Source organism: Monodelphis domestica, chromosome 1 (assembly GCF_027887165.1).
Source record: "Monodelphis domestica isolate mMonDom1 chromosome 1, mMonDom1.pri, whole genome shotgun sequence".
In the NCBI taxonomy this organism is placed as follows: Eukaryota; Metazoa; Chordata; class Mammalia; order Didelphimorphia; family Didelphidae; genus Monodelphis; species Monodelphis domestica.
In genome coordinates this window covers 82,055,807-82,344,164 of record NC_077227.1, presented here as the reverse complement: position 1 = coordinate 82,344,164, position 288,358 = coordinate 82,055,807, and the positions used below count along the sequence as shown (strand labels likewise).

The 288,358-nt window shown below is 37.6% G+C and overlaps 5 protein-coding genes across 8 annotated transcripts; 3 read left to right on the top strand and 2 right to left on the bottom strand.

Moving 5' to 3' along the window:
- The first annotated feature begins 10,711 nt into the window (after positions 1-10,711).
- CEP55 (centrosomal protein 55) lies at positions 10,712-47,785 on the top strand. Of its 2 annotated transcripts, none has more exons than XM_056802405.1 (9): positions 10,712-10,846; positions 18,456-18,650; positions 21,525-21,800; positions 23,242-23,310; positions 39,207-39,357; positions 41,431-41,744; positions 42,690-42,761; positions 43,792-43,917; positions 46,856-47,785. In XM_056802405.1, exons 2-9 carry the CDS (start codon positions 18,468-18,470, stop codon positions 47,051-47,053), a joined length of 1,389 nt encoding a protein of 462 aa, XP_056658383.1. In that variant the 5' UTR covers positions 10,712-10,846; positions 18,456-18,467; the 3' UTR covers positions 47,054-47,785. The 2 variants fall into 2 exon arrangements, with proteins under 2 accessions (XP_056658383.1, XP_007478855.2); XM_007478793.2 differs by having other exon boundaries at positions 10,730-10,874.
- Positions 47,786-61,513: 13,728 nt separating this feature from the next.
- On the top strand, positions 61,514-74,606 carry FFAR4 (free fatty acid receptor 4). Its single transcript, XM_016428222.2, has 3 exons — positions 61,514-64,205; positions 69,866-69,994; positions 73,252-74,606. Exons 1-3 carry the CDS (start codon positions 63,615-63,617, stop codon positions 73,642-73,644), a joined length of 1,113 nt encoding a protein of 370 aa, XP_016283708.1. The 5' UTR covers positions 61,514-63,614; the 3' UTR covers positions 73,645-74,606.
- An 846-nt stretch (positions 74,607-75,452) lies between these two features.
- Positions 75,453-86,803, bottom strand: RBP4 (retinol binding protein 4). 2 transcript variants are annotated; one of them, XM_007478792.3, is made up of 6 exons: positions 86,671-86,803; positions 86,416-86,548; positions 86,178-86,317; positions 85,813-85,919; positions 78,505-78,717; positions 75,453-76,142 (listed from the first exon to the last, which is right to left on the bottom strand). In XM_007478792.3, the coding sequence occupies exons 2-6, from the start codon at positions 86,524-86,526 to the stop codon at positions 76,129-76,131; spliced, it is 585 nt and encodes a 194-aa protein (XP_007478854.1). In that variant the 5' UTR covers positions 86,527-86,548; positions 86,671-86,803; the 3' UTR covers positions 75,453-76,128. The 2 variants fall into 2 exon arrangements, with proteins under 2 accessions (XP_007478854.1, XP_001375204.2); XM_001375167.5 differs by having other exon boundaries at positions 86,656-86,776.
- Positions 86,804-103,052: 16,249 nt separating this feature from the next.
- PDE6C (phosphodiesterase 6C) lies at positions 103,053-191,981 on the top strand. Its single transcript, XM_007478791.3, has 22 exons — positions 103,053-103,532; positions 109,790-109,942; positions 110,552-110,641; positions 113,554-113,694; positions 114,321-114,395; positions 115,646-115,710; positions 115,828-115,894; positions 118,942-118,989; positions 122,106-122,255; positions 123,854-123,997; positions 126,387-126,455; positions 132,020-132,166; positions 132,464-132,571; positions 137,828-137,937; positions 146,961-147,048; positions 160,372-160,472; positions 162,403-162,510; positions 162,601-162,664; positions 175,725-175,799; positions 176,367-176,450; positions 177,426-177,582; positions 191,673-191,981. The coding sequence occupies exons 1-22, from the start codon at positions 103,053-103,055 to the stop codon at positions 191,732-191,734; spliced, it is 2,586 nt and encodes an 861-aa protein (XP_007478853.1). The 3' UTR covers positions 191,735-191,981.
- Positions 191,982-195,364: 3,383 nt separating this feature from the next.
- Positions 195,365-261,596, bottom strand: LOC100023687 (protein FRA10AC1). 2 transcript variants are annotated; one of them, XM_007478789.3, is made up of 14 exons: positions 261,106-261,594; positions 256,167-256,240; positions 247,076-247,174; positions 246,896-246,941; positions 245,303-245,379; positions 244,502-244,585; positions 241,571-241,655; positions 235,537-235,582; positions 214,996-215,109; positions 212,293-212,335; positions 211,354-211,478; positions 206,720-206,758; positions 199,435-199,513; positions 195,365-198,898 (listed from the first exon to the last, which is right to left on the bottom strand). In XM_007478789.3, exons 1-14 carry the CDS (start codon positions 261,136-261,138, stop codon positions 198,856-198,858), a joined length of 987 nt encoding a protein of 328 aa, XP_007478851.1. In that variant the 5' UTR covers positions 261,139-261,594; the 3' UTR covers positions 195,365-198,855. The 2 variants fall into 2 exon arrangements, with proteins under 2 accessions (XP_007478851.1, XP_007478852.1); XM_007478790.3 differs by lacking the exon at positions 244,502-244,585 and having other exon boundaries at positions 261,106-261,596.
- Between the last annotated feature and the right edge of the window lie 26,762 nt (positions 261,597-288,358).

Below are 288,358 nucleotides of genomic sequence, written 5' to 3'. Positions count from 1 at the left end.
TGAGTGTATTCCTAAAACTGTGCCCTGAATCTTCTTCACATTTCTCTCTTTATTCACTTTCTCCTCCTCTTCATCATCATCTCTTTATAAATAATTCCCAATCCTATACCACCAACTAAACATCTCTACCTACATATCCCATTAGCATCTCAAATTCAACTCTTCCAAAATAAAAGTCAATATATTCTTCCCTGAACCCACGCATCCTTCATACTTTCACATCTCTATTTATAATCTCTTAGTGTTCTATGCAACCCCCAAGACTACATTTCAGTGATAGTACCAGTTTATCCTGGTAAAGAAATTGCCAAGTAAGAGCTCCTCACTCCAGTGAATTTACAGGCCAATCTATATTCTTTCCCAGTGAGCCCTAAACTCAGCTGTTTTTATTTGCTGCCAAAGAATTTTCATTGGCTGTCTCCCATGCCTGGTATGCTCTCTCTCCTCATTTCCTTCAGCTGGCTCCCCTGTTTTCCTCTAAATCCTATCTAAAAATCCCACTTTGTATAGGAAGTCTTTTCCAATCCCTCTTAATTGAAGTTCCTTCCCTCTGATGATTATTTCCAATTTATCTTTTATATAGTTCATATACATAGTTATTTGCATGCTATACCCAATGGGCTATAAGCTCCTGAAGAACAGGAACTATATTTCTTCTTTCAGCAGTTAACATAATGCTTAGCACATGTTCAGTCATTTTTCAGTCTGTTTCTTTGTGACCCCATTTGGGTTTTCTTGGCAAAGATGTTAAAGTGCCTCTACATTTTACAGATGAGGAAACTGAGGCAAATAGGGTTAAGTGACTTGCCCAGAATCACATGGCTAATATCTGAGGCCAGATTTGAATTCATGTCCTCCTAACTCCAGACCTGGCCATTTATCCACTGTACCACTAGCTACCCAGCTTGGCACATAGTAGGCTCTTAATAAACATTGACTGAGGGCAAGAACTATCTTTCTTTTTTCAAATTGGCATCCCCAACACTTAGCCTAGTGTCCATCATATAGCAGACTCAACAACATCTCTACCTAGATGTCTCATTAGCATGTCAAATTCAACTTTTCCATAATCAAACTTAACAATTTCCCATTTGTAATGAATGAATAACTATATGCCCAGACATTTCTTTATGTCTGACTTTTTGGCAATATCTTCCAGGAGTGAAATCTCTATGTCAAAGGGAATAAATAACTTAATCACCTTGGGAGAGAAAGCATAATTCCAAATTATTTTCTAGGGTCAATTCACAGCTCCAACAACAGACAATATTGGTCTTCCTCCAGCCTGGAGACAATGTATGTGGAGGGAGGAGTATGGACTTAAAAAAAGATGTGGGCCAAAAGAATGAGCATAAACCAAAAACCAGGCATAGTCAACAACTAGAGATTTTTGGCACTCCATATCCAAGAGGCTGAAATAGGAATGGGAAAAAAGATAATGACCCAGCAAAGGAGCTGAGAGGGTAGACAATAGTATCTAAAGGCCCAGGAAAAGAGAAAAAAAAAGAGGAAGGGACTGCTATGTCAAATGCTGCTTAGAGATCAAGCAGAATGAGAACTAAGAAAAGGCTAACCGATTTAGCTAATAACCTTCTGGAGAACAATTTCACTATTGCTGTAGAAACCAGATTGCCAGGAGAAGAAAAGTGAGTGGGTGATGAAGAATCAGAAGGAATAAGTATGGATGTCAATAAACATGTAAATACATACATATACACATAATAGCCATAAATATATAGCATCTGGCTGTGAAAGAGACATTACAGTCTGAGAGGATGTCAGGGCCAAGTGAAATGGGAAAGTTTTTTAAGAAATGGGTAAGTTGGTAGGCAGTTGGGGAAGAGCCAGTAGTTGGATGAAGAGAGATTGAAAGACAAAATTCCAGAAGAGATAGGAAGGAATGATGGATCCATGGCAAAACAGAAAGTTTGATCTTGGTAGGGAGAAAGAATACATCTCCTCATCGCCTACCTATATAGACTACCTCAAAAAGCCAAAAAAACAAAACAAAACAAAACAAAAAAACCATGAATTCATATGAACAAAGAGACTCCATAGTAGGGAGCAACATTGAAGGTACATGGAATTTTGGCATTTCCAAATTATAAGGGAGTGAAATAGCTTCTACCAAAACATGAGCTGATCTACCCTACCCCACCCTACCTATGGAGCCAGTGCACTAGACTCAGAGCTAGTGCACTAGAATCAGTGAGCAAGTGTGGGGCACCTCTAGGTCTTTGACAGCTGACTAAGACCAACAAAGATCTGCCCCTGAGAGCAGCTAGACTTGAGACCCCAGCAGGCTGAAAAGCATAGACCCTGGGCTCAGAGATAGTGCAGACAAGGGAGGCAAGTAGTGGAAGCTGCAGAGACTTGAGAAGTGGACTCAGACAAAAACTACCCTCCTTAGCTCCATACACAGAGAACCTGACTTCCTCACTCAGACTTCTAACTGGAAAGGGAAGGAAAAACCAGCATAGTGATGGCAAACAATGCCTAGGAAAAACAATTTCCCAACACCAAGAAGAAGGCTTTGACTCTGGATCATTTTATGGAGGAAAAATCCAGACTACAAAGGAAATAGCAGAAGATGAACAAATAAATACATCCAAACCATCAAAAAAATGAAAATTGGCCACAAGTTCTCAAAGAATTTAAATCAGAGCTTATGAAAAAGATGGAAGAATATTGGCAAGAAAAGTGGGGAATAGTTCAAAAAGAAAATAGTAGTTTAAAAGGCAGGAATTCCCAATTGGAGGCCAAAATTAAATAACTTGAAGCCATGAAAAGCAGGATAGACCAAACTGAAAAGGAAAATAAAAAGATTATAGCAGAAAATCAAAAGATTATAGTGGAAAACCAGTCTTTAAAGACCAGAATTGGGCAATTGGAAGCCAATGATCTCACAAAACATCAATAATTAATAAAGCAAAGTCCTTAAAAGACTGACAAAATAGAAGGAAACATAAAATATCTCATTGACAAGATAATAGATCATGAAAACCAGTCTTGAAACAACAATTTGAAAATCATTGGTCTACCTGAAAACCCAGAAATAAACAGAAATCTTGACATCATACTACAAGAAATCATCCAAGAAAACTTCCCTGAGGTTCTTGAACAAGAGGACAAAATGGACACTGAAAGAGTTCATAGAACACCCCCTACACTGAATCCTCAAAAGACAACACCCAGGAATATAATTGCCAAATTTAAGAGCTTCCAAGCTAAGGAAAAAAATTTACAAGAAGCCAAAAAGAGACAATTCAGATATCAAGGAGCACCAATTGGGATTACACAAGATTTGGCAGCTTCCACACCGCAGGACTACAAGGCTTGGAATATAATATTCAGAAAGGCAAGAGAATTGGGTATTCAACCAAGAATCACCTACCCATCAAAACTGACTATATATTTCCAGAGGAAAGTATGGGCATTCAACAAAATAGAAGATTTCCAAGTATTTGTAAAGAAAAGACCAGAAATAAGTGGAAAGTTTGATATCCAAATACAAAGATCAAGAGGAACATTAAAAAGTAACTAAGAAAGAGAGAGGGAAGGGGGGAAAGTTTTTTATTTAAATTTTCTTCTTTAAGGGCTTAAATAAGATTGAATTGTTTATATTACTATATGGAAAAATGTTATTTCTAATTCTCAAAAATTATATTCACTATTATAGTAATTAGAAGAAGCATTCATAGGTAAAGATTGAGGTACTAAGTGGTCTAAGATGATATACAAAAAGAAAAAGGGATTGGGGAATAGAAGAAGGCACCAAGAGAAACTTGAAGGAATAAGATAAATAGGATAATTAATATCACACAAAGAGGCACATGGGAAGGGAGGGGAAGAATTCTGTTATAAGAAGGAGAGGAAGAGAGGGCTAATAGGAAATACTTAAACCTTACTCTCAGTGAAATCAATTCTGAGAGGGAAGAGCATCTAGATCCATTGGGATACATAATTCTATCTTACACTACAGGAAAATTGAGAAGGGAAAAACTAAGGGGGGGGGAGTATGGCAGGGAATACAAAAAATGAGGGAAAGGAGGGGGAAGGAACTTAATTGACTCTAAAAAAAATAAGAAGGGAACCAAAAGGGAGGGGGTGGAAAGGAAAGTATAATAAGGGTAGGGATTAGGGGGACTAATTAAAAGCAAACCACTGGTTTAAAAACATATAGTAAAAGAAGAAAGGGCAAAACTAGGAGAGGATATCAAAATATTGGAGAATACAGAGGTGGTTATCATAACTCTGAATGTGAATGGAATGAACTCATCTATAAAACAAAAATAGCAAAGTGGATTAGAAACCAAAATCCTACATGTGTTGTCTACAAGAAACACATGAGACAGGTAGACACTCACAGAATAAGGATCAAAGGCTGGAGAAAAATCTATTGGACCTCAACTGAGAAAAAGAAAGCATGAGTTGAGTTGAAATCATGATATCTGACAAAGCCAAAGTAAAAATTGATCTGATTAAAAGAGATAGGGAATGTAATTACAGCCTGATAAAAGGCAGCATAGACAATGAGGAGATATCAGAAACCAACATGAATGCGTCAAATGGTATAGCATTTTGATTTCTAAAGGAGAAATTAGTAGAGTTAAAGAAGGAAATAGGAAGTAAATTTATACTAGGGGGAGACCTGAACACTCTATCAGATCTAGATAAATCAAACCAAATAATAAATAAGAAAGAGATAAAAGATGTGAATGAAATCTTAGAAAAATTAGAATTAATATGTGGAGAAAAATAAATAGGGACAAAACGGAATATACCTTCTTTTCAGGAGCACATGGTACATTCACAAAGATTGACCATGTACTAGGGTACAAAAACATGGCAAACAAGTGCAAAAAAGCAGAAATAATAAATGTAACCTTTTCATATAATAATGCAATAAAAATAATAATTAGTAAGGGTATATGGAGAGCCAAATAAAAAACTAATTAGAAATTAAATAACATGATTCTTCAAAACCAGTTACTTAAAGAACAAATCATAGAAACAATTAATAATTTCATTGAAGAAAATGACAATGATGAGACATCCTTTCAAAATCTATGGGATGCAGCCAAAGCAGTACTCAGGGAGAAATTTATATCCTTGAGTTCATATATTAACAAATTAGGGAGGGCAGAGGTCAAAGAATTGGGCATACAAATAAAAAATCTTGAAAGGGAACAAATGAAAAAATCCCCAGATGAAAACTAAATTAGAGATCCTAAAAATTAAAGGAGAAATCAATAGATTTGAAAGTGAAAGAACTATTGAATTAATAAATAAGACTAGAAGCTGGTATTTTGAAAAAAACAACAAATAAAATAAACAAAGTACTGGTCAATTTAATTTAAAAAAAGGAAAGACGAAAACCAAATTAACAGTATCAAAAATGAAAAGGGAGACCTCATCTCTAATGAAGAGGAATTTAAGGCAATCATTAAAAACATTTTCCCCAATTACATGGCAATAAATATGGCAATCTAAGCAATATGGATGAATATTTACAAAAATATAAATTGCCTAGATTAACAGAAGAAGAAATAGAATACTTAAATAATCCTATATCAAAAAAAAAAAAAGAAATTGAACAAGCCATCAAAGAACTCCCTAAGAAAAAATCCCCAGGGCCTGATGTATTCACAAGTGAATTCTATCAAACATTCAAAGAAAAACTAATCCCAATACTAAACAAATTATTTGACATAATTTTTAAAGAAGGAGTTCTACCAAATTCCTTTTATGACACAAATCTGGTACTGATTCCAAGGCCAGGCAGGTCAAAAACAGAGAAAGAAAACTATAGACCAATCTCCCTAATGAACATAGATTCAAAAAATTTAAATAGAATACTAGCAAAAAGACTCCAACAAGTGATTACAAGGGTCCAGGAATGCAAGGATGGTCCAATATTAGGAAAAACATCCACATAATTGACCATATCAAGCAAACCAACAAAAATCACATGATTATCTCAATAGGTACAGAAAAAGCCTTTGACAAAATACAACATTCATTCCTATTGAAAACACTAGAAAGTATAGGAATAAAAGGGCCTTTCCTAAGAATAATAAACAGTATATATCTAAAACTATCAGCAAGTATCATCTGAAATGATAAATTAGAAGCATTCCCAAAAAGATCAGGAGTGAAACAAGGATGCCCATTATCACCTCTATTATTTAACATTGTACTAGAAACACTAGCAGCAGGAATTAAAGAAGAAAAAGAAATTGAAGGTATTAAAATAGGTAATGAGGAGACCAAGCTATCACTCTTTGCAGATGATATGATGGTCTACTTAAAGAATCCTAGAGAATTCACCAAAAAGCTAGTGAAAATAATCAATGCCTTTATCAAAGTTACAGGTTACAAAATAAACCCACATAAATCATCACTATTTCTATATATTTCCAACACATCTCAGCAGCAAGAGTTAGAAAGAGAAATTCCATTTAAAATCACCCTAAACAATATAAAATACTTGGGAATCTATCTGTCAAGACAAGCACAGGAACTATTTGAATACAACTACAAAATGCTATACACACAATTAAAAAAAATTTTTTTAACTAGACCTAAACAATTGGAAAAACATTAATTGCTCATGTATAGGACGAGCTAACATAATAAAAATGACAATCCTGCCCAAACTAATTTACTTATTTAGTGCCATACCCATTAAACTTCCAAGAAACTTTTTTACTGAATTAGAAAAAAACTATAACAAAGTTCATTTGGAATAACAAAAAATCAAGAATATCAAGGGAAATATAGAAAAAAATGGGAAGGAAGGTGGCCTACCAGTACCAGTCCTCAAACTATATTACAAAGCAGTAGTCATCAAAACAATATGGTACTGGCTAAGAGACAGAAGAAAGGATCAGTGGAATAGACTTGGGGTAAGTGACCTCAGCAAGACAGTCTATGATAAACCCAAAGATCCCAGCTTTTGGGACAAAAATCCACTATTTGACAAAAACTGCTGGGAAAATTGGAAAACAGTATGGGAAAGATTAGGTTTAGATCAACATCTCACAGCCTACACCAAGATAAACTTAAAATGGGTGAATGACTTGAATATAAAGAAGGAAATTATAAGTAAAGTAGGTGAACACAGAATAGTATACTTGTCAGATCTTTAGGAAATGAAAGATTTTAAGACCAAGCAAGAGTTAGAAAAAATTACAAAATGTAAAATACATAATTTTGATTACATTAAACTAAAAAGGTTTTGTACAAACAAAACCAATGCAATTAAAATTACAAGGGAAGCAACAAATTGGGGGAAAAATCTTCATAACAAAAAACTCTGACAAAGATATAATTACTCAAATTTATAAAGAGCTAAATCAATTGTACAAAAATCAAGCTATTCCCCAATTGATAAATGGGCAAGGGACATGGATGGGCAATTTTCAGAAAAAAAATTCAAAACTACCAATAAATACATGAAAAATTGGTCTAAATCTCTTATAATCAGAGAAATGCAAATCAACACAACTCTGAGGTATCACCTCACACCTAACAGATTGGCTAACATGACAGCAAAGGAAAGTAATGAATGCTGGAGGGGATGTGGCAAAGTAGGTACATTAATTCATTGCTGGTGGAGTTGTGAATTGATCCAACCATTCTGGAGGGCAATTTGGAACTATGCCCAAAGGGCGATAAAAGACTGTCTCCCTTTGATCCAGCCATAGCACTGCTGGGTTTGTACCCCAAAGAGATAATAAGGAAAAAGACTTGTACAAGAATATTCATAGCTGCGCTCTTTGTAGTGGCCAAAAATTGGAAAATGAGGGGATGCCCTTCAATTGGGGAATGGCTGAACAAATTGTGGTATCTGTTGGTGATGATACTATTGTGTTCAAAGAAACAATGAATTGGAGGAATTCCATGTGAACTGGAATGTCCTCCAGGAATTGATGCAGAGTGAGAGGAGCAGAACCAGGAGAACATTATACACAGAGATTGATACTCTATGGTACAATTGAATGTCATAGACTTCTCTATGGGTAACAATGGAATGATTCAGGACAATTCTGAAGGACTTATGAGAAAAAACACTATTCACATTCAGAGGAAGAACTGTGGGAGTAGAAACACAGAAAAAAAACAACTGCTTGATCACATGGGTCAATGGGGATATGATTGGGGATATAGACCCTAAATGATCACTCTAATGCAAATATCAATAATATGGAAATTGGTCTTTAACAATGACACATGTAAAACCCAGTGGAATTGTCTGTGGCCTATGGGAGGGGGCTGGAGGAAGGGGAGGGAAAGAACATGATTTTTTTTAATCCTGGAAAAATACTCTAAATTAATCAGTTAAATAAAAAGTCAAAAAAAGGAACAAGAAAAAAAAAGAAAGAAAGAGTGATACTATGTATTTTCCAGGGCCTACGGGCAAGCAATGAATTGATAGTAACTTTTTTCTTGTTATTAAGCCCTATTTATTTGCCAGTAGCATCGTAGGCACTTAGTAAATGCTTGTGGAGCAATATCTTTGTAAAATTCTTTCTACTCTCCATTTGCTATTTCTGTAAACTTTGGCAAATTATTTCATCTCTCTTTAGATCTCTTATCTGTCAAATGAGTGGGTAGACTATATATGACTTCTTCAGCTTTCAGTGTATGATTCCATGATCATTCTGGGCCTTGTTTTCTAGACAATTTTGGGAGTGAAAAGCAGCTTGGAATAGTGAATCAAGAGCCTTGGAGTCAGGAAACTCTGGATTCAAGTTTTGTCTTTGACATACTGGCTCTGAACCCAGGTAAGTTACTTAAAGTTTTCTAAGACTATATACCCTGTAGAGATGGCCAACTTCATAGGGTCCTTATCTGAACATTCCATATACTGATTAAATCACAAGTAGATTCCTTAGAGGCAGCTAGGTAGCAAAGTAGGTGGAGCTCTGGACCCAGAGGTAGAAAGACCTAAATTCAATTACTCCTTCAAAGACAGATACTGTATGACTCTAAGTCACTTAATTTCTATTTCAGTATCTGCATCTCTAAAATGGGGTTACTACTACTACTACTACTACTACTACTACTACTACATTCTAATAATCCTATTAGTGTTTTCAGGATACCATTCCTTCCTGGTTCTCCTACTTACCTGACTACTTCTTTTAGCTCTCCTTTGCTGGATCTTTCTACAAATTATGTGCTCTAACCACAGTGGTTCTTCAGGATTCTGCCCCAGGATCTCTTCTTTCCCATTATTTCCCTTGCATTTAATGACTATGTTGATAATTCCCAAATTTATTTGTCCTATCCCAGACTCTCTGTTGACTTCCAATCTAGAAATCTCCTTTTAGACATCTTGAACTGGATATCTAGTAGACAGTTACAAAACAGAACTCATTATCTTTTCCCTCAAACCCTTTCCCTTCCACCTTATCTATTATTATAGAGGGAGTCACCTCACTATTTCTCATCCTCCACATCCAAACTTGCCAACAAATGTCAACATCTCTTAAATTTTCCTCCTCTCCTCTGCCACTTCTGCCATTCTAGTGCTGGTCCTTGTCACTTCATGCCTAGACTAATGCAATAGTTGGTGGATGGCCCTTGCCTCAGTCCCCCTCCACTCCAATTCTTTCTTCATTCAATCATCTAAGTGATTTTCCAGTGACTTCCTATTGCCTCAAGGATCAAATATAAAATGCTCTGTTTGGCATTCAGAACCCTTCATAATGTAACCCCCTCCTACCTTTCTAGTCTTCTTACACTTTATTCTCCTGATAATATTCTCTTCCATTCAGTGACACTGGCTTCCTGGCTTTTCCATCTCTTGGCTTTGGCTGTTTTTTGGCTGTTCCCTTTCCCCCTGGACTTTTTGGTTTCCTTTGAGTCCCAACTAAAATCCTCCAATCCCACTGAATTCCAGGGCCTCCTCGTGGTTATTTCCTTTTATCCAATATAGAGCTTTCTTTGTCTATATTTATTTGCATGTTGTCTTTTCCACTAGATTGTAAACTCCTGAGGGCAGCCACTATCTTTTGCCTTTTTTCGTATTTCCAGCTCTTTGAACAGTGTCTAGCACACTATAATAGGAACTTAATACTGATTGATTGATTGATTGATTGGTGAAGCTTCTTGACAAAAAGATATCTAAAGTCTTTTATCACTTAACTGACACCCAACTTCCTTTCCTTTGTCTACAACTTTTAGCTATTTTCTTTACCTTTTTCTGCTCCAATCTTACTTATTATTTGTATACCTAAGCAAGCATATCCCCTCGTCCCACCCTCAGGGCAGGGACTGTTTCTTCTCATTTAATTGCATCGGCATCTCGAGAGCCCTGGACTGTGCCTTACATTGAATGTGCCCTAAATTAGTGCCAGATAAGTGAGTTGTGATGAATTTCTAGTGGTCGGACTGATTGTGTGCAGGTGTGGGTGGGGTAAGGCAGCTGACAGAACGCTGCGGCCTTCTGGCCTAGAGGATGAAGGATACAGTCGTGCTTCAAGATACCCCGGGGCGGGGCCCCTTCTACCCGCTGGTTCTCTGGGCTAGGGACTCCGACAGGTGTAAGAGCCCGAGCGAGAGGAGGTGAGGAAAGGAGGGAAGGCCAGACTGACAGCTCCGCCCCTCCCGTGTTTCCATCCCCCTACCCCTTTTCTACTTGTACGGGTTCCGTCCATCAGCTCTCTCAACCAATCCAGAAAGAGAAAGCAGTTTTCCCTGCCCCCTTCTCTGACGGAACCGCGCCCCCTGCCGGCAGTGACGTCACGCCCCTCCCCCTTCCAGCCGCGGGATTCAAATTTCCGGAAGCGGCCGAGGGCGCGGCTGTGGAGGAGGGCTGACAACATCGCTGTCTCAGGTGGGTGGCGGCGCCGGCGCTCGCCCAGGTAGGATAACTAAGGATCAGTCGGGGGACCGGGGCGGGGAAGGTCCTGATCGAGGATCCCTGGGACCCTTAGCCAGCAGTGGCAAAGTTAGCGGAGGCCTGGGATGCTGGAGCGCCTCAGTTTAGCTGCGCGCCTGGCCCCGCCCCAAGGCCGAGGTTGTCTGTGAGACCCCACCCTGAGGTTTCGGGCAGCTTGCCCAGATTGGGGATGCATCTTTGGTTCTTCCCTTTCTCTCGTTTCGTGATTCTGTCTATCACAAAATCATATACTTGTTTACCCCAGGAGGTGATCTGGCCGAGCCGGGGAGATTTTCACCTACTAGGAAGGAAACTGACCACCGGAGAAGGGGGAGGGAAGCTTGAACAACGTCACTTCAATCAAATAGCGTTTATTAGGTGTTTGTCGTGTAGGCAGTTATTAATAATAACTAGCATTTATAGACCATTACTACTAATTCAAACTAAGATAGTGCTTTACAATTACTATTTTACTTAATCTTCATGCCAGCCTTGGGAGGTAGGTGCTATTATCCCTATTTTACAGGTGAATATTCATACTAATACAATGTATTAAGATTATTACATGTATAATTAATACTTGTCTAAAGAATGAAACAATCCCTGCTTTTAAGGAGCTTGAGCGTTCGAAAGGGGGAGACAGCAGATACATATATTAAAAAGTAGCACAAGTTGGGATTGTAATCTAATGATTAGGAAGCCAGTGTTCTTCCCATTAGACCACTTAGTTTAGTTAACCTTTCTTCTGTCTCCTTAGTTCTCATCACAATGTGCTCCTAAAACACTATCCTGACTGGATTCTACCTATACTTAACACCACTGTGAGAATGATCTTTAAGTTAGAAGGGGAACCCCAGTGGCCATTAGTCCAAAATACCGAAAAAGAACTCCTTCTAGGACATAACTGAGAAGTGGTCATCTAGTCATTGCTTTGTGACCAATATCTCACAAAAAAACCTGTTTCATTTTTTGATAGTTTTCCCTTTTATGTCATTCCTAAATTTGCTTTTTGGTGGCTTTCACCCTTTGGGCTTCCTTAGGAGCATATCTGACTATGTTATTATTCCCTTGCTCAGAAAAATTTAGTTCAAACTAAGTTCTTAGTTAATTCAAACTAAGCTTTTTTTTATTTTTTTAAGGATTCTAAGCCCTCTACAATCTGGCATTACTCAACATTTCTACACTTCTCTCTTGTTACTCTGTTCCATATATTCTAAACTCAAACCCAAGGAAACTGCCCTCTGTCCCTGAATATTCCACATGCTCTTCCAAATCTCTGGCTTTGCTTACACTGTTTCCAATGCCTGAATATTTTCTGTCCTATTTTTTGACTATTGAATTTCTGCCCAATCTTTAGAGCCCTTTTCAAATGCTAGGGAGACAGCTAGGTGGCACAGTGGATAGGGTGCTGGACTTGGAGTCAGAATGAATCATCTTCATGACCTAAAATCTAGCCTCAGACACTTTGGGCAAGTCACTTAACCCTCTTTTCTTCAATTTCTTCATCTATAAAATGAGCTGGAGAAAAAAATGGCAAACCACTCCAGTATCTTTATCAAGGACCCCTCCCCCCCAAATGAGGTCATGAAGAGTTGGACATGACTGAAAAATGACAACAACAAGCAACAAATGCTTAAAGGCAGCATAGTGTAATGGAAAGAGTGTTGGTCTTGTAGTTAAGAAAAATCTGTGTTCAAATCTTAATACTGATGTTTATTGTGTAATATTGGGCAGGTCTCTTATCCTCTGAAATGGGAATCATATCTGTAGTAATTTTGTAGGATGAAGTAAAAAGGCCTTGTAAACCTTATATGTCCATTATGATGAAGTTTCCCCTAATCTGCTAACACTTTTTTTACAACTCTCTAATATGTCTACCTTGTAATACTATGTATTAAAAGTTTTTCTATGTTTATCTTGTATACCAGACTGTAAGTTCTAGAAGGGCAGAAACTTGTCTTATCTACATTTTTTATATCCCCCACCATTTAACACAGTAGATACATAAATATTTGAATAAATTTCCTGCTTGTATTTATATTCTTAGCACTTAATACAGTACCTGGTCCATGGTAAACACTTAATAAATGCTTGTTGACTTCCCAGGAGGCACTTAAAAATAGGAAAGGGCTTTACTCTCTATAATGTCCTATCAATCAACAAATATTTATTGAATACTTGTTATGTTCAAGGCACTCCGGGGAATATAAGATCATAGTAATATTAGAAATCATAGTAGTAGCTCATACATATAGAATAATAAAACCTCAGAGCCAGAGAGCACCTTAAAGACCATATATTATCAGTCCTCAGCCACTGACTTATTTGGAGTTTAGAACATTTATCTTGAGACTGCAGACATATAAATGAGAAATCAGTTTTCCATATGGGTCAGCAAACAACAATTTATTTTCTTCAATAAGAAATAAGGAATGACTAATAGTGCCAGTGGGATCATCAAAATAAGATAATTTTTCCTGGCTTATTATGTCCAATACCTTCATTTTACAGATAAGGAAACTTGGGGGAGGAGGCCTTCATGAGGACAAGGGAATTGGGGAAAGCTTCAAAAAATGACTAGGGACTTAAATTTGGCCTTAAAGGATGGATATTTTAATAATGGAAGAGGAAACACAACAATGCAAGTGAGAAAAATGAATATTGTATGTCTGTTGGCAGTAAGAAAATTAGCAGGATTAGAGTGGGGAACTGGTTTGGAGTGTAGAGTGAAATGATTTTGGAAAGGTAATATGGATAGTGTGGACCAAGTCAGGGAAAGCCTTCCTTGAAAGCCAAGGAGAATAGTTTAGACTTGAAGCTAGAAAACTGGAGAGCTCACTGTATAAATTTCTTCCTTCCCCAATCCATCTTTGCAAGAAACTGCAAAATAATAATTCCTAATGCACAGATCTAACCATCTGACTCTCCTCAGTTTATTCCATTGGTCCTGTATTACCTCCAGGATTTAATTCAAACTCCTGTTTGGCATCTAAAGCCTTTTACAATCTGGCCCCCTTCTACTTTTATTTCCCTTCATCTATTCCATAATATAGTGATACTGGCCTTTTTCCTGTTAGATTTCATTCATCTGCCAACTACTTGCCTTTTCGCTAAATTTCTCCTATACTAGGAATGCTCTCCCTACCTGCTTCTAATTTCTAGCTTTCCTGGCTGTCTTTAAGACACAGTTTTTGTTTTTGTTTGTTTGCTCTTTTAAACCTTTATCCTTCAGTTCTAAGACAGAAAAGCAGCAAGAGTCAGGCAATTAGGGTTAAGTTACTTCACCAAGTTCACACCACTAAGATGTGTCTAAGGACAGATTTGAACCTAGGACCACCTGTTTCCAGGCCTGGTGCTCTATCTACTATGCCACCTAGTTGCCCTTCAAGACTCAGTTTAAATCCTATCTTCTATAGCTTTCTCCTAGTCATGACCCTTCCCTTATTCTCCTTTAGTGGCTTCCCCCTAAGATTATTTTCCATTTACACTGGGTACATCTTGTAGCATGCTGTCTTCCTCATTAGACCATGAGCTTCTTGTGGGCAGGGACTATGTTTTTACCTTTCTTTGAATTTCCAGTACTTAGCATGGTGCCTGTTGCATAGTAGGTGCTTAAATGCTTGTTGATTGTTTAATTTCAATTAATTGGGGATGTGGGGATTAGGGAGCTTCTGAAGTTACTTTCTAGTCCTGTTGGCTTATATTTTCAGCATTTCTTTTTATCTACCCTTAATAAGCAGAATTAGGTGGTGATGTTTGGTTTTTGTTTTTTTTTTCCTTAAAGTATCTTTTACATGGGTTATAGATAGGACTGTTACACAAATCCCTCTGGTTTTGAAGCTTGCTTTCCACTATATTGCATTGCCTCTTATGCTGACTTTATGATCCTAGTTAAGCCATTTAACCTTTTAGTGATATAGGTAGCTTTCTGAGACTATAGGTTCCATAGAAGGTGTTAACCTGCATTGGTAAATGGAGGTTCCTTACCTGGGAGGCCTTGATCTATGATGAAATCATAGATCTAATCCCTATCTTTATTTCTCTTGCTGTGTTTTCTTAGTAAACTGTAGTGAATCTAAGACGCCAAGTATGAAAGCCTGGAAAGTTCCTGAAATGAGTTAAAGCAAAAAGTAATAGTGCTCACTACCTAAGATGTGCCCAAGCCATATTTCTTCTCCTTAAAATGCTTGCCAAATTCCATATTTTCTTGGTAGTTTGAATTTAATAGACCACCTGATAACACTACTGGGTTAATATGCCGGACTTTAATGATAAATTTTTTAAATTTAAAAAATTGTATTTTAAGAATTCTTTTATTTTTAATTTTAAAGTTCCAAATTCTCTCCCTTCCTTCCACCATTCTTCCCCACCCACTGAGAAGGTAAGCAATATAATATCAATTATACATGTGAAGTCATTTAAAATATATTTCCATATTAGCCATATTTTTTTAAAGCAAGAATATTTCAGTTTACACTCGGAGTTCTATCAGTTTTCTCCCTGGAGGTGGATAGCATTTTTTCATCATAAGTCCTTTGGAATTTCCTTGGATCATTGTATTGATTAGAATAGCCAAGTCTTTCACAGTTGATCCTCATTTCAGCAATGATGTTATTGTGCACGGTAATCTCCCAGTTCTTCTCACTTCACTTTGCATCAGTTCCTATAGGACTTGCCATGTTTTTTTTTTTTCTGAAATTACCACTCTCAGCACAATAATAGCCCATCACAATCATATGATACAACTTGTTCAGCCATTCCCCCATTGATGAATAGCCCCTTGATTTAAAGTTCTTTGCTACCACAAAAAGAGATGCTAGAAATATTTTTGAACATAGATGTCCTTTTCCTTTGATCTCTTTGGGATATAAACCTCCTAGTAGTACTCTTAGGTCAAAAGACATCCACAATTTTATAGCCCTTTGGGCCCAGTTGCAAATTGTTCTCCAGAATGGTTGTTGGAATTCCCTACTTCACTAGCAGTTCATTAATGTGCCTATTTTTCCTCATCTCCTCCAGCATTGTTACCTCTGATAGGTGTTAGGTAAAACCTCAGAGTTGTTTTAATTTGCCTTTCTCTAATAAGTGGTGATTTAGAGCATTTTTTAATATGTCCATAGATAACTGATTTCTTCTGAAAACTGACTATATCCTTTGACCATCTATCAATTGGGAAATGGCTCTTAATTTTATGAATTTAACTTATTTCTGTACTCAGTATGTGAGAAGTTTGGCTTTTATCGGACTTAATATAAAGATTTTTTATATTTATTGTCAGTAGTGCTTTTAGCAAAATGTAGTTTCCTTGACTATCCTTTTTAATTGTCTAATTTTTCTTTTGCTTTGAGATCATGATTTGCTGACCCTGCCTTTTTTTATTTAACTGAAACATATTGGATTTTGCCCCAGCCCTTTATGGTTAACTGTATGTGTCTTTCTGCTTTGTCTCTTATAAACAACATATTGTTAGATTTTCTAATCCTTTCTATTAAGCACTTCTGTTTCATAAGTGAGCTCTCATCTCATTGACATTCACAGTTATACTCTATTTTTCCTTCCATCCCATTTTCTTGTTTCTTTTTTCTTTTTATGCTGTACCTACTCAAATGTCTTATTTTTCTTCTAACCGATGCCCCCTTTAATCTGTCTTCCCTTTTATCATCTCCTCTTACCCCTCCTCCTCCTGTTTCTTTGTTGGATATGTTCCATATCTGTATACAACTGAGTATATATTTTTCCACTTTTGAACCAACTCCAATAATAGTGGGGTTCAAGCATTGCCCCACCATTTCCCCCTCCATTATGTGCCTCTTTTATGGAGAAAATCTTCCTCATTCTATTTCTCCCTTCCCCCTCTTCCCAATGCAACCCCCTTTCTTACCCCTTCATTCTATTTTGAAGGTCATTCCTACATAATCAACTTGTATCCATGCCTTCTATTTAAACTCTTTTTAATTTTTAATTGCCAAAATAACAATAAAGTTCTTAGGAGTTGCATATTTCATTTTCCTATATAGGAATGTAAACAGTTTAACTTTATTGAGACCTTTATGACTATTCTTTCATGATTACCTTTTTATTTGTTTCTTGAGTCCTTTATTTAAATGGCAGATTTTTCATCAGGAATGTGTGAAAGTCCTCTATTTTATTAAATTAATTTTAAAAATTTCCCCTGAAGGATTATACTCAGTTTTGCTGAGTAGTTGACTCTTGATTATATCCTTTCAGAATATCATATTATAAGGCCACCACTCCTTTAATGTGGAAGCTGCTAAATTTTTTGTGATCCTGACTCTGACTCCACAATATTTAAATTGTTTCTTTCTGACTGCTTGATATATTTTTTTTCTCTTTGACCTGGTTACTCTGGAATTTGACTATGATATTCCTAAGAATTTTGATTTTGATCTCTTTTAGGATGTGATTGATGGATTTTTTTCAATTTCTCTTTTACCTTCTGATCTATGATATAGAGGCAGTTTTCCCAGATAATTTCTTGGAATTTGATAGCTAGTCTCTTTCTTTGATTATGGTTTTCAGGTAGTCTAATAATTCTTAAATGAACTCTTCTTGATCTCTTTTCCAGGTCAATTATTTTTTCCAATGAGATAGTTCACATTTTCTTATATTTTTCATTCTTTTGACTTTATTTTAACATTTCTTGTTGTCTCATAGTCATTAGCTTCTACTTGCCCAATTCTAAATTTTGAGAAATTATTTTCTTCAGTAAACTTTTGTACCTCTTTCTCCATTAGGCCAATTCTGTTTTTTTAATGTGTATTTTTCTTCAGTATTTTTGTGCCTCTTTTACCAAACTGTTTATCATTTTATTTTAATGTTATTATTATCTCATTTGAGCTTTACCATGTGGAGTAGGTAGTGTTAGATGAAGAAACTTAGGTCACTTAATAGAAGGTTTAGTAATTTACCCAAAGTTACATATTAATTGTCAGAATTGGAACCCAAGTCTTCTGCCTCCAAATTTAGTAGTCTTTCTCTTATATCATACTGCCTCTCTACCAAACATCATTCCTGGGTTTTTTCCTACTTGATTCTTTTCATTTTTGGATTCCATCCTTCCTATCTTTTCTCCTCCCTCCCCCAAATTTTATATCTTTCTCACTTAAGCCTGAACCCATCATCATCTGAGTGCTTCATTTAAAAAGGTCACAGAAGAGCATTGTATTTGAAATTAGATCAATTGAGCTCAAGTGCTACTTAGAAGCTATGTAACTTTGTGAAAATCATTTATCCTCTCTAATCCTCTATTCATCTGCAAAACTAAGGATAATAATGGGTATTCTGTCTCCTTCACAAAGTTATTAGAGAATTAAATAAAATAATGTCCAAGAAAATGCTTTGTAAAATGATAAATGGAGAAGATATGAAAAAGATCATTTAGTATTTTTTCTAGGTTGTAATTGTGGCCTATTTGTGGTAAGGCCAGTGCATGATTTCAGCATTTTCCATTCTGGATACTTCTTTTGCTAAGACTAACTGAGAGTGCTTAGGTTTGATTCTTTCAACTAATATCTTTTATGTGCTTTCCTTCCTGTTTTTACAGAACATTCCAGAAATGTCATCCAGAAGCCCCAAAGATTTCGTTAAAAATAAATGGGGATTAAAAACCAGCAGCTCCAAATCTGAAACTGAATTAGAAAAATTTAAGAGAGAAAATGCAGCCCTTAAAAAGTCTGTGGAAGAAATTGCAAATGGAAAAGGAAAGCTGGCAGAAAAAGAAAGACATAGACTTCTGGAGGTAGATGATTTTTGACTCTTGGCTTGTAATTAAATTACATGTATTGTTCATTATTTCCTTCTATCCTATTAACTTTTTTGTCAACCTTTTTTTTCATAATTCTCTCATTAGGAGTCTAATCAAAAGGGTGGATAACATCAAGAGGGTTTTAGAATATTTTTTTTTAGATTCATACATAGTTCATTAAAGGCATCAAGTGCATATTAGATTGAGTTATAATGTATGTTAGAAATTATCTGATATACAACTCTCATTTTAGTGTGAGAAAGGAATGAGATTGTAAGAGGTTAAATAACTTTGCCAAGGTCATGTATTTTAGAGGAAGAGCCCAGGTTTTAAACCTGGGCCCTCACTCCACATCAAGCAGGCCATCATATAGTAACATGTTTTAGATATGGCTTATAGTCTTTACCTTTACCAAATGATCTAGTAGATTTCCTTCTAAAACTTAAAAAAGAAAGCCTTGATAACATAATGTTCATACTTTGCTATTATTTATTTATAAAACAAATTTAACTAAGTTAGTTGCAAATTGGATTAACTAAGTTGCACTGGATTTTTCTTTTCTAAAAGTGAAAATCTATATTTTGTATTTAAGATTTTCTCAATTAAAAATTATTCTATAATTTATGTCATATGCTGATTACTTAGTACTCATTGCATTTTATATTTTATCAAATATTAACTATTTTCATATTTTAGAGTACTTGATTTTTCCTGAAATTGCATATAATATACACACTTATATTGAGTTTTTATCATGATCATAATCTGATTTGTCTCTTCATTAACTTCTTAGAATCAAAACTGCTTATTTCAGAGTATTGAATTAACAATGTGAACATTTCAAGTTGATATTTAACAGTCTATTATAGATTATCAATATGAATTTAGGTCATACATTTAGTGCTGGAAGGGACTTGAGGCTCCCTTATTTTACAGATGAGGAAATTAAGACCCAAAGTTTGACTTGCTTAGGGTTATGCACCTCATAAATGTTTGAGACAGGCTTTGAATCTAGATCTTCCTAACTCCAAATCCAGTGTTGTATTTACCATGCTGCCTCTCATATTTTGACTTTCTTTTAGGTAGTCTGATATTTTTCCCCATAATTTCAAAATTACAATTTATATAAACTAGTTTTTAGGGCAGTTAGTTGAGGTTTTCTAAATATCTTTTGACTCTTTCAGTTATTTGAAGGACCATAAGGTTGTCTTTCTTACTTCACTATTAAATTGACTAAGAAGCCCAAAATTTTCTCCCCTTGTATCATGTGTTTTCTAAAACACCCCTATTTCTTTGAATACATTTTAATTGATCAATAGTTCTCTTTAGTTGTAGTGCCTAAGCATAAAATACTTATGAGTCAGTCTACCAAAGCACACTTAATACCTATATAGATTCAATTACAAGATGCTCCTTAAAGAAATAAAGACGAAATTAAATAGCTGGAGGAATATTCAATGTTCATGACTGGGACATGATAATATAAAAATGACAGTACTGCTGAAGGTAATTTATAGACTTAGTATTATACCTCTTAAACTTCCAAAAGGATATTTTGTTTCCTGCCATTATGAATTTAAAAGGATTTTTTTCTGAGTTCTGTTTCTAAAAATATTGAAAAGAGTAGTACCATGGACAGAGCCCTTTGACACCCCAGGCTATTAATCAGTCAGTGCTCAATAGGTTAAAAATGCCTAAAATATTAATAGATTATCATCTGCAGCATTAGGTTGGTTTGTTTGTTTTTCAGTTTGACAAAAACTATTTTAAACCTTTAAATATTAGAACATTGGGGGCAACTAGGTGGCTCAGTAGTAGGTTGAGAACCAGACCTAGAGATGGAGGACTGGATTCAAATCTGGCCTTAGACACTGCCAGCTGTGTGACCCTTGGCAAGTCATTTAACCCCCATTGCCTGGTTAATAGTCTTCTGCCTTGGAATCAATACACAGCATTGATTCTAAGGCAGAAAAGGTAAAGGTTTTAAAACATATATATTACATCATTTTTCTATTTTAGTTTTTACCTTCCTTTTGCTATTTATTCACATACTAAAAAAGATAAGGATTCCTACTTTGTCTGTTCTTAGCTAGCATTGTAATTTTGAATTAATTAGTCCAAAAGGAGAAATGGACAACATGTTTCTACATCCAAAGAAGAAGCTACTGCTGTTAAATTATGCCTTTTCATTTTAGTAATGCTTGAGTTCTTACAATTCACTGCTTATAATTAACTTTAAACATTCATCAACAATATATATTTCCTATTTGGCACATATTCAACAATGAAATTTTAAAATGTGTGATAGAAAGATGATTGTTAAATGCCTATGTCAGAGCCAACTCTTCCTTGGCATTTAAAAATTGCTTGGACTACCAACTATTGATACTGTTGGCAGGAAAATCAACTTTTTGTGATTGTCATGACCAGTTCATAAAACTTCTGAAACATGGCTGTATTTTCTTACATGTAACATTTTTGCAAGTTACAATTCCATTCCTTGATATCTTTGAGTTTTAACAGGTTAAAACTTTTTATGTCTACACACTCACCCACATATAAATAGGTTTTTATATGTATTTCTACTCACCTTTCTTTAGTTCTCTTCTAATCAAATGAAAATAGATTTATTCCTAGGAATTAAGACCAAAAATAAAGAAGGAAGTGAGAAGCTCTTGAATTTTGCATGAGAGTGGTGGTAAAATATTCAAATTTCTCTATACATTTTTCAAGTTAAAAACAATTTAGGGCTAATTAAAAACTTTGTTAACATTTGTTACCTTCTTTTTGACATTTGTATACATCACATTGTTTATCTTCATGTTTGATTTAACTTTATAGTAAGATTCTTACTATTATTTTTTCTAGATAATACTTGCCCTTGAAACTGAAAAGGAGAAGACTAATTTTCATCTGGCAGAGAAGGAAAAAGAAATACAGCGATTAAAAGACCAGCTGAAATCCAGAAATAGTACCAGTTCCTTACTGAATCAATTAGAAGAAAAAACAAAAGAGTCAGAAAGAAGAGAACAACTCTTAAAGTCTTTATCAGAAGAGACTGACATTCTGAAAAAGCAGTTATCTACAGCAACCACAAGACTGTCAGAACTTGAAAGTAAAGCCAGTACACTTCATTTATCACAGGTACTTAAATTTAAACAAGAAATCCCAGCAACTGAATTATTTTGGTATATAATCAGATAAGTCATAGAAAATATTTTTGTAACTATGAATGACTATAGCAAAGTATATTCTAGGAATTATTTCATGATTTAGTTATTGGGTTAACTAATTTCAACAACCATTTTTTACCCAAAGTGTTATTCTTATTGAAATGATTATCTGTTCATTTTTTCATAAAATGATTATATCAGAATTAGTTTGTTCAACTTAGCTATGTGATAGGTGCTTTGTGAATAAGACCTATTTGCTGCTGAGAGTTTGAATATTTTCATAGAAATGTCTGTGAGAAATTAAACATTACTTTCTTAAATAAGTGATTGATTTTAGAGTGTTTTCAATATTCTTATAGCATAGTGTCTCTATTTTGCCTACCAATTTATTTGCTATTAATATTTTTACTTTTGTATATATTTCTGACTTTGCATATATACTTAAGTTATTTCTAAAGGGGTCATATAAGATTAGAGATAGCTAGATCTTCCAAAAAATTCAGCATATAAAGAATGAAGCTAAAATATTTGAATGTTGAATGCAAATGCTAAGTCATCCTTAGAATCAGGAAGACCTGGGTTCAGGATCTGCCTCTAGCACCTACCAGCACAGTAACCGTCACAAGTTATCTAACCTCTCAGTTCTCTAGTCAACTTTCTCTAAAATGACAGATTACACACTAGTTTTTATTAGCACCTTTGGAGGGAGCTCCCTACACCAAGGAAATCATAATTACAAACAAACAATTTCTTCTCATCTAGCCTTGTATCTTTTAGGAATTTTCCATTCTTATGCATTATCCATGGCTTCCTCACCTTTGTTATTTTATTGTATGCCAGAGGATCATAACCAAGTACAAAATGAAATACAAAAAAAAGTTTTTGAACTTTTTAGTCAAAAACGATAACAGAGTTCTTTTTTACTAACTCCTGAACAGCTGAAATATATTTCCACTATGGGCCTTTTATGATCTAGACTGAAAACTTAACTATTATGTTATAATCTCCTATACAGCTGATTGAGTTACAAACAAATGTTTAGAATAATTTTTTTTAAAAAGTAGGTATTTACTATTTGACATGATAACTGAATATCTCTCAAAAGATTAAGTGCAATGATTTTTATTTGGATGAAAATCTTTAAGCATTTATGACCTATTTACAAGGAAGTTTGTGGTATTCTGGTGGACCTAAGAGGAACACATCATACCTTCCAATCTATTCAAATTTCTAGGAGATCCTTATTCCATCTGACCAGAGCCATACAATATTTTGATGTAATAATAGTTCCTTAGAATACACCATACTGGGATGTATAGGTGTCCTTAGGCTTGCAGTGGAGATTATTAAATAAGTTACATTCATAAACTTATACTTAATCTAAGCAGCTAATAACTTTAATTTGTTTTTAGAACATGGCTACAAGTTTCATTGATTCACCTGTGGTTAATGTTCATGCAGTGGAAATACAGCTGAAAGACGTAAGTTCAATGGGCATTTTCTTTTTGATGAGTTCTGTATTTAAGGTGGGAGTTTACATTCTATAGTAGTTATTACCATATATACTATAATTTTAATAAGCTTCTGATGAGCTAGCAGAGTTTAATTTTTTTAAAAGATTCCCATGCTAGTTTACTAATTATTGGTATTGCCCCATATAGGCTAGAGAACTTTAGAAAACTTGTCCATTGCCATTGATGGTTTCTCAGAATTTCCCTCTCCTTGGAAAGTTCCATGTGTTCAACCACTTTGTTAAAATACAAAATTGGTGGAATCTGTTTTTACAAACTGCCCTCTTTTTGTCTTTCACCTATGTAAATTATCATCTTTTTTTATACATCTCATGTTTAAGATTTTCATTTAATGGTTTGAAGAATTACTTAATCTTGTAATCATAAATCATAAAAAGCAAAAATAATGAAGAAAGTGTGTTTTGCTCTTAGTCTCATGTGATTTTACTTTAGAATTGCATGTTACTTGATATAGGTATTTGTATGATAAAATTGTATTTTTATATGACTTAATAAATTATACATGGATTGTTAACATAATTTAAAATAAATAAACTAAAGATACAATAGGATTTATGGTCATAGGCCATCTTTTTTTGCCTTAAAATTTAACACGTGAGGATTAATGATAATCATAGTTGATTCCAAATATAATCTAGCCTATCCTCTTCTTATTCATTTCTGGGACCAACTCATTAGTCATTTTCAGTATCCAAGATTTATACTAATGAACTGCCCATCCAACTACATGCATTTTAATAATATATACATTTGGGGGCAACTGGGTGGCTCAATGGATTAAGAGTCAGGCCTAGAGATGAGAGGTCCTAGGTTCAAATCTGACCTCAGACACTTCCTAAGTGACCTTGGGTAAGTCACTTAACCCCCAATAAACAGTATTGACTCCAAGATGGAAGATAAGGGTTTAAAATATATACACATATATATGTGAGTGTGTGTGTGTGTTTATTATTTTTTAAATCTACTTATGTGAATTGCTAGCCTCTCAATTGACCGTGGATCTTATCAAGGGAGTTCTTTAATATTGTTGGGCTTTATACAATCACCACAGTGTTATCTATAAATTGGTACAAAAGGCAAACATCTCCACTTATAGGGAACTCCTATTAATGTTTTGTGTAGAATATCATCAATGACACTGCCAAAAACCATTTTGTGAGCATGTCTCACTGCTTTATGCTACATTTAATGTTGATACTCTGTAACCGCAAAAATGTGGGTTTCCAAGACTGTGAATTGCCAAAAATGTAAAGGTTTCGGCCAAACTGTAAAGATAATTTTTAGTGTCTTGATTTAAGTCAAAAATAAGTGGTCATCAGGCCTAGAGATGGGAGGTCCTAGGTTCAAATCTGGCCTCAGACACTTCCCAGCTGTGTGACCCTGGGCAAGTCACTTGACCCCTATTGCCTAGCCCTTACCACTCTTCTGCCTTGGAGCCAATACACAGTATTGACTCCAAGACAGAAGGTAAGCGTTTTAATAAAAAAATAAAATAAAATAGAAAAATAAGTGGTCGCCATGGGAAAATTCCCAAATATGAAAATACCCAAGTCAACTGGGTTTTATGGAGATTTTAATTAATATAAATGAAGGAATTAAAGGAAGAGAGAGAGAAAAAAAAAGAAAATAGTGGAAAGGGCCTAGGCCATTTGGCCTAGGCCTGAGCCTTAAGGGAGACTAGTCAGTCTTTATCACTCACCACAAGATCGTCCCAAGCAAGCTCTAGTCCTTCACTGAAATCCTCAATTCCTGAACTGAGTTCAGAGACTCTCCTCTGAACTCCTGACCTCCTCCAATTCAGCTTCCAAACTGAACTAACAACAAAATGAACTGAATTCTCCTTTTAAAGAAATTTTCTCTTGTGTCACCTCCCCTAAATTTTCACATCTACCAATCACAGTAGACGTTTTTTCCCAGGACTGCCCATTCTTAGTTCTCATCACTCTTTAGTTCTCACCTTCTCTGGGTAGACTAAAACTTCACATCTCTTTTGTTAAGCTTACCTTTTGTAAATTGCTTGACCTTTTAGTGATTAACCTTTATAGGTACTTAGCACCCTTTTGTATTAGATCTAAAAATAGACCTAGCTTAAGGTTCTAGCTTTATTATAAGTATGAGTTGGGGACTTTTCATTGTTCAGTAAGAAGTTTACAACTTTATCTTCCCCTAAGGCATTGTCTGAGCAGGGTGGAGTAATTTTAAAAGTTCTCAATACATTCCTGACAAAGTATCTACATTGTAGAAAATGGGGAATAGCTTAATCAAATCTTCTGAAGTAGAGTCTGAGCAGTTCTAAGATTCACAACTCTCATGTGACCTTTAAAGTTTTATTGAAGCATTTAGATGTTACCACCTCATTTCCCAATTTCTCTCCACCACTCTCTAACCTTTCCTTGACACAAAGATAGGTGGTTAAGCATAAACAACTGATATGATGGTCATATCTGATAGCATATGAAACAAATAGTTTGTACAACCAAATGATGAGCAAATCACCTCTCTTCCTTACCTCTCTTCATTGAATTCTTAACTGAAAAGGAGAGGGGATTTTTTTGTCATCTTGACTGGTATATAGGTAGTTTTCTTTCATCCAAGTTTACTTGCCTTTTAGTGTGTGGTTTTTTTAATTATATTATTATAATTAGGTATGTAATCCTGGTTCTCCTTTCTTCATTTAGCATTAGCTCATCCAAGTCTTTCAATATTCTTCTGAAATTCTTCATTCATTATTTAAGGCATAATTATATTCCATTCCATTTATATGCCACGGTTTGTTGAACCATTCACCAATTAATGGGTTGGATACCTACTTTCTTTCTAGTTTTTTGCTACCATTAAAAAAAATGTTGCTTTTAATGTTCTGCCATCTATGGGATTTGCTCTGTGTCTCTGACTTCTTTAAGGTATATATACTCAGTAGTGGGATTGATCATCAGAGAGCTCATATGAATGAATAAATAAAGGGGCAGCTAAGTGGTACAGTAGACAGTGCTAGGTCTGGTCTGGCCTCAGACATGGGATATGTGAACTTTAGATTACTCCACCCTACTTACTCTAACAAACACAGGAATGTCTACACCCATACTTAAGGATTCAGTATGTAGGAGGATGGCCTGTGACAGACATGTGCTAGCAATTGACAAATCAGAAACAACTGACAGACCCCTGGGCCGTCCTAAGTCAAGCTTAAGCTACCATTGGTACATGTAAGATGCAGGAAAATGATGTAAAAACCTATATATTTCGCTTCACTTCCTCTCTCTGGCCTCTTTGGCAGCGGAGAGGTGGCTGGTGGAACTTGCTGAGCGTTTTGGCATCTTGGGTGGCGGCTTCTATTGTCTGGGTTTAGCAGCGAGTTTTCCTTGATACCATACTGGAGGAAGCTGAGTAGCCTAGTTCCGATGAGGCATCTTTACTGAGCTCTATCGGAGTTTAGGCTGATTCATTCTCCTTTACTTTCCAAACACTATCCTCTTAAAAAGCCACTAATCTTCAGGGACATCGTAGCAGAGGTCTTTGCAAACTCCCCCTGGCACAGGCCAGGTGGGAGAAATCCTATACCTTTTCTATCTCCCTTCTCCTTAATTCCTTCCCTCTATATTAATTAAACCACTATAAATTTAAAAACTGACTTGGATTTTTTATTTGGGATATTCCCTGGCGACCAAAATTAATTTAGATTCGATCACAACCCTAAAATTATCCTTACAGATAGATGTGTGATCCTGAGCAAGTCAGTTTCCCCATCTGTTGAATGGGATAGGTACTTAATCAGTGTTCATTGATTGCTTATAATAGGAGATGGGAAGTCCTGGGTTCATATCTGGGCCTAAATACTACCCAGATGTGTGACCTGGGCAAATAATATAACCCCAGTTACCTTACTCTTAACTCCTTTTCTTCCTTAGAATTAATATTTAGTATTGATTCTAAGGTAGAAAGTCAGGGTTTTTTAAAAATAGCACCCATCTCACAAGGTGATTATGAAGATCAAATGAGATAATGATTATAAAGTACTTACCACAGATAATGCTATGTAAAAATTAGCTAGTATTATATACTTAAAACTATTTTTTATTATACAGGATTGGTGGTCAGGGATGAGTGTTTTGGCTCAGAAAGTTACAGGAATGCTGAATAGAGCTGTAGGGAATGTTTGGAATGCTTGGTGATTTTTTCTTTAGAATTCTAAATATTTTCCACAGTAGTTAAACCAATTCAGAGCTACACCAACAGTGCATTAGTGTAAATAGCCTCCCATATGCCCTCACGACATGTTCCTTCTTGTTTTTTAATCATACTTACCAAGTCTATGGATGTGAGGACAAACTTTGCAGTTTTAATTTGATTTTCTCTTATAAGTAACTTTGATCACTTATCTAGTAGGGAGTAGTATTAGTCTACTGGATTTATATCAATTTCCTATAGATTTTGGATATCAGATCGATTTGATGCACTTTTACCTCACATGCTCTTATTTTCTTATTTCTCTTATTTTACTGGCATTGACTTTGTTACTAAAAAAGCTTTTAAACTATATAGTAATTATTTTTTTTGTGACTCATGAACTTCTACTGTGCATTAGAGATCTCTTGCATTCCTTACATTACAAGATCAAATGCTTTTTTTTATATAATCAACACACACACACCAGAGTATTATCTGCACTGCTCGGGTACTTATCTGAGAAGATGTGATCTGACAGAGAACTTTGTATATACAAGTTTGATTTTTCCAGATAGCACTGAATATCTTTTGCACTTTTTATTCTGCTCTGAATCTCTCAATACATTCCAGAAGTTTCTTGGGATATCTTTTTAATTATCAGTTTTTTAAAAAACTTGTTGTTTTCATTGTATTGAGAAATGTATTTATTTTCCGAAATGAGCTTGTATGTAACTTTCAAAGCATTTAAAGGTTCTTCCTCTAGCTAGATAATTCTAAAATGGCTTACTTTACAATGTGATTACAATGAAACAACAATTCATTGGTCTCTGTTCTTATGAAATTAACTTAGACATGTTCCTTATTCAAAGTCATTCTTTGGTCTGTTTTGATATTTATTATTTTTCAGAACAAGTTGTACCTCTTTTGCTCTCTAAATCTTAAAATGATCTCATATAGTAAAACTTGTTCACTTACACCAAATAGTTGTTTGAAGGGTCAAAACACCAATTTCCCTTTTTTAAATATCAACAGAAGAATTGTATATGGGATAGGAAAACCCATGAAGAAAGTAGAATAGGAATACAATTCCCATTATTGACCCTTCACTATCATTAATTTGCTATATAGAAAGCAATTCTTGCCTCCTTAGTCTGCTCAAAGTTCCTACATAATTCCTAATACTTTTTAAAAATTTTATTTTGTCAGACTAGATTAATCCCTGGAAAGTCTTTGGTGTTAATGATTGCCTTCAAAGATTCAGCTGTAAATTTCTTTGAATGTTGGAAGGGTCTGATTCACGTACTAACATCATCTACATAGAGATAATTCTGTAACCATTACTTAATGTGAAGGGTTAGCAACCTTTTTTTCTGCTGTCTGGGATCACTAGCATATATGGAGTCACATAATTCTCTTAACAGTTTAGGGTAGTTTTTTTTGTTTGTTTGTTTCATTAGCACAAGAAATATAAAGCATTTTATTTAGCTACACTTTTAAACAAAATTTATCAATATATTAAATCTTTTAGTTCTATATTATAGCCACTGAAGGGGAAAGGAAAAAAAGACATAAGGATACATGTAGACCTCATTTTTGTCATCTGTGAAATGATTAGATAAAACCAGATTACTTCTAATATTCTGTCCAGTCCAAATAATTCTTTTGAATTCATAGAATTTAAGACAATACAGAGAAAAAGTGAGGAGAAAAAGGCTTTCTACTTTTCTAGAATAATACTACCATCTTGTGGCCTTTTAGAATATTGTTTTCAAGACTAAGCCATAATGCATTTTGGTAGTCTATGTCTGAATTATTACCTCAGTGCATTAATCACATGCTAGGTAAAGTTCAGACGAAGGCCAGATTAAGTATGAAAATCAAAGATTCTTCCCCTACCCTACCTTGTTAAGGTATTAACCTCATATTTCAGATCAAAACATACTGTTGGTGGTAGACTATTATCTAAAGATGGTCTTAATACCATGACATCTGAGTCATAATCGGTATAATCCCAGTAAGGCTGCCAGTCCCACAAATGCTAACAAATTCTTAATCTCTAGGACAAATTGACTATACCCATGTTAGCAAAGATGTGACACAAGTGCCCTGGCATGTGCCAGTGAGGACTGCTCCCCTCCCCCTCTCCACTGCGCCTGAGGACATTTTTCACATGCCCCACCCCTCTGCCCAGCAGACCAGTGTGAACACTTCCTCCCTCTGCTGTCTGGGGTGATGCAAAGGGCTCAGGAATGGCTTGAAGGTGCAGTTTGGGCATGCAATTTCTAAATGGTTCACCATGCTATACTAAACTGTTGTGTCAAAGGTACATAGACATCACAAGCATCAGCTTCTAAATCAAGAAAGTCTCCCTTGGTAATCTTGAATCTAATTCAATATTATTATTCACTACTGGGTCTGTAGTGGTTCTTCAGGCCCAGCAGTATGTGAACCTGTCCAAACATAGTAATCAGGAGCTCTTAATACTAAAATTGTTCAAACTTAGCCTTCTCGATTATCAGAAGAAACAAAATGGGATAGTAGAGAGAGAAAAGCATTAGATTTAGAGTCAGAAGACCTATGTCCATATTATTGCTAATGTGGTCACTTAATCCTCGTGACACAATCTCTAGGGATGTCAGTTCTATTACCTCTAAAACAGTGGTTCTCAACCTTTCTAATGCCGTGACCCACAATACAGTTCCTCATGTTGCAGTGACCCCAAACCAAAAAATTATTTTGGTGGCTACTTCAATACTGTAATTTTGCTACTTCAAAACTGTAATTCGGAATGTAAATACCTGATATGCATTATGTATTCTCATTGCTACAAATTGAGAGGTTGAGAACCACTGCCCTAAACCAACTTAGCTTTGAAGAGTTTTGAAGAGATATAACATAACATTAAACACTACCCAAAGGTGCTACTTTATACATTTTTAGACTCTTAACTTCTATCTTAGAAACCACACTAGGTATCATTTCCAAAGCAGAAGAATGGTGAGCATTAGGCAATGTAGGTCAAGTGACCTGCCCAGAGTCACGCAGCCAGGAAGTACCGGGGGCCAGATTTGAATCCAGGATGTCCCACTCCAGGCCTGGCTCTCTATCCACCGAGCTACCTAGCTGCCCCTACCTTATATATTCTTCTGGCCACAATTCAGCTATTCTTCAGTTATATAACCTTTTCCTACATATGCATTCATTCATGTTCCTACTGGGGATGGAAATCTCCTTTTAGATGGATCTTCAAGCTCTTCCCACCTTACTTAACTTGTATAATGGCCTTCTCCATCTTTCATCTATTTACTATAGTGATCCATTTTTATTTCCTTTTTAGATAGCCTTGAGATCAAGTTCTTCTGGAATTTTATAGTCCTCAGCCAGTTAGCACATATCAGTTGTCATTCTTAACCACTCAAAATCATTTATGTCTGTTAGGCAGTATGGTTCTAGTGCCACTTCAACATAAAACAGTAATTCATTTATTTAGTATATTAAGATTTGCCAACACTAAAATCAGGCAATAAACATTAAGCACATACTACACATATTGTGCTAAACACTAGATAAATTAATGTCCTATTCTGATGGCTTATGCTACAAAGATGACCTCACGGCCTTAGGTAGCCATTGGAGCATAAACTCCAGTGGGTTCCACAAAACTGGAAAGGTCCATATTAATATGGTCCCAGTGATAGGTTGTTTTTAATGCTTTGCTAACATCGCCAACTTGTACACAGTAATGAATTTCTTGGCCACCCTAACTTTTTTTTTAAACCCTTACCTTCTGTCTTAGAATCAATACTGTGTATTAGTTCAAGGCAGAAGAGTGGAAAGGGCTAGGCAATGGGGGTTAAGAAGACTTGCCCAGGGTTACACAGCTGGGAAGGGTCTGAGGCCAGATTTGAACCTAGGACCTCCCATATCTAGGCTTGGCTCTCAATCCACTGAGCTACCCAGCTGCCCCTCATCCTAACTCTTAAGATAACTACTGAGCTATACAATCTTGACTGTCTGTATTGTTTTGAAAAGGAGTGTTATCTACACTAATGAAATCAAAGGTCCATATACAGTATTTATTGTTTAGAAAACAAGACAAATACATAAGTAAAGATTAATTGCTTATATTTGGGCTATGCCTATATAATAAAAATGACACTTAATTTGCAGATTTAGTAATATACTCATCAACCTGATAACAACTTTATAGAATTAGACAAAATAAAGCTCATTTCTTAAAATAAAGGTCTAGAATCTCAAGGGACATAATTTTTAAAAGACAATAAGGAAAGAGCAAAGCATTACCAGAGTTCAAACTATTATTGAGTGACAGTTATAAAAACTATTTAATATTGGTTTAAAAGAGTAGTTCAATAAGACAGGGTATGCAAAAGAAGATACCAAACAGAAGTACTATTTAACTTGAAATACTGGGAAAACTGCAAAGCCAATTAGCAGAAAATAGGCTTAAATCAACATCTTATTGATCATGATGCACTCCAAATGAGTGTGACACATACATGTATGTAATATATGTGCATACATATATATGTATGTATTATATATATGCATATGATGTGTGTATATATATATGTGTGTGTGTGTGTGTGAGAGAGATAAATAAAAAACTAGAGAACAAAAGACAGTGCCTTTCATAGTTTTGGCTAGGAAGGACAGGACACTGGTTTTAATTGGCAGCTCAGTTCCTAGGAAGTAAGGAGATCAGGTCAACTCTCATTCTGTAAGCATAGATTTTCAGAATTTTAAGGGACTCATATTTATTTAGTCCAACTTACATAAGAGAAGGAACTTGCCCTGCAACATCCCTGAAAATGTCTATGTAGCCTCCCCTGTAGACATCCAGTGATAGAAAATTCACTACCTTTTGAGGATTTTTATTTCACTTTCAGGCAGCTCTAATTGTTAGGAAGTTTTTCCTTATATGGAGCCTAAATCTGACTGTAACTTCCCCCAATTGCTCTTAGTTCTGCCTTCTATGTTCAAACCAAATAAGCATAATCTGTCTTCTACATGATAGCCTTTCAAATAATTAAGCATTGCTCTTATATCCCCCTAAATCTTCTTTAAGTTAAACATCCCAAATTCCCTCATAATTCCTAAAATATGGCAGAACTGAAAATATATCAGATATAATGTAGCTAATGCAACCTAAGATAACATTCACTTTTATGGCTGCCATGTCACTCTGTTGACTCACATTGAGCTTACAGTCCAATAAAACTCTCAGATCTTTTTCATACAAACTATTTTCTTATATTGCCTCTATCCAGCTGATTTCTTAACTGCAGTTTAAATCTTTGTCTCTATTGAATTTAAATTTATTAGATTGGGCCCATCATTCTAACATCTCAGATCCTTTTAGAGTCCCTATCATTCAAAAAATTCAGCACATAAAAAATTTAACACTAATTATTAAGCAACCTTCTTAACTTTGTATCATCTTGAAAACTTGACAAAGAAACTACATCATTATTCAAGTCACTGAAAAAAAAGTTTTAACAGAACAGAGCCAGTTGCCAGTGGCACTCCACTAGACATATTTATTCCTTCCAACTTGATATAGGTCTGATAATCACCACTTCTTAGGGCTGATCATTTAACCAGTGTCAACTGCATCTAATTACTGTCATCGATTCCCCACCTCTCCATCTTGCCCATAAGAATCTTATGATAGTCTTTGTCAGACACTTTGCTGAAATTAAATCTGTTTTGATTCCTCTAATAATCCTATTAAAAAATGAAATGAGGAGTTGGTCTATTGTGACTTGTTTTCCATTAACCTACACTGACTTATAGTAATCACCATTTCCCTTTCTTGATGCTCACAAACTATTCCTTTAACAATGTGTTCTAGAATTTTTCCAGGAATCAAAGTTAGGCACACCAACCTATATCTTAAGAAAAAAAAAATCACTTTCAATTCTGCCTAAAGTCTCTCTCCCTCTCTCTGTTTTTATGCAAGAGAAACGGGCAGGAAATAATGATGTAGAAGCTTAGAATCAGGAAGACTTGGGTTCAAGTCCTGTCTAATACTTAACTATGTGACCCTATGCAGATTACTTATGTTCTCTGACCCACAGACATCACTCTAGGGATTTATTTATTTTTAGATGGGTTATGATCTATGATCTATATTCAAAGAGGAAATTCCCACACTGGAATCTCCCTATGCTGACAAAATCACAAAACCTTCTCATATTCTCATCTCACTAAAATCACATCAGGAAGGAGCAGAGTATTACCAGATCTTAGCCTATTGTAAAGTGATGATTTTCAGAACTATTTAGTATTAGTTAAAAAGAAGAGAAGACCAATGAAACAAGGTAAGCAAAAAAAAAAAGCTATCAAGCAACAGTCCAATGACTCCCTATTTAACATGAATTTAGCATAAAATGAGCATAAAGTAAAGCATGAGTTTAGCATAAAATAGATTTAGACCAATACTTTATATCAAATTTCAAGGAGGTGTATGGAAGGAGAGAGAGGCATTGCTCTGTCTTTTTGATAGGTGTGTGGAGAGGATTATGAATTAATTTATGTGTACATAAGAATCTCACATGTTTTAGTACCAGATAACAACCACATTCAACCTTTCCAAATGGTTCTCACTCTCTCATTCTCTATTCATCTCTCAGTAGTAGCTCCTTCAACCCCAGCCTGTCCACTCTTTGGGGAAAGGGTAGTACCCAGGGTTCTAGGGTCCATTATTTTCCTAACTGCTGACAGAACAGCCTTTGGAGATTTACAATATGTATTCTCCCTTGCCTAGGCTTTCTAGAGTAAAGCCAGTATAAATGTAAGTTTTAATATGACACTTCTAAATTATAAGAAAAGCAAATTATCTTTGTATAAACTTATTGATGACATCATGATCCACTACCAGTTTCATCTACAGCTGGTTTATATATTTGTCCTTTTTTACAAGATTTGTTTAGTTACTACAGTTGTCAAACAAGAGCCTTAAAAAAAGACCTCAAATTCACACACCCATATTTGTACATCCCTCTTTGTATAGTTCATTAATGCCCTTGTTAGATTCATCACACTGTTTCCCATAATAGTATTTGTTAAAGCTTGACTATCAATCACATGATGTAATACAATAAATGTCTTTATGTAGATATAATTTATAAGGTTCTGAAACCTCAGAGCCATCCTCAATTCCTGTTTTCCTCTTCCCCCATCTAAGTGGTTACTAAGTCCAATGGCCTTTTCTACTTCAGCAGTATCTTTTAAATCTGTCTCCTTTCTCACTCTCATGTCACCCCTTAGTCTGAAGGTCTTGGCAATTGATTGGATGTAGGGAATGAGGGAGGGAAAGGAGCCACTAACTCCCAGGCTTCAAGACTGAGTAACTGAAAGAATAATGATGCCAATTATAGAAATAGGGAAGTCAAAAGGAGAAACAGGTTTGAAAGGAAAGACTAATTTAGTTTTGGACATATTGAATATAAAGTGTCAAGAAGGAGAAATGTAGGATTGGAATTAGGAAAGAGGTCAGAAAAAAAAAATAGAGACGTATAGTCACATTCGTGCCATAAGTAGAAAATATTACCAGGAGAAAAGGAATATAGAAGAGAAGGGACTGGGATCAGAACTTTGGGAATAATAAAAATTCACATTTACAAAGCATTTTGATTTCCCCCATTTTACAGATGAATAAATTGAATTTCAGGGAAATTAAGTGATTTGCCTTTGATCACTAAGCTAATCAATATCTAGGTTGGGATTTGAACTTAGGTTGGCCTGACTCTAAGTCCTTCTAGCCACTGTGCTATATGATCTCTAATATGATTATATTTAGAGTATGGGAAAAGGAAAATGAGCCATCAAACGAGAGAGGCAAAGTAGCAGAAGGACCAGTAGAATGCAGTATTACAGAAGTTAAGGAAGGAGACTCCATTTCACAAAAAAAGTCACAATGTTACAGAAGTGCTAAATATGATGACAGAGAAAAGACCATTGAATTTAGCAATAAAAGACTATTGGGAACTTATGAGAGCAGTTTCAATAAAATAGGTATGGTAGGGCCAAATTATAAATTGCATGAGTTTGTGAATAGCAAGGATGTGGATATGAGTATATGAGATTACTTTTCTAGAAGTTTGGTGTTGAAGAGGAAAAATGTTGGATGATAACCTGAGGGAATAGTGGGAGGAGAAGAGGTATTTTTAGATTTTGAAGATTTTAGCATGTTTGTAGGTGGGGCTAGAAAATGTTAGTAGAGGAGGGAAATTGAAAATGTAAACACAAAAATCATAATTGATATAAAGATTATAGTCTTGGCAATGAAGAATAACACTTTTTAGTAAGTAGCAAAGGGAGAGGGCAGGTGAAGAGACATTTTGAGGTGAAGAGGTGGGGAACTAATTAGATTTTCTTAATAAAATAGGCTAGGTCATCTGCTGTCAATGAGAAGAGGATTGGGGGAGAGTGGGAGTTTCTTAATAGCTGCAATGAGGAATGCCAAAGAAGAAGGAAACAAGCATTTATTAAGAGCCTACTATGTCCCAAGCAGTGTGCTAAATGCTTTCCAAATATTATCTCCTTTGATCCTTACAACAAACAAGAAGGATTTGAACCCAGGAACTCTTAACTTCACTTCCAATGCTCTTTAACCCATTACCAGCATTGGTGAAGGTTTTCAAGTTCATGTGTCCAAACTGCAACTTCAAGCTGCCTATGAACCCCCACCTTACCCCAGAGAGTGCAGGGAGGAAGTGCTCACTTTGGAAGCTGGACAGAGGGGTGGGGCATGTAAAAAATGCCCTCAGTCACTGGGAAGAGGGGAACGGAGCAGCGTGCGTGCCAATACTTCATCAATGCTGCCCCACCATGTTGCTTCTCTCAAGTAATGACAGTAGTGATTTCATTATCAGAGGGGGACAGTGGGCAAAGTGGCAAGAAGATGACCAGGGTTAAACATGCAGCATAGATTGAACTAGCTAAATTTGGTAAATCATGTTCTGGTTAATAAAACATGGTTATAGATTGTCAGAAGATCTTGAGTATGGATAAATGTTGTTGGTTTTCAGTCATGTCTGACTCTGTGACTGGGGTTTTCTTGGTAAAGATATTGGAGTGGTTTGCCATTTCCTTCTCCAGCTCATTTTATAGGTGAGGAAACTGAGGCAAATAGGTGAAGTGACTTGCCCAAGGCCACTCAGCTAGTAAGTGTCTGAGGCTAGATTTGAACTCAGAAGGGTGTCTTCCTGGCTCCAGGCTCAGCATTTTATCCACTGCACCACCTAGTTGCTGGATGAGTAAGCAGGAGCAAAGAATGCAGTGTCTTTGGGGGTGGGGAGTATGTTTTATGAGGATCACAGGCTTGAAAGAGTATGAGAGAAAGATCTGTGGGATAAAGGAGAATTTTAAATAATCAATCCAGGTTTGCAGAAGTTCCTAGGGAAGGGAAGGACAGAATAGAAGAGACTCAAGTCTGGGGCCTGGGTCAGGCTGGGCTACATTGAGATGAGAATGTGAGGAGGGAAAGTGAAGAGAGGGATTTTTCAGCCATGGCTGTGAATTACAAGGGATTGGATACCCATTTGGATTCACACTAATATCAAACATCTTCAAGCTCCAAGCCCACTTTGGGGTCTTCTCTCCCAATCCCCAGCATTATCCCCACCTCATCCCATGAAAGAGACTAAAAACTATACAGTTCTGGTATAACATCTGCTAGACTGATAATAGTGCATGGGAAAGCACCTGGACCCAGAGCCAGAAAGGTTCAATGGAAAATAACTTCTCCTTTTTGCAGGGAGCCACAGACCCCCACTGGCTGACAAGGTCACAGTTTGGGAGACAAGAACTACAAGGCACTCCCCTTCTCCTCCCCCCCCCCAGAACAAGGCCCACCCATTGCCCACCTTCTGTGACTGCTCTCTCCAACTTTCCTAACTAATGAACTTGTTATAATTATTATTCTCTCACCAATACAGAAGAAATAATATGAGAACAAATACTTATAGGATAAATACATATATATCCCACTTTAATCCCCCTAGATTATTACCCTAAAACGATTGCATTTACAGAATTAAAGCCCAAAGATCACTACCCATTGCCCTCCTCCTTTCCGTCTCCAGAGTTACATTCACTCCCATTGTAAGCCAGGCAAGCCAAGAACATCAATCACTTTCAAGACACATTCTGCTGAATTCTGTTTATGGACAGAAACTGAGCAATATTGCCAGGTGCTTTAAAGTAACACAAGAAAAATAGAACTTGTAAATTGAAGAAAACCCCAAATCTGATCTCTCATTAAATTGCCCTCTAATCTTGTAGCTAGCTATGAAATGTTTTGTTACCCATCTCCTAAGTAATTGTGAAAGCTGACCAAAAGTAACAATGATTCTCCTAGGTCAGGGAGAACTAACCTCTAGCTCACCCTGTTTATGTCATTCATCTATAGCAACAATGTTTCATTGACTATCTCCTTAGGCTACATGTCTTGTTAAGTTCCATGGAAACGTATATGTAGAAAATTGATTGTGTCCCCAAAGAAGTATGTAATCACCAGCCTATATAATAAATGAACCTCCATGCTATGGCAGAACACTGTGTGATGCCTATGCACATGGGCCTGAGCACACAGTGTCTCTCACCTCATCATTTGACCAAATTATCACATCTAGGTGGAGTAACCTCGGACCCTCAGAGAGTCTGTTGGATGGCTCCCAAAGCCTCTTCCCTTACAAGATGTACCCAGAAGGTCCTCTATGGGCTCCAGGAGCCAGACCACTCTGTACTCATAGGGTCTTGTGGAGGAACAAGTGCCAAATCTTCATGATTTTAAAGGATCATTTACCAGAATTTTCTCTGCTATAGCAGAGTAGCAAAGTGGGTTTTTAATGAGTAAATTGTTACTAGGGGAATTAGAATGTTGATGCATGCTTCAGATTACTGTAATCCAAGTCAGCCCTTTTTAACTTGCACATGGTTTATTTAATTGTAGTCATTTGTGCTTTCTCCCCTGGTAAAATTTTCATTCTTGGTCTGTCTTACTCAAATTACCTGACATATTTTTGAGCCCCTTTATCTAGCTTGGTGTTTCCTCAATAGATGCAATCATTTTAATATTAGCAAATATATATATAATTATTTTGTTAAAACTTTCAAAAAATGCCTTCACATATAGTGAACATTCAGTATTCTGAATTATGGTCTTTATCATAAATGTATCATTATTTATCTCTTTTATAAAAATATATTCTCTGGCTCCCTTCACATTTAACCACATAACACACACTGACTAAACTTCAGTTACTCATGCAAAGGCCCAAGGAATAAACCAGAAGTGTCAGACTTGTTGAAATTTTCAATTTAGAACACTATTATTTAGCTGTAGCAATCACAAGTATATGGAAATGGGCCTAAATTTATGTGGCTTTCTATTCTGAAGATGAGTATTTTTTGAAATCACCTCCATGCCACACAGACCAAACAGAAGTCAAAAATAGCTGGTGGCACAAGCACTTATATAGCCCTTTAAGATTTGCAAAGCACTTTAAATAAGTTTTCTTTTTTGATCAAATTAAGTTCTTTTCTGGACCAATGAATTTTTTCAGGTTTTTTCAAACATTGTCTGGGTCCCTTTGTTTTTGAACTTTTCTGTTTTGTTTATTTATTTTGTTTTTCATCTTTACTCAAAGGCTCTGGAGAAAAATCAACAGTGGCTTGTATACGATCAGCAGAGAGAGGCCTATGTAAGGGGACTTACAGCAAAAATCATTGAATTGGAACAACAGTCAGAAGCAGCTGCTCATTCACTCCAACAGCAAGCCAAAAAAAATGACTCAGAAGGTCAGGCCAATATTTCTTTTTGAGCAAATTCTATAAAATCATTTGTCAAATAGAATGTATTATAGCTTGTTAGAACTAAGCAAGTAGAAAGAAATTGCCAACTCCCACATTAATGATTCCAGCTCACCTGAATACTTTTGATTTCTTAAATATTCAATTAAAAAATGAAGGCATGAAACAAATTTAGTCATTAAAATTTTGGATCAATGATAGCTGACATGTATGATAAGTGCTATACTTATATATAGATTATTTCATTTGAGTCTCGGGACAGCTCTGAGAAGTATGTAATACAAAGGGCTTCCATTTGTGATATTATTGGAGATATGGAAAATGAGACTTAGAGGTTAATTAGCATTCCCATGGTCACTTGGGAATGTCAGAGGCAAGATTTGAACCCAGGTTTTTCTGAAGCCAATCCCATCACTGCCTCTAAGCATTTCCCCAGCCTTCTATCAACCTATGATACTTTATCCCTTCAAAATTCTGCCCTGAATTCCCTTTTGGAAGCTTTTCTCAATTCTCCACTTATTTGTACTGAGTGCTTTATGTAGGAAAATAAGCTTAGTGGTGTAAAAATTGAGGGAGGAGGTAAACAGGCATAGCCATACTTCGACCAGGTAGAATTTGCACTTAGAAGTACTAAACATTATTCTTGATTTTCTCATTTCTTGAGGCCTGAGACCATGTCCTCGTGTGTGTGTGTGTGTGTGTGTGTGTGTGTGTGTGTGTGTCCAAAAGGCATTAGTGATTTGACCTAGTTTAACTAACTGTTAATGAATTTGACTGCCTTCTTGTGGTTGGAAGTGAGGACCTGAGAAGAGCAAGAAGCTATTAGAAGCCCATGGGAAGATCCTTAGATCCATATTCCAGGGGAAAGCCTGGAGGAGGGACTCCTCCTCCTCTGCCAGGGAGTACTTGGTTACTTAGGTGTTTGGAGAGTCTCTGGTTTATAGGGGGCTTCAGGTCTTGAGAACTAGGATAAGGCACTGGTATTCTTGGCTCAGGGTGACATAGTCTTCTCTCTTTTTACAAAGAGTTGCCCTATTTCAAACAGGGTCCAAGATGAGACCAGGTAATCTTGTTATGTCATGCTCCTGACAGGAAGCTGGCAAGATAAAAGGAAATGGAATAATGAATTAACTCCCACTTCCCCAAGCAGCTTGGACTAAGAGAGAGCTTACTTTCAGTAGAATTAGAGAAAGGAGTTTTCTGAGGTCTAAAATGACTTTTTTTTCCTTTTCCCATTCCCAGATCTGACTTCATGTGAATATTTGTGCAAGGGAGAAAGTTGAGTAGTGGGGCAATAAGGGAGGATTCAGTAAAGAGAAAAAGTTCTTCTCCCTCTCATGCCCCAGATTCACCTGTCGTACACATAAATGTGCTAGGCACTGTGCTAAGCAATGGGGATACAAAGACAAAAATGAAAAAGTTTGCCTTGAGGAGCTAGTCCTAATAACTAAGTTTAGAACTGGAAGGGGCCTTGGAGGTCAATAAGTCCAATCCTCTCATTTTACAGATGAGGAAACTGAGGCCCAAAGAGGTTAGGTGACTTGCCCAAGAGTACCGAATAAATGTCCAAGATGAGATTCAGACTCAGGTCTTCCTGTCTGTAAGTCTAATACTCTATCCACTATACTATACTTATACCTTTGGAGCTAACAGAGGGAAACAATATGAATACTCACACTATCATCTGCCTATATGATTTGTATATTAACTTCAGGATGCCTTATAAAGATGGGTCAGTAGTTGTCCTAAGCATACCAGATAGAAGATGTTTAGGGGTGTTTTACATTATGTATGGAGAGAAAGCTTATCAGACCTTAGCAAGAATTATGCACTAACCTTCCACTAACTAGGTCATTTCCTAGCTTCCATTTTCCTAAAAGTTTGTCTTTTCAAGTGTGATTTTAATTTTGTTTTGGTTGTGAAAACTTGTGGAAATAATCTCCATAGTTATAAAAGAAGTCAGTGGGATAATGTGATTTGTAGTAATTTGCTTCCCAGCCAATGTTTTGGGACTAAATTTGTTGGCTAAAATATGATATTCCTTACTGTCCCTTGTATTAGGCTATCTTCATGAAGAGAAGCAAAAATATTACAATCATCTCTTGATGAATATCAAGAAGAAACTAGAGATTGAACAACAAACTGTAACGCACCTGAGTTTTGAACTTAATGAATTTCGAAGGAAATATGAAGAAGCCAAGAAAGAAGTTCTAGATTTAAATAATCTCTTAACTTCTCAAAGAGAGGCTGATGTACAACATTTGGAAGATAACAAATACAAAATGGAGAAAATACTGAAGCTAAAGAAAGAGAATGAAATTTCCAGAGAGAAACTTGAAGAAGAAAAAAAAAGGTCTGAAGAGCTTTTATCTCAGGTGAGCCCTCTATGGCTTTCTAACAGACCAACAGTTAGATATTCCATGACCTTAATGGCATTTGTGTCTGACGGGCATTTGTCTGGCTCCATTATTTCCAGCCTGGGCTAAGACTACTTAGTTGAATTAAGGTAGCTTGCTTTGGTGTTTGTGATGAGACATGCTTCTCAGCCTTAACTGGCTCACATTTTACAGTAGAGATTCACTAAGAATACAAAACCAACTTAAAAAAAAAAACCCTTCAGAGACAATAAATTGGAAAGGGAGGAGCCTTCCCCTCAACCAAGCAGGTCTGCCTGCTTGGGAATGATGGTAGTGGTGCTATTTGAAATATCTCTGTAATTGTGAGTGAGGGATCTGCCTTCACCAGGGCTGAGGGAACCACACTGCTCCACAGCCCACTTTTTCTAGTCAACACCCTTAGAGAGTATTGATTGAGACAAGCAGTAAAAGATAGGAGGAGAGGGGGAGAATCCTAGTCCCAGAGCTGAAAAGTAGACCTCAGGGGCCACATGGTCCACATTTTACAAATGAGGAAATTGAAGTCCAGGAGACTTGCCCTACGCCATCCAGGGCAAGAGCATCACAGGTAGTATTTGAACCCAGGGCCTCTCCAGATTCAATCTTTTTCCTTATAGATGCCGTTTCCTGTTGGTGTTAAGTGGTAGTGGTGGCTGCTAGTCATCAGCTTCCTTCCTGTTTTGTGACTCATCCCCTCCTCCCTACCACCTTCTTAATCCTTCTCCCCACCATCTTCCTTATCCCCCAAATTATAGTCAGAACAATGAATTAGAATAGCAAAATAGAATAGCTGATTTCTTAGGCCAAATTCACATGACTCTCCATAGACAAATGGGGGAGTCCCCTTTGGCTCGTGCATGAATTCAGATCCCTGAAAGGGATGAAATATCTGTTGTTATAATATAGTTCTTCTCTCTGTGGTAGGTCCAATTTCTCTACACATCTCTGCTAAAGCAACAGGAAGAACACACAAAGGTGGCTTTATTGGAACAACAGGTATTCATTGTATATTCTTTTTAACATGAATTTATCTTTGAAGAATAGAGGTTTCTTTATGTTTACAATATCACATGGATAATTATTACAAAACACATAAGAAATGTTTAAAATTTTTAACTAGACCAAACCAATTATCTATCCCTTGGGCTAGCTTGAGAGAAAGCCCAATGTTTAGCAGTGGCCCATATAAGTAGATGGGAATTTCTGCTCCATCTGCCTCACTAGTTATCTTGGGAAATGTTCCTGATGGAGCTGCCTTGGAATGTCAAATAGAAGCAAAAATTTCTTTAAAGACATCTACTGGGGCAGGTATTCCTAGTTTTCAATTCTTTACAAATTCCAAATTAGGGATAATCCTAGGGGGGGAAAATACATGACTGTTAAGAGCAGCGTGGTTTTCCTCTCGAAGTTTGAGGTAGAGAAAAAGGAACTAAAATAATTCCCTTCATCCTAAATTTCACAAAGACCAATCACATACATTTTTCCTAACACTGTAGCACTTAGCACAGTGCCTGGCACATAGTAGCCACTTTATTTACATATATATTTTTTTAAATTTATAGATAAAGTCTCATATATAAATATAAAGTAGCTATTTTCTTTTTATGTAACACTTGTTGATTTGATTGTCCAGTCTTTCCCAAGTGAACCACCCTGACAATTCCCACCTGCATATCAGGTCACTTGGAATTTGTGTGCCTAAAGAAAGAAAAATAGAAAGGAACAGCTAGGAGAAAAATCACTTTGGGACTGTTTAGAAGTAGGGGAGCAGAAGTAAGCTCACCAAGAAGAAGTGGATATATATTTTTTTTCTCTCCCCATCCCTAAATCAAGCAGTCAGTTGTCTTCCTCCTTATATATGATATAGTTTTCACTAATTGGAGCTTAAGTTATCTGATTTTCTTAAAACTATTTGTAAATGACAAATGCTTTATCAGTTATGTGGTTATACAGCAAGGAAATTATATGGTAATTATGCCTTCAGTAATATTTGTAACTATAATTATCTGTCTTTGGGGTTTACCAGATCCAGGCTTGTACTTTAGATTTTGAAAATGAAAAACTTGATCGACAGAACATGCAGCATCAATTGCATAAGGTTCTTAAGGAGCTAAGAAGAGCAAGGGAACAAATAACACGGTTGGAGCCTTTGGTAAGTCTTGAGTACTTAAAGCTCAGATTTCATTTTGAATGGTAATCTCAAAAGCTGGGAGGAAAGAATCCTTGCAGGTAAGCCCAGAGCCCACACTTCTTTGTACACAGCTATCTTTTGTTCTACAATTCAAGACATTTTCGAGAAATGCCTTTTCCTATATAGAAAAATTGAAAGATTGTTAATATCCAGGAACATACACTTTATACATGACTTCTCTGATGCTTCTACTGAGAGAACCTCTTAATTAGGAGAGATTTCAAACCTCCCAATAAGAACTCAGAATGCATTTCCTTAGAGGAATGTTTCAAATAGTACTATTAGTATTGTATTTCAGCTACATTGTGACATCAGAGATTTTTATGGACTAGACTGGGAACTTTAAGTTGGAGGTTGCCTGTAAATCTGTGTGTGTGTGTGTGTGTATTATTTATACCTATTGATATAAATAGATAGAGATGTATGTATGTTGGTAGGTAGGTATGTATTGATCTTTCTTTTGGGTGTGCAGAGCACTGCCTCAGCTAGCATTGTTTCACAATGCTTGTCATTTTAGACATGATGCATTGCACCCTACTCTAACATTGCCAACTTCCATGATAATGTCCAAAGGCTTGACACCAGTGTGACTCAGGCTCTGGTCTCCACTTGAGCAGCTGTAACTGCCTCCCTGATACTAACAGTCATGTTTTTCAAGGAATCAATTAACAATGTTACACAAGCATGTGTATACTTTATTTCATATATTGAAAAAAATCACAAAACTTTTTTTAACAGATAATGAAAATATACCAAAATATTTCTTGAGTTCTGTGAAGATTAAAAGCAAAAATAATTATAGAGGAAAAAAGAAAATAAACTCAAGAAACCCAATTGTAATTTCTAAATAAGAAGTTTACATAGTCAGTTTGCTATAATGAGCTCCTAAAAATCACCCACACTGCAAAATTGCTCAGCAAAAACTCCTGAGGCTTATGGGAAGTGAGCTTAGGAGCACAACACTAAAAACTTTGTCAGTGACCCATTAAAAAGAAGATGGAGATCTAATAAAAACAGCAGCACTGTACCATGACAAATAGCGGTGCGTCTCCAGGCTTGGGCTACTGCTCTTTGTGGACCCCTTTTCCCATCAGACCTGGACCTACAAAATCCACTGTTAGAGGTGTGGGAGCAATCTCAGCAGGCCAGCAAATCCAGTCACAGCTCTCAGCCATGGCTGTGGGGAGGTGGGACAGTTTAGTCAAGGTAGAGTATTTGGGTACAGACCAGGACCAGCCCTCCTTTATCCACAGCTACTGTATCTGAAAATGTGCAATAAATATGGCAATTCATCTTGAAAAAAATCTTGAGTTTTCTTGTAAAATTAGGAGTCAAAAAGGTTGCAGTTATTGAGTAACTGTGAAGTAGTGTAGTTTTCTGCATCCTTGCTGTTTCTTCAGCATGCAACTGAATATAAGTAAACTCAACATTCACTTTCTGCTCAAATTGTTACCTAATAATTGCTTGGGAACAAATTCACATTTTCAAAATAAGTGCTATAACAGAGTTGACTGTATTCACTAGAGAGATGTTTTGTGATTGTAGATTCATAAAACTTGAGAGCCAGAGGGAATATTAAGTGTTGGACCCAAAGTCAGCAAAACCTGGGCTTAAATTCCAGCTTTGCCACTGAGCAGCTCTGTGATGTCGGGCAAGTTGATATCTTTTTAGATCTTAATTTGCTCAACCCTGAAATGAGGGAATGGATGAAATAGCCCCAGAACCCATTCTCTGTCTGGATCTTATGATCCTCCCCAGAGAGAGAAAGTTATTTGCCCAATGTCACACAGTTAAATACATGGTTTTGAGTTAGGGTTTTGATTTCATTTGTTCAGCATGCATTTTATTAAGTAACTAGTGTGTAAAGACCATTGTGGTGGATGGTGAGTACTAGAAAATTAAATTGAAGTTAATATAATTAAATAAATCTAAATTAAATCTAATAGTCTTAACTTTTTTTGAATGAGATATTGTATAGTATTTTGTAATATGAAGACTGTAACCCACAGCCATAACAGATGAAAATAGTTCATTTTGGTGCTTCCATTCATACATTTTGGTGGCCTATTAGATAAGAAAAAGAGAATCCTAATCTACATCACTAAAAACACTTGGTTTTCCCTATTTTTAACCTTGTAAATTTTCTACAACTAAAATGCCAACTTTCTGACAAGACATGGTCTTACAAAAGTGCCTAGTCTCTCTGCTTATCTCTTCTCTTTACCCCAATATCTGGTATATAACCGATTTTAACATTCTTAAAATGAAATCTATTATTTTTCAGTTCAAGAGTAGGTGCTTTTTAAAATCTAATTTTTTAAATTTAAAATTCAGAATGTCTCAGGTCATCTATCAGTCCTTCTCTATACTTCTTTTTGCATCTGTCCCATCTAGCATCTTCACAGAGTACCTTAAACATTGGTTTAGAGTTTTAAAGTTTAAAGAACCCTCTAAACTCCTCAGAGGAAATGATAAAAGGACAGGGTTTTTGGTTTACAAGTGCTCTGTGCATCTTCTGTGTTACCCTCACTTTTATATATTTATATATATATACAGACATTCCAGTCTGTATTCTCTTGCTCAGTCTTCCAGACTGAATTCACTTTGCAAATTACATCATTTATAGATGCTGACCTGGGGATGGGGGGGGGGGGCGGTACGGAATTGGTTATAGATAAGAATTTAATTATAATGATGATATCCAACATCAAGTCTTTATGGGGTGACTGGTGCCCCTGCTATCAAGGGCATCATCATTATGGTGCCATGAAGGGGAAGGAGATAGAAGGTTCACAAGAAAATCCATCTTTAGGAATAAAGGTGTTTACTGACAGCTATAAGCCCACCTACCATTGTATTTTTATGCACAGTGGCTTCAAATAAAAATTTCTTTTTTCAGAAACAACTCCAGGATTATGTCCGCATAGAGTCATCTGATCTTTTCCAAGGAGAGCACGAAGATAAGTTAAAAACTAATTCACCAAAGCGTTCTACTTTGTTAGATGAGAGCTTCCTAGAGTGCCCCAAATGTAAAGCGCAGTACCCAACGAGTCAGCACAGAGAACTGTTAGCTCATATTGATTTCTGTGACAATTAGCAAGGTGATACTTATATTTATGCTTCAAAAACACAATACTGTATTTACATTAGCTTATGGACACTTTGAACTACACATTTCATTTAAAGCCACAGAAGAAGCTGCCTGCCCACCTGCCTTTCAGATTCCAGCTGAAGAGTCAATCATTGTACTTTCCTGGCAACTTTCTATTTCCCAGGGCTCATGCATCATCTAGGCAAGTTAGAAATAATAGGATTTTCTGAATATGTATATCAAGATGACTGACATTTTGCACTATAAAATATTAATTTGGGAAATGGAAATGCATAGATTTCAGATTATTTTTAGTGCTCACACACCAAAAATTTTATGTTCAAAGGTGCAATAAAATGAACACTGGAAAGAACTTGGTAGAAAATCAGTCACAATGAACTAGAGATATTTTATCTTTTGGTCCAAGCACTTACAAACCTACTATACTGCTTCATGTGTCCTTTAAAAAAAAATTGCACTGGCATTTTTTAGTATTTTTACTTGCTACCATAGCCTAGTAATTGGAAAAGTCAGAAGTGCCGAGTTTTTGTTGCTCGTTGATATGCCTTCTATCTCAGCCATGTTCAGAGCATACAGCCGAGACTACCTGCATAGACCAGAGTTACCAATAAGCAGCTGCCCATGATGTTTACTTTCACATTTACTGGAAAGAGATTTCAGCAGACTTCCAATAACATATGTTGGTCCTCCAAAAAATTAAAACTACTTCTACCAAAAGCATCTAGACCTCTCATTTGAACCAGAAATATTTTATTTATTTTTTTGACATTTCTATAGTCTATAGCTTAAATTTGGGAAATGTAAATATCAGGTAACTTTTCAGAATAAATATTTTTTATACATACTGTTAATATAAACTAAATGTTTTTACATTTTTTGTTTTCTAAAATTCTTGACACTGGGCTATTGTTCATAATAATATAAAAGAAATGAATAAAATAATTTAAATAAGTTTTTATGTGCACAGTATACATATGAAGGTAGATTACTAGACAAAGTATTTGTAGCCTTCTTGAACTGAAACAAATGGAGATGGATTACAGATCAACAGTAAAAAATAAAACATTTTAATATTCAGAATGTAGAAGTCATATGAAGAAGCAAAAGAGATGCTTTTTGGGTGCCTGAAGTGAATAGGTTATGACACTTCGGGTCCAAGTTTTCTATACACTAAGACAAAGGAACCTGTTCTATAGTTTTGTTTTTTACTGATGAAAACACAGAGATTCACTGGCAGAAGCAAAATTTTTCCTAAAATCAAAACTCAAGCAGATTTTTATTCTGTGTATAAAGGGCCTGGAAGGGCAGTTAATAGAATCATCAAATGTTAGATTTGGACATTAGAGATCATCTGAATCGCTGGTGTCAAACTAAAATATGCATGAGCATCCCTGCGGGCCACATATGAACTTAGAAAATCACATATTAACTATGTTCTTTTTTATTTATTTTGTTAAATATTTCCCAATTATACTTTAATCTGATTTATGCCACCCTCTAGGGTTGTGAGTTGTCTTTGACCTCTCTGATCTAAACTTTCTTTTACAGATAGGAAATAACTTGGTTACACAGCTAATTCAGCCCTCGCTACTTACATACAGCTTTGAAAGTGTTAATATTTGAGACAAAAGATTCTCTGTCATCTGTGAGATGTCTAAATTGCTTAGCCTGCCATTTGGAGCCTTCATAATCCATCCCTAACCTAACTTCCTGACATTATCTACGGCTCCTCACAAACCTTCTGTTCCAGTTAGATTGTCCTGCTCACACGCCATTCCTTCACTGTTCTACAAAACACAGTGATGGAGGCAGCAGGGTGGCTCAGTAGTTTGGGAGCCAGGCCTAGAGATGGGAGGTCCTGGGTTCAGATCTGGTGTCAGATACTTTCTAGCTGTGGGACCCTGGGCAAGTCACTTAACCCCATCTCCTAGCCCTTACTGCCCTTCTGCCGTGGAACTGATACTTAGTATGGATTCCAAGCCAGAAGGGAAGGGTTTGACAACGCACACACACAGTAATACTTTTTACCAAGGCAGTTCTTTGGGAAGGCAGGGGACACAAAATCAAATCACAATTGTATTCACTGAGCGGGTTCCACCACAGTGTCTGGAGTCAGAAGACAGTCCTGGATCTATCACTTTGTCATTTCCTCCCTAGAAGCACTTCCATGTGTAAAGTGGGGACAACAATGCTGGTGCTGCCTATGGTTGTTATGAAGATAAATGAGGTGATGTACGCAGAACTCATTTGGGAACTGTTTCTGCTCATCGCCAAAAGAATAGTACTGTTAACTTTATGAAAAGAAACTTCACTACTGCCGTTTTATTGTTGCAGCACTCTTAGGAAGTAGGTAAGACAAGCATTATTATCTCCACTTAGAGCAAAGAAAATCAAAATGGACAAGAGTGTAAGCCGTTTTTCACTATCATTGAGTTAGTGCCTCTTGCTGTTTGTATTAGAAGCCAACCCCATCTGTTTTTTTATTTCATAATCATTTCCTCATACGCCCCTACCACAATGACCCCTCTCATAAAAAATAAAAATTAGCCTGAACAACAAAACAACCATGTCTGACTGTGAATGCTATATGACGTTCCTGTATCCGCTCCCTCTACCAAAAATGACATTTCAGTATCTGATCTCTAGGCAGCGGTCATCACAATTAACAGGAGTTTGGCTGCCTCAGTGTTGTTTTTGTGGTGTATCTTTTTCCCTTGTTAATGTTTCCTTCATTCTAAATCATTTGATAGCAGGCTTCTCATGTTTACATAATTCCTCATACTCGTCATTCCTTGTGGTGGAATAACAGAGCAGCTACATGGCTTACTGGATATGGATAGAATGCCAGGGCTGGAGTCAAGAAGACCTGAGTTCAAATCCAGCCTCAGACCTTGGGCAAGTCACTTAATCTGTCTGCCTTAATCCCTTGGAGGAGGAAATGGTAAACCACTCCAGTATCTTTGCCAAGAAAACCCCATGGACAGCCTGGTCTGCAGGGTCATGAAGTCAGATTCAACTGAACGGCAATAACAAATGGTGCAATATTCCATGTCGCTGATGAATCACAATTTGGTCTGTCATTCCCCAGCTGAAGAGCACCCACTTTATTTTCGTCTTTTTCCTCCCATCTTGTCTTTTCCTCTGGCTCATGCTACCTCTAGGAAAGGCTGAACCCAAAGCAGTGTCAGGCTAGGGTTCCTTTGGGAGTGTGATCCATCAAAGGATAAGGCGCTGCTTTTGGGAGTTAACTATCCCAGGGACTTGGAATCTCTATTGTATTTTCTTTCAATTATTAGATGATCAAGAACTAGGAATGAGCCACTTTGCCTAGAACCACCAGCCTATGACCTTCTGTGGTGTGCAAAAAGAAATAAATTGGAAGCTTAACATGACTTTGAAGAGAGAAATCAGTTACTTCTGGGAAGCCCATCCATTATGTGACAACTTCCCCACAGTATTAAGTAATTTGTGGATAATTAGTTACCCAAGACTGACTGAATTCCAGGTCATTCCACCAAAGCAAAGATGAGCAAAAAGAGAATGTTTCATCCCTGATGACAGTCAAGGGCCAGAACTTCAGGACAGTCTTACCTAATTCTACATTCCACGCCCATGTTCTACAGTGAGACATGATAACGTGGCTCATCTTCCCTGTAGACAGCAAATTAGGACATCCCATTAATCACAAGATCCACTGAGGCACACATCATACTCTGATACTCACATATGCCTCATTCATCCAACTAGTAACCCACCATGATTCCTTTCCCTATGTCCATCAATACAACAGGGCACTCTTCTAATCAGCTGCCTGTGGTTGCTTGATTTCCTCAGATATTTGGAATATCTCCCCATCCCTCATGGGCCTGAGGCTCCCCAGGTCTCAGCCTTCCACCACTGTGAATGTCCTCTTTTCTCCACAATCCACTCTTACAACTATTGCTTATTGCTTATTGCTAAGGGACCTTCCCCTTTCTCATTTCTTTACCTAATTAATTCCTCTGTCTTGTTGTTTATTTGTAAAGTTCCCAGGTGTCTCCCTCTATTCCTCCTAGAAAAGACAGCATTTGACATACACAAGTTATTTTTCACACAGTATTTCTGTTGCTGTATATGATATTATCTTGGTTCTCATTTAATTTTCATAATTCAGGTAGATCTTTACATGTTTTTTCAAATTCACTTGCTCTTCATTTCTTACAGTTCAGTAGTATTCTATCACAAACATGCCACAACTTGTTTGGGCATCCCCTCAATTTCCAGTTCTTTGCCAACATAAAGAAAGCTGCTATAAATATTTTAGAACATATAGCTTTTCCTCTTTTCTCAAAATTCTGTCTTAGAATAAGTATCAGTTCTAAGGTAGAAGAGCAGTAACGGCTGGACAATTGGGGTTAAGTGACTATGCCCAGGGTCATACAGCTAGGAAGTATCTGGGACCAGATCTGGGACTCAGGATCTCCTGTCTTCAGCCTAATTCTTTTATTCACTGAGCCACCTAGCTGCCTAGTTCTTTTTCTTTTTGCCCGATCACCTTAGGAAACAAACCTAATAGTGGAATTGCTAGATTAACAAGCATACACAGGGTCATGGGCATAATTCCAGATTGTTCTCCAAAATGGTTGAATCAGTTCACAATTCCTTTGCTCTTTCATCTCCACTTTACACCTCTCTACTCTGGGATCAGTAATCAAATCAATATCATTGCTTCTAGAAAGGACATGACAATCAACTGTCCTGTTCTTGTATTCACCATTCCTGTGACTTAGACTAAAATATCCCTTCTTGTCCATTACTCTAAGTATTGTCTCCTGATTAGGATGTAGGACCTTCAGCCTTGGATCTGACACATAGTAAGCATTTGTTAAGTTTTATCATTCATTTGTTCATCCAGTTATACAATACAGAGATAATTTGCAAATACTGGTTTGTAAACTCCTGGATCGTTAAGAATAGGACTGGTATCTTCACTATTTGGTGTCATGCATGCCCTGGCACCTCACTGTGCTAGACCCAAATGATCCTGGGTTCTTGAAGGCTGTGGTCAGGAGAATGCAAGGTCCTACTAAGCAAGCTTTAAATACAGATGTCTAACATCTATCATCTGCCCAAGTTTAGAGAAAACCACCAGGTGATGGATGCTCTTACCCAGAGCACTTTGGTCATGTCATATGAGGATCAGTGAATAGAAATGAGGATATTTAAACTGTAAGAGACTTAAGAGGATAAGATAACCATCTTCAAGAATCTGTAGGGCTGTTATAGAAAAGATAAGACTCCTTCTGTTTGGCCCTATGTAGGGCAAACTTCCTATAATTACAACTATTCAAAAATGGAATGGGTCAAAGAACAAACTACAAAATCAGTGAATAATTACAGCAAAAAGAATGATAGCAGTGAAGCAACAGTTATTGAATATAACTGAAATAGTCTATATCTTTGAGCATGTTAAAGATAAAAAATAAAGGACTAATGAATCAAGTGTGCAATTTAATAAGAAAGGCAACAAATTATAACTCAGGAAAAAGAATACTAAAGAAGAAATTTTAAAAACATTACATCACAGTAAATTCCCATCCCCAATCCTCACACTGAACACTCACTCCTTTGTAACAAAAACAGTTGAGCAAAAATATCTGGAGCAAAAATTTGACAATATATGGGATATTCTATCCTAATCATATTCTCTCTATGTTGTGAAGGAGGAGGCATGTTTCATTATCTAGTCTCAAGATCTTAACTGATTTTTTAAATTCTTTCAGTTCAACTTCTCTAGTGATCTTTTCATTAACATGTCAAAAGAAGGCAGTTTAAAAATCAAATGAGTGATGAAAAATAAAAACATTGAACTGATAAAAGAAGTTTTATATATGTAATATAATATATAAAACGTATTCCCATTTGATTGTAAATTCCTTGAAGGTAGGAACTAAATGTTTATCAAATATTGTTTGATTGATTGATTGGGTATAGAGCAGGAGCTCTTCACCTTTTTTTGTTTGTTTGTTTCATGCCCCCCCTTCTCAGAATAATTTTTAACTACATAAAATAAAATGTGTTACAAAGGAAATTATTATACTGAAAGTCATCAAAATGTTTAAAAATCAAGTTCATATCTCCTTGGCATAGAGGTGACAATAAGAGTTCTAAAGAGTCAAAAGGTTTTAGGTTCAGATCATACTTCTGATACCTACTAGCTATGGAAGCCTACTTAACTACTTGACCTCTAAATGCACCAAACAGCTCCCTGGGACATATTTGTTAACTCATAACTGAATTGTGATCTGTGTTTGAAGGATTCCCACAATGGGGGACAACATCCCCTGTGCTACAAAATCTATTCAACAGATAGATCATCCCCATGTTAATGTGACAATATTAATAAACCATTAACTAATTTGGTTCCACAAAGATAAAACCATATTATCAAAATCAAAAACAAGAAGGGAGAATTCACACTGAATGGAAATGAAATAAATTTATCACAAACTACCACTCAAATTTATGCCAAAAAACCCTGGAAACTTAAATGAAATTAATATCTGTAAAAACATAAGAACATCAAATGAACCAAACAGGAAATAGAGAATATAAACAGCCTAGTCATAGAAGAAGACATCAAGTCAATTCTGTACTCACAAATGAAAAAAAAAAAAGGCCAGATGGATTTACAAGTGAATTCTATCAAACATTTAAAGGGAAAAAAAAACAAAACTTGTTATATAACCTCAGAAACAGAGAAAGAAGCCATCCTACTAAACTACTTTTATTAAACAAATATGATTGCAAAACTCAACTCTGAGAAGGAGAAAACAAAAGCAAGGCATAGGCCAATATTTTAAAAGTGAATATTGTTGCAAAATAACTATTAAAATATTATCAGAGACTGTAGCAATTATTTTTAAAAGTTCATTAAGAATTGTTTGCCATTATAACTATTCAAATGAAGATTTAGCTTATCTCAAGCAAATTACCCAGTGAATACTTTACAGAATTAGACAAAATAATTACATAATGAAAATGGAAGAACAAAAGCTAAAAAATGTCAAGGGAAATTACAGGGCACTTGCCTTTCTTAGATCTACTGGATAAAAATAGAAAAGCTGAGAAGAAAGTTCATATGCAAAAAAAAAATAGTATTACTAGCAACATTTTTTTTTGCAATAACAAAAATTTGGAAATCAGTTAATATTCCTGGGAATTAGGGCACAGCCAAACAAATTGTGGCATATGAATATAATGTAATATTACTACACCATAAGGAATACCAAAAAGAAAGGTTTCAGAGAATCATGGGAAGACTCATGTCAAGTGGTAAAAAAGAAAGCAGAGACAAAAATAAAAATGCTTAGTAACCATAACTATAAATAAAAACACTAAAAACAAACAATTCAGACAACAATATTGGCAGCAAATGACCAAAAAAAAATGTCTTTTAATAGTCATGTAAACTATAAAACTGATAAGTTCTATCCATCAAAAATGTAACATAACAATACAGGTAGTTTTGCTTCACTGTTTTCAGGAAATTTACTCAAGGCTTATTTGAACAATTATTACACTATATGTATATATATATGATATATATATATACACACACACACACACACACACATATATAGTTTTTTTAACAAAATGAATTACATTGCTGCTCAATGCGCTCAAAGGTCTATTGCGAATTTACCCCTCTTGTTTTAAATGAAGAGTTCTCTTCGTTATCTTCTTTTTCATCCCCCCCTTCTCTTTACCAGACTCTGGGCTTGGGTGTGTTTAGTGTACTTTCTTTGTCGGCCCTGACAAAAAGACTGAAGTTCTGAAGCTTTGATAATGATTAAAGTGGTAGGACAAGATCCAAAATGATAAGATCCTTACAGTAACTGTTATATTTCTATATTTGCTTATAAACCAAGTAGGATATGTTAAGGATTTCTAATATACACTAACTGAGGAATGGGAAGAAATATGACTCAATACTTAAATAGACTTTTATATTGAATGTGCCAAGCAGCCTTCAAATATGTAAGTTATAAAGAAAGTAAATATTTGACAAATTACATCACCTGCATAAAATACTTCTCTTTAAAAAGAACAACTTCTTGCCTCTGGAAATCCCTTCTGGTGTCAGTGTTTAAATAGGATCATCATCTCTAGCTTTAAAATTATTGCAAAGACTTAGTGTTCTCAGGATAGGTTTTGGTTTCTCTGTCATCCTTTCTGGTAGCTGTGGAATCGCTGATCACCCTTCCCATACAAATGTAGGTCTGGAAGAGTGCTGTCAATCCAAGAAACAAAGATAAGACAAACAAGGATTTATGTTCTTGACCAAAAGTCCAGACAAACTAAAATAAAAATTCCATGGGTAAAGCCAAAGAAGTAAAAAGCAAAAGGAATTTTCTGGTAGGGTTTCTTAACAAGAAAGAGAAAGCTAGAGGCTTCTTAATTTTACTAAGGAACAAAATCCAGTGGAGATTTACTTGGATACCACCTAGACCAGTGATGGCAAACTCTTTAGAGACCAAGTGCCCAAATCCCTACGTGTAAGCCACTCCCTTACCCCAGACAGAGGAGGAAGGAAGTGCTCCCATTGGGCTGCTGGGCAGAGAGTGGGTAAAATGAAAAATGTCCTCAGACATGCATGGAGAGGGGGAGGGGAACAGCTCTGTCTGGCACACTCTGGCACATGTGTCATAGGTTTGCCAACATGGTCCTAGACCATCAATATAGTAGATTTACATGTAAGAATTATGAAGAGTGAATCAAACTCTCTTTGTCTATCAGCAACTTTTAAGTTAATCAATCAAAAACTTAAGTACCCCTACTTAGTACCTTATCAGTCACTAGGTATGAGAGTTCACAAGTCACTTGCTAAAGTGGGTGATGACTCCAGAGGCCACCATCCACCCCCTGGGCAGTGCTAGGCAAATTGAAAGACTGCGATTGGCTCCTGTAAAGTGGAGGAACAACAGGAAGTGACGTCAAGAAAACTGCTTTAAAAAGTCCAGTTCAAGGATTCAGTGACTCCGCATTGGTGAGCCAGACTGGAAGAGAAGACTCTCTTTGGAGCCTGTGACAGCTTATGGTGGTGAGTGGAGTGATTCCTTCCTTGGTTCTTCAGTGAGGAGATCCTCTGCTCATTGACACTTCCGTAGGACACTCCCTTCAGTGTGAATTCTGGTGAGATTATTGAGGGTCTTGGTATCCTGTGCACTGAAGGTTCTCAGCAGATTCTGGCTCTTTGGATTTCGGCTTCCTAATTAGATCTTTGGCTTCTGGTGAGATTTACTTTCGGATTCACATTTGTAGGCTGGAGACATTAGGATTAAATTTAGGGTATTTTGTAGCTAGGCAGTAATTCCTGTCTCTTTACCTACATTTTCCCACTTTCACTCTTTCCACCTCTTTGTAAATAAAGCTGCTAAAAGTCATTTTGACTTAAGCTATAATATTTTTAAATCAGCAACCACAATATTACTTTAGAATTCTCATATTTGGCATAAAACCTAAATTTAAAGTCTTACAGAATGAAGAAAGATGCTGGAGAAGCTGAGAATCACTTTTATAGCTGGAGTCCTAAGTTTCTTTACCAAAGTTTCTTCCTAGTGTAGCCTGGGGTCAGATAATTCCTGAACACATTACCGAGAATACCATATATTTCCTTGGAACTCAGAGAGAAGAAAAGAAAAAAAATGCCATAAAGTAAGTGAGGGGTGGTATGATTGAAGCCAAGTGAACATTTGAGTATTGCTTTTTGTACCCAGTTGGGCCTGGTATTGGCCAATTCTAAAGTAAACGTCCATGTCTCCATCTGAAACACCCTCCTCATTTTCAAGAGAAATGGCATTTGGTGAAATAGAGAAAAAAGAAATGCTATGGGTGCCCATTCAGTTGTCTCTCAGAGATGGGTTTCTTTTTAATCATCAAATGGATTTAAAGTGACCTGGGACAATTTTCTAGTAAGGTGGCTAAGGTGAATACCTTCTTAATTAGATATTTGCAAATAGAAACAGCAAAACATAATGGAATGAGCACTGGAGTCAAGACCCAAGCCCAAGTCCTGGCTTTGCCATTTATTGGCCACTCCCAGAACCTGCATAAATTATTTAAAGTTATTATTTAAAGCAGGTCCAGCATGGCACCAAGTTTGGCAGGTCCTACTGTACTGAGAAGAACTAGAGCATTCATTGATCCAGATTCACAAACTGTGTGAGTTAGATAAGTCTCTTCACTTCTCTTGGTGCCAGTTTCTTCATCTATAATATGAAGGATTTATACTATTTACACTCCATCCATTAGATTCCTACTCCTGTCATGGAGGTGACCCTTGGTTTTCAAAGCCTATGCCAGGAGAGAAATGAACCAAATCTATAATGATACAAGTCATTTCTCAATTTATAATAGTCAAAGGATGGATATGAACAGCAATTCTTAAAGTAATTAAAGTTCTCTATAGTCATGCAAAAATGCTCTAAATCACTATTAATTAGAGAAATACAAATTAAAGCCATTCTGAGGTACCACCTCCCATTTGTGACAGAAAAGGAAAATGACGAAACTTGGAGATGTGGGAAAACTGAAACACTAATGCATTGTTAGAAGAGTTGTGAGCAGATTCAGCCATTCTGGAGAGCAATTTGAACCTGTGCCCAAAGGGCTATATACCCTTTGATCTAGCAATATCTTTGCTAGGTTTGTATCTGTATGAAAAAGATAAAAAACAAAAAGGGGAGGACCTAAATGTACAAAAAGATTTAAAGCTGCTCTTTTTGTGGGGGCCAAAAAAATGGAAAGTAAGGGGATGGCCATTAATTGGGAAACGGCTGAGTAAGTTATAGGATATGATGGTAATGGAATACTATTGTACTGTAAGAAATAATGAGCAGGGGGAGCTCAGTAAAACCTGGAAGGACTTGCAGGAACCAAAGCAAAGTGAAATATGCAGAGCCAGAAGACCAGTGAACACAGTGACAGAACAGGAATACTTTACAATGAATAACTATGAATAACTTAGCTATTCTCCGCAATATAATGATACAAAACAATATCAAAGGACTCCTGATTAAAAAAAAATACACCTGCTTCCAGAAAAAGAACTAAATCCAGACCAAAGCAAACTTTTTTCACTTTCTTAATTTTTTGTTTAAATTTCCTTCTACAAAAGGATTAATGTCAAAAAATGTTTGATGTACACGATTTCAAATGTCAGATTTATATGAAATTGCTTACCATTTCAAGAGGGGGAAAGAGGATTGGGGACTCAAATTCTTTTAAAATCTTGACAACTTTTTGTATGTCCATGGGAAAATTTAAATTAAAAATAATTTTTTAAAAACTGGGTCTCCCTATCTCGGTTGTACCATTCATGGAAACTTTGACTAGCTTTATTTCTGATCTTGGTCCTCTCACCCTTCTGATTCAGCTTGGAACTCCCAAATTCAGCATATCCACTAGTCCAGACCTTTCCTGGTAGGAATTACAGATATGTGTGTCCATGCCCACCTCATTTTCAGTTCTTTAGACAACAGTGCTTCATGACCCGTAGCCATAAGACCAACAGCAGGATAATATTCTTTTTTATCAGCCTTTTAGCCTTTGTCTTGGAGAAAAGTTGTCAATGACTTTAAAACATGAACCTAGCAGAGTGGTGTGGAATTTAGACATCATGATCTCACAAGTGGCTCCAACTTGTCCTTAACAAAGCCTGATGGAAATAAAGGATTTCAGCCACACCAACTCTCAAAGGTCATCTAGTGAGCAAGAGAAGGGTGTGAGCTTCCCTGACAGAGGGAGCACCCATGATGACCAATGGTACTGCATATCTCAGGTAGGATCCTGCCTCCAGGGTTCCCTGTAAGGATTGAAGGATGCTGAATGCAAAGTGTTTTACCAATGCAAGTGGGATGATTTCTCTCTAAAGTGTAGAAACAGTTCACCTGGATTTGACGAATAAATCTAGCACAAGGGACAGCTGATGAGAAATCTTCAGAACTGAGCTATTGATCTAGCTGGCCTGTGGGTGCCTCCCACAGATGGGAACCCACATTAGAATGGTAGAGTCCAAAGGCCACAGAGGGCTAGAAAAGACGGGTTCACTACCCTCCTGATTGAACGTGGGTGTAGAAAGAAGAAGAGAGAGAGGAAGGGAGGGAGGGAGAGAAGGAGGAAAGAGGGAAACAAGGACTGGTCAGAAAGAGAAGCATCTAGAACCAGTCCCTGCTCGCGTGCAGCCATGCTAAGCTCCCTCCCCCTCTGCCACAAGCAGCCAGGCCCAAGCCCTGCCTGGGTGACCCCCACAGCTGCCATCTTTCTTGTCTAAAGCCAGAGTGCCTGCTGGGATGTCGGGATAGAAGAGGATGAAAGGTTAAAGGCTCTGGGTACATCGTGCCTTATACATCAATGTCAGCTTTTAGAACCATAACACGGGCCAGTTTCCTTATCGATCTTATGGTCATTGCTGTCCTGTTTAGTTAAGACCCGTCATCAGGAGCTGCTCGAAGGAGGGACGATGCCCAAGTGCCTGGGTAGCAGTCACCACCAGGGGGCAGGAGGGAGCTGCTATTCAGAACTACCTTTAGAGCATCAAGGGACCAGAACAGGCATTAAATGCCTACTGTGAGGGAGCCAAGCTCAGGGGTCTAAAGGCAAAGTACGGGCCTTGCCTTCCAGGAGCTCACAGTCCAGCGAGAAGCTCAGAATTTTCCAGTTAACTTCATTTCAACCCTCAGCTTCTCCACTTGGTTTCAATTCCACCAACATCATGCCATAGTCAGACACCCTCTGGTGGAGTCTTTCCTATCCTTCCACACCTTACTTTCTCAGCCTCCTTTTTTTGGACTGTCTTCCCCCATTAGACTGTAGGCTCTTTGAAGGCAAGGGCTGTTTTTTTATTATTTGTATCCTCAGAGCTTAGCACACTACCTGGCACATAGTAGGTACTTTAAAAAACTTTATTTGACTATTGACACTGTGCTTGGGAATTTTTGTTGATGTGCTGTAGGCTTTTTTTTTTTTTTAAGAAATAATTGAACAACTGGGTAGCTCAGTGGATTGAGAGCCAGGTTCAAATTTGACATCGGACACTTCCTCACTGTGTGACCCTGGGCAAGTCACTTAATCCCCATTGCATAGTATTGATTCTAAGGTAGAAGGTAAGGGTTTAAAAAAAAGAATTGAACTAATATATATTTAAAACTTCATATTTAAAGACTGTAGGATGGCAGTACTTTGGTGTCTACCATATATAGATGTGTGTGTTTATACAAACACATGTATAATTTTTAATCACATGTGTTTTAGGAAATACACTTCATCAGACTAAGATTGACTCAGAATTGAACTTTTTCTCATTTTGAGTTAGTTTCCTTTTTTAATCTTGACTTTGAACCACAATTATTTTCCGCTACTCAGCCATCATCTTGGCTCTGCCCCCCCCCAACCACAATTATTTTCAAAGATCTTTCCATCAGTACAACTGCATCATAAGAGCTTAACATTTCATTTCTCTTTGAATCAATTTTTTTGAAGTCTTTTTTCCCAAATGAGTTCTTATCCACTCAGACTGCATTTTATCCCAATTTGGTTGAAAATAGGAAGGAAATTCCTTTAGAAAAAAAATCACTTAATATTATTATTCATCTCATAAGATCATAGATATTGACCTAAATGGGATCCAGGAATCCATCTAGTCCAGTGCCTGAATTTGACAGAAAACTGTGGCCTGGAGAAATGAAATGACTTGCTTGAAGTCACATGTTTAATAAGTGGCAGGGGAAGGATCCAAACAGATCTTTTGTGCCTTATAGAGTAACAGACTTGGAGCACACGTATTTATATTGAACAGATTCATTCCCTGTTCCCAATGATTTATCTATCCATAGAATAAATCAGAGGAAAACTGAGAATTATGTGACTATGTACAAACTTTGTTTTCATACATTCTCATCCTCTGTGTGTGTGTGTGTGTGTGTGTGTGTCTGTCTGTCTGTCTGTCTGTCTCTGTCTCTCTCTCTCCCCCTTCCTTTCTGTTTTAGAATAAATTCTAATACAGAAGAGCAGCAAGGGCTAAGTGACTTGCCCAGGTTGCTCAGGTGGAGGTCAAATTTGAACTCAGATCCTCTGGACTCCAGGCTGAGGCTCTATTCACTGAGCCACTTATCAGCCTCATGCAAACTTTTGTTTTTGGTAACGATTTAAGGCTAAGCAGCATGGGGGAATGAAGCACTGGATTTAGTCAGAGAGCTAGGTTTGAATCCTGTCACAAAACACTTAAGAGCCTTGTGACCCTGAGGAAATCCCTAAGCCTTAGTTTCCTCCTCTGTACAATGACAGCATTAATATGGGTAGTACCCATCTTGTAGGATCGTTCTGAGCTTCAAATGAGATCATATAGGAAGAAGGGAGGGAGACTATGGATCATATGACTTCATAAAACTTAGCTGGAAATTTGTTAAAATAAAATTTAATAAATCTTTTTTAAAAATGAGATTCGCTCCACTTTGTAAACCTTAAAATGTCCCGTAAAGGTCCATTCCATGCCTCCATGCCTGAGGCACAAATACTCCATCCATTCCCCTTCTATAGACTGTGCACGTGGTCTAGGTGAGAAAAGGATTTCCCAACTGCCAGATCCCAGAGGAAGAAATGTGGTAAAATGAACAGAGCACTGGAAGGAGAGTTGAGCTCCTCGGGGTCCAGGCCTGGGAACGCCAGCTGCCAAGGGGACTCCAAGTCCCGTTACCCCTGGAAGCTTTCATTTCCCCATGTGTAGAATGAGGGAGCCACACGAGGTCTTCCAGCCCTTCGATTGGTTCTGCGCCTAGAAAAGGCTGAATTAGGGCCCCGTCACTGCCTTCATCAGCAACCTTTCCCACATTGGGGTCTTCGAAGTCTACACTTTGTTACAAGCAGGTTCCTGTGAGCAGGAAAGCACACAGACCAATGGGAAGTAAGGGCTATTCCTGTCCTGAGGCCCGCCTCCTGATGCTTCTCTGCCAGCACAAGATCCCTGCGTGCCCAGTGCAGTGGGATGAGGGAGGGGGGCGTCTGGTCCCACTGAGCTGAGACAAGGAGGGGAAGGTGGGGAACACAGATTCCATTTGCCATTAGAGCCCTGGAGCCATCCGAGTGGGCCCTGGTGGTGGTTGCCTACTTCCATTGAAGCCTCGGTTCTGTGTCCACCACATGGGAGTCCTTTTCCTTCATTCCTTGGTGATGCTGACCACACATGTCCCTTGGCTACCACTTACATACAGACAAGCGCACATGTGCATACTGTGTATAAACATAGGTATGTAATCTCTAACACTGTGTAGCATATATTATACACGTGTATATGACATAACGTGTGCATTTTAAATGTACGTATGTATAAATATAAAACGTGACAGACTTGAGCTGCACATATTTCTACAGAATGGAGCTCTCCTTTGTTCCCAGCTAATTTTCTACCTCTTTACACCGGTTATTCCCCTGGAGAATCCGCACAGAACCACTCACCTGGGCGGATAGACACTAGGGGGAAGGTTTCTCCAAGATCCCATAAACATAGCCACGAGAGACAGGAAGAGGTCATGGACTCTCCTAGACAGACCCACCCACTTGTCACACAGAGATTCAGAAATGGAAGGGTGGGTGAATAGAAAAGAATAATCTTTAGGTAAATGGAGTCAGTGAGAGCTGGCAGAGTGAGTGAGGGAAGCTCAGTAGAGGCAAAGAGTTTTTAGGATAGAGCCAAAGTCAACTGAACCCCTAAAAAATGAGAGAGAAAACGGAAGGAAAGAAAGGCAGAAACAATCCCAGATGAGCTGGGCAGGTTAGAAAGAAAAGCAAGCAGCAGGTAATGGAGATTCTCCATTTCAGGTATGATCACTCCTTCTACAAGGATATGGAAACACTCATTTTTTGTTCAATTCAGAATAAAAAATATTTTTTAAATGGGTAAGCAGAAGAATGAGTAGGTAATGGGTGATAACAGTTGGCAATGAAAAGCACAACATTAATTCATTTGAATTTCATCAATCCTCAATACTCAATCCATCAGTACTCAGAGAGGCTGAGTAACTTGCTCGTATCCAAGTGGGATCTGAACCCAGGTCTCCCAAACTGCGCCCACTAGGCAGTGCAAGGCCATAAGAGACCAATGTACTTTGACTCCCTGGGGCAGGAATCGAGCTAGGGCACTCTCTGGTAAAGGAAAGACCTCAAAAGGGCTCGGCCGGGCCAGGCCTTTCCAAAGGGAACTTGGGCGGGGCGTGGAACCCCGTGGGGCTTGGCGGGGCATCCCCGCCCCATGCGTTGGGCACCAACAGCCCCACAGCTGGGAAGCCGGCGCCGTCTCCCCCGCCCAGGCCGAGTATATCCAGCCCTCCCCCATCAGTCACTTCCTCGTTCCCCGGTCCTCGGGGAGCAGTAAAGTGCACGGATCCTGGGAGGGGGCAGGAGGGGAGATGTCAGAACCGCCTCCTTCCTCTTTCCTGCCAGGCTCTGCGGGCCAGATGATTGCAGCACGCGCAGGCTGACGTCTGGGGGCCGGCGGGCGGCCAGGGGCGCGATGCTGAACCTCCTGGACAGCCCTGCTGTGTCCTGGGCAGCCTGGGGGTCGCCGCCGTCCCCTCCGAGGAGTCTTCCCCAGAACAACCGGACCTGGTTTCCTTTTTTCTCGGAGTTCAAGGGGGACCGCTGGCTGACCCTGAGTGCCCTGGAGTCGGCAGCGCTAGCCCTGGTCTTTGCGGTATCCCTGCTGGGCAATGTGTGTGCCATTCAGCTATTGGCGCGCCAGCGGCGCCGGGGCACGGCCACCTGCCTAGTGCTCAACCTCTTCTGCGCTGACCTGCTCTTCATCACAGCCATCCCGCCGGTGCTGGCCGTGCGCTGGACCGAGGCGTGGCTGCTGGGCGACCTCGCCTGCCACCTGCTCGTCTATGTGATGAGCCTCAGCGGCAGCGTCACCATCCTCTCGCTGGCTGCCGTCAGCCTGGAACGTTTGGTATGCATCGTGCGCATGCAGCCCAGCGCACAGGGACTAGGTCCGGCGTCCCGCGGCGCGCTGCTGGTGCTCATCTGGATCTACGCGGCTGTGTCCTCGCTGCCACTCGGCGTCTTCTTCTCCGTGCGCCGCCAGCTATTAGACGGCCACAACGAGGTGAGCGCCGCTCGAGAGAGGGGGAACAGGACGCGCGGGGGTGGCCGCGCCGCTGCTGCACCCCTGGGCGGTGTAGGAGAGGAGCCAGGGAGACTGCAGTAGGGGGGCGGGGCCGCAGCCCGTGCCGTGGGACCTAGACCTGGCCGGGCGCAAGGGTAGAAAAGGGGCTCCATTGGGCGGGTCCAAGGAACTGGGTGCGTGAGAACTCTGGCTCTTGGATCGCTTGCCACCTCTCCGCACTTCGCTTTCTTCTTCTGAAAGACTAGGGCACAAGACAAGCCATTTCCAGGCCCCTGGATACAATGTGCGAAGGCACAGGGCAGCGAGCGGGTGAGTCCCCTCCATTTGGCATTTTGTAGCTCCTTGACCCCGCTGCCTCGCCCCCTCCCCTGGACTTGACCTCTGTCCCGGAACCCAATTAATTTTCCAGTCGCAGAACCAAACAGGAGCCGTGATTTTTTTGCTCAGAGCCCTAGGACTCAAACAACCGGGGCGTATCTTGTCCCCAGGTGCCCCTTGACGGAGCAGGACCCCGGAAGGTTCCCTCTTTGTACCCTGTGCCCAGCCTCAGGCTGACGACAACCCGGCCCTTTTTGCTGGGTCAGCTTTCATAGAGAGTTTCCGTCGTCCTACATCTGCCCCCAGGGCTGGCCGAGGTTCTGAGCCCTGTGCAAATAGATGACTGAACCAGGAACTTGGGGACACACCTGCTTGGCTCCCCGAGCTGGGGTGGGGTGGAGAGAAGAGGAAATGGCGACCCGAGGGGCCCCGAGGCTTGATTTGGGGAAGCTGGTGTGCTTGTGCATCCAGACCCGCAACCTTTTATCTATTTTGTGTTATTGACCCTCTTGGCAATCCGATGAAACCTGCGCCCCCTCCCCTTTCTCAGAATCATGTTTTGAAACTCACAAAATAAAAATACTTGGGAGTACAAAGGGAACTCATTACTTCGAAGAACAATAATTAAAACATTTTTTAAACGTTTGTAGTCTTCAGGTGAAGAACTCCGATCTAAATCCAGATGGAGTTCCCGTGCATTTATTTGGAAGTTCCCTCCTAACTGGTTGAATTAAGAATGTCTAAATTCCTGAAAATAGAAATTAGAATGAAGAAATCTTTCCAAACTGTATTCTCCTCCCGGATGAGTGAAGAGCCCCTCCCCTCCCAAAGGCCTAGAATCCGCCTTTAAAAACAAAACAAAACAAACCACCAATTGGGGTGCATTTCACCCCGGGCGGCTGATCAGTCTGGAGTCCAGCACTTGTATTTGATTTCCTTGGGACGCCTCTTGTCCTCCGAGTTAGCCTAGAAAAAGCACTTTGTAAACGTTGGAGCTGGATGCAAATGCTCCCCATTGGTATTTTAGTGCCACTTGCTTTACAAATTCTACTGGCAGATAACTCCCCCTCCTTTTTCTGCGGATTCCCCAATGTGTTAAGGAAATTAAAGAGAAGTTAGGTTTCCCGGTGAGCCGCATCTCTCTCCTGCAGGAATCATTATTTGGGGTTTTAGCATTTTGGGGACTTTCGCTTTAGATCATCCCACGGGGGGGGGGGGGGGGAGGGGGGCCTTTGGTTTTCACATTCATTCAGTAACTATTTTGGAAGCCTCCAGTGTGTCCTGAGAGCCCAAAGATGAAATGGCCCAGGCCGGTGGCTTAGTCTCCTGGGACTAAGCTGCCAGGTGGCCTCACCCTGCCTGGCTCTGGGCAGATAATGGGAACACCTGATGCTTAAAGTTCCCTTTAAAGGATGCCCTTCCATGCCACAAGCTTTTATGAAAGGCCTTTTATGGGGCAACCGCCCCACCCAATCTTGAGGTCTTAGAGATAAAGGCAAAGAGACAAACAAACCCTAAAACCATCCCTGCAGCAGGAACAGCCCTCTGGGGGAGACCAGGGCTTCCTTAGGGCCTGTTTGACCCTGGATTGAATCCCTGACTCCCAGATGGTCCTCCCTTTTGAAATTCCCCTTGCCCCACGCTCCCATCTTTCTGGCCCATTTTAATTCCTTTGCCTGCTGAGCTCCTGGGAGCCTCCTGGATGTCTCTCACTGGCACACATTCAGCCTGCCTGCCCCTTCCCATCATCCCTTCTGTAGCAAAGACTTCCCAGGCTTCAAAGGATGAGGAAGGAGGAGAAAAAGAAAAGGGAAATGGGGAAGGGTCCGAGAAGGGGGGAGCCCTGCTTTTCTTCTCATGGTCAGATATGAAGGAAAAAAAAGGTAGTGATGTGGTTGGGAAAGGGTCCAGCTTGGAAGACACAGATTCGAATGCTCCTTCTGCTTCTTTCTAACTGTCCCCTTGGGTTTGAATTGAAGTTTGCTCTTCCGAGGTTCTGTATGGCCTCAGTGCCTTTAGGGAAACTTTCATCTCCTGGGTTTCCATTTCCTGATCTGTAGGATCAAGGTGAGTTTATTGGACATCTCGGATTCCTTTTGTCCATGAGGTGGATGAAGTGTTCAGTGAGGAGAGAAGAACTGGATTCGAATTCTTTATTATGATCTTTCTTTAAGGGGGGTTCAATGGATAGAGCTCAGGGCTTGCCATCAGGGAGACCCATATTCAAATATGGCTCAGATACTGTGAGTGGGACTCTGGGCAAATTTATCCACATCTTTCCCATCTGCCTAGTTGGGCTTCCTACTATGTATGAGAAAAGGACTTTATAGGGCTCTCTAGGTAGGACTAGGTCTAAGTGGGTTGTCATTATTCTCCTTATAATAATAAAAAGAGAAATTCTAGTTATTTAGAAACAGACCTAAGAGATCCAGACCAGAAGTTTCTTGCATCTTTTTCCATGTTGTGGCCTCCAGGGCAGTCTGGTGGAGTCCAAAGCCCTGTCCTCAGAATTATGTTTTTATAGATGTAAATTAAATACATGGGATTATAAGGGAAACAGGTTATATTGAAATACAGATCTCAAATACTTTTAAAATTAAGTTTACAGACCCAGTTAAGAACTCCTTTTAGTCTGATTTCTCTTTTTTGCAGATGAGGAAACAAGAATCAGAGAGCAAGGAAGCCCCAGGTGACACGAGTAGTTCTTCATGATCTAGGACTATTAACCTTTAGCCCTTTCTAGGCTTTTTGGCCTAAATTGACCTGTACAGTTTAGTGGCAATAATTTACATGTGCCATATAAATGTAAGGGGGAAAAGTAACACCTATGGACCTTTGCCTTAAAGAAACTTTATTCCAATGCTGAAGGCATTAAGCCAGAGACTCAGGAAAGAGTTATAGAAGTGGGTCAGAACTCCTGGGCCATTCCAGTCTGACTTTCCCCCTGCCCTATGCAGGAAACAGTGGTGGCTGAGAGGGATAAAGAACTCGCCCTGAGGAAGCCCATCTCCTTCTGCTCCCAGCTCCAAAATTATGAAGAAATTCTCAGCCGATCTCAGATCCAAATGGTTCTGATCTTCAAAACTACACTAGATTTATTCTGTGTAATTCTGAAGATCAGAACCTCCCTCATCCCTGAAGATCAGAAATCTCCTCCCTTTTCTAGAGAATGATAACCAACATGGACAGATCAAGGACTGCAAAGTAGTTTACCTTTATAGTCTCATCTTTATAGTATGAAGAACAATCCTTTGCTATAGGAGCTGTTATAAATATATGTAATATATAAATATGTCATGCCATTTTACAGAGAGGGGGAAGCCTGAAAAAGATGAAGTGACTGACCTGAGGCCATGCACACACATTGGTGTCAGACAGGTCTTGCTGACTCCAAGGATGGTATTCTATTTATAATCTGGTGGGACTCTTCTAGACCCCATTTGGGCAAAGATCCTGGAGTGGTTTGCCATTTTCTTCTCTAGCCTTTTTTACAGATGAGGAAACAGAGGCAAACAGGGTGAAGTGGCTTGCCTGGATCACACTATAAATGTCTTGGGCTAGATTTGAATTAAGTCTTCCTGACTCCAGACCGGGGGCTCTATCCCCTACCCCACCTAACTGCCTTGTCCTAACTGCCCATGCTGCTTTCCTTCAAATATTCAAAGATGGCGCTCCTTACTCCCTAAGACTTCTTTTTTCTAACACTCCTCCAGGTTTCTGTCCTCTTTGCCTTCTCCTGTGTCAGTGGTCGTCTTAGCTCACTTGCTCAGGACCCCACACAGAGGTTCCAGAGGTGCAGGTATCCCTGGCTGCCCCTTCCTTTTTCCAGGCACAGAATCCTTCTTTATCGATGAAGCCGAAGGTTAGATTGATTTTTTTTCCCCAGTTGGGCCAGGTTCCCCCCACTCCCCATCCTGTATTTGTTTAATTGATTGGTTGAATCTGAAATCCAGGTCTTTCACATATCCTTGTTCGTTTTCATCGCGGTCATTTCAGGTCATTGTTTTAGCCCAGAGTCTATTTTTTTTTAAACTCCTGATTCTCTCCTTCAGGAAACTCCAGCCTAGGAAAGGGCTCAGAAGCCATACTTTCCCTTGTAAGTGTGATCAGGAATCTCTTCCACAGTATTCCCAACATGAGGCCACTTTTCTAGAAGCCTGACGGACTCCGGACAGACTCCCATCGCCCAGGCTGCATTTGGGTGGGAAGTGTGTCATGGAGCTCTTTGAGGGGATCCCTCCCCGAACAGGGACCGACAGACTTCAGGTGGGGTGACGAAGAATGACGACCCTTCTTCAAGTTGACACCAACACCTTACATACTTTGCAACTACTCTCAAATGCACCCGACCCAGATGCCTATCCGCCATCTTTCCATCTCCTCAGCCAGACTGGCCTTAGAGTCTTTGCCAAATAAATGCTTTCTGGGAAATCTTGGTTTAGTACCATGTCTTCAGCAGTCCCCATCTGGCCTCCCAGTCCAAAAGGATCTGAAGGTCCAGCTGGAGGGATCCATTCATAGTCACCCATATGGATGATGCCTCTGCAGAATTCCCAATACATTATCTCCTTTGATGTGGATGAAGAGGATGACCTTTGACCTCCCAGTCCACTCTAAATCAGATCTATTATCAAGAAGACTGATTGGACAAGGACCCCTGGGTGTGGTAGAATGGAAAGAATAATGGAGTTGGAGCCCAGGTGCCAAGCCTTCCTGCATTTGTGCGAGTCATTTAAGCCTTTATAGGTTTCTATTTCCTCATCTGCAAAATTGAGGGGTGGGATTCCATGACTTCTAAAAGGATTTCTGGCTCTAATTCAATTCTGCCTACCCTCTCACAGACTATACTGATACTTAGCGCACTGCTTGCCTTTCCAAAGACCCATTCATCTTCCCTTTATTTGTGAGATTTTGCTAGATATTGAAGTGACGCTGACACATGTATCAGTGTGTAAATGCCACCATCTTCTCAGGGTAATGCTCCCCAAACCTCAATTTTCCCATCTGTGAAATGGAAGAGGAGGACACAGTGATCTCTGAGACACTTCCTAGGCTGGCCACACATCCTAAAGACCAAAAAGAAATTATTTTCAAGTTACCACCTATTATTGGTGCAGATACGTTGGGTGGATCAAGTACTGGGCTTGGAATCAGGAAGATTCATCTTCCTCAGTTCAAATCCAGCCTTGGACACTTACTTGGAGAAGGAAGTGGCCAATTGCTTCAGTGTCTTTGCCAAGAAAACCCCAAAAGAGAGTGTGACTCTGACACTACTGAAACCCAAGTTAATCTAGAAATTTCCCCTTGTTCTTTCTCCATAGGAAGTTCAGATTTGTACACTGGTCTGGCCAGGCATCGCAGGAGAGATCTCTTGGGATGTGTTGTTTGCGATTTTGAACTTTTTGGTACCAGGATTGGTTATTGTGATCAGTTACTCCAAAATCTTACAGGTACGTTCCTCCTCCTTATTCCTTATCCATTCCTGGGAACAGACTAGGATCATGGGGCCAGAGAATCAAAAGGGACCTCAGAGGCTACCTGAATTTAATTTAAATTTAAATTTAAATCTTCATTTTATCGATGAGGAAACCAAAAGTCAGAGAACTGAGCTAAGTAACTAACCCAAGGCCAGATAGGTAATAAAAGGTCTGAGAGTAAATTTGAACCTCTCATCCCAGAGCCGGAGCTCTCTCCACAGAACCCTGCCATCTCTGAGAGCACAAGAATTCCATCTACACCTAACATCCCTGACAGATGAGCATCTGGCCTCCACTGGAAGAGCTTTATAAATGGGGAAACTTAATACTTCCTAACTATTGAAGACCAAGTGTAAACTAAGATTAGCCCAACCAATCAGGTTTAAAATTTTTAAATGCTCTATAATTAATAATCACTTGTGGTTCTCAGAAGTGTATACTTTTTAAAAAATGTAAAGATAAAATTAAAAAATACTAAGCCCTTCCTGCAGTATTAAGGCCACCCAAAATCCAGGAAAGTATTTTCATAAGAACAAGAGAAAGTTTCTAACTCCAACTTCCCCTGGGTTGGGACTTTCATCCCCCAAGAACCAAAATTTCCTTCCTGACCCTTAAAGAAGCAGTAAGAGGGGGTCAGGTAGGTGTTTCAGTGGACTGAGAGCCAGACCCAGAGATCTAGTTTCAAATCTGGCCCCAAATACTTATAGCTGTGTGACCCTGAGCAAGTCACTTAATCCCCATTGTCTAGCCCTGTCTGCTCTTCTGCCTTGGAACCAATACACAGTATGGATCCCAAGATGGAAGGTAAGGGTTTAAAAAAGGAAAAAAAGAAAGAACCAGCCCAGCTTCCGCAGAACAAGTTCCTCCTTTCACATTTAAGGGAATCCATTATACTTTGGAATGGATTTCACTGAGAAGAGATTTTCCCTCTAGTGGCAAAATCCGCCTCCCCCACATTTCTACTTCTTGGTTCTGGTTCTGTTCTTTGGAGCCCCACAGGACAAGCCTCTGCCACAGTCACTCATCAAATATATGAACAACATTTACATTCAGAGGAACAGAGTAGGTATTATAGTGGGTTGTACAGTTCTTAAGCCTCTAACCAGCTGGTATTCAGATCCTGACACTGACACATTTCTTATGTGTAAGGCTTAAAGGTGACTCAAGCCCTGAGCCTGACTGCTTCTAACAGCAAGGTGAGGCATTACAGGGGAGGGAAGAAGGCCTGGGTGCAAGACCTCTCGGTCCCGACTAATGGGTTTATGACAGGATCAGAGTCTCAGAGCCTCACCTCCCACCCTGTAAACCTGTAACTTAATTCTTGCATTAGGTACAGACTTGTTGGGAGTGCTTTGTATCCATCAAGCTTTGTATAAATAAGAATTATTATTATTTTTATTAAGGTCCCAAGGAATGAGAAAAAATGAGGCAACAGTGCTCTCTCCCTCTGTCTGTCTGTCTGTCTGTCTGTCTGTCTCTGTCTGTGTCTCTCCTTCTCTCCCTCTCCCCATTTCTGCCTCTCTGTCCTTCTCTGTCTGTCTTTCTATCCTCCCCCTCTCCTCTTTCTCTCCTCAATTGTCTCTTTCTGTCTCTCTCACCTCTCCATCTTTTTCTCCCTCTCTCTCACTCTCTGTCTCTCTCTCTCCCTCTCCTGCCTTTATGTTTTGAGAAGAGAGAACTTTCTTTCATTATCTTATCTCCCGGATCATTATCAGTTTTTAGACACCCCTCCCTTCCTTCTCTTCCTCTTTTCTCTTTCATCTGTCTCTCTTCCCCCTCTATCTCTCTGTCTCTATCTATCCATCTGTCTCTCTTTTCTCCCTCTCTCTGTCTCTCTCACTTTCTCCATCTCTTTCTGTCTCTTTCTCTCTGACTCTGTCTCCCTCCCTCCTTCTCTCTCTCTCTCAGTCTGGCAGTGTCTGTTTCTCCCTTCCTCTTATATCTCTCCCTCTCTCTCTCCTTTCTTCCCTCCCTCCCTCTCTGTCTCTCCCCCTCTCCCTCCCTTTCTCTTGCTCTGTATCTCTCTCCTGCTTCTCTGTTTCGAGAAATGAGAACTTTCTTTCATGATCTTATCTCCAGGACCATTATCAGTTTTTAGACACTCCTCATTCAATTTCCTTTAGTAGTAATTTCATTTAGACTATAGCAATCCTGTTTTTTATTTTTTTGGTCCTGCTTATACCACTCTCCACTAGTTCATACTTCTCTTCCCAGGTTTCTTTGAATTCCTCCATCCTCTCCCTTCTTGCTCTAGTCTCTCGTGGTAGAAAGCCTCACAGAATGACAGGCACCAGGCTCTAATGGTCATAATGATCATTATACTGATCAGCTCAGGAGTAGAGCTAGAAAGGGACCTTTGAAGCTCAGCCTCTTGCCCTCCTTTTATAGATCAGAACACTAAAGCCTGGAAAGGGTCATGAATAGGGGCTGGGTCACACAGGTTGAACTCTGGTCCTCTAACTCCTCTTGCAGAATTTCTCCCCCTGCATCATGGTGTTCTAAACTTCTCTCCTACAATTTAATACATTATTTGGTGGCTATCAAAGGATGACCCTCTCTCTCTTAGAATGACCCTATTATTATTTTTTTCTTCACTAACTCAAGCCTATCTTCTATTTCTAACTTAAACTCTTTCCTTTCCTTTCCTTTCCTTTCCTTTCCTTTCCTTTCCTTTCCTTTCCTTTCCTTTCCTTTCCTTTCCTTTCCTTTCCTTTCCTTTCCTTTCCTTTCCTTTCCTTTCCTTTCCTTTCCTTTCCTTTCCTTTCCTTTCCTTTCCTTTCCTTTCCTTTCCTTTCCTTTCCTTTCCTTTCCTTTCCTTTCCTTTCCTTTCCTTCCTTCCTTCTCCCTCCTTCCTTTCTCCTCTCTTCCTTTCTCCTCTCTTCCTTTCCCTTTCTCTATTAGCAGCATCCTCATTGATTATATAAAGCAGAGCTTTGTCTCTGAGAGAAGTTCCTCCTTGCTAGCCCTTCTTGTGGTTTTAGAAAAACATAAATTTACATTGTCTACATTGTATTTTAATTTATTTTATTAAAACATTCCCCAGGAACCTTCTTAGTTTTGCTGGCTGCTGTGAGTTTGATAGCCCAGAATCTCTCTAAGAAAGTCATATTTCTTGGGACTTAGGCAATAGGCAATTTTCAAAGACCAGCCCTTTAAGATTAAGATTCCTTAATGGAAAAAGGACTTAAAAATTCCTCAGCATCATCTGACAACTGGTTTTGCTATTGCAGATTACAAAAGCTTCCAGAAAAAGGTTAAATGCCAACCTGGCCTATTCAGAAGACCACCACCTCCGGGTGTCCCATCAGGATTACAAACTCTTCCGGACTCTTTTGGTGCTCATGATCTCATTTTTCATCATGTGGAGCCCTATCATCATCACCATCTTCCTTATCTTAATCCAGAATTTCCAACAGGACCTGGTGATCTGGCCATCGCTTTTCTTCTGGATTGTGGTGTTTACCTTTGCCAATTCAGCTGTCAACCCTATTTTGTATAGTGCCTCCCACTTCCAGAAGGAGTGGTGGCGGGTCCTCTTCTCCTGCTCAGCTCTTCCTGAGAATAATGGAGGGGCCACAGACACATCGATGAGAAGAAATGACTTGTCTGTGGTTACTGCCTGATGAGGATACCCACATGGATTTAACAAATGGGGAGGTTATGGACTCTTTTTCCCCTGCGAGCATTTTGCTTGACTGTAGTATATACATGAGTGGGTTTAATTTCACTGTTGAGGATAGGTATGACATGGCTTTTCTCATGGTGGTGAATTTCTAGGACCCTCATGACCAATGTGCCCTCCTTTAAGAAAATTTATTATGTGAAATTTGACTTTTACAGAAATGCTAAAATGAGAGAAGGTGCTTATTCACCATAACTAAATATTCTTGGTTTTACAAAAGGATCCATCTCATGGTTCCCTTAATTTGTGATTAGTCTGGTGCACTAAAAATGAGATTCAGTTGGTTAAAATGTGATTTATTGATAACTTTTAAATTTATGTATAATTTATCCAAATTTTATCAATTCTGTTAAAATTTTAAGATGTATCTTCCTGGTTGTACTAAGCTTGTTAATGGTCCCAAAGTCAAACCCAGCTCAAACAGTTTTTTCCTTGGGGATCATCATCCTCCATGAAAGCTATTCTGTCCCTTCTTTCTTTCCCCCAGGCTATCTTGTGGTATCTTGGGGTATCAAGTGATATCTTGGGGTATCTTCAGTTTTCTCAAGACTTTCCATGAATTTTCTCAAGCATAATTAACTCAATTCCGCACTCAAGGAAAGGAAGGACCAAGGATGGGAAATGATTCGATTTTACACAACAGAAGCTGCCTCCAGAAAGCCAAGACACATCTGGATCTTAGACTTCCATCAGTATTTCCAATCACTGCCCAGGGAGAATCCCAACCAAGCCACCATCATGTCCCCTTTCCACCAGAAATTTTTCTAATTGATTTTCCTTGGAATAGACTTCTAATGAAATAAGGTCTATAGCCATTATGGGTCTGAAACTTTATAACAAAAGAGTTGGGATCTTTTTGGACAAATGTAGTTGAACAAAAATTAAAGCTATTTTGTGAAAGGCTTTATTCATTTCTTTTTGTGATCCAGAGGCTATCTAAGATGAAAGAAGACTAGATAAGTGTCTTTCAGTAGACCATAACAGTATGATATAGAAATTGAAATGGAGACTCTTCTGGGTTGTCTCAGCCATTTATTTCTTCCTTTCAGAAAGCTAGTGGTTAAAATGGACAGAAATCTCCTTGTTGAGTGTATTTCTTATTTGTAGGCCCCTCAGTATTCTTCCATACATCTTGGCACATGTAGGATGCCATGAAGCCCATATGGGCCAACCCATGGCACAGGGCCCTGCCTAATAGAGTCTTTGAGAAACCATGTTTAGTCAGGACTTTGAGCATCCCTCATGGAGGCCTCACCTCTGTCTGCCTGAAATTGGGAGCATCCATTGTAAGTTGAGCACTAAACTAAACCCCTTAGCATCTCCTTCCTCATACCACTGAAATCAGCTGTTGTCCTTTATTAATCATCGTGTTGGGGAGAGAGGGAAGAACAGAGTGCCCCTTCACCCTAATACAAGGAGACCCTAGTTCTTCCTCACCTCTACCCACTAGTCTGCCAGCATCTCTTCCAAACAAGGCTTGATGGAAGATGAACAACAGACTGAAACTTTCCATGGGGACCCTGGAATCCTATTTGAAAAGGACGGAGAAGCCAGGAATTTTTTTTTTATTTCATGGGATGGAAAGTGAATGCTCTAGAGACAAGAGCCGTATGCCCAAAAGATGAACTGGAGCTCCTAACCTCAATTTCTGCAGCTATAAAATGACAACATTGGACTAGTTTGGTTCTTTCAACTCTAAATCCAACCTCCTCATTTTAGCAGTTGTAAGAGGGAAAATTATGAGACTGATTTTAAATTAATAATTTTATTAATCAAAAGTAATAGGTGAAAAGATGGAAAATTAGGAGAGAGATATACTTTCTTCACTGCTCCATTTAGAAACAGGCATCTGGAGGTTGATTGCCCCAAATTCCAGGGAGGTAATTAGAGATGAAGATGGATTTGAGTCTAGTTTATCCAAAGACAAACCCAGTCCGTAACTATATCAGGCTTAGAGTTTAACCATTAACCCTTCTTCACATGGGATTTTGTGGGGGACATCAACATTCTTGAGGTCTCCAGCTGAGAGATTTCCATCCTTGAGAGTTTCTTTACATGAATCAAAATATATTCTCTCCTCACTGTGCTTGTAAAGAAGAGAGATGAATACTTCTAATTTGGATGTTAACAAAAACCAAAACAAGAGTAAGTGGAAGATTACATTTTATAATATTTTGAAATTATTATATCTATATTTTTTAAAAGAAACTAATAGTAAACATGTACATTTTGTTACAATGAGCATGCATTCCTTTATAAATTTATGTTTGATAGAGTTCTCTATTTTTTTCGAAACAAACTAGGCAACTCAGATAAATAGATCTGAAGGTTAAATGAGGGGTTTTTTTTTTGAAGTTTTTAAATGAAACTCTACATTCATGGTGTAGTGATGAAATGAGTTTCCATTGCTTGCTTGGGGTTTCTATTAACCACAGTAACCTGAAATAGAAGAAAAAAAAATCAAACGTATTTCTTAGAAGGAGATGACATTCTGAGTTAATTGCCTTGGAAATGATGTCCTTTATTTAGCCTGGATTTTGTTCATTCTCCATCAGTGCCTCTCAAATGTTGTTGCATTCTATTAGGCCAGGATTTGGGGTTAGGGGTTCAGACAGTTGTATAGAACATAAAATTGTAGGGGCTTGTGTGAGCCTTCCAATTCCCACAGTTCTTGGCAAAGAATAATACCGTGTCATAAGCAAAAAATAGTTTTGAGAACCATTGGTCTACATGATGCCAAAAAATACAAAAGCACACCCTAGATGGAAATTGAAAAATTCAGATAATCATCTAGAGATTCCAAATGGTACCTTGGCATCATTGGTCAAGGTCATAGTCCCAGGACTCTGTGGCCATTGACAGCCTTGATATCAATCTTAAAAGCTTAGATATATTGCATCTTCTCTGGTGGCCATGGATAGCTTTGTCATTCAAATATGACCAAACCCTTTTGAATCCTATTTCCAGCCTTCCCATGGAGAGTCAGAAAGGGAATCATGGGCTCCCTAAGCTTATTTGTTATATAAATTTCTACTATGGGGCAGCATGAGGTACATGGTGGACAAAGAGCTGGCCTTAGAGCCAAAAAGGCCTGACTCTTTATGCCAAGTCACTTAACCTCCCAGTATTTTAAGAAAATCTCTAAAACTCCAAGTTGTAGAGATATTTGGTATAGGGAGTTTCCTCACCCAGAATTTCGTCCTTGTCCCTGTGTTTGTGTACTTCTTTGCATTTGTCAGTTCTCCCCCACTCTTAAAATAGCTTTCACTTGACCCTCAAGGTGTCTTCCTAAAGAGACATCCACCTCTTCAGTGTCAAAGAGCCCTCCACCCTTGTCCCATGTCCCAATATTTCTGGATTTGGTGACCAAGTCATGATTTTTTCAGCCTTGATCCTATCTCCTCTTGGCCATCATTTCTCCAGACTTGTGTCTTAAAGTGTGTCCACATGGCAAACATGTGGATTTCTGGTACTTTGCAGAATAGAGGGCTGGGAATCTTCCCCTAAAGTGTTTTTTTTTACATTTTGCCTGGATATTTCTCCTAATGGGATGTATGCTAAGAAAAGTTAATATGGCCCTACTTTTGGATTGTGGCCAAGGAGAGTGCACTCTGGAGAACTACATGATATTTTACTAGAAGCCTTCTCCATGTGATGCTCTTGGGTTGCAGCTCAGCCAGCATTATCAAGTGCCTACTATATACATCAGACACTGATGTTGGAGAGACAAATCCCAAAATGGTGCTTCTTCTTTCAAGAGTTAGTAAGACCTTTAATTAGATCAGTGGATGCTTGCCCTCCAAAGGAAGAAGATAAGGTAAGTCAACTGATCATTTAGAAGGAAAAAAAAATACAAACTATTATTTGGCCTCAAGAGGGAAAAAATGTCTGAAATGTTCACATTTCAGTCTCTGTGGCAGCTGCTATACAAATATTTTCTCAGTCTTTTACCATTTATTTATACAAATACATGCCCTTGCTCTTTGGTGAGATAGCTATGTCTTTCTGATGCCCAAACAGCTCTACCAGATTGGATAACTGCTCCCAGAATCTTAACGTTCAAAGGGAACTGAGGCCATTTGGTCCAATCCAACAAGTTATCATTTAACCTTCTCTTAAAGACCTACAATGAGTGGCAGCCCCTCCTAAGGAGCCTGTTCCATTTGGGGACATCTCTCCCAAATTTTTTTTCAACTGTTACCTTCTGTTTTAGAATCAATACTATATATTGGTTCCAAGGCAGAAGAGCAATAAAGGCTAGGCAATGGGGGTTAAGTGACTTGCTCAGAGTCACCCAGCTAGGAAGTGTCTGAGGTCAAATTTGAACCCAGGACCTCCCATCTCTAGGCCTGGCTCTCAATCCACTGAGCCACCCAGCTGCCCTCTCTCCCAGATTTTACATAAGAATATCAGTGCCAAATGTGCTCCTTGATAATTCAGTGGCATGTAGATAAGGCACTTGATTTGTTATTTTTTTCATTTTTTCAGTTGGTTGTGTTGGAGTCCTTCCAGTTCTCGAGCCCCTCCAATGAAGTGGGGGGGGGGGGTGGAACCAGGAGATAAAACAACAGAGCTCAATCCTTAAATTTGGATTTAGAGGTTTTTTAGGATTTAAAAGCCCCACTTTTCTTCTTGCATGCACCTAACAATTATCTGTACAGGATTCACTACCAACTCACTGCCTAGTAGGAAAAGTCAAGAGTGTGATCATGATTCACCAAAATAAATGCTGTACCACCATCCTGAAGCTCATGCCAGGTACTGGCTAGATGGACCTAGAGGTAACTGGAAAAGTACTTACCATCATGAACAATCATCCGGTACTGCCTCCCTAAGCAAAGCTCTTCTTGCCTTTGCCTAATCACTCTCTGCGCACGGAGGGGTAAACCATGAGGATCCCGAGAAAACACGAAGGAGTAGCTGTCTGCACAGGTGCCATCAAGGTTTCTTAAACGGCAGGAGTACTGAAGCGCATAGGTGTCGTAGTCAGTATCTATGATCCAGTGGTCATCATCTGGAATCAAAGGAAGAAAGGCTCAACGAGGGGAAAATTCCTACCAAACACTGGGGAGGAGGAATAGTTGTTGGCAATAGGCTCCTCCAGGTGGGTTTATGAGAATCTAAATGGGGTTTGATTCTTTTAGTTTGGAAGTTAGCAAGAAAAGTTCAAACAGTTTTATAGAATTGGAAAAAAAATCTGAAAACTATCTTTAGCTTCATTTAAAACAAAGAATAACACCATTTTCTTCAGCAATCATCATGAACCTAGGTTCTAATGATGCTGGGTTCCATTTTCAATTTATTATATGAGTTGCCCAAAATACAGATGAGTGAGATCTCACTAGGTAGGCGTCATAAATAATGGGCAAATCTCGTATAATGTTGATATTAGCCAGGAGTTCTCTACATAGATGGCTCCTCATTTTTGTTCTAGAACACATATACACAGATTAGGGTCCATCTAGGTCTACATGAATGTGTCTTAACAAGGGGCTGCTCACAGCAGTTCCCGAGATGTCAATCCAGGAATCATAGCCTTATCCTGATCTATTGTTATCCAGGGATCCCTGGTTGGGCCAGACCTGCTTCCAAAAAGGTCTACCATCTTGTGCTTCCAATCCCAGACAAGGCAAGGAAAAGAATCTGATGAAAAGGCCCTATTTTATAAAGCTGAATATCTTTCAAAATATGCTGACACAGAGTATGTACTTAATAAATGTTTATCAACTACTTTTCTCCAAGCTAAAATCCCAACCTTTTCCATTTGGTAAAATTACCTGCATTTTACTAATGGAAGAGCTGTTGAGCATCTGTTAAGTGACTGGCCTCTGATCACACAGTTAGTTATTAAGCCACAAAACCAAGAATAGAAACCATGAGAATGAGTCCTACTTCCTTTTATGCCCCCACAGACTCCATGGTATGGAGAATTCTCCTTATTTTTCCTTGATGTCTTTTTCAGAATGATTCATAAATGATCACGATTTTTCCTAGGGAGTTAATGATCATTTTTCTTTGACATTTTGCTTAGATAATCTCTCCAAACTGTGATGAGCTCAGCAGTTCTGTGCCTTGTGAATTTCCCCAAATAAGTGGGAGAATACAAATTCTGAAATCAAAATTCACTTGATTTTTCAATGATTATTCTTGACTTTATTTTATTTATTGTTATTTCTCTTCCCTTCCCTTCTATCATAGAATCAATACTGTGTATTGGTTCCAGAGCAGAAGAGGGACAAGGGCTAGACAATGGGGGCTAAGTGATTTTTGCCCATGGTCACACAGCTAGGAAGTATCTGAGGCCAGATTTGAACCCAGGACCTCTGGTCTCATGGCCTGGCTCTCAATCCACTGAGCCACCCAGCTGCCCCCTTATTTTTAACTTTCAAAAGAGGGATGGTCTTTGGGATCACACACAGCTCTCCCTCCTGCCCCATGGGCTTTCTTTCTTTTTTCCTTCTTTCAACTATCTGGGGAACCCTCTGGTGACATTCTAATGTTTTTAAATGAATAAAATAAAATACACAGGCTTACAAATGAAACTAATTATATTCCTTCCTTCCTTCCTTCTTTCCTTCCTTCCTTCCTTCCTTCCTTCCTTCCTTCCTTTCTTTTTCTTTCTTCCTTCCTTCCTTCCTTTCTTTCTTTCTCTCTCTCCCTCCTTTCCCTCCCTCCCTTTTTCCCTCCCTCCCTTCCTCTTTTCCTCCCTCCCTCCCTCCCTCCCTTCCTTCTTTCCTTTTCTTTCTTTATTTCATTAAATTTCATTAATCATTAAAATTGTATTGAAGCTTTGAGTATAGTCATTTCTGGATACACCACTCCTCCACCTACCCAACCCCAAAGAGCCTTCTCTTGAAATAAGGAAGAGAAATAAAATTGTGATTTCATTGATATGGGGAACTCCAAGATGAAAAAACTTCCCCACCTCTTCAATTTATAGTCTTAGAACTGTCTAGAGTACTAAGAGGTTAATTAGTAAGATCAGGTCATACAGGCAGATTCAGGAATGGTATTCCAATCCAGGCCTTCCAAAACTATCCATCTCTCCATCCACTACAACACAGTGTCTCTACATGACAGAAAAAAGATTAAGTAAAGACAACCAACCTAGCTTCTATGTCTGATACTACATGCAACATTCTGCATCCATGATTCCCTGCCTCTCCAAGGAAAAGAGAATCATTTCCATGTCTCTTCCCCCAAGTTTAATGCCTCAAATGATGGTGTTTAAAATGCTGCCAGAGTAACAACACTAAAGTCTCATTTTTATAAGAATATTTTCAATGGAAGAATTGCTCATAGCCTACTGAAAAAGACCAATCGCACCATCTTACTGATATTCAAAGAGGTGCTGGGCTATGTAACCCATTGGAATTCCATGTACTGATGACACCACTCTGTAGTAAATCCCAATATCCTTTGTGGTATTTCCCTAGGCTGGGAGCCAGTTCCAAAATGGTAGCATGACATAAGGACTAGACAGTTGAAAGCCTGCTCCCTGGTTTCCTTGGACCCAAAAGGAAAAAATATCAGCTGGTACATGCACAATTTGGTTTAACTATTTTCATTGCCAATTTCCTGTCTCTTTCCCCCCCAAAAAAACACCCCTCCCTCCCAACTAGTCAAGTCAACCCAACAGACAGTATGGCTAAGATATTTTTCTGATATATCAAATAGGTATACTACAAGACTTCGCATGAGCAAGATTGGTAGAAAATAAAAACCATTAATACTAGGCAAGGCAAAGAAAACACTGTGGACTCAATTATCTGGATGAATAAGGCTAGAGTGTTTGAAAGGTTGATGTTCTGGCCCTCTTCCCCCTCTTCCTTCATCACCCAAAACTACAGCCACAACTCAACAAGAATGTGATGCATTTAGGACAAGAAGAAAGGGTGGCAATTTGTTCTCTATTTATAGGAGGACACATAACTCTGAGGAGAAGGTGCCAGGGCAGTTACTCCATTTAAAAGAAACTTATTTAAATGCAAAATAGGTGTTTTGGGGGGAAACATTTTGCAACTTTCCTTTAAAATAAATGAATTTTTATGATCAAATAGTAGCATTCAAATTCTTTCAGTGATTTTAGATATTCCTCCCTTTAAATATCTTGGAAATCAAAAATTTTAGATTTGAAAGGCGTCTTTAAAGATTATCTAGCTCAACCACTCTCAAATATCATTCTAAAAGTTCTTAACTTTTTTTGTTTCATGGATTCTTTCAACTATCTGGGGAACCCGCTGGAGACATTCTAATGTTTTTAAATGAATAAAATAAAATACCCAGGCTTACAAATAAAACTAATTATATTGAAATGGTTATTAAAAAATTGTAAAAACAAGTTTGCCAATCCCAAGTTTAAAACCCAGTGTTAATCTATGCCATTAATGTGCTAGGTGGCCTTGGACAAATCACATCATAGGTCAAAAATAATTCTTTGGAGCCTGGTTTCCTCCTTTGTAAATGATGAGATTGAGCTAGATTTCTAAGTTTCTATCAATGTGATTATAAATTTGATTATGCTTCCTGATGGCTAGTGGTATCTTCCTACTCCCAGAAGGAATCAATTATGTTATATTATTGCATCACTTTCTCTGTATTATTGTGTTTATGGTTAATTTTAGTCCTATCTGAACTGAGGTTTTATTGTCATAATTCATTTTTAGTAATAGTATTGCTTTATTAGGGAACTCAATTTTCCCTTAAATTTATTATTATTTTTAATTTCCTGCTTTATTTAATGTGATTTCATTTATTGCTCAGGATAAATTTTCTTTTGTGGAAATGCATTTCCTTTTTAAAAAATGTAAAATGAGGGTCAGCTGGGTGGTTCAGTGGATTGAGAGCCAGGCCTAGAGACAGGAGGTCCTGGGTACAAATGTGACTTCCCCAGATACTTCCCAGCTGTGTGACCCTGGGTAAGTCACTTAACACCTATTGACAGCCCTTACCACACTTCTGGCTAGGAACCAATACATAGTAATGATTCTAAGACAGAAGGTAAGGATTTTTTTTTAATGCAAAACATTGAATAAAAAAATTTTATACAAATACATGTCCTTTTTAAAAATGTAAAATATTGCTAAAATGTTTAGTATGCATAGTTTTACCTAACACATAGCTTTTTAGTAGCTTTTCTAATGATGGATATGGGGGAGTACAGATTTGGAATGGAAAAGAACCGCAGGGCTTATCTAATCCAATACCCTTCATTAACAGAGTAGAAAGCTCACAGATCAGTCCAAAAAGTGAAAGGATCAGTCCAAAGTCACATAGGTGATAAGTAGCAAAGCTGGGATTCAAACTCAGGTCCTTGGAGTCTAAAGCCTGGACATTTTCCATCTTACTAAACAGTAATTTAAAAGAACAAATTCCAAACACATTTATTTTGGAAAGTAGTTTTAGAATACTAGAGTGATACTGAGTAAGAAAAGGAAGGCTGGTAGCTAGTTCATAAAGTGTTTAGAATGCCAGGTCTGGAGTCAGGAAGACTTATCTTCCTGAGTTCAAATCTGGCCTCAGACACTTACTAGCTACATGACCCTGAGCAAGTCACTTAACTCTGTTTGCCTCAGTTTCCTCATCTGTAAAATGAGCTGGAAAAGGAATGTCAGTATCATTGCCAAGAAAATCTCAATAGGAGTTCATAAAGAATTGATCAGGGGTGAAATGACTGAACAACAAAAGGAAAGAGAAGATAGCACCTACTTTATGCCAAGCTTTATACTAAGAGCCTTAAAAATATCTTTCTTGATCATCTCAACAACTCTCTAGGTAAATGTTGTTAATATTTCTATTTTACATGAGGAAACTGAGGCAGGCAGAAGTTAAGTGTCTTGTCCAGTATCATATCATGTGACTATAATATGTCATATTATATTATATAGTCATATAAGGTGACTATGTTAAGTACCTGGGGCTGGGTTTGAACTCAAGTTTTACTGACTTGTGGCCCACCTCATCAAATCCCTGTTTTCTAGAAAAGTAAGAGGCAGATCCATCCAGAGGAAAATGTCCAAGAATTGTCCATAGAATCGAGTCAGAAAGCACTGGGAGTGCATTACAGCTCAGGGTACTCATCAAACAACTGAAATTCCCCCAGTACCCTGGTCAGCTCTCCCCTCCTCTATAACTTATCCATCTTTCCTTCTCTCTCTCTGAGCAGCACCACATTTGGTTCTAAAGACAAAACAAGGACATAACGCACTAGCAGGCAGGTAAATTTTAACATTCATTAGTCCTGCTTCTGACCTTCGTCATCTTCATAATCTTGAGCAAGTCCCTTAACCCTTTGGAGCTGAAGTTTCCTCATCAGCAAAGGGCGAGAAAAGAGCCTTAAGCTCCATGCCCATGGCAGCTGAGGGAGAACAGAAATAACATGGCGCCTGGAGACAGAAGACCTGGGCTCTAAGACCTGCTCTATTTCTTATCCCCCACAAGATCTCATGTGAAAAATGAGGTTGTTAAGTAAGATAACCCCCAAGGTTCCTTGGGAGCTCGCAATATTCCATCTCTTTTTTTTTCTCATCCAACATCTAGAACAATGTGTTTGTTAAACATGGGATCACATGACCATAGTTCTAGGACAGGAAGAGACCTCAAAGGTCATCTAGTCCAATCTCTCATAGATGCAGAAAGCTACATAGCTAGTGTCAGAAGTAGGATTTGGACTCAGGTCTTCTGACATAAATTCCAGGCTTTATTTCTCCAAATGAATAGACATAGTAGATGCTTGAGAAATATTGGTTGGGGGAGAGATAGAAATAAACATGTCCATAAATTTTGTCTCATTTATGCCATTATTCCCACTTTATAGTTAATGAAACTAAGGTAAATGAAGGTTAAGTGACTTGTCCCGGGTCTCACAGCTAGTAAGAATCCAAGGCTAAATTTGAATCCAAGTCTTCCTGACTCCAGACCCAGTGCTCTAATCACCATATCACCAGCTATCTGAATAAATGAATGATGTGGATTATTAAATCATTAAAATCCTTTCCAATTCTGAAAATCTATGATTTGGTGCTATCTATGATTAGGGACAACTAGGTATGACACAGTGGATAGAGTGCTGGACCTGGGGTCAGGAAGACCTGAATTCAAGTCCAGCCTGAGCCACTTAGTAGCTGGGCAAGTCACTCACTTAACCCTGTTTGCCTCAGTTCTTGATCTGTAAAATGAGCTGGAGAAGAAAATGGCAAACCACTCCAGGACCTTTGTCAAAAAAACTCCAAATGGGGTCACAAAGAAGTGGGCATGACTGAATCACAATGATTTGGCGATTCTCCATTCAGTTCTGAGCCTAAATTCAAGGCTGGGATAACAGCAGATAGAAAAGTACATTTAAAAGGGTAACTAGGAGAATGCAGTCTGTTTTCCAACAAAGTGGTACTGACCAGGAGGTTATGCTATCTTCTGCTATCTTCTCCTTATATCACCACCCAGTGCAGTAGGGAAGGAGTAGGGAAAGCACTGGAATTAGAGGATTAGTAACTGGCTCATAAAGTTGCTGTCCCCCAAACACCTCTCAGCTTGGAATGGAAAGATAGGAGCTAGAGTGGTGGCTTTGCTACTTCCCAGCTGTGTGACTTAGACAAGTCACTCGGGAGCCTCACTTTTCTAATCTGTAAAAAGGAGATAATGCCTCTTTCAACTACTTCATGGGGTTGTTCACTCAAATGGGATGAACAGGGGAAAATTTTACTTAATTGAAGAAATTATTATGAGGCACTATGTTGGGTGACTGCCTAAATTGGGATGGAACTCTCCAAGAGAAGTAGGTAAACCTGTGCTTTTTGCATATTTAAAGACCTGGTGGATTGGGAAAGAAAGGCACAGGCCAGTGGCTAGCTACCTCCTCTGACAATCTGGGACAGTTTTCTTGGTGCCGAATGAAGGATCCTGGAAATAGTCTGAACAACCAAAGACCCTCCAGTCTTAAAGCCCTCTCTAGAATCAGGCCACTTCATCTCCTCAGGTTTCCCATTCATTTCCATTCTCAGGTTCATCATCCACTCTGTGCCCAAGAAGTAAGATTACTGAGATGCTTAGGGAGAAACACATTTTTGCCCCATGAATCCATCTCTGGCTGTCAAACCACACCAATACTCACTTCCTCTCTGGAGAAAGGACGCCATTCCCCAGTACTTCATTTTGAACTTGGCAGGGTCTTCTGTATCCGTGAAGGTGCCCACCATGTCCGCGCACACATTCCAGTCACTGTAAAGCGGTGAAAAAAGGAATGTAAATTGAGACCGGCCGACGCCCCCTCCACCGCCCTCCCTCACCTCCCAGCTCGGGGGCGAAGAGACCTCGGGGCAGACGCTTTAGATGAGCGTGCCCAGGCCCTAACGCTGGCAGAGGCTGGCCAGAACTCAGGGAGCGGTGCCCAGGACCCGCGCAGGTCCAGCTGGCGCGCAGAGCACGGAACTCGGACCCCGTGAAGAGGGAGTGCAAAGCTATTCCCCGGCCACTAACTTGAGAAGCCTGACTCTGCCTCTGGCCGTGGCTTTCATCTTGCCAGTCTCGGGTTCCACTGAGAACGTAGTGACGATGTTGTCCTGCAGGAAGAGCCCCTCAGGGTCCTTCTTGGCCATTGCGTACCAGGTCCCGGAGAACTGTAAGGAGAAGGGCAGGGGGCAAGAGAGGACCCGCTGAGTCTGTCCCTCAGCGGGGTCCTAGGCTGGTTGGGCTCAGGGGCTGGGCTGATACCTACTCGGGCCTTGTCGAAGTTTTCCATCACTCGGAAGCTGTCCACGCGGCAATCGCGCTCCGCTCGGCAGGCGCCCAGCGCCAGCAGCAGCAGGAGAGCCGAAGCCAGCTGCATCCTGCTGCTCCTTTGGTCGGTCCTGGAGGGCACAAGGTAAAGGGACGTCAGAGAGCCGGCTGCCCTCCGCCTCCTGCCTCCCTATTTCTAAGAAGGCAAACTCCGGGGCTGCCTCGGAGACAAACTCACTCAGATGCTGCGCACCTCAATCTGAGCGTCCGGCCGATCCTCGGAGTTGCTGTCGCAGACTGCAAAGCCAAAGCGGAGGCGCGCGACTCACCGCCCCTTTTATAGCACTGGGGTGGGCCGCTCTTTCGTAATTTCGCAGGGTGAAAGACCGACCGACTGACCGACCTGGGAGTTGGGGGAGGGGGCGCGCACAGTCAAGCTCAGCAGCTGGTAGGGGGCTCTCGGACACTGAGCTTACATAACTGTCCCTCTGTCTGTCGTGTCCTGGGGGGCACCAGAAGGGGCTCATTCACCCAGATCTCTAAGGCTAGCCCACACGCGGGGGTCCTCGGGAGGGACGTCAAATCTCCCCAGTTTCAGTGGCTGGAACCTTTGGACTGCTGCAAGAACTGAAACCGGGGCAGAGGGATGAGGAACAGTCAGCCAGCAATATCCTAAAAGACCCACGTTCCGTTCTTCAACAGCTGTGCCCACTCGAGACCTGGTGTGTGTCTGTCTTCGGGGCCGTAGCTTCAGTGGCAGAAGGCCCTTTGCAACCCTGGCAGAAGAGAGCCGGTTCCTCAGAAGCGTTAGGTCTACAGACCCTGTGGAAATCAGTGTGGTCATCATGCTATTAGTAACCATAGAGCTAACGTTGTCAAAGGTTTCCCTTCTCTCCCTAGAGGACAAATTACGAAAGTTATTAGGAGAATTTCAGCAAAAGAGTTTTTCATTACATAAAAGATTTGTTTTTCTCTCCTTCAGGCAAGTGGTGGTGCCCCTAGATCAATATTTGTTCGGGCCTTTCAACATCTGTAGAAACACTAAAACCTCTGTTAAATATTCTCCAGCACTGCAACCCTGGACAGTAGAGAACTTTCAATACTCAAAGTGATGACCTCCTTACTCCTTGACACAATTAGCAGGGGGAGTTAGCCACTCCAGAGTTCAATAGGAATTTGTTTTGGTTCGCTTTTTAAAAACTGCTGATCCTGGAAAGAATCTGGGGCTGACTGGGAAAGATCAGGACCTATGTTCTGAGCCAATGAAATCCTAAAGTGTCTACACAATATTATATATTCAAATGGCTGACATTTTTGAGTATGAAATAAATAGTTTGCTTTGACTTGGTATAGACACAGTCAAGCAATCAGCTTATCTTGTGCCCAAAGAAGACACTGCTTTTGACTGAAAGGAAAAGAATTGACCAAGTGACCAAGAAATGGGGTCTTTCACTCCATAAGTTCCTCCTTTCCCATATACTGCCATCCTTTTTGTCATGGACCACATCTGCAGGAATCAAAAGACTCATTTGAACTATTGAGTTAAGTATCTAATAAGTTTAAAAAAGAGATCATTTCACATCAAGATAAATAGTATAAGGTGGTAGTGACAGAATGGTCCTTTTAGGCAAATTCAGGGTCTTCCAAAAACATATGGGATAATTTCTTTTTTTAACATTTGTTTATATTCTCTAGCTCCTGCTCCTCTTTTCTCCTACCCTTTTTTTTTAGCCAAGTAAATGGTTTCCGGGGGTGAGACCCATTTCTATCACTTCTCCATTGAGAACACTAATGATTCCAGCTTTGAGGCACAGAAATAAGCTAGAACTGGACAGTTTCTTGATGGAAAGGATTGATATCATAATGTGAGGATCCTCTTCACCTTTGTAATCTTATAGAGAAGATCTGTGGTTCCTATGGGAAAGTGGGAAGTAGCAGAAAGAACTAGCCTGGGAGTCAGGACTATGAGATATAATAATAATAATAATTAATAACAACAATAAATAAATAATCCTTTAATTAACAAGTAATTATCCTTTTCAAAAAAGGAAATGTCTTCTAGTTTTCTTTAAAGTCTTTCTAATTTCTACCTCTTTGGTTCTCAGTTCTGCATCTATCAAACAAAAATTTTGAATTACATATTAATTTCTCTTCTAGTTCTAAATGTGATTTTAAAGTGACACCCACCACAAGTATGGGGTGGGGGTATGGAGGCCAAAACAACTAATCATTTTGACATGTGATTTTTACAACAAAATGTTTGTAACTACTGGGTACCCAGGAAAGGGGTTACTTAACCTTCTGTATTTTCCTAATTTTTTACTTGGCCCTGATGAAATTAAGAGTTGATTTTGGCACATTTGCTCAGATTTCTTCATGATTACAAATACTTGTAAATAAGTCAACCAAAGTTTCACTTTGATGGGTAAAATAAGGTTGAACCACACAGATTTAGCCCCATTAAAAATTTGATTCCCATTCCTGCAAATGAAAGATTATTTTTGGTAAATTTTGGGCCCTTTAATTCTTCAATCCCTAACCCCTTACTTTTTGTTTTGTTTCATTTTGTTAGGGAACTCCCTAAGACCTTGAAAGGAAGGTGGTCAAATGAATTAGGAGAGGTTCTTTCCCATTTGAAAATTCTTTATTCCAATAAAGTCAAAGGTCCAGTCCCTGTCCCTATTCCTAATGTTATCCCATATAAAAACATTATAAAGTTAGCTTCCTTACCATACTTTACTTTGGACAGGTAGCCACTCATAGACTTCTTTGTATTTCCCTACCATCTCATTTTTAATCTAGGAAACTCCAACTATAAACTATCTTTCCACCTGATGCAGACTGGCAACTCTTCTGTAACATTATATTAGAGAACTTTCCAGGATGCTGAGAGATTAAATGATTAGCCTAGATAGTTTGTGTCAGAGGCAAGATCTGAACCCACATCTAACTCCAAGGCCAGATTTTTCTTCAAATATGCTCTGCTGCCTCTCTGAGTGCATTGTATGTAGTAAATTTTTAATAAATGTTTTTATTTGATTCTTTCTTTAGTGGAACTGACTTTTGTACACCTCAAGAGATCCATGATCTCATTATAATATTTAATTCCATACATTGATGCAGATTGCATCCCATCTCCCTCTTTAATCCTCAGATCTTTGATTCATCTTAAACTTTTTTCCTTCTTTGTTCCTTCCATCTTGCACTCACTGAGATCTGGCTCCCTCTTAATGGTCACTGGCATCCCTGGCCACCATTTCCAACTCTGGTTATACTTTAACTCATACTCCTGACTCTTGGGTCATAGTGGGGAAATGGTAGTACTTCTTGCTTCTAGTTTCCCACTCTCAAAAATCCTCTACTACCATCACTCAGTAACCTTTTCTCCTTCAAGGTTCATTCAATCCATGTTTATCACCAAATCAAGATAATGGAACCTGTTATTTACAGACCTCCAGGAGAGTCTCCTTCCTTAATAAGTTCAGTGTCTGTCTCTCAGTCTTTCTCTCCTTCCTAATTCCTGCTCTCATCCTAGGGGACCTCATCTTACATAGTTTACATACTGATACTCCCTCAAACACACTCACCTCCCAGTTCCTCAACTTACACATTTCCCATCTCCATTCTACTTCAACTATACCCAGATGTTTGTAACCTTAATCTTGTTCAATTTCCACATTCATGAACTCTGAAGTTCTGATCATTATGTTTTGTCCTTTTCCCTTCTCTTATCTCCTGACCTCTAGACTCACATTTCCAACTGCCTATTAGACACTTTGAATTCAACATTTTCAAAACTGAACATTTTCCCCCACAAACACTTCCTTCTTCCTAACTTACCTATTAATTGCTAAAGTGTCCATCCAGTCACCCAGGCTCAAAACCCAAATGCCATATTTAACTCCTCACTTTTTCTCACCTCCCCCACCCTTATCCAATCTGTTGCCAAGTCCTTTTATGCCTATCTTTGTTATATTTCAAACATTTCCCCTTCCCTCTTCGATATTCCCACTATTGTGGTACATCACCTCATTCTTTGACTATTGCAATAAACTTCTGATTGGATTCCTTCTTCTAGTCTCTTTCCTTACTCCAGTCCATCCTTCAGTCAGTTTTCATAGTAATCTCCCTAAAGCATGAATCTGTTCTCATCATATACCATTCCCCACCTCCATCCCACCATTCAACAAATCCAGTGTCTCTCTGTTTCCTCCAGGATCAAATACAAACTTTTTATTTGATCTAAAGACCTTCATAACATACCTTCTTCCTACCTTTCCAGACTTCTTCTGCCATTACTCCCTATCACATATTCTGAGATCTAGTGCCACTGACCTTTTTGCTTTTCACCACAAAAGATATTCAATCTCCCAACACCCTGGATTTTCACTGGCTCTCTCTTCTGCCTGGGATGCTCTCATTCCTTGTCTCTACCTCTTGACTTCCTTCAGGTCTCAGTTAAAATCTCAACTACAAGGAGTCATTCCTGTTCCCTTTGAACAATAATGCCTTCCTTTTTAGATTATATATATATGTGTGTATGTATATATATATATATACACATACACATATATATTATTTGAACATATTTATTTACATGTTGTCTCACCCTTTTAAATTGTAAGTTCCTTAAGTTCTTTAAAGAAAGAGACTAATTTTGCCTTTCTTTGTATCTCCCACACTTAGCATAGTGCCTGGCATAGAGTAAGAATTGTATAAATGTATCTTGTAATAATTTATCCATATTTTTTCATAAATCTTCCATGGAAAATCTACTCAATAAGCTGGAAGTTTCATCTAGGTCATTTGATTACTTCATGGGTACCAGTACATCATTCAAATTATCCATCTGTTTTCTTTCTCTTCCTTCCTTCCTTTCTTTCTGCAATTTTATTCTGTAATTTTAAGTCTAAAAGATTCAAGGGCATGGAAAGGTTAGATAATTTGCTCAAGATGTGTTCAACTGTGCTCCTTTACCACCTCTGAGGTCTATTCTCTGTCTATAACTCCAAGTTGACTCTTTGCCCATATGTTTTTCCTTGCTCTCCCCATACAACCAGAAATATCCTTTTCCAGTCATATCAATCACAGGATCACCATATTTTAAAATTGGAATGCATCTGGACACACATCTGCTCTGATTCATATCTCAATAGGAATCTCCATTATAACTTGTTAAGTGATCATCCATCCTCAGCTCAAAGACTTCCAAGGAGGAACTACTGTCTCCCAAAGTAGCCAGTTTCACTTTAAAGACAACCTTAATTGGTTTTTTCCTCTTCCTCTTCTCAGTCCCAAATTTACAATTTGCTTCCTTACAATTTCCTCCCACCACTTCTGGCTCTGCCTTCTGGGGGCCAAACAGAAATCTAATCCTCCTTCCACATGGCAGCTCCTCAGATTCTTACCCAAAGGTGTCATGATCCTCCAAGTTTTCTCTTCTCCAACCTAAAATATTACTAGTTCCTTCAGATGATCTTCATATGACATAGGCTAGGCAAACAGGATTAAATGGCTTGCCCAGGCAAGATGTGAACTCAGGTCCTCCCAACAGGCCTAGTGCTCCATCCATTGCTCTAACTAGCTGCCCCTGGGTTGATCTTAATGGAGCCCTGGTAGCTCTTTGAAATAACTGCTTCCTTTTCAAGATGTTCACCATTGATCAATCAATCAATATTAGGTGCTTACTATGTGCCAGGAATTAGTTCTTAAATCAACAGTTCTAAATTTTTCCCAGGAGTCAAAGTCAAACTCACTAGTCTCTAGTTTACAGATTCTCTTCCCTCTTTTTGAAAATTAGGCCAACCTTTGCCCTTCTCTGGTCCTGTAATACATTTCCTACTCCCCACATTTTTCAGCGATCACTGGTCATGGCTCCACAATCACAAGCTCTTTCAGTACCTGAGGACGTAACTCATCTGGACCTGGTAGCATGAATTAATCAAGGGCAGCCAGGTATTCCCATCATAGGTATCAACTCCATATTAACCATCTTTATTCTGTCTCTTCTAGTAAAAAAAAAAAAGGCTTTCTCTTCAGTGGAGAAAAAAAAGCAAAAAAAAAAAGAAACCGGCAGCTCTCTCTTCACTCTGTGGCCAATAATTATTGTCCCAAGCAGTAGTCTTTGCCTCTGTTTGATCCTCCTCTTTGTTTCAGCATAGCTTTAACAACCACACCAAAATAAGAGCAACCTTTTTTGTTATTCTTAGGTTTTCCTTCCTGCTTGAGGCTCATTCTGAGCTTCAGTGTTCCTCCCTTTTGTGGCTCAGTTTCAGAACCGCATGCTAATACAGGAAATCTTGACCAATGCTCAAAGGCTAGGGTTTCGGAAGCTCCTACCACTTGGCTCTGAGGTTCTTTTCTTCCTGTTTGCCATCTCTTGGACTATAAGGTTATGCCAGTGCCTCTCCACAGCTGGTTCTAGGAATGTAAGGTCCAAGAGCTTGGGGTCAGAAATTGTCCTGATGCCCCATCCACTGCTCCTCATTGCCACACACTTGCAATATATTTCTGTCCGGAGCTAAGGGTGTGGTGGTAATGAGATCACAGGGGCATCGGTTTACTTTATAATGACCTAGGTAGTTTTCAACACTGAGCGAGAAGTTCTGACCCATGTCATAGACTAGTTGACCTAACTTTGAGCAGGCAATTTGTAAAAATATATGGTCACAAGGGAGGCAGAGTAAACAAACATGGATAGCTTAGTCCAAACATTTCCACTTAAAAAAAAAATCTTCCTACAAAGTAATATGTTCTACTAAAAAAAAAATTATACTTGGATTAAGAATAACTGAGTTCAAATCCCAGCTCTACCAAATATTCGTAGTTGTGTGACCATGGATAAATCACATTATCTCTGAATCTCAATTTCCTCATCTGCAAAATGGAGATAATTATATTTATGACACCCACCTCACAGTTTTATTGGGAGAATAGTATTTTGTACATCTTAAGGTGCTGAATAAATCTGTGAGTTGTTATAGTTATTTCTTCATGCATCTATAGATCATTTTCATAAAGATTTTATACAGAAAGTAGTCATAAGAGTCAATAGATGCTGATGACTTCCTGGTGACCTTTTGGTATTATTATCAACTATAACTGTTTTTCTTTTTTGAAACACCTTGAAAACTGTTTTGAGTGCCTTCCAAATTGTATATAGTCTGAAGCATGGCTTTCATCTGTATGTTTGCTCAAGGATTGCTACATTTCCCAATTTCATTTTTATAGAAGACATTTCTATTTCCTCATATTATATATTGGTGAATCTGATATTAGAATCTGAATGTATTGGTTCTACTACCACTGATGATGAGATTTGATTGCTGGTCAATCTACCATTTGACACCAGTTTCTGGTGTTCTTTCTAGTTTCAAATATAAATGCACTTGGAATGATCAACCTGGAAAAACACAGACCACCAATGTAGTCAGCAAAACCAAATCTTTAATCAGGAAAGAGGCAGGTGCTTAATATTTGGCCACCACATAGAGCCAACTGCTAAATACCACACAGAGTGGAACCCTGGGGACTCTGGGGACAGTGTCTCTGAGAGGATCATATAGATGGAGGATTCTCTAAAGAACAATAGAACATAGGGTTCTTACATACCTTTTGGGGGAATTCAGGACAGGGGAGTATGATTGATTGACTTTACAATGGCTACAAGGAAATGAGAAGTCCAAAACAGGATTATCAGGGAGAGACTGATATTTTATACCAGATGCTAAAGAAGGACTTTGACAAAATGGGAAAAAGTTTTAAGACAAAAAGAGTATTTAACATTTGATTATATCTATTAGTCTCACCTAAACTGGGATCATTTAGTACTTTAAGGTCTATTCAGTCTGAAACAAAGTCAGTGTGGGACTTCCCTTAAGGTAAGTTTCCAAGGGACTGGGGCAAACTTAGGGTTCCCAAAAACCCAGGTGATAAGGTATTACGAGATGCACAATACACAGATCAATATAAGACAAAGTAGGAAATTATGTAGGCAAAGCAGAAAATCAGACAAGTTTGCCTCAGTTTCCTCATCTATAAAATGAGCTGAAGAAGGAAATGGCAAGGATCTTGGCCAAGAAGACACCAAATGGGGTCATGAAGAGTTGGATGTGACTGAAAAACACCACTCAAAGGAAAATTGGAAGGGGAAAAAAATACTGTCAGTTAAGAGGAATGACATCATGCCACAAATTGCCTTTGATTGCTGCATCTCTCTAACCATGACAAGATAAAATGTTTTATATCATAGACAGTTTCTAATTTCTTTTGGCATCTTCATTGTGGCAACTCGTCACATAGTTAAAACTCTCTAAGAATTAGTAATAATCAGCGTCTATATCTTTACTTTTATCCATTTCCCACTGTGGGGAGATAATCGCTTGTTTAAATAAGTCAAATTAGAGCTTTTGTCCTTGTATACAATTTCTTGATATCTGAATCCTTTCTCTTCATTTTTACCTTTGCTCTAAACAGTGATATCTGACAAGTTACAAATAACTATTTCTGAAAGAACTGCCATATTAGGGGTCATTTTCTGTTACATAAGAGATAGTAATTTTAACTTCTCTTGTAATGTTGCTTGGGGCTTGCCCTGTCCAGTGCCTTATAATTCTGTCTTTCAAGAGAAATCCATTACATATGAGTATATTGCTGAGAAATTTTAAAACCTTTCTCTTCTTTCACTTTTTAATCCTGAAATGTATTTTCCAATATGTTTTTCACTTCCTCCCCTCTATTTACATTCTCATTGAAGTTACTGAGAATGAAAATATATGTTGAACTAGTGGAGAATGATATTCATCATAGAATTTGTTGCATGCTTTTTCTAAAAAAGCATTTATTAAGTGCTTAATATTAAGTATTTTACAACTATTATCTCCTTTGATCCTCCTAATAACCCCATGAGGTAAATACTCTTATAATCCTGAAGCAGATATAAGTTAAGTAACTTGCCCAGGGTCACACAACTCAATAGTGTCTAAGACTGGATTTGAACTCAAATCTTCCTGACTCCAGGCCCAATGCTCTATCTCTATTGTGCCACTAGGGGAAACTGGTTCCTAAAAAAATGCTTTTTAAAAATATACTCTATAAGAAACATCAAGCAAGATGATTTTGGAAAAACACTGAAAGAGTTACATGAACTGATAAAAAGTGAAGTGAGCTGAACCAGAAGAACATTATATATATATATATATATATATATATATATATATATGTGTGTGTGTGTGTGTGTGTGTGTGTGTGTGTGTGTGTGTATTATATATGTAAGCATATATATAATATATATGTGTGTGTGTGTGAGAATAACCTAGTTATTTTCAACAATACAGTGCTTCAAAAAAATCCCAGAGATTCATGATAATTTTTTTTTATCATGAATTTGCCATTAGCCTTCAGAGAAAGAACTGATGGTGGGCAGCTAGGGGGCAGCTGTGGGACTCAGTGAACTGAGAGCCAGGCTCAGAGGTGGGAGGACCTGGGTTCAAATCTGACCTCAAACACTTCCTACCTGTGTGACCCTGGGCAAGTCACTTGACCCCCATTGCCTAACCCTTACCATTCTTCCTCCTTAGAACCAATACATATTCTTGATTCTAAGATGGATGGAGTCTGCAGACCAAAGCATAAAATCTTTCACTTTCTTCTTCTTTTTTCCTCCCCCCCTTTTGTTTGAGATCTCTTCCACTAATGACTAATATGGAAAAAATGTTTTATATGATTGTCCATGTAAAATCTATGTCAGATTGCTTGCCGTCCCAAGGAGGGGGGAAGGTGTGAGGGAGGGAGGTGGGAAGGAGAGAATTTAAAACTCAAAAATTGTTTTAAATGAATGTTAAACAATGACCAATATGGAAATGTTTTGCATGACAATAAATTTTTTAAAAAGAATGTTAATTGTTTTTACATATAATTGGAGGAAAATAAAATATTAAAATACATTAATTTTGATTGATTATGCTGAAAGATAACAATAATGATAACACATTAGTCTTAGAAAGTGCTTTAATAATGGCTCACATTATACTCACATAGATTTAGAGAGTGAGTTGATATTTGCAATGGACTTAAAGTAGATAATCTAATTTAGGTCTCACAATAACTCTGAGGGAGGTATGGCAGGTCACATCATCTCCATTTTAAAGATGAAGAAATTAAAGCAGATATAGATCAAGTGACTTGTCAATGATGATACAAATTGCAGATGTCAGAAGCAGTATTTAAACCCTGATCAACTTAACTTTAAATTCAGCATTCTGCCTGCTATAACACCCTAGATGCTGGTTTAGTGGTTCACCCAATGTCACCCAGCTAAGTAGGTGGTGAAGCCTGACCTGAATCCTAGTTTTCTGAATCTAATTCTAAAGCTTGCTTGCTTGCTTGTTTCCTTCATTCCCCCCTCCCTCTCTTTCACTCTCTTTTTCTTTATTTCTTTTTCTTCCTTCCTTCCTTCCTTCCTTCCTTCCCTCCTTCCTTCCTTCCTTCCCTTCTCTCTCTTTCTTTTTCTTCCTTTCTTCCTTCCTTCCCTTCTCTCTTCCTTTCTTCCTTCCTTCCTTCCATTGCCTACTGTTATAGCAATGTGGCAGCCAATGATGATCTTGACTATTTTTTCCCTTAGAATGCTTTTAATTATTTTTTGTTTGTTTTTTAATATTTTATTTCCCTCATTACATGTATAAACAATTCTTTTTTTAAAATAATTTTTATTTGATAATTTCCATGCATTATTCATTAGAGACAAAGATTTTCTTTTCCTCCCCTCCCCCCATAGCCGATGTGTGATTCCACTGGGTTTCACATGTGTTTTTGATTCGAACCCATTTCCATGTTGTTGGTATTTGCACTAGAGTGTTCATTTAGAGTGTCTCCTCAGTCCTTTCCCCTCAGCCCCTGTAGTCAAGCAATTGCTTTTCACCAGTGTTTTTACTCCCACAGTTTATCCTCTGCTTGTAGATAGTGTTTTTTAGATCCCTGCAAGTTGTTCTGGGACATTGCATTGACCCTAATGGAGAAGTCCATTACCTTCTATTGTACCACAGTGTATTGGTCTCTGTGTACAATGATTTCCTGGTTCTGCTCCTTTCACTCTGCATCACTTCCTGGAGGTTGTTCCAGTCTCCATGGAATTCCTCCACTTTATTATTCCTTTTAGCACAATAATATCCCATCACCAACATATACCACAATTTGTTCAGCCATTCCCCAATTGAAGGGCATCCCCTCATTTTCCAATTTTTGGCCACCACAAAGAGTGCAGCTATAAATGTTCTTGTACAAGTCTTTTTCCTTATCTCTTTGGGGTACAAACCCAGCAGTGCTATAGCTGGATCAAAGGGCAGACAGTCTTTTATCATCCTTTGGGCATAGTTCCAAATTGCTCTCCAGGATGGTTGGATCAATTCACAACTCCACCAGCAATGAATTAGTGTCCCTAATTTTCCACATCCCCTCCAGCATTCATTACTTTCCATAGCTGTCATGTTAGCCAATCTGCTAGGTGTGAGGTGATACCTCAGAGTTGTTTTGATTTGCATCTCTCTGATTATAAGAGATGTAAAACTCTTTTTCATGTGCTTATTAACAGTTTTGATTTCTTTGGCTGAGAACTGCCTGTTCATGTCCCTTGCCCATTTATCAATTGGAGAATGGCTTGATTTTTTGTACAATTGATTTAGCTCTTTGTAAATTTGAGTAATTAAACCTTTGTCAGAGGTTTTTATGAAGATTGTTTCCCAATTTGTTGCTTTCCTTCTGATTTTAGTTATATTGGTTTTGTTTGTACAAAAGCTTTTTAATTTGATGTAGTCGAAATTATTTATTTTACATTTTGTGACTCTTTCTATGTCTTGCTTGGTTTTAAAGTCTTTTCCTTCCAAAGGTCTGACATGTATACTATTCTGTGTTCACCTAATTTACTTATAGTTTCCTTCTTTATGTTCAAGTCATTCACCCATTCTGAATTTATCTTGGTGTAGGGTGTGAGGTGTTGATCCAAACCTAATCTCTCCCACACTGTCTTCCAATTTTCCCAGCAGTTTTTATCGAATAGTGGATTTTTGACCCCAAAGTTGGGATCTTTGGGTTTATCATATATTGTCTTGCTGAGGTCACTTGCCCCCAGTCTATTCCACTGATCCTCCTTTCTGTCTTTTAGCCAGTACCAAATTGTTTTGATGACTGCTGCTTTGTAATATAGTTTGAGATCTGGGACTGCAAAGCCCCCTTCCTTTGTATTTTTTTTTTCATTATTTCCCTAGATATCCTTGAGCCTTTGTTATTCAGAATGTTTTTAATTATACCAAAGCAATCAATCAGTTAAATTCATTTGGCTAAAAATTTAGGCTGTCTGTGCTTGGAGAAAACAACATCTGGATTGTCCCTGGAGTGATCTAGTTTGATTATCTAAGGAAAGGCTTGTTCATGCCCATTTCTCCTGTCAAGCCAAAGCAAATCAGAGGCAGCTGGGTGATTCAGTAGCTAGGAGGCTAAGCCTGAAATCTGTGTGTGTGTGTGTGTGTGTGTGTGTGTGTGTGTGTGTGTGTGTGTGTGTGTGATTTCAGTCATGTCCAACTCTTTGAGACCACCTTGGGGGTTTTCTTGGCAAAGATACTGAACCAGTTTGCCATTTCCTTCTCCAGTTCATTTTACAGATGAGAAAACTAAGATAAACAGGGTTAAGTGGCTTGCCCTGGATCACACAGCTAGCAAGTGTCTGAGGTTTTCTATTCACTGTACCACTTAGCTGCCCCATGGAGTCAGGAAGACTGAATTAAAATCTAGCCTCTGGGGGCAACTAGGTGGCTCAGTGGATAGAGAGCCAGATTTGGAAATGGGAGATTCTGGATTCAAATATGGCCTTAGAATTTCCTAGCTGTGTGTAACCCTGGCAAGTCACTTACTACCAATTGCCTAACCTTTACTGAATTTTTGCCTTAATACTTATACTTGCTATTGATTCTAAGACAGAAGGTATAAGGTTTTTTTGTTTGTTTGTTTGTTTATTTTTTCTTCTGAAGGTTTTAAAAAGAATCTAGGTTCAGATACTTTTTACCTGTATGTGATCCTGGGCAAGTCACTTATCCTCTGTCTGCTGTAGTTTCCTCAACTATAAATTAGATAAATCTCACAAGATTATTTTGGGAATCAGATGAGATATTTTAAGGCACTTTCCATAGTGCTTGGCACTTAGTAAGTGCTTAATAAATGTTCATTTCATTCTCTTTTTCTTCTTCCTCTTCCCAATCAAATGGCTTCACTTAGTTAAGAGAAAACAAGTGTGATGGGATCAACTGTTTGGTTCTCTTGGTTTGAATGTGTGTGCTGGGAAGAGGAAGACAAAGGAGGAGAATTGTGGACTAGTAGACCAGGCCAAGGAATCAATGGGTTACACCAAAGCCAGACAGATCTGAAAGGTAACTTTTGTGTGATGATCTCAGAGAAATCAACCACATCTACTCTCTTTGTTTTTACTTCCAAAAAACTTTTTGTTTTGCCAAAGTTTCATGAAAAATACTTGGCTATAATACAATATCAATAAAATGATCCAAAAAGTCATATAAAAATAAAGAAATAAAATAAAACACATTCATTATACTCTAGGATTCTGACTATTTCATAGGTTAAATTGCTATTTAATAAAAGTGAAAGCCATTTAACTGGTCTTCAACCAGGCACAGTCTAGAGACATTTTTGGGGGTGGGGGGATATTTTTGTCTTTCAAGAATTTAATTATTTTATTATAAAACTTAAAGTATTAAGTAAATATAAGTTATTATAAAAGTACTATATAAATTTAAGCTATTATTTTCATTATTTTTGGTAGGTGTAATCTGAATTAGAATTAAACTTTTAAATATTTTCTAAAAAACTTTTATTTTAGCCCTATACACTAAGAAAATATATGTTTAAATGAATTACTTTTTCTGGTTCTCTGGCCTTGACTTTTAAAATAGATATTTTTATGAAGCTTTTATAGTAAACTTCTTCCATAAAACTCCTACTCTAGTGTATCATGATGGCAAGGAGGTCACCCTGTGTCCATGAAGGCTATATCAATAGATTGAAAGCTTTAGTGCTTTCCTCCATTTTTTGGTTTTGGATGGTTAGTTAGGCAATAATACTTCTGATTTTACATCATTCTTGTCCATAATTTTTTGCAAATGAGCTGGAGCTCTAAACTGATGTTGCCCCTGGCTGCCACATTACAAGTGCCTCTCCACTTGTAATAAGACACAATATTTGCTAGCTGGTATAGTTTCTGGGTTCTCTCAGCACCTTCATTGTGTTGATTGTTGTGCATAGTTTAAACTTTCCATGTTTATCTAGTAGCTTTCATTTTTTGAAAGTAACAGGTTGGGTTGGATAGTCATGTCTTCTCAAGTTCTTTTTCAATTTCTCTAGAGGATCATGTGTCTGTTTCATGGATCACTCTGGCCAAAAAATTCTTCATCTAATGTCCACCTCCTGGTCAGGAGGCTCTCCATATTTAAATATTTAAGCTGCTCAAATGGGAAACACTGTTGGGATTATACTTGAGGTCTTTCCTGTTAAGGCTTATGTTGCCTTGGTATAGCTTCTAAGAACCAAGTCACCTCCATGGCCTAATGGCCCAGATGCCTACTTTATCTATAAAGTTTATAAGCATGACAAAGCTATTCTGATTATTATGATATTCAAATCAAGTACAAAAGACCTATGAAGGAAGATACTAACTACTTCCAGAGAAAGAACTGATAAATAGAAGTATGAATAGTATGGTACTTTCATATAGCTATAAATATGTAAGATATATCTATGTTTAAATAGATAGATATAGTTATAACTGTCAAATGGTGGCTTTTTCTAGTTCAGGGTAGAGAAGGAGAGTGAAAGACAGCTTAAAAACTTAAAATGTAACAAAAAACATTTAAATTAAATAAAAAATTAAGAATGGTCAATCAATGCATTAAAGTCATTCTTAGTTAAAAAAATAGAAGGGAACAAGAAGACTTTCATCGATTTTTTTAAACAACAAACCATAACTTTAAAATCACACAATTGATAATTATAGAAAACATACCATGTAGAAAATATAATTGTAACCACCCAGGTCAAGGAATAAACTGACTACAAAATCCCCTGGGATTTGGTTCATCCCAGTTTGGGAAGAAAAGAAACAAACTCAAAATCAGAGGATTTTGTGGTCAGCCCACCTCTTGCCCTGGATTGTTACATAATCAAAATATGATATCCTATTTGTTTATCCTTTATTTATTACCCCCCAAAAAGCATTTAACTCAAGAGCACAGAATCTAGTTTTAAAGACTCTCTTTATACAAGGTGTCTACCATGTACATGTAAAGATTCCATGACACTTAGACCAGCAATAATTCTGCTAAATATCAAAGTTCAATAATCTGCTAAATATCAAAGTTAAACAGTGTCATATGGGAAAACAAATGGTCTTCAAAGATTCTGACTAATATTGTGGATGAAGTCCTGAGCAAAGACTAGAATCCCATCATTCATTTAACAAATATTTATTATACACCTGCACTTTGCAAAGCATTATGCTGGGGGCTGGGGATACAGACACAAAAATCAAGTAGTCCCTTGACCTCAGAGAGCTTGTCATTTACTAGGAGGATATAACATGTTCATGGAGAAATAAATGGAAGATAGATACAAAATCAACCTTCAATCAACAGGCATTCCCTAAGAGTCTTATGTGCCATGCACTGTGCTCCATTTTGGTTAGAGAACTAACACCATGGCTTATGCCTGCCATCCATCATCAGAGTTTTTTTTAAATAGGGAAATTTAAGGACATCATGTTTACAATGTAAATGGCCACACAGTGGATTTCTCCATTGTTCTTCCCTGTTACAGAGACTATTTTGTGTTATGTCATTAATAGTAATATCTACATATCATAAATGTTGGTTCAAACGCACAATATTGAATTCAAATGGTTAAAATGTATACTACTAACATCCTACATGATTATGCCATCATAGCTTATTTCACAGTCAAATCATTAAAGATTTTGTTTAAATAAAGTTTTCTTCCTTGATTAGAATTAAAGGTACTCAAAAATGGTCCACCTTTCTGAAGAAGTAAGATTTGGTAAATTAGAACATACTTCTAAAATTCACTTATCATTATAAACTATTATTTATAGTTTAAAACTAAAGATAGTCTTTGCTTCAATGAAAAGGCATTCACTTTACACAAAAAATACTGAATCAATACAATTTCTGATTTTTGTTCTTGCCTAAGACTTTAACCAATGCTGTGCCACTGCCTATGACAGTCATTTGTAATTTGAAGTCTAAGAATGGATTGATCTAAGATGCTCAAATGATTCTCTCAGGATTTAGGAGCTAATTATGCCCACAGGACTTAGTGTCCTGAACATCTCTTAAAGTCACAGCTTCCAGGCTACCCTGCTAAGAGGACGCTAAGCCAGCGCCTTCTGTCACATCTCTGGGATTTGAGAAGGTTGGGGGGCGGCTGCAAGATGTCTCCTCTGGGAAGCCGTACCTCTTTCCTCAGCAGCCTCCTGTGAGAGTGCGTGTTCCTCCACTCCCATCACCATTGCTGTTATTGTTTCACAAGCAATTCAGTTCTCCCGAAGCAAAAGGCAAAAACAAAATGGGTGAGATCACCAAGGAGGATGTGGAGAAATATTTAGGAAACAATCCTCAGTTTGCTAAGGAGTATTTTGACAAAAAACTGCGGGTAGAGGTGCTGGGAGAAGTCTTCAAAAGCAGCCCAGCATCCATCAAGGACAGCGTCTCCTTCCATGAGATGACCCAAGTAGAGGAGTCAGCCTTGATCTTTGAGATGCTCCAGAACATGCACGATGAAGCAGCCAGCATGGAGGCATTGGTGCACAAGGGTCTACAGAGACTATCCCACTTGCTATCTGCTGACCGCTGTAGCATGTTCATTTGCCGATCACGCAATGGAATTCCGGAGGTGGCATCAAGACTGCTCAATGTTACCCCAACCTCCAAGCTGGAGGAGAGCCTCGTGCCTCCTGACAGAGAAACTGTTTTTCCTCTAGACATTGGGATTGTGGGTTGGGTTGCTCATACTAAAAAATCCTTTAATATTCCGGATGTAACCAAGGTAGGTGACCCGAGCACAAAATGAATAGTTTGGATTTTTTTTTTTCTGGGAGGGTTTCATGGAAAAGTAAAACTTGTAGCCTAAGGACCCAGTGATTTTTTATAGTGATTGAAATTTTTATTTTTATTTATTTATTTGTGTTTATGTTTAATTTTTAATTAATTTTAATTTATTTAATTAATTTAGAATATTTTTCTATGGTTACAAGAAGATTCAAGTTCTTTCCCTCCCCCCAACCCTCTCCTGTAGCCAATGTGCAACTCTACTGGGTTTTCATGTGGTAATTCTTGGTGGAACCCCCTTCATTACTTGGCATGAGTAGGGAGAGGGCTAATAAAGGAAACTTTTTCCCATTTTTGCCGCCCTCTTTTCCTGTTATCTGATAGACAAGAACCTGGGGCCTCCTGAAGGTTTATTCAGCCCACAACCCACAGCTTCTGAGGTTGACAGATTGTTTGTTCCAAATATGTTATCAATTCATCTGTTCTTCCTGGTGAGTAAATGTTTTTCCCCAGGGTTGAGCATAAAGTGACTAACTGTTTGTCTCATGAAATCTTCTGTGGTGCCAGGCTAGAGATTCAACCAGGGCATTCTAAGGAAACATTGCCAGTAAAGACAAAAGGTATCTCAAAAAACAAGTTGGGTGTTTTTGTTTTTTGTTTTTTAAGAAAAGAACAGTCTTCTCAGAGAAGACTAGCCCTGGTGCTTGTGGGAAATGCAACTAGAATTGTTTGTAATCTGGAAGCACAATCCTGGTAGAAAAAATTCCTGAAGGGAGCCAGGTTTTGGGGACATGGCGGCAGACTTCTACAAAGGAGAGTGTTGGGGTAGAAAAATGCAGAGAGATCATTTCCCAAAGTGAGAGAATTTTGTCTTTGTGCCAGGGTATCTTTAAATTAGAGCGTGTCCCCAAAGTGACTCATGGGGATAAATTTTGCTTGTGATGGTTACCAAGTGGGTAGACTTGATATTACCTTCTTTTCCTTTAGAAAGAAGTCAGGGGTCCTGGGTTGAATTGCCTTACTAAGAAATTATTTATCAGAGATGTGAATTTTAACAGAAAAACTATAGAATCAAAGATGTCAAAGAGCCCTCAGAGATCATTTAATCTAATGTCTTCATTTTGCAAATGTGTGGACCAGAGAAATTTAAGGAGTTTGTCCAAAGTCCCATAGAACACTGGAACCTATAAACTATGTCTATGATTCCTATTATGGGCAGCTAGGTGCAGCAAAGGATAGAGTGCTGAACTTGGAGTTGGAAGACTCAACTTTATGAGTTCAAACCTGGCCTCAGACATTTACTATGTGACCCTGGACAAGTCATTTAACTGCTTGCCTCACTTTCCTTACCTGTAAAATGAACTAGAGAAGAAAATGGCAAAACACTGAAGTTTCTTTGTCAAGAAAACCCCAAATGGGGCCATGAAGAATTGGACGTGATTGAAAAGTGACTGAATAACAAAAATAATTTCTATTCTCCCTTTGTTTCTTCTTTTAAAATATGCTTACTTATTTGTCCTACTTTAATGCTACTGAGATTGTTCCTTTATTTCTCCAGGTTTGAACCCAAGTCCTCCTGCCTCCAGGCCTCGTATTCTATCCATTGTGCTACCTAACTGCCCCTACATAGTTAATTTTAATACAAAACCCATGAACTGCCTTAACCCTGTCTTAACTCATGAACCCCTAACTCTAGAAAAGGGATTGAAGAGACCCATATGCAGATTTCTGAAAGCCCATTCTCCTCTCCTGGTGGGGAAAAGAGGGCCTCTGGGCTGGGGATCACTTCTCCATTCATCAGCTGTCCACCTTTTAATTATTTTATCACTTATTCACTCATGAACCTGCTCTTCTGTCTGTAGACTACTCACAGCATGTTGAAGAATTTCAACCTAGGTTCCAAAGTAAGATGCTAAAGGGAAGTTCAGATTTTTCAATTTCTCATCATTTTCATAGTGTTGTTTCCAGCTTCTTTCCCCAATACAATTCCTATTAAGGGGCTCTTCTGTCTTATTAATTTCAAATTTCCACTATTAAAAATGCATAATTTCAATATCTAGAGGATTACTTGGTATGTGAACCAAGAAAATGGTGTCACAACACAGAGTAAACATAGTGAGAAGCAATATGATAGTGGATGGAGGACTTGGAATCAGAAGCCTGGCACCATTTTCTAATTCTGCTTCTTGATCACAAGTCTCTCTACTCCTGAGAGTTTCAGATTCTTCTATAAAAAGGAGATCATAATATTTATACTATGTACCTCAGAGTTGCTTCGTGGAATCAGTTTCAGAATTGGAAGGGACCTCAAATGTTTAATACAACTCTTACTTGACCAGGAATTCTTATGATATACCCAACCAACCTTCCACTGAAAATCTCTAGTGAGAGGGAACATGGTACCTACTAAGTCAATTCATTGGCTGGTTTTGTGATTGGGCTGACTGTAACTTGCAGAGAAGGTACCAAAGTGTTGTTGGTACAGGCAGACGTGTGAGATATGGTGGGTTTGATTGCAGACTACCAAAATAAAGCAAATATTGCAATAAAGTGAGCGACATGATTTTTTTTGTTTCCTACTGCATATAAAAGTTATGTTTGTACTATTTTTAAATCAATTAAGTATATAATGGTATTAAGTCTTAAGAAATGTTCATGCCTTAATTAACAAATACTTTATTGCTAAAAATTCTAACCATCATCTGAGCCTTCAGCAAGTTCTATTCTTTTTACTGGGGGGGAGATCTTGCCTCAGTACTGATGGTGGCTGACGGATCAGGGTGGTGGTGGCTGAAGGATGAAGTGGCTGTGGCAATTTCTTAAAATAAGACAACAATAAAGTTTGCCACATCAATTGACTCTTCCTTTCACTTGTAGGGTTATTAATTGGCCTAATTTCAATATTGTTGTATCTCAGGGAACGAGAAGGCCTGAGGAAAGGGAGAGAGAATGGACAGCTAGTAGGTGGAGCAGAAAGAGCACATATGACATTTATTGCTTAAATCCCCCCTCTTACAAGTGGCACCCCCAAAATAATTATAATAGTAATATAAAAAATCATGACCACAGATCACCATAACAGATACAATAATCATGAAAAAGTTTAAATATTGAGAAAATGACCAAATGTTTCAGATATACCATATGGGCACATTCTGTTTAAAAAATGGCACCAATAGATTTGCTCAATAGAGTTGCCACAAACCTTCGCTTTATAAAAAATGCATTATCTTGAAGGACACTAAAATGAGAGATGCATGTAGACAAAATTTCCTTGCTCAAGTGTTCCCTAGAGCAGTGACAGCATAAGTCTAGTCTAGTCATCATCTCCTATTGTGACAATAACTGACAGCAAAACTATTTGCTAATGATGTCTCACAATTTTATTACATTTTTCTTCTTCTCTGAGACCTGAAAGGCCAAGAGGTGAGCATAAATTATGGTGGATGTCTAGCCTAGAGCTATATAGACTTCATCTCCAATGGGCGCAAAAGAGGGCACAGGAAGAATAGGAAATGGGGGGGGGGGGAATCTTACTAATATGGTCAGGACCCAGGAGTGGACTTACTTCTACAAGACCTCTTTTCCTAGAGGATTATCTTGAATGGCTTTGATTTAATCCTTTCTGAAAGAATTATTAGTTCTGCAGAATCTTTCAGATCTATGAAAAATAGCTACTTAGATTGTGACTTGTGCTCACAACTATACATGTAGGCACCAGTGTTGCATATAGGCAGCCAGGTACATGGACTAGAATAGTAGTTTTGACATCAGAATACCCTGAATTCAAAATTCAGCTCTGACTCTTATTATTAGTTTCTGATCCTGTGCATTTTCTCAGACCCATCTGTAAAATGGGGATAATATTAGCATCTACCTCAAAGGATTGTAAGAATTGAATGAAATAACAGCCAATAATGACCTTTGCAAACCTGATAGGGTAACAGTTATGATTATTACTCTATATAGTATTACCCTGAAAATGCTTCTAACCAGGGCTATACTGGAGTCCATTCTAGCTGGCTTGCAAGTTAAATTTTTGTTGTGAGCTTTTGCAACTCAGAAATCCCAGTCACAAACTTATTATTTTGTTGATTTCTAGAGTGAATAAAGCAATAATAATGCAACTTAAAAGAATGTGCATATATTTTCCAAAAAAAAATAACCTGATTGTTAGTTTAGTTTAGTTTTTCCAGCACACCTATCTAATGTTCCATAAAGTGTTTTGAGTGCTTTAGAAAGTTTATGTATTTAAGTTATCACCACACTGGAGTCCTAATGACTGGAGAATAATAATAAAAATGGGCATTTATATAGAGTTTTGAGACTTGCAACATACTTTACATCCATTATCTCATTTGAGCTTTACCACTGCCTTGATTATAACCAAATCCTACCGTGAAGGTCACAATCTATCGGGTTCATCTGTCTCATGGCATTTTTGGCAATCTCCTTCCCTCATTTTACCACAGAGGGCCATGAAACAAACTAGGAACCTTCCTTCCTTTCCCTTTACACTGTGGGAATATCAAGGTGCTATCAGTTATCCTTCATACTCACCACCTGACCAACCCATATCTCTGTTTCCTTAGAATTCCACTAATAAAGCTGCAAAATCCAACTCTAACCTCACTCAACTCAATCCATTTAGAAAATTGCTTCTGTGAAATCACTCTCTGCCTTTAAAACTCCACTAATAAAGCTGCAAAATCCAAACCTAACTTCATTCCAGCCAATTATCCAGTTAGAAAATTGCTCTGGTAGAATCACTCTCCTATCCCACTTTTATTATATGGTGTCCTTTGTGGCATTGTCTTGTTGCCAAGGAGATAGATAAGAAGGATGGAGACTTTCTCAGGAAGAAATCTCCGTCTTTGATCCTTCGGGAATTTGACCTTTTGACTGATGGGGCCAAACTTTGGCCCTTCCCCTCAGAGAGATTATGGGGAAGGAAATCAGAGAAGCAGGTAAACATGGGGCTGGGGCAAAGGAGGAGAAATAGCCAGAGAAGCACATGAGCAGATAGAAGTGGATGGAAGAACTCTGAGCCCATCAGTACCAGAATCCAAGACCGGGCTGAGTGAATGGATATTACATGTGGCACAAAGGAACAGAGACTGTATTGCTGACCACCCCTTCCACCCACCCAAGCCCCCACTATGTACTCTAAGGTGTTTAGTCTTCATTTCTCTTTTCCCTTTAGATTTCCTTGGCTCTTCTCATGCCTTCCTGGGAAGGGGATGTATGTGTGAGCTTGCTAATCTAGGTGTACCATTGCTGAATTGAATCAGAGAGGGAAAATTAGAGGGCATCTAGGAGGGAAAACAAATTTAAAAGTGTCATTTCTTATTTTTATTTAAAATTTTATTTTAAAAATATTTTAATATTTAATACTTAAATATTACATGATTGATTTTCTTTCCCTCTCCCCTCCCAGAGCTGACAAGTAATTCCACTGGGTTATACAAATGTTATCTCTTGATACCTATTTCCATATTATTCAAAAACTGTCATTTCTTGCAAGTTTTTTGTTTCTGTTTTATTTTTTTAACCAACAATGACTGGGGACTCAAAGCAGAGGGGGAAATTATTTTTCTAACTCCCCAGGTTGGAAAGAGAAAACTTCTATCAAGATCTCTCTGAGCAATAAGTAAATAAGGTGGCAGTGGCTAGGATAGCCCGTAGAGAGGTGTGTTCTGACTAGTTTGGGATGGTTTTGGAGATGAGGCCTTCCTAATTTACTCCCCTTTGTTTTTTGAAAAGAAAGCCATTCTTCCAAAAGGAGAGATGTTGAGGGAGGGAGTGGTTTAAAAATCACCTAAAGGACTTCTCTACTCGCAGCAATGCAATGATCCAGGACAATTCTGAGGGATTTATGAGAAAGAACACTATCCACATCTAGAGAAAGAACTGTGGGAGTAGAAACACAGAAGAAAAACATATGATTGATCACATGGGTTGATGGGGATATGATTGGGGATGTAGACTCTAAAAGATCATCCTAGTGCAAATATAAATAATATGGAAATAGGTTTAATCAATGACACATGTAAAACCCAGTGGAATTGTGGGTCAGCTACAGGGGGAGGGGGAGGAGAGGAGGGAAAGAACATGAATCGTAACCAAGGAAAAATATCCTAAATTAATTAATTAAATAAAGATTTTCAATTAAAAAAAAAATAAAAATCACCCAAAGGAAGAGTAGCTCCCCCTCATCAAGGATTGAATCATGAATAAATATTTCTTTTATTTCAGAACAGCCATTTTTCTGACTTTCTGGATAAGCAAACTGGTTATACCACTAAGAATATGCTGACAATGCCTATTATGATGGGCAAGGAGGTCCTCGCTGTCATGATGGCTGTAAACAAAGTGAACGCACCTGCGTTTACTAAGGAGGATGAAGAGGTAATGTGGGGGGGGGGGTGGAGACAAGGAGCAGATAGAGCTTCCATTTTTAATGGAAGGGATTAGAAATGAGATTTCATCCTCATTTGCCTCTTGTTTCAGAATGAAAGGCAGCATGGCATAAAGCCTACAGGCACAGTCTTGGAGATCTGCCTCTGCTACATATTTATGGACAAGTCATTTAATTTATCAGAAATCCAGGCATCTTTAAGCCTGTAAATTATATTAAATTAATTAAATAAGTAGTGGTCTATCTAGGGAAACTAGGTGATGGAGTGGACTCAGCTCCATGAGTTCAAATCTGGCCTCAGACACTTACCAGCCATGTGAACTTGAGCAAATCACTTAACCCTTTTTGCCTCAGTTTCCTTATATGTCAGATGAGTCAGAAAAAGAACATTCCAATATCTTTACCAAGAAAACCCCAATGTGGTCACAAAGAGTCAGACACAACTGAACAACAAATAATCTATCTGCCTCCGTGGAAGAAGCTCCTATACAGGAAGTTTCCTATATTAAACCTATATATTTCCTATATGTGGATCACCATTTCCCCCACAAATGAATTTAATAATTAATCATATATTCCTTTCCTTTTTTTATTTGTAGGTTTTTTCCAAATACCTCCATTTTGTTTCTCTTGTTCTAAGGCAGCACCACATGGCATATCTCCATAGTATTGAAACTCGAAAAACTCAGGTAAAGGAATAATGAACCCAGTCACCAAAATATTCTTTTGCTAACAATTCTGAGAAAGGTACACAAGGGACAATGGGATCAAATTTCTCCAGAATCCCTAGGAGTTGGCATGGGTATTAGGGTTGAGATTGCTAAGGCAGATTGATAGCTATGTAGAGATAATTTAGCTACGCCATAAATAATCTCTGTACTCCTCTTTTTAGATTTGGTACTGTTGATTACAGTCTGGCCCATGGCCTGAAGTCTCGTCTTTTGATTTTGGGGGGAGAAGGAGAAGTTGTTGAATATAATCAGTCAATAAGCATTTTAAAGCACCCACTATGTGCCACACGCTCTATTAAGCAGTGGTTGTAAACAGAGAAATGGGAGCCTATAGATAGTACTATGGTGGGTGGGAAGCTGATATACTGTGCCAGTGCTTCAAATTCTGTGCATGAGTATGTACAAGATTCTGGTGCTATTTCCAGAAAATGATTCTGGTTCTAGGGGCTTATGATGACAAAATCCTTACAGAAGTGAGACCCCTGATAGGTTAATTATGAGCCTAAAGTTCTTTTTAACTGAAAAAGGAGAAAGAAGAGGAAATCCAGAGCCAGTGCATGAAAAGAGAGACAGACAGACAGACAGACAGACAGACAGACAGACAGAGAGAGAAAGAGAGAACACGTGTCAAAGACTTGTCAAGGCAGAAGGATGTCACCAAAACTTGTCATGATTGCTCTAATACTGTTCCCATATGTGGAACACCTGTTCTTACCTTTTTCTCCTAGAATGCCTTGTTTCCTTCAAAGCTCAGCTCAAATTTTCTGCCTCTTACACGAGGTCTTTCCTATGCCTACAGTAGCTAGGGTCTCTTCTACTTCTCAGTGTCCTCAGATATATTCTGTCCATATTTTTTATACACTTTTATGCATCTATGTTCTCTCTCCTAATGGAATGTAAGTTAATTGAGGACAGAAACTGTTTTGTTTCTGTCTTTGACTCCTAATAAATACTTGTTTTTAAAAAATAAAACAAGGGGACATTTAGGTGGCTCAGTGGATAGAGAGCCAGGTTGAGAGATGGGAGGTCCTAGGTTCAAATTTGACCTCAGACACTTCTTAGCTGTGTGGCTCTGGGCAATTTATTTAATCCCCATTGCCCAGTCCTTCTTTACCAGTTTTCTGCTCTAGAACTAGTACATTGTACTGATTCTATGATGGGAGATAGGAGTTTTTAAGGAATTAAAACCTTAAAAAAAAAACAACCTGACAGCCTTCCTGGAATTTTATATCCAGAACCAAATATAATACTCCAGATATTATTTGACCTGGATAAAGTACAGTAGATTTGTTATCAAATGAAATAGCACAAGGAAAATGCTTTATAAACCTTGAAGCACTATAGAAAATTAAATATTAGTATTATTCTCTCCCAGTTCTGAACACTATCTCTCTTAATGCATTCTAAGTTTGTACTAGCTTTTTTAGTTGCCCATCTAATATTTTTGACTCACATAAACTTGTAGTCCACTAAAACTCTGAGATGTTTTTCTGACAAGTTGCTATTTAGCCTTTCTCCTTTCTGCCACTTGTGAAATTGTTTTTATTTTTTGAGCCCAAGTATAAAATTTTACATTTATTCCTAATAAAGTACATCTTACAAGTTAGTGCTCAATCTTGTCAGTCTTTTTTAATCCCAATTTAGTTGTCCAATATATTATACATCTTTCTCAGTTCTATGTCATTTGCAAACTAGATAAACATCTCTGCATTTTCTGCCATCTCTGTCTTTATCCAAATCATGAATGTAAATGGTAAAATGGACATGACCAAGCATGGTTTTCTGAGATCATCTACTGGAGATCTCCACATTGAACCATTAATAATTATTCTTTGTGGTTCATCCATCAATTTATTCTGAATCTTCCTAATTATAGTGTAATCTTATCCAAATCTTCATATTTTACACAAAAATAGAAACATTTTTCAAATGCTTTGCTAAAATATAGATAAATGTATATTTACATCCTCCTGATCTACCAATTCTAGGTATAAAAAAATAGCAAAGTTAGTCTGATATGACCTATTCCTTATGAAATTATAATGGTATTTATGCTCACTGCTTCTTTTTTTATGATTTAATCATCCATTTAATAATACATTCCAGTGTTTTGCCAACAATCAAATCCAACTCATTAGCCTATGGTTTGTATCTCCCCTCTCTTTTCTTTTCTGACAATTGGAACATTTAGGCTGCTCAGGCTCTGCTTCTATTCTTCAAAATCTTTTAAATATCACTGATATTGGCTCAGCAATGGCATTTGACAGTTCCTTTGTTTTTCTAGACTATGATTAATCTCTCAACCAACATTTATTAAGCACCTACTATGTGCTAGGAACTATGCTAAGCATAAGTTTATTATGGCTTTCTATCTGGACCACTAGGTACTCTCTATATCCTTATTTATCTTTGTTATCAACTTCCTATTAGCCACTTTTGTTCTTTCCTTACCATTCTAAACATCATTCTCCTTGGCAGAGAAAACAGAAGTAAAAGATAAATCCATTAATAGGAAGTAAAGGACCAAAACTTGCCCTCATTACTTCTTGTTCACCCTGCCCCTATCTTAGTTACCATTTTTAGAGATTTATACATTCAAATTTTCTCTAGGTACAACTCTGCATGTTAGAATACTACACTACCTTTTCTGTCCCCATTGTTTAACCCATGAAAGATGTCTCCTTACTGTATTTTCAGTTATCTACTCTCAATTCTACTTCAAGGAGAACTGGGTACATTGGAAGTCTGCTGAATATATTCATAAAATATCATAAATAATATTTGTTTTGCCTGATGTGAATACTCTAATCTTTCTAATATAGCTAAAGACTATATTTTTCATTTTTTCTTTTTCTTACAATTATTCACAGGTCCTTTTATGGTCAGCCAACAAAGTATTTGAAGAACTTACAGATATTGAGCGACAATTTCACAAAGCCCTATATACCATTAGAACCTATTTGAGCTGTGAAAGATACTCCATTGGCCTACTGGACATGACCAAAGAAAAGGTTTTCATCATTCCATTGATTTTCCCCCCTATCTACAGTCTCCTATGAATCATACACTCATCATATAAAATGCAATTAGCTTGACAATTCACCTGATCTATTTAAATGACTAGCTAAAAATATATTGCAAGTTCTTGTCTCAGATAAAGTTGCAGCTATTGGCTTTATGACAAAATTTTTTTTTAATTTAAAAAGAGAATCTGTGAGGATGTTTATCACTTTTGGTGAAGTATAGAGAGCTTGTTGCTCACCATTTTGTAATCCTTGGCAGTTAAACCCCGTGTCTACTAATGATCATTTTTTCCTTAATGCCCTTGATATTTGAAGTGGTGTGAGCAAAAAGCTGTGATGGTATAGAAAGAACACTACTCTAAATTCTAGTCCTAGCTCTACTGACTAGCTAGCCATGTGACCTTGGGAAAGTCACTCAACTCTTTTCCCATTTCTTCATCTGTAAGGTGAGGGTGTTGTACTAGATGGCCTCTAAAGTTATCTAGACAATTCTATGACTATGAATAAGAAACGCTTTGAAATACACTGAACTATATGACCACACAAGATATATCTAGAAGAGATTGATTTGTGAACTATTTTGCTGAATAACATTCAAACCTAATTATTTGAAGGAGTTCTATGATGAGTGGCCCATCAAGCTTGGAGAAGTAGAACCATATAAAGGTCCCAAGACACCAGATGGCAGGGTAAGTTCAAAGAAAGTCTTTCCTTGGCTCACTTCACATGGATGGAAGAAAATCCTGGGTCCTAGTTCTATTCTGGGGAGGAGGTTCCACACATGAACAAATGTGGACTAGGAAAGTCACTCATCCAATCATTCATCTATCCATCCATCCATCTAGCCATTCATCTATTCATCCATCCAACAAACAAACTATGCAAAATCCTGCACTAGATTTTGGAGAAGCTATATACCCTGGAGCTCACCATCCTAACTGGAATTGTTACTCTTGGTTTACTACTTCAGGAAGACAGTAGCTACACTTTACTTCACTCCCTATAGCCACTTTGTAACTGCAAGTAGTCTCTGAAAACTTCCTCCACCTCCAGTTTAGTGTATTCAACAACCATTCAAGGTTCATCTTCAACTCCCTTCCTCACTTTCTTCTAGCTCCAAATATTCTATGGTTCTCTTGAGCGCTGGAGAAACTTGAGTTCCATACCAACGGGATGATATATTATTCACCCTTGCCATTGTTCCTGGAAGAATTATTGTCAATCTATGCCTCCTCCTCCATGATTCAAATTACCATCCCTATAAATTTCAAGACCAAAGCACTACTCCCTGATCAACTATTCCCTTTATGTACAGTCTCCCAGTGCTAGCATGTAAACTTGAGGGCTCTTTTTATTTATATCTCCAGTGCTTAGCACATAGTAAGTGTTTAATAAACACCTTTTCATTCATTCATTCACTTAGTCAAGACATAGTCTCTATCTTTAGGAAACTTTATTTTACAGATGGGAAAAATCAAACTCTCACTTAAAATTGAGCTGGATATGACTTTTTGAGATCAAATTTTAATTCTTATCAGCCTATTTCTGTATCTCTGAAACAATCAAAGTTAAAAGTTTGGGGAAGGAAAGGATTAAATCTGGTAATATGGCAAATGAACATATTCTTCCCTATCCCCCCACACAAATTTGACCAAAACCCAATTTTTCAAACAACTACATTTAGTCAGAAATAGGTTTATTGTGCAGCTAGGTAGGCAGTGACTTACTCTTAGTTCTGCTAGAACTTATAATACATAGACACAGACATTTATATCAGGAAGAAAAGATATCTTGGGGGAGATGAGAGGTAGAGAAGATGCAGGACTATCTGCTTTAAAGTGTTCTTATGAAAAATATTTCTCAAAATACAAGTTTCTTACAAGAAAGAGGCTTCTTTGTTCCTTCTGACTGTGATTCTTAACCTGTCCCTTTCATTTAGGAAATTATCTTTTATAAGATTATTGATTATATTCTGCATGGAAAAGAAGAGATCAAAGTCATTCAGTAAGTATTCTTATAAATGAGGCTGTGAGTGGCAAATGATTTTTATTTTATTTACTGACAAATTTTATTTAGCTTATATTTATGTGTCCCATAATTTCCTTTTTTTTTTAACCTAAGGACACCTCCTACAGATCACTGGTCTCTTGTTAGTGGGTTGCCGACATATGTTGCAGAACATGGATTTGTAAGTTTCTCTACAATTTTCATTTATCAAACTGCAGATACCATCTGATGCTAGTAAAAATATTGAAAATAATACATCAGGGGACAACTAGGCAGCTCAATGCTTAGTGGGCCAAGCCTAGAGATGAGAGGTTCTAGGTTCAAATTTGATCTGACACTTCCTAACTGTGTGATCCTGGGCAAGTCACTTAATTCCAATTGCCTAGCCCTTACTGCTCTTCTGTTTTGGAACTGATACTTAGTGTGGATTCTAAAACAGAAGATAAGGGTTTAAAAATGATAATACATCAGGATATAGCCACATTAATTGGCCTTGGGACATATCCTTCTTTCAACTGGGAGACAATGTGGGATGTGTCATAAAGCTACTCAAAGCCTTCTAAACTCCATATTAGAGAAGTGCCAAAGGAACAGCCAGTCAGTCAAATTTATAACCTAGGATTGTAGGTTCTAACAGCAACCTTTCCATTATACTATGCCATCAATGTCCTATCAATGACCTCCTAGTTATATTGTTCTTTTAAAAATATTTATTTTATTTATTTATTATATTTATTAATTTATTTAAATATTTAAATTTTATTTTAAGGGCATTTTTTGTTTTTCTGACATGTTCATTTTCCAGTCTATCTCTCTCCCCTCCCTTTAGCCCAGGGAGCAATACCAAATATTAAAAATACATATACATATTTTAAATAGTTCAATAAAACCATCACATTACTCATGTCTGATAATATATGCACTATTCCACACTCACAGTCCCCTCCCTCTGCAAAGATGGGTAAGAGAAGGAACACTTTTTATTTCTTCTCTGGGGCCAAACTTGGTCATCATAATTACATACCATTGAGCTTCAGGTTTTTCTTCTTTCAGGTAGTCTCCTTCTAAAATGTCCTTGTTTTTCTCTTTCATTTCTTTTCCCTCCATACTAGATACTCATGAATTACCTAAATGACTAGTTGTTCCATGCAGTTACTAGGATGGATTAAGGATGAATCCTCAATTTCCTTTTTCACTTTTTCCTAGCTCTAAAATCTTTGATTCTCTGAGAGGTGGAGGAAACCTGAAAACCCTACTGATTTCTCCGATGTTAAATATCTCCTTTTCCACATCTGTGGTAGCTGCTGCCAAACAGTTTCAAGGCTCACTCACTCACATAATCTTCCCTTGCTTATATTAAATCACAAAAGTTGGAAGCCCTATGATCCAACACTATTGTGGTTTTTTTTGTAAACATGCAAAAAAAATGTATCTCATAGAAATAAAATGAATTAACTGTCCAAGATCACTCAAGAAGTTGGTGGGAGAACCCAGATCTCTCACCCCAGTTCACTATCCTATCCTCTATCCCACACTCCCTAACATTTTAAGGACACATTTCTTCTCATCCCTAAATGTCTTGCCCAGTTTAGGCTCTCCAAATTTTTCTGTCTTTCTATTTCTACTGATTCATTTCCTAGCTTCTGATTCCTCATTCACCTCTACCAAAGTCAGTCCATTCTCATAACATCATCACTAGAGTCAGATTTTTCCTTCCGTTGCCATGGATTCAATTCTTTTTACATCCTGACACCTGAAGTGTGTTTTTATGGTGATTACTTGCATGAGTTTTCCATTTCCTCTAACATTTTCTCTATACCTTTGGCAGCTTCCATTAAGTTTTGGCCACCTGGGCTGAGAGTCTCAGTGACTCATGATGACTCATGAAGATTTACAAAGCAGTCATTGTGGACCTATTTAGAATCTAGACCTTGTGGTATTTTCCTTCTGTCAGTAATTTTTCTATGCTTGAAGTGTAACTTTAATAGGCTATATATAAAATAAAAGGAAGGAAGGAAGGAAAGGAGGTATAGGGAAGGGGAGAGAATGGGAGAAGGGAGAGGAATGAGCAAGGGAGGGGAAGGAAAGTAGAAAAAAGAAAGAGATGGGGTGAAGATGGGAAGAGGAAGGGAGAAGGGAAGAGAGAAATGTAAAGGAGGGAAGAGGGAAAGGGGAATTGTTGGAATAAGGGAGGTGAGAGCAAGGGAAGAGAGAAGAGAGGGGAAGGAAAGGAAAGGAGAGGGGAGGAGAGAAAGGAGAAGAGAGCAGCAGGGAAAGTGGGAGATTAAAACAGAGTAGAGGAGTAAGTAGGACAGGAGAGGGGAGAGGAGGAAAGGAAATTTGCAAGCAATTACTGACTCAAAGCTGAGTAACAGCTCCATTATCTGTTATTTGGGAACCCAAAATAGCAAATAATGAATGTCATCTTGTGCATACATTTAAATATAAATGTCTAATATTCTGAGAGTTTGCAACATTTAAAATAATGAAGTCATACTGTGAAGACCTAATTCAGAAGAAGCTGGGAAACTGTCTAGTTTCCTAGCCCTCCCCTCCCCTCCTCCTCTTTCCCTAATCCTATTCTGTGTTGTAAATACAATCTCCAGCATCATCTAATGCAAACCACCATTTGGAGCCAGGGTTCCTTCCAACTCCCACCCCAGCTCCAGCATCCCTGTCTTCCTTGAAGAGGGGAAATAAAACAAATGATTTCTAAATCAGTTTTCATGCAGAGGTATGTCAACAGATAGTGCTAAATGTCAACAAATGATTTAATTAAGCAGAATAAATGTTAATGTCAATAAGAAGTCAATTAATATTTGCTATAGATAAGCTGCTATTTGAAAAATCTGTCTGGTTCATTACGAATGGACTATAAAGAAATCTGAGACTCTTGGTGCATTCTGAAAGAAAACAAATGGGCTTCAGTTTTCACATAGCTAGGTAGGTTTAAATGCTTTAATGACACTATTTTAATGAATAATTTTGTTTTAACACTTCAGATAAGTACCCCCCCCAAAAAAAACCTATGAAATATCCCCATAAAACAGTTAAGTAAAACTCTTAATATTGATTCTTTTAATATATATCACTTTTGACTCTGGTAATTTACTGATTAACATAATACATTTTAGTTTCAAAGCTACTCACTATATTTGACTTGAGTTTTTACAGCCTATTATTGTTATCAGTACCACTATTTCTGAAGGTTCTTTCTTCTCCTTGCAGATCTGTAATATGGTGAATGCACCAGCTGATGAATATTTCACATTTCAGGTAAGGTACTAGCCAGCTCCATCTTCACCTTCCTCCTCTCTTCCCTTTTCTTCCCTCCTCTACCCCAGGGGATAATAAGACTCATGGCCTTCTTAATAGATCATAAGATTTAGAGAAGAAAGGTATCCTAGAGATCAGCTAGTCCAATCTCCTCCTTTTACAGATAAGGAGAATGAGGCACAGAAAGAGGGAGCCATATGACAAAGTCACACATGCACTTAGGAGCAGAGTTCCAATTTGAATTTTATTCCAAATTCATTGTTTCCTAATTCTTCAGACACATAACTCACATTGATGTTAGAAGGTTTATTATTCTATCTGGGACTTATTCTTTTATTTTTAGTAGGCTCCTGGCTCAAGATAGAGGATCCACTCTCAGACAGAGGCAGGGACTAGCAGCTACCAGGGGCAGAAAGGTGAAACTTGTGACTCTCTTGCCAGTCTGGGACATCTAGGAATCCTCATTGTCACATACATATAAACTCACAGATACACACACTCAGCCCATGTCAATGCTTAGCAAGAACATACCGCATATGGATAAAATAATCTTCCAACTACAAAAGTTTGATTATGTCACTCCCATGCTCAGGCATCTCCAGTGGTTCCTTATTGCCCCCAGGACAAAATACAATTTTCTCAACCTGTCATATGGCATCTTCCATAATCTACCTCTAACATACCTTTCCAATCTAGTTTCATATTATTGTCTTCCATTTATTCTATGCCACAACCAAGCTAGATGACAAGCCCTCTTCTAGATTTAAGATTCTGTCTTCTTCCTCCATGCAATTTAAAATATATCACTTTTTATTCTGAATATAATAAAAACAAATAAAATGAGCTTCTACACATATATAACAGAATAGGAAAATAAGATTATACTACAAATCTTTCTGTACAGCTTGCTTTCTTTAAGCCTATAATATATGGACATATATAACATATAAACATCTATAACTTATAGAAACATAAAGATATATAACTTATATGTAGGCATAATTTATATAACATAAAATGAGACATGTAACAGCTTATAATAAATAAAAACAACTTATAATACATAACTAATAATATATGGACATATAACTTAAATATATAATATAACATATAGGCATAACTTGTAGCATAGAGAGACATATATAACTTATAAAATAAAACATAATCTATAGGGACACATAATTTACACAGAGAAATAGACTTTTCACAGCTGTTCCGATGTTTATGATGCACATTTCCCTTATGCAATGTGCTAAATATAAATTCCATCCCTCCACCGTCTTCTCTCCTCACCCATCCCATGCCCAGAGTCTTGGAATCTGTCTTCTTCCCTGCCTCAATTCCTGTACTAATCCTCCAATCAGCCTTTCCTGTTCTCCCCATTTTTTGGAGCTTTCTCCATCTCCCCCTCCTCTAATTCCTTTGTATATTATCTTCTGTATTGCCCAATAGAATTAAGGGCAGAAACAGTTTCATTTTTGTCTGTTTTCCCATTGCTTAGCACAGTGCCTTGCACGTAGTAGGGGCTTCATAAATGCTTGTTGACTTTTTGTTGAATAGGCATTGTTGTCTTAAAAATAGAACCAAACTATCTGCAGCCAGGCAAATCAATGTCATGAACATGTACAGACAGAAACACACATACACACACACACACACACACACACACACACACACACACACACACACACAAATGCATGTCTGTTCAGTCCCAGGGGACACAACTAAGGCACCTACTAAGCTTTGGCTTATTCATGTGGAAAGCATGAAAACATTAGATGGAAGTGACTCTTCCTTATAACCAAAGTCTGTGTGGGGCCATGGTCATACCAAAACTGCTCAGTAAGATCATTCCTCTAGGGGCTAAGATGAGCCAAAGATGGAGGAAAGATCAGATTTCCTAAATGCATTTGCACCTAATGAGAATCAATTAAATCATTCAATATATAATTATTAACTCCCTCCCCAAAGCAAAGCACTAAGCTAGATGTTGGGAAGAGATGAAAGTTAGGTGAAGCCTAGTCCCTGCCCTTGAGGACTGACAGCATCATGGGGAGACAGCCCATCAGTGGGGTAACCATATCTCACACTACTACATGACAAGGGAGAGAGAGATGCTCAATGAAGGTCTCTGAGGACCAAGGAAGAAGGTTGTTACTGTTGGACCCAAGAATGGTGATCGGGATCCAAAGAGAAAGGGTGAAGCTGACATTTGAGTAATTCTCCTCACATCCCCTCTCTTGGGTCATCTTCCTCTTCTCAGTTTCTATTTTAGAAAAGAATCAGAGAAACATTTCTTTCCAAAATTGGAAAGGACCTCAGAGACCATCCCCATAATAGCGAGCGTCCATTTAGTACTTTTAGTTCACAGAGTACTTTGCACAATTATCTCATATGATCCTCACGGCAACCCTGTGAAATAGGATGCAAAAACCAGGGTACAGAGAAGTTGACTTGTCCAACCACATAGCCAATAAGTGCCTGAGGCAGGACTTGAACTAATCTCTTCCTAACTCTAAGTCCAACATTCCATCTATTGCACCTGGTAGCTTCACTGGCTAATCCAGCATCCTCATTTTACTTAGGTGGAAACTGAGGCACAGAGGTGAAGTGACTTTCTCAGGGTCATACAATTAGTAGCAAAGCTCAGGCTACAATTCTTGATGGTCAGTCTAGTGGGGGGTTGTTTTGTTTTGTTTTTCTGTTACCCTCCTGTCTATCTGGTTTGCTGCCTGCTCTGAGTGCAATTATATGAACAGGTTTGTGGGGGTGGAGGAAGCAGCTGAATGGCTCATTGGATAGCGAGCCAGACCTAGAGATGGGAGGTCCTGGGTTCAAATCTGACCAAGTCACTTAATCCCCATTGCCCAGTCTTTACTGTTCTTCTGACTTGAAAGCAGTACAGAGTATTGATTCTAAGAGGGAAGGGTTACTTAAAAAAAAAAAAAGAGTCTGTGGATAGTGGGAGTTTCTCATTCAAAGAAATAGTCTGGTCTCCCAAGAATCCTCACTTCAGGACATGTCAGGACAGGGTGGCAGCTGTCCCTCAGCCATGTCTGAACGCTTTTCTTCCCCACTGCCTGTCAATAAATGATGACAGTTCTTATCCTTTATAGAAAGGACCTGTTGATGAAACAGGTTGGATCATCCATAATGTCCTCTCCCTACCCATAGTCAACAAGAAGGAAGACATCGTGGGAGTCGTGACATTCTACAATAGAAAAGATGCAAAGCCCTTTGATGAATATGATGAGCAAATCATGGAGGTGAGTTTTATGAACTAAGGCAGGTAAATGTCTAATCATTGCTTTGGTGTGCTCATATTCCCTTTGAAAGCTTCATGATGTGGTGATTCACAGAAGCTCAAAATAACCACCTTCCCAGACTGTTACTTCCAGATCCAGCCTTCTGGACATTTTATGGTCAGAATTTAAAACGTGGGCTTGCCAGGATGTTTCCTCAAATTAGGGAATGAATGGAGAGAAGAGAGTTCTACTTCCTGTTGTGAAGTAGGTAATTTAATTCCTGACTGCCTCATTCTAGTCTTTCTTATTTCACTCTCCCTTCTAAACTCCCATTATGTGTTATTTTCCAGCCCTTATTTTCTCAGTGTGAGAGCTGTGTGACGTGGGACAAATCATATTACCTCTGAATCTCCATTTCCTCCAGTGAGGGGGGATTGGACTGGAACGTCCTTACCACCCTTTCCAGCTAGAGCTATGATCTCCTAGTCCTTGGGCACCCCACTCCCCCCACTGGTGACAGACACTGGTATTACCTCTGGTAGAGTTCCCCTAACACCCAGGCATTTAACAACCAAACCACCAGTAGAATGAAACCTTCTTGAGGGTTATTTGATTTGTATGCACCTAATACAATGTCTTGCTTATAGTGGGGACATAATAAATATTAGTTAAATTGAATTGAATCTACATCTGATTATCCAAATCCTGGTATTGAAAGCTAACTTGAAAAGTAAATTATCTTTCAGAAGACTAAGTGAAAATTCCTTTGTAGCTTTAACATTTAGTATATTATATTACTCTTGGGGGCAGTCTTAAATTGAGTAGTAAGTAATAATAATGATTGTCAATTTATATAGTTCTTACTTGTTTATAAAATTGGCCAAGTTTGTAGTCAATGACAGCCCCCCCCACCTCCCTTCCCCTTTCCACTTTTCCAATCTCAGTGGTACCCTCGCCAGCTTTCCAGGCCTTCCCATCTACCCAGAATCTCCCCTAACGAAACCTGTTCTCCTATTCCACATTCACTAAGGCTTCTATTACTTATATCTCTTCTTCTAGGAGTATTTTTTTCATTGTAAGAGGAATCAAAGCCTTAAAACGAAGGGGAATGGTGCTGAGTGTTAGTGGTAAAACTTCAGGCAGCAATCCACAGTGGAGAAAAGGCTTTGGGTCCTATTCCTTACATTAGAGTCAGAGAATCCATCTCATGATAATAGCTAACATTATTTATTATATGCTTTACAAATATTATCACATATTTTTTTTTCTTACAGCAATTCTGAGAAGTAGGTTCTATTATTCTGCCCCACTTTAGAGATGAAGGTTTAGTGAGATAGAGGTTAAGAGGCTTGCCCAGAGTCACAAGGCTGGATTTGAATTCAGATCTTCCTGACTCCAAACCAGGTAGTCTATTTACTGTACTTCCCAACTGCCGCTAATCTACCATCAAGGCTGACCCTAATGACTGATTATTAGTATTGTTCTTTCTTGATCAAGACAAGAAACCAGGTGGTAGAGAATGAGAACACTGACTATAGGAGGTCACAATGTTTTTCATACCTGAATCTCTATTTCTAGTTACCTTCCAGAAGCAGACTGTTTGTTTGTTTTTAATTCAGACTCTCACACAGTTCCTGGGTTGGTCTCTTTTAAATACTGACGCCTATGAGAAAATGAATAAGCTTGAAAACAGAAAGGACATCGCTTATGAAATGCTCATGTACCAGACCAAAGCCACAGCTGATGAAATTGAGTCTATTTTGGTAAGTGTAGAGATTGGATTTCCAGTTAACTACTTACTTGTTTTCCCTGGAATTCCCACGTTACCTAGCGTTGAGGTGTGGCACATTCATAGTGCAGTGGGAAATAGCATGCCCCTGTTGTGATTTCTCTCCTACCAGAAGCCTTTCATGAAAGGGATGAAGACGAGCTAATCTGGGCAAGATGAGATCCACCAGGGATAAAAATCCCTCTGTGATAAACCCATTGGAATAGCCAGAATGTCTACAATAGAATTTCATTAAATACAGTGAAATGTTATATTCTCAGGCTTCAGGAGCTGAGGGTTAAACAAAGTCATGCCCACTCTTTTCGAGGGTTATTGGTAAATAAAAAAGTATAGTGTCTAATGGAGGAAAAGCTATATGCTTTACAAATATTTACAACCAAGCCTGAAAGGTAGGCTTTATTATTATTTTTTTATTTTTTTTAAACCCTTACCTTCCATCTTGGAGTCAATACTGTGTATTGGTTCCAAGGCAGAAGAGTGGTAAGGGCTAGGCAATGGGGGTCAAGTGACTTGCCCAGGGTCACACAGCTGGGAAGTGTCTGAGGTCAGATTTGAACCTAGGAACCTCTCATTTCTAGACCTGGCTCTCCATCCACTGAGATGCCCACCTGCCCCCCATAGCTTTATTATTATCTTCCCTTTAGAGATAAAGAAGCTGAGACAGAGCTTAAGTGGCTTGTCCAGGACCATATAGCTAGTGTCTAAGCCTAGATTTTAATTTAGATCTTTGAGGTCTGGTGTTCTATACACAGCATCACTCAACTGCCCAACTCTAACCCTTTTCTCTTCCAAGCTCCTGAATCAGAGGGAGAAAGAAAATGTTGGAGCTGGAAGGGACTTTACAGATCAAAGAGAACAACCTATTCTCTCTACAGAACTGGGAACAGGCCAGAGAAGCTCCAAGTCACATAGTTCATGAAAAAGATGGGATTTCTAACCCAGATTTCTGAATTCAAAACTAGCATTTCCCTCATAAATCCCAGTTGTTAAAACATCTCAGAAAGCAAGTACAGAAGCATAGCTGCTTATAAAAGTCACCCTACTTAGTCATGATTTAAAATAGTGTGGATTTGTTTAATTGGCTAGGAAAAAAATGTGCATGTATTTTAAACTTAATTATTTTAATTGGCTAAAAAACATTTTGTATGTATAGCAGTTGGGCTAAAAAAAATCATTATTTTAAATATGACCTTGGGTACATGACAACATCTCTGGACCTCAGTTTTCTTGTCTGTGAAACAGTTCTAAGTCTATAATCCTGTGATATGAATGAGAAACTTGATGGAATAATGGATAGAATGTCCAGTTTGTAGAAGTACAGGGTTCAAACTCTGCCTTTTGTGATCATGGGCAAAACGTTTCATGTGGCTTGTATGACAATAAAAACAAAAATTAAAAAAGACTCCATTGCCGGTAACTAAATGGCAGTGTTGTTAATAGAAAAAAGCTTTGAACTATGTATTAAGAGGCCCAGAAGTTTTAGTTTTGCTACTTACTTGCTATATGACCTTGAAATGCCATGTCTGCTCTCTCAGAAGTAAAATGAAGGGGTTAGATTAGATCATCTCTGAGGTACCTTTCAGCTCTAAAGACTCAGATCTTCTCCCTCTTATTGATCTCTACTTCTCCCTCTTACACATAGAAATCTATATGTAAAGAAATATGTATAGATTACATATATTTCTTAAAGATGACATAGGATAAGCATATGACAATTTGGTAGCATGGTCCCATGAAGACAACTCTATGATGAAGCTCCAGAAGAGAAATATTCTTCTTGCAAGGAACCAGCTCAGACAAAAACTGGAAGACCCTTGGGGAGCATCAGTTGTCCATAGATCATATCTTGAGAATTACTGCTTTAGATATAAGGAGGAAATTTGCCAAATAGCTGCTCTCTATAGATGATAGGAGAGTATGAATGAAAGTCATGAGAAGAGAGGGAAAGATTAAAATTCTGAGGCAATGAGATTAAAAATAGTCACTTCAAGAGGATGAAGAAATACTTAAAATCATACCCTTATACACTTGGCTTCAGTCCTACCTGTATAGGCTTGCCCTGTCAACCTATGATATTATAAGGTAAAAAAGAGAGACATTTTCCAATGAGTTAAGTCACCAAATTTCTTCCAGGGTGCAAAGAAAATAGTTCTTTCTTTTTAAAATTACCTCTCCTAGAAACTTACAAAACCAGGCTCCTTTTAAAAACCCCACTAACATTTTCATTATTAATAGTATTGGAAGAATTAAGTAGGAGTTAATTTTTGCTCCAGAGAAATTTACTGTCTCAATTGTTTTTATAGTTTATATTATTATAATATATATTATATTTTTATATTATTTTATTATATTATATATTTTAGAAATACAAAGATAAGTTGAATACAGATATTACTGAAGGCTATGAAGAAAAACAACTCATCCAGATTTTGGTAAGTATTCTCATATTATGTTTAGTGGCTTTGTGAGGCAAAAGGGCTTCTATTTATATTAAAAGAAATAAAAGAGAGAGAGAGATGACTACTGTTGTCATTTGCTAGCTTCCCAGACCATCTCTACTAGCCTGTGGCAAAATGTGGGGAAAGATTTCCCTTATTGATCAAAGACTGAGCCTACAGGACTCAGATCTTCTATTATTTGAACCGTAGTAGTCCAGTACATATATTAGGTACATAAAAAGCATACTATGGGGTAAGGACTTCTGGATGTTCAAACCACATGCAATTTAGGAATATACTGATATAGTTCATACCACTCTATTTGTTTTGTCCAGGATTCACTCACTCGGGCACTGATTCATTCATTCATTTAATGTGAATTTTAGGGTCTACTGAGTACCAGGCATTCCTGTTAAGAGTTGGAGATATAAAGACAAAAACAAACCATCCCTGTCTTTAAGAACTTTACATTCTGCCAGGGAGAGATAATATATACAAAGACAAGTAATACAAAATATATGCAAACATTGTCTATGAGAGAAGGGTCAACTGGGAGAAGAGGATCATAATAGCCAATCTATAAAAGACGGCACTTGAACTGATACTTGAAAGAAGTTAGAGACCCTAAAAAGAGGAGATAAAGAAGTACATTCCAGTGTCAATTTTAAAAATTAATATTCAATACTCCAAGTATTAAATTTATAGGATTTATTAATAATAAAACTTGAAGCAAGGGAAGAAAAACCTCAGTAAAGAAAACCCATACTCTCAGCTGCCCACATGAAAAAGAATGAGGGAGCATTCTTAAAAACACAGCTTAAACACAATAACGTAAGGATGCTAAAGTGAATGAAGGGAAAAGGATTCTTGGGACAAGAAAAGAATTCTGGGAGATGGAGTACAAGGGTTCTAGATTTCTAATTATACACCAGTCATGAGGAACAAAAGATAGAATGTCACAGAATAGCCAATAGATTACGTTAAATATAGCATTTAATAAGGATTTGCTATGTGCCAGACTCCCTAATTGCTGGGAATATAAATACAAACCTTCCTAATCTAACTGGTGAGTTGCTTCCTGGGACTTCCAATTGCAGAAATATTGGCTCCCAGCCATGTTCACTTCTAACTTGATCTTACTAGGGTCATAATTAAAGTATTTTTAGCAAAATATCCCTACCTGAATTTGTGGCTTCCTGGAAGGATCTTTGAGAAAATAAGGCTACCTGTATCCCCACAATGGAGCATTGGAGGATGTCTAAGGGAATATTGGTAGCATAAGATCAACTTTTGTGTCTGGATCCAATTTAGGATCATTGAAAGCACTCAGTGCAAAATTTCCCCAATGCAATCTTTAAAAAATTATTTGTTTGCTTGTTACATAAAGTTCTTAGGTTTCTCTCTTCCTCTCACCCCACCTCACACTAGAGAAGGCATCAACTGACCAAAAACATATGTGTGTGTGTATAAAATGATGTCATTTATTTATCAGTTCTGTCTCTGGAGGCAGACATTCACAATTCTTCAAATATTTCTGTTGATGTATATAATGTTCTCTTGGTTCTGCTCATTTAATAATTTTATGTAGGTCTTTCCATGTTTTTTTAAATTAACCCATTCATCATTTTCCCTGAATATAATTTAATTCTCTTCCTATTCAGTTCTGAGTCCAAATCATTCATTGTCCATATTTTCTGACTGTCCAAAATACATATATTGATCGACAAATCCATTGGATTACCCACCTAACTATTTATTTTAAGTTGGATAACATACATTATTTTTCTATTTGTTTTCTCCTTCATGGATGGCTTGGCTAATCTCTTCTGAGGGACCATAATTCCTACTATTTAGGTTCTATCATACTAGAGCTATAGCTCATTTATTATTATATATTATACTTACAAGTAAAACAAGTTTTTCGGGAAATCCCAAGAACCTAAGTATTGTTTATGTAGGATATATGTTCCAAGCCTCCAGCAAACAATTCTAAAATAATATTTGGAACAACCCATTTATAAGCCAATGATTCTAAATCATACTTTTTTGTTATAGAAAAAAGATCCAATGAAAACAAAATGAAGGTAGTGCATAGGATAGCAATTTTTCAGGAAAACACCACTTAATAACTATTAATGCATATGCACTCAAAAATAACATGTTACATCTACAATTCTACCAACACTTATGCCGTAGGCCTTCTAGGGGTACACTAATTCTTCCTGCATAACAAATATATGTGGTAGGGTTGGGCTACAACCTCTTAAAAAGAGGGATTACCTCTCTTGAATCCTCTAGTACATCCCGACTCACTCCAAGATGGAGGAGAATTAAAGATCCCTATAGGCTTCATCAGGGAGGGAGAAATCTAATCTTGTGGTGGAGGTTACCAATATATTTGCACATTTAATCCATTCTATTTTAACTTATTCCCACCCATTTTCATTCCCTCTCTTTTAGTCTCTCCCCTTACTCCTCCATCCTTTCTGTGGGCCAAATACAAGGATTTTTTTTTCTGTTCTTTTCCCCAAACTACAAACGCTTATGATAAAAATTTAACAATAGGTTCCCTATCAGAGGAGAATGGGAGAATGATCCTCCCCTGCCCCCCATAAATGCTACCCACATAAGAACATTCTCTAACTCCTTCCTACCCCACCCTCATTTTTCTGTCCCAAGCTGGGCTCCTAAGAGTCATTCCAGGAGAGGCTATCCATGTAGATGTTTACTCTATTCCATAGAGAGTTAACAATGGAATTACCAGACTCTGCCCTGGCTAATCCCACCAGTCTTCTCCATGCTGATAAAAGCCTCCACTTTATGACTCCTTACTAATTAACTCCTCAGGCTCAACCACATTTAGGAAGCTAGTTTAGCCCACCTGATTTTTTTCCCCATATTATTGTGCAACAAGGAAAACCAGCGAATGATGTCTCTAAGGTTTTCCTTTCAGGAAGGAACACAGAGCTACATTCAGTGGTTTAAGGCATTTCCCATTGTAGTTACTTGAGAAGTGTACATTTTGTCTGTTGACACATGACTCCTAATCCATGCTATCAGGCTAGGCTTGGAAATCTAATCAATTCAACAAAACCCCCAGAGCTCTGAAGTCTCATCTCAATTTCCTCCTGGATTTTGTGACCTCAGAAAAGGAACAGCTCAAGCACATTGCTTTGCAGGCAAGGCTAGGAACATGAGGTCTGCTTGTCTATTAGGCTTAATGGCACCTGAAAGCAAACCCCCTTCCTTTCCCAATGTTTCTGGTATTTAGTCGTGTCTGACCTACTGGATGAGAGCTGAGATTTGTCAATGATAATTAACTTACAGAATATGGGGTCCAGGCCATATTCTCCTGACCTAGAGTTCAAACTCAGAAGGATCATAAATTTAGATCTGGAAGGAATATTAGAGACCATTGACTCCATTCCTCTTGTTTTATAAATAAGGAATTTGAGGTCTAGAGAGGAGTTTGGTGACTTGTTCAAATCCATGTAGATATAGTCAGTGGCATAGTACCTGTGGCTTGGAATCTTGGAGTCTGATGCCTCCACATTGATGGTATATTTGAGGCTAAGGGAACTTTAGGGGCTGGAATTTATCATATTCTAGGAAAGTTTCCTCCTCTGCCTTTCCTTACTCTACTCTGCCAGTCCCAAGCTTGATCCCTAGTCCACAGCCCTCTACCCATTGGTTGGTTAAGGTTTTTTTTTTTTATTCAAATCTGTGATTTTTAGTCATGTAGGAGACTTCCTGGTATGGAGATTCTATTTACCAATACAGTTTTTAAAAATTCATCCATAACTAAATAGCTTAGATTAGTTGCCTAGAGCCATTGAGAAATGTGATTTTTCTGAAACTCACAAAGCCAGTAATTGGTGTCAGAGGCAGGACTTGAATTCAGGTCTTCTTGATTCATAGGCTAATCCTTTATCCATTATACCATGCTGTCCTTCTAGGCAAAGATACCATTAGTTTAATTATACATATATATATATATATAAACTATATCTATATGTATAAATTATATAAATAAATGAATATATATATATATATTTCACATACTGTCTCTCTTTCTCTCTTACTATCTCTCTCTCTCTCTTAATCAGGAAAATGCTAAACTTCATAGTAACCTTAGCTTCAGTGTCCCTTTTCTTATTCCAGTGCCCTCTCATTCTGTTCTGGTTTTTTTCTAATTTAGATCCTGCCTGAAAATCTCCATCTCATTTCCCCACTTACCTAACAATTATCTCATCCAGTTGTACTTATATGTCTCTGAAGCACTTAGTAGAGAACATACTGAACTTTGAAAGGTGCATAAGTATTAGTCATCAGCAACAAATTATAAATGAAGAATTTGCACAAGGGAAGTCCCTTAAAGGTTGCCATCAGGGAAATGTATGATGGAAAAAAAATAGGTCAATCACATAATAAGAATGAGGGATAGGCCATGAACTCCTCACATCTTTTTGTGGTATCCACACAATGTCAAGAGAACTAAAAAAAAGGCACCAGCTTAAGGGGAAGACTTCCTGTGGAAGATTTATGAAGAGTCAAAAGGTGGGAGTACCTGTTGTATATAGGTTATGATCCTCAATCGTGGAAAGAACAGCCAAAACTGTGATTACAAAGCCTTCTGAGACTATTAGAATTATCGGTGTACCCAATTTGTTCCTTCTCTCTGTTTAATGCCTAGTACTGTACTCGTCATATAGTAGGCATTTTTTAGAAATCCCTAACTCCTTTCAAGGATCAGTTCAATTGCTATCTTTTACCTAAGATCTTTCTTGATACCCCAAAATGTTAGCTCTCTCCAAATTACTTCCTATTTGCTTTGTAAATATATTGTCTTTGTTTTTGTATCTGTTATTTTCATCCAGTAGAACATGAATTCCTAGAACTCCAGTCCTTTACCTCTTTTGTATCATGGACCTCTATGGCAATATGATAACGCCTCCTAAGAATAAGGTTTTTTTAAATGCATTAAGTAAAATTCATAGGATTACAAAAGAAATACACACACACACACATATATGTATATAATAGATGTATGTACACAGTGAGAAAAGGTTGGCAGCATGGATTTAATGTGGGACAATGTTTACTCTACAAATGGTGGGTTTGAGAACCACATGATGATGTATATGAACTTCATATATTCCAGGTTAAGAGCCTCTGTCTTAGAAGGCAAAGATTATTCATTTATGCCCTTTGTAACCCTTCTCACTATCAGGAGCTTAGTGCTTGACCCACCAGAGCACTTTATAAATACTTCAATTGAATTAAATTGAGAAATAGTTACTCTCTAACTAACAATGGAACAATAAGAAAACAAGGGGGCTAGAGAGAGAGAACTGCCTTTCACTGACTGGTAACAATTTTAGATATTTAGATATGAGTCAGCCTGGTTCCAGGTTTTTGTGATGGAGGGCCCACTCTCCACTTCATAGCTAGATAGGACTCCTGTTATCTCTATCACTCTGTGAATGTCTGAAATCTGTGAGCATGAAAAGGACTGAAAGGTCAATTTTATCTGGAAAATATCATCCTTGTTTTAACAGAAAGAAGAACTGCCGAACCCCAAGGATGTAGAACTTTATGAATTCCACTTCAGTGACTTCCCCATTACGGAGCATGAATTGATTAAATGCGGGATCCAGTTATTTTTTGAAATAAAAGCAGTGGAAAAGTTCAAAGTGCCTGTAGAGGTCAGATGATATTTACTTCATCATTAAAAATAGCAGTTCTCATAGTTCTCAAACCAAATGTCTTTTGTGTTTAGAAACTGAATTTTCAGTTTGGGTTTTAGCTGAAAAGAATTACTAACTGCAAATATTTCTCCTGAAACCTACCTAAACAAAACTGAGTGACCTTTTTTAGATAAGATGGATTGTCAATCACACCATACCAGACTTTCTTAGGCTTTGGGGGTTAGATTCCAAAGTCTGAAAGGTCTTTTTTCTTTCCTTCTTTCTTTTTCCTTTCTTTTTTATTTTTTGCAACAGGTCCTTACCAGATGGATGTACACAGTGAGAAAGGGTTACCGATCTGTCACCTATCACAACTGGCGACATGGATTCAATGTGGGACAAACAATGTTTACTCTGCTAATGGTAGGTTCAGGAACCCTACAGATAATAGTAAAGGATGATGATGATGATGATGATGATATAATTAATAATAATAATAATAATATTTCACATTTCTCTAGCATTTCAAGACTCACTAATTTCTTTCTGACTGCCAGAATTTCAGCATGAAGGGAAACTTGATGAAAGAGATCACCAGTAGGGCTGATCATGGACTTTCAAGCTAGAAAGGATCTTAAAGATCCTCAAGTACAGTTCCTTCATTTTACTGAAGACAGAACTGAGGTCCAGAGAAATTTACTGAATTACCAAGAGTTACAAAGCTAATAAGTGACAGAGGAGGAATTTGAGCCCATTTCTTCTTTCATTCAAGTCTAACATGCTATCCACCATGTAAGCTACTTCCTCATGACTTTGTTTCACATAGCAAAATGATGATAGTTTAACTGAATTTGAGGTCAGAAAAACTTGAGTTGGAATATTGCCTGAGACTGTGTGTTCCTGGGTAAGATACAACTTCTCTGGACTCAGTTCTCTCATTTGTAAAATAACTGAGTTGGTACAAAACACTTTTCACACAACTAAAACTATATCTAAACGATTGGAAAAACATTAATTGTTGCTGGGTAGGACAAGTTAACATAATAAAAATGAAAAGCCTATCTAAATTAATATATTTATTCAGTGACATACTTCTCAAACTACCAACAAACTTTTTTATAGAATTAAAAAAATTATAACTAAGTTCATCTGGAAGAACAAAAGGCCAAGAATATAAAGGGAAATAATGGGAAAAAAGTGAAGGAAGATGGCCTATCAGTACCAGACCTTAAACTGTATTATAGAACAGTGATCATCAAAACACTATAGTACTGGCTAAGAGGCAGAAAGGTGGATCAATGGAATAGAGTAGGGGTAAATGACCTCAACAAGCTAGTGTTCAATAAACCAAAAGATCCCAGATTTTGGAACAAGAATGCACTATTTGACAAAACTGCTGGGAAAATTGGAAAACAATATGGGAATAATTCGGTTTAGATCAACATCTTACACCTATACCAACATAGATTCAAATTGGGTAAATGACTTAAATATAAAGAATGACCAGGTAAACATGGTGGCAGTGTAGACGCTAGACTCCTCTCCTCATCGCCTACTGATATATACTACATCAAAAGGCCAAAAAGACCAAATTCATATGAACAAAGGGACTCCACAGTAGGGGACAGCATTGAAGGTACATGGGATTTGGGCATTTCCATACTGTAGGGGGGTGAAATAGCTTCCACCAAAGTGGGAGCTGATCAACCCTCCCCCATCCCCCACACAAGGAGCCAGTGTGCTAGTCAGAGCCAGTGTGCTAGAATCAGTGAACAACTGAGGGGCACCTCTAGAGTGAGTGAGGGGCAATTCTAGGTCTTTGGCAGCTGATTAGGACCACCAAGGATCTGCCCCAGAGAACAGCTAAACTTGAGACCCTAGCAGGCTGAAGAGCACAAACCTTGGGCAACAAGCAGTGGAAGCTGCAGAAACTCGAGAAGTGGCCTCAGGCAAAAACTGCCCTCCTTAGCTCCATACACAGAGAGCCTGCCTTCCTCACTCAGACTTCTGACTGGAAAGGGAAGGAAAAACCAACATAGTGATTGCCAGCAATGCCCAGGAAAAACAACTTTCCAACACCAAGAAGAACAAGAAGAAGGCATTGAACCTGGATAATTTTTATGGAGGAAAAAATCCAGACTACAGAGGAAATCGCAGAAGAAGAAATACAAATAAATGCATCCAAACCTTCTCGAAAAAATGGAAGTTGGCCACAAGCTCTTGAAGAATTTAAATTAGAGCTTATGAAAAAGATGCAAGAATTTTGGCAAGAAAAGTGGGAAACAGTTCAAAAAGAAAACAACAATTTAAAGGACAGGAACTCCCAATTGGAGACCAAAATTAAACAACTGGAAGCCATGAAAAGCAGGATAGACCAAATTGAAAAGGAAAACAAAAAGATCATAGAAAAAAATCAAAAGTTTATAACAGAAAGCCAGTCCTTAAAGACCAGAATTGGTCAATTGGAAGCCAATGATCTCGTAAAACAGCAAGAATTAATAAAGCAAAATCAAAAGACTGACAAAATAGAAGAAAACATAAAATATCTCACTTTCAAGATGAAAGACCATGAAAACTAGTCTCAAAGAGACAAGTTGAGAATCATTGGTCTACCTGAAAACCCAGAAATAAATAGAAATCTTGACATCATACTACAAGAAATTATCTAAGAAAACTGCCCTGATGTTCGTGAACAAGAGGACAAAATAGACATTGAAAGAGTTTGTAGAACACCCTCTATGCTAAATCCTCAAAAGACAACCCCCAGGAATGTAACTGCCAAATTCAAGAGCTTCCAAGCTAAGGAGAAAATTTTACAAGAAGCCAAAAAGAGACAATTCAGATATCAAGGAGCACCAATCAGGATTACACAAGATCTGGCAGCTTCCATACTAAAGGACCACAAGGCTTGGAATATGATATTCAGAAAGGTACACATAAAGAATTAAATAATAAATAAATTAGGTGAACATAGAATAGTATACCTGTCAGATCTGTGGGAAAGGAAGGAATTTAAGACCAAGCAAGATATAGAGAACATTGCAAAATGTAAAATGAATGACTTTGATTATATCAAATTAAAAAGGGGTTGTACAAAAAAAAAACAACAATGCAACCAAAATTAGAAGGAAAACAACAAACTAGGAGAATATTTTTATAACAAAACTCTCAGACAAAGGTTTAATTTCCCAAATTCAAAAGGAACTAAATCAAATTTACAAAAAACCCAAGCCATTCCCCAGTCAACAAATGGTCAAGGGACATGAATAGGCAGTTTTCACAGAATGAAATCAAAACTGTCGATAAACATATGAAAAGGTGTTCTAAATCCCTCTTGATTAGAGAAATGCAAATTAAACCAACTCTGAGGTACCACCTTACCCCTATCAGCCTGGCCAGTATGGCAGCAAAGGAAAGTGATAAATGTTGGAGGGGATGTGGCCAAGTTGGGACACTAATACACTGCTGATGGAGTTGTGAATTGATCCAGCCATTCTGTAGGGCAATTTGGAACTATGCGCAAAGGACTTTAAAAGACTGCTTACCCTTTGACCCAGTCATACCACTGCTGGATTTGTAACCCAAAGAAATAAGGGAAAAGACTTGTACAAAAATATTTATAACTGCCCTCTTTATGGTGGCAAAAAATTGGAAAATTAGGGGGTTCCCATTGTTGGGGAATGGCTGAACTAATTGTGGTATCTGATGGTGATGAAATGATGAACTGGAGGAATTCCATGTGAACTCGAAAGACCTCCAGGAACTGATGCAAAGGAGGAGAACCAGGAGAACATTGTACACAGAGACTGATACACTGTGGCACAATCGAATGTAATGGACTTTTCTACTAGCAGCAATGAAATGACCCAGGACAATACAGAGGAACTTATGAAAAAGAACACTATCCATATCTAGAGGAAGAACTGTGGGAGTAGAAATGCAGAAGAAAAACATATGATCAATCATGTAGTTCAATAGGGATATGATTAGGGTTTTGATGTTAAACAATCACTCTACTGCAAATAATAATATGGAAATGGGTTTTGAACAATGATACATGTGCAATCCAGTGGAATTGCTTGTCAGCTCCAGGAGGGGATAGGGAAGAGGGGTGAGAAAAATCATGAATCATGGAATCATGGAAAAATATCTTAAATTAAAAAGGGAAAAAATAAATAAAATAAAATAACTGAGTTGGACTTGATGATGTCTAAAGTCCTTTTGTACTCTAAGTCTATGAGCCTATGAATGATTATTTTTCAAATGTATGTAATGTTATTTTTTAAACCCTTACCTTCTGCCTTAGAATGACTACTGTGTATGGGTTCTAAGGCAGCAGATCAATAAGGGCTAGGCAATAGAGGTCAATGACTTGCTCAGGGTCACACAGCTAGGAAGTTTCTGAGGCCAGATTTGAACCTAAGACCGTGATGGTGAACCTATGACACACATGTCAGCACTGAAACACATAGCCATTTTCAATGACACATGGCTGCATGTGGTTGCATATAGAGAAGAATGGGGTTGCATGCTGAGAAGGACATTTTTTTTTCTTGAAGTGACACACCACCTAAGTTATGCTAGGTATTTTGTCGAATTTTGACACACCAACCTCAAAAGGTTGCCCATCACTGACCTAGGACCTCTCATCTCTAAGCCTGGCTCTAAGTCAACTGAGCCACCCAGCTGCCCCCTTAATGTTGTTATTAATAGAATAAAATTAATTTTAAAGTGTTACTCATTTTCTCAGATTATTTTTAATGAATTACCTTTTTAACATTATTTTTTTAATTTAAGTCCCAAATTTTCTCTCCTCTTCTCCTTCTTTGAAAAGGCAAACAACTTGATTTAGATTATACATGTACAGTCATGTAAAATATATTTTCATATTAGCCATAATCATTAGATTATATTAGATATGACAATTTTGTTGACACTAAAAAGCAAGTCTCATACTCAAAAAGGTTGGAATTATACTAATCTCTGGTTATCATAACTAACCTATATATCAGATAAAGCCATAACTAGTTATCATGGCTCCCAGGTAAAATAAGCAGCACAAAACATGTGCTCAAATAAACTTTTAAAGAGAGATTCAGGGTGTTTGTTGTTATTGTTGTTTGGGGGTGGAGGAGAGAAACCCTAAATCGTGGAAAGAGATCCTGGGGAAGGTGTTTGGGAAACCACTGCTATTGGCTGATAGTGTAGGAGGGAACAGGACACTCAGAGGAAGAAATGTAACATCTGGTAGGTTCTCCTTTTAACTAATTATTCTTGCTAAATAAAGTCAGAGGTCTATTGTTTCTATGCTACTGAATAAATGTAAACATTCTCAGCACCCTCTAAATTTTGGCATCCTGGAACAATGCCCCAGTTGCCCTGACCTATTTATGACTCTGGAAGTAGATCATCATAAAAACTGGCTCTGGAAATAGATCATCATAAAAACAACTTACATTATTATAGTCTTTTATTGTTTAGAAAGCACTTTCCTCATAACAACCTTTCAAGGCAGACTTTCATTCCCATTTTATAGATAGGGAAACTGAGTATCAAAAGAATAAAGCAAATTACACAACTTGATGCAACAAGTAGATATCAAAACTGACATGGGGACCTCAAATGTCTTCCTACTATACCAGGCTACTTCCATTAACCCAACTCTATTTCCTTAAACAGACAGGAGGACTGAAGAAATACTATACAGATCTGGAAGCCTTTGCAATGGTTGCAGCTGCTTTCTGCCATGATATTGATCACAGAGGCACCAACAATTTGTATCAGATGAAGTAAGTACAAACAGAGGGCTGTGTTGATGTATATTGATGCACTCTTTTTTTAACCCTTACCTTCCATCTTGGAATCAATACTGGGTATTGGTTCCAAGACAGAAGAGTGGTAAGGGCTAGGCAATGGGGGTTAAGTGACTTGCCCAGGATCACACAGCTGGGAAGTGTCTAAGGCCAGATTTGAACCCAGGACCTCCTGTCTCTGGGTCTGATTCTCAATCCACTGAGCTACCCAGCTGCCCCCTAGATTGATGCATTCTTGAAGAAACCAAGGAACACTCATGCCAAGGGAAAAAAAACCTTCTTTCTACTCCATTTCTGCATTTCTCCTCTTGGTGATTATTGCTAGAGTCATAGAATAAATGAAGACTAGAGATGGATGGGATCTCAGCAGTTATAGAGTCCAATCTCCCTGTTTTAGAGATAAGAAAAAAAGTATGGAGTACCTGAGTCAAGACAGGCCCACTAAGAAAAGCAGCCATGCTTGCCTGAGATTGCTGGCAAGGTCCCTGTTTGGGCGCCATATGTGAGCATACAGTGATGAATGACCAGATCTGAGAACCACTACAGCCATAGAGAGTGATAGTCAGCCTACTAAGGAGACCAGCTCCTAAAGAGAAAAAGTGAGACAAGAAGAAGGAAGGGAAAGGAAGTGAAATCATAGCCCCCATTTTCTATTGTTCAGTCCTTTTCAAAGCATGTTGGCCCCTACCTTTCCCTTTCTTCTTGTCTCATGCTTTTTCTTTAAGAGATGGTCTCCTTAGTAGGCTGACTCTCACTCTCCTCAGCTATAATGGTTCTCAGATCTGGTTATTCATCACCGTATACTCATACAGCAGTTAAGTGATTTGACTGAGATTATGCTGATAGTAAATAGCATTGTTGGGGCTTGAAACCAAATTGTCTCCAGACAAGTTCAACATCACACAATCTCTGAGTTTAACTCTATTAACATGACATAGCTAGTTAGCAGGGTTGGAATGAGAACCTAACCTGGGTGTTTCTTAACACCCAGACCACTGCTCTTTCCATTTTACCACATTGCTCCAATCAATCAATAAACATTTATTAAATACCTCCTGGGCAGCTAAGTATCACAGTGGATAGAGTGCCAGGCTTGGAGTCAGGAAGACTCATCATTCTGAATTCAAATCTAATCTCAGACACTAATTAGTTGTGTGACCCTGGGCAAGTCACTTAATGGTGTGTTTCAGTTTCCTCATCTGTAAAATGAATTAAAGCAGGAAATAGCAAACCAGTCAAGGCTCTCTGCCAAGAAGACTCCAAATTAGGTCATAAAGAGTCAGACATGGCTGAAAATGATTGAATAAAAGCAAACACTTACTATGTGCCAGGCACTGTGCTGAGTGCTAGGGATATGAAAAGAGGCAAAAGACATTTTCTGACCCCAACGAACTTACAGTTTCATGGATTATAACAGCATGTAAGCAAATGTATTCAAAGCAAGCTCTATACAGAAAAATAGAAAATAATCCATGGAAGGCACTAAAATTAAGAGGAGTTGCTTCAATAATAATTCAAATTTATACCATTTCATGGTGGGTTTTGTCTTCTATATATTGGATAATGTGATCCTCACAGCCATCCTGTGAGATAGATAGGGCAAAGATTATTATTCCTATTTTAGAAATAAGAAATTGATATCCCAAGAAGTTAAATGACTCATTCATGGTAACACAGGATAGGGCTGAGACTTCTATCCATGAGAGCAGTTCTTTTTCTACAGTATCAATTTGCATTCTGGCTCTTGGTTATTCACAAACTTTTCTCCTGTTCATGAATCTGATAGGTAATATATCCCCTGTTCTTCTGATTTGCTTATATCTCCCTTTATGCCTAGATTGAATATCCATTTTGATCTTATCTTGGTAAATAGTATGATATTGGTCTATATTTAGTTTCAACCAGTCTGCTTTCTAGTTTTCCCAACGCTTTTTACTAGGTAGTAAATTCTTACTCCAAAAGGTTCTTGGATTTTTACTTATGTCAAATACAAAGTTACCAAAATCTTTTACAATTGTTTGTTATATGTCCTATTCCACTGATCTACTTTTCTGTTTCTTAGACATTACCAGATAGTTTAATGTAACAAACAAATAGATTTAAATGCTAGGATGAGGCTGACCCATCCTGCTAAAACCCAATTTAGGAACTTTCAGTCCAATGTTTCCTTTATCATTAAGCTGTGTATCAGTATGTCAGTCAACAAACACTTAAGTGACGACTGTGTGCCAGGTACTATGTTGGGTATTGAGGATACAAAGAAGGACAATTCCTTCTCTCAAGGAGCTCACAATCTAATGGCAGGAATGACATGCAAACAATTATGTTAAAAATATATACATGTAAACAACTGTATACAAACATATATACTGTACAAGGATATATACAGGATAAATTGGAGATTATCTCAGAGGGAAGACACTAAGATTAAGATAGGACTTTAGCTAAAGGAAGTCAGCGAAGCCAGAAAGCAGAGGAAAAGAGGGAGAGAGTTCCAGGCATGGAGGTCAATAGTTGAAAATACATAGGTAGGGAGATGGAATCTTAGGTGAGGGATAGCAAAGAGGCCAGTGTCACTGGTTGCAAACCTAGAGAGAAATAAGGTATGAGAAGACTGGAATAGAAAGAGGAAAACAGGTGAAGAAGGTCTCTAAAATCCAAACAGATGTTATATTTAATCCTGGAGATAACAGAGAGCCACTGAAATTTATTTATCAGGAGGTGACATAGACAGTCCTATGCTGATCAATTTTGGCCATTTAAAGGGACGGTGGACTGGAGAGGGGGAGGGACTTGTGACCAGCAGGCTACTGCAGTTACCTAAAAATGAGGTGATGAAGGCTCACATCAGGGTGGTGGTAGCGTCAGAGGAAAGAAGGGGCAATGTGAGAGCTGACAAAGCTAAAATCAACAGGACTTGACAATAGACTAAATGTGAGGGGTGAGACAGAGAGTGAGGAGTCCAGAATGACACCTTGGTTGTGAACCTGGGTGACTAAGATTTGAACCTGAGTCTTCTGGTTCCAAATTTAGCCCTCTGTTTCAATCTACTGCCCTAGGTTATGTTCTACTGATGGAGAAAGAAATATTCCCATTGCTTAATATGCACCCAGCATAGCTAGACTGTTCTTAAAGAATGTGCATTCTCAATATCAATTTGTCATTTGTGAGATTTGAATATATGACTGATTCTTCAAACAAACATACCAGACTTTCTCCAAGCATTCTCTATACTTTGGCACAATGTATTTGTAGAAAATTAATCAAAAGTCAATCAGTGAAATTAAAATCATTTTAGGCTGTTTATGATTTGTTTAGATTTCAACCTGAAGTTAACCCTTTCTGACACCAAGGAACAAACAAGCAGATAAATGAACAAGATATGAAGCATAGGTGTTATAGACATCACCCAATAGGTGAAATCCAAAGTGTCTTTTTCAAAATAGTCTTCTTGTGAAGCTTGCTTCCTAAAGCATGTTCGGAACTCTCCTTTGGAAATGATAGCAGTAGATAAAGATTGGAATTTTAGAAGGAATCAAGTCTTTAAAAGCTATCTCTGATGAATAAGGTAGTGGGAAAATACCATTTTTAGGCATATAAAAAGCAGAAATGCTTATTATACCATGAAGCTAACTTTCTTTTGTCTTTATCAACTTGAAAACAAAGAAGAATGACAGAAATAGTTTTGAGTGATAGGAATTACAGTAACTGGAATGAACTACATGTCAGCCAAAGGTCACTGCTTTGAAGAGAACAGTATTTACGAAGATGTATGAGTTTAAGCCTGTTGATTTTTAAAATTAGCATTATGACACTGTAGTTACTCCTTTACTATACTTTTAAAGTAATATCAAATGGTAATTCATGATTAAGTGACCAAAAAATTTGACATGGAACTTGATTGGGAGACACTAGAACCAAGGGATGACCTGTAGGTACCACCATTTGTCCTTGAAGAAGTCTTGTAAGATCTCAACAAAAGCTTAACAGGGACCTTAAATATTCTTAATCTAAGACAAGAGATTGTAAGATTTTAGAGCCAGAAGAGATCTTTTAAAAATCTACTTAAATCCCATCATAAAAAAACCCAGCCCTTACTTTCCATCTTTGAATCAATACTGTGTATTGGTTCCAAGGCAGAAGAGTGGTAAGGACTAGGCAATGGAGGTTAAGTGACTTGCCCAGGGTCACACAGCTAGGCATTTGAGGTCAAATTTGAACCCAGGACTTCGCATTCGGAGGCCTGCCTCTCAATCCACTGAACTACCCAGCTGCCCCCAAATCCCATCATTTTTAAGAGGCAGACTATAGTGTAACAGTAAGAACACTCCCATGAAAAGGAATCTGAATTAAAACTCAGCTCTGACACTAGTCACATAATGATGGAGATGCCATATAATTGCTGATCCTTATTTTCTTTATGTGTAAAATAGGACCAACACTACCCATACTACCTAATGAGACTGTTATGAAGGATGTGCTTTGTAAAACTGTAGAATTATAAAAGTGATAATAGAGGAAGAAAGTGAGCCTCAGAGAAATGGTTCTTCTAATCATACAGATAAGTGACAGAACCAGGAACCAGACCTAGTTCTTATGATTCCAGATCCATTGTTCTTTGTACACATATATTTTCATTTTTATTCTAAATATTTTGGCCCAGTATCACCAGTTGAACCTGTACACTCCTGGCCCTGACAAAAGCTTTCTCCTAAAACAAGACATGCTGGTTCTTTACATGTTAAAATTACAACCAACAGGAAGGGATGAGTCTAGATTCAGGGCCAACTATAAAAACCTTGAGGAGGCAGCACCTAGGTCTCTTGGCTTTCAAAAGTAACCCCTGTGCCACTGGAACTCTCCAAGGTCCTGGATTTGTCTTGTAGCCTGCTAGCAGCTCCTAAACCTGTTGCTGCCTTGAACCTCAGCCCTTCTAGACCTATTTCCTGGATAACATTGGGCAAATTACTTAACCTCTCCAAGCCTCACTTCCCCCATCAGTAAGATAGGGTTTGGGACTAGATAACCTCTGAAGTCTCTTCCAATTCTATGATTCAGATGACTTAGGAAAGAGGTCCTAGGGAATCCTGAAGTTAAGAGACTTGCTCAGGTTCACAACTTGGGTGGGATTTGAACCCAGATATGAGTGTGAGCCCAGAAGATTATCCGCCAGATGAGGCTGTCCCTATATTAACACAAAAGGATATGAATAAGAATTTGATCTGTGACCTGTGACACCAGCAATGGTATAGGGAGTTAATCAATAAGGGAACTCCCTCTACCAATGCAGTTCAACACTTTCTCTTTTAGACTTATGATTTTAAGGAGCTGCTTAAGTTTCATAAATGCTTTCCTTACAACCATCCAACAACAACAGTGATACAAGTAATGAAAGGTTTATTTGCTCATGAGAGGCAGGAAAACAGCAGAGAGACTACTGAAACTGGGATTAGCCTAGACATGAATTGGAATCTCACTGTTAGATGTGATCCTGGGCAAATCACTTAAAATCATTGAGCCTCAGTTTCTTCATCCATAAAGTGGTGGTAATAACAGCACCTGCTTCTCAGGGTCATTAAAAGGATCAAATTAAATAATGTGTTCAAACCTTTGAGTCTTATGTAAATGCCAACTATTGTTAATGTCAGCATTCCCATTTTTCAGATGAGGAAATGGAGACACAGAGAAATTAAGTGACTGCTCACATAGTAAGTGGCAGAGCTTGAATTTTTACCCAAATTTATAGTCTTGCCCTCTTTTTTTATCTTCTGGAATTAGTTGTCATGCTTCTCTACTCCAGTGACCTTTTCCTTCATTGAGAGTAGACAATAGACTTCATTTAAAAAAATTTTTTTCAATGTTTACATGATACATTTTCTTTCCCTCCCCACTTGAAAGTAGTCTTCAAAGAGAACAAAGAACCAATGCAATCAATTAATTTAAATATCTAGTGCTACATGTGTTTTCTACCTCTCTTGTTGTACCTTTACATTATATCCTGGCTTGCAGTTAGTTATATGTGTATAGGTTTTATCACCGTGATGTGGCCAAGAAATCCTGTCTCATTCTGTGTATTTCCCACAGTAGCTAGCACAAGAATGAGCAATGCACATTTGTGGACTGAATAAAGGAATGAATGAATGAATGAATGAATGAGGCTTTAGGCAATATAAACTATTTACAGATGAGAAAGAACTCAATTATTCCCTCAGTTGCAAAGTTGATTACACACACACACACACACACACACACACACATACACACACACACACACACACACACAGAGGACTGGGAGCATCTTGTTAAAGCCTAGCTCAACCAAGAGCTCCTCCTCTCTTACATACCAACCCCTCCTATTCCCTCCAACACTCTTTATCTATCTCAAGCCAAATATTTTTAACATATTCAAAGTTTCTATCCTTTAACAAAGCTTCTTTTCGCTAACTAAGGAGTCCTTCCAGTGTGAATATTAGTTCCTCGAGCATAGGGAACTTACCTCATTCATCTTGGTTATTTTTACCACCACCCACAAAGGGAAAGAAAGTAGGAAGAAAAGAATGAAGGTGCTAGTTTCACCTCAAAAACTCCGGACTGGTCCTAGCTGGACCCCTCCTACCCATTCCTTTACCTTCCTTCCCATCTTTCCTATGTGCAGACTTTGAGGACTAAAGGGTCACCCAACTATTCACCTGCACCTGGAATTTGATTATGTTGCTCACAATAGGTAGGCTGTTATCTGGAAAATCACTTTGTCCTTCAGATATTTTCATATTTAATAATTTCATATTTTATTTAATTTAATAATTTTATATTTTATTTAATCCTTCAAAACAAGTTATTTTCAATTCTCCAAGAATGTGGGATGCTATTTGTTACACTGATGCAGCCACTTTACATCCTAATGGATGGAAAGGGAATAAATGTTTACAGAGCACACTCTCTATACCAGGCACTGTGCCAGGTTCTTTCCAAATATTATCTCATTTGATTCTTACAACTTTGGGAGGTAGGTGGTTTTATAACCCCATTTTACAGTTGTGAAAACGGAGGCAGACAGAAGTTAACCAACTTGTCCAGAGTCACATAACTATTAGGGTATCCAAGGCCAGATCTGAACTCAAGTCTTTCTGACACTACTAGCCCTAGAGCTTTTTCCTCCATGCCATCTACTTCTTCTAGTAGATGGTTTCCAGGAGCACATTCTCTCTCTCTCTTTTTCTCCCTTTCTTTCTTACACACATACAAACACATCACTGCTTTGTAGATATCTAATAATGAGTCTGGGCAGTTGGGTGGTTCTGTGGGTAGAGTGCCAGGCCTGAAGTCAGGAAGACTTATCTTTCATGAGTTTAAACAAGCCTCAGACACTTACTGGCTGTGTGACCCCAGGCAGGTCATCTTGTCCTTTTTATCTCAATTTCCTCATCTGTAAAATGAGCAGAAGAGGGAAGTGGCAAATTCTAATATCTTTGCCATGAAAACCTCAAATGATGTCACTGAAAGTAGGACATGACTGAACCTACTGAACAACAACAATCAGTCATACAATATGTCCTCAGGTTAGAAGAATCATGGGCTTTTAGAGGCCATGGAGTTCAACCTCCATATTTTACAGATGCAGAGATTGAGGCTGAATTCCTAAATGACTTGCCCACAGGATTCTAACTCAGATCTCACTAACTCCAAACTCTCTGTACCACCTAGCTGTCATTCTTGAAGATGTATTTGTTAGGTCTGACCTTCCATGGTATGAGTGTCATTGACATCTGCCTTTGAGGAGCCAGCTATCACTACTAAGTTCATGAGGAGCCTTCAAAGAAAGGTGTTAGGAGATTATGCTGGCTATAGTGAAAAGTAGCATTGAGTAGTGAAGAGAGAGTCAGTCTCAAAGCCAGGAAGACCTGGTTTCAAGTCCCGCCCCACATACATACTGGCTATGTGACTCCAGGTGGGTGACAACTTCTCAGTGCCCTAAGTAACTCCCAAGGCTACAGAGAATGCATTCTGCATCCATAGAGGAAGTTTCACCTGGAAGTTCCTTATGCCAATGACAGGGCCAGTCCCTATCTCTGTCCCTATCTTATTTATAATGTGATACAGTGTGCTCAGCTTTTCACAGCCATTTCTTTGATTTTTAACTTGAACCTCAAACCTTTTATACTATTTCCTGGATGACCATGGATAAATTATTTAACCTTCCTGGCTCCCCCAATTCTTATCTTTAAATAGAATCTTTGGCTAGCTGACCTCAGAAATCTCTTCCAATTCTAGATTCTCTCCAATTCTGGTGCAAGGAATATCACCAAGCATCTAAATTTGTTATTGCTGTTCATTCAATAAATATTTATTGTGTAATGGCTACATGCAAAACATTATTCCAGAGACTGGTCTTTTTGGGTACCATAAGTAGCAAAAAATTAGGATCATAGAGAGCTGGAAAGAACCTTACAGATTATCTAGTCCAATGCTTCTATTTTATAGATGAAAATACTGAAACATAGGAATAAATGAATTGACTTGCCCCTGTCGATCACACATTATAATAAGTAACAGAACCAGAATATAGAGCTAGGTTTCCTGATTCTTGATCTACTGATCTCTTTACTAAAACATACTGCTTTTAACTCCTTCCAAAAATGTGAGTTTAAATTAGTGTCAAGAAAGTTCTCCGAAAAGTAGAACCATCCATAAGTGAAATGGACTACCTCGTATGGTTCCCACTCATTTGGAAGTCTTCAAACCAAGGCTGTTTGTTTGATCACTTTTGGGATGTCTTGCAGTGGAAAATTTTGTGGGTGAAGTATTGGACTAGATGGTCATTAAGGTTCCCTTTTAACTCTAAAATTATTCTGTGATATTCTACTCATTTTATCTAGTGTAATTAATTACGAATGTTTCAACAAAAGGGAAAATGTTAGGCAGCTGATATTCCCACAGAAATGTGGATATAGATGAATCTTTGCATAGATAAAATTTGTGGCACATTATTTTCCTCCTAGGTCAGCATCCCCCTTAGCCAAGCTTCATGGATCTTCTATTTTAGAGAGACACCATCTGGAATTCAGTAAGACTCTGCTGCATGATGAGGTATGGAAGCTCTGCTTTGGCAGAATCAAATCTAATACTTTGCTCCTAGGATGGCTGCAGATTAGTGAGTGTATCTATGGGCAAAATAAACCCATAAAGTGGATAATAAAATGTGAACATATCAATGAACAGATTATCTGCCATTAGTTTCTTTTTTAAATAATATTTTTCCCAAATAAATACAAAAATAATTTAATATTCATTTTTAAATTTTGAGTTCCAAATTCTCTCCCTTGCTCCTTTTGACCTTTTTCCCCTTCCTGAGGCAGAAAGCAATCTGATATATATTTTACATGTGCAATCAATAAAACATTTTTCCACATTAGTCATTTTGTGAAATATATCTCAAACAAAAAAGAAGGTGAACTATAGTATGTTTTGGTCAACATTCAGACTACATCAGTTCTTTCTCTAAGGGTAGATTTGCCACTAGTTTCTAAACAACTGAAATGATAATGTCCATTAATGTTATGGGATCTGAGCTGGAAGGGACCTTAGAAAAAGAAATGACTAGCCCAAAGTCACAGAACTAAGATTCAAAACTTGGTCTTTTAACTCCAAATCTAGCATATTTTCCATGAGACCACAGTGTCTAGGAATCAGAGAGCTCTAGTTCAAGACTCAGATTCAGTAGATATCTTTTCCTGGGTTTCCACAATTTAAAGGTAAAATATTGCCTCTGTATCTCAGAGTCACTTTATATACAAACAATGTTACTGTTCTTCCAAGTAGCAAAAAATCTTAACTGATAGGAATAGACAGTAGGAAGGTCTTGAAAGAAAGTAGCAAATAAGTGTTAGCAGCAGTATCATAGCTCATCCAGATATAGTATGCCACCCTTTACAAAGCCGTTTTCTTTCAACATCCTTGCGAATTAGGTCCTGTATTACTATTCCCATTTACAGATTAAGGAAATGAGATCAAAGAATTAAAGTGATCTTTCCAAACTCCCATAGCTAGTCTATCACAGAGGTGGAATTTAAACCCAGTTTTTTTCTCTTTAGTCCAAAAATGGAGAAGATACTGGATTTAGGAAAAAACAATTTATTATATGCTTATAATAAGAAAATGGGTTCTAAGCAACCAGTAGTGAACCAGGAAAAGTCCTGAAGACATTGGCTCAATGTGCTTCTTCCCAGTAGAATATGCCAAGCAATTAGCCATCATTTTGATTTCTCTGGTAAGAACTCTCTCCGCTGAAGAAAATTACCATCCAGTAACAACCTTAGCAGAAAATTTTTAGAGAATTGTCTGAGGCTCAGAGGGAGTAAGTGACTTATCCAAGACCACACATTTTGTATCAGTTGGAATTTGAACCTAGGTCTTCCTTTTTTAAATTTAATTAGTCAATTTAGAACATTATTCCTTGGTTACAAGAATCATATTTTTCCCTCCCCTCCCCCACCCCTTCCCATAGCTGACATGCAATTCCACTGGGTTTTACATGTGTCCTTGATCAGAACCTATTTCCATGTTGTTGATGTTTGCACTAGGATGATCCTTTAGAGTCTACATTCCCAATCATATTCCCTCGACCCATGTAATCAAGCAGTTGTTTTTCTTCTGTGTTTCTACTCCCATAGTTCTTTCTCTGGAAGTAGAGAGTGTTCTTTCTCATAAGTCCCTCAGAATTGTCCTGGTTCATTACATTGCTGCTAGTAGAGAAGTCCATTACATTCAATTGTACCATAATGTATCAGTCTCTGTGTACAGTCTTCTGGTTCTGCTCATCTCACTCTGCATCAATTCCTGGAGGTTGTTCCAGTCTCCATGGAATTCCTCCACTTTATTATTCCTTTTAGCACAATAGTATTCCATCACCAACATATACCACAGTTTGTTCAGCCATTCCGCAATTGAAGGGCATCCCCTCGTTTTCCAATTTTTGGCCACCACAAAGAGTGCAGCTATGAATATTTTTGTACAAGTCTTTTTCCTTATTATCTCTTTGGGATACAAACCCATCAGTGCTATGGCTGGATCAAAGGGCAGAACCCAGTTCTTCCTAACGCCAAGGATGAAACACTTTCCACTATCCTATCCTGTCTCTCTGAGTTGATTCAGAACGCCAACAAAATTCAAAGTATCATCAGAAAACACCAAGAAGAAAACTGAAAACATTATCTGATTGTCTGTCCCAAGGCCTCTGTGCATATTTACCTAGAATCCTATTCACAGGTCTCAAGAAAGAACAGAACTAATGGCAGCAAGGTGGTACAGGGTATAGAATACTGGTCTGAAGTCAGAAAGACCAGAGTTCAAATCTTGATTCATACACTTATTAGTTGTAAAACCCTTGACAAGTCACTTAAACTCTGTGTACCTCCATTTCCCCATATATAAAATGGGGATATTAAGAGTAGCTACCTCACAGGGTTGTGGTAAGGATAAAATAAGATGCTTGTGAAGTACCTTGTGAATCTTAATTCACTTAATTCACTAGATAAATGCTAGCTATTGTTTTTAATACTAATGGAGGTCAAAATTCAGTAGTTGAAATGACAGGAGGACTGCACCAAAAATATATAGGAGACAAGATTTAAAAAAAAAATAAAAAAGACAAGGATTCTTCCATCTATAAAGATTAAGATACAGGGGAGAGAAGATCAAAGTCTAGGAAATCATGTGGGGCATGGTTACGGTGAATATGGTCTTATTTATGAGACCTTCCAACACTAAAATGAGGAAGTTTACCTGCTGCAATTTGAAACAGAATTTATAATGACATTTCAGACAGCGCTGCTTCTCTAAGGCAACAGTTTCCATAAATTTTACTGCCAGCTGTGTAAATTCATCATCCCTTTCATCTCTTCCCATATTTCTGTTTCAGATAGCCAGTATGTATTAGAGGTAGGACTTCACAATATCTGGATTTGGGAATGGTTCTCCATCCATTATATGATGAATGGCAATTCTATAATAAATTATTAATGGAATCATAGATGTATATATCAGGAAGGAGATGGAGGAATGATCAATGGACCATAAATTTTACCTTGTGTGGTTATTCTTACTACCTAATATCCATAGGATACCTGAGTTCTTGTTCTAGTTGTCTCTGTCTTTATTTATAAAAGTAGTAATATAATACCTGCCCTGTTTACCTTGCCAGGTTGAGGAACATTAAAGAAGAGAATAGATCTGAAAGTTCTTTTCAAAAATAAATTACTGCATTTGTGAATATTATACTTAATCATGGAGAGCCTCACCTAGTGTTTTGTTGGGAACCAAGTCCTTGATGAATTAAATCCTTTGATTTCTGAGTAACAAAAATCACTGACCTAACTTCTCATTTAATGCACATGTGTTTGGCTTTCTATTAAACTTACAATCAGTTCAACAGTCAAGAGCTGAGTGGCTGACATGGCAGGTTAGAGTTGGCATACCGTGGATCTTTCATGTACCCCTTCTAGGGCCCAAGAGTTTATAATGTGATGAAAGAGGCTTTAAAAGTCTTTCATTTGTTCAAATTATTTACTCAGTAGTCTGAACTGGCTCTTATGGGCATATAATGACTTATTTGTCTTCTCTAAAAAGGAATATTGCACATTAATAACCCATAACACCTTTGCCAAAGCCTCTCTGAAACTTGGCTCAAACAGCTAAGTGCCGATTCCGAGATCACTGTCAACACTGTTGCCAGGCACTAGGCTCATTCAAAGCTTATTGACATGAAGTAAGTTGGAACACTGAACTGCTCTGAAGTTGTTAGTTGTTGAAGAGTTTTGCTATGTTTTTTGATAAACAACATATTCCTCATCCTTTTTTTTAATATGATAAAAACAATGCATCTGACTTATTGTTGTCAAGCTTTGTTTTAAAAATAAAGGTAAATGCAACCACAGATAAAATGTACTTTAACTGTGCTGATAATTATTTTTTCTTTTTATACTTAATGTTGGCAACTAAAAATCTCTCCAAGTCCCTTGAATTGTCTGGCATACATTAGGTCCCTGAAGTGTCAAGAGCATAGATCTTCTGTGTCCTATAATGGAGCCATAGCCTGACTGAAGTTTTCTCAAGTGCTTTGCTGTAGCATGGTCTGAGTCTCCTCGTGGTTTTGAAGGCCAGCCCAGGAAGTGTGCTAGTAGACCCTACCAAGCTAGAAGGGGCCAGTGATAGGATGTGTCTGCTACTGAGGAATCCTCCTAGCTAGGTGTGGGGAGACTCACTAGCTATAGAAGGTCCATCATAGACTAACCACCAGGCAATGCACTTTTTGTCCATAGTGACTCATCAGCTAAGATGTAAAGGGTTCATGATCTTTATTAGTCAAAGTAACATTCAATGAGATATCATAAAAAAAAATTTTAGGGGGCAGCTGGGTAGCTCAGTGGAGTGAGAGCCAGGCCTAGAGATGGGAGGTCCTAGGTTCAAATCTGACCTCAGACACTTCCCAGCTGTGCTGGGCAAGTCACTTGACCCTCATTGCCTAGCCCTTACCACTCTTCTGCCTTGGAGCCAATACACAGTATTGACTTCAAGACGGAAGGTAAGGGTTTAAAAAAAAATTTTTTTTAAATATTTGAGGTAATTGACCACATTGTTGTTTAGTTGTTTTTCAGTCATGTTTTGATTTTTCACAACCAAACCTTTTTGAGATTTTCTTGGCAAAGATATTGAAGAGTGGTATACCATTTTCTTCTCCAGCTCATTTTACACATGAAAAAATTGAGACAAACAGCTAAGTAACTTGCGTAAGTCATAATAGCTAGTGCATATCTGAAGTCAGATTTTAATTCAGGTCTTTCCTGACGCAAGGCCCAGTGTTTTATCCATTGTGCCACCAGTGGACATGAAGATAATCTAATATGCATCATTTCTTTTTTTTGGCACTTAGGGTTAGCCAGCAGTGTATTTTCTTCTTCAGTTTAAATAACTTCAATCCGTTCAACTATTCTTTATGCATCCTTGTTATCGGACCCTTTACCACCTTTCCCTGTTTTGAGAGTACTCTTCAAAATATGTGATGCACAGAGCTGAATACTATCCTCTAATTTGGTTTGACCATAAATCAAATATAGTTTCTGGTCTTTTGAAGGCTGGTAGAGCTGTAACCTTCCTTGAACTGGATTTTTTATTAATGAATCCCAAGTCTACATTTAATTCTATAGCATCTGCCTTATATGACATTATATTGAGCTTATGGCCCACTAAAACCCCCAGGTCTTTTTATGTAGTCCTAGTGTTAAACCAAGTGATATTTGTGCAATTAGCTTTTGAAACCTCAATAGATTAATTAATCAATAAATATGTATTAAATGCCCATCATGTGCCAGGCATTATGGCAAGTGATAAGGGTACAAAAAAAGGAAAAAGGCAGTTCCTGCCTTCAAGGAGCTTATGATCCAGTGGGGAAGATAACATGAAAACAAATATCTACAAACAAGTTATATGCAGGATAAAAGGAAATAATTAACAGAGGGAATACACTAGAATTAAGATAGGTTAGAAAGACTTTAGTTGGAATTTTAGTTAGGCATTAGAGGATTCCAAGGAAGTCTAGAACCCTAAGAAGGTTGTCCAAAGATGGAATCTTTGTCAGAGAAAATGCCCAGAGATAAGGGATGGAGGGTCTTACTCATGGAAGAGCCTGGAGGCTAGGATCAAAGGTAGGAATAAAAAGAGTAAGAAGACCAGAAAGGCAAGAGGGGCTTGGTTATAAAGGTTATAGGTACAAAATTCTGTTTCTCCCTATGAAATTTCAGCTTGGTGGTTTTGACCTAGCATTCATGCCCATCTGAATTTTGAATCACTTTGAATCCCAATTCTATCACCAGCCATACTGGCTATCTCTCTTTTTGACCAACCATCTGTAAATCTGATAGACATTGATCTATCTTTTTATTCAAATCACTGATAAAATCATTGAGTGAGACAGAAAAAAATTTATAATGTGGTACATATCTACATACAAGCATCTCCTTGTGTGTAGGTATAAAGTGCTACCTCCTTTATAAATTGTTTTAAATGCCTTCCTTAGGAGAAGACAGTCCCTTCTTCTCTAAAGGGAACCAGCTTTAAACAAACAAATAAACAAAAGACACTCAAGCCTATTTTCTATAGGCAGACAGAGCAAGAAGGACCTTGACAGGAGAAAAAAAGAAGTCAGAAAAAGTATTTTTAGACATATAACCCAATAGAAATTTCTCCCAAAAGATTGAATTTTTTGTCGTGTGTGCAAATTGAACCACCTTTTAAATGTCTCAAAGACCTAAGTAGATGAGGGAAGTATTGTGGATGTAGCATAATTATGTTTTAACAACGTTCTTATTAAAATATATCATTTATTAAAATATATTGTTATGGAAAAGATGGAAATGGATGTATTAAAGGAGAATAAAATCAAATTGATGCAGAATGATTGAACAGTCAGATTCAAAATAAAGTTATTAATAGTGCAATGCCATTGTGGCAGGAGATGTCTGGCAGAGTCCATCAGGAAGCCATGCTTGGCCCAGAAAGCCAATGCTGTTAAAACTTATCAGTGATTTTTATAAAATGACAGATGGAATGCTGATTAAATTTTCAGATGACCCAAAGTTGGGAGGGAGAATTCACATCCTAGATAACAGGATGAGAATCCAAAAGAATCTCGATTAGGTTGAATCTAATAAGATAAAATGGATGCAGTGGTGGTGGTACAGAAGAAAGCATGCTAAACTTGGGGTCAGGAAGACTATCGTCCTGAATTCAAATCTGTCCTCAGACCAGCTATGTGACCCTGTTGGTCTCAGATTCCTCATCCTTAAAATGAGCTAGAGAAAGAAATGGGAAAACACTTCAATATCTGCTAAGAAAACCCCAAGTAGGAATCCAGCAAGTCAGACATGAGGGAAATGACTGAACAACAAGATAAAATAGTAATAGTAATAAATAAATGTGTCATTTGGTATTTTGGCACACACACAAAAATCACATTCAAACATGCAAGATGAGGGAGTCTTGGTTAGATAGTAGTTCTGAAAAGTCTGGGAGTTTTAATGGACTACAGGTTCAAAATGAGTTAGTAGTAGGATTCAGAAGCCAAGAATATCCATGGGATCTTGGACTGCATTAAAAGGGACATAGTTTCAAGAATTAGGAACTCTTTTCTGTTCTGGTCAGGCCTGTCTGGCACATTGTGATCCTTTCTAGGTCCCACGGTTTAAGAAAGACATTAATAAACTGGAGAATTTTCAGAGTAAGACAACCAGAATAATGAAAGGTCTTGACTCTGTATTATATGAGAATCGTTTGAAGGAACTGCATATTTGTAACCTAAAATAGAGAAAATCATATATAGGCATGCATATATGTGTGTATGCATATGTTTTTGTTTGTTTAAGGACTGTCATACATAGAATGGATAAGACTTATTTTATTTGGACCCAGAAGGAAGAACCAGGAGCAATGGTTGGCAGTTATGAAGTCAATAGCCTGGGATGTGATGGAAAACTAGGGGCAGCTGGTGAACTGGTGGATCGAATGGCCCAGAACTCAAATCTGGCCTCAGATACTTGCTAGCTGGGTGACCCTGGGCAAGTCACTTAATCCCTGTTTGCCTCAGTTTCTTCATATGTTAAATGAAGATAATAATAGCACCTTCCTCAACCGTTGTTTCAGTTTTCCTCATCAGCAAAATGTGGAAAATAATAGCACCTAAATCCTAGGATTGTTGTGGGGATCAAATGATATAATAATTGTAAAGAGCCTGGTCCATAGTTAGTGCTATATAAAAAAGTTATTATTAACAATTAAAGCTTTCTAAAAATGGAATGGGTTACTTTGAGAGGTGGTGGATTCTCCTGCTCTGGAGGTCTTTAATCAGAGGCTGGATGACCAACTGTTTGCCCACCACTAAAATAGCTGATTCTGTGATTCAAGATTATGGTAGAGATTTTTATTTTATTTTATTTGTTTTTAAACATTATTTTATTTGGTCATTTCCAAACTTTATTCATTGGAGACAAAGATCATTTTCTTTTCCTCTCCCCCCTCCCACCACCTATCCCATAACCGACGCACGATTCCACTGGGTATCACATGTGTTCTTGATTCTAACCCATTTCCATGTTATGGGTATTTGCATTAGAGTGTTCATTTAGAGTCTCTCCTCAGACATGTCCCCTCATCCCCTGTAGTCAAGCAGTTGCTTTTCCTAGGTGTTTTTACCACAGTTTGTCCTCTGCTTGAGGATAGTGTTTTTTCTCCTAGATCCCTGCAGATTGTTCAGGGACATTGCATTGCCACTAATGGAGAAGTCCATTACATCTGATTGTACCACAATGTATCAATCTCTGTGTACAATGTTCTCCTGGTTCTGCCCCTCTCACTCTGCATCACTTCCTGGAGGTTGTTCCAGTCCCCATGGAATTCCTCCACTTTATTATTCCTTTTAGCACAATAGTATTCCATCACCAACATATATCACAATTTGTTCAGCCATTCCCCAATTGAAGGGCATCCCCTCTTTTTCCAATTTTTGGCCACCACAAAGAGTGCAGCTATGAATATTCTTGTACAAGTCTTTTTCCTTATTATCTCTTTGGGGTACAAACCCAGCAGTGCTATGGCTGGATCAAAGGGCAGACAGTCTTTTATCGCCCTTTGGGCATAGTTCCAAATTGCCCTCCAGAACGGTTGGATCAGCTCACAGCCCCACCAGCAGTGATTTTTATTCATGGGTTGGGCATGAATCAGAGGGCTCTTCCCACCTTCAAAATCTATGATTCTGGGAACCCAGTGAGAAATCCCCTTATAAAGTGAAAGATCCACCTCTGCTTCTTATAATGAAGATAAAGCACCCACAATTGATAGGCTTTATACGTCTGGGTTTTGTTTTCTAAGTTTTATAACTTTAATCTTTTTTCTTAAAGTATCCAGGACCTGTAATAGAAAAATAAATGCTAACAGTAATGGCTAATCAGGGTTCTCAGATGAAGTCAAGGGTTATAATTTAATACCTTGATCCTTGTAATTCTTCCATTAGTTAAGTAAACAAACAGCTAATTGGTAGACCCAGAGAGTTCTTAATTAAAAGCAGTGAACCTGGGTCTGCCCTTGGGCATTCTTTAACAGATGCCTTCTTTCTGTCCAGGCAGGAGGATGCGTCATTCCTCCCTCTCTGAAGTGATTCTTGGCTTCTCCCTTTCTGTCAATTTCTCATGTTAGTTTCCGGGCTCCAGGGAGCCCCGCCTCCACAACATCTCTGCGCCATATACGTATATACACATGCGTACATATGGAGAAAGGAGGAGGGACAGGGGGCTTACTGTTTCCACCATTAAAATGAAAGCTTTTTGCAACTAGGGATTATTTCATTCATTGTATTTGTATCCCCAGCCCCCAGCACGTAAAAGGAATTTAGGCTCAGGTACAGAGGGAGGTGAGGCAGCTGGGGAAGTAGAACTGGAGCTGGAGTCAAGAAAACCTGAGTTTGAGTCCAGCATCAGACTGGCTGCATGATCCTGGGCAGGATACTGTTTGCCTCAGTTTCTTCAACTGTAAATTGAGGATAATAATAGCTGTTGTGAGGATCAAATGAGAGAAGTTATTTTTCAGTCATGTCTGATTCTGCTGGCCCCCATTTGGGCTTCTCTTGGCAAAGATACTGGAGGGGTTTGCCATTTCCTTCTCCAGCTCATTTGACAGATAAGGAAACTGAGGAAAACAGGGTGAAGTGACTTGACCGGGGTCACCCAGCTAGGGAGTGTCAAGGCCATTTTTGAGCTCAGGAAGATGAGTCTTTCCTGATTGTAGGCTAGAGCTCTGTCTACTGCGCCACCTAGCTGCTCACCAGGTGTCCGCATGGATAGACCACTCAACTGGAAGACTAGATACCTCCAAGCGTGTACTGATCTACATTGGTAGAGGAGTTTTCTCACTAAAGAATTCTGTCTGATGATGAAATCATGGGCCTACTCCAAAAAAAGCTATCTTGTGTTTACATTTCTTCAGGGAAAGGCCCAAAGCAAAGAGGTGCTGAGAAGAAAAACCATAAGTATATTTTTCCCTCCCTAAACTCTAACAATGACTAATTTGTCCATCAACCAACAACTTTGATTAAGAACCAAGGCAGCAAAGCAGAACCAGTAGAACGTTATCCCCAGTGCCTGCAATATTGTGGAGTGATCAACTAGGATAGACTTGGCTACTAGCAGCAAATCAATGATTCAGGACAATTCTGAGGGATTTATGACAAAGAAGTAATCCACCTCCAGAGAAAGAACTGTTGGAGTCAGAAAACAGATGGAAACATGATTTATCATTTGTTTATTTGGGTACATGTTTGAGGGTTTTCATTTTATAAGGTTATTCACTTACAAAAATGAATAATATGGAAATGTGTTTTGATGATGTATCACTCAAAAAATAAAATTAATTTAATTTTTAAAAAAAGAACCAAGGTAGCAAAGTAGTTCAGTGGATAGAGAGCCAGACCAGGAGAAGAGAGGTCCAGGGGTCAAATATGATCTTTGACACTTCTTAGCTGTGTGATCCTGGGCAAGTCATTTAACTCCCATTGCTTAACCTTTATTGTTCTTCTGCCTTGGAACTGATACTTTGCATTGATCCTAAGACAGAAGGCAAGGATTATTTGTTTAGTTTTTTTAATGAAAAAATGTTTAAAGAATCTATGGAATGGGGGGCAGCTGCGTAGCTCAGTGGATTGAGAGCCAGGCTTAGAGACAGTTCAAATCTTGCCTCAGACACTTCCTAGCTGTGTGACCCTGGGCAAGTCACTTGACCCCCATTGCCTAGCCCTTACCACTCTTCTGCCTTGGAATCAATACCCAGTATTGATTCCAAGACAGAAGGTAAGGGTTTAAAAAAAAAGAATCTATGGAATGATCAGATGCAAACATTATTGTCAACTACAACTGCTAATAGTTATATAGTATTTCAAGGTTCACAAAGCACTTTACAAATATTATCTGGCTTTATCCTCACAGCAACCCTGGAAAGGCAGGTAATATTATTACCATTTTACACTGAGGAAACTAAGGCTAATGAAAGTTCTGTGACTTGCTCAGGGTCACATAGCTATTAAATGTATGGGACAAGATTTAAATTCTGGACTTTCTGACTCAGGTCCAGTGTTCACTCTTGCAGGTAGGGGGTGAATAGAGCACTGAGCCTGGAGTCAGGAAGACCTGAGTTCAAATTTAGACCCAAATTCTTACTAGTTGTGTGACCCTGAGCAAGTCACTGTATTAATCCAAGTCTGTAAAATGGTGATAATCATAGCCCCTAACTCCCAGGGTTGTTGAGAGAACCAAATAAGATCATCTTTGCCAGGGATGGGGTTACAAATACAAAGACTAAAACAGTGCCTATGTTCAAAGATCTCACAGTCTTATAAAGAAGACTGCGAGGATAATTGGGTATATATAGACCCTAAAGAGCAGAAATACAAAAACTACAAATCATTTCGCTACAAGATACTCAGTAAGGAAGGATACTAGCTGTCACAGGAATCACAGAATTTTTCACATCAAAGGTGAGTTTTGAGCTGTGTCTTGAAGGAAGAGAAAGACCTTGTGATGCAGAGAGGAGGAGAGATTTCATGGCAAGCATGACCGATGGTCAATGCAAAGGTTTGGAGCTGGGAGATGGAAACTGTTTCACTAGATCAAAGAGTGAAGGAGTTACAGGCAGCAAGACTGAAAAGACAGGTTGGAACCAGGTTGTGAAGACTTTACAAGCCAACAAAGGAATTTCTCTTTTATCTTAGAGGCAAAAGGAAATATTGAACTTGAATGAGTAGGAAAGTTCCAGGAGAGCTACGCTTAGGGAACAACCACTTTGCAGGGATCATATAAGATGGAGGGAGGCAGTGGGGAGAGGCAGGTGGGGAGGCCGCTATCTCCTCTGCAAACTGGACCACTTGGAAGCATTTTGTAAATCAATGAGTATCATATGATTATTATCTACTCATCCAAGGCAACAAATTTAGCCCTAGAGGGGGAAGGAGCCTGAACTGTGACTTCCCTGGTAGAAGGAACTTTCAGGTAAGAAATCAAAATCTGCTTGACTACTTATATGTCTTATAAAATTGTTTGGGACACACACGGATTAAAATGACTTGCTCAGGGTCACACAGTCAGTATAAATCAGCATCAAGGTTTGAACCCAAGGCCTTACTGGCTTCAGGGCCAATTCACTGTCCACTACACCATCTTAATATAAATGAATTAAGTATGCAGCAAAAATGATGCCTTAGTTCTGCAAAATAGTCTATTTTTTAGTTAAGGTTCACAGAATGATGGGTTACTTAACTTTCATAACATCATTCTTTAAATATATAAATACATGAGGATACAAAAGTGCAGCCAGGTTAGTGGGAACATTCTGACTCTTTCCTCAGAGGAAATTCCAAAACAAAGAGGTGCTGAAAAAGACCATAACTGGGTTTTCTTTTTCCTAAACTGGAACAATGATCATTTTGTCAATCAATTAATAAGCTTTTTTTTTTATTAATATATTTTATTTGATCATTTCCAAGCATTATTCGTTAAAGATCATTTTCTTTTCCTCCCCCCCACCCCCCATAGCCGATGCGTAAGTCCACTGGGCATTAGATGTTTTCTTGATTTGAACCCATTGCTTTGTTGATAGTATTTGCATTAGAGTGTTCATTTAGAGTCTATCCTCTGTCATGTCCCCTCAACCTCTGTATTCAGGCAGTTGCTTTTTCTCGGTGTTTCCACTCCCATAGTTTATCCTTTGCTTATGAATGGTGTTTTTTTCTCCTGGATCCCTGCAAGTTGTTCAGGGACATTACACCGCCACTAATGGAGAAGTCCATTACGTTCGATTATAATAAGCTTTTTTTAAGAACCTATGGGGGCAGCTAAGTGACACAGAGTGTAGAGAGCCAGGCCTGGAGATGGGAGGTCCCGGGTTCAAATTTGACTTCAGAGCAAGTCATTTAACTCCATTTGCCTAGCCCTTGCTTTTCTGTCTTAGAGTTATGACTAAAAAAAAATAGGCTTAAATTTTTTTAATTAAAAACTTAATTTAAAAAAATACTATAGAATGATTTGGATACCAGATGATCTAAATCTGAGTCCCATCACTGCCTATTGTCATCTGTTTGACTTGTGGCTAGTCACTCAGCTTCTCAGGAAATGGTGATATTAACTCCATCAGATGGGCTTTTTGGTTTGCCAAATGCTCCCGATGTTGCCTAACACCCAGGGCTGTCTGAGCACCCAATGTAAAGCATTTTGCCTATGTTTGAGCACTGTGGAAATATCAGCTACTCTTCTTATGAGGTTTGATTTAGAGAACTGAAGACATATGAATGACTGCATTGTCATGTGATTTTCCATCTTACAGAGTTTAAACATTTTCCAGAACCTAAACAAGCGCCAGTTTGAAACTGTTATTCATCTATTTGAAGTGGCAATAATAGCAACTGACCTCGCATTATATTTCAAGTAAGTAACTGATTCTCTAAGAATTTTCCTGTGCCTCCCTGAGATTAAGCTGTTTTTTCTTTCATGATATATATGCAGAGCTGATTCTTATAAAGTCATTATTTTGAAGCAAACAGACTTGTTCATTTTCCTCTTGAGTTACCAATAAGGTATTATGCCTTTTTTGCTCTGGGACAACCCTAAATTGTTGCCAAAATCTGCCCTCCAAGGACAATTCAGATAAGTCTAGTCCCTCTTTTACATGACAAATCTTTATATAAAGATGTTCAACTAGTCCTTGTATAGAATAATCTCCAGGTCCTTAAAAAGACTAATTCACAAAAGAAGTTATAAAAATCTAGCTTGGCTCTGAATACACACAACAGAGCTTCCTATCTTCAGAATGTTATACCCTAAGTTATGAAGAAAGTCCCACTCCTCAACATCCCACCCACCCCAAAAAATCATTTTCACTTTTTTGTACTTTCTAAAAACATCTAATATCAGGGAGTTTTAATCCAGGGTCCACATACTTGTTCTTTTAAATTTTGATAACTATCTTTCAACATAGTTGGTTTCCTATGTATGTATTCTAAAAATATTATCCTAAAAAGGAGTTCATAGGCTTTACCAGACTCCCAAAAGGGCATATAGCACACAAATGGATAAGAACCCTGAATCTAATTCTTCATCAGAAGAGGCAAAAGTAAGTGTATAAGTAGAGCAATGAAAATAATACCATACTACATCAGATGCTAAGACTACCAGATTGTAATACAAGATTGTACTTTCGTTGTAATGGATGAAACTATATTAATTCAGAGCAAGCTTAATTTTCTCCTTCAATTCACTAAGAACTTGACTCAATATGGCAAAAACCAAATGTTCCAAAATCTCAACACAGGCTGGCACCAAATAACTCTTGACTCTGATCAAGCCACTGATCCCTTCCTGGGCTAAAGCATGTAAAAATATTTTCTTGGTTCTTCCTTTAGTGCCTGCTCCATTTAACATCTGGCTAGATGAAGAGAGTTGGCCAGGAACACCCTCCATGTTGACTAGCAAATGGGAATCTTTAACCCACTTACCTTAGGAATAAATAGGCTCTTTAAGAATAATATGGTAGACCAGTAGGCTACATGGAAAATCACCAAATAGATCCACATGTAATGAGCTGACAGCATGACCATTCAGTTAGCAAATATTTAAGTGTAAAGAGCACTGTGCAAGGTTCTCAGGAAGATCTGAAGTTTCAAAAAAATGCTGATCCTACCTTCACAAAATTTTCAGCCTAGTAGGAGAACAAAACATAAGCACAGGCCACTATAAAACACATTACATAGTACGCATTAGGGGTATTGCAAAAGAATTGTGTGAAATCTGAAGGGGATTTTAGTTACATTTCATGTTTAAATTTGTTCTAAATTTCTTCCTTCCTATCTTACTTGCCCTATCATGCCACCCTACTCTCTCATGTCTCACATCTTGCCTACCTCAGATCCATCTTAGATCCTCTTTTCCTACTGGAAATCCCCAAGGATCTGAAGTCTCTTCCCATGCATAGACATCCCACTGCTAAGATTTTTGATGAAGCAGCTGGGTTGTACAGTAGATAGAGTGCTGGGTCTGGAATCAGGAAGACCTGAGTTCAAATACAGACTCAGACACTTACTAGCAGTGTGACCCTAGGCAAATCACTTGGCTTCTGTTTGTCTCAGTTTCCTCTTCTGTAAAATGGGTATAATAATAACATTTTCCTCCCAGGGTTGTTGTAAAGATCAAATGAGATCATTGTAAAGTGCTTAGCATAGTACTTGTCACATAGTAAGCCCTATATAAATGTTAGCTTTTATTATCATTACTATTATATATGACTGTGAAGTATGATGCTCATGAATTCAAAGTGCCTTTTCATTCTTTCTGTTTTCCTACACATTTATGTCTTTTGCAGGAAAAGAACCATGTTTCAGAAGATTATTGACACTTGTGAAAAAATGGAAACTGAAGCAGAGGTCATTAAGTACATATCCTCTGACCCAACCAAAAAAGAGGTTATCATGTAGGTGGTTACCCTTCAATTCCAAATTGTTATATATGAATCTACATTTTCCATAATTTTGCTTAGCCCTGCTCTTCTTTGTTCACAAAGGGCAATGATGATGACAGGGTGTGACCTCTCTGCTATTACCAAGCCTTGGGAGATTCAAAGCCAGGTGAGTCCAAGTCTCTTCCTCTAGTCTGATTGTCTTTCCTGAGACCCTTGGCTACTGCCTAAGTCTCATCTAAGGGTATCTGACCACTCAATCCTAATTTAATTGGATTTATCTTTTATGAGGACTATGCAGATAATTACCCTTCTGAAATCTCATCAGCCAAGAAGAAGAAGAGGGAGAGAAATAGGTAAGACAAAGTTAGAAAGATCTATTTTTCTGTTGTGCCTCAGTGAATACAACATGTGAAAGAGCACTCAGATGGTTTCAAGCACCAGTGAGAAAACCAGTCATCAGGTCAGATCCTAGCCAAGGCAAATATATAGGGGAGGGTTGGTTTCCCTGGGCAACCAAGATAGCAATCATAAAAGCTTATCTGGAAGCATTACCAGTGATGGAACAGATTGTAAAAATGTATTTGAAATTCATTCAGGGAATTTCAGAGTTGTTCAGGAGGCTCAGTTACATTGGGCCAAAATGGAAAATCCCTCATGCTACATCTCAGTATCAGAGCCAGAATGGATGTTTGAATTCCCTTAGGTACAATTTTTCATTTTACAAAACAAGAGAACTAAGATATAGATAGTCCAAGATCATCCAATTGCTTAATAACCTAGTTAAATCAAGAACTCAGCTCTCCTGATTCCCAGGTCTTTTTCCATTGTACCTCTAACGATGATGATGATGATGATGATGATGATGAGTGAAAGAAAAAACATTTAGTAAGTATTGTCTGGCTTTCAAAGCCCTTCATAGCCGAGACCCTTTCTACCTTTCCTTCTTGCACCTTACTCCACAACACATACTCTTTAATCCTGTGCCCCTGGCTTCCTAAATACTAGACCCTCAATAAGCTCTGGGTATTCTCTCTGGCTGTCCCCTAGCCCTGCTCTCCTTTCTCAACTCTACCTACAGACCCTTCCTGGTTTGCTTTAAGTACCAATTAAAATTCCATCATTTATAGGAAGGCTTTCTTAAACCCTTTTAAGTCTAATGCTCTGTTAATTGCTTTCTTTTTATCCTCTATAGATCTTGTTTACATTTGTTTGCTTGTGTCCTCCATTCAATTGTAAGCTCCTTGGGAGTAGGGATGTCTTTTCCTTCTTTTTCATTTCCCAGAATTTAGAACAGTGCCTGGCACTTAGTAGGTCTTTAGTAATTGTTTATTGATTGATTACCCTTACTACATCCCAAGAATTATTGGAAAGAAATAGAAAAATTGAGATAGTTCCTTCTTTAAAGGAGTTCACATTTTAATTAAGGGAGATAGCACTTAAAAGAACGTTCAGTTGCTAGGTAGATGGTAAAGCCTAGGACTTTCCATTTCACATGAAGGAATAGAGTTGATGACTCCCTTTCTACATTTCCTTCTTGAACCTTGCTCCCCTATATATCCTCTTTAATCCTGTGTCACTGTCTTCCTAACTACTAGGCACTCTAGCATCTGTGGGCATTCTCTCTGGCTGTCCCCTATCCCTGGAATGCTCTCTTTTCACATATTAATATGTGAACAATCCCATCTCATCCAAGCCATGTGAATAGTCAGACAGCCCAGATAGATTTTAGGAGGTCAGGGATCAGGGAACAAGGAAAAGAGAGAATCTGTTCTTAATGAGGTGGCAGGTCTTCCCTTTATGGTTTGTAAAGTGATTTATTTATATAAGCTCATTTGGCCATCACAACAGCCCCATGAGGTGGGTACTATTAGCTATTGTGCCAATTTTACTGATGAAGAAACTGAGGTTTAGTGAGGCTAAGTATAGTTAGTAAGTGTTGGAGATAGATATTAAGTTTGGTGCTTCTAGACTCCGTGATAATGGATCTATCCATTCTACTCTATTGTCACTCAAGAACACTCTAAATATAAAAATGTTCTCCGTGTGACAAAGGTTGTATCCCACAAAAGTAGAACCCTCAGAGGAATAATGAACTTATGGAGGAAATCCAAGTAAAAGGTGGGGTTTAGAGTTATATGGGTTCAAGTATAAGTATAATGGGGTATTTTCCAATGAAAGACAGGTCTTGGGAGCATACATGGGGACTTACATGGACATGTGATGAGCCTGCTTTTGGAAAATTTGTGATTAAAAGGAATATATTTTAGGTGCAGGGTTATTACATCACAAGCTGAGGACTTTGATGGATGAGATGTGTTCTGAGAGTAGATTTAAAAAGTGGAGAAGTCAACATAGAGGGATCAGTATATACAGAGGGAATAAAACGGAATTGTGTAGATGGTTGAAGAAAGAAGAGATGCCACATAGAAAAACACTACTATCATGATGTATTCAACAATTTCCATTCTAGACGCTTGAAAACTTTTAATGAGGAGAGACCCACTGCCTCCTAAGATAGCCCAGTCTATTTTTGTATTCCTCTAATTGTTACGAAGTTTTCCCTTATGTTAATTCTAAATTTGCCTTTTTATACCCTAGTTCCTCTATCTGGAGTAAACAGAACAAATCTAATCCTCTTCCCACATGACAGCCTTTCAAAAAATTAAACATATTCTAGCTATCATGTCTTTCCCCTGAGTTTTCTCATTTAAAAAAACAAACCAAAAAAGCCATAGTTCCTCAATTCTTTCAAGTCCTATTACATGGACACAAGACCTTTTACCATTCTTATTACTCTCTTCTGAACACTTTTGAGTTTATCAATATCCTTCTTAAATCACTTCTGGACAAAGATGGACATAGAATAGAAACAAGGGTCTTCTTCTCCTCACAACCAATGGTTATAAAGTGCCTCAAAAGGACAAAAATCAAAATCAGATGAGCAAAGGGGCTCTAACGTAGGGTGTAGCCTTGAAGGTAGGCAGGGTTTTGGCATTCCCACACTATAAGGAGGTAAAATTACACCTACCAAAGCATGAGCTGATCACCCCTCCCCCACTCCACCTACCAAGTCAGAGTCAGAGTGAGTGCTAGGGCAATCTCTAGGTTCTCAGAGGCTGGCCAAGGGTACCACAGACTTACCCCTGTGGGCAGTGAGACTTGAGACCTGAGGAGGCTGAGGAACCTGGAGCTTGGGGACAGAGATAGGGCAGAGATGGGCTGCCCACAGCAGACATAGCAGAGAAGGGAAAAATAGCATCAGGGCAAAACCCACTATGTAGCTCAATACTCAGAGAGGCTGAACTCCTTACTCAGACTTCTGGCTAGGAAGGGAAGAAAAAACTAACACAGCAATGGCCACCAACACCCAAAAACTACAATCTACATCTACCAAAAAAAAAAAGAAAGAAAAATCCTCTGACCCTAGGTGACAGCAGAGAGTGACAAACAAGAAAACATCCAAACTTTCAAAAAAGTAGAAATTGGTCACAGGCTCTTGAGGAATTCAAAAAGGAATTCAAGAACCAAGTAAACAGATGGAAAATCTTGGCAAGAAAATAACAGTTTAAAAGACAGAATCTCCCACTTAGAAAAAGAAACACAGAAATCACATGAAGTAATAAATAAATTTGGAGATGATAATTGACCTTCTAGAAGCCATGAAAAGCAGAATAGACCAAACTGAAAAGGAAAATTAAAAAATCATAGCTGAAAACCAGTGTTTAAAGACTAAAATTGAGCAAGTAGAAGCTAATTATCTCACAAGACAGCAAGAATTAATAAAGCAAAGTCAAAAGAATAACAAAAAAGAAGGAAACATGAAATATCTCATTGAGAAGATGACAGACCTGGAGAACAGACCTAGGAGAGACAATTTGAGAATTATTGGTCTCCTGGAAAACCTAGAAAAAAATAGAGGCCTTGACATCATACCACAAGAAATTATCAAAAAAAAAACCTGCACTGGTGTTCTTGAACAAGAGGGCAAACTAAACATTGAAAAAAATCCATAGATCACTCTCTACATTAAATCCTCGAAAGACAACCCCCCCCCCCCAGGAAGTGCCAAATTCAAGAGCTTCCAAGCTAAGGAGAAAATATTGCAAGAAGCCAGAAAGAGACAATTCAGATATCAAGGAGCACCAATAAGGATTACAGCCTCCCAACTAAAGGACCACAAAGCTTGGAATATGATATTCAGAAGGGCAAGAGAATGTCTACAACCAAGGATCCCATCAAAATCAACTATATACTTCCAGGGAAAATAATGAGCATTTAACAAAATTGAGGATTTCCAAGTATCCTAAAGAAAAGACCAGAACTAAATGGAACAAGAAAGAGGGGGAACATAATTCTTTTTAAGGGCTTCAGTAAGGTAAAATTGTTTATATTCCTATATGGAAAAAAGGATATTTGTAACTCTCAAAAACGTTTTCATTATCATTGTAGATAGAAGAATTATTCAAAGCAGAGGTTGGGGTACTAAGTGGTTTAAGATTATATGTAAAGAAAGGGGTGGGAATAGAAGATGATACCAAGAGAAACTTAAAGGAAGAAGAAGAGTAGAATAATTTATACCACATTAAGAGGCACATGGGAGGGGGAGAATACTATTATAAGAAGGAGAAGAAGAGAGTGGTAATCGGTAATACTTAAACCTTACTCTCAGTGGAATCAATTCTTAGGGGGAAGAGCAACTAGATCCACTGGGGAATAGAATTCTATCTTACCCTACAGGGAAGTTGAGAGGAGGAAAACCAAGGACAGGAAAGGGGTGAGGAGTAGCAAAGGGGGGGGGGAGTGGAGGGGGAAGGGAATTTAATAAACCTTAAAGAAAAATAAGAGGGGAATAAGAAGGGATGAGGTGGGAAGGAAAATAAAATAAGGGTGGGGAATAGGGTAACTGATTAAAAGCATAACACTGGTATAGGAGGAAATAGTGAAAGAAGAAAGGGCAAGACTAGAGGAGGAAATCAAAATGATGAGGAATACACAGGTGGCAATCATAACTCTGAATGTGAATAGGATGAACTCACCCATAAAATGGAAGTGGATAGCAGAGTGGATTAGAAACCAAAATCCTACAAGAAACATACAAGATACAGGTAGACACACATAGGGTAAAGGTAAGCAGACAGAGCAAAATTTATTGGGCATCAGCTGAGAAAAAGAAGGCAAGAGTTGCAATCATGATATCTCACAAAGCCAAAGGAAAAATAGATCTTATTAAAAGAGATAGGGAAGGTAATTACATTCTGATGTAATTAGGCAGTATAACAATGAAGAAATAGTAGTACTCAACATGTATACACCAAATGGTATAGCATCCAGATTTCTAAAGGAGAAACCTTTGAAGTTTAAGGAGGAAATAGATAGTACAACTATACTAGTAGGGGACCTGAACTTTTCTCTATCAAAACTAGATAAATCAAACCAAAAAATAAACAAGAAAGAGGTGAGAGATGTGAATGAAATCTTAGAAAAAATAGTTAATAGATATTTGGAGAAAAATAAATAGGGACAAAAAAGAATACACCTTCTCAGCAGCACATGGTACATTCACAAAGACTGACCATGTACTAGGGCATAAAAACATTGCAAACAAATGCAAAAAAGCAGAAATAATAAATGCAACTTTTAGATCATAATGCAATAAAAATTATAATTAGTAAGTGTATATGGAAAGGCAAATAAAAAATTAATTGGAAAGTTAAATAATATGATTCTTCAAAATTGGTTGGTTAAATAACAAATCATAGAAAGAATTAATAATTTCATTGAAGAGAATGACAATGAGGATACATCATATCAAGACTTATGGGATGTAGCCAAAGCAATACTCAGGGGAAAATTTATATCCCTGAGTGCATATATCAACAAATCAGAGAGGGAAGATGTCAATGAATTGGGCATGCAAATTAAAAAACTAGAAAGAGAACAAATTAAAATACCCAGATAAAAACCAAATTGGAAATCCTAAAAACCAAAGGATAAATTAATAAAATTGAAAGTAAAAAAACCTATTGAATTAATAAATAAGACTAGGAGCTGGTACTTTGAAAAAAATAAAATAGACAAAGTACTGGTTTCTCTAATTTTAAAAAGGAAAGAAGAAAATCAAATTAACAGTATCAAAGATGAAAATGGCAACTTCACTTCTAACGAAGAGGAAATTAAGGTAATTATTAAGAACCATGTTATCCAATTATATGACAATAAATACAGCAATCCAGGTGAAATGGATGAATATTTACAAAAATATGAATTGTCTAGATTAACAGAAGAAGAAATAGAATTCGTAAATAATCCCATATCAGAAAAAGAAATTGAACAAGTTATCAAAGAACTCCCTAAGAAAAAATCCCCAGGGCCAGATAAATTCACAAGTGAATTCTATCAAACATTCAAAGAACAATTAATCCCAATACTATACAAACTATTTGACAAAATAAGCAAAGAAGGAGTTTTACCAAATTCCTTTTATGACACAAATATGATACTGATCCCAAAGCCAGGAAGACAAAAATCAGAGAAAGAAAACTACAGACCAATCTCCTTAATGAACATAGATGCAGAAATCTTAAATAGAATACTAGCAAAAAGACTCCATCAAGTGGTCATGAAAATTATTCCTTATGATCAGGTGGGATTTATACCAGGAATGCAAGGATGGTTTAATATTAGGAAAAACATCCACATAATTGACAATATTAACAACCGAACCAATAGGAATCACATGATTATCTCAATAGATGCAGAAAAAGTCTTTGACAAAATACAACACTCATTCCAATTGAAAACACTAGAAACTGTTGAAAAAGATGGAGTTTTCCTTAAAATAACAAGCAGTATATATCTAAAACCATCAGCAAGTATCATCTGCAATTGGGATAAATTAGAAGCCTTCCCAAGGATGAAGCAAGGATGCCCATTATCACCTCTATTATTTAACACTGTATTAGAAACACTAGCAGTAGCAAATAGAAAAGAAAAAGAAATTGAAGGGATTAAGATAGGCAATGAGGAGACTAAATTATCATTCTTGCAGATGATATGATCATCTACTTAAACTTGGATCCTAGAGAATCAACTAAAAAGCTAGTAGAAATAATCAACAACTTTAGCAAAGTTGCAGGATACAAAATAAACCCACATAAATCATCAGCATTTCTATATATTTTCAACACAACTCAGCAGCAAGAGTTAGAAAGAGAAATTCCATTAAAATCACCCTAGATAATTTAAAATATTTAGGAATCCATTTGCCAAGACAAACACAGGAATTATATGAACACAACTACAAAACACTTTCCACACAATTAAAACTAGATCTTAATAATTGGAAAAACATTAATTGTTCTTGGGTAGGATGAGCTAAGATAATAAAAATAACAATCCTACCCAAATTAATTTACTTATTCAGTGCCATACCTATCAAACTACCAACAACCTTTTTTATTGAATTAGAACAAATTATAATAAAGTTCATTTGGAAGAACAAAAGATCAAGAATATCAAGGAGGAAAATGGGGGAAAATGTGAAATATGGGGGCTTAGCCGTACCAGATCTTCAACTGTACTATAAATCAGTGGTCGTCAAAACAATATGGCACTGGTTAAAAGAGAGAAGGGAGGATCAATGAAATAGACTTGGGACAAATGCCCTCAGCAAGATAGTATGTGGTAAACCTAAAGATCCTGGCTTTTGGTACAAGAACCCACTGTTTGACAAAAACTACTAGGAAAATTGGAAAACAGTTTGGGAGAGATTAGGTCTAGATCTACACCTCACACCCTATACCAAGATAAATTCAGAATACGTAAAAGACAAATATAAAGAAGGAAACTATAAGTAAATTAGGTGATCATAGAATAGTATACCTGTTAGATCTATGGGAAAGAATTTTAAGACCAAGCAAGAAATAGAGAATATTACAAAATGTAAAATAAATAATCTGGAATACATTAAATTAAAAAGGGGTTGTACAAACAAAACCAACACTCCAAAATTAGAAGGGAAGTAACAAATTGGGGAAAAAATCTTTATAACAAAAACCTCTGACAAAGGTCTAATTTCTCAAATTCATCAGGAACTAAATCAATTGTACAAAAAAATCAAGCCATTCCCCAATTGATAAATGGGTAAGGGACATGAATAGGCAATTTTCAGATAAAGAAATAAAAATTATCAATAAGCACATGAAAAGGTGTTCTAAATATCTTATAATTAGAGAAATACAAATCAAAACAACTCTGAGGTACCACCTCACACCTAGCAGATTGGCTAATATGACAGCAAAGGAAAGTAATAAATGTTGGAGGGGATATGGCAAAATTGGGACATTAATGCATTGCTGGTAGAGTTGGAAGTTGATCTAACCATTCTGGAAGGTAATTTGGAATTATGCCCAAAGTGCTTTAAATGACTGCCTGCCCTTTGATCCAGTCATACCACTGCTGGGTTTGTATCCCAAAGAAATAATAAAGAAAAAGATTTGTTCAAAATATTCATAGCCACATTCTTTGTGGTGACAAAAAATTGGAAAATGGCGGGGTGTCCATAAATTGGGGAATGACTGAACAAATTGTGGTATATGTTGGCAATGGAATACTATTGTGCTAAAAGGAATAATGAACTGGAAGAATTCCATGTGAACTGGAACAACCTCCAGGAATTGATGCAGAGTAAAAGGAACAGAACTAGGAGAACATTATACAGAGAGACTGATACACTGTGGCACAATCAAATGTAATGGGCTTCTCTACTAGCAGCAATGCAATGATACAGGACAATTCTCAGGGATTTATGAGAAAGAACACTATCCACATCCAGAGAAAGAACTGTGGGAGCAGAAACACACAAGAAAGATATTTCCTTGATCACATGGTTCAATGGGGATATGATTGGGGGTATAAACTCTAAATGATCACTCTATTGTAAATATTAATAATATGGAAATAGGTCTTGATCAATGATACTTATAAAACCCAGTTGAATTATGCATTGGATACAGGAGGGGGAAGAGAGGAAGGGAGTGAAAGAACATGAATCATGGGAAAATATTCTAAATTAATTAATTAAATTTAAAAAATATGTAATATCCTTCTTAAGTCATGGGACTCAGAACAGAATGCAGTACTCTGGATGTGGTCTGACCAGGGCAGAGTGCAAAGGGACTATCACTTCCTTATTTCTGAAAGTTGTGTCTGCCTTGGTGTGGATAGATTTTACATTAGTATTTTTGGCCCTCATATCATACTGCTTACTCATATTGAAGTTGTAGTCCATTAATTTCCGCAGATAATTTTTAGACAAACTAGCATCTAACTATGCCTCCGCCCAAAATTTTCATTTTGGGCATTGGTATTTTTTTAAACCAACATATAAGAGTACATTTATCTCAGTTTAATTTCATTTTATCCACTCTAATGTTTTGTTAAGATCATTTTGGACCCTTTCTGTCCTCCAGTACGTTAGCCATCCCTCCCAGCTTTGTAGTATTTGCAAAACTGATGAAACATCAGATCTATGACATCCTTTATCCAAGGTACTGTTGAAAAATATCAAATAACATGGTACATTTCACATTTGAGGCACCCTACTCTAGAACGTAAACTCAGTTGACACTGAATGATTGTTGACTAATCTTTGAATTTTGCTATTCAGTCAATAACAAATTTACCTAAATGTATTATTTCTCCATATTTCTCTACATTTTCTAATAAGAATGATGATGATAATATTTATATAGTACCTATTATGTGCCAGGCACTTAACAATTATTATCTCATTTGATTCTCACAATAATGCTGGGTGCTCTTACTATTCACATTTTATAGATAAGTAAACCGAGGCAGACAGAGGTTGTGTCTCACCTAGGGTTACACAGGTAGTGGGTGTCTGGGGTCACATTTGAATGGAGGTCTTCTTGACTCTGGGCTCAGAACTCTATCCACTGAGCTGTACAGCTGCCTTTACTATTTTCTCTGCAAAAATTATGTGAGATACGTTGCCAAATATCTTGCTAAAATCTTGGTAAATTATATCTAAGGCATTCACTCTGTGGTTTTAGTCACTTTGTCCAAAAAAGGAAATGAGGTTTGTTTGGTGTTTTCTCGTAATCACTGCTTCCTTTTTAACTTGTTCATTATTTCCTCAATGATCTATTTTAAAATTCTTGGGAATGAGTCAAACTCACCAACTCCATCATGTCTCCTCTTGAAAATGGAGACATTTGTTCTGCCATAGTCCTGTGTTTTACATTGGTGTCTACATAGAGCACCCTCAAAGAGGACAAACAACCCTCAGCTGCTCTATCTGAGCACTCACTGGGTGTGTGTTTTGGGGGTACACTTTGGAAAGGATTTAGAATTGCTTTACCAAGAACTGAACCCCCCTAAATCAACATTAGAAAATATGGATGGGATTGGGGATTGGGGGCTGCTCTAGGCCAATGGAACTTAACCTTTACCCTATTAACCAGGAATCACTGAATCTACTGTGACAGTGATGGTTAGGTTGTAAAGTGTAAAGGAGACACTTGTTGGGCTGGACATTTATCTCAAAAAAGACAATTACATTCCAGTCATTTGATGACACGCACAGTGACTACTTCTATGGCCTCTCAGGAACTGAGCTGCTTCGTATTGAACAAGAACTACTCCTATCTGGTTTAAGCCAGAATACATTTTGGCCTTTGATAGGGAAGTTGTCCATATCAAGAAGTGATGGACACGATGGTCTTTATTTTTGTTTTGTTTTATTTTTTAGTTCCATTTTTAAATTTTAAAATATTTTTGCTATTGCCTTTATATAAAGAGAACCAGCCAACATTTATGGATTTTCGTTGGTGATTGGGACCCATTCCAGCCCACTCAAGGACAGGCAGAACACCAAAGGGGAGAAGGGCTGGGAAATCAGGTCTTAATCATCTTCACAAGTCCGATCTCCATAGTGGAAGTTAGAAATAAATAAGATGGAAGAAAAATACCGGTGAGATGCACAGAGGAAACTCTGGATTCTCCAACTCAAAGCAGGATCTAGAGAAATTCAGGTTGGGAGATTCTTTAATGACTAAGGAATAGAGGAAGAAAGCCAGCATCAGGGCTGGTGTGTTTTCACTGCTTGAATGGGAAAGTAGCAAATACCCAAGGCATTATGTGAAAATCTGGGAAACCCAAGTTCAAATTGGCCTCAAATATTTACTAGCTGCATGACCCTAGGCAAGTCATTTAATCTGTTTCTTCAACTATAAAATGGGGACTAATAACAGCATTTACTTTACACGGTTGTTGTGAGAATCAAATGAGATATTTGTAAAGTGATTAGTGCAATGCCTGGCACAGAGGAGGTACTAAATAAAATGCTTATTCCCTTCCCTTGCCCTGCTTTGGTCTGTGGCTTTAGACCATTACCTGGGGCGACTTTCCTGTCCCAAAGGCACTATGTGTCAAAGGTAAAACTTGAATTCATGTCTTCCTCCCTTTTCACCACGTTGCTCCATGAAAACTCTGTGCAAGGTATGACAGAGGCACAGCTACAAAGCAGACGTGTCCCCTGACCTCAAGAAGGTTATTTTCTTTTTGAGTGGAAAAGAGACTAGATTTGTTCTGAATGGAACTTGGAAGGTAGAACTGGAAGAGGAAGTGGAAGGTTCTTGGAGTCCCAAAAATCTGGGTTCGAATCCTGCCTCTGACACTTGCCAACTGTGTGACCCTGAGAAAGTCACTGAACATCTGGGTTCCTCAGACAGCTCCCTAGGATGTGCCTACTCAGTTCTGGATGGATTGGGGGTCTGTGCTGGAGAAGGGCATTCCCACAGCTGAGGTTTCCAGGTGGAGGAATTAAATCATAGATCCATCCCTTCTTCAATAAGGAAAAGCTTCCCAAGTTTTCCTGTCCTAGAGGTCTTCAAGGACAGTCTAGATAGACCCTTGACAGCGATGGTGTAGAAAGGATTTGGGTTAAGAATGGATTAGGGGGAAACTTGGCGGCTCAGTAGACAGAGAACCAGGACTAGAGATGGGAGGTTCAAATCTGGTCTCAGACACGTCCTGGCTATGTGATCCTGGTGTATTAATTAGAATTTTGAACGCTTGGACTTCATCCCCCAAAAGTCCTTCAGTGTTTCCCAGCACCCCTCTCCTGTGCCTCCAGGTTTGCGTGGTCATGTTATTGTTTTATAAGTTCTGTAGTATCTCCCTCTCACTCTCTTCTTTTGCGAGCAGGCTGGGTGGTTTAGGTAGCTTTTTACTTTAGTTATTATTAATAAAACTTTATAAAATATAATACTTAGTTTTTGTATATCAATTTTAATCTTTACACTGGGGAAGTCACTTAACCCCCATTGCCTAGCCCTTACCACTCTTCTGACTTGGAACCAATACACAGTATTGACTCTTGAGACAGAAGGTAAGGGTTAAAAAAAAAAAAGAATGGGTTAGACTGGGTAGCCAGGTGAATCAGTAGAGCTGGGGCTGAAGACAGGAGGTCCTGGGTTCAAATCTAGCCTCAGGTATTTCATAGATGTATGACTCTGGGCAAATCACTTAACCCCATTGCCTAGTCCTTACCACTCTTCTGCCTTGGAACTGATACTCAATAGTAAGAACATAAGGATTTTCTTAAATGGGTTAGATTAGTCCTAGACGCTTTTTGTGTGCTGGGCCCCTTTGGCTGTCTGCTGAAGCCTATGGCCTCCTTTTCAGAATCATGTTTCTAAATACATAAAATAAGGTAGGGTTTATAGAATATGTAAAACAGAGGAGGATTACAAAAGAAATTAAGTAGTTCTCATTTAAAAAAAGTTTTTATGGGACTATCATTTTTTGAAAGATCATTTCTTCTAGACAGGTGGCCAAGTGGAGAGATTTGGGTCTGGAATTAAGAAGATCTGAGTTCAAATCTTGCCTCAGACTCTTACTAGCTGTGTGACTCTGGGCAAGTCACTTAATGTCTGTTTGTCTCAATTTCCTTTTCTATAAAATGGGAATAAGCCTACCTCCCAGGATTCTTGTGAGGTCAAATGGGGTAAATGCTTAGCATAGTTCTCACATATAAATGTTGACCAACAATGATTAAGTTCACGCAATTTAAGAACCCCTGACATACGGTCTCTGAGATCTCTTCAAAATTTTATGTTCTGTGATCATCACTGATACAAGTAAAATAATAATTTTTTTTTCTATTGGTCAGCTTCAGAGAACTAAACCTTTCTTCCTTACAGGTAGCCCTCAAGGTTGCCAATGAATTTTGGGAACAAGGAGACCTGGAGAGGACAGTATTGCAGCAACAACCAATTGTAAGGGCTTGGATGTGTCAACTATAAAAACCTAAGATTGCCATAAAAACCTCCATTAATATCCTAATGGTAGTTAAGTGGTTGCTCAGGGTTAGAGTGCCAGCCCAAGAGGTGGAAAGATCTGGGTTCAAATTTAACCTCAGACATTTCCTAGTTGTGTGACCCTGGGCCAGTCACTTGAACCCAACTGTCCAGCCCTTATCATTCTTCTGCCTTGGAACCAACACTTGAATCGATTCTAAGGCAGAAGGGAAGCACTTTGGGGGTTTGTTTATTTTTTGTCAAATACTCTTATGCCTAAGCTTAGCATGCAGGAGCCCTTGGGTACTTCAAAACTGGGCCAGCAGAGCACTGTCTCTTCCACATCCTCCCAGGCTGGTGCTGGAGGGTCCATCTGCCCCGTGAGGACCAGCCTTGTTCAGTTCAGACCCTCTGCTTGGGGTCAACCCCTCAGGGCATCCCAGAGAGCTCAAGCATTGCAGGCCCATCCCCAGAATGCCATAAGAAGATGGGCTTGTTGGGGAAGGAACGTTAGGAAGAGCAATAAGAGGATTTCTTCCTTTCCAGCCTATGATGGACAGACAGAAAGAAGACGAACTCCCCAAGCTTCAGGTTGGCTTCATTGATTTTGTGTGCACCTTCGTCTACAAGGTGAGGGCCCTCCGTTTCATTCTTTCTTTGGGATTTTCATTGTTGCAGAAGTCTTTTCTTCATATAGTCAAGATAAAGAGAAATCCTTCAAAGGCATGCCCAGGAAGGCGTTACTCATTTCCTGAATGCGTGCTAGCAATTAATACTGGTGATTCCATTGTCATCCCTTATCTAGGGGCAGGATGGACAGAGACAATATTTCATCTATTGACAGTTTGTCATTGGAAACCTTGTGCCTTGAACTACATTTCCCAGGAGCCCATCGACTTCCTATCATTACGTACTTCCTGTAGACAGGGAAATATATTGGGTGGGGTTCCTGGTCTCACTTTTTTTGTTTCCTGGCTTGACCGTGGTAGAGGGTGTTTTTGAACATGTAGATTAGGCATGGGCATGTGGTTTTATTTTGTTACCTTTTTATTCCCTTATTTCTAATGATCATTAATAAATTTCTTAAAATATATTGAAGTTATTGTACACTAATTTTAATTTTTACAACAGTTTGGTTAGCCTTCTATTGGCAAGTTTAAAGAACAGCTTCTGTTTATACAAACTGCCCCAAAAGTCTTTGTGCATTTTTAAGCCATTCTAGGATTTAATCCACATGAAAATTTTTGGGACACTGTTTTATATGCATCATCGCACCTAAACATCACAAGCAACATGGCAGGTAATGCAAGTATTATGATGCTCTCCTTATAGATACAGAAATTGAGGCTCAAAGGTCAAGAGATGACTCAAAGTCCCTGAGACCCAAAGAGGCAGTTAGAAATCTGAATCCAGGTCTTGTTCATCCCATCTATTGTCTAATCCTCCTGGAGGAAAATAACATTTGCCAGATCTTTGTTCCTAGGCTTCTAGGCAGCCCTGAGCATGGGTTTATCAACCCCCAGGTCAGGCCTGTCATTATGCTAAAACGAAATGAAAGCTTCAGGTTTGATTTGTATAATTTCCCACCAACAATTATTTCTTTAGGAATTCTCCCGGTTTCACAAAGAAATTACACCGATGTTGGATGGTCTTCAAAATAACAGAGTGGAATGGAAATCCCGAGCTGATGAATATGAGGAAAAGATGAAGGCAATTGAAGAAGAAAAGATAAGACAGCAAGAAGCCAACATAGCCCCAAAAGGTGACCAAAAAAATTTTTACCTGAAACTTTTCTATTTACCAGGATATTCAGAATGTACCAAAGGTTTTGGTGCAGTTTTAAGCTTTTTTTTTTAAAAAGTGCTTAAAGCTTTAAGCAAATAAAGCTTAATACAGCACCAAGACTTTTGGAATACTCTGTATTATTACATATGTGGGGCAGCTAGACAGCATACTGGGTAGGGCTGGACCTAGAGTCAGAAAGACATCTTCTTGAGTTCAAATCTGGCCTTGACACTTACTAGTTGTGTGACTCTGGGCAAGTCATTTCACCCTGTTTACTTCAATTTCCTCATCTGTGAAATGAGATGGAAGAGGAAATGGCAAACCACTCTAGTATCTTTCCTAAGAAAACCCCACCAAAAAAACAACTGAGCAACAATGTATTACACAAACAGGATTTGATTTCTAGTGTGTTTGATATTGAGCTTTGCTTTATGTAAGACAAGTTTAGAAGTTTTTTTACAATTAAAAAAAGAAAAAGGTTACTTTATTTTACATGGTGAGAATATACCTCACTGCTCTGAACATAAGCAGAGGATGTGGTTGGTCCAAGAGGAATCACTGAATAGCAGAAACAACAAGAACTCTTGAGCCAGAAGATTTGTATTCAAGTCCTGACTCTGCTACTTAAAACCTGTTTGATTTGGGGTTAGTCACTTCTCTCTCTCTCTTTTTTTTTTTTGCCTCTCAGTTTCTTCAATTGTACAATCAGGAAGGAGGAGTAAATAACGTCTTTTTCTTGAATCTTTTGTGATTCTCTGTAACTGGAGGGATGCTGCCTCCTCTATCAGGCCCATGATATTTCTCCCACATTAGCTCATCATGGCACCATCTTCCACTGACCTGACCATAAATTCACACCAGTAGAATCAGTGTCAGATTACAAGTCAAAAGTAGTGATGAAGAAAAATGATTTTCCCTTTATCATCTGTTCCAAATAATGTTTAAATAAGGTTCCAAACACTTTGGCAGACACTGACAGTCTTGTTTTATATTTAGGCTTGCAAATTCAGCACTCAAGAATTTAATGAGGAATTCTCAAAGAAAATATGGCCCTATAACACTTAAAACTCTTCTTCAGAATAGCATTTTTAAAGTTTTTAAGAAAAAAAAAACAGAAGTTTGCCTAGAAATGCTTGGCAAAATGCTTATAGAGATTTAGCAAGGGCAAAATAGCAAAAGAGAAGGGAACCATTCATCAAAAGAAAAGATTTCTTATTCCTTTTCAGAAGTAATTTCTAATGATCAATAGGAGAAGTAAAGGGCTCTCTTATCTCTTCTTCTTTCTAAACTCTACCCAAATGACCCAATTAAAAACTCTCTCTGGTCTAGAGTTTTAACTTAAATTACTTCTTAGAAAATCTCTTCTCTTTTGAATATTGGGGAAAATCCTCAGTTTTGAATACATGAAAATCCCTAAAATTCATTGTCCCAATCTATGACTGCTGTAAAAATAAATCTTTTGATATTAATTATTTTTAAAAGGGATAACATGGAGTAAGGCAAGGAAAAGACAGCTGCATGGCTATAAATATTCCATAGATCAACCAACAGCTTGGTTTCTATTTCACAGAAACACTTCCTGGAAATGATATGGAAAGACTTTGTTAGGGGCAGCTGGGTGGCTCAGTGGATTGAGAGCCAGGCCCAGAGATAGGAGGTTCTGGGTTCAAATGTGACCTCAGATACTTCCTAGCTTAACCTCTATCACCTAGTCCTTACTGCTCTTCTGCCTCAGAACCAATATCCAGTGTTGATTCTAAGAAGGAAGATACGGGTTGTTTTTTTTAATTTAAAATATTTTTTTTAAAAAGACATTGTTCCTAAGCCCATGGTGGTCATACTAAAATCTGACCATGTAAAAATGACTGTTTAACTGATAATGGACAAAAGCTCTTCCCTAAAGCAATGACAACTTATTTATGGAGTAGAAGTCTGGGAATTGGATAAAATACAGATTACAAATCTGTAAACCTTACATAACAGTTTCCTAGAGAAATTCTTACATTTGCCCCTGGATGTCATTGAGCCTTTAATCTGGTCAGATGTTGAGGTACCTTTATTAGAGGCTGTGTTTCTTTGGCGTTTAATCAAATACCTAAAGTGAATTAAACTTTTTTTCTTAAGAACCATGTAGAAAGTCTTTAATGCTACCAGGAATCCTAAATGTTTTTGTGTCATAGACCTCTTTGGGGGTCTGGTGAAGCCTATGGCGCCATTCTCCAAATAATGCCTTTAAAGGAATAACTAAAATATATAGGATTACAAGCAAAACCAATTATATTGAGATGGTTAGCAAAATAGATATTTTTTTTTTTACATTTCGTGTACTCCACATTAGGAACTAGAGAATCTTTTGAGGATAGCGTTTCTAAGCACCATGGAAAACTTTGACTTTATTGGATACCTAAATTGATAGCTCTCCTTGCTCAATGAACCTGTACCTGAGAAGCCCTTCAGCAAGGGTAAAATTTAATTTGATTCAATTCAGTTCCTTCCATCTCATCTCTTATTCTTCTCCTGTTTCTGGAGACATGCCAACAGCTGCTTGAGAAGATTATTTTTATCTTATTATTATTCTGTTATCTTCTCCGGAACACTATCAGAAAGGGTCAATTATTTCCTGTCCAGTGAGGACATGCAGTTAACTGTTTGTGCTGAACTCTTAAAAATTCTGAGCCGAAGTCCTTTTTTTTCTTTTTTTTAGATATATGGCTTAAAAGGATACCATAGTACTAGTCTGATGATTGAATCATTAAGATGCTTCTTAAGAGAAGTCTGCAAATGAGGGAGAGTCCTGTTATTACCCTGATGCTGACTGCCTGGTGGGGATAACATCGTAGGCATTCTGGAGTTTGGAAGATCATTTGTTTTATGAACACATCTGGGCCCCTAAAGCTAACCGGACAGCTCAGATCTAGAATTAAACAAACACTGTTTTTCATCTAATGGGTACATTTTAAAATACAACAAATAATGATTGTATGTGGAACGCTGTCATAGATGCTGAGGGGGGTGAGAAGAAGCATGTTAAGCACCTACCTGTTAAACATTAAAAATATTATCTCATTTGATTCCTAGAGGGACCCTGGGAAGTAGGTGTTATCATTATCCCCATTTTAAAGTTGAGGAAACGAAGTCAGCCTGGAGTTGAGTGACTTGCCTTGGTGTCCCATAGGTGTCTGAGGCCAGATTTGAACTTGTGTTCCTGATTCCAAGCCCAATGTTCTATTCACTTGGCTGCCTAGAAAATAAAGTTTCAATAAGCCACATAAAGTCCGCCTTACAATCTAGGATTGTGGGAGAGAGGGAGTGGTGGTGGAAAGAATGGGGAATAAGACAAAAACACAAAAATTTAACTATTAGAGAGCTGAAAAACCACAGTGCCGGTTGAGGTCTAAGATATTTATGAACAAAGGGACGCAGGGAAGATTTTGATGGGAAATGCAGCATATGAAATAAAAGATAGTAAGGAAAGAAGTCAAGAGAAAGAGGAGAAAAGAGGACATTTCAGACAAAGAGCAGTTTCTTTTCCTTGTGTAATGGGGAATAAAATTAACAAAATGGAAAGGCCCAAGCTTGGTATCAAAGAGAGTATCTTCCCTCTATATCTTTGCTGAAGTGGAGGACCAGGGGCATGGAATACTGCCTACAATGTCAGATTTGTTTGATATATTGGTCAGTTCTATAAAATCTTTTTCTTTCTTCAACTTAAAAGAAATCTGTACTGTAAGGAATGTATTTCCTTTCTGGGAAGGGATACAATGGGAAGTGTATGTAATGTAAAAAAAAATCCAAAATGTCAACAAAATTCGCTTTAAAAAACTAAAAAGATAGAGTGGCATCAAATTATGGGGGGGGGGGGATCCTGGCACATTTGAAAAGTTCAAGATGAGAGGGATGCTGTGGTGCATGCATGTCCTCTGAGAGAAGGTGACAAGGGGCCTAGCTGGGCTGCTGCACCTGCCTGATATTCAGCCTCAGGTGAAAAGAGGAACAAGACCTTCCTTTGACCACAAGCCTTCCACCTCCTTTGTATGTGGCCTCTGAAGGGGCCAGAATCCAACAAAGTGATTTCGATCTGTACTAGTTACTTGGGGGTAAAGGAAAAAGTCAGTGGGGAGTGAGGACTTCCATCTGCTGCTGCAGCATTTTCTGCCTTATCTCCAACATTTGGCAGGAAGAAAGGTAGTGAAAAGGCATCTCCCATCCGACCATCTGATTGTGATTTCCATCTTGTGCTACACTTTTCTTCAACTAGATCTTCAATCAGTCTTCGTTCCAAGATCAACATTTTTCTCCTACGTAATCATACTCGACACCTCCCAGGAGTACGGAATCCCTGTAGGCCATCATCCAAATTCCATTCCCCATCCTCCAATTCCTTATTCCCATTCTCTTCAACCCTCCCACCCCAAAGTTGCAGCTAACTGCCACTTACCCATTCCACTGGGCCCTCTAGAATGCTTGTTCCAAAGACAACAAACTTCTCTTCATCTTCAAATTTTTTCCTCTTCTCTGTCTTCTGGCTGTTACTGAAAGTTGGCTCCCCCGTGACAATATCACCTATTTGGCCACTATTTCCACCAGTGGCTGAACCTTTGCTCACTGGTTGAGATAAAGGTTGTCAGGGAGGGAGGGTTGGAATACTCCATGCTCCTATTGCCACTTGCAGGTTTTCCCTACTACTTCCATAACTCAGTAATCTCTCCTCCTTTGGGGTTTATACAACTCGTAACTATGATTCAATTAAAATCCTGGTAACTGTTAGCTACAGGCCTTCCTATTTCCCCTTTTTCTGCCTCAAAAAGTTCAGTTAACAATTTTTCTCTTTTCCAACTCTTTCTTTTCTACTTGAAACTTCAACATGCACATTAACTCTTCCTCAAACACCTTACCCACTCAGTTCCTCAACCTGCTTATTTCCCATGACCTTTTCCTCAAAAATAGTCATAGCCTTGATTTTACCCTCACCCACAAAAGGACCACTTCTATGTTCAAGAATTTGGAAATCCCCTTTTGGTTTTCTACCTTTCTTTCAGCTTCCCCTTTCCAAATCCTAGTATTTATCCACATTATGACCCTTAATCCCCTGACCCCCCCCCCATTATCTCCTAGGTTCTCTCCCCTGCACTAGCCTTTCTTGATTCCTTGGTGAACCAGTTCAACTCTACACTATCCTCTTCTCTTGAAACCCTCCCTTCTCATATCACCAATCACATCCTGCCAAGCTCAGTCTTAGATCATTCTCATCATTCACCACCTTCACTCTTACCATATTCTGATGAACAAAGGTGGAGAAAAAATCACAAACCATTCTAATTGGAGCCACTTCAAATTTATTTTATACAACTTTAACTGGGTCCTCACTATGGCTAAGCAATCCTACTATAACTCCCTCTTCTCCCCTCTTTCTCATGCCATATCAATCATGGGCCTTCTGCCATTCTTTCCTCCCTCACCCCTGTGAAGAAGTGACCCTGTTTCTTAACTAGGCTTCTGTCTGCACAAGTGATCGCATTCTATCCCAACTCGTCAGGGGAGAAGACCTCAAACTCGAGTATGCTAGTGTTCTGAGCCTTCCATCTCCTGCTCTGTGTAGTAAGCTCCTGAAGAGAGGCTACTTGGGGACAGGTCAGGCATTTTCCACATGCCCCAAAGCAAGCACTTCCATCTCTACCAGCACAAGGCATCTGCCACCTCCTGCTGCCAGCCCCATCTCTCAACTGGGACATTACGAGCCCTCTGTGCAAAGAAGAACCTTCCCTTGAACTTTAGGCCTTCCATCTCCTTCTGTGCTTGACCTTTGAGGGTACAGGGATGATTCCTTCCACTCAACAATGAACATTCTTTCGTCTAGTCATACCTGCCACATCCCAGTGACTTTGAACTCCTGTAGATAATCATCCAAAACACATTCCTTACCTACTACCACCTGATTCCTTCATTCTCATTCTCCTCAATCTTCTCACACCAAAGTTTTATCCTAACTGCACTGTGCCCTCTGGAATGCCTATTCCACAGTCAACATTTCTCTTCACCTTAAATCTATTCCTTTCCCACTTCTTCCATCTATTAGCTCTCAGTGAAACTTGGCTTCCCTCTGATGACACAATCTCCCTGGCCACCCTTTCCAGTTCTAGCTACACCTTCACTCATTTTTTTTCCTCTCACTCTCTTCTTAACCCCTTACAATTCAGCTTCTGACCTCATGATTCCCCGGGCACTGCTCTGTCCCAAGTTACCAATGATCTCTCTTAATTGTCCTACCGAACGGCTTTTTCTCAGTTCTCATTCTTCTTAACCTCTTTGCAGCCTTTAACAGCACTGATCCCCTTTTTTCTTTGATACTCCTTCCTCTCTAAGCTTTTGGAGCACCATTCTATCTGGCCACTCCTTCTGTCTCCTTTGTTGGATCCTCTTCCAAATCACACTTTGGAAACCAGGATGTTCCTCAGGGCTCTGTCCTGGGTCCTTTTCTCCCTCTACAGCATTTCACTTGTTGATCTCATTGGCTCCCATGGATGTAATTCCCATCCCTATGCTGATGTTTCTCAAGTATACCTCTCCTTCCTTAACCTCTCTGCTGACCTCCAGTTTCAGATCTTCAACTGCCTTTCAGATACCTTGAACTGGATGCCCCGCAGACATCTTAAACACAACATGTCCAAAACAACCCATTATCTTTTCTGCAAAAACAGTGAGGAGGCAATCTCTTGGAGGATAAAGGATGAAATGGTATCAACTTAAGCAAGTAGAGGGCTTGGTAAGAAGTACAGCCATTTCATCATGGGAGACAGGAAGTTGGCAGCAGGATCCTGGGTAATAGGAGATGCAGAAGATGGGAGAAGAGGTAGCTCAATTTTTTTTCAGTAAAATATGAGGCAAGGTTCTCAGCTGGCAGAGTAGGGGAGAGGAAGGCATGGGGTGAAAAGGGATAAAAAGGTTAAGAAAAGCCACTATGGAGAATGGGATGGAGAGTTGATAAGGGAGTTATATAAGATTGCCTAGCATCACCAAGGGCCCAACTGAGGTTCTGTAACAACCTCAGGAACAAATCCTTTCCCTCTGTTAACTTCCCCGGTACTGTTGCTCACAACTTAGGTGTTATCTTCAGTCTCTCAGTATCTCACACACACACCCCACCCCCATATCCAGTCTGTTCTGTCAATTTTACCTTTACAGCATCTCTTGAATTCAATATATCCCCTTTTCTCCTGTGAATCAGGTACAGGCTCTCATCACCTCAAACCTGGATTACAATAGCCTGCTGGTGGGTCAGCCCACCTCATATCTCTCCCACTCCAATCTATCCTTCATTCAGCCTCCAAAGTGATTTTCCTAAAATGCAGGTTCAACTATGTTATTTCCCTCCTTTCCCCTATTTAATATATTCCATTGGTTCCCTATCAGGATCAAATATAAAATCCTTGGTTCGGTGTTCAAAGCCTTTCATAACCTACCTCTTTCCCCCTTTCCACTCTTTTTACACCTTACATACCACCATGTTCTCTTTGACCTAGTGACAATGGCCAACTTTCTGTTCTGTAAACAAGATACTCCATTTCTCAGCTCCAAAAATTTTCTCCTGAAATTCCCCATTCCTGAAATGCTCTCCCTCCTAATTTTCACCTTTTGAATTCCCTAGCTTCTTTAAGTCCAAAGTAAAATCCCATCTTCTAAAGGAAGCCTTTCTCAACCTCTCTTCATTCTAGTGCCTCACCTCTTTTAATCACTTCCTATTTAACCTGAATATAGCTTATTTGTCCATATTTGTTTGCTTGTTGTCCACCACTAGATTATGAGTTCCTTGAGAGCAGGGAATGTTTTGTCCCTTTTTGTATCCCCATCAGTTAGCACATGCCTGGCACAAAGTAAGTATGTATACTGACATTATTGCCTGGGGAGAAAATAAATGTTTATTGAAAAAATTAATTAAAAACCATTCTGTGATTCAATAACAACTTAAGATAATGCAACTTGTGGGTTATTATTTATATGCTTGGCACTGCACAGAATTACAGTGTCTATACATCATTGTTAAAAGCCAAATATGGCTAATGTTCAACAGGTAAAAGCTGGCACATAGATCTTACAGTTTATTTACAAATATCAATAATTTTAAATATTGAAGGAACAGGAAATATAAGATGGGTAGAAAGTTAAATGGGAGAATTCAAAGGTTATGACATACTGCCTTGCAATAATGATCCTGAGGAAGGCTAGAGGGCTTATGCCAAGCTAATGATTAGAGCTGAAAACAGAAAGGTAAATAGACTATTAAGTAGTAAATATACCTTTTATTTTTCCTGCCAGACATTAACCCAATGGTATTCAAATAGGATTTTGATGTGACCTGACCTTAGCACAACTAGGTCATCATGCCCCCCCACGTGATCATGTCAGGCACTGACGTGATGAAGGTAGTGAGGTAGTTAGGTGATGTTGATGATTGTACTAAGTTTAACTGCTTACAAAATAAACACATTAATCCAATAGTATATGGTTAATTTTGGTATCTTAGCAAAGAATTTAGAATGCCTCTTCAACTTACGTGAGCTGCAAAATAAAGAGACATCTAGTTTCCCTGTAGTGAGGGGATACTTGTTGGGACACTTACCTGAAGGAGGAATTATACATAGGTCTAGTGTGCCAAGGGATTTAGGAACCTCTAATGAATTTCTAAGATTTTAATTTACTCACTTAAAGGAAACTTCAGTTTAATATGATTAAATAATACAGTTGATACTTGTTATTTCATAAGAGTCCAATCCACCAAAATCTCAACTGGGCTCTTACTGCAGCAAGGCGATCCTTTTATATTGCACTAGTAAAATCTCCATCCCACTGAACATAGTGGTTTTTCCAAAACTTTTCATCTCTCCTCAAACTTCTTGTGCCTCTCCTACCACGTACCTTCTCACCAACGAACCTCGATTCCCATTTTGCTGAAAAAATAGAGGTCATTCACCAAGAGCTCCCTTTTCACCCCTTCTCTTCATCTCACATCATTTAGATGCCTTCCACTACTCTCACCTTTTTCATTCTGGTCACATGAGAAGAGGTACCTTTTTTCACTGCCAAAGCAAACCCCTCTATATGCGCATCCCGTCTTCTCCTCTTACAAACTGCTCCCTCAATCATCCCTACTCTAATTTTCAATCTTTCCCTATATGCTGGCAGCTTTCCTGCTATCTATAAACACACTCTCTCTTAATACCCCCAAACATTAATTTTATCCCAAGATCGCTACTGAACATCATCCTGTGTATCTCTGGCTAAACTCTTTGAATTTGAGAAAGCCATCTACAAAGAGGAAAAAGTAATAATAATAATAATAATAGCAGGGGCAACTAGATGGCACAGTGGATTGAGAGCCAAGCCTTTAGAGACAGGAGATCCAGGGTTCAAATGTGTCCTCATGTACTTTCTAGCTGGTAGATCCTGGGCAAGTCACTTAACCTTCACTGACTACTTCTTACTGCTCTCTGCCTTGGAACTATTGATTCTAAGATGAAAGGTAAGGGTTTTTAAATAAATAATAATAGTAAGAACGATGAAAGCTAACATTTATAAGCACCCATTATGCCACACATTTGATCCTCACAACAATCCTGAGAGGTGGTTGCTATTATTATCCCCATTTTTTACAGTTGAAGAAACTAAGACAAAAAGAGATTAAGGGACTCACCCAAAGTCACATAGCAAGTAAATGTCCAAGGTAGGAGTTGAACTCGAGTTTTCCTGATTCCAGGCTATCTGCTGTACCATCTGGTTGTCTAATAGAATGGAAACTTTTGGGGAAGGTCATACCATAGTGTGAATGAAGGGCAGTTCAGATTAGGATAAAGAGTATAAGGCAATTTCATAGATTAGAAAGAGTGAAGGCCAGGGATCAATATAGAGATGCACTACTACAGCTGTGGGATAAATAGGAAAGAAAGCCCAGAACATAAAGTCAAGAAACTATAAAAGGGGTGTTGGATCCAGAAAGGCAAACAGGGCACAAGAAAAGTAGAACAAGGGATAAGGCACAGAATCAGAGCATTTGAGCATTGCAAGGAACCTCAGAGGCTAACTTTGGTTCAAAGTATAATGGAAGATTTCTCTCTATAACTATAAGTAGGCAGCAAGTAGAGGTTGGGTGAGCCAGAATTCCCAGCTCCTGATTCAGAAATGCTTTCCCATTTTGAGATTTTCTGATTTCTCTCAAAATTCCTTCTTTTTCTCACTTATTCCAAGGGATTTGTAGTGTTTGTTCGGGGTGTGCCAACATGGCTGGCCCATCATCAATGTATCTCTGTGATGACAATATACCCAAGAGTGATCATTAGGGTTTTACAGTGAGGAGGAACCTATCACCTCTCCCAAAGCAGTCTCTAGTTGTTAAGAAGTTCTTCCTTACATGGAGAGGCAACAAAGAGGATAATTCAGTACACTTGGGAGTTGTTTTCAGTTGTGCCTGACTCTTTGTGACCCAGTTTGGGGTTTTCTTGACAAAGATACTGGAGTGGTTTGCAATTTCCTTCTTCAACTCATTTGGTAGATGAGGGAACTGAAGCAAACAGGGTTTGCCCAGGGTCACACAGCTAGTAAGGAATCAGGAAGACTTGGGCTCAAATCCCATCTTAGAGTCTTACTGGTTATGTGTCCCCGGGCAAGTTACACAAACTCTCTGGACTCTAGTTTCCTTAATTTCATTAAAATAATAGGGTTGGACTTGATGGCCTCTAAGATCCCTTCCAGTCGCCTCCGCCTGTCATCCTATGATTACCCCTTTGCAACTTTTTCCAAGAGCTCTAATTCTGCTCTCTGGAGCCAGGCAGAATAATTATATTGTCCCAACAAGATTGGTGCTAACAGATGAAGTTTAGGCCTTTGATTCTAGGCCAAAGACTGTTTGCTTGAGCTGTGCCCATTTTTATGATCCCAGTCGAGCATGCATAAATTTCGAGGGGCAGCCCAGAGCAGTGGCTAGAGAGTAGTGGCTAGCCATTCTGACGCATACTGGCTCTGAGGCCCTGTAAGTCAGTTAAACTTTCAAGCAAGTCTCCAAGACTAGAGTTACAAAACAAGTGGCTATCTACATTGGGAGGGGGTTTGCTCACCCAAGATTTCCAAAAATAATAATAGTTTACATTTATATAGTACTTAATATGTGCCAGGTAGTTAGGTATTTTGCAATGAACTCATTTGATCCTAACAACAACCCTGAATATTATCCTCATTTTTATAGGGAAAGAAACTGAGGCAAAGAGATTACTACTACTGTCTGAGACTAGACTTGAACTCAGCTCTTCCAGACCCCTGGCCTAGTGCTCTATCCCCTGTGCCAGCTAACTGCCTCCATAACAATGATATCACAAATGTAATCCAAATTTTAAAAAATTCAGCACCACAAAATATTAACCATCAAGAATGTGAAAATTTAAAAATCACATGAAATTATCAATTATAAACTATTTACTAAATGGAATACACACACACATATAAAAACACACACACTCAAGCTTGTTTTTGTTGCTCTTCTTTTTCCCCTTGTCAGATTTTATTACTATTTTTTTATACAGTGACAGTCATTGTATATATGATTTTTTTCTGATTTCACTTTGTTCTACAGCATTTTCTAAATCTATATTTCTTCGTGTTCTTCATATTAAAGGCTTTTCAAAATCTGACCCCTTCCTACCTTCCCAGACTCCTGACATCTTCCTTCCACACCCTCTTCAGTCTAGCTACACCAGCCCGTTTGAGCATCCTCCAACTCCCTTCAATCCATGCCTGAAATGCTCTGCCCTCTTCCCTCCCACTGTTAGACTCTGGCTTCTTTCAACTCAACTCAAATCCAGTCTTCTTTAGGAAGTCATTCCTTGCCCTGCCTGGCTAATGCTTTACTATTACCTTCGTTTACTCTGTATGTATCTTTATATGTACCCAGAAATTTACTAATTTGTTTCCTTCATTAGAATGTCTGCTCCTTGAGAAGAGGGATTGCGGGTGATCTTTGCCTTTGATTCCAGTGCTTAATACAGTGCAAGGGTACACAGTTAATAAATGTTTATTCACCTTATTACTTATTTTTTGGTGCAATAATTTTCTATTTCACTGATACAGAAATTATTCAGCTATTCCCTAACTGTTGGATATAGAGGTTACTTCCAGCTTTCTGCCATCACAAATAAAGATGCTGAGTATTTTTGTACAGATAGGTCTTTTTTCCCCCTTTACGACAACCATTTTAGTATATATCTCTAATATTCAGACCATCAGGTCCAAATGTATGATTGTTTTTTTGTAATTCTCGTGACATTATTTGGTTGCTTTCCAAAGTGACCACAACAATAGGTCACCAATAATGTAACAGCATGTCTGTCCCCTCTTACCCCAACTCGATCCATCCCATATTATTCTTTTTAAGCCATTTTTACCAAGTGGATTAAGCTTGCATTTCTCTTACTATTAGGGTTTGAGCAGCTTTTACCTGTCAGAAAGGTAGTTTGTTTTATAGGTCTTTATATCCCCCATAGCACTTAAGACAATGCCTTGTATAATTACATATTTAATGTAAATAACTAAAATAAATAAGAATTTGATTCAGCAGATCCATTGAGATAGCTCGATGATGTAGTAAAGTGATGGGTCTGGAATCAGGAAGATCTGAGTTTAAATCTGTTCTCAGATATTTACTAGATGTGTGACCCTGGGCAAGTAAGTTTCCTCAATCATAAAATAAAGATAATAACATCTTACCTCCCAGGGATAGGTTGTCTAAAATGCTGTTTTAAAGGAAGACATTAGTTTTATGATAGAAACTATGACTGTTGTGAAAGATTTTTGGTAATGATACCTCCGTATGTTTTAACACTTCCTCAAATCTCACTACAAATATATACATACATACATACACACACAAATAAACATTTATTTTTTGAATGCCCTTGCAATAACTAAAGGTACTTTGTGATGTCACAAGAGCAAGACTAGAAACCCTTGAGCTGAGACCTAATTTTTAAATGAATATTTATTTTTTAAAATATTTAAAATATGCAATAAGTAGTTCATGGAAATGAATGGTAATATCCACTTAGCTTTGATTATCTTGGTCTACTTTAATGCTGAACTACTTCAGTGGAAAGTTCAATATACATGGCAAAAGCTAAATTAACCACTTTCAATCATTCTTTGAAATATAGCCAAATATTTCCCAAAGTAGGAGACTGATTATGTGACATGTTTTAATGCAGGTGGGAAGGGTCGAAAATAACCTATTAACAAGGTGATCCACAGCTTTCAAATGTAAGTTTTAATTCTGATATTGCTATGTTAACATAAGTACAGCTAACATTATCAGTTTCCTCTGAAAAGAACATAAGACCAATAAAATCAAATCTGTGGAATCATTCTGGAAATGTCAACACTTAGAAAAAGTACATTTACTAAACTAACATTTAAAGGGAACATAATGCTTTATTAGTAATAACAACACAATATTTTAGAAAATGAAATTTAAAAAATTCTCTAGTCAATAAGCCGGTCACATACTTTTATACTAAGTATTTACATTTTTTTAAACTTAGCTGTCCTTAGTTTTCTTGATTCATTTTTGTCTTTTGAGAGTAATGCCATTTTATCTTTTAAATTCTACTCAAATTTCATCTCTCATGTATAAGTACAGATACAAACACAGACACAATGTGTTCTTGGGTAGTTATTTTTAAAATAAGTATTTAAATTATTTTTTTCAAATGCCAAACCAAGGATTTTGTCTATTATACTCTTCCATCTATTATGGATGGTTTCGTGTTTTTGAGTTTTGAAAAATTATGATGTCAATTAATATGCCATTCTTCAATGGGAGTCGTCTATATACAATTAATCCATTTTTTAAATGTATGACTAGTGAATGTGAATTTAACTTAGTCAAATTCAAATGGTCAAATATTGTGGTTCCTCAAAATGAAATTACTAATTTAGGTACTAAATTTAATACTTAGCAAAAACTAAAGAGTTAATGGAATTTAAAGAATGTATGTAAACTATCTTAACATTTGTACTCTGTTTTTTTACTAGCTGAAGAAGATTTAGGAAGTATTGGTGATGACAAAAAGTCCAAAACATGTCAAATTTTGTAATGTAACCCAATGGGACTAAGTCACAAAGATTTTCTGTTGATGAAGAAACACTGAAAATGACTAAAGAGTTTCCATGGATTTTAACTAAGTACAGAATAATAAAGAATCATCAAAAAACAGCAAAAGCACAAAATATAGAGAATGGGTACAATCTTTTGGTCTCAAATTTTATATTTCAAACTTAAAAAATGTACAATCTATAAAACTTTTAATAAACTATCTGCTGGAAATCAGTTTCCTTTTAATACCTGAAGCCAACTTCCAGAGTCAAAATCCTTCAAGTCAACAAAAATTTGGTTACAAGAAAAAAACAAGATGAAGAGAGCTATTATTCAAGATTTCCTCCATTCAGAATAAACTTCCTTTCTTTCTCCATATTTCCCACTGACATTTTAATTATCTGGATTATATCTCTTTCCAGCAGTTTATAACAAATCATAGCTTGCTGCCAACAGAGGCTCAACGCATACTTTCCTGTTGCCTGGACCTTTGTGACAATATTTTATTAAGTTAAAAATAGTTTATGTCTTCATGGAGAATTATCATCTCTTCAGCTTCGTACACACATATATTTTAAAGTATTTTTAATATTTCTGGAATTATTTTCCAGACATTCAAAAAGTATCATTTTGACAAATAAAACCAGGGGAAACATTATTTTGAACATATGGTAAATTTCTTTAGTCCATGATAACTTAAAACTAAAAATAAACAAAAATAATCTACTTCAGAGATTAAAACAGAAAATGTCATTTTTTACTTTTAGCACTCTCCTTTTGAAGTTGCTTTCAGGGGCAATTAATGTTTTATAAAAAACAAATCTAATTCATAAATCACACTTCATTTTGATCCAATTTAGTATTGGCTTGATCCACTTTATTTATGAGATTTGGTTTCTGGCTGTTTGTAAGAATCAAATTGCAGTCTCATGTCCTGAGCTGGAAGAGACCTCAGAAGTTACCTAATCCAGTTCCTTCATTTTATAAATAAGGAAATAGAGGAAAAGAAAGGGGTAAAGCATCAAGCTCAAGGTCAAATTGCTAATAAGTTACAGTCAGAAATTTAAATCAGGTAGCCTAAATAGCATTTTTTTTTCTATGACACCATGTTGTCTCTTACATTCAAAAAACAAAAGTTTGGTACCACTGGGGACACTCAAAAGAATGTGTTGCAGTCTCTGAAGAAAAATTCCATATCAAAATTCATATTGCTATTGCCTTCAACAAACATTTTACATTTCACTTGGGTTTATAAAAGTACTGTAAAGATCTCTTATCATCAGCCTCCCACCATGATGCATTTAGAATATGAGTTTTGTAGCCTAAAATAGCAACAGATTAATTCCAAAGTCCCCACAGATCCCCTGGTAAACTGTCTTCTAGTGACTGGATTAAACTCTAGTAAAGCTTGTGTTATAACAGAGAATTAACCTTTAAATCCATTACCTTATTTTAAAGAAGCTTTTTAAAAGAGATTTTCTCTATTAATTAAGCATAACAAATATTTCCTTGCTCTTTCAACTATTTCATTATTCCCAATTTCATTAAAAATCCATTCCTCCCCTCCTGCAGGGGATTATATTTAGTTTTTTCCCCCCCCCTTGGTAACAGACCCATATCCTTTGCCTTCTAAAATGTCATATTCTAAGCTTTCTTCTCCTCTTATTAGTGTCTGCTAAACTGTGGACAGCTGGGTGGTGTGGTAAACAGAGCACCAATCCTGGAGTCAGGAAAACCTGAGTCCAAATCTGCCCTTGGATACTTCCTAGCTGTGTGTGATCCTGGGCAAATTGCTTAACCCTGTTTGCCTCAATTTCCTCATTTGAAAAATGAACTTGAGGAAACAACAAATTAATATCTTTGCTAAGAAAATCCCAAATGGGGTCACAAAGAGTTGGACTTGACTAAAGTGATGGAACAACAAAAAAAATTATATGGCTCCTTGGTTCTTGAATTCTTTATTCCTGGAAGATTGAAGCACTTTTTCCCTTTGATCTGAAAGCTCTGGATTTTGGCTATGATATTCCTGGGAGTTTTCATTTGGAGGTATCTTTCAGGAAGTGATCTGTGGATTCTTTCTGTTTCCACTTTATCCTTTGGTTCTTAGAAATCTGAGTAGTGTTTTTTTTTTAATTTCTTGAAATAGGATGTCTAGGCTCAGTCTTTGGTTTTGGCTTTCAGGTAGTCCAACAATTCATTACATGTTCTCCTTAATGTTTTCCATATCAGTTGTTTTAGCTATGAGGTAGCTTACATTTTCTTTTATTTTTTGTCAGCCTCTTGATTTTAATATTTCTTGTTATTTAATATAATCATTGGTATACTCTAATTTTCAGAGTTTGTAGTTTGGGCAAGGTATTTGTACCCTCTTGTGGCATGCCAGCTGTTAATTCCCTTTCCAATTCTTTCTTCCATAGTTCTCATTTCTTTCTCAACTGTTTTAAATGCTCCCATTTCATTTATAGAATCTCTAAAAAAATTTTTCAAAACACTTGCTTCATTTTTTCTAGGAATTCTAGTTAAGTTGTTCCCCAAGCTGTGTTTTTCTTTGAGGCTCTATAGATATTTTGAAGTTGTTCTCGTCTGCATTTGGGTCTTGAGTATTCTTGCCACCATAATAATGTTTATTGTGGGATTTTTTTCTGCTTGCCTATTCTTCCAGTCTACTTCCTTAGTTCAGATTTGATGCACTTATGGGGAGGTCTGGTCTTTTTGCTGTTTGGGGGGGATGTTAAGGGTTGGGTTGTCCCAGGATTTCAGGAACAGGATGGGGATCTGCAAGCTTTCAAAGCTCCCAAAGGAGTGTGATGTAGGGCACAGTCTTGTGCCTACCTGGTCTGAGGTCTGCAAATTCTTGACCCAGGTTTTCTAAATAATAGTTGAATGATTCTAGACTCAGACCCTATTAGTTAGTCAGAAGTTTTACTGGTTCAAAGTGATAGAATCCCCTTTGGTCTAGGATTCTTGCCCTGGTTATTTGCCTGTAGGCTGGGTTAGATGCTGGAATCAAGATCATGTTATACTCCTATAGTCAGAGCCATATTGCTGCTGCTTTCTTTTAAACTTCATCTTTTCTCAGTTTGTCACCCAGGGCAAGTGCTCTTCCTTTCTGTCCTGGATTTGTGACCCAGAGCCAGGTAGTGGGTAACAAAACTGCCAACTGGCACGTGTCCCTATCTTAGTGCCCTGATATGGATCTAGGATCTCCTCTTGCCCTTGGTACACAGCCTGTCTCTGGACACTATAATGCTCCATGAATGATATACTCTTGGCCTGACCTCTCTGCAATGTCCACAGACCCCTCTATCTTTTCTCTGTATACCTACCAAAGAACTCAAGAATGAACTCTTTTGGAATTTCCCCATTAGGATGCAACTTGGTTCATTTTCTAGATTTGTTTGGAGTACTTTTGTGGATGAGAGCTCAGTTTCATTGCTTCCTTCTACTGCATTATCTTGGTTCCATCTCTTTGCTCAATTAACATTAAATTTGTGCTCAGACTTAAAGATTTTTCATTCAAAAACAATACCTACAATACTACAATGTATTAAATTCATGTTTTCCATTGTGATTTTCAATTACTATAGGAATTTGTTCTTTCTCAGTACCAAAGATATAAAGAATTAAAGTATTTAATTAAAATGTCTTTATTGTATGTGTAACTATTTCTACCTTATTCTCTGGTTTACAAAAATATCAAATCCTTTTCATCCTCAAAAATCACATTCTTTTTAATCATTAGGACACAATTTCTTTAAAAACAATATGCTAATGGTAACTTGAGTAGAGAATTCATTTAACACAATGTAGGTTACATGCTATAGTAACAAACCCAGGAATGGACTATTTACTTCTTCCTAATGGCATAGAACCAATTGCATAATCCATGTTGTTCTCCACAGTACCTAAAATACACCAAACCTGATAATTAAATAAATATCTATAGAAAACATTAAAAAAGTTTAATTACAAATTTTATGTTTTAATATTATAATCAATCAGCTCTATTTTAAAAAGTCTTTAAAAACTGATGTAGGTTTTCTCAAAGGCAAACAGTTTGGAAAGCACACAAACTCTCCAAGACCAAGATTATTAGTGTCTGACATATACAATAATTTTGTACATAGGGCCCAGCGGCCCATAATAACAAATTCTACTTGGAGTACTAAATGAGGAAAAACATAGTGAGGATGCCAGTCAAGAAAAGATAAGCCTAAAGTGAAAGAGTGCCAGACATGCCCCCTGACTGGATAGAAGTAGGTACCTAAAAGAGGATACCAAAATAATGGCATAATGAGTTATGAAAAGTATAATCATGATGGAGTAGAGAAGACAAATTTCACTGACTTCCTAATTTTTCCTAAATAAAACTTCTATAATTTAGAGTAACTACCACAGGAGAAAACCAGTCTGAATTGGTAAAATATATAAGATATTTTAGTAGCTGTAGTGGAATCGTGTTATATATATTTTAGTAGTTGTAGTGGAATCGTGTTGTAAACATTACTACTTGTCATAGGATTTTTGTGACAAAAGCACTTGGTAAATAAACCAGACTGTGTAACATGCAGCAATATTGCTATGATTATAGTACTATAAATCATACTCTTACAAAGAAGTAAGGGATGAAATATAGCTTCTGATTTTCTGAAGTGAATTACTAAGTGAAGAGAGCCATTCAAACCTTTTTAATCCCACCTCCAAGCTTGTAAAACATTTTTGTGTGATATTTTATTGATGTAAATGGTCCAGGAATTTAGGTAGGAGGGGAAAGAGGGACTGGGAATAACTGCTTACTTCTCTTTTCTTCTTCCCCATAAACAGAATAAAACTAACAACTTTTATAGAAAGTCACTATTTCATGGATAGAAATCATAGAAAGCATTTTTGTAGTGGGATATTTTTTTGTAGGCAATTAACCAAACCAACAAAAACACTTACTACAACCATTCCCACAGTTTCTTATAACGCCTTCTATTAAGGTGATGGTCTGGACCTGTGCTTTCACTTGCCCAGGGAAACCTTCTACTGATGCAGATTGATATCTGCTCTATAAGATGAGAGAGTCTGTAAAAAGTAAATTGGGAAGTCCCTGAAAGATGGATGTAATAGGTGGTCAGGGTTTAACGTGACTTGACCTAACAGGATGCCTTCCTTCAAGACAGGGATCAAAATGGATGTCTCACTCTGCTCCTCTTTTGTGAGCAGTTAAAAGGTGCACCAAGAAGCCCTGCAGGATATAACTGGTGACCAAGAATGTTTTTCTTGACTTGGTCTTGCAGGGTAACTTCTATAAAACTTAGGGAACAAGTACCTTTTTTGGGCCCCCTAAGCTGGATCAGCTTAGTTTGTATGATAAGGGGTTACACAGCAACTGTGCCAGAGAGAAACAACACCTCAAGGAGAGAAGAATGATGGTTTGCTAGGAATCTGGCTTCACCTAACTTCCTGAGGTGAATTTCTTCTGACAGACTTGTTTGGAAGAGAGGGAATGGCAGGTGATTGAGACTTGGCCTAGCTCAATCAAATGTAGACCCTCTCTCCCCCAAACCCCTCCAACTGGTCCCTTCTTATATCCTAATAGTTAGATCTGACTGCTTCTCTCGAGTTTCAAGATTTATTTAAAAGGGTAACAAGGGTAGGTAAGGGAAAAGGATGGAGGAGCCCTGGCTGATAAGCCACAAAGAGTAATAAAGTTCAGCCTTCGGCCTTAGCCAAGGCAACCGTGGAAAATCCCATCTGATCTAAATGTTCCCTGACAATAGCTAACCCTAGGCTAAATCAATGGATCAAGTCTCTTGGCTATTAGCAGATCAAGGAGTGGGAACTCCTGCTGGCTCTGTTCAGTCTCCCCTCTGGGCAAGCCCCTCAGGTAAACTGCTTCTTGATAGAGTCCACACAGGTAGAGATTTCCAGGTATTTAGGAACAGGAATTCAACAAGTCTTTCTCAGGAAGCACTTTGGGGATAGAAAAAGCTGCCTAGATCAGGAGAAAAGGTCCAGGGCTGACTCCCACCAGAGTTCCAGCTCCCAAAAGCCTCTAGGTTTCCAATCGGTTCCCTTAGATTCCGTTGCCTTCTAGAATTCTCCCTCACCAACATTCCAAAGCTCATCTCCTTTGCTTCTCTGCAATTTTGCCTGGTTTGCATGTTCCTGCAAATTCCTTCAAGTCTCATAGTTTTGTCTACGGACACTGAGAACTTGGATGATTTGCCTGGGATCAAAAAGCAAGACATGAACTCGTGTTTTTCAGCTCTCCAGCCAATGGTCCATAAACTTCACTATAATCATATTCCCTACAGAAGGACTTTACTTATAACATATTTCAGAAAGTGCCTAACTTCCAAGTAGCAACTTAAACAAAGAACATGCTAACAGTAAGGAATAAAACACAGAATCAAATTGATTTTTTAGGGATAATTCTCTTTAAATTTAACAATAGGAGGCCTACCTTGTCAATCAATATCTCTTCCCAAATCCTACCTCACACTTCTCTTCCCTCATCTCAAGTAGAGGCTTTGCAGTGTTCAGAACCAATCTGGCTCCTCTGTTCCCTAACAAATTCCATTTAGGAGTATGTGGAAAAGAACAGAGGCAAGGAGATCAGTAGGCTTCTTGTGGTTCTCTCCATCTTGCAATCTTAACTCGAAGATTTCTTTCAAATGGTTTTCATATTATTATAGGGAAGTAGCTATAAGACAAGAATTATCTTCTATGGTCAAATATGAGCTGGACATGAGGAAGAAATCTGCGGGGGAAAGTAATGCAGGAAGATTTTTTCCTAACAGGTGGATAGTATTTCTTTGTGAATAAGGATAAAATAAAACCATATTTCATCTTTCTTGAGAAAGTCCAAAGATGCAACTGACTTTGTGTAGCCAAGTGATTTAAAGCTCTATAGAAGTAATTGGGTCTATAGGTTTGGCTGAACACATTCAGTAATAGAAATCATATATCTTATAAAGCTCATTACTATCAGATTTGCTTGATGTTTGGTTATTTCTAAAGAGAAACTTTTCAAGTTTCAACTTAATAGAGAAAACATAAAAACAATCAATTAAAAAAGAGATACAAAGAAAATGTTCAAATTAAGGAATAAAGGCTTAATATTTCCTTAATATTTCACAGAAATAAATCTTGAAAATATTCATCAAACTCTTCTTCCCTGTTAAAAGAAAAAAATATTACAATTAAATCTACAAGTCTATTTCTTCTACTATTTAGAGATTTTCCTAGAAAGGTTTAAGAAAATTTGATTTTTAATCTATGGAATATAAAATGAAAATGGCTTATTATTTCTTTCTCCATGGGACAAGTTATCCCAGGAGTTTTAAAAGTATATACTACTTATACACTATTTAAGTATATACTAGAAGAATTTAAGAAGTGGATAGATGGCCACCTACTGGTTCTTCTACACAACCTTGTCTTTTTTTTGTGACTGTTACTAAAATACAAAAGGCTCCAGTAGCCAAGTGGTGCATTTACAACAAGAGCTAGATCATTCTGTTTTATTCTCTTTGTGGCTCTAGAAAATTAGTTGGAACAGATTCTGTTATCCCTAAGTCATGTCATCTCTGCCATAAAAGCAGCCATTTATGATGTTGTACCTCTGCATTACTTGCTAAAAGACAGGACAAAATGGTAACTTACAGAGCAGGTTTTTAAGTTTGTGCACTGCCTATGAACAGCAACACTTACTGTGATTTTTCATCTGTTTCCTGCTGAGGACCCTTCCATAGGTCTGCTTCTGAAGTACTTTCTTCCTCATCACAATTTTCTGAGGAAATTAAAATTTGAAAGTGATTAAAAAACAAACACATTTTGAGCAACCAATAACCCTATGTCCACAACACAATCACTGTCACAATTAAATTAACTTTGAATCTAACTGCAACTTGGCTTCTATCATTGTAGCATCTTGCAAACTTAATTGCATAAGCCAACAAACATTAAGTACCCTTTAAAAAAAACCTGAGTAAAACAACAGGTGTGTAACAATCTTCCACTGAAATTCTCAGCAGAAAGATCAAAGATTTAATGGCTCATGAAATGATCCTTCAAGTTTCACCAAGATAAAATAACTATAGCAATTGCTTTACTAATGAACTTCTGGGAGCAGCAATTTATCTGTCAGGCACAAAGGATGATTACATTTTACCATTTGAGCTTTTTTATATTATATTATATATATGCTGTAAATTATTATTTCTGTAGGCTTCATGTTTATAGCAGGATTAAGATTTGAGGGACTTGATTTTTAAAGTTTAGTGAAAACTTCTAGCTCTAGAAAAAACTATAGTAACCTATTATGTTAAAATGCTTTCCAAATATATAAAAAAATTTCCAAGAAAAATTTAAGTTTACAACTAATTTTAAATGATCCTCTTTTGATGGTTTTTATATTAAACAGTATTGCAAAATGTTAGATAGCATTAAAATTATGTCTGCATAAAGCAATGTTAGTAAATGATTTCTCGACTTCCGGGTAATCATGGCTGCAATCTAGACACGGCACGCTTCCTCTCCCCAGCACCGAACGAAATAGACTACATCAAAGGAGCATAAAATCACCTTTGGAGGAACAGAAGGACTCCCCAGTACCCCACAGAGGCAAAGGTACGTGGGGCTTGAACATTTCCACACTAAAATAAGAAGGAAAAGCTTGCACAGAAAAGTGAACTGAGCCGCCCTTCCCCCACCCCACCTCCCCCACTAAACCAGAGTGAGCTACCTGAGCGCTCACCAGGACAGCGAGTGAGTGGGGAGCGTCTCTGTCTGGGAGGGCACTCCAGGGTCCTTGGGATCTGGGGACTGCCAGGAAAAAACGTCTCAGGGCGCTTTCACTGGAGAATCCAGCGGACCTGGACTTGGGGCGGGCTGCGCTGAACAACGCGCACTGATTATCTGGGCGGAGCTGAATACCTGGGCTCGGAGGCTGGGAAGAACTAGTCTGAAGCAACCTAAATTCACAGAAAAACCGCTCTTATAACCCAGACCCCAGACCAAAAAGGAAAGGGAAATAAAACCACCAAAGGGATGGCTCACATGGCCCAAAATCAAGCCTCCAGGAAGAAAGGGAAAAAAGTGACTATTGAAAACTTTTATGGTGGAAGTACCCAAGGAAAAGAGGAGAATGAGGAGGAAATCCAAAAAAATTCAGAACACGCCTCCCAAAATGGAAACTATCAACAAGCTCTGGAAGATCTCAAACTGGAACTTATCCAAAAGATGGAAACCTTCTGGAAAGAAAAATGGGAGAAAGAGATCAGCTGTCTGACAGATAAGACTGCTCAATTGGAAAAAGAACTCGAAGCATCCAATAGAAGGGCAGACAAGGCTGAAAAGCAAATCCAGTCCCTAATGACCAGAATTAAGCACCTCGAAGAAAGTGAGATGATAAAACAGCAAGAATCAATAAAGCAAACCCAAATAATTAATGAATTGGAAGAAAACAGAAAATATCTCACTGAGAAGGTCACGGACCTGGAGAACAAAGGAAGACGAGAAAATCTCCGTATCATCGGTCTCCCAGAAAAACCAGAGGTAAACAACAAATTGGATATTATTCTAGAGGAGATTATAAAAGAAAATTGCCCCCACGTTCTGGAGCAAGGGGGCAAAATAGAAATAGAAAGGATTCATAGAACACCTTCTATACTAAATCCCCAAAAGACAACGCCTAGGAATGTAATTGCCAAACTCAAGAGCTTCCAAGTAAAGGAGAAAATCCTACAAGAAGCCAAGAAGAAGAGCTTCAGATATAAGGGGGCTCCCATAAGGATCACACACGACTTAGCGGCTAATACACTAAGAGACCGCAAAGCATGGAACACGATATTTAGAAAGGCAAGAGAGCTGGGTCTCCAACCAAGAATCAACTACCCAGCAAAACTGACTATATACTTCCAGGGGAAAGTATGGGCATTCAACAAAATAGAAGATTTCCAAGCATTTGCTAAGAAAAGACCAGAGCTCTGTGGAAAGTTCGATATCCAAGCACAGAAAGCAAGAGAAACATGAAAAGGTAAATATGAAAGAAAGGGAAAAGAAGATAAATCTTATCTTTCTCTTTAAGTCAAACTCTCTTCTATAAGGACTACATTTACATCTAATTATATATATTAATATGTGGGGAAAATGTTTTGTGTAACTCTTATAAATTGTATCATCATAAGAGTAGTTAGAAGAAACATGCATAGGGAAAGATTGGGGAATTAAGAAGATTTGGGGAAAGTTGGGGCAAAAAAAGGAAAAGGGAGGGGGGAACCGTGATAATACTAAGATTAACTTCAAGAAATAGGGGGGGAATCAATAGAATAAACTTTCCCATATAAAGATACACATGGGAAGGGGAGGGGAAGAACTCTCATATGAGAAGGAGAGGAAGAGAGCGTGAAGTGGAATTACTTAAACCTTACTCTCAGTGAAATCAAATCTGAGAGGGAAGAACATCTAGATCCAGTGGGATCCTGAATTCTATCTTATCCATTAGGGCAAGAAAGAAAGGAAAATTAAGGAGGGGGATGGGGGAGGGAGTACAAAAAGGGAGGGAAGGAGAGGGGGGAGGGGAAGGGAGCATAAAAAGGGAGGGGCTAGAAAGGGAAGCATCTCAAGGGAGGGGACTAGGAGGACTGACCTAAAGTAAATCACTGGTTCAAAAGGAGAAAGCTAAAGAAGAAAGGTCAGAACTAGGGGAAGACATCAAAATGCCAGCGAATCCACAAATAACAATCATAACTTTGAACGTGAATGGGATGAACTCACCCATAAAACGCAGACAAATAGCAGATTGGATTAGAACACAAAACCCTACCATATGTTGTCTTCAAGAAACACATATGAGACGGGTTGACACTCACAAGGTTAGAATTAAAGGTTGGAGTAAGACCTTTTGGGCCTCAACCGATAGAAAGAAGGCAGGAGTTGCAATCATGATATCTGACAAAGCCAAAGTACAAATAGACCTGATCAAAAGGGACAGGGAAGGTAAATATATTCTGCTAAAAGGAAATATAGACAATGAGGAAATATCACTAATCAACATGTATGCACCAAATGGTATAGCATCCAAATTTTTAATAGAGAAACTAGGAGAATTGAAGGAGGAATTAGACAGTAAAACCATATTAGTGGGAGACTTGAACCAACCACTATCAAATTTAGATAAATCAAATCAAAAAATAAATAAGAAAGAGGTAAAAGAGGTGAATGAAATCTTAGAAAAATTAGAATTAATAGACATATGGAGAAAAATAAATAGGGACAAAAAAGAATACACCTTCTTTTCAGCACCACATGGCACATTCACAAAAATAGATCATACACTAGGTCATAGAAACATGGCACTTAAATGCAGAAAAGCAGAAATATTAACTGCAGCCTTTTCAGATCACAAGGCAATTAAAATATTGATCGGCAAGGGTACATGGAGACCCAAATCAAAAATTAATTGGAAAGTAAATGATTTCTCGTCAATAACAACCATTTATGTTAAAAGAAAGAAGGAAAGAAAGATGAATTCTGTTTGTCAGTGTACAATGTTACCTGGTTTATACACTGTGAAAACAAAGTAGTATTGATTTGCTATGGTGGCCCTAAATCTGTTGGACTCCGATCCTTATATCAACATAAGTATCTGAACTTTGGTCCTAATCTAGTCTATTCTGGCACAGAATTCTAACAGCAGCAACAACAACACAGGGGGAAAGAGAACCACTGGATATCCTGCTAATTTAAATGCAAATAAAATATAATAAAAGTTTGGAAATAATCAACCTTAGGCTCAATAATGAGCATTTAAGAGGCAATTACTAGTATCACAATTTGAATTACATGAAAAAAATATATAATCCATTTGCTCTATTTCTATGAAAGCTCATTTCAATAAGGTAAGGAAAAAAGAAGAGCTAGTTCTTTGGGAGGTAGCTAGGTGGCTCAGTGGATTGAAAGCCAGGCCTAGAGATGGGTAGCTAGGTAATGGGGGTCAAGTGACTTGCCCAGGGTCACACAGTTAAGAAGTGTTTGAGGCCACATTTGAACCCAGCATCCATAGGTTCAAAGGAGGAAACATGGTAGATAAGGTAAGGAACGGATAAGCTCAACTAGGTTGACAGAGCTTATTTAGCAACAGCTAGAAGATTCAAGTTTGAGTCTCAGCTCTTCAACTTCCTAGCAATGTTACCTCAGGCAGAAAGAAACCCACAGGTAGGTGAACACTCAGGGCTCACCAGGTATACCCTATACCTCAAAAGGAATTCTTCCTGAAACATTTTCAACAAGTGGTCCTACAGCCTCCATTAAAGACTTTCAATGATGGGGAATTTTTCCGAGGCAAACCATTATACTTTTAGCTAGCTCTAATTGTTAGAAAGTTCTTCCTTATATCAAATAAAAACTATTTTTTGTAATTTCCAAACATTGTTCTAAATTCTGGTCTTTGAGGCCAAACAAAATACAGTCTCTCCAATATCTTGCTTCAATGTAGTGACAGATCTCATCATTCTAAGTAGTTCCTTCAACTACATATGCTGCAACTCATCCAGGACAATTCTTGCCTATATCTTCCACAGAGGATCCACATAACATGCTCCAGGCTTTGGCTGGTCCATCAGGAAGAGAGGGAAGAAGGGAGGGAGAGGAGGAAGAGGAGGGAAGGAAGGAAACAGGCATTTATCTTGATTGAACAATTATTATCTTTAAGGATTATGATTAGCAACATGTTGTTATTTACTTTCTATCAGGGGCCTCCTCACTGTTGTTTGGATAACCCTCAATTTGAATTTTTTTGTAAAAGAATACTAGTGTCCTTTAAAAGGTGGATCTTTAGGGGGAAGCTGGGTAGCTCAGTGGATTGAGAGCCAGGCCTAGAGATGGGAGGTCCTAGGTTCAAATCTGGCCTCAAACACTTCCCAGCTGTGTGACCCTGGGCAAGTCACTTAACCCCTATTGCTTAGCCCTTACTACTCTTCTGTCTTGGAGACAGAAGGTAAGGGTTTTTATTTAAAAAAAAAAAAAAGGTGGATCTTTAAACCAGAGAGAGCAGAAATAGGTAAAGAAAACAGTAGACCATATTTCCTAATGAATATCAATGTAAAATGCTAGCTAGGAGATGACAGAAATAATCACTACAATTAGATGGGATTTATATCCCAGAAATGCAGAGCTGGTTCACTATTAGGAAAACCATAAGTATAATTAACAACAACAACAAAAATCATAGGATTATACCAATAGATATAAGAAAAAGATTCTGACAAAAATAGAATACCTATTCCTATTAAAAAACAACAGAAAGCATAGGAATACATGAAGATTTTCTTATAATGATAAGTAATATTTATATAAAACCAAAAGTAAGTATATGGGAGTCTTTCCAAAGTAGAAGACTTTCCACTAAGATCAGAATTCTATGAAGCAAGATGTCAATATTGTATTAGAAATGTTAGCTATAAAGTGGAGGAATTCCATGGAGACTGGAACAACCTCCAGGAAGTGATGCAGAGCGAAAGGAGCAGAACCAGGAAAACATTGTACACAGAGACTGACACACTGTGGTACAATTGAAGGTGATGGACTTCTCCATTAGTGTCAATGCAATGTCCCTGAACAATCTGCAGGGATCTAAAATATACTACCCACAAGCAGAGGATAAACTGTGGGAGTAAAAACACCAATGAAAAGCAACTGCTTGACTACAGGGTTGGAGGAGATATGACTGAGGAGAGACTCTAAATGAACACTATAATGCAAATTCCAACAACAGGGAAATGGGTTCGAGTCAAGAACACATGTGATAACCAGTGGAATCGTGCGTCGGCTATGGGAGAGGGAAAGGGGGGGGGGGGGGGGAAGAAAAGAAAATGATCTTTGTTTCCAGTGAATAATGTATGAAAACGACCAAATAAAATAATGTTTAAAAATTAAAAAATAAAATAAAATAAAATTGGGGAAAAAAAAAGAAATGTTAGCTATAGCAATAAAACAACAAAAAAAAGAAACTGAAGGAATAAAAATGAGCAACAAAGGAACAAAACTATCACTCTCTGCAAATGATATGATGATCTACTTAGAGAGCCTTACAGAAATAACTAAAAAACTAATTGAAACAACAATTTTAGCAAAGTTGCAAGATGTAAGCCATCAACAAAAACAATAATAATATAGATCAATGTGAAATGTAATGAATTGTAGATTAGATTGGAGATCAAAGAGATAAATACTAGATTATGAAATCAGTGATATTAATTCTATCCTATCTTCTCAGAGTTATTCTAGCATCCAAACTGTGCCTTCAGAGACCATAGATCTCTTAGATCTGGGAAGATCTAAGCCACTTTGCTCTAAATTCCTTGGGACCATGTTTATAACAGAAATAGGGAAATTTGGAACAGGTATGTTTTTAGAGAAGAAAAAAGGTAAAGTTTGTTTGAATTTTAGTACATCCAGTTTGAGAAGCTGAATAGAGAGTCAATGCAGAGCGAAAGGAGCAGAACCAGGAAAACATTGTACACAGAAACTGATACACTGTGGTACAATCGAAGGTGATGGACTTCTCCAGAGAGAGTAGGCCTGGATATCTCAGTTATCTACATAGATATGGGGACTGATGAGGTCAGCAAAATAAATTAATTATGTTTAAAAGAAGAGCAACTAAGAAAGAGAACTGTCTTTCCTCTAGAGTATAAATTTTGAACATTTTTATAGCAGAACACATAATTCACTTAACACACTTAAATTTAAGTATATTTGAGAAAATGATCATGTCCCTCTGGTGTCAGATGATTTTTGAGAAAATGATCATGTCCTCTGGTGTCTTATGTGATGAAAGCTCAATGTAGATTTCAGGGAAACTTAAGAAACACCAAACTAAAATATACAATGATTCAAAGTGGAACCTTCTCAATCAGCATGCTTAAGATACTTCACTAATTCACGTGATTCAATCTTCAGAATTCCACAGGAATAATCAAAACCTAACACTTACCATTATCTGACCCTTCTGATTTCTCTGACAGTGAATGTTCTGGAAAGAAAATTGTACATTCATTATTATTGTACAACACATAAAATAATATGCCATGGTACTATTAGTGCTACATTTCGTTTAGTTCTTTGTTTTCTAATTGTTTAAATTTGTCAATTGTGTCTTCCCAACTAGAATATAAATCTCTTCAAAAAACATGTTTTATATTTATACTTCTTCATGTAAATCTGTACTCCAGAATTTGTGGCACAGCATTCTGAACTGACTAAGGCATGCCCCAAACATTATTGATTGACTAGACAGTTAATGTGAATTAATAGCTCCAATGAGGGGAAAGGTCACATTTATCTGACCATAGCTCTTGATTCCAGCTGCCTGTCTAAACTATGGATTTATTTTAATTATGTAAGGAAAGTAAAATGAAAACAAAGTTAACAAAACAAGAAATACAATGAAAAACCATTGACTGCAGAATGGCAATTAAATTGAACTATATGAATATAATGGAATATTACTAAATCATAAAAAACAAAAAGAATATGAAGAATTCAAGGACATAAAAGCTTAAATGAACTGAATTAGAATAAACCAGAAAAAAACTAGATAAACAGTAACTAATCTGTCAAAAAGAATGTGAGCTCTTCAAGGGCAAACTATTTTCACTTCTGTTATATCCCTAGGTTCTAGCACAATGCCTAATACATAGTAGTTGCCTAATAAATTGTTGTTGATTAAAACAATAAGGTAAATGAAACAAACATTAAAATGAAGCCAACTCTAACTCTAAATGAAGTCAAAACTGTCAATCCTGATTGGTTTTGTATAACAGGGAAAGTTCTTTGTTACAAGGGAAGGATCACTGGAGAGGGTATAGGACTTACCTAAAAATGACTATAATGTAAAAAACAAAAGGCATCTGTAAAATGCTAATTTAATTGAAAGAAAAATAATTAACCCAAAGTAGATCAGAAGCCTAATCTCCCATTTCTTCATTTATTACATAATCTCTTTCTTGCTGTGAAATTATGTCAGAAAATTGCCAAACTATGGCAAGTCAGCTGTATAAAAGACATTTCTCAAAAGGCAAGGTCTCTACCACTTACCAGAAACAGATGTGTGGATGAATGAGAAAACTGAACAGCCATCAATAAATATTTAAAGTAGGATTTCTAATATCTGTTTTTATGAACATCCATCTATTGTCCCTCTTGCTCATATGTAACATTCGGGGGTTCAGAAGTATCCAAAGAGAAGTACAAAATAGAGGTTTCATAGAAACTAACAAATCTTGAGAAGACAATAAATGGTCTATCACATTATATACTTCTGTACAATAGGATTATTTCTGGCTATGGGAAATCTCAATTTATAATATTCTAACTGTATAAACACTCCTATTATCATTTCCCACAAAACACATATCTGGCCTTAAAAATATCAAGAAAACATTCATTTAAAAAAAGGAAGCTTAGGTGGCTACTTTTATTCCCTCTCAAAAATATTTATGTTAGCACAGCACTGTTAGAGAGAAATTTCTATAGAAATGTTTGCATCTTTAAGGTATTTCACAAACAAACATTAGTTTTCATAATATCCCAATGACATTAGAGGAAAGATCTGTTTTTCAGTATCTATCAATCAATAACACACACCCGCAATTAGAAGCACAAAAAAAAAATAAATAAAAGGCCTTCACCCCCACAGGCAATTTTCTAAGAATTTAAGTTACAGAGAAGGTAATGACATCAGTAAAAGAAGCTCCCTTATCTGGGAGTTCCCTAAACTAAGGAAATTACTCCACTATATTTCCTAAATGATGGGAAAGTATAGAAAAAGAAATAATAGCTTGCACTTATACACTACATTAAGGTTTACAGAATGCTTTACATATGCTCTCTCATTTGATCCACACACCATGTGCTCCATTAAATTGTTACTCTCTTGGTCAGTCATTTTCAGTTGCTTCAGACTCTTCATAACCTTATTTGGATTATTTTTGGTATAGATACTGGAGTGGCTTGTCATTTCCTTCTTATTTTACTCATGAGGAACTAAGGCACACAAGGTTAAATGACTTGCCCAGGGTTACACAGCTGGTAAGTGTCTCAGGCCAGATTTGAACTCAGAAGATAAGTCTTCCTGACTCTAGGTCAGGCACTCTATCCACTTCACCACCTAGCAAACTAGAAGCAAGGCAAAGAGCCAGATCTTCCTTGACTCTCAAGCAGAGTTTTGCTCTCCCTAATCATATTCCATTCCAAGTGGATAATCCATAGGCCAAAGTTCTAGCAGGCATGGCCTCTTTAAGGCCAGCAAAAGAGAACTAGTAGGCAGAGATGTTAGAGATATGGCTTGCTCTACCAAGAGCCAAACAAATATTTTTCCTTGTTTGTTTTCCCCTATTCATCTTATATAAATAAAAAAAGCAAATAAAAAGTAGCTTAATAATTGGAAATTGAAGGGATGTCCATCAGTTGGAGTATGGCTGAATACATTGTGATTGAATACTATTGGGCTATAAGAAATGATAAGCAAAATTATTTTAGAAAAAGCTTGAAAGATCTGTATGAACTGATGCAGAGTAAAATAAACAGAACCAGAACATTATACACAATTACAGCAATACTGTAGGACTGATTAACTGTAAAAGAATTGGGTACTCTCAACAAAGCGAAGATCTGGATGATCCTGAAAGACTTATGACAGGGAACACTATACCTATAGAGAAAGAACTACTGGAGTCAGATGAATGTGATTCAAAGTGTCCTATCTTTCACATCAGTGAATTTACAGTTTTATTTTGGGGTTTTGGTTTTATCTGAGTTTTATCTATATCTCTTATAACAATGATCAAAATGGAAGTGTATTTTGTATGATAATAAAAATAAAAAATTTTTAAAGTAGTTGAACACTTGGTAACCACCTAATAAAAGAATGGCAGAGATTTATTCATTCAATAAGCATACAATATGTACACTATAATTTTGGGTAGGTTGAGGTAACTTTACATGGAAAAACAACAAGAAGTCCAACTTGATTAATCATGTAATTCATTTACTCAATATATGGGGGTCTTAAAATCACTGACCTCTCCTACTACTTCAGCGCTCAGAATAAATCTGAACTCCAGAAAGTAGCCCTAGAACATATTCTAGCTGTACTTCTGGACCTCTAAACCCAGATTAGGCTTGAATCAAACTTCTCAGATATATTCTCACCTAGTTCTATATTCCTGTAACTAGACTGGCATGTGGGGCCAATAATTTACATTTATTTATGTACATGTACATGAATTTTGGGAGATTCAATATATTCCCTGTTGACTAGTTGCTTAAATAATTATCTCATAGGTATCTTATATGTTCTTAAAAGGCAGGGGCTCTTTAAAAATGTAAATGTGTAATACATAGAATAATGAGGACAAGCACACAAGAATGGCTATTACTGTTTCTAAAATAAAATGATCCAAACTGATAAAATTTAATTTTTGTAATGTAATGAAGAACTTATGACTGTCAAATGAAACCACTTGCATTTTTATTAAACAGAGGTGTATGTTAAATGAATAAATTTCTGCAATCCTATTATTATTTTTAAATTATTGAAAAGGTTGAGAGACAATTGAAAAAGTGAAACCTCTGCTCTATGCACTGACTCTTATCAAAATGTAGATAACATTATGTTCTCTTTATGATCAAGCTTAATCCTAGGTGCAAATATAAGAAAGGGCATTTATAATTTGGTTATTTGTTTTTTTAGTCCAGATTTATGATTTCACTAATGTGAGGAATTCACAATGCATATATTCTCTACACTGATGCAGGCTAGCAATTCATCTGCAGCTGAGAGCATTAAGAGAATTGTCAAGATAATGAAAGGCTTGAATTGTCTAGAGGTTACATAACTATTATATCTCTAAGGTAGAACTTGTCATCAGGACTTCCTAACTTCAGAACTGGCACTCAGACTACTTCACTTCACCACAAAATAATTTACTAGAAATAAAAGGAGAAAAAATACAATATACATATTTCCTTAAGTGGAACAAGACAGCCCTCTCCTGTCCAAAGATATAATTCAGTTTAAGGTTTGAAATTCCTACATTAACATGGAACTGGATCAAATTCATAAAGAATTTTCTTTCTAATTTAACTGCTTGTTCCCAGTGATTACCCACTATAAGGAGAGTGAATTTAAAGTCAACTTAGCTTTATTTCATTTGTCTTCATAATTGGCCAAAAGAACAAATAGAAGTTATCCTCAGAATGAGACTTAAAATTTATAAAAAATTTTTTTAAAGTAAACTTCAACTTTTAAATTTTGGAATAACCTCACATATCACCTAGTCCAATTCCCTCATTTGACTAAAGAAAGCCTTGTCCAGTCACATAGAAAGTAGCAAAGGTAGTATTAGGGCTCAATTCTCTTAACTTTCTGCTCATTGGAAGTTACAACATCCATCCTACAATTTTTTTTAAATGCTGAAGACATATGGAATTTCCCTTCATATCTTTTGTACTTTTTATCAAAGGAATAGAAGTCACATTCAATTTTATGTTTATAAATGGATTTTATACATTTTATATTTATACATTTAAAGCATTTTTATGAATTACATACTCTTTTCCTCATACCTTTCCCCTTCTTTTTCTTGGAAGATTGCAGTTTTGAAGAAGATAATTTGGATTTTTTATGTGATGATTCTTCAGAATCTTCTTCAGTTCTATTCATTAACTTTTTGGGTTTGACTTCTTTTCTCCTTTATGTTAAAAATTAAATGAAAAGTATACTTCATACTAATTTTTTAAAACAAAAAGCAACATTTTTAAAAGTATCAATTACATATACAAAATAGTGATAATAACAGTAATGATAATAATAGCATTTAAAGAGTGCTTTAGAGTTTGCAAAATGCTTTACACATTATCTCATTCAGTATTCACAACAACCCTGTTAGGTAGGCATCCCCATTTATAAAGGAAAAAACTGAGGCAGAGAGAGGCTAACTGTCTAGTCATAGACCTGAAGTTGATTTGAACTTGGATCTTTCTGACTTTAAATCCAGGCCTGACAACAGGAGATAAAACAACTGGGGTGGTGATGGGAAGAAAGAATGAATAAGAAGACTAGAATGAAGAAATTCTCTTTTTTTAAAACTCTAAACAATAAAATATTTAATGAAAACTACAAATATTTCAATGGTAAAATGACCTTGCTTATTGCAGGTAAATTTATTAAAAGGAAAAGAAAATATTTTGCAACTCCCTTGATGGTTTTTTAAAAGATCCAGTCCAAAATTGTGGTATATGAGGGTGATGAAATAATATTGTGCTATAAGGAACAATGAACTGGAGGATTTCTATATGAACTGGAAAGACCTCCAAGAACTGAAGCAGGGTAAAATGAGAACAGTTTTTAAGGGCATGTAAACTGAGTCTTGACATTCTATATAACCATCCAAACATTTAGCCAGGCAAACAACCCTGCTGGTAAATAAATGCCAATGGTACTAGTCATGTAGCAGTCACACTAATTAAGATGTCTAATTCAAATTTATTTTAAAGATTATTTACCTGTGGTGAAAATTTAGTCGAAAGGAACATTCTTGGCATAATCCTAAAAGAAATATGTGATAACATTTATTTAACTGAATTTGGATAAACAAATTATCATGAGATTTTAAACTGAAAATTCTCCTTTCTTTCTCCAAATGTTCCTTTACAAGTAGTATTAATGGAAATAATTTGCTATAGAAATCATGGGAATATTATGTCTCTCCTAGTCTCAAAAAGATGCTATAAGCATAACCAAAAAAGGGTTGGGGGAAAAAGAAAGCCATACAAACATATTTAGCTTATTAAAAATATTACAATATTATTTTAGGAGGTAAACAAAGAAAAGAGTTGTCAGCATATTTAACAAACAAATAAACAGAAGTTGCTGCTAAAAACTGACCTATCTAAATTAAAAGAATTCTAACAAACACCTGTTTATATATAATACCTTTACTCTCAAAAGACCAATGAGCTTGCAAAAACAGCTCAAGTTCCATCTTTTAGGTGCCTGATTGTCTAGGCTCCTTGGTTTTGATCATACTGGCTGATTTTTTGATAAAATAACACTAGGAAATGATCAGAAATAAGGAATAAAGATCAAATTTGAGTATGTTTCTTTTTTATTTTTTATCAGCAAATACTGGCTATTAATAGTAAGCACAATAAATGCTTGTTGATTCTTAAAATAAAACTTGGAGATTATTTATGAATTTCCTTTATCAACAATGTCAACCAGTCCATTAATACATTTAATAAAATGTTACTTTATTTTTCTTCAAAATATCTAAGTGACTTAAAGTAGGATAGGGGGTCACTATTCCTAGATTGGTACCCACCGAAAAAGTAAAGCAAAAGCAACTAAATATCTTGCTCAAATTCATGTGGTAAAAGGTGAACATATTATAAGATCCTTGGTTGTCTGAGTTCCAATTTAGTGTTCCCACTTGGAAAAAAGTGGCGGTAGCCTACCTCCTAACACAGAGACCTCTCTGTGGGAACTCACAGGTCCCTGGCTTGGCCAGATGACAGCCTGGTCCTACCCCTGAACAGAGTGGGTGGGGCACTCTAGCCTCCCTCCACTGTCACAGGGGCAGAGTGTGGCCAGCCTAAGGCCATTAACCTGGTCCTGCCCACCCCCAAACACAAGGGAAGGGTATGGATCACTGAAGCCTCCCAACAGAGCTTGGTCCTGGCTTGGCAACCTGCAGCCCACCCCCAATTCTGGCTCTTCAACCCCACTCAGAATGCAGGGGTGAGTGGGGCACTGCACAAAGCTGGGGGTGGAGCATGCAGTTTGGGATAGGGCATGTAATGGGGGTTTGGGGCATGGTACACAGTCTGGGAAGGGGTGGGGCATGGCACAGGATCCCTAAAAAGTTCCAAAAGGTTCACCATCACTGTCCTAGCTTATCTATCCAGGATATAAACTAAGCCAAAGAAAGCAAGATCTGGGACCAGGCATGAAAATTTATGTAGTATATGAATATTTGAATGTGCATGCTCCTAAATGCACTTCAAAGTAAAGTAAAAAAGATTTCTGAAGCATCTGCTATATTATTCATACCTCGGTCTTCTCCCCTCTGATACATGGATAATGTATGATAGCTCCATTTTGCCATCAGTGGTAAATACTTAACTTCAAAATACCTTCCATCCTGAAGTGTGACATTTTAGATAGACAAAGCCCCAGGCTAACAGAAATAATTTTTGGATCATCCATGCTTCCCTCTATAAAGGCAGATAATTGAGAACTGACTATATGGGTTTTTTTTTCCCTAAAAAGCTGATAATGTGTTTATCTTAACCCTAAAACCAATGACACCTCATTTTAACTGATACAGAATTCTTTTTACAAACTACTGATGCACAAATAATTAACAATAAGAATAATAAATGACATTTACATCATGCTTTGAGGTTAAAAAGCACTTTATATATACATATATAACCACCATTACAAGAATCCTGTAAGGTATATTCAGTAATAGCTAGAAGAGGTAATACAATATTGATGAGCTAACTTCGTCAATCAATAAGAATTTAAGCAACATGATAGGTTCTGGAGATACAAATACAAAATTCAAACACTTCTTGCTCTCAAGGAATTTATGCTCTGAGGGGGATACATTATATTTACAGATAAGTAAATATAAGATATATACAAAATAACTACATGGTGTTTTGGGGTATGTGACAAACAATTATTGGAAACTCAAGAAAGGCCTCTTAGAGGAGATGACATTTAAACTGAGACTTGAAGGGAGCTAAAGTTTTCAAGAGATAAGAGTGAGGAAGTAAAGCATATTAGGCATGAGGGGATGTGTGAAGGAAATGTGGGAATAAAGAATAGCAAGTAGACCAATTTTCCTGTTAGTATAGAGGAGTAATGGGTGATCAAACTGGAAATAAAAATTAAAGCCCAACTGTGAAGAGTTTTAAACACTGAACACAGAAGACTATTTTAACTTAAAAGCAATTGGGAGCCAAGGGGGGAAAAAGCACCAGAGCTTCTTGAACAGAAAAGCTGAACTGGAAATCATGAAGCAAAGGGCAGTTTGTAGGAAGTTACTTAATTTTAACTTGTAATTAGTTCAATTAATTTTCTAACAATAGACTTATATGATTTCCAATTCTGCTTTATCTGCTAATGAAAATGAAGTTTTAACATGTAGTTTTAGATATCACTTTAAATTAAAAACAATCACTCTCAAAACAACTTACTTAATTTCACAAGTGCATTTCTTTTTTCACCATGTTCAATGTAGCCAAAATTCACTTCCCAACTCTTTAATCCTTCTTTTTCATCACATCGCTTATTTCCACAGAAAAACTGACCTGAAGATATTACAAAAAAAATTTTGCTTAATTAGTTAAAATTATAAATGCCTATATTTCATTTCTTACCTCTATGATATAACATTAGCTGTTACCTAAATCTAAAATCCAGATCTAAAAATAATTTAAATCTAATTTGAATTTAAATTAGAAACATAATGAATCTTCCCTCAAAATTCCAAACATACACAAAACTGGCCATGTGAAATTATATATTGCTAGTTCTTAATGTCAAGACAGTATAGTATAGAGTAGTGATGACGAACTTTTTAGAGATGGAGTGTCGGGCTTTGCCCCTACCCCCCACATCAAGTGCAGTGCCCCTCCCCTATCTGACGCTCCTCCCCCTCACAGAGGAGAGAGGAAGTGCTCCCATTGGACTTCTGGGCAGGGGGATAGGAGATGAGAGTCATGTGTGGAGAGGGGGAGGAAAGTGGCCCCAGCACTCCACTCCCCTCAAGCTCTGCTCCCCTCCAGCTATGTGCCATGCTGTGAGCCTGGCTCCTCTCAAACCCAGCTCCTCTCCAACCCTAACATGGAATTTACTTTCACCACAGACTCAACAGGCTGCCGTCAGAGCCACACCTTCATGCAGTATGTAAGCCCCACCTTCCCACCCCACCCCACCCCTGTACTTTATCCCAGACAGGGGAGGGAGGAAGAGTCCCATTGGCTATTGGGCAAAGAGGCAGGTAAAGTGAAGAATGTCCTCAGATGTTTGGAGAGGGGAGAACATCTCCTCCTTGCATCCCTCTGGCTTTCTAGTAAAGAACTCTTGTGGACAACTGCAGGCATGCCCACAGAGAGGGCTCTGCATGCTCTTTTTTGGCACATGTGCCAAAGGTTCACCATCATGGCTAGAGAGGGGCAGCCTTAGAATCAAGAAGATCTGGGTTCAAGTTCTGCTCCTGATACATTCTGGCTGTGGGACTCTCTGCAGGGCAAGTCACACTTAACCTTTCAGGTCCCCAGATAACTAAGGTTAAGTTGTAAAAGAGATGCCAATCTGCACTGGGAGAAGGAATTCTTACTGGGAGTTTTCTACTTCAATTAAATTACAGATCCAGACTGGTCCTACAACCAAACAAAGAAAAAAATACTATGCCAAAATTATCTGCTAAAAAATAAAAAATCAGCAGCAAGAACTAGAAAGAGAAATCCCATTCAAAATTACCTTAGACAAAATAAAATACTTAGGAATCGATCTCCCGAGACAAACACAGGATCTGTATGAATACAACTACAAAACACTTTCCATACAACTAAAACTAGACTTGAACAATTGGAAGAACATTAACTGCTCATGGGTAGGACGAGCCAATATAATAAAAATGACCATCCTACCCAAACTCATCTATCTATTTAGTGCCATACCCATGGAACTTCCAAAAATTTTTTTTACTGATTTAGAAAAAACCATAACAAAGTTCATTTGGAAGAACAAAAGATCAAGGATATCCAGGGAAATAATGAAAAAAATACAAAGGAAGGGGGTCTTGCAGTCCCAGATCTCAGACTATATTATAAAGCAGCGGTCATCAAAACAATTTGGTACTGGCTAAGAGACAGAAAGGAGGATCAGTGGAATAGACATGGGGGCAAGCAACCTCAGCAAGACAGTATATGACAAACCCAAAGATCCCAGCTTTTGGGACAAAAATCCACTATTTCATAAAAACTGCTGGGAAAATTGGAGGACAGTGTAGGAAAGATTAGGTTTAGATCAACACCTCACACCCTACACCAAGATAAATTCAAAATGGGTGAATGACTTGAACATAAAGAAGGAAACTATAAGAAAATTAGACGAACACAGAATAGTATACATGTCAGACCTTTGGGAAGGGAAAGACTTCAAAACCAAGCAAGAATTAGAAAGAGTTACAAAATGCAAAATAAATAATCTGGAATACATCAAATTAAAAAGTTTTTGTACAAACAAAACCAATGTAACCAAAATCAGAAGGGTAGCAACAAATTGGGAAACAATCTTCATAAAAACCTCTGACAAAGGTTTAATAACTCAAATTTATAAAGAACTAAATCAATTGTACAAAAAATCAAGCCATTCTCCAATTGACAAATGGGAAAGGGACATGAACAGGCAGTTCACAGCCAAAGAAATCAAAACTATTAATAAGCACATGAAAAAGTGCTCTACATCTCTTATAATCAGAGAGATGCAAATCAAAACAACTCTGAGGTATCACCTCACACCTAGCAGATTGGCTAACATGACAGCTATGGAAAGTAATGAATGCTGGAGGGGATGTGGCAAAGTGGGGACATTAATTCATTGCTGGAGTTGTGAATTGATCCAACCATTCTGGAGGGCAATTTGGAACTATGCCCAAAGGGTGATAAAAGACTGGCTGCCCTTTGATCCAGCCATAGCACTGCTGGGTCTGTACCCCAAAGAGATAATAAGGAAAAAGATTTGTACAAGAATATTCATAGCTGCACTCTTTGTGGTGGCCAAAAATTGGAAAACGAGGGGCTGCCCGTCAATTGGGGAATGGCTGAACAAATTGTGGTATATGTTGGTGATGGAATACTATTGTGCTAAAAGGAATAATAAAGTGGAGGAATTCCATGGAGACTGGAACAACCTCCAGGAAGTGATGCAGAGCAAAAGGAGCAGAACCAAAAAAACATTGTACACAGAGACTGATACATTGTGGTACAATTGAAGGTGATGGACTTCTCCATTAGTGTCAATGCAATGTCCCTGAACAATCTGCAGGGATCTAAAAAATACTATCCACAAACAGAGGATAAACTGTGGGAGTAAAAACACCAATGAAAAGCAACTGCTTGACTACAGGGTTGGAGGGGATAAGACTGAGGAGAGACTCTAAATGAACACTATAATGCAAATTCCAACAACAGGGAAATGGGTTCGAGTCAAGAACACATGTGATAACCAGTGGAATCGTGCGTCGGCTATGGGAGAGGGAAAGGGGGGGTGGGGGGAAGAAAAGAAAATGATCTTTGTTTCCAGTGAATAATGCATGGAAATGACCAAATAAAATAATGTTTAAAATTTAAAAAAAAAAGTAAAAAATCAATTAGATTCCTCAATTTCTTTGCAAGACCAGTACCCTAGCACTAAATTGTTTTCCTGCCCTTCAGTTTAACTTGCATCTTTATAGTTAATTTCATATTTAACATAAGCAATGCATTTACTTAATAGAGTTAACCTTGTATAATGTAAACAGGTACTAATGCTGACAGGACACATCAAAATCTTGTAAAAGTCTCTATATGATTTTACATATCTGTATCACATATCTGTAAAAATATATCTTTAAAACACTCTACTGATATGTTATTATTAAAGATGTCAAAATATCATGGTATAATTGTGAAGTAATAACTTCTACTAATTTACTATTTGAAACTTCTGTATTCTTTAGGTGAAAGTTTAGGAAGAGGTTATAAAAGGTCACTAGAAGCCTAATTGCTCCTCTATAGGTAATTTAGAATAATCAAATAAAAACCATTCTCAAAACAATGGGAGCCAGTCAGTCTAGAAAATCTAATAATATCAAAGTAATATTTACAATGTGTTTTCAAAATGTAGATTTGGCTATAATACCATAATACTCCAAACAAGATCCATTAATATACTTTGTTGTCAGAAACCCTTAAGAGGAAAAAGTAAAAGAGGTAGCACAGGGAGGCATGCCAGGATGCCAAAAAAAAGGAGAGTCACATTATGAAAATGGCACAAAATACAAACTAACATAATGTCAAATATTCAAAAATAATCAAGCTACTTCCTCTTAGTTTATGTATATTAAATTCACATCAATTAACATTTAATTATTCTATATAAGACCTACACTAGAGTAGGGATAAAAAGACCACAAGGAAATGATTCCTGCCTTCAGAGAATTTATGAATATAAGTTGCCATAAGAACACAATGAATGCATAGAGAGAAGGACATACATGAAGATATTCCAGGGAGTGGCACCTGACCAGACCTGAAATGAAGGATTCTGAGGGCAAAAATTGGGAGGAAACACACTTGAGGCATGGGTAAATAAATGCAGCTAATGATTTATGTGTGTACACATTATTCTATCCAACTCCAACAATATGAAAGCCCTGTGAGGGCAAGAATGGTTTCCCTTCTCTCTTCACAGACCAGCACTTAGCAAGAGACAAGGAACAGAGTAGGCTCTGAATAAGCTTGCTAAACAAATGGCAGCAGCAGATGCTTTAGAGTTTGTGAATCATCAAATAGCCTAGTATGGATAAAAAAATAGAGCAGTAATATGAAATAAAGTTGCCAAGGTGAAGAGTTTTAAATACCAGATAGTGAAGTTTGCATTTGATCTCTGGCTTCAGATGGAATAGGAATGGAAAAAAAGTTTGAGCTGAAGAGATTTCATATTGGACTTAAGAAGAAAACCAGATGAAATTTAGAAGAGTTAGAGAAGTTTAAAGAAAAGAGAATGCGAGGACCTAATGGGAAGAAAAAGAAGTAAGAGGATTCTGGGAAGGAGAAGGAGGGTTTGGAAAGACCAGATCATTGGAGGAGGAAGGAAGACAAGGTGATAGATATATGAAGATGAAGGGGCTAAGAAGATCCTAAGAAGATAAAAGAATGCTACTGAGAAAGGGACAGCTTTCTGTGGAGATGAGACCAAAAGTATGCCACCACAGCTAATCAGAAAACTATCAGCAAGAGTGACAAATGACTAAGGAACCAGTGCAGTGTGAATGGAGAGTGGAGAAGTCTTTGCCCTGACTTGTACAGAAAGTGTAATGCCTATGCTTCTATCACTACCAGGTGATTATTGTGTCTGCTCACTAAAACACACAAGAATCTGAGGAAGGAAAAAGGCTTAAAGAGGTATAAAAGAATCCTGAACCATCCTGGGAAGGAAGAGACAAGAAGAAAATCCCACAGGGGCAGCTAGGTGGCTCAGTGGATAGAGAGCCAGGCCCAGAGACAGGAAGTCCTGGGTTCAAATTTGGCCTCAGGTACATCCTAGCTGAGTGATTCTGGGAAAGTCACTTAACCCCCATTGCCTAGTCTTTACCACTCTTCTGACTTGAAAACAATACACAATATTGAATCTAAGAAAGAAGTTATGGGTTTAAACAAAACAAAACAAAGCAAAAGAAATGGTCCTGCCAAGAGAGTACAAGGGAGAAAAATAGTCCCTCTGACCTCCTAGAGCTAAGGGACAGATCTCTGAAGTCCTGCTTGAAGAGGAGGCTTGCAGGACACAGCTGGGCTGCTGAATGAAGAGAATCCCAGGAATGGCCAAAAGAAGAGATGAGAAGTGGTGCCTTGTGATTCCATGCTGAGGGAAACAGAGGCAGTGATTTGTCATCTAATAATGATGGAGGACTCTTCTGTCTGAGATTTGTATCCCACATGAGACAGCTCCCCTCCCAAGAACTGTCAAGCCAGATGATTTCTACTCACTCCCCTCTGTGAAGATTGGAACTATCTCCTGATTTTAACAATGAAGATAATTAGTCTAACAAAATCAGAAATGTCTTGGGAACTTTACATTACCCCACCCTACTTAGACCTTACTTTATGGAGAAGTTGAAATTGTAATCTCCTGACTGAACAATGAAGGCACTTAGTTCTTACTTTATAGTGAAGATAGAACTTTAAGTTAAGTCTATTTTAAGATCTTAATACAAAAAGGTGTTAAGTAACTATAAAGGTTAAATTAATCACAAAAAGGTTAAGTAACTCACAAAAGGTGAACTTAACAAAGAAGTGTTAAGTAACTCTAAAGATATAATCTAATCAGAGAAGATGAGAACTAAAGACTGGGCATTTAGAGGAGGAGACACAAGAGTAAGGGGGCTATATATTTGGCTCACTGGCTCTCTCTAGGAGAACCTTCTGGCTCTTTCGCTGGAGAAGGTGGCTCTGGTTGGTCACTTCCTGTGTCTAGGCCTGGGCACCAGTATGATCCTGGAACTTGAGCCTGGAGGAGCTCACTCAGACAGTTTCCTTGAGACGGTCAGTGGTAAGTGATAAGACTGACTCCCTTTTCCCTTGGCTCTCAGGGGAGGCCCCCTTGGCCAAGACCTTGAACTCCTGCCCGGCTCAGCCTGAGCCAGAGCAGTTTAAATTAACTCTTTCCTATCTCTCTCTCTCTTTTTCTTAATTTCTTTCCTCTATATTAATTAAAATCACCATAAACTTCCAGCTGATTTGGGTATTTTATTACAGGATTTCCTTGGCGACCAAATTAATTTAGATTTTAAGTCACAACCCTAAAATTATCTTAACACCTCTAGTACTTCTCATAGTCATATCTAATACCAGAAGGAATGTGAAATGCATTCCTAAGTAGAAGGTAGTCTTCATCAAAAAATTAGAGACGCAGGTGGTATTTCTGATCAAAAGTAAGGTCTTTAGAGGAGAATGAGAACATTAATTTAAGGATATGGATTCTTCCAGAGATTGTGGAACAACCAAAATGTGGCACATAAATGTAATGGAATATTACTGAGCTATAGGAAAGAACTGAATATAAAGAATTTCAAAGAAGCACGAGAAGGCTTAGGTGACCTGATTAAGATTAAGATTAAGGAAAACTATGCATACTAACTAGAACAATGCATAGAATAAATAAAGTGAATGGGTATATATTAGGGTATATGGGGCATAATTATAATGATCAAGTTTGTCCTCTGAGAGGAGCTGACTAAGTATAACTCCTTCCAATTTGCCAGAATAGGATGCTATGGATGTGGATTATTGCATATGCTAGTAGAATAACTAATATGGTTAACTTTTGGGGGATGGGGGAGGAACTGAATTGCTTTGTTCTTTTAAAAATCTTTGTTATAATGGATGGATGACTGGGTAGGGATACAAACAGATCTGAAAATAAAGGTGATGCAAAACCAAATAAAAAGATAAAATAAAATGAAAAATAAAATATGATAAACTACCAAATCAAAAAAGGAAAATAGATCTGAGAACAGGATTTTGATTCTTAGATCATAGCTTGAAACATAATAATGACATCATTGCTGGCCAGAAATGTAATTTTCCTTGAAAGGGTCAGTAAAAACACAATATTTGCCTTTAATTTTGCAGATTGAATAAAAAGGATTTAAAATGGAAAAAGCAGAGAGAGGGCAAAAATTGTCTAATCATGTCCACCAAGCTGGATCCGATAGGCAATACTGAAATGTAGACAAAAAAGGGCAGTGACAATAATGAGAAATTCACAGGAATTGGTCTTGAATATATATAAAACAAATACACAAAAAATGAGTTAGCAAGCAAAGTTAGCTAGCATTCCCACTGAAAAAAGAAAAATGTGGCTTTATAGGTATCATTACAAACTGGTAAGATGAGAAATATGGCTCTGTAAAGCTATATCTTATTCACAAATAACAGGATAGATAATAGGGGAGTGTTGGTGTGGTAGAGTAACACTTTCTAAGAGACCATACTGGTGAAGAAATCCAAGAACTAGATAGGGACACAACTAAGATGGCAAATATTGAGTGAAAAATTGATAAATATTGGAACAAAATAATACTGTCATCAACATATTAAGACCACATGGGTAGAAAGAGGAAATAGATAAGATCAGAAAATAAATAAAAATTCTAGCAGAGGCATGATAAAAGTGATGGGAGACTTCCAATTACTCAAATATCTTTTCTTTAAGCTGATATTGGAATAGTTAATATTTTCTTGATTTGTTTTGATGATAATTTCATCCTTCAAAAAGTGGAAAAACTAAGCAGGGCTACTTCTATTGTGGATATGACTTCTCATTGACAAAGAAAAACTGGATGTCTCTCTCTTTTGGGGGTGGAGTCAAAATGGCAGAGTAATCCAGAGTAGCTCTGTGCCACCATGAGAATCCTCTCCAAGGTTAAAATATCACCACAAAATGAATACAGGAGTGAAAGAACCAACAAGGAGACAGAGTGAAACAACTTTCAAGAAAAAAAATCCAAAAGACAGGCAAAGAACATCTGAGGCACTGGGGTGAAAGGAGAGCAGACCCAGCAAAAAGCTTTGCAAGGAGAGAAGAACAAGCCAGGAGCATTGAGCATACATTCCTATTGATCCCTTCATGTCCAGATAACATTTTAGGACAAGATTTTTTATGTAAGATTGGGGCAACTCTACAATGTGAATGTTCTGGGAAAATATACCTACATTTGCCCAAACATTCTCTAAAACATTAACTATTATTATATCTGAAGCAATTGGAAGAACCCGAGAAAATCCAAATTTTGCAATCTATGTATGAAATACCAAAAGATATTCTACAAAGAGTGTTTGCTAAATATCAGAATGATGTGGGTATAATAAGATCAGTGACACTGGTAAAGATTGAAGTCAGGGATGGAGTTCCTCCTAAGATACCTCAGTACAAATTAAGCAGAGAAGCCATAGAAGGAATCACACCAATTAAAAAACAGCTTGTTGGAACAAGGCATTTTAAGACCTACAGTGTCTGAATTTAATAGTCCAATTCTGGCTATTAAGAAAAACAAAATTAATGCAGATGGAAAACAATCTTGGAGATTTGTGATGGATTTTAGGGCAGTGAACAACTTTATAAAAAAGACATACACTGTAACACCTTCACCAAATGATATAATCACACAGATACCCCCAGATGCTCAGTGGTACACAGTGTTGGATTTAAGCAATGCATATTTTACTATACCATTGCACCCTGACTCCCAGAACATTTTTGCTTTCCAATGGGGACAAAGTCAACTCTGTTACACGAGATTAGTGCAAGGGTGTTATGAATCAGCTTCTATATTTTGTCAACTTCTACAAAGAGATCTAGCTAACATAACTTTCAAACATAGCAAGCTAGTACATTATGTAGATGACTTGCTGCTAGCATCACCTGACCCAAAAACATGTTTGGAAGATTCAAAGAAGTTATTACTAGAACTTTATAAGAGAGGACATAAAGTTTCTAAAAAGAAAATCCAGTACTCCCGAAAGTTGACTATCTCAGATTTATCCTGGAGGGGGGCACCAGGAAGATCTCAAGCAAAAGGATAGCAGATATACAGAAGCTAGGTATCCCTAGTACCAAGAAATAACTAAGGGCATTTCTAGGGGTGTCTGATTTCTCAAGACAGTACATAGTGGCTATTCTCATATTTCCAAGTGTTTAACTGACTTGACAAAGAAAAAAGTTAAAGAACCTTTGCAATTAAACAAGGAACATTTGCATGCTTTGTCACAGTTGAAAGAAGCCATTTTAACAGCTCTGGCTTTGGGAATACCAGATAATAAAAAGGTGTTCCACTTGAATGTCCATGAAGCTAAAGGCATTGCTTCTGGAATGTTAGCAAAAAATTTGGGGCTGAATTTAAAGGCTGTAGCATTTTACAGTTCTATCCTTGATCCTGTTGCACACGGAATGGTGCATTGCCTAAGAAATGTTGTTGCAACCACTTTCATGGTAAAGAAAGCATATAATATTGTACTGGGATCCAAGTCACATGTGCATTCTGCACATTAAATAGAAAAACTGTTATGATCGCAAAATATGCATTCTTTTACAGATGCAAGAATATCTCAGTATGAAATTATTTTGCTAGGGAATGACAACATTACTATTCATAGATATGCATCATTAAACCCAGCTACTCTGATTCCATATTTGCCATTAATTGGAGAGCCACTGCATGACTGCAACCAAGTTATGGAAATGATGCAAAAACCTAGAAAAAATCTAAAAGACACACCTCTCTTAATGAACTTGATATGGAATTATACACGGATGGATCCTCACACATTCATAGAGGATGAAGGGTCATGGGCTGCTGTAGTTAATAATGACAAAATGCTGTGGTATGCATCATTACCAAGTCATGTTAGTACACAAGGCACCAAGTTAAAAGCACTGCTCAAAACCCTGGAGTTGTCAAAAGGCAAAAGAGTGAACATATATACAAATTCATCATTTGTTTTTACAATTATTCACTCATCTGGATTTATTTGAAAAAAACAGAGGGTACAGACCATCAGCTGGGAAACCAATTGCATATGGCAAATTAATAGACCATCTTACAAAGGCTATAGAATATCCAAAAGAGGTGACCGTAATCCAAGGCACATACTCATGGAAAAGAGAATATTCCTAGGGAATGAAAGGGTGGATGTTACAGCAAAATATGCTACAAGATTTGGGCCCCACTGTGTGCTGAATTTCTCTCTAGTGGACAAGCATAATCTCACTGAAGCTTACAGTAGAAATGAAGTTCAGTCATGGAAAGAGCCACTGGGTGCTAAATTAATCATAGGCATCTGGGTTGCTCAAGGGGGTAAACCAATTCTCCCTAGAAAATTATATCAACATCTATGCACTGTGATTCATGCTAAAGGACATTATGGGGTGCAGGGTATTCTGGATACAGTATAGCTTTTGGATGGAAACCTGGAATAACAACAAATGCCATTAGAACTTGCCAGGCATGCAAAACGTAGAAAATACAATCAAGGATATTTTCAGAACATAGCATTGGGAGGCAGACCTCTAAGCTATATGCCTTTCCAATGTATCCAAATACATTATATTAACATGCCCAAAGACAAGGGATACAAGTATACATTGATTATTGTGGATAGACTGATGAGATGGGTTGAAGCATATCCAGTCAAGAAAAATTATACAGCCACAGTAGTGATATTTCTACTAAAAGAAATTATCCCTAGGCATGGCATTCCCAATACCATAGACTCAGACAAGGGGTCTCATTTCACTTCTCAGATTCTGCAAAAAATATAAAAGAACATGGGCATCAAATGCAATTATCACGATGTTTATAGACCTCAAAGTTCAGGCCAAGTGGAACAAATGAACAAAGAATTAAAAACACAAATAGGAAAACTCTGTTCAAAAACACACTTGAAATGGACAGATGTTATGCCTCTTGCTTTGTTTCAAATAAGAACAAGACCAAGAAGTAACTTATCGCCATCTGAAATGTTATATGGTCAACTACTTTGGCATGGTAGGACAGCTAAATCATCATATCTGTCCATGTTAAAAGGGGAATGTGTATTTCATGAATATCTAAGGGAAATACAAAATAGGCTGGAAAAATTAAGAAAGCTAGGATTACTAGTGCAAAGAATACCATTGGATTTTTCATTGCATAAGATAAAACCAGGAGACAAAGTATATGTCAAGAATTTTAATAAAGAATCTCCTACTGAACCAAGATGGATAGGTTCTGTAACTGTTGTCATGGTAACACCTACATTGGTAAAGGTTGAACACAAAGATCCGTGGTTTCACGCTTCACATGTAAAAATACATTATACCCATAACATTACCAGCAATGAAGAGGAATAAAATAACATCTACAACAAATAGCCCTAACAATATTTGACAACAGTCCCTATAAGTGGAAAGCTATGAATGAGAAAACATAAACAACACACATGAAAGCATTGTATGTGTTAATATAAAGGAAACATGTGAGGGTAAAAATTAAAACAGAAACAAGCACTGCAAAAGAAAAAAATGAAATAGCTCCAGGCAAACATACATACCCATTAGAATTATAGCTCCAATGAAAAATGTCTCTGCTAAAGTCTCTGCCAACAATTGCAACAACAATGAAAATGTAACAAAGTTACTTGACTAAGAAGACATGACTCTATGAAATACATTATATCATCATGTATCATTCTATCTATAATAAAAAAACACATAAACCCATAAGCTAAAAGCAAAATTCTATCCCCAAGAAAAACTCAAAAGTTAGGAAAATCTTTCAACATGAACATCTTAGAGAAGCAAACTATACAAAGGAAACCCCCTTGTGAAATCAAACATCAAATGATATAAGATAATATCATTTTAAAATTCCCAACATACATCCTGAAAAATTTATACAGTACAACATATTACATGCCTCCACACATGAAGATTATCATATGTAATATCATGCTTCCACACATGAAGAATCAACTCATGAACACTGATAAGCACACATGAAGAACTCAAACTTACTTCCATGCACAAGGAAACAGAAATCAATCTTACATACACTGTGAATTTTAAAACTATTCCACCCTAATCAGACCATTCTTTAGAAGATCTGATTTAGCTATTTCCTGATCAATAACATACTTGGAATAACAGAATCAGGTCTTGGAAACTCCACATTCTCCACCCTACTCAGTTTAACAAGATTTTGAAAGGTCTGCATCAAACTCAAGATTTAATTATCTGAGGAGATGGCCTTCAACAGACATGTGCAAAAAAAGGACAGACCTCTGGGCTGTCCTAAGTTAAGCTAAGTCCTTATTGGTACAGATAAAACACAGAAAAGTGAAGTAAAAACGTCCATATAAGGCACATCAGTTTCTGTCTCTCTCTCTTTCCCTGGAGAGACGACTCTGGCTGGCAGCGTGCTAAGCATTCCAACATCTTGGAGTGTTGGGTGGTGAGTTTTGCCCTAGAGCTGATTTTAAGGTTCGGGAATCTTAGCTAAGCCTCTTTGGAAGTCAGGCTGATTCTTTCCTCCTTCACACTCAAAACCTTACTTTCTAGATCTCCTGTCTTCCTGCCCGGTACTAGCCCCTTCCTTCCTCCTCCTTCTTAAAATCTTCCCTACTATATCAATTAAATCACCATAAAATTTGGCAGCTGACTTGGGTATTTTATTATTTGGGGTTTCCCTTGGCGACCACTTAAATTTAGATTTTTTCAGGCTCAACCATAATTTCACCCTTTACAACACACATACGAAAAATTTACATGCATGCATGTTCCTGTATGTTCCTGTATTTTGAAGAACATGGGACATGGGACAACAGTCAACACATGTATGCAGCACAGATGAAATACCCAAGACATGTAGGTTTCTATAATCAACACTACAGACATGGAAAGACTTTGGAAATTTGAACTGATGGTCATGAAGTCATGTAAGAATGTGACATACATGTTAACTTCACATGTAGGTACATACACACATGCAACTACACATAAGCACAATGTGGAAGAGAATCTCATGGACTGGGTAAGTATACAACACATTGCATAATTGAAACACACAAAATTCATACTGATACATACTTATAAACTTCTGTGGAAAATTCAGAATTTTCTTATCTGCATGACTTTGCACAGAAATCACATACAACACTGTATTATAACTGTACATATGTAAAATCTGTATAGATAAAATCTATGTATATTTGTAAATACTAATGGACTAACAGACTAATAATTTTAGGTTAATTTATTAATGTTCTAATTACTAACAAAATAAAGAAAGCTTAGAAAATTTGTTCAAATTCTTAGGTGATGTAAGGACAGATGTATATCATTGTTTATAGAAGTTGAGTTACATAATAATCTTAGTAACAATTATTATTCATAGAAACTTTTACTTAGAACAAATTATAGATATTAAGAGATAAGACAGATTGTAAAAAATAGTTTAAATTGTTGCATTGTTTGCTATTATGTTCAAAAAAACATTTATGTATTGAATCTGAATCTCTATGACCTTTCCACTTTCCTACACCCAAACTTAGAATAAGAATATTTAATTAGAATAATTAAGACAGAGTAGGATTTTTTATTTTGGGGAATAGTAGAATAGTTAATATAGTATGGGAAAAGCTTAGAAAGTTAGGAATTCTTCAAGATAAACTTATGAGGTTAATACAGAATGCAAGTTGAATTCTGGGCAAACGCAAAATGGGGGATTATAAGAGAGTAATACATTGTAAGAGAATAAGACTTGTGGACGAGGCATGAAGGAAGAGAGAATTTTCGTGCATGCAAGACAGAGAGCTGGGGACATCATCTGTCAATCAAAAAGTGAACAGGAAAAACAGTTGGAGCCTGGCCAGAAGATGAACTGAGAGACTTCCTTGGCTTCTGACCAAGGGAGAGACTGGCTTCTTCTGACCTACGCTGAGGCTTTGGTGTGGCTGATGTTGGTGACTGACCATTATATAGAAGAAGACAGAAGAAAATCAATTGTCCTTCATAACTCCCTGACAGACTTTTGTGTCACAGCTGTGACAGGACTGGCATTTCCCAAAATCCTCCTAATCCTCATTATAGACTAGGGATAACCCCATCCCTTTCACCTCATCTTCCATCCTGTCCTATCTTCCCCAATAAACCTCCTTACCTGAGAAAGAGGGGAAAAGTATCTTCTCTAAACCTCACAGTTCACCTTTGAGTTACATAGAAAGGTGGCTGACTAACAGGGGGGAGGGGAAAGGAGATAGGAGGGAGTGGGTGGCACTGGGAAGTGAAGGGTGGAGGGTAGGAAATATCTTGATCTATTAGCCATCTAGGGAATTGACAGACACCCTCAAGTATTCCCCTAGTATACCTCTCTCTATTACAACTAGGCACCTTGAGGTTTCCCCTAGTAGTTCTCTAGTCAAGCCAGAGTATCTCATTTATTATAACTAGAAATATCTCCAAGATTATAATTTCTATTACAATTGGCACCTCAAAGATTGACTGAAACCCACAATCCTTCGGAAGGCAGAGTAGAAAAGAGTAAAGATGTTCAAACAAGTTGTTTGTGGAGTTGTGGTGATCACTTGTTTCTGGGTCTACCACATACTGTACAGCAGAATGACCCACATGATCGTGGACTCTATTGATTATCTAGGCAACATAACAATGTCTATTAAGCAGTTGCCATTCCAAACTGAACTGGTTCTCTAGCAGGTCCTGGCTCAAGTCTATGCAATTTTAATGGCAGTGTTACATACTCTAACCCAAGTAAAGAAGATCTTTAGATTTGTGATTCCCCTGAAGGCAGAAAAGATACTGGCTATTGATAACCTGGGAAGCATGATTAAGGCTGTGTTTGAGGAACTGATTAAGGAGAAAGGGCTAGATCAGGTTATGGGCAAGGATAATGGACAAACAGATAGTGTACCTAAGGGAAATGAAGGTGACAATGAGAACAAGCCTGACTGTGAACCAGAGAAAATCTGTCCTTTAAAAGAAGTCACTAAGTTATCATCAACAGCTGGGGTATTGTAGTTTAAGGTTCACAGGCAATTCACCTCACAGGGGCTTGAATCCATAAAAAGACACTTCCCAAAATTTGTAGAAAATCCTTTCAAATCCCGAAAGGAGCTTAAACGTGCTTTCAGGATTTTTGATCCTGATTTTGAGGATGTAGAGTTCCTACTATCAGAATTGTTTGGCCCACAATGAACAGAGACAATTCCTGGAGAAGACAAGATCTGATAGTAGCCTGATTAGCTGGCCCACTGTGGAGCAAAGGGTAGATATGGACTTTGCTAACCCTACTAGCATGTCTTACTTAAGAAAATGCAGGGAAGACTTACTACAGGCCATAAAACAATGCTGCTCAAAACCTAATGCATGGGCTAGGTTTGATAAGGTCATCCTGCCACATACATCGACCATCTGTCTGAGATGGCAGAATCAATCTTAGGTCTAGAATCAAATAGTGAAGAATCTTCAAGCCATGTCCAAAGGCAATTTTTGAGGGGTTGCACACCTAATTTAAAAAATTTCTTCAAGCACTATTTCCCCAAGTATGAATCGGTTAGCCTGATAGAATTGCATGACACAGCAAGTTACTTGTTTGACAATCAATCAGAACAGATCAAACAAGTCAAAGACCTAAAGGAAAAGGTAGAAATGACAGAGAATAATCTTAAACAAAAGGAGATAGAAGAAATCAAGAGACTAAACATGGTTAAGACTTAACAACATCTAGTTACAAGAAACCTAGTTATAAACAAAGACCAGTGCAGAGAGAAACTAGGGAATGTTTCTTTTGCCACAAGAAAGGTCACTTGATTAAAAATTGTTTTTTAAAGAAGAAATATGAAGTCAATAACAGCAAGAACACACAAAATACACAAACTAGGTACAAAAAGTCCACTTGTTCACATTTCACGTTAAAATCCTCAAAGCAAGTTCCGGACTTACATGAGATGTAACAGGCTATAAAAACTGGAGCAAAACCCAAGTACTCAGATATGATTAGGAAAGAGTTACAAAGCCAGGCCTTTAAAGTATATAGTGTGACAAATGGAGATAGAAGAAATAGTGAGAATGAGGCTGCAGTTGAAAATAGTAGAAAAAAGTTGGGAAATGGTGAAAATTCAGTGCAAGAAAGTGAATCTGTGAATGTTAGTACATCCAATAAAGTAAGAGAAAGGCAGAGACAGATTAAAGAAATTGATGCAGAAATTATGGAAATAACATCTCAACTAGTAACTGAGATAAGAGACTTTGAAAAGACCTGTATAGTAACTACACAGGAAAAGAGTGTAAAGGAAATAAAATCTTTCTTAGAGAACTTTTTCCAGTGTAGAGTGGGCAATGGGATTGAATTGTACAAAAAAGAAAGTAGGAAAAAGTCACAAGAACTCAAGCAAGGTTTTGTGACAGATACAGAAACACATAATTTCAATTCCCTGAAAGTTACTGGTGCTAGAAATATAAAGGCAGAAAACCTGGAGAAAAGATGCAATGAATGGAAGCTTGGAGATCCATCCATCAAGGGAAAATTCCAGAAGAGAATGTGACCTAGAGAAGGCAGTTAAAACAGGAACACACAAACTGCTTCAGGCAGACTCTTTTCCCTGAGACCATTGGGAGAAAGAGCTGAGGATCTCCTCTGCCTGGTCACTAATTTCTTCTCTGAGATATTAGAGTTTGACTCTGAAGACCCTTTCAAAGCTGTTAAAGACATCCCTCTTATAAGGCTATTTAATTTTAGTTATTCAATTTAAGATTTATTTTAAATTAAGGAAATCCTAACCCCTCTCTCCTATCTAACCTCCTCTTCCCCTCCTTCCTTAAAATAAACCCCATTTCTAACAAATTTAGAGAGTGAGTTATCTGTCAGATTTCCAGTCAACTTACTCAGTCTGAATTCCAGCTTCACTCAAACAGAAGAGAACAACAGAAATTTGTGGGAGGGGAGAAGGTCTGACTCTTCACTACCATATTGCTCAGTGTACTTGCGCAACAGCCCCCTATTACCATAAACCACCTAACAAAATAACCACCTAATATACCACTCACCCCCACCCCACATCTGCAGTTCAAGGTTCAGAATCTAAGATCAAGCCAACATCCAGATCCTGGGATCCTGACTGGGCACAATAGTGGTACAAGACAATCCACACTCCTTGAAATTTCAAACCTGTGGAGAAGTCTGGAGCCCCAGTCCAGGGAATTCTAGTCTGGACTTGGGATAAGGACATAGTTCACACTTTGGGGTAGCTGACAGACAAGACAATCAAGGGTGTGTCTGACTGAATCAAGTGAACAGTGAGACCAAAAACTTGAGTCTAGAATTTGTTCAGTCCCTGACATAATCAAGATCAGAATGAGATCAAAAAGCTTACATCTAAGTCTGAGGTAAGTCTTTAAACTATCAGCTTCTCAAGGGTCAATTGAATCAGCAAGTAGAGAGGGTTCTCAGAGTTCTCAGCCCTCAAACAATCACATCATCCCCCCAAGCCTACCTATAATTAGATAGGAAAAATGAGCAACAACGACAAGGAAAAACTGGTTGCTAGGGTGGAAATGACTGAAATTATAAAGGGAAGTGACTGCTCTAGCTTAAATTTTTATGATAAAGAGAAGGATGCCAGGCATAGCTTGATATGCACCCTAGATTTTAGAAAAGAAAATTTTAAAGGGTCCAGTTTAGAAAAGATCGATAGGAACCTATAAACCATAATTTTATAAGGGAATTCAATACAAAAGATTAGAAAAATTCTGAAGATAGTAAGAGAAACAATTTTGTTCAGGAAAAGGGGAAAGTCATCTAAAGAGAATGATATGGATACATGGGGAATTCATCAACTTAAATAAAAAACATAATAATCATGCACAAAAGATGGAAGGGCAGGTAAAAGAAGATGACTACAAATGAGTGGCATAGTCCTGTAAAACTAGTGCTAAGTATATTAAAGTTCAAAATGTGCTTCATTGATCAAAGAAAACTAAGGATGGTGAGGAAAGCTTACAAAGTGTTTTATTTTGTTTGTTTTTTTTTTTTAAGTATATTGGAGGAAAGAGATAATAAGGAAAAAGACTTGTATAAAAATATTTATAGCCACATTCTTTTGTGGTGGAAAAAAATTTGGAAAATGAGGGGATGGCCTTTGATTAGGGAATGGCTGAACAAAGTGTGGTATCTGTTGGTGATGGAATACTATTGTGCTCAAAGGAATAATGAACTGGAGAAATTTCATGTGAACTGGAACGACCTCTAGGAATTGATGCAGAGTGAAAGGAGCAGAAGCAGGAAAACCTTATACACAGAGACTGATACACTTTGGCACAATTGAATGTAAGGGATTTCTCTACTAATCCGGGACAATTCTGAGGGACTTGTGAGAAAGAATGCTATTTACATCCAGAGAAAGAACTGTGGAAGTAGAAACACAGAAGAAAAATAATTGTTGGATCACATGGGTCAATGGGGATTGGGGATATAGACTCTAAACAATCACCCTAGTGCAAATATTAATATGGAAATAGGTCTTGATCAATGACACATGTAAAACCCAGTGGAATTGCTTGATGGCTATGGTAGGACGGAGGGGAATGACACATGAATCATGTAACTGTGGGAAAATATTCTAAATTAATTAATTAAATAAATAAAAAATAAAGCCTATGGAGAGAGTAGAGAGACATCAAAGAAGAGATGGAATCAAGATAATGAACAATGTAGAGAGAATAGCTGTTCAATTATTATTTTGTTTGTTTTCCCTACTAAGGAAAAATGACCTCTGAATTGAAAAGAATAGGAATCTCATAAATACCAGATTGAGGAAGCAATAACTATGTAGTAGGTTGAAGAAGAAACTAAAAAAGCTGATGCAAATTTAGGTTGTATTAAGAAAGGCATCATGTCTAGGGAGGTGATTAGATGCAGCCTACCCTGGTCAGATCACAGTTATATTCAGTTATATTAAAAGCAGTAGTAAGCTATGGAAGTATGCAAAGCCAGGCAAACAAAAGAACAAAGGGTTTCAGTTTCATTTAGAATAACAACTGAAGTAATATGGGATGTTTAGCTGTGTGTGAAAAAAGTGAAAGGAGACATGATAGCTGTCTTCAAATATTTAAAAGATTGATCCAAAGCACAGAACAGTCTGGGGTGGAACTTGCAGTGGCAGATTTAAGTTTGATGCAAGGAAAAACTCCCTAATAATTTAGGTAGAATGGGCTGCCATTTCCATCTAAGACTGGATGTCCATTTGTCAAGTATATTATTAAGGAACTTGGAGTTCAAGGAGAAGTGGAATTAAGGGGACCTAAAATGCTTTAAGAGATAGTGAAAATCTTATAGTGGCATATTTGTAGAAAGCAAAGAACTGAAAACTTTGGCTTTCAGTAGATATCCATCAACTGGAGAATGGCTAAATACACTGTGTACATGAATATAATTAAATATTACTGTGATTTAAAGAAGACAAATATGATAAATATAGAGAAGTATGAAAAGACATGAACAGATGCAAAATGATGTAAGAAAAGTCAGGAAAACAAATACACAACTACAACAATAAATGAGGCAGCCCATTCTACCTAAATTATTAGGGAGTTTTTCCTTGCATCAAACTGTGAAACTGAAAAGTCAGGAGAACAAAATACACAACTACAACAATAAATGAAAAACACATAAAACTACTGAAAATGAATTTAAAATTGTAAGGACAAACTTGGCCACTAGAAGAGATACAAGTAGGCAAAAGAAGAACTGGGGCAGGGGTGGGGGGAGTGGCAGCTGGGTGGCTCAGTGTATTGAGAGCCAGGCCTAGAGATAGGATGTCCTAGGTTCAAATCTGGCCTCAGACACTTCCTAGCTGGGTGACCCTGGGCAAGCCCTTACCTCTCTTCTGCCTCAGTACACAGTATTGGTTCTAAGACAGAAGGTAAGGGTTTAAAAAAATAAATAAATAAAAGAAGAACTGGGGTATATTTCCTAAGATAGGGTATGGATCCCTTAATCATAGGTTCCAAAAGTCTACTGAGATTAGAAGAAACAAAGATAAAAAAAAAAGATTATGGCCAGAAAAATTACACTTGGAGGAAGATTAATCAACCAATTAGGAACCTAGAGATAACACTAACATTATAAAATCCCAGATATGGGAAAAACTTCTGAGAAAAAAAAATTTTTAATTAATATGCAGATGCTATCTAATAAGGAATGATTATAGTAAGCAATTTACTAACATCCAATTAAATATGCTTATTACATTTTTGTTAAAAGTGGAATTACTTTATACTATGAACTTGTTTGCTCATGCCACATGTACATCATCTGTATAGTCAAAACTAAAAATATCAATTGGCTAAACCAGGAAATAACCCCTCCCAGTGTCATTTGAAAGCATAATAATCTAGATGTTGAAAGGGAAAAAAATTACCTTTTCCTGAAATTACTTCTCTTTCTACTCGCCATCGAAATCCAAACTAACAAGAAAAAAAAATTATATTAAAAAGAGAAACACATTTTAATATTTTAAAATTAAATTGAAACTTGAGACCTGGATTTAGAATAATGACTTTCCAATATAATTAAAAAGACAACTCTCATCAAAAAAGTTACAATATTTCTTTTTCTGTGACATGAGGAGGATAAATTATTGCCTTACTGATACTCATTTACTCTGCTTATTTTCAAACCAACATTGAAACTACTAGGGTTTACAAATGTTAATGAAAATCAGTTCATGCCATCTATGGCATGACTCAGTGAATAAAATTAATTTCTCAATGTTGATAATACAGAAATGTTGGTACTGTGATTAACAGCTAGCTAATCAAAGAACACAACAAATAACCAAATGGCTCTCACTTCCAAAAAAATCAGGTTATACCCCTAGTCTAAGCAACCTCAGCTGGGAAGGCATTATATTGACTTCAACCTTTGCTATCATTATTTTCCTCCATAAGGCTGAGCCAACTATGGTGAGGAAATATGAAGTGAAGCATATTTAGGCTTCTGGTGAAAAAATAATACTTCCCAGCCTTAGTTCAAATAGCTAATTATGTTTTCCTCTCCAGATCAAGAACTCCCCCATTTTAGATGTTATTTTCATTACTGTTTCAGTAAATTTAATAGATCTACTTTTCTACTCAGAACTCTTTTTGTCTGTTATTTTGCCAGGGTCTCCACAAAACTTTCTAATTCTCTACTATACCCTTCCCCTCCAATACCATCCCCCACCCACCACCCCTGTTTCGGCTCTCCTTTACATGTTGTCTTCTTCCCATTAGAATGTAAGCACCTTGAGAACAGGGTTATTTTGCTTGATGTATACCAATGCTGTCAAGGCTTCCCTCCTGACTGGGGACTTTTTGTATGACTTCATGGAAATCTTTTCTCCCTAGAAGTTCAAACCATACTGAGATTGGAGGTATCCTCCTACTCCTGAAGCCTCTCCTTTTGATTGGCTGGTTCTGGCTGGTTCCTCCTAGAACATCCATTTATGGAGGAAGCCCAGGCCAATCACTCTGTCATTCATCTTTTCAAGATGCACCTCTGATCCTCCACAAGACATCTCCATTGTAGAAACTTCATCTGTACCTCTTTCTCCCTTTTTTGCTCCATTTTATATGTGGTCTTACCCCATTTGAATGTAAGCTCCTTGAGGGCAGGAGCTGTCTTTTCTGTTTGTATGTGTATCCTAACAGTCTAGCACAAAGCCAGGCATAGTAAGAGCACATAGTAAGGTGCTCTACCTACTTTGTATGGTAAATGTTAATGAAGAAAACAAAGTAAAAATTTTTTAAACTAAATCCCAATAAAAATGAAATTTAGGTTAAATACTAGAATAAAATACAAACTCTCCAGTTGCTGTTTAAAGCCTTCCCCAATCTGGTTCCCACCCACCTTTTCAGAATTTTTTATTACTTCCCTTCACACACTCTATGTTCCAGTCAGACTGGCTTCTCAGCTGTTTCTCAAACTCAACATTCCATCTCTTCTCTCTGTCTTTGTAAAGGCTATCGCCTCATGCCTGCCCTTACCTCCAACTTCTAGAATCAATCTCTGGCTCCTGCCAAGACTCGGTTCAAGGGCCCCCTGATCTAGGAGGCCTTCTTGATTCATCCCAGTTGCCAGTGCCTCTTCCCAACTCTACCAAAACTACTCTATTTACTTAAGTAAACATATTGTTTCACTTCAGAGTATCTAAGCTACTAAAATGGAGACAGTTTAATTTTAGCCTTTACATCTCCAGTGCCCAGCTCAGTGCCTTACACATAATAGGTGCTTAATAAATATTTATTGACATGAAATCCAAAATATTTGCTGAAATGAAGTTAAAAAAAAAACTAAGGCAGTTCAATTTGTCTTAAGTAGGCTTATAAATACATTTAGGAGGTCTTTCCCACCTAACAGATTTTAGAATATCTCATAAAACATGCAATTTTTCCATTTTTTGCATTCATATGTTCAATAAGCATTTATTTTTAGAAAGGGGTAAAAACTTTTGGCTGTATTATGATGGGAAAGGCACTATTCTCTCCCTCTTCAAAATGTCTTGTGTATTTATTTATCAGTAAATACATGGTATATCCCCTGCTACCCTTACCATGAAACATAAGCTTTCTGAGGTATTTGTTTTTGTGTATCTAGCTCCTAGCATAGTATCCACTTCATAAATATTTGTTGAATTTAGAGAACAGGATGTGCAAAGGTGTGGAGTTTAAAAACTTTATGTTAAAGAAATAGAAAACAGTACATTTTAAAGTATAGGCCTCATTTAAGAAAGCAATGAGACACCAAGACAGAAAAGCAGCCTGACACAGAACTGTGGACAGTCTTGAACTGTAGAATTTGGACTTTTATCTGATAGGTGGTGGGAAAATCAATGCAGGTTTTTAATAGATGAGTTACTTCTCAAAGAATTTATAGTCTTTTGTTCATTCATTAATTTCTGTATCAGATCCCTGAGTAAGGGGTACCCAAAAAAGGTAATAGAGAAGGTTCCACCAGTTGGGTGTTAAAAACAAAACAAGCAAAAAATAATTCTGAGGTTGATATACAAACATCATATGAACATCATTACCTCCCAGATGAAGAAAATGTGGCAAATAAGGTTGAATGACTTGGCCAGGGTTACTCAGCTAATACTAAATGTCTAGGCCAGATTTGAACTCTATAAGATAGTCTTCCAACTTCAGGCCAGGGGTCTCTCTTCATTGTACTATATAGCTGCCCTCACAACACAATAAACACTATCCACCATCATTAAGGTAAAGAAGTATGAAGTGTGACTTATTCTCCCCTTTCTTTCACACATAATCTTCAGGCTGTTGCTTTCCTTATGTAATTTTCTTTTTTGTCTTCAGGGTAGCAATTAAAGTTGTACATTAAAAGGGAAGGGAGTGATAAAATGGGAATCACAGAAATAAATGGATGGACTTCAAATATCTCTGCTTCTGACAAAGAATTTGTAGAGAAAGAAATCTAAGTTAATAATTTTGATTATAGTTATATTTGATTTAAGTAGTTTAAATTTAAGATTCAGTGATATAGTTCTGAGATATGTACATTTTACAGACTAAAATAGCATCTAAACAAAGAGGACTGCATATTTATGTCAATTTTACTGAAGTTTCATAAACTGAGAAGTATAATATGATAGAAAGAATATTAGATATGCTATAGAAGACAAAAGACAATATAGAAGACAAAAGATCCTGGCTTATAACCCTGAACAAAAACTCTTTGGGACATAATTCCAATGGAAAAATTCTCTAAGATCTCTTCTAACTTTAAAATTCTATTCTAATTTGGAGAATTCTTTTATCATTGTAAAAATATATGCAAGAATCATATAGAATAAGAAGTCATGAAAGGGCTGCAATTTACATCAATGAAGGTAATACACTAGTGAACTTACAGATTTCTCCATTTCAAAGTAAGCATATTTGATTTTATAACAGAAGCTGATAATGAGTTTTTACTTCAGAATATTACTTCTAACATAAGTCGTTTGAAAAATGTGTATGATTTCCTTTAAAACAATCAGCTTTGTACTGTGGGTTCCAGGTATACATTTTGGTGAAAAATTGGAACATGCCTATATTTAACTTTTCAGATGTATACCTTGTATCTTCAACTAGATTGTAAGCATTTTAAGGGTAGACAATATGTATCCCCCATGATGCTTGGCAGAATGATAATATCTACATTGTAGATGTTCAGAACAAAAAGCTCTTCAGAATAAATATAGGGAGCAGCTGGGTGGCTCAGGGGATTGAGAGCCAGGCCCAGAGATGGGAGGTCCTGGGTTCAAATTTGGCCTCAGACACTTCCTAGCTGTGTGACCCTGGGCCAGTCACTTAACCCCCACTGCCTAGCCCATACCACTCTTCAGCCTTGAAACCAATACCCAGTATTGATTCCAAGATGGGAGGTAAGGGTTTTCAGAAGAAAAAAAAGAATGACTATATTTATTTTAAATAGACCTAGGAGTTATGATGCTACTGATTTGTGTTAAAATCTAGCATAAAATAAATTGCTATGATGTTCCTCAGTTTAGAGCAGCAGGCTGTTCTGAAATGAATTTCAAACTAGAACCTAGATTCAATGATTTCCATGAGAACTTTTTCAACAAAACTGATTTCAAATTATATACATGTAGATTTTCCATAGAAAATTTTAAATCCTAAAATAACATTCCATTGTCTACTAATCCATCCTTGTGGGCCACTTCCATCACTCACAGCCACTAAGTCAACAAGCATTTTTTTTAAGTCTATTATCTCTAGAGTTCCCCAGTTGAAATAGCACTATTCAAGGCTCTGATCAGCACAGGTTTAATTTGTTTCCAATATAATATGATTCATGTCTCCTTAGGCAAACTTGGAGGCTTCTCCTCCCAGAAGCTCCCCTCTTTAAGGTCTAAGTGCAAACACCTGTTTGCCTTAGGCTGTTGCAGCACAGAAATCCTAGCCCAAGAGCTCAGAACTCCACTAAGCCTCAACTTTCTTAGAAGCAGGGAATAAAGGGTGGTCCCAAACCCAGTATCTCCACAAACTTCTATTGAGGACAAAAAGAAAGAAAAAAAAATCTTTGCCCTAAAGGAGTTTAACATTCAAATAGAAGAGTCAACATGTAAATAACTAGATACAAAAAAACAGAAAAAGGATAGAGGGAAGACATGAACAACTGGCAGGACCAGGAAAAGAAATTCTGCAGAGGGTGAGATTTGTTCTGAATCTCGAAAGAATTCAAGGAACTTAAGAGCAAGTGGGGAGGAGAGAAAGCATTCCAGGTATAGAGGGCAGGTATTAAAAGGTACAAAAAATGCAAGATGGAGAGTCAGTAGGCTAGTATAGCTGAATCACAGTGTATGGAGAGGAGTAAAGTGTTAAGAATCCTAGAAAGCAGGAAGGAATCAAATTATGAAGAGTTTTAAATGTCAAACAGGGAATTTCATATTTGCTTCTAGAAATAATGGAGAGCCCCTGGAGTTTACTGAGGGGCTATGTAAAGACTGTGACAGAGTTTTAGAAAAATTACTTGGGAAGATGACAGAGTAGCAAAAGACCAGTCAAACTCTTCTCCCACAACTCTTTCACAAATATCTAGAAAATGTGCCAAACTGAGTCCTCTAAAAATCCAAGAAAAAAAAAAGATTCCAAAATTAGTGGAGATGGGGAATGCTATGGTTATAGTTTCCCTATATTTTAGGAAAACTTTTACTAGATTATCTGGTACTCTTCTCTTAGAGAAATGAAGAGATATAGATTAAACAATAATAAAATTAAATGATTTTTTAAAGTCAAGTGCTAATTTAAAGAATGCAGACTGATTTTTAAAATAGTATATATAAAATGTAACATAAGGAAGGAACTCTACTATTGTTATTTCAAATAATCAAGAGCTAACTGAGTGAATTTAAGAGCATCAGAAGAAATCACCTGTGCTATAAGGAATGATGAACAGGATGATTTCTGAAAGTGCTGGAAAGACCTACATGAACTGATGCAGAGTGAAATAAACAGAACCAGGAGAGTACTGCAGTACAACAATACTGTGGAACAATCAAATGTAATAGATTTAGCTACTAATAGCAATGCAATGACCAAGAACAATTCTGAGGGAATTATAAAAAAGAATGCTTTTATTTCCCAGTGTCACAAGTAAAAGAACAAGAAATCATTTCATAGGAGCAAACTAATGCTTACAGCCATTCAGCAGTAGGCTTCTCCTGCCACAGACCCACTACAAAGTGAGCCATCTCCAGCATACATTACATATACATTATATAGTCCATTGGTGTAATTTGTATGCTTCATGTGAACACTCAGAAATGTAAGAGCATTTTGGCAGAATCAGAATTCTTAAAAGAATAATATTAAAATGGTTTACAAAAATTACTCAATCAATTTGAATCAACTTTAGAAAATAATTTATAATAATGGTAAATTTTGGAGCTATACCTGGTTATCTTTGTATCTACTGAGATCTGCTATGCAGTATTCTTTAAATAATTTATCATAGTACTTCTTTGCAAGCTTCTTCTCCCTGGAGCCAAAAATATATAAAAATTACAATTTTAGAAATCTTACCACAGTTATTATTTGGAAGCAAAGTCAAAGCACATTGTTTCATAAAAAGAATTTGGTAAACCTCCTTCTTTGCTTATTTTGTCAAATAGTTTGTAATAGTATCGGCATTAGTTGTTCTTAGGGAGTTCTTTGATGGCATGTTCAATTTCTTTTTCTGAGATGGGATTGTTTAAGTATTCTATTTGCTCTTTTGTTAATCTAGGCAATTTATATTTTTGTAGATATTCACCCATTTCACCTAGATTGTCATATTTATTGCCATATAATTGGACAAAATAGTTCTTAATAATTACCTTAATTTCCTCTTCATTAGAGAAAAGTCTGCCCTTTTCATCTTTGATACTGTTAATTTGATTTTCTTCTTTATCGTTTTATATATTAACCAATACTTGTATTTGTTTTTTCAAAGTACCAGCTCTTAGTCTTATTTATTAGTATAATAGTTCTTTTACTTTTATTTTTATTAATTTCTCCTTTGATTTTTATGATTTCCAATTTAGTTTCTATCTGGGGATTTTAAATTTGTTCTCTTTCTAATTTTTTAAGTTGCATGCCCAATTCATTGACCTCTTCCCTCTCTGATTTGTTGATATATGCACTCAGGGACATAAATTTTCCCCTGAGTACTGCTTTGGCTATGAGAGGATGCAGTTCTTGAAATTATGCTCCATAACAGTGATAATAAAGTTATTTGATGGACAAAATGATCAATTACTAATACTTAGATAAAAAGTGTTGAGTATCTTTTTCATACTCTCTGGCATAGAACTTAAAGATTCCAACCAAGCACTGAAAAATATCAAAAGTCCTTTTTCTGAAGAAAATATTGACTCTACCTGAAGCATTCTTGCTTGTCCACACTTCTAATGAAGTGGATTAGCATACTGTTCTTTTTAGAATTTAAAACCAGATCTTAAAATTTTCATAACAAAATGGCACTTTTGGCTTTCTTGTATCTGGTATCCCAAGGAAATTCATTTCTCTTTTACCATAAACACAGAATAGGAGCAACTAGGTAGCTTAGTAGATTGAGAGCCAGACCTAGAGTTGGGAGGACCTAGGCTCAAGTCTGGGCTCAAACACTTCCTAGCTACTAAGCAAGTCTCTTAATCCCACTTGCCTAGCCTTTACTGCTCTTCTGCCTTGGAACCAATACTTAGTATCAATTCTAAGAGAGAAGGCAAGGGTTTAAAAAACACACAGAGAGAATATCTATACTCTGGTTACTTAAAGAAGATAATCATCAGCTGACTATAACCAAATACCTACCATATATTCAACCAAAACACATGATGTTTCACAGTCTAATATATGTTGAGTGTTCATTTTTCTAAATTCTAAAAGTTCTCATCCTAAGCTAAGTTATCAGGAAAAGCAGAGGAGCTGGACCACAGTAGTGATAATAAATGACATTTAGATAGCAATTCAGAGGTTTACAAAGTACATATATAGAAAGGGGGGACCTGTTAGCAGCCACATGACAAAGGTTCCCAAAGGCTGCTTCTAAATGGGCACCAGATGACATGTAATGAGGGGCTTACACCCTGATTTAGAGCATGTTCAGGCACTCTGTAACTAGTTCTTGTCCATTAACTACATGATGAAGAAAAAGCTTTTTGATTTTCTATGGGGCCCAATGAGGGGAAGGGGTAGGAGTTGTGGTATTCAAAAGGCACTAACAAGTCAAAGCAAGGCCCTTGCTGAGGTTCTTTCGTGCCTGGATGCTGTTCTGATGAAAGGGGCAATACGATAAGCTCTGGACGAGGTCTTGGGCCTTCCCCATCAGAAGCTGATATGAGTTGGGATAAGGAACCTCAGAGCTTATTTCTAATCCTACATTTTCTTTCTTTATTTTTTTTTTGAGAATGTTATTGTTTCTAGGTTTCACTAAAATTCCCAAATATCTCCCTCCATTCCTTCCTTCCTGCACTAAATATTTATATGGAAACTATGTCTTGTTTCTATTTATCAGTTATTTCTCGAGATAGCCATTCACAAGTTACTCTTCAAACATTAATTCTGTAATTATATATAATATTCTCCTGGGTGTACTCATTTCACTTTTCATAATTTCATGTAGGTCTTTCTGTGTTGTTTTTTGTGTTTTTGTTTTGTTTTTTGAAATTAGCCAGTTCATCATTTCTTTTAGTGAAGTAATATTCCTTCACAATCATATGCCACAATTTGTTCAGCTAATTGATGTGCTTCCCCTCAATTTCTAGTTCTGTTACCACAAAGAAAGTTGCTATAAATATTTTAGATCATATAGGTTATTTTCCTTTTCCCTTGATCATCCTAGGACACAAATCCAATAGTAGTAGCTCTGTGTCTAAGGGTATATACAGTTTTGAAACTTTCTGGGCATAATTCTTGATTGCTAATCCTTTATTTTCAATATTTAAGAGGCTCAATAAAATACTGGTATGCTTGTACAGCAACTTGTTGCCTTTAATTCATTATGTATGTCCCTCATGACCAGCCCCTTCATTCTACCAGAGAAAATAATGAAGTTAAGAGAAGTGAGAGAAATTGTCCAAAGTCACATAATTAGTAGTAGAGCTGGGACTAAAATACAAGCCTTTTACTTCTGGTCTAGAGCTTTCTACTGATTCATCCTGCCTCCAAGGCTCCAGTTCCTCAATATTTCAAATTAGTGAAGTTTTTATAAACTAAATAATTAAAGAATTTCAATTATTTCTTTGCTTTTTCCTCCCTACTTTTCCAAACAAGGAAACAATTTGAATCTGAAAATCAACCAGCAAAGAACCTCAATGTGATATGCCTCCTTAAAACAAAAATTACCAAGTCATATCCATTTCATCTTCTTCATTCCACAGGAACCTATGATTTTCTCTTATAACATCCAAGTCTGTCTTATCATTTTCCCTAGAAAAGAATAATTTATGAAATAATTTAAATGTAATCTCAAACAAACGTAAACTATACTCAGATCCATCAGCATTTGGGGAGAATTAATCACAAAAAGGCTATTCAGCAGACATTACAATTATAGATATGCAACATTCAACTGCAGAAATTTCCTGGTGAAATGCTACTTGGCCAGAGAAAGAACAAGAAGGGTCAAAGACATATTTCCAGAGACAGAAGCTACAGTATCATCTTAAATAGATCTTTATTCTTATATAGATAAAGTAGTAAAAATAGCCTTCAATATATCAAACTTTATATCCATGATGATGAACAGATCAAGAAAAAGATAAAGCATTTATCAAGCACTTACTATATGCTAGGCACAGTAGGGAACCAGCTGGAACCAGCTTATAGGTTTGGATCTCAGCAACATGAGGCAAAAGCTCACCTATCAGAGCCAAAGATCCAGGGATAAAGTCCAAGTTTCAGGTGCGATGAAGATGGAAGAAGATAGGGCTATGATGAAGGGACAACATGGACAAGGCAAGGATGCCTAGGTCCCAGCAGCAAGACAAAACAAAACTCACCTATCAGAGTTGGATGACCAAGATAGATACCAGTACATCCATACAAGAGGCAAAGAAACAAAAAAAAAACTATACTTCTAATACATGAAACCTTTAGTAATGTTGTACAAACTATCCACTTCTAATTTGTAATCATAATACTTACCCTGAACGTCTGAAATCTTCTTTTTTACCACCATAATATAAAATATAATCATTCACCAACTTCTTATGTCTTTCATACTGAAATATGAAAAATTAAGGAATTTTTACCCTTAAGAGTTACAATTTGAATGATATACTGCTTCATGATGTCATTCATTGTAGCAACCAAATGATGAAATATAGTTTATTTCTAAAAACGCAAGATGAAATCACCTTTTCTGCCTAGAAAAATAAGAGTCATCTAACCCAGCATAATTCAAGATTGGAAAAGATAAGCTATAGTTTTAAAAATGGAATCAATCATACACTTGGGAACTCTGATCAACACAACAGAAACAATTCCTGAAGGCTTATGTTAAAGTAGCTACTTCTAAATAGAGTTGATGGACTCGGAAAGTTGACTAAAGCATATTTTTTTTTAGCTATGACTAATGTGGGAATTTGTTTTGCTTTACTATACATATTTGTAATAGAGTTTTGGTTTTTTGCTTTCTCATTGGGAAAGGGAGGAGAAGAGATTGGGAGAGAGAAGATTTATAATTGAAAATAATAAAATAGAATTAAAGAAAAAACTTAATCTTACTATTAGTTTTGCAAAATAAAGTGATAGACAAAAGCAAAACTGTTTTCAGAAAAGTGTGATTAAAACTGTTCATTTAAAGATACATTATATATAATCTTATTGATTAATAAGATGAAATACCTATTAAAATTTGTTCAATATGGTTAGAACTGTTAACATAGAATCATAAGAGTTTTAAATCTGAAAGGGACCTTAGAAGGCATCCAGTCCAATCTGCCTGAAGCACAAATCCTACAAACATCCCTAAAATATAGTCATCCATTCATATATCTTTTGCATGAAGCATTTTAAATAAAATTCATAAATAATAGTTACTCATATTTAAGTAATAAGTACTATAAGACAATGAGAAAATAAATGAAGATTTTTAATAGATGAGTTACTTCCCAAGACATTTATAATCATTCATTCAGTCATTAGTTTCTGCATGAGGCTCTCCTTCCTCCCCATCCAAGTAAGGGGGCACTGACTGATAATGTTGGCCAGTCCAATGTAGAAGCTGAACTGAGACCAAGCTGCTTTGGGTACAAGGTTTGGAGGGAGAAGAAAACTTTAAAAAGCTATTTTACAAGCTAAAAGACATACAAACTGGCCTAGAAACATAACTCAAACTAGCCTAACTAAAGCCTTCTGGAAAAGATTCTAAAATGGTCTTAAATATGATCATGCATTAGATCATGCATTAAAAGATCATTACAGACCAGACAAAACAAAGAAAGCAAAATTAATTTGTAGACAATGGAGAAAAAAACTTTTCAAGCTGGTGAATTCTCCCTCTAAATCTTCAGAAATATTTTATTCTTTTTGTCACTACCTTAATTGTTTCTGTATTAATAAAATACAAAATATTATCCATGAGAAAATGGAAAAATTTTAGTTAATGACTTAATTTATGACTTCAGTTCATGACTTCTATGTATAGTCAATAATTAAAACTATACCTCTAAGTTGCTAGAGAAGATTTCATTGAAATAAAATTCATTAAAGGACTGAGAACCATTAAAAGGATACAGCATTCATAGCTATCAGGTGAAACCTTCTATTTCTTGCTTCTTCCCTGTTAGAAGAAATTTTAAGAATATTAAAATTTCCAAAATGTGTATATGCTTACATACCCTACATTTACATAAATAAACATATAAACCACGAAGAAAGGTTCCAAATTCAAAAATTTACAATAAAATATCTTACCGATCCAGTTCCTCTGCTGCAACATGTCTGTGAGCCACTTTTGTATATTTTTCTTTCTGAAATGGCTTTTTAAGCAATGAGTCATCTTCATTAATTGTCCTGGTTCATTAAGTGAGGAAAAAAAGAATAAATATTTCTAGGTGAAATTGTTTTTCTGACATTTTATATTTTCCAATTAGGTAACATATTTTAGGATGTTCAGGATTATATTACAAATTAATGTGATAGAAGCTCAATATTTGGCCTAAAAATGAAACTACTGACTTTGAAGTAATAATTTCCTATCTCTATACTTAAATTTTCATACCTCTAAAATGGAAAAAGAAGTATTTCCCACATCCTTACTTAATAAGGATTCATATATACAAACAAAGATTTTTAAAGGGTCTTTCTAGCTCTCAAATTCTATCATGCTATGATGATAAGCTTCCTTTCAACATTTTTGAAGAGCAACATAATTTAATTAGCCATCAAAATAAATCAGACACTTGATCCGTAAGCCTCAGTCTAGGACATAATTCTCTCAGTAATATTTTAGCAAGATGAGTTGCTGCTATGCTTTCTCTCCCAGTTCTGCTTCTGTCTGTTCCAACTTTGCCACCATGCCTAAGCTGCCTTTTTACCTTGCAGGTAGCCAGAACCTGTGGTTCTCTTATCTTGGGCCATCCCTTTACCCGTGCAGCCCCCTTCTTCCATTGGAGAGTTCCTCTCAGAAACTGTGTTTTGAAGAAGTGTGTAGGCCAGTCTTCATTCCTCTCCTGACTCTCTTTCTGGCTCTCCAGACTTTGTTATTTTCTCTATACCCATTCTTTTAAGCTGTGTGTGTCTTCCTTCATTTGAATTTAAGCACTTTGAGGACAAGGACTATCTTTTGCACTTCTATTTATATCTTCAGTACTAAGCAAGTGTTTAGCACATAATATGCACTTAACAAATGAGTTTTGACTTCACTTGAATATAGGATTCAGTTCTCTTGATCATATATTAGAAAGACAGCATGCAAAAGGAAAAGAATACTAGACTTCAAGCCATAAGACTGAGTCTGAGTCCTGGCTCTCAAAGATCTTTGACCTCGAGCAAATCAACTAACCTTTCTATACCAATTTTTCACTTGTAAAATGAGAACAATAATTAAACTATCTAACTCACTAGGATGTTATGAGCAAAGTACTCCATAAGCTTTAGAGCACTATATAAATGTCAAAATGCAGTGTATATAGTTGAAATGAGCAGTATAGTGCAATAAGAGATAAAATTGGACTATAACTATTGCAGAGAATCCAACATGAGGAAATTCCCTCTGCCAATACAAATCAGCACCTTCTTTGCAACTGAAGTCTTAGAGAATGTCCTAGAGCACAGAGAGGTTAAATGACTTCCAGGTAGACATACAAACAACCTGTGTCAGAAACAGGACTTGAACTCAGGTCTTCCTAGCTCCAAGGCTGGCTCTCTAGTCACTAGAATACTCTTCTTCATTAGTAGTACTAGTAATAATCACTAGGGCTTTTAAAAACATGGACTTTTTTTTCTTCCTTTGGAACTTCCCAATACTCAAACTGATCTATAATCCCACTGCTCCCTCCAGATATACAGACTGTAAAACATCTCTGCCCACTTTTCCTGGGTGATTCTTGTTCCTGTCCTCCATAAGCTCTCCAGAAGAGTGACCACCCAAGAACCAGAGACTTTCCTCACTGTCTCCTTACATTACAAGGAGACCAGCACAGCACTTTCGCTGTCCATCTGTCATTCCTAACTCTTGTAAAATGACCAACTCTTCTTTCCCTTCTTTCCCAATTCACTGATGACATCTTTCACCCCTAGTTTTCTTCAGAGTTCCTTACTAGGAATATGTGGTAGCCTGGTCACACCTACCACATACTCTCCATTGTCCTCTTTGTGATACTCTTTTTAAATTATTCAGAAGTTGCAATGCATGTCTTATTACATAGGAATGCTGGTAGAATGTCAGTATTAACCACCAATAAAACCCTCTTTAAAAACAGGATGATTTTTACCACAATCAGCAATGCTTCCCAAGAAAGCAAAGGCCCATCTTTTGAATAGCTATAAACATGCTCCATACATTTTAAAAGATTATCTTATTGATAATGACTGCTGTTGGCTACATATGTAGGTATGACTAACATACAATTTCATAAATAACCTACATATTGCACATATGAAGACTATTCACATATTTGCAGTCATAGCCACTAGTTAAAAAATTTGTCACAGATTACCACTCTATTTCAGACTCACAATTTAATCGTTGATCTTTACTAAAACAAAGAACTGCCCTATATCCAAATGCCACGTACCAGCAAAGTCTGCATGCTGTTTGTAAATGGTATAGATTTATAGTACACATTTTAAATCTCAGCCGTAATTCTTTTGGAGAATTCTGCCCTCCTTGGCAATGGCTACCCTATTTCATTTGCCATACAACTACTCTTGTCTATCATGCCATACATTTTCTGTACATATTCAATGGAGAGGAGATGGCTGTGCTACACTTTGTTTCAATGTCAATAGACTGGCTATATCCTAGGAACTCATAAATAATAAATGTCTTGTGATATAATGTCTACTACAGAATATACTGATGAAGCAAAGAAGCCCTAATAGGCATAAAAAGTAGTAGAAGGCCTAATGGGCATAAAGAATAAGTTTTTAGATCTGCAATCTGTAAGCCATACTATATCAATCACCAAAAGGACATGCTAACCTGGATTCAGTTTTATACTTTCTTATATCACTGCATCACTAAAAAGTGTGATAATGAAATATAAAACACAATTAGGTACTTTCAGCTTTATAGCACTGATTGAAATCTTTAATATTCTTAAGCAGAAATTCTTAATATCATGCAGCCTAGTAGTATGTAAACTTCCAGCAAATATTAAATGACCATTTTGTCAGGTATCTTGTAGAGAAGATTCTTGTTTGGATATGGGTTGGACTAGGTGGCCTCTAAGATCCCTTCCAACTCTAGGATTCCATGATTCATTAGATCATATCACTAGACTAGCTCTTGCAAAAAGGTCCAATATCATTAACATGTCTAAACATTCAGTGAAAGAGAACGATCAGTAGCCCACAAGGTGTCGCTGCAAATCATTTTTTAAAGCAAACATGCCATAATGTACATAAGTAAGTGCATATTATCCCCTTCAAAGTAGCTAACTATGTAAATTCTACACATTCCAATGAGGCTACTATTGCTCAAAACACTTTTGGAGCTTCTTTTGGAACCATCTTCCTGGCTTGCAACAGACTTTTTTGAATAGTCTCAAAGAGGTAAATCATCATTCTTTGAGGGTGAGGCTGAATGTAATTTAGACCTAAGTGTTGAAAAAGATAGTTGATCAAACTAGTTGATACTATTTTTAATTAAAAATTGTTTTAAACACAATCTACTCTGCAAATTCCTGTCATAGGTAAAGAAGCTAATCACTGAGGAACAATTCATTCTACTTATATCATTAAGAATTTCTCAAAAACTTCAGGATTTCTACTTAGTTATGACTGTTTAGACTTGTGTGATAAATCATATCACTTGTTTCATGAAGTCTTTCCTGATACCCCCAGTCATTTATTGCTTTTCCTTCCTCTGAACCCCAAAGCACATTACCTCCCTGATGACATTTATCACATTCTGTCTTTTATTAAAGCTAAGGATTTTAAGTTTTAGACAAAGGAAGAACATGTGAGGTTTTTTTATGCTGATTAAAGGTAGAAGATTCAAAAGGGACTGGGAAAAGTGAAGAACTGATGAAAAAGATGGTGTTTAAGAATAGGATTTTCATTTCTAAACCATGGCTTAAAATAAACCAGTTTTTTTGAAGTCTTATACATCTATAAAAGGGAGCTTCAAACTAAAAAAGGGGGAGAAGGGAGAACAGCCCACAGAGATCTGAAAACCTTAGTTCCACACTGAGGAAGAAGAATCAACAAAGGAGTTTCAGAATAGAGTTCTGGATCTGATTCTCACCAATAGACAAGAATAGGCTACCAGACTGAAAATAACTGACCACTCACACAAAGGTGAGGAAAGCCGGCCATATTCTGACATGCACTCTAAATTTTGGGAAAGTAGACTTTAAAGGGTCAATAAGGATAGGGATGCCCAACATGTTGTCTATCTCTTGCTCTGGGAACAGTAAAAAAAAATAATAATCAGTGCTACCACTGCTATTGAAGAAGTGGCAATTGGCCACCCTTTGTACCCAATCCCAATCCCTATGACTACAAAGACCAAAACATCTTTTCCTGGTCATCTCTTTCTAATTTCTGTTCTTCCTCTATTGTAATATAAATTCTTGAGGGCAAGAACTATTTCACTTTCGTATATTTGTCCCTAGGTTCTAGCATAGTGTCAAGGCACACAGCAGACACTTAAAATGTTTTTTCTTCACATATTCATTTAATAATTCATTTAATAATATGAGATGACAGTCTCTTAAAAAAAAAAAAAAACTAATGCAATCTTGAGTTGCATTAAGCAGGGGAGAAAGTTTCCAGGAATATTGGTTTAGTTCTGGATACTACATTTTAGGAAAGTGAATCTTCAAAGAAAGGTGACTAAAATAATGAAAGACTTCAAGTCCATGCCACACCAGGATTCATAGAATTCTGTGTTTAGCCTGGGATGTTTAGCCTGGTGAAAGAAGATTCCAGGGGTACATTAGATTTATTTTCAAGAATATGAAAGACTGTCATGTGGAAGAGGAATTAGATTTATTCTGTCTGGCCCCAGATGGCCAGTGGGTGGAAGTTACAATAAGGCAAATTTAGACCTAGTATGAGGAAAAACTTCCTAACATTTTGAGCTATCCAAAAGTGAAATGGGCTGCCTCTAGAGGACCTGGGTTCTCTCCCCAGCTACAAGTCTTCAAGAAAAAGCTAGGTAACCACTAGTCTGGTATAGTATAGCCATGTTTCTTTTTGAGGTGTGGCTTGGGATAAGGACAGCAAGGTTCCTAAAACTTCTAAAATCCCGTAATTCTGGAAATACCAGAAGAAAAGATAGCAATTCACAGAAGACAATATCCAAAATGAGAGTCAGCAACAAGATCCATGATATCATATGTCTAAACATAAATGCACAAAGCAACAGGATCAATTAGAGATCATACTATGAGGAAGAAAATCTGACCTCATACGTACTTGATGGGATGGGGCTCAGGACTTGAATATGGCTTTAGAAGGATATGAATTATTTAAAAGGAAAATAAATTAAAGGAGGTAAAGTAATATTATATATTAAGGAAATATGCTCCTGTGAAGAAATCCATTAGCCAGAGGGGAGAAATATGATAGAAACTCTTTAGGTAATGAACAATAAGAGGGAAAATGAAAAGTAACACTGTTACAAGGCTATACTAAGTATATTATGTGGAAAGAACGAAGAATTAGATGGAGGGTTTGAAAAACATCACAAACATGGCATAGAAGCATGATATTGTAGTGGTATATATGGCTTAAATTATTTAGTCATCTGGGAATTCTCACTACCAAGAGCAAAGGAGCTGAAAATTTGTGACTTGCCTTATTGATAATTTCATCCTTCAAAAAGTAAAAAGAGAAACAAGGAAGGCCTACTAACTTTAATCTGATTATGACAAACAAGGAGGAACTGATTGCTGAGGTAAAAAGACATAGGAAACCTCAAAGGCAAGTAAAGTAATTCCTCCTAGTAAGGAGACCTTAAAAAGATTTAGAATAGAACCAAATTTTCCTTGTTTCTTCTACCTTTCAAAGGATGAGATTAACCAGAAATGGTTAAAAGTATAAAAGAACCAGTTGAAGAGAACATTAATATTTTAGCTGGAAAAGAGAAGACTTAATGATCTAAAGGGCAATGATAAGGAAAAGGGAGGACTTTGTTTTGCTTGGCTACATAATCAGAACTAGGAGCAGTGAGTGGGTCAGTCATACTTGATAAAAGGAAGAACTTCCTAATAATTAGAGATATCCAAAAGTAGAATTGGCTAAAGGTTTTCAAGCAAAGGTAGTCTATATTATATAAGAGAATTTTGTTGAGGTTAAACTAAATGATTGCTGAGGTTCCTTCCAAACATCAGTCTTTTTTATTCTTATTTATTCTCTTTCTTCTTCACTACTACCTATCATACTACCTTAAACAAAATAATTGACAAATATATGAATTAAATCCAATGAGAAAACTGACAAGTCCCATGCATACACACACACGCACACACAAAGTTTGACTTGATGATCATTATGATCCCATTTCACCTTGAAGTCTAGGAGTCTAAGGATAATCCTATTATGTACCTGGAATACCAGCATAGTTTTGCTGAACTAGATAAGAATCACAAATGGAAGATTGTGGCATCATGAAAATATTTTTCTATAGTACAAAACTATAGAAAAACATCTATATGTCCAGTTAAACAATACAAAAATTAATGGTATGTACCACCTTACTTCAGCTACTGAGAATAGATATGAAAATACACCCACATAGCATATAAAGTATGATAATGCATTAAAATTTATTTTAAAACTTGTCCAGTAAAATCCAAGATGAGTAGAAAGCAAGTGATATATGTTGAAAGCAGTATGCATCTGTGGTTAGCTTTAGGGATAGAATGTTCTCTTATTTTAAAAAAATTATTTGTAGTCAGTACATTGAAGGCAAGAACCCCATAAATTGGAAACATTCAAACAACAAACATTTATTAAATGATAATATGCACTAGGCACTGTACTAGGCACTGAGAATATAAAGACAATGTAACAGCTCCTGTTCCCAAGGAGCTGACATTCTGAGAAACAAACTATACCAATATATTTTTTTAATTTACAGAGCTGTAGGGAATCAAGGAAAGCTTCATGTAAGAGGCGACACTTAAGCTGAGCTTTGAAGGAAGCTATGGATTCTGTAAAAATGGATTGGAATCCAGGACTTCAATCCCCACAAGCCTTTGCTCCACTTTCCCAGAATGCCTTGTAATCTCACCTGGGCCGAGATCAAGAAGGGATTTAACCTGATTGCAAAGGCTTTTGGGCGCTCTTTTGGACTTCTGTTTTGGGGCAGATATGGCTCTTTTCATAATGTAGGTGAGGTTGTGTCTAGGCCTCTCTGTGGCCTGGACACGTGTTTTCTTATCCTGTATTTTCTTTAATCCTTAACTGTTAATAAACCTCATAAAATATAATACTCCTTGCAGAGAGAAACTAATTCCTACCTGCCTCAGTCTCCCATAAATTTTAACTGTTACAATTCTAATAGGTAAAGAATAGAAGAAAGAACATTCCAGGGATGGGGGGAGGGTAGGAACAGTTTGTAAAAAGCACAGAGACAACAGAAAGAATGTCATATATAAAGAAGAGCAAAAAAAAGGTCAGTTTGACTGGACTTTAGAGTATGTGAAGGGAAGTAACGTATAAGTCTGATGGAAAGGAATAGAATAAACATTTTAATAACATGTGCTAAGAGCCTTACAAATATCTTATTTGATCTTCACAACAATTCTACAACATAGGTGCTATTATTCCCATTTTACACTTAAGGAAAACTGAAGCAGAAGTTAAATGATTTGCCCAGGATCATAGAGTTGGTAAGTGTCTTGAGACTGGATTTGAACTCAGGCTTTTGGACTCTAGGCCTAGCACTATGCCACTAGTTGCCAAATTGTTCAACAATTGGCCGGAGTCACTTGTGAAGGACTTAAAATGCTAAAGGGGTTTGTATTTCATCAGAGGCAATAGGAAACCAACAGACTTTACTGAGCAGCTTAATGGCAACATTGGACCTATCATTTTGGCAGGTAGATGGAGGATGATTTGGCCTGGAGAAAGACTAGAGACAATGAGATCAATTAAGAGGTTACTGTTAAAGTTCAGATAAGTGATGATGAAAGCCTGGTTGTGGCTATAAGAATGGAGAAAAGGGAATGGACGCCCAAGATGTAGAGGGGCAGTCTTTTGACTTGACAATCAGCTAGATAGATGTGGAGTAAGAGATGACTCCAATAAAGATAGAAGGATGACTCTAAAGTAACTGAGGTGGTACTCTCAACAGAAACAGGGGAAATTAGAAAAGGGGGAGAGGGGTTAAAGGACATAATGAGTTGTTTCGGATAAGCTGAATTTGAAATGATCCAGTTCTAAATGCCTCAGTGACAAAGGACTAGAATTCAAGAGCGATTAGGTCTGAATATATAGCACAATCAAGAGGAAAACAAACTGCAAGATTCCAGACAGTAAGTGCTGGGAAGTTAAGTAGAAAATTTCTGGGGTGAAGAAAGGCAATTTACCACGCTACTACAGTGTGACAGAAATGTTCCTTGAAGAACATCAAATTTCCTTTGTCCTAATCCTATTCTAAATAAGTATCCTTTTTAGCTATAATTTGGTATTGGTTAATATACCTACCAAGAGTGCCTTGTGTATGTGTGTGTGTGTGTGTGTGTGTGTGTGTGTGTGTATGACAAAGCGCAGCTACTGTGACAAGTATATTTTTCCATTATACATTAATAAATTGGCAATCTAGTTTGAGTTTGGTTAAAATGAATCAGTCCCTAAAAGCTTGATTACCCCTTGATGAATCTATAATCAAATTTCCAAACCTATAAAGCTAAGGGACCCTGGAACATGGTGATCTTGCCAAGTTACAAATTCCCAAAAAGTCAAGCTTAATTAATCAGCTAAATCCTCTCTACCCATTTTAATTAAAATCAAAGGTTCAATCCATTTGAACTTGACCTTATACTCCTTGCTTTCACTTTTCAGCAAAATATTAGCAAAGAAAATAGATCAGGCAAATTTTCAGAGTGAACAAAATCTTAAGCAAAGAATACTTCATAAATGAATAATATATGCAACAGATGGACTTAACAGCTTTGATCTTTTTCCCTTCTGTTTTCTGAAAAACACACACTGCCAACAATTCCATCCTATAGCACCAACATAATTTTCTTAATTTTTCAAAACAGTTCTCAGCATTTGAGTCAAAGAATCACAGTTCACTGGAAATAATTTTTATTCATTAAAAATACAATCATCTGCAGAGATATACAAATATTCTATACAAAATTTTAAGCTAAGAATTAGGTACCTTTTTCTCTTTTTAGGTTCTTCACTGTGCTCTTCATCACTAAAATCAGAGTCATAGCTTCCATGACCATGTATCTAAAAAGAAATAGAAGTTGATAACTTGTAACCTTGCTACAAAAAATCGACTACAAATCATTTTATAATGTGAACTAACATTTGAAATAGTACCCCAAAGCATATAAAAGTTAGCTTAAGATAATTTTTACATAATAAATTTAATAACTAGCCAAGATATGACAAGGTGGCATAAAAAAAGAGCGCTGGCCCTAAAATCAGGAAGACTTGGTTTCAAATCTATCCTGAGCCACTTACTAGCTGTGTGAACTGGGGTTAAGTAACCTACCCTCTCCTTGCCTCGGTTTCCTAATCTGTAAAATGGGCAACTATTTTTTAGGGTTGCTGTAAGGATAAAATAACATTTGTAAAACCTTAAAGCACTTTATAAATGATAGCTATTATTATTATGAGATATAATTTTAACAAGGTTCTTGTATAAATTGTTGAGATCACATTTATTGCTTTATGATCATATTATCTATACTAAAACTAATTTCACAAAATAAGGTAATAATACTAATATTGGGAATACATAGGTTATAGTTTATTACCAATGACAAATGGCACATGTGAAGTAGTCTTAAAAAATTCATGTCTGGAAAATTTGGCTTACTAGATAGAGTAATGGGTTTCAGAGTCAAGGAGATTAGAGCTCAAAAACAGACTCAGCTATTTAGAAGCTGTAGGACTCTGAGCAAGTCCTTAACCTCTCTGAGTTTCCTCAACTTTAAAATAGGGACAATAAAAACACCTTTCTCCTAGGGCTGTGGTAAGGATATCTACTACTACCAATGAAATGTAAAGAGGTCTAGAGGAAAGCCAACTGAACTTGAAGTGGGGCCCCTCTGGTGGATTTATAAACAGACTAGAGCTGCACCACATGTGAGAAGGCTGGGTCAGGTAGTGGCTTATACTACATTAAATACCTCTTCTGAGTGAAATTAGTGAGATCCACTCAAGTGCTCAGGTTAAAATATGAACATTAGTGCCATAGGGTCTAGATTCTAGGGATAGCTAGGTGGGTCTGGAATCAGGGAGACTAGAGGTCAAATTCTAAGACATTTCTCAGCTGGGTAAGTCACTTAGCGCTGGGCAAGTAATTTAACCCTGTTTACCTCAATTTCCTCATCTGTAAAATGAGCTGAAGAAGGAAATGGCAAACCTCTCCAGTATCTTGCCAAGAAAACCCCAAATGGGATCATGAAGAGTTGGACACCACTAAAATGATTGAACAACTAGACTCTAAAGATTGAAGGTTCTTGAGATATCATTTTGCCTAATGGCTCAGTCTTTTCTGTGTCCTAGTCCCCTTTGACAGTCAACATGTCATTTAGCAATTGAGGGAAATGAGGCCTAGGTACATGGAAGTGACTTATCCAAAGTCAAAGAGGTATTAAGTGGCAGGAAAGGGAATCAAATCTCTGAACCCTTCCATTTTATCACACTGGCTTGGCTACTCTTCATTCCTTCATCTAGCATCCATTTAAGTGCCTACTACATATGCCAGGTACTATACAACAGTTGAAATCTATGGACCCATTTTCAAAACAATAGTTTTAAATGCATAAAATAAAAGTGCCTACAAATTATATTAAAATAAAGATGTATTTTTTTCCTCATCCAAGTTTATAAACTACCCTCCAAATTTAAGAACTCCTAATCTAATTCAACATGTCATTTAGCAAATGAGGGAAATGAGGCCTAAGTAAATGGAAGTGGCTTGCCCAAAATCAAAGATGTACTAAGTGCCAGGGATGGGAATCAAATCTCTGACTCCTTCCATTCTATCACAGTGGCTTGGTTACTCTTCATTCCTTCATCCAGCATCCATTAAGTGCCTACTACATATGCCTGTTACTATGTAACAGGCTCTGAGAATACAAAAGGGACAAATTAAACATACAATTACATCAACATAAAGTAATTTTCAGAGAAGGAGAGACGACTCCAGCAACTGGGGATGAGATTAAATTTTATGTAGTTGGAAATATCTAACTCTTGGTTTTTAGATGAGGAAACAAGGTGTCTTGCTGACATTCACACTAAAAATTTTTAAATAACTTTACAAGCTAATGCTTTTAACCAAGAATACTTCACTCCAATTATTACAGTCTTTCAAATATCTCCAGAGGGTATTTCCATGAACTGTTTCTGTAGTCCTTTTCTTACAACTTTTATTATCAATAAGTTTCTGAATATCTACCTTAAACTTCTCCACTTGCAACTGGGGCCATTTTTCTTTTTCAGTTGTATAATAAATTAAATAATTATCATCTCATACAAGAATTTGTATATTATCCAACTCGGTTAAGAATAATGTGCTAATTAATCCTTTATGTACCATTTTTTAAAAAATGTGAACCTCTTATATGATTTTTTTTGCTTTATGAATATAATGTCAATCTTTTCATCAAAACTCACAATCATAATGATCTCTATGGTCCTTTCAGTTCTAACAATCTTCAAATCTATGAATTTTTATGCAAATGGAATAGGATATGTGGATCAATGAGTACCAATCTAGGAATTTTTTTGAACAAAAAAAAATTCCCAGATGTCAAATTGTTTAGTCATTTTGCTTTTTTTTCTAATATAAATAAAATTAAATAACCACTGGGTAGTGACACATAGTGGACACTTAATAAATGCTTGTTGACTAATTCCAATAAATCAAATGTCAAATGAATCACTGCAAAATTAACTATTTAGGCAAAAGGACAAAGTAGTCTTCAACCAGGTATTTTGTTTCATGGGTTGTTGTTGGTTTTTTTAGCCCTCTAAGACATATTCTTTTTTCAATTCAATTTTCAATGGTGTTAGCTAATTTGCTATTATACACATATCTCAATTCAGTGAACAATTATTGAGCAACTATTAGCTAAAATGTTTGGGCCTTATCCTCAAGCTCAAAGCCATTTGACTTAGTAACAGATATCAATAAGACTGAATGCTGAAGAAGTAAATTGAAGTCAAGAAACACACTAAACTTTTTAAATATTTCAAGGAAAATGCTGTATAAAAAGGAAAAAGTTATAAAGAAGGAACTGAGGAATAAAAATCAACCCCTTTTCTCAGTAGTTGACCCATGGAGTTCTCCATAATGTGAACTTTATCTTCAAAATTTAAACTTCTTAGGTTCTTAATACTGTCATATATTTCTATAGCACCTTAAGGTTTACAAAGCACTTTCTTCACAACAACTCTATGAGAGGTGGATAGTGTTTTACTGTTTTACAGGCGAGGAAAACTAAAGCTCAGATAGAAGTCACTAACTCACCACCACACAATAAATATCAAAGATAAGACTTCAACTCATTTCCTAATTTAGGGTACTCTGTTACTTACAACCAGTGGAAGGATAAGTTTGTCATTTAACTTCCCGGAGGCTCAATTTCTACTTCTGTAAAATGAGAAGTTTGGAGTAGATATTCTAGGAAGATACAATTCTAAATCCTAGGACTCCAAATTCTGTACTTTGATATTTACATGATGAAAGCACCAGGTCAAATTCTTTTGCAATGAATACTATAAGATGGCCCAAGTGGTCAGAATTCTGAGCCTGGAGTCAGGAAGAACTGAAGTTCAAATCTAGTTTCAGACACTTATTAGTTGTGTGACCTTGTGCAAGTCACTCAACTCTGTTTGCCTTAGTTCCTCATCTGTTAAATGAACTGGAGAAGGAAATGGCAAATCACTCCAGGGTCTTTGCCAAGAAAATCCCAATCCCAATGGTGTCACAGTCTGAAACACCTGAACAAAAACAACCATATAGCCCTTTCTATTTTATTTTAACTTTTTAGTAGGAAGGTAACCAACACTGGAAACACATTCTCAAACTTGAAAGAACTGAGAACAGATGAATAAAGCCTAGTCCCTCTAAACAAAATAATAGCAAGAGTAACATGTCAATGAGGCATTGTCTCCTGGCTTCCATGTCTTCCCTCCCTCCCCCTGCTGTCCCTATGCCATTTTGGCCCCTTAGCACCCTTACATTCCTTCAAGGTTGAGTTTATTTTTGTATTTATAAGAAATCTTTCCTTAGTCTCTTAGTTGTTAGAACTCTTTCCTGCCTCCTCAAATTTTCATTTAAACTACTTCCGGTTTGCCAGTCGAGGAGAGAACTGATCTGGTATCCTTGCTGGTGCTTCAACACCTATCCTGCCTCCACCTGCCTTTGCATAGGATGTCCCTGAGTTTAAGAATGCTCTGCCCCTTCCACCTCTTGATCTCTCCAAGCTGCTAAAGCCTTCCCCTACTCTCTGGAGCTCTCATATCCCTGCAGAGTTGTAGATTGTCTCTATGAGGATGCACGCCCCAGCCCCCAGTCTGTTTATGGCTGTTTGGGTTATCCCTGGTGCTAGGTGCATTATAAGCATCTCATAAGACTGGAAACCAGGCCAGCCTTCCATCCATGACGTCACCGCCTTTCAAACAAGTATAAGCTTCTCTGTTTACCCTCCGACTGGCTCCCCCACACCAAAAGACCTAGGGGAAGCTCTAAGAAGGCAGGCAGGGGTTCATGGGTCTCGCACAACACCGAGAGCATCCCTATGGTGTCCACATCTATAGATTCTGCGTTAATTTCACTGCCCAAATAAAGGGGTGGGTGGGTGCCGGCCTCTGAGGGTTAATGTATGGGGAAGTGGGGAGGGAGCTAAAGAGAGAGGGGCTCCGACCCCAGCCTAGCCTCAGCTGCTCTCCCCCCACCTCGACGGTTTCACATCCCCGCTTCCAGGAGTCTAGACCATATGAAGCCTCCAGACCTAGGTCCAGTGGTCGGCCCCGGAGCCGCCCACACCCTCTCCGCCCGCAACTCAGGCCCGGGGCACCCCCACCCCCGGGCTTCTTCCCTCCCCGCCCCCAAAACTGCAGCGACCACGCACCGCCTGAGAGAGCCGCTGCTGGGCCCGCTCCATGGTCGGCAGCCGCACAGACTCACGGGAACTGCTTCTGCAACCTCTCCCTCTTCCGAGCCCCGGATCTCTAGGGCTTCTTCCGCCCTCCTCCGCTGGTGCCACCGGGGAAAAAGCACCGGCCCCGGCTCCTGCGAAAGAGCCGCCGCCACGTCCTGCCGCCTGAAGAGACCGGTCGGAAACTAGGGTCCCGGAAGAGATGGACTCAGGCTCTCGCGAACACCAGAAGTGAACGTTGGTTTAGCGGATCGCAGCAGGCCCGTGTGCTCTTCGGCGGCCCGTGGCCTGAAAGGATGCTACGGCTTAGAAAAGTCCTTTGTAGAACCCAATGCCTAAAATAACTTTAGCACCGAAGGTTATGAGCGGACTCACAAATACGGTTCCATATTCCCCTCCAATCCTCCCCTATTTCTTCTTCCCCCTCCCCTCTCCCTTCTTCCTCCTTTGTCTGCCCCTCCCCTCCCTTTTTCCTTCTCTCCTTTCCCTACCTCTCTTCCCTCCTTATACTCCCCCCCTCCCCATTTTCTGAAACTTGTTGGAGCATAAACTGAAATTATTGCGGGTGGGGTGGGGTGTTATTTGCAAATAAGGAGCACTACAATAAAAGAAATTTGTTTGGGAGGGATTTGCAAAGCCCTTAGTACAGTGCCTGGTATATAATACTTAATAAATGCTTATTACCTTCCCACTTCCGTCCCCCCTAAATGTTTCCTCAAATTATGTTTCTTATTGTTTTTAAGAGTATGATAAGCCCTACTTCCCTATTAACTTCTCAGGGGAAAAGCTTTGAGCTCTCCTATTTACTTAAAATTTTCTTGATTTATAATAATTTTTTTTGTTCAGTTATTTCAGGCATGTCCCACTCTTCTTGACCCCATTTAAGATTTTCTTGAAAAAGGTATTGTAGTTTGACATTACCTTCTCCAGCTCATTTTACAGATGAGGAAACTGAGGCCAACAGGGTTAAGTGACTTGCCCAGGGTTGTATAGCTACTAAGTGACTGAGACTACATTTGAACTTGGGTCTTCCAGACTCTAGGCCTAGCCCTCTACTTCTACCTAACTGCGCCAAATAATAATAATAGCAGCTAACATTCTTATAGGACTTACCATATGCTCTCTACAATTACTCTACAAGGTAGGTACTATTATTATCACCATTTTATAGTTGAGGAAACTGACACAAACAGATTAAGTAACTTGACCTGCCTTGGGTTACACAACTTTTAGGTGTCTGAAGTTGGGTTTGAATTTAGCCCTACCTGATACTGTGTGCACTACCTAGCTTCCCCTTTATGGTAAGAAGACTGCATAGAAATCCTGTTGTCAAATTCATAGATGACAAAGCTTGGAGGAATAGTTAATATCTTAGATGACAGAATTTGCATCTAAAAAGACCTTGACATGTTAGAACAATGGACCAAAACTAATGCAATGAAATTTAATAGGGTCCTTATGAAGAAATTACACTAATGTCTTCATGGTGTGAAGGTGGTCCAGGGTTCTCAAAGGCCGTGCCAGTGAAGTGTAAACTCTGACAGAATGGAGTGTATAACTGCCATTTGAGGACACTGTGTCTCCCATCTTGTTTAATTTACACTGACTATCCCCAATGCCCGGAATTCTTTCCACAAAAAATATTCCAGATGTCAAATTGTTATTTAATTATTTGCTTCTTTTTCTCATAAAAATAAAGCTAACTAACCTCCAGGCAGTGACACGGAATAGGCACTAGAAAAGCTTTTGTTGACTGACTAACATAGATTAAATGTTAAATGAATCACCACAAAATTAATTACTTAGTCAAAAGAACAAGGCAGCCTTCTACCATGTATTTGACTTTAAGTTTCACTAAAATCACATCATCTGCATAAAGCCTTTTCTGGTTCCCCTTAATGCTAATGCCTTCCTTCTGCAATTATCCCCAATTTACCCTAGCCATGACCTATCTCCTCTCCAAAAAAAACCCAAAAAACAACTCAGTGGCATTTTCTCTACATTCACTCCTTCAAACCATCTGCAGCCTTTGATATTGCTGATCACTCTCTCTTCCTTGATAGTCTTCTCTCTAGAGTTTCAGAACCTGACTCTCTCCTAGGTTCTCTTCCCACCCATCTGACCTTTACCTATGTGACCTTTACCATGAGTCACTCTTCTCTGAGAACTCCACTGAGGACACTCTTCTTCCTCTTTACTACTTCACTTGATGATCTCATCAGCTCCTATGAATTTAATTACCATCTTTAGGCTCATAATTCTTAAATCTATTTATCCCCAAACTGCTGACTTCCAGTCTTGCATTTTCAGTTGCTTTTTAGACATCTTAAATTGGGTGTCTGGTGGTCATCTTAAATTCTATGTCCCAAACTGAACTTGTTACTCCCCACCCCCATGCCCTGTTCCCATTACCATAGAGGGCGATGGACCCTCCCATCCCTCAGACTCGCATGGCAAGTGTCATCCAGAATTCGTCAGTTCCTCTCACCTGCCACATCTAAGCTGTTTCCAAGGCTTGTCAGATTCCCTTCTGCAACATTTCTCCTTTTTATCCCTTTTCTCTTCTGACACTGTCATTCCTCTAGTTGAGGCCATCATCACCTCACATCTGGACTGTTGGAATAGCCTGCTCTTCTGGTGGGTCAGCCTGCCTCTCCCTACTCCAACCAGTCCTCCATTCAGCCACTAAAATGATTGTCCTAAAGAGAAATTCTAATCATATCACCTCCCTATTCAAACTCCAGTGACAGATGATTGCTTTGAGTAAAAGACATTATTAAGAACAGTTGCATTTGTGTATGAATACTGTCTAGATTGTAGGAAAAAAGCATCTGCTGTAATTTGCTGGTTATACCATATTTAGAACATTGTATTTAGTTCTCAGCACCAAATTATAAGAAAAACATTGACAAACTGGAATGTCTTCAGGAGATGTACTTGAGCATCACCAAAGGCACCTGAAGACATGTCACAGAGAGAGAAGATATAAGGTAGTGGAAAGAGTGTCGGACTAAGAATTTGGAATGCTACCTCTGACACTTATCAATATGACCATGGATGAGTCACTTCATCTTTAAATTAGGAATAATAGTACCTATAACAATATCTCATGGGGTTGTGTGAGGACCTAGTGAGATAATGTGTATACAAGAGCAATGCACACTTTAAAGCATTATATAAATGTTAGTTATTATAATAGTGTAAAAGGAATGGTTAAAGGAATTGGGGACCTTTCAATCCAGAGAAAAGCATTATCTTAGGTGGGAATTCTAGCTTTAACAGCTGAAGGAAATGGAAATGGAAATAGATTCGTTTTGTATGGTTCCAAAGGGAGGAAGTGGTAGGAAGTTGGACTAGGTGACTTCTGAAGTCCCTTCTAAAAAGGAGATTTAATGATGATTCTGTTCTTTTATAGTATATCACTCTGCCTCTCCTAGGAAGAGAGGGATCATGGGTATGTGTTGTGTGCATGAGGGGGTATAAATATGAATATATAAACATACATATGTATTCAATTCAGATCTATTTACTTATTTAATAAAACCTTATTTTCTGTCTTAATTCTAAGTCAGAAGGACAGGGACTAGGCAAGTAGGGTTAAGTGATTTGTCCAGGTCACACAGCTAGGAAGTGTCTGTCAAAGGCCAGATTTAAACTCAGTACTTCCAAATTTCAGGACTGACACTCTATCCACAGAGCCACCTAGCTGCCCCCATACCTATTTTTTAAATATGTACATAACTTAATCACATAGGTACTGAATAATAAACTTTTAAAAAGAAATTTAAATCATTGAGATCCTCCCATTTTCTCTTAAAACAGCCAAATGACAACATTTTAAATGTTTTCTAGTATGGACTTTAAAGGCCTGGGCTTTGCTCAAAGGTAAAACTTTGGAAATTTTTTATTTTTTTCATAATCCTTTTTTTAACAAACATAGAAATAATTTTTTTTTAAATCATGGCTCTGTGTCAGAGAGATAGAAATATATGTATGGTGATATGGGGGAAATATGTAAATGTATACTCATATACAAAAAAATAGATGTGTATACACATAAATATGTGTATTCATATATAAATATATATCCTTTTAAAATAGATTATAAAATTTTACTTACAAGCAGAGGTTTTTCTCTTTAGAGAAGACCTAAGATGTTATTGGCTATTGATCACTTCTAAGAGAAATGGTGAGATATATTTAAAGGGTTTAAGATCTCTTTTTTATTACCACTTATTTTTATTTTTTAAATATATAGCATAATATATGTAATAATACATATGATTTGTAGAAATATATAAAAACATATAAAAATATAAAAAATTATAAATATAAAAAGCATGCTTATCCAAGAGAAACAAATTCTCACATTCACTGTGTCCAAAAGCCTATGTCTCATTCTTTTTCTCCCTTTCTCCAAGATCTTCTTTTAAAGTTCATTACACAATACTTAGCATGATCCTGAACATTTTCCAGGAAATAAGTATTTTGTAAATTTAACAATTTTAAATGCAAATGAGAAATTCAGAATTTGCATATCCCCAATCCTCGGTCAAATTTATTTAAAGCCAAATGTTGAATAAGCTTAAACCTAATTTACTTCATTTTCCTTTATTAACATGAGTTTTAGGTTTTTTTAAGAGCATTCACACTTCTTAAATCATTTTCAAAACAATTCTATAAGGCAGCTATACTATTTTTTTCATTTGAAAGTTGAGGAACCTAAGACTTATCCAGTTAGAGATCTAGCTAGGAGTAGAATATAGGTCTCCCAGCACCTTATGTTTCTTTTAAGAGACATTACCTTTTTTTTTACTTTTGGGCTATCTTAGAACAAAGATCTGAGTCAATCCATCCAGGATTCAAAGCTATGATTCCAGGGGGTGTAATTATTCCAGAACTATTGCCAAACTATGCTTTCAGTATATACTTTTCATTTTTTCCCCAATGAGGTAGTCATTTCATTTGGAAAACAAAATTAATATTAGGGATAAATCACATGCCCTGGAACAGAAAATTGCTTCTTTAGGAATAATTGAAATATACCAAAAAAGCACTCTTCCTTCATCATCATCATCATCATCATCACCCATAACAAATATGTATTTACTATATACTTTTTAGGTAGAACTATGTTAGGCACTGAGAATACAAAGAAGAAATAGACAGGATCTTTCTGTGCTCAAGGGATTTGAAATCTTTGGACAGATAATGCAAATATTTAAAAAGATGATATATGTTACCTTGTGTGGTTATCCATTTGCCAAATAAGTGTTGCAGTCAATGATTATTTCCTGAATTCAGAAGAGAGAATGAACACCAAAAGTCAATGAGATCTAGGAAGAAAGTGAAAACCAGGTATATGGAAAAGCAGGAAGAAGGTCTGAGGTGGAATGGTAGAGGGGAGGGAAGTTATGATGAACTAGGAACAGAAGCAAAACTATTCATGGTTAATTTGGGAAACAATAAATCTATTAAATGGTTCAGCAGATAGAAGACCAGGCCTGAAATGAGGCAGATTCATCTTACTGAGTTCAAATCCCACCTCAGACACTAGCCTTGTGACCCTGGGCAAGTCTCTTGACCCTGTTGGCCTCCGTTTCCTCAACTGCAAAATAAGCTGGAAAAGGAAGTGACAAACCATGCAGTATTTGTCAAGAAAACCTCAAATGGGTGTATGAACAACAATAAAACAACATGAGTAACTCAACTTGACGGAAGCAGGGAAGTCCTGTGCTTGAAAAGAAAAATAACACTATAAGGCAGCATATTAAGTGTATTTCTCACCTCGTGATGGTAGGTGCTTAAGTGCTAAATGAGAGGAGCAGAAAATAAGGTTGAAAAAGTAGATACATTAGGTAAGAGACCCAGATGGCAAATGCTAACATAAGTGATTTAGACTTTTCTCTAGATAGCAGGGCACCATTAAAGGTTTTTGAGGAGGAGATGACTTGCAAAATGATCATTTAAAAAGATTTTTCTGACATCAATAATGCAGAATATTGGGAGATAAGTGGGGAGACATGGGAGCTAGGAGGCTGTGGCAATGATTCAAGTGTCAGGTGTAAGAAATGGAGAGAAAGGGATGAATGACAAGAGTTGTTTCGGTGGAGAAAATGACTTGATTTGGTAACTCAAGTTCTAGGTTAAAAAAGAAAGTCACAAAGATTATGGCCTAGAAGACAGAACAATAGTACTCAAAGAGAAGTGGGATAATTGAGAAGGGAAGCTGGTTTGGGAACAGTATAATGAGTTCACATTTAATTTGACATTAAGATACTTCCTCCAGGTTTTTCCTGGTCTCTACTTTTGATAGAGCCTTTAAAGTTTGCTGGTGCCTTCCTTTCTAAGGCAATTCTGTATATATGTTATATGTACTGATTTAGGTATGTTAGTTCTCCCATTAGAATTTAAGCTGCTTGAGGACAGGGCTAGTTTTTGCTTTTAATGTATGTGCCAAGTGCTTAGCACAATGTCTAGCAAATAACAAATGTTTAATGAATGCTTATTGATAGATTGATCCAAGTGATGATGCCCCCCTTAGACAAGTTTGTGAAATAAAAAAAAAATATTCTGCTACTCATATCCTCAGGTTTTTTTATCCCTTTCCCATCATCAAAACCAGATTTCAGTCAGTTGTACTTTTTTGTGAATGAATTTAAATCAGTCTGTCTTTTTAAAAAACTTTAATTTTGTCATGAAAGGCTTTGTCTTCTGTTAAAGAATTTTCAGACAGAAGGAACAGGTTGGAAAGATTTTTGAGGGGATGGAAAATATTCATGAAGATTCTAAAATGATGCCAGTCTAAAATGGCTGCCAGTTTTGCCTACCTGTAAGCAAAATTTCTTTTAATTTTTTTGTTTGTTTCAAGTAGACAACCATGTTGCATGAATTATGAAACCTATAAAAATCAAACAGATAAGTGGTATGCTAGACTTTCCAGCCTCTTTTACTAGTTGTATGACCCTGGGCAAGTCACTAAACCTCTATCTCAATTTCTTCACCTATAAAATAAAGATAATAACAATGACCTTCCAGGGTTGACAAGAGGATAAAATGAGATAATATTCATAAGATATCTTGCAAACCTTAAAAATACTCTTAGCTATTGATATTTAAATGATAGTATGGGGGTTATGATACAATAAAATCAGGGGTAGCTGGATGCCTTAGTTAAGTAAGAGCCAGGCTTAGAGATAGAAGTTCTGGGTTCAAATTTGACCCCAGATACTTCTTAGCTATGTGACCCTGGACAAGTCATTTAATCCCCATTGCCTAGCCCTTACTACTCTTCTACTTTGAAACCAATATATAATATTGATTCTAAGATAGAAGGTAAGGGCTTAAGAAAATAATCCAAGAAAATCTTCAGTAAGGTAATAAAACATGTATTGACTGATAAACATAATTATTTTTTTACTAAATGGTTATTGGGAATAAAGGATGCAATTTACATAGATAAAAGACTGGAGCAGATTACAAGACCCCAGTTAAATAGTCACATAGTCGTGTTAAGCAGAATATAGAGGATGCCACTAAAGGGGAAAAGAGAACAGAAAGGGAATTACGAGGGCAAGTAATAACAATAATGATAGCTAGTATTTATATAGCACCTATTATGTGTCAAGAGCTTTACAAATTTTGGTCCTTACAAGTACCATAGGAGGTACCCCCATTTTATGGATGAGGAAACTGAGGGAAATATGTTAAAAAGCTTATCCAAAATCACACAACCAGTATGTACCTGAGGCCACATTTGAACTCAGGTTTTCCTGACTCCCATCCCGGAGTCCCACCTAGCTGCCTCCCTCTATCTATGCTTGTGATAACATTCATCTACCCCAGATCAGTTTATGGAGAGGACAGAATTTTAGAGATGAAAAGGACCTTAAAGACTGTGGAGTTCAATCTCCTCAATTTACAATTGAGATGGGAGGGGATTTTACTAAGGATATGCAGATAGACTGGCAAAAAACCTTCATCGGAGGACAATACCCTTGCTACTTTTCCACTGGACAGAACATTTAGTTCCTAACTGAAGACTTTTGATGGGATCTGATTAATAATAGAAATGATAGATCCTTAAGCAAGAAAAAATTAAGTGATGGGAAAACAGTGTTTGAATAAAATGATTCCTGGCAACTAAAGCAAATTAAAAACAATGGGAGAAAGCCCCCTTTGGAAACTATTTGTATCGATTCAGACACAAGATGGTGAGAGCCTGGAATGATTTCTTTGTTCAGTCCTCTACTTCTGAACTTACTTCTGATTCTGTTGTACATATAAATGATTTTCTCGGTGTTTTTATGTAAGTCATATCTGAATGTAATAAAGTTATCACTTCAAAATACAGATAGGAGCAATGGGAATGAGGCAAAAGGAAGGAAAAGAGGGACATTGTTCTTCCCACTGTTGGGCCTGGGCCCACATTCCACACACTCTCCACTGTCACTTCTGTTAGCCCTTTGAGAACAAACTCCACATATCTTGGATGCTTTATTTTCACTTACAGCTAAATACAGTATAAACCAAGCCATAAATTTTTTCTTGCTAGCTCACCCTCCCTTTGGGCTTCAAAGTCTCCTTCACACATATAAAAAAACAAATCAAACCCACTCTTAGCATTGTGTATATTGCTTTCTCTCTACAAGAAAGGGAAGGGAACAAGCATTTATATTGTCCCTGCTATGTGTCAGGCACTGAGCTAAGAGCTTTTTATATATATTATCTCATTTGATCCTCACAACAACCCTGTAAGGTAAATGTTATTATTATTCCCATTTTACAATTGAAGAAACTGAGGTAAACAGAGGTTAAGTGACTTGCCTGGGGTCACTCACCTAGTGAGCATATGGGGTCAGATTTGAACGTGAGCCTTCCAGACTCCAGATCTAGCACCCTCTCTATTGTACCACCCAACTGCCTATGAGATAATTCTGTATTTAGAGAGAAACCCTCTCTATGTCACCTCCCTCCTCCTTACATTTGCTCTATCTCTGCTTTCTCAACTATGGATTCTATTTGTTGTCTGTGTAAAGTCACTCATCATACACTCACAATAAAGATTTGAAACATCAGATGAAAAACTAAAGCAAAACTCCAGCATTTTTAACCTTGAAATATAATTCTGCATTAAATGAGCATGTACAAAATTTCCACACTATTTAGAATCAAAGTAGAGAAAAACATAGTAACATTGCCCAAAATTGAGCTCTATTTCTGATCATTTGGGTAATTTCATGAGTGTAGGGCATTCTCTTTGAGGAATATGTCTTACCAGTTCCAATCACTACCATCTTGGCTATTTATACTCTTAAGAAGTTGCCTGGGAATCAGGGAGGTTAAGTGATTTCACTCACAAAGTCAGTGCATGTCAGAGGCAAGACCTGCAAAGAGGTCAGCTTTCTACCCACACAACACCATGTTCTGGAAAAACACTGTCCAGCCATAGCTACCATACTGTGAAAGCAATGGTTCTCAAAGGATGTGACAGTGAGGTTCCCTGAATATGCCTTGAAATCCTCAGCTACAGTTTGCTGCCTATTTTTCTCAGGTGGGCTTCAAGAAAGTCTTGATAGAAGCTCTATCCATGGAGAGGCAAAGGTGATTCATCTGCTGAGGGTCCTGGGCAAGGATGGATAAAAGAGGATGAGGAGGGGAAAGCAAAGGAGAAAGGAAAGAAAAAACAGAGGCATCACGGGTCAGGCGACCCCAAACTCCACGAATGCTTCTTTGTTGCCAACTTGAACATTGTAGGATCTAACTCCTTATGTCAAAGAATACTTTTCCCCGAGCAAAAAAAAAAAAGATTTTAAGAATCATCACTATAAGAGAAAAATTAAGAATATTGATATGTTCTTTATGTGAAAACTATCCATAGGATATAAAAAATATATAAAACAACTAAATTCTACAAAATTCAATGTTTATAGAATTGTGAGGAAACTGGAACCTTAATACTTTTTGTTAGGAATTCAGTTTAATTCTATAAATAGTTATTAAGCGCCTACTATGTGTCATCATCAAATAGGTCCATCAAAGTTAAAAACAAAACAGTTCTTGCCCACAAGGAACTTCTAATCCATTGAGGGGAAAACAGCATATATGTAGACAAGTAAAAAATATAGAAAACAAATACAAAGTAATTGTGGAGAAAGGGATGGAACACCAACAATTTAGGAAACCAAGAAAAGGCATTTGTAGGAAGTGATATTGAGCTGAGTCCCAAAGGGAGCCAAAGAATCCTAAATGTAAAAGGGGACTGACCAATGAGAGTCCAGTTCTTTGTGTTTTGTCCTGTGTGCACTGCCTGATAGAATCTCCCACTTGTATGTTTGGTGACTCTTCTGGACACATACATGCATACCTATTGGAAGAAGCATGTTTGATATTCTGTGATTATTTCCTGCCTGCTTGCAATGTTCCATTATGAATTCCTTTTTACTGGTTATTGAAGTGAAACTGGAAATTCATACCAAAAGCTGGTCAAAATGCTCTCTCATTCTCTCTCTCTCTCTCTCTCTCTCTCTCTCTCTCTCTCTCTCTCTCTCTGTCTGTTTCTCTCTCTCTCTCTCCCCCAACCCCCTCTCTCCCCCACTGGCTGCATTGTAGTGAGAAGCATAAAATGCTGAACTTACCACATGATCCCACTGTTCTTTCTGTGTTTATTGTGTCTCTTCTGTTCTGCTCTTTGGTAAAGACAAGCATTAGAAACAAATACAACTTGATGAGCTTCTAAAGATCAGAAGATTGACCTATTTGGAGATATAGGAATTGAAGTCCATGCCAGAGTTTGCCAATAGGTGAGTCCATTGTGCTCAAGATAAAAGTCATAAAATTTGTTCATACTCTAACTCAGTACTCAGATTGCATAGTAGGGGCATCCTTGCAACAAAAAAGTGTACATAACTACATGAAATAATGGATTTATTTAGTATGAAAAAACTAGAAACAATGTATAGTAACCAGGAAATAAGTGATTAAATGTTGGAGTGTCAACAAAATGGGATATTATTATCCTGAAAAAATGACAAATATACAGATTGAAAGGAAACTTGGAAAGGAAATATGATGTGATACTGAACAAAGATAGAATTTCTTTAAAAAACATTTATGTGGAATAAGGCTATATTTAAAGACCAGTATCAGCTACAAAATCTCTTAAGTACACATACAGAAAATAGGTCAGTAGAGATTCACAAAGCAAGTAAATTATTATTATTTACAGTTAAAATTTTGATAAACTATCTATGTTTTGTTGGAATTGGTATACCAAAATATATCCCTGTCTTTCTCTGTCTTAGTAGATGACCTTCAAGAATTGCTATGATTAAAAAAAAATGTATTACCCTGCAATCAATCTGATCGTAAACTCTTTTGAATTTAGCTAGGTTGTTCCTTGGATGGTCACCATCTAGTTTGTTGCTGGGCCTGTACTCAAAACCATTCCACCTTGGAAGCAAGCCAGAACTCCTTTCCCAAAGGCAATCCACTCTGCTCATCTTCTATTCAATTCTAGGCTCAGTTCATTGTCTGTTTCCAGTGTTTGTCCAAGATATATGAGTTGTCCATCCAAATGTATATGTTATAGTGCGTGCATTAATAATATATACATTGAGGGTATCAATGATAAAGGAACAAGAAGAGAGGTGATTCTTTCACAAATAATAAATAGCCTACAGTGGACCACAATTTTGTAGTTATATAATAGACTGAAAGTGTAAGGAATATATGATCCCATTATACTTTTCTAATAAAAATATTTTATTTGGTAAAGAGTAATGCCATTTTATGTAGGCTGTCCAACAAGATATCTCCCCTGCATGTCAAAAATCTTGTGATTCCTCAAGAGATATAACAACAGGGATGCCTTTGTTCAATAATCGTCTGATCGATGAATATCAAGTAAAGTACACAAGACAAGAAGATGCAAGATTGCCAAAGGTTTTTTTCTACCATCATGGAGGATATCCAAGACAAACCAAATGGAAGAGGGATTCCCTATAGGCAGTGAGTTTCTCTAGATTTTTCCATTTATGGATGATATTGTTCTGGGGCTTATATAGTCAGGATTATAGAGCTTTTAAAATAAGATTTATCATATATAAATGTTTATTTTTTCAAATAAAAATACAAAGCTCAGATTCTATAGTTTTTACTTGAGGCTAAATCTTATATTCTGTTTATTTGTATTTTTTGGAATATTGTTTATAATAAAAATAGTAAATGTTTTCAATTAATTATTAACTCTTTGTGGTGGCAAAAAATTGAAAAATGAGGGGATGCCCTTCAATTGGGGAATGGCTGAACAAATTGTGGTATATGTTGGTGATGGAATGCTATTGTGCTCAAAGGAATAATAAAGTGGAGGAATTCCATGGAGACTGGAACGACCTCCAGGAAGTGATGCAGAGCGAGAGGAGCAGAACCAGGAGAACATTGTACACAGAGACTGACACTCCGTGGTACAATTGAATGTAATGGACTTCTCCATTAGTGGTAATGCAGTGATCATGAACATCCCGGAGGGATCTACGAGAAAGAACACTATCCACATTCATAGGAAACACTGTGGGAGTAGAAACACAGAAGAAAAACAACTGTTTGACTACATGGGTCGAGGGGATATGGTTAGGGATGTAGATTCTAAATGAACATCCTAGTGCAAACACCAACAACATGGAAATAGGTTCTGATCAAGGACACGTGTAATACTCAGTGGAATTGTGGGAAGGGGAGGGGGAGAGGAGGAAGGGAAATAATATGATTCTTGTAACCAAGGAATAATGTTCTAAATTGACTAAATAAATTAATTTAAAATTTAAAAAGGAAAAAATTTTTAAATTAAATTGGATCTTATAAAAATATTTTTTAAAGATTTTACTCTGGCCTTTAAAGAGGACAATAAACTAATGAAGTTATTTTAAAAACTGTTTTATGGTTTTATTATTTACTATATCTTTGGGGGGACCAATAATATTTTTAAATTATTGTCTCAAATATATAATTTTTAATAATACATATAATTCTCAAATCAAATAATTTATCACTTTGTCATTCAGGTAAATAAAACTGTAGAAGTTTTACCAAGTTGTCTTTTGAAACAGATTCTGAAATTTGGCCCATGGTAATTTGGGCAGAATTCAATTAAATGTCTAGTTGCATCTAGGTCAGTTTCCTTTTTTTCAAGGAGCCTTTTTGTTGAGAGGGGGGAAAAGCCTTATAATTTAACTTGTCATTTTCAAAAATATACTATAGAAAAGTACTTCCTCTTTGTTTTTCTCTAAAAGGATGGGTAAGGAGTGAGGTATTGTTTTGAACTCTCCTAAAATGTGTCAACTAAAAAGTTAATGAATACCAGAGTCAATAATTGGAAGTGAAGTGAAAAATGAAGACAACGTTCTGTACCAGCTGCAGCAATTAAATGAGCACCTGCTTCATCCTTCATCTGCCATCACCCCCGCCAACAAACCTCACACTGCTTCATTTAGATTTGTTGCTGAGGTTTTTTGTTTTGTTTTGTTTTTTGAGGAAAAGTACCCTTCATTGTCCAGGCATACACCATACACACAGTATCTTACTGAATTTTAACTTGGGTTTTCTGATGAAAAAACAGTAAGGGAAACGGTAGTGTTTACCTGAATGTAGTAAAGCTTTCTGTATTTCCCTCATGCAGAGTTTGAAATACTGTAAGATCCCATGTAACCATAGCAATCAGCTTCACTGATGTGAAGACCACTGTTTAGCTTAGCTAGTACAAAGTGGCAGAATATTCTGTCTCAGGGAAAAGTATATCAGATTTCTAGAGGAAAAACTAAGGATCATAATTTTAGAGAAGAACCATGTAGATTAATTAAAGGCAAGTTACCTTAAGCAGCAGACAAATGCCTTCAAGTTTTTCTAGAATGTTGTGAGCATTTCATTGTCATGAAGAGAAATGAGATAAATGTAAAAGTACTTTGAAAAGTTAAAAGCACAGTGCAATGTAAGGTATTAATTATCTTTCTGTCTAATAGTTGGTCTTTCATAAACCTAATTACAGAAAGGGAGCCAGATGATGAGGTGTTGAACTAACTATAAAAATACAGATATGCCAGGGGAATCCTATGAAGTTCAAATGAGTCCCATGATTGAATTAGAAAGGAGACAAAGCCAAACCATGAAGAATGAGAAGCCACATCTCCAGGTGACCTTTAAATGTCAGTTCAGGGGGACAGCTGGGTAGCTCAGTGGATTGAGAGCCAGGCCTAGAGATGGGAGATCCTAGGTTCAAATCTGGCCTCAGACACTTCCCAGCTGTGTGACCCTGGGCAAGTCACTTGACCCCCATTGTATAATCCTTACCACTCTTCTGCCTTAGAGCCAATACACAGTATTGACTCCAAGACAGAAGGTAAGGGTTTAAATTTAAAAAATGAAAATTAAAAATAAATAAAAGTAGGTTGAGAAAGGGGAAAGAACCTACTTGTACAAAAATATTTATAGCAGCTCTTTTTGTGGTGGCAAAGAATTGGAAATTAAAGAGATGTCTATCAATTGGGGAATGGCTGGAAAAATTGTGGTAGATGTTGGTGATGGAATACTACTGTGCTGTAAAGAATGATAAACAGGATGGTTTCAGAAAGAGCTGGAAAGACCTTCATGAACTGGTGCATACTGAAATTCATCAACCATCTATAACTAGGTTACTCTAACAGTTCAAGCCTATCTTGATAAGGATCAATCAGCTATTGATATAAAACCCAAACAGGATAAAATATTCCCAAAATAAAGCAGAACCAGGAAAACATTGTACACAGTAACAGCAATATTGTGGATTGACACCTGTGATAGATTTAGCTACTACCAGCAATACAATGATCCAGGACAATTCTGAGAGACTTACCCCAAAGAATGCTATCTACCTCCAGTGAAAGAACTGTTGGGAGTTAGAATGCAGATCAGAGCATATAATTTTTCACTTGTTTATATGGATTTATGTTTTGGGGTTTGGGCTTTATAAAATTACTCACTCATAAAAATGAACAATATAGAAAGATGTTTTGCATGATAATACATATATAGCCCAGATTGAATCACCTGCCAGCATCAGGAGGGAGAAGGGAAAGGGGTGGGGGGGATAAGGTCAATAATATAACTTTGGGAAACTTGTGTGGAAAATTTATATTATATGCAACTGTTTTAAAAGTTTTTAAATATTAAAATATAAAAGGCAGTTTATTAAGTGCAAGAGAAACTAAAAAAGGACCTTAATTCCTGATGGGATGAGTAGAAGAGAGAGAAATAGAATCTGTAAGAAACCATGCAGAGCTGGGAGAATTGAAGCATAGGGGAAGGCAGCCACCAAAAATAAGGGGGCCAAGACTCAATGAGCAAAGCTGCTTGGACCAATCAGGCAAAAGCTATGGCAGAAGGAACTATGTTGCTGAACCCTACCACTCAGCCCAGGACAATAAATCTCTACTTCCTTTCTACCTTTATTTTTTTTCTTGGGAACTTGAAACTTTTTCCCCTGAGCAAGGGAAAGTCTGTTTATCTTTCTTTGCTTTAAATTTTTTCTTTGTCTTTATCGTCACTGTACTTCTTGGGAATACTGTAGGGAGGAGACAAGTGAGGAACAAACATTTTAAAAGAAGAGATAGAGATAGAGATAAATCTAACACTGAAATATTTTGTCAGAAGCCATATCCTTGACTGGAGACTCAGATATAACAAAAGACTAGAAAGAATTACAATTCTTTTGATACTACTTCCTAGAGTGAAGGAGTATTTATAATGGGAAACCTCATCAGAATAATGCAGTAATCAACAGTGATGGTAATATCACCTTGAAAATCAACTGTGAAAGACTTTAGTACAATGATCCATGATGATTCCAAAGGACTCATGATGAAAAATGCTCTCCACTTCCAGATAGAGAATTGATGGATTCTATCTAAGTACAGATTGAAGCATTTTCCCCTTTCTTTTTCTTTTTATAATATAACTAATCTGGATTTCATGTGTATAATGAATATAGTATTTCTTGCCTTTTCAAAGGGGAGAGAGAGAGAATTTAGAACAACAACAAAAAGAAAAGAAAAGAAAAGAAAAGAAAAGAAAAGAAAAGAAAAGAAAAGAAAAGAAAAGAAAAGAAAAGAAAAGAAAAGAAAAGAAAAGAAAAGAAAAGAAAAAACATTTTAACTAAACATTTGACTAAAGGCAAAAGAAGCAAAAAGTAGCCAGTCTAATCCAATCTAGCTGAACATAAAATATCTGAAGGTGTAGTAGTACAATGTACAACTGACTCAGTTTTCTGAAAGTTATATATAAGGAGATCATAGGGATGGGATCTCCCTTCCCAATGCAGTTAATGTAACTACAAATAATAGGGTTTAAATGAAGTAGAATCAGATGGTGCAACCTCTTTGGAAAGCAAAAATTGGACTCATCTTTTCAGGGCTCTCCATAGTTAAGCCCTGGAAACATCTCCAAATAGGGATTTAGAAGTGAAGCAGGATCCCTTCCCTGAAAGAGAATTGCTGGTAGGGGAAAAGCAGTGAAGAAAGGATTTTCATCTCCCCCACAAACCCCACTCCCTACCTCCCATTGTCCATGTTGCTCTGAAATGGACTTTCTCCATCAGCAGAAGACACTCCAGTGGTGAGCAGAGATGCATGCTCCAGTCAGACACAGATAAAGAGTGGATAACTAAAGGAAGAAAGAAGCTTTGAGGAATGGATCCTTGGTGACAGAAGAGAGTCAGCTCTGGTTTTAAGAGAGAACTAGTCCTTATTTCAGAGTGGAATTGTAGAGAGAAGTAGACCCTGGGGACTCAGTTGAGCCATCTTCCTGGCAGAGATGCTCCACCTATGGGAAGCCTCACAAGGACTTTCCAAAAAGGAGAATGGACACTACAAAAAGTGTAGTGCCAGAGGTTGTGAGCTGTTTTGCCACATGCATATTTAACATATGTACCTACTATGATTTTGCTTTCGGTTTGAGCTCACTTTTCCTATGGACACTGTGTATTTGTGGGAGTGTGTACATCAGGTTTAGAAAGAGACGGGGAAAGGAATGCTTTGTATGTAGCTACTGTTCTTATTTTGACATCTAATTATGTCCATTGGCTGACTTAATGGGAAGCAGACTAGTGAAGGCAAAAAGATAGTGGTAAAAGGGTGGCTCTTCACAGGGGAATCCTAGAACTTGTGATAGTAGTATAGGGAGGGATTCCAGAGGGGAAATAGAGATAAATATACACACATGTATAGATACATTCACATACATACATATATGTATATGTGAGTGTGTACATACGTGAAGATGAAGATATTCACACTACAGTGGCCTCTACCAGGCAAGAGGATTCCAAGTGATAATTCTCCAATTCTCATTTTGGAGTAGGGGTGGGGTGAGAAGCTATTACAATCCATCTCCACTACACAAACATTTCTCAGTCCCCAAGAATAGAAATTCCCAGGATAGCTGTAATAGTCATAGAATACATTAGGTAAATCCAGCTCGTACCCTCACATTCTGGAGACTTAAAGAGTTCCTTTAGGGAGTAGGTAATGAATGACTACTCTGGCACTAAAAGGGACTTCCCCCTCCTCCACCCAGTTAATAGAGTTAGAGCTGCAAGTGAGCTCAGTGATTGTCATCTCCAAACAACTCATTATATAGATGAGGAATCTGAAACCCAAAAGGGATAATTTACTTAGTCAAGCAAGGTTGGGATTTGTACTTAGGTTCTCAGATTCCAAATCCAGTATGCTTTCTACTGAACCATGCTGCCTCAGCAACTCATCAGAAAACATTCATTCTATACTTTCAGGGACTATTCTGTCTCTACCCTGTAAGAGAAGGTTTTTGAGTCTCTCAACACTTTCAGCACTGTGTTAGGGACGTCTCCAGTGGGGCCAGAATATCTCTTAACCAGTTAAGTAAAGGATGATGCAAGGCTGAGACCACATGAAGTCACCTTGTTCATGATGGAATGATGGGATAAAAGAATGCATCCTATTGGCTACCAGGTTTAACCTTATCCACATCCCAAGAGGCACTGTTTACAAAAGGAATGCAAAAAAAAATCTCCAATACACACTACCTTTGAAACCTGCCTGTGTTTTAGATACTGGGATTTTTCCTTCCCATTTTAATTTAAACAATGATTTCCCCCATTTGACACAAAACTAGCTCACTTCTGAGTTTCTTGCCTGTAGTTTGAAGTCAGATCCTAAAATTAATTTCACGCTTTTCTTTTAACTCTGCCTTTCTAAAAGTAAGCCATGTATGGTGTGGGGGAAGGGGGAACATTTCTATTAACATGATAATGGTTCTGAAATGAGTCCGATGTGTGAAACATTCCAATTGGCAGCCTTCTGAACAGTTCCATTTTAGCATTCTTTCTCTCCTTGTCTGAATAGTATGATGGTTGGGGTTGAATTATTTAGTGAGCTGCCATGAGGGAGCCACACAACCTGCTACACTGAAGAAAACATTGAAAAAAAGAAAGTTCTTGCTGCATTTTCATGACATTTCCAAATGTTAACTAAAATTTTGAGAAAAGGGAAGTGTGGGAAAAGGAGCCCAAGGCACCTAAGGGAACTGGAGTCAATCAATAGTTAATAGTAACCAACCTGGTGATAGGGGGCTTCCAGCATCCCAGCTTTCTTTTTTTTCTTCCTTTCTTCCTTTCTCTCTGTCTCCTGTCTCTGTCTCTCATCTGTTTGTTCCTTCCTCCTTCTGTTTCTTTTGCCCTCCTTCCTTCCTTTCTTACCTCCTTCCTTCTTCCCCCCCCCCCATCTCAGATGAAGAGGTGACTCATCTTTATCAAGGTTAATCTCTATACATGTACTCTTCTTAATCACATCCCTTCCCAACCTCTCATAACTTGCTGCCACTATCTTTTCCTTCCTCACTCTTCAATATCTCTCAATCTACTGGCTTTTTCTCTGCTGCCTTAGAAACATTATCCTTTCACTCTTTTCCTTAAGTTCCCTCACTATGACCTTACCATATCCTTGAGCCATTGGCCTCTATTTTTCTTCCCATGTGTGCTAAATTCCTTGACAAATTCATCTATACTTTGAGTTTTCTCTCATTCTCTTTTTCAGGCTAGATTCTAACTTATTATTAACTAGCATCTTCAAAGTTATCAATGATCTCTAAATTGCCAGACCTAATGACTTTCTCCTTGATTTCTCTACATTTGACGCTATTATTCTCTACATTTCCCTAGCATTTGACACTTAACAATAATAATATCAATAATAATAGCTAGTATTTATATAACTCCTACTATGTTCAAGGCACTATGTGTTAAGAGCTTTACAAATATTACCATATTTGATTCTTGTAACAACTTTGGGACTTAGATGCTATTATTAACCCTCATTTTACAGTTGAAGAAACTGAGGCAAAAAATGGTTAAATGTCTGGTTTTAACTCAGGCCCTCCTGACTCCTATCTATTCTATCAACTGGATCATCTTCTCCCCTTGGATACTCTCTTCCCTGAGTATCCATGACACTGCTTTCATCTAGGTCTCTTTCTATCTGTCTGACTCATTCTCTTCTCCTTTTCTTGTTCTTCATCCAAATCACATGCTCTAACAATAGGTGTCCCCAAATCTTTGCCCTGGTCTGCTTCTGTTTTAACCCCATCCTATCTCTTTTGGGGGATCTAATAAGTACTGATGGATCCAATTATCATTTCTAAATAGATGATTCCCATGTGTGTATATCCAACCCTAGTTTTCTTCCTCAGATCATTATCTGCCTCTTTGACATCTGTATCTAGAAGTCCTACTGGCATCTCAAACTCAACATATCCAAAAAATAATTCATTATCTTCCTTTTCCCTTATTACTGTCAAGGGTACCACCATGTTCCCAGTCATCTCAGTTCACTATTTTGATATCATCATGGACTCCTTTTTCTTCCTTTCTCCATTAATATAATCTGTTGCCAAATCTTATCATTTTCATCTTCATAACTTCCCTCTTGCACATCCCCTTCTCTCCACTCACCCTGACAAAATCCTAATTCAAATCCTCATCACCAGTCACACAGACTGCAATAATAGCCTTCTGACTAGCTTTCCTACCTAAACTATCTCCTCACTCTAATCCACCTCCTGGATGGTGATTTTTTCCCAAACCCAAATCTGACCATGTCACCCACCTCCCACCTTCCACTAAGTGAGCTCCAATGGCTTCTTCTTGCTTTCAAGACCCAATAGAAAATCTTCTGTTTGGTATTAAACTTCTTCTTAACCTTGTCTTTTCCAAGCTTTCTAGTCTTATGTTTCTTTTTCTTCACATATACTACAACCTAAATACACTGATCTACTTTGTTGTTGTGTTAATGAGTCATGTTCCAGTCTTTATGATCCCATTTGGGGTTTTCTTGGCAAAGATATTAGAATGATTTGCCATTTCCTTCTCCAGCTCATTTGACAGATGAGGAACCAAGACAAATAAGGTTAAGTATCTTAGATCAGATTTGAACTCAGGTCTTCATGACTTCAGTCCCAATGCTCTATCCACAATGCTGATTAGCTGTTCCTACAAGTAATAGGTGCTTAATAAATGTTTATTAACCAATCAAACAGGCTTAAGCAAATAAATGGTGGTTAAGACCTGGGATGTGTAATAGATGATATTGGAGGGGGTATATTTGATGGATACTAGATAACTAATAGATCAGGTAGTTATCTTCCTTTGCCTACCCTCCTCCCTTTATATCTCCCTTCCTTCCTCTTCCAGCCTCTTCTTCAGCCTCTCTCTTCTTCCCTTTCCCCCTTCTTCTTCAGCCTCCTTCTAAGTCACTCAGGGTGAGCTATGATGTTTCAGAGGAAATACTCTTTTCTCTTCTTTATCTCATGTGGAGATTTATTGGGGAAACAGGAAAAGCTGGAGGATGGAGGTAAGAGGGTTGGAATTTTCCCTATTATCTACAGTGAGTCTTAGGTTGGAGGATATTGAGAGAAATGGCAATTCAGGCACTACCATGAAACAGAGCAAGTCAGAGAGAGATATATGGACTATTGTCCCCCTTCTTCTTCTGGCTTCAAATCAGCCAGGACCACCTCCAACTTGATTACCCCAAGTCCCAGAGATAAACCCAGCTTCTTCCTTCAAAGTCACCACCATCAGCCAAGAAGCCCCCAGCCAAGTCCCATAAAATCAGTCACCTTTGGCTTGGCTCCAAACTGCTTTTTCCAGTAACATCCCAAACAGAATCTTCATTTGACTGACAGATGACCCATCTCCAGCTTCTGTCCTTTTGCATGCATGCCTTTCCAATATCCCTCTTTCACAGATGGGAGCTAATAGTAAGGAGGCTGGCTACACACTGTGGTATATGATTGGCGTAATTTTGCTACAGCTCAGACTGCCACCCCCCAGCACTGCTTGTCCTGTATTTGCCACTGCCTTGACAGCTTCCACTGCCTTTTCCCCCTCCACTGTCCCCTAGTTTCTCTGGGCACCCTTTTCTAAAGATAGAAAACCAGGAACAAACAGTTGTATAATTTAGATAAACTACTAGACCAGATGTAACTTCACAATTTCATTACATGGTAATAATTTTAATTTGGGCAGCTAAGTGGAACAGCAGAGAGAATGCTGATTCTGGAGTTTCCTGGGCTCATCTTCTTGAGTTCAAATCTGACTTCAGACACTTTTCAGCCATGGAAGTAAATGGCAATGAACTCCAGAATCTTTGCTAAGAAAATCTCAAATAGGTCACAAAAAGTCAGATTTGACTAAAACAACTGAACAACAAACAACAATAACAACAAAAGTAAGCTTATGGGCAAGTCACTTAGTCTTGTTTGCCTCCATTTCCATATGTGTAAAATGAGCTAGAGAAGAAAATGGCAAACTACTCTAGTATCTTTACCAAGAAAATCCCAAGTGGGATCATGAAGTCAGACATGACTAAAATATGTCAATAATAACAACAATTTGCATAATTAATCTTTTACTTGTAACAGATAACTACAAGTCGGTATTGCCTACCCCTAGGAGAAGGAAATGGCAAACCACTCCAATATCTTTACCAAGAAAAACCCAAATGGAGTCACAAAGAGTCAGACATGATTGAAATGACTGAGCAACAAACAAACAACAACAAAAGTAAGCTCCCTGTGTCCATTTATGTCTTTATATCCCTATCACATAGTATTTATCAATGTACTGATACTCTACCAAGACTTGGGGATGGACTATACCTAAGTCATTCAAGAACCAGCCTATCTAAGTTCAAAGCTGCCCTTCACTTAAAGGTTGGCCACCAAGTAATGATTTTGGTATTTGTCTATGGCAACCCATTAACCTACCAATTTCCAAGTCGGCAATATGGAACAGCTGACACAATATCCATAAGTACTCATATAGATTAAATCATAAATCCCTAAAGCACTAAAATAAAAAATTTATCCTAATGAAACAGGATAAAATGACAGTGTTTCCAAACCAAAAAAAAATCCAAATTCTTTCTGTTTGGCTTTGGAATACATCCATCTCATTATTATTTTTGCAACATAGTAACTTCCCTAAGTTTTGCTTAGCCTAATATTTAATTTAGCTCATATATTCTCTGGCCACATACTCTCAGGCAATAATGGGGAGGTAACCTGGGAATATGTTGAATAAAACAGAGAACATATTTTCATATTAAAAATTAGCTACCTCTCATTTCCAAAACCAATAAATCTTACACAGATAAATGAGAGTTGTCAGTTTTTCTTTAGGGAGAAAGAGACCAGCATGCATGCTAGTCTCTTAATGACAGAAAGCAAGGAGGGCATTTGACCTGTTTTTCAGAAGAGTTTTGAAATACTTGGGATGGATGTATTAATACTGAAAAACTTCATTTATCTGGATTCCTTTAAGAATGAATCCTTATAGAAAATGAGCTTTTCAGAATTATACTAGAAAAGTTACTGAATTGAACATGTCCTTGGACCCAGTGATCCCACCTCTAGGTATATATTCTAAGGAAGCCAAAGACAGAAGACAGAGAAAAAAGATCCCGTGAATTTGAAAACATTCCTGGCAGCACTTTGCACTATTTGTCTCCTACAGTAGAATGCTTTCCCTCTTCTGCTTCGTGGTTTCCCTAGTTTCCTTCCAATTCACTCAATTCTCATATATTTTCTGTCTTTTCCCCAGTCTCCTGGTAGGTAGTGCTTTCTTCTCTGAGAGTACCTCCATCTATCTTTTGAATGGACCTAGTTACTGATTTGACTCCTCCATTAGACTGTAAACTCCTTGAAGCCAGGCACTGTTTTTACCTTTCTTTTTTTATACTCAAAATTTAGCATAATGCTTTGTACATAATAGGAGCTTCAAAATACTTGCTGATTAATTGAGGTAGGAGAAAAAAGTAAACCTGGACATACAGAGTGGGGAAATACTTTAACAAACTGGTCTATTGATATACTAGACCAATATTGTGGTTATGTAATGATGAATTTGAGGAATTAAGAGAAATTTGGGAAAAATTCTATGAACATATGCCAAGCAAAGTAAGCAAAAAAAAAAGGAGAATAATTTACATGACAATCACAACAATGTAAAGCAAAACAACAGTGAAAGAATTCAATTGTTCAGTCATTTTCTAACCATGTCTCATTTGGGTTTTTTTTATTTTATTTAATTAATTAATTTAGAATATTTTTCCATGGTTACAAGATTCATATTCTTTCCCCCCCTCTTCTCCCAACCCCCTCCCATAGCTGACATGCAATTCCACTGGTTTTACATGTGTCATTGATCAAGACTTATTTCCATATTATTAATATTAGCAATAGAGTGATCGTTTAGAGTCTACATCCCCAATCATATCCCCATCCACCCATATGATCAAGCAATTGTTTTTCTTCTGTGTTTCTACTCCCACAATTCTTCCTCTGGATGTGGTTAGCATTCTTTCTCATCAGTCCCTCAGAATTGTCCTGGATCATTGCATTGCTGCTAGTAGAGAAGTCCATTACATTCGATGGTGCCACAGTGTCCTATCAGTCTCTGTGTACAATATTCTCCTGGTTCTGCTCCTTTCATTCTGCATCAATTCCTGGAGGTTGTTCCATTTCACATGGAGTTCCTCCAGTTCATTATTCCTTTTAGCACAATAGTATTCCATCACTAATAGATACCACAATTTTTTCAGCCATTCCCCAACTGAAGGGCATCCCCTCATTTTTCTGTTGGGAGTGGTTTGCCTTTTTCTTCTCCAACTCATTTTATAGATGATGAAACTTAGGCAAACTGTGTTATGACAATTCAGAATCACCCAGCTAGTAAGTCTGAGACTAGATTTTAACCCAGGACCTCCCATCTCTAGTCCTGGCTCTCAATCCACTGAAATACCTAGTTGTTCTCAATTAAATCACTTTAATCTCTGTTTGTCTCAGTTTCCCCATCTGTAAAATAGGAATAATAATAGCACCTACCTGCTAAGTTGTTGTGAGGATCAAGTGAGATAATATTTGTAAAACATTTAGCATAGCACCCCAAATACTAGCTAAAATTAATATTACCAGTGTTTCCATTTGTTTCTTAGTATTATTGCATAAAAAAACAAAATGGCAAGAGTGGACTTGGAGTCTACAGAACAAGGGTTGGAGCCTCAGCCCTGCCATTTTATTTTATTTTATTTTTAAACCCTTACCTTCTATATTAGAATCAATAGTATCAGTTCCAAGCCAGAAGAGTGGTAAAGGCTAGGCAGTTAGGGTTAAGTAGCTTGCCCAGGATCACACAGTTAAGAATTGTCTGAAGCCACATTTGGACCCAGGACCTCCCATCTCCAATTCTGGTTCTCTATTCACTGAGTCACCTAACTTCCCCAATTCTGCCATTTTAAAGTACTATGTCCTTTTATTTATTTATTTATTTATTTATTTATTGTAGAATATTTTTCCATGTTTACATGATTCATTGTCTTTCCCTCCCCATTCCTAGAGCCAGCAAGCAATTCCACTGGGTTGTAAAGTACTATGTTCTTGAGGGCATTACTTTATTTCCTGTAGCCTCAGTTTCCTCATCTGTAAAATGGTCATCATCATCCCTGCCCTGGCTAGGTCCCAGAATTGTTGTGAAAATCAAATGATAAAAATTGACCTGAAAGTGTATTGTAAACCCCCTAATGGTGGGTAAATGTAAGACCCTATTTTCTTTCACCTTGGATTTGTTTCTATGAAAGTAGACTGAGAACTGCTTGAATCTAAGTGTTAAAGCACTAAGGATGAGGGAGGGAGCAACCAAGTGGGGAGGAAGTAAAGTGAGACATTGATGCTCCAGGTGGACCATCTTCACTTGACTTAGAAACCTCTGGATTCATCTGAATTGGGGCAAGCCCAGAGATGTAGGGAGTTCAGCTCCCTGCTGCCCTACTTGCTGTTCCTCTCAATGAAGACTCCATGTCTTTGCACTGGCTGTTCCCCATACTTGGAACATCCTCCTTTTTTCTTCCTTCTCCTGACTTCTTCCAGATTCAGCTCAAATCTCTGCCAAATCTCTATTTTTCCTAGTACTTCCCATTGCAGAGAGTGCCCTCTCTCTGAGATTACTTTCCAAATCAAACTTATATGTACATAGTTATTTGAATGTCATCTGCTCCTTTAGAATGTGGGCTTCTGGTGGCCAAAGACCTTGTTTTGGCCCTGCTTCATATTCACATAGTAATCTCTTAATGAATGCTTGTCAACTGACTGACTACAATCTGTCCCTTTGCCATAGAAAGGCTAGGTAGGGGCCAGTGCTATGATTGCATCTTATCTCTTTATGCTGAATAGGTAAAATGATGTTTTCTGGAGAGGATCTGGGAAACCACAATTTCCTACTTTTTGCATTATAACTTAGGAATTCCTTAATGCAGCATTTTTACAGGAAAGAGCAAATTTGCTTCATCCATATCCTGGTACAGTGGAAATTGTGTCAGATTTAGAATTAATAGACCAGTTCAGACTGCTTCTGCCTTTCTACCTGAGTGACTGACTGTTGGGCAAGTTCCTTCCCCTTCCTCATCTGTAAAACAAGGGCACTTTTCAGCTCTAAACCTATGATTTTATTTTCTAAAAAAGAACTTTAAAAGGTGGCAGTGACTATTGCCTGAAATTTTACCTTTCATGGAGTTGAAATCACTAAAATTCATGCCAGAGAAAAGTCATCCAGTTTATCCTGGACTCAGCATGAACAGCCTTCAGCTGTTTTTAGCTAATGGATTATTGATTAATACACTCACATTTTACAAAAATGTTCCTAATGTGCCCAGACAGGGGCTTCCCAATATGAAGTGACCCTGTGTCCCTTTGTTTGCTCTCCTCTTTCCTAGCTTTAAAGGAATAGCACTGTGTAATTGACAGCCATTCATGGTGGGAAAAGTCCTAGAATAAGGAAATCATGGATTCAAGTCTTGACGGGGACAAAACCTGGCAGTGTCGGCAAATCGCTTCTCACCGACTCCATGCAATTGTCAAAGGCTGTAAATGGCAGATAAATTGAAGATCTGAATTGATGGTGGGGATTTCTACAATTGGGAGTTCCTTCCACTGATGAAACAGGTCCAGGGCAAAAACAAACTAACCACAACAATAGCAATGAAGATTATTGGAAAGAACCTAGGAAATGGCTGGATACTTGTTTTCTACTCCTGACTCTTCTCATTATACCGTAATTGGGTAAATATTTTCCTTCTCTAAGCTTCAGTTTCTATTTCTTTTTGGCTGAAGCAAAGCCTAGCAGCAATGGGCAACCTTTTGAACTTGGTGTGTCAAAATTCACCAAAAAAAAAAGAGCATAACTCAGGTAGTGTGTCACTTCAAGAAAAAAACCATCATTTCACAATATTTGTAGTTCAAATAATAAAAATATATAATTGTAATATATAACTGTATTTGATAAACCAAAAACTACTTATTATTTAATTTACCTGCTTAGTGACTTCTTTGTTCACTATCGGTTATCTATCAGTTGGTTTCTTTTGTTGGTTTTGATATTATTAACTTGCGTGGGGTGCCATGAACTAAGATAAGTGAGGGGAGGGGGAATTCTTTAACTAACCTGCCTATTAGTGACTTTTTTGTTGCTGAATTTCATTGGCTAAATCTTCAATTGAAGTTTGATATTTTGTACACTTCAAACCCAAGCAAATGCTACTAACTTCATCTGTCAGTCTGTTTCTTTTGTTGGTTTTGATATTTAACACTGAGAATAAGTTTTCACAAAAGTACA

Excerpts from the sequence above, each read along its gene's own strand:
- CEP55 (XM_056802405.1), top strand. The coding sequence starts at position 18,468 with ATGTCATCCAGAAGCCCCAAAGATTTCGTTAAAAATAAATGGGGATTA. Across the intron at positions 21,801-23,241 it reads GTACACTTCATTTATCACAG|AACATGGCTACAAGTTTCAT; the intron begins GTACTTAAATTT and ends ATTTGTTTTTAG. Across the intron at positions 43,918-46,855 it reads TAACACGGTTGGAGCCTTTG|AAACAACTCCAGGATTATGT; the intron begins GTAAGTCTTGAG and ends TTCTTTTTTCAG.
- FFAR4 (XM_016428222.2), top strand. The coding sequence starts at position 63,615 with ATGCTGAACCTCCTGGACAGCCCTGCTGTGTCCTGGGCAGCCTGGGGG. Across the intron at positions 64,206-69,865 it reads TATTAGACGGCCACAACGAG|GAAGTTCAGATTTGTACACT; the intron begins GTGAGCGCCGCT and ends CTTTCTCCATAG. Across the intron at positions 69,995-73,251 it reads GTTACTCCAAAATCTTACAG|ATTACAAAAGCTTCCAGAAA; the intron begins GTACGTTCCTCC and ends TTGCTATTGCAG.
- RBP4 (XM_007478792.3), bottom strand. The coding sequence starts at position 86,526 with ATGCAGCTGGCTTCGGCTCTCCTGCTGCTGCTGGCGCTGGGCGCCTGC. Across the intron at positions 85,920-86,177 it reads GGCAGAGTCAGGCTTCTCAA|TGACTGGAATGTGTGCGCGG; the intron begins GTTAGTGGCCGG and ends ACCGCTTTACAG. Across the intron at positions 78,718-85,812 it reads GTCCTTTCTCCAGAGAGGAA|ATGATGACCACTGGATCATA; the intron begins GTGAGTATTGGT and ends CTTTGATTCCAG.
- PDE6C (XM_007478791.3), top strand. The coding sequence starts at position 103,053 with ATGGGTGAGATCACCAAGGAGGATGTGGAGAAATATTTAGGAAACAAT. Across the intron at positions 103,533-109,789 it reads ATATTCCGGATGTAACCAAG|AACAGCCATTTTTCTGACTT; the intron begins GTAGGTGACCCG and ends CTTTTATTTCAG. Across the intron at positions 177,583-191,672 it reads AGCCAACATAGCCCCAAAAG|CTGAAGAAGATTTAGGAAGT; the intron begins GTGACCAAAAAA and ends TTTTTTTACTAG.
- LOC100023687 (XM_007478789.3), bottom strand. The coding sequence starts at position 261,138 with ATGGAGCGGGCCCAGCAGCGGCTCTCTCAGGCG. Across the intron at positions 247,175-256,166 it reads GAACCTAAAAAGAGAAAAAG|GACAATTAATGAAGATGACT; the intron begins GTACCTAATTCT and ends TTAATGAACCAG. Across the intron at positions 246,942-247,075 it reads GCAGCAGAGGAACTGGATCG|GGAAGAAGCAAGAAATAGAA; the intron begins GTAAGATATTTT and ends TTCTTCTAACAG.